Genomic DNA, 288358 nt, shown 5'->3' on the forward strand with positions numbered 1-288358 from the left:
CATTATTGATTTTCACACATCATGCCTTTATTTCACCAGCACCCAAACAAATGTGCTAGTGAACTGGAAGGATTTCTTCTTTTCGGTAAGGCTCAGACCAATGCAACCAAATTTCTATAAAGTATACTATAATAATAATTCTTAATCAGGTTAGTGCTGACATTCTTTCTGAACAATATTATACTCGAGTCAACACATGTTCAAGTAAGCAGTCTAACACCTGACAGAATCACTGGTCAAAACCTGGAGTGAGCTGAAAAGGATGAAAACCAGGAAAGAAATCCACACAGGTGGCCGGTTTCCAACAACCAGAGTGCAACTGAAGCGGGTTAGTTTACCCGGTTAGCAGGCTGTTGGTGCGTTAGTTGTTAGCGCGTCTCTCCGACAAGGCCCCTGGCCTCTGTTCCTGTTAGCGGTGACCTCTGTCATACTTTAGTTCGGTTCAGTTTAGGCTGTTGCTGGTGGATGAATCCCCAAAAACGACAGTGCAAGTCTCAATGAGCTAGAATGCTTTGGAGCTGTGGTGTGGTCTAAGTAGCGTGTGGGTGCTGTGCCATGAATTATACATATGATGTTTGTCAATTTAAGTCACACTTGGTCACAGGTTTATCTTTCGGCAATTTCCCAGCTCTGGATCAATAAAGTATTTCTATTCTAGTCTATTCTATCTTGGTATAACTTAGCTCTGTGTGGAACCGCTCAATAAACAATATACATCACCTTTTCTTGCTCATTTAGCAAGCTAGCTATGTTCCAGACACATTTCATTTGATCTGATACCTGATGTGTATTATCCAGTGACTCTTTTTATCAACCGGTAAGTGAAAGAACGAGCAAGAGTCATTGTTGGTATGAGTGAAAATACACATACAGGCCCCGTAACTTGAGCGAGACGTCACTCTCGCAATGCTGGGATGAGTAGTCTTTCTAACTGGGTATTTTCACAGCCTTATTCTTCAACCGGGCCAGACAAATGATGTTCGACAAGAAGCTACTGAGAGAGAAGAGGCCAAAGTCTGGGTCAGTTTGTATGTAACCTAAACAATCCTCTATTGCAATCAAGTGTAGCACTCACTACGCAACTCCCACTCACCAGCTCTACTATTAAGTCGAGGCTTGAAAGTACTAAAGGTGATCGTAGTTCACAGCAACAAAGCTACACAATGGATAAAAGAACTCCTATCGACGTGACAGAATCCATTGTTTTGCATTGGTATTCAGTTACCATCTGTCTATTTCGCTCTTATCGGCAATAGTTTTGTGTGTGTTTACTCTGTTTTTAGGTTGTTGTTTTTTGAAGTGCATTTAATCAGGCATTGTCATCACAGCCACACAGTGTTACTTGCAGAGAGTCTTTTGGTCACATTTAATTTTCACAGTCCAGCTTTTGTTCAGTGAATGTAACAAACTAATTGCTGGTATGTGTGCGTGTGTGTGTGTGTGTGTGTGTGTGTGTGTGTGTGTGTGTGTGTGTGTGTGTGTGTGTGTGTGTGTGTGTGTGTGTGTGTGTCTGTCTGTCTGTCTGTCTGTCTGTGTGGGAGATTTTTGCTCCTCCAATTTCAAGCCCATTTTCACATATTGGCCTTAATTTCAGGTAATATTTTGTGACTTATTTAGAATTGTACAACCTTTTTAATCATGCTATTTACAAAATATGGATCCTCCATGATACAGTCTCATACTGCATATGCGGTTCTCCTATATGGTCATGTCAAGCTAGATGTGACGATTACTTTGCTCCCTTTTCACGGAGCATAGCCCATTAACCATTGTTCTCAAGAGTCTTCTGCCATGGGCTTTCCTTTCCTGCTGTTTCTATGTCAGTTGTAATGTCCTTTTTCCGGGTAATTTTTCGGGGCAGCCTCTCCTTCTTGTGCCTGGGTTTTTCCATCGAAGGGCCTACCTAGTGATGCTGGCATTGGGTTGGGCCGATCCATCTTCTTCTCTTGAGCTCCTCTTCCACAGGTTGTTGGCAAATTCTCTGCCACAAGATTTGCCTCAGGCAGCTGTTAATACTGTTAATAAATGTTTGCACTTTTGTGATTGTGGTCTTGGTTGGCCTCCACGTCTCTGATCCCTAAAGTAGCCTAAGCTTAATATTTCAACTGAAAAGTCTGAGCTTTGTCTGATGGCTGATTTCTTTGGACCTCGCCTCCATTTGTGAAATTAACTTCTGACTATGCTAAAACCCAAGCCTTTTCCCAAACTTCCCACTCCAGTCCCTGTATATTAGGAGTACTGTAGGCCCAAACTAGTAACACATAAAGCAATGTCTTGCTGTATAGAAATGAGACGATTACTGAGGAAATTTAAATACAATTTTACATTGCAGTTGGTAGATAGTTGGTTTTCAAACAATATGTCATGCCATGTAAACAGATATTTTTGCAAGCACATGAAGGTCGACATATCATTGTATCATGTTTGCTTTAAAGCTCCCCAAGTTGTCAGCTGCCATGCTTGTATCTGCACAAGTGTCTCCACACCAACCTCCTGTGTGCTTGACAAGTAGTGACAGCTTGAACACATTCATATGTGGAATACAGTTTTTTTTTTATTATTTGCTCACCTGACTGAGGGCTGCAACTGTAGACTACATTTTAACTGATGACTAAAATCGTGAAAACGGATCAAGCGTCATATTTATGCAGTGGGTTTCTAAAGCAACAGCAACTACAGAGACCGTTTCTTCTTTTTCCAGCTTGCTCCGTTCTGCCATTGACCTTTTCGACACAGCACTTCTGGCCTCATGCCAATACTATCTTCATAGTCCTGAAGCATTTTTAATACGGCTGTCTCTTCAAGCCTGTTACTTGACAGCTATGGTTCAGTGAGTCAACTCTGCATGACTTAAATGGCCCCATATTATAAAAAGTGAGATTTCTATTTCTTTTGATAATAAAGCAGGTTGAAATGTGAAATACTGTGAAAGTATCAAACCACTCAATTCACAGAGAAGAGCACAACATCTGTATTCAGGAACTCTGCGAGCTGTAAGGACTTCCTTACTGCTGTGATGTCACAACTATACAATATATAGGTAGAAAGTGTCGCTACAGTGTCGTTACAGTCATTTCCTCGGCTGCAATGATGATGCAGAGACAACAAGAGTACAGATGCTGAAGACACTGAACCTGTTTCAGACAGAGGGTGAATACAGATACAGTATATTCAGAACAACTGTATAGAAAATTATTATTTTTTTAACATTAGTAGAACATCAACACAGTACAGCCACAAACCTTAGCTGCTGCAAAATGTATAATGGAAACACAGAATGTGAGGATGTGGTGGGTGCCAGTCATTTGTTGATGGTAGCGGACTCCATTTCTAAGCTAACGTTTGCTAATGTTGCACACTGTTGGCTCGTTTTTTAAGTTACATTACAACTCATTCACCCATTGACAATACAAACTATTAGACCAATACACGTAAAAAGTAACACACAAGCCTCTAAAGCATTATGGGAGAAACCCAAAATACAAGTATGAACCTGTAAATGAGCATATGTCTTGCAGAGTTATAAATGCTGCTTATGGACTCTCATCTCAACCCATGTCAAGACAAGATTACCAAACCGTATGTTGTGCATATTCATCCTTTCTGTCTCTGTGTAACCTGCAGCCCAAGTTGTGATGGCAATGCCAGGCGAGCTTGTGGCATTTATTTACTTGCATGGCATTTCCAGAAAAAGCTCTGAGAGGAAGTTTAATCACCATCTCTGCATGTGGGCTTACCTTGTGGCCTTTAAGGCGTTTCTTATGAGCAGAAAACAAGATGAGGCTTTTTATCAGCAGCACAGCGAATCCTGGGGCTCTAAATCTCTCAAAGCTGCATCAGAGCATGCTGTTGTAGCCAGCGGCATGTAGACAGGCAGGATTTATAGCTTACTATTTAAATGGATGCATCTCTTTCTAAGTGCTTCTACATTGGGATATGATGAGTTCATGCCATCTTCGATCACGGCTATTAAACCAAAAAGGACAGTTGTATTCAAGTCATTTTCCCTATCAATTGGCACGTCACTTGTAAAAAAAAATGACACTGACTGGAATACAAGCATAAGAGATTCAAGATTCAAGATTCAAGATTCAAGATTTAAGAAGCTTTATTTATCCCGAGGGAAATTATTGTGCAACAGTTTCAATACAAAGGTGGAAAAGGATCAGAGTAACAATAAGCTAACGCAAATCAAATCAAATAAAGCTAACATAACATAAATCAAACAATGACTGAGTGTGACAGAGTGCAACAGACATTGTGGTTAAACGTAGGTATATACAATATACAACAATACGCACGGTGCAGTTTAGCAGCATATTAAAATAAAATAAGTACAAACTAAATAAGTGAGAAGGAGCGATAAGTGAAACAGTGTTAAAAATGTAGCATTTCCTACAGAACTAAGTTACAGTATGGCACAGTGAAGTGTAGCAGCATTTCTTACTGAAGTAAGTAAGTTACAGTAAAGTACAGTAAAGTGTAGCAGCATTGCAAGAGAATAATGCTTTAGGATTTAGATAATCAGGAAAACAGTGTAAGTACAGCAGCAAGTAATATGTAGAGGCACATTTTGGACTGTAACATAATATCCTGAGCTTTGCCTCGAGTCAGCGCTCATTCAGTCCAGTGTCAACCCAAACAACTGGTATACATGTTTGTGTGCAGTACGAGCATACTACCAACTTTTGAAATTACTGCAGTCATTTAGTAAAATGAATCAGATCAGTTATTCTGGTGAGAATAGTGTAGTACTGAATTCAATATTCACCAGGTATTCTTTAAACCGTCTGTTTAGATCCGATTCCTGTGAAAGTCTAATTTAGGTGAGCTGGAAGGCTGGAATCCATATTTTGTGGGAGTCTGAGGTGCAGAGACTGTTATGTGATGGCAAGTCGCTTTATTTCCGTAGCCCTTTGTGTGATACACCCATGAACAAAGCCTAAAATATACAGGGGAGAAAAAGTAGTTTATTGACTTTATAACCTTGCTAACATTTGTTTTCTTTAGATTAGGCTCCAAACACAGTCATCTTGGTAGACCAACAAAGCAGCCTACATACTCTCGCATCTTCTGTATTTGTGCTTCGCTCTGTGTTGGATCACCTCCTCTCTCTAAGTTTTTCTTCTTTCGCTCACTTCTGTTCTGTTCTTCTGTTGCAGGAACAGGAGAGCAGACATTTCAAAGACAATGTTTGTGAGGCAGCTCCTCCTGACTTAAAAATATTGATCTGATACCATTAGGGCTTTTTTATATTTGCTCTATCAATACCTGACAGATGGACTCTGTAGCAACTGGTGAAATGTGAGGTTTATTGTCATATTGCGGAGCCCAGCTATTGATGCAAGGTGATGCACTAATAATGTGCACTTATTGATCCAACCCAGCCACTCATAAGTAGAACACAGAAGGGCACAGCGCAGCATGGTTTTAAGTGTATGCAAATACAATGTGGCCATGCATCATCTGCGTCAGATAAGTGCATCTATCTGCTATCTGATTGGAACAATGCTTATCTTTTAGACACAGAGTGAAACGCACTTATCCATGACATTGTTCTTTTATGGGCACACATTAGTGCACACATACAAAAGCCCCATGAATAGATGATCTATTGTCTCATTCTTCCCCTGCTATTCATTTGAGCCTTATTAAATATGCCTGATTACATAACCACCCTAGAATTGAAGGTAACAGTACAAAGAGAGCAAACCAACGTGTAACCTAATTACACCCTCTTAGTTTATTTAAAAAAGGACCTTGTTGCTGGAAACACTTAGCAACCAAAACAACCAAACATTTCTTATTAACAAATAGGTGCAACATGGATTTAATATGCCAGAAAGATTATTCAGCCCATAGGGAACATTGCCATTTAATCAAATCAATTGTCTTTTAGCTGGAAACACTGTATATTACAGGATTAAGCCTCTAATGATTCTCTTCTACATCACCTATTGCCTGATGCGTTGGTCTAATACACACTCTACACAACAAGCACATACAACTTTAGACATTAGAGCAGTTTTCATCTTTGCCATACTCTAAAGAAACATAATTTGCTCGACTGGGAAAAATCCCATCAAATAATGGGATAAAAATTTAAAAAAATAAAATAAAATAAAAACTAGCCTGGTACAAAACAAAATCACCCACTCAGTGTTGTCATGGAGATATGACCTTATATACAGACTTGAATGTTTTTTTTATACCAAGCCTTAAATAGATTTAATTATGCTTTGAAAAACAGCGTATTTAACATGGGGGTCAATGAGAAACTGCTCTATTGTGCAAACTACTCCTAGTGGACACTCGGAGAACTGCAGTTTTGGGCACTTCCGTATTGGATAAACCAGGAAGTCGCTGTTTTGGGGGCTTGCATTTTACATGATAGGCGTCACGTATACGTTAAACGTTCATTGGCTGACAGTCAGGGGGCGGGGCTACATTCGCACATGGGCGGGGCTAAAGTGTTTGATACGTCTACAGTATGTAGTACAGTAAGTGCATCATTATCGGTCAAGGTTAGCGTCATTGTACCTCGGCATTGGTACGTAAAAAAGGTGTGGCGTCCAGGTTGAATCTACCCGGTAACCGCTGGTTTATCACCAGGTGCATCACCCGGTGAGCACGCTAGTGAAACACATCAAACACACCCACGTTTTGGCGTGACCAACAGGTGCGCAGTTTGTGTGTAACACGCTGAATGCTTAACTTTTACTCTGCGTGAGGCGTTTTTGCTGTTTTCGACCGTTTAGTCTCAGTCACAGTTGGGACTACAGAGCCTCATTCAGCTCAACATGTTTCAAAACACCGAGGAGCCCAGTGGGACAGACGGGCGGAGGGGACTCGGAGGGGTTGTTATATTGTACTCGGAGAATGAACGAGAAATAAAGTTGAACCTTGAGCACACTGAAGAGGACCTGGTGCACCTGACTCACATTAGGTGGTTCGGACTGGTGAGTACAACCATTACAAATGCAACTCACTGGGACTCTGAACGCAACATTGCCTGGCAACGCAGCGTTGTTAGGGAGTGAGCAAGTTGTCCAAAAACTGCACAGCTCTCTTTTGGCTGCAGCCGCTGTTTTTATTGACCTAACGTTACATGCTGATGTTTTATTTCACTTCTAATTGTATTATTGCTGGTCATTTAGTTTTATTTGTCTGAGTTATGTCCTATTTTATGGTCAACTCTGGTAAGGATAACGCCCCAGGGTGGTTGTATCATTGACAATCAAGCAAAATTAATATTTATTGTTGGTCTGGATCTATTTTATACAGTCATTGGTTTGGACACAGGGGCTCTTCAGTCTGTGGTTGTGATGTTTAATGATATTTTGTGGCCTAAATGGTGGACGAAGTATTACTTTTTACAGTATAGAAACCATAGTTAGTTATATATGTAGCAGCACTGCATTAAAATCCTTGCTCAAGTAAAAGTACTAAAGTATCAACATATACAAAAACTGTGTCCATAACTGTGTAAAAAAGTGTCCAAAATAAAAATGCATTACATTACATTATACAGATTTAATGACCATTTACCATTCGTAAATACATACTGTATATCACTGGAATATGATAATGTATGCATTAATTTGTCCATCACTCTAATTTTGCAGCTGGTAAAGGTGGAGCTCATTTTAATATCTTTATATACTGCTTGGTCTTTAAAGAATACGTAATAATGTATCTTATAGATCTATCATATTACATCATTGTGTAATGCATCTTTATCAATTATTTTGAATTGAATAAGCTTTGGTCATGGAGTTGGTTGTCTTGATAGCTATGGAAATGACTGCAGTGGGGGGAGTCTCATCTCATCTCCATCCGCTTATCCGGGGTCGGGTCGCTTTAGTAGGGGACCCCAAACTTCCCTTTCCCGGGCCACATTAATCAGCTCTAACTGGGGGATCCTGAGGCGTTCCCAGGCCAGTGTGGAGATCTAATCTCTCCACCTAGTCCTGGGTCTTCCCTGAGGCCTCCTCCCAGCTGGACGTGCCTGGAACACCTCCCTAGGGAGGCGCCCAGGGGGTATCCTTACTAAATGCCCGAACCACCTCAACTGGCTCCTTTCAACGCAAAGGAGCAGCGGCTCTACTCCGAGTTCCTCCCTGATGTCTGAACTTCTCACCCTCTCTCTAAGGGAGACTCCAGCCACCCTTCTGACAAAACCCATTTCAGCCGGGGAGTTAATGTATATACTCACCTAGCCCACTACTTCAGACAGAAATGACTGCTCTGGGGGGGGGTTAATGTATATATTCACCTAGCCCACTACTTCATACAGAAATGACTGCAAAATATTGATAAACTACAGAACCATAAACCTCGTCGATAAATCGGCAAGGCCATGGAAAAAGAAAAATCCATTTAATTTATGTCACATCAGCAGGGTGTCCTTGGGTCTCTCTGTCAGTCAGAGTCAACGAGTTACGTCAGAGAAATGTAGTGCACGGCCAAATGTGAGTTGTTTTTATTTTTGGTCATGCCACTCATTTTTGTGCCTTTTTTTTTATTTGTATTTTGCTGTAGATACTGAAAAGCTTACTGAAAAGTAATTTACAGAATTTTATGATGAGAGCACAACACTCAAAGCTCATCTGCGAAGCACATGAATCTCACCCCTGTTGCTCAATTGAAGAAAATTAAGCTACACATTCCAAGCAAAACTCTGTCAGTCAAAAGACTTCCTTAATTCCTGTCTTTCATGTCTTCTTGTCTCTTCTTTCTTGCTTATAAGCCTTAAGCTTGTAACTGATTCTGAATAACATAATTTAATCAACACCGAGATGAAAAACATGTCTCTAAAGAAGTTCTGCGGAATGGAAAACTGCTTGACCTGCTCCTGTGCATACTTTGACTGTAAGCTGATGAGACGGATGCATTAGGTAATAGCTGTGTCTGTGTGTGTGTGTGTGTGTGTGTGTGTGTGTGTGTGTGTGTGTGTGTGTGTGTGTGTGTGTGTGTGTGTGTGTGTGTGTGTGTGTGTGTGTGTGTGTCTGTGCATTAATGTGCTTGTGACTTAGTGTAATGGCACGCAGATGAGGCTACCTGGGATATGAAGCTGAGTCACTAGGACAAAGTGATCAAAGAGGCGCAACTGACAGGATTATGACGAGCCTAAAATATATGTGTGCATTATGTGCATTTTTACACAGCTCTAGTGCCACAGTATTGTAAATATGTTTTTTTTTTTAAAAAGATAAAGTTGTCAATGCGATGTTTGCATCTCAATTGTAGTGAATATCATCTGTGAAACTCTGCCCTGCTCAAGAGCACACATGAATGTTAAATTTCAAAATTGAAAGTTGCGTGTATGAAATGTATGAAATGAACAGGGAATTTGTCTGTGCATTATATTGTTTATAATCTGCCAGTGCTTTGACAGTTTCTTTTGATCAAGTACGGCTGTAAACCTCTTGCACGTTGTGTGTATCATATGATGAAACGCATTGATGCACCATGCACGGTTGCCTCTCTGCGTGGACTTGTACGCAGCAAGAGCGTCAATGTACTGCACCATCAAAAAAGGAAGCCGACCCACATACGCCACTCATTAGCCTCCAGCTGTACTACCCACAAACACAAGAGTTGCACCCACAGGTGATCTAGATCTCCACAGACATGTTGTAGTGGATGTTAAAAGTGTCTGCCGTCAGAAATGTACGTTTCTTACTACGTGCGGTGTGACGAGCGAGAACCAGAGAATCTAATAACTGTTTGTTGTTTCGCGCAGCATATCTGTAATGAAACTCTTGGATTATGCTCTGTGCTGATTGATGCAGTCACAGTGTCTCTGTAACATCAACCCATGCGTGAGAATTGATGGATTGCATTTCTTGTGAGGAAACGCATATGAATTGCTTTTCTGAGATTTATGTCACCTCATCACTGGAGATGCAGGAGAATCCAATTTATGCCTTTCTTGGTTATTACATATTTATCCTTTCTTCACCTGACATTCACAGAATGATTGGAGTGAAAAAAAAGTGGAGAGCATGCGGCAGTCATTACCTGGGTGGCATTTCTCATTAAGGAAAGAGTTTGTTGTGGTATTTGCACAAGTTCAAATGCAGTTCTCTCTCCACATTGATGCAGGGCCCATATCCACTCTTTTCTGCCCACTTCATCTCTAGGGTTGTTGTTCCGTTCCATTATCAAGTGCACAAACAAATATGTGAAAAAAAGATTCTGGGCGCCTTTCGTCTTTTGTCACCCTTCACAACTGATATATTTCTTTGTGTCATTCTTCTTTCTAGATGTGCAGTGTCCATCGAGACATTGGATCTCGCGCGGTCACTCCTATGAAGAGCAAGCTGTGTGGAACCCAAAGTACTGCGTGGTTGGTGATTGTCAGATGCTGCTTCTCAATGAGGAGGAGGTGGTGAGAGCAGACAGTACTTACTATCTCTTGTCTGTCATGTCCCTCTGTACTATTGTGCTTCTCATCCGTTCATGTTCTTCCTTTTTTATCCTTTTTTATTTTATCTGCTTCTATTTTTTAGCTCTTTCCATTTTTATCAAGTTCATATAAATATAAATTCTCTTTTTACTACAATGACAAAAACTGTAATTTCACCTCGGAGAACATGGAAGTTGTTGTCGTCTACCACTTCCCATATTGTATTGTTTGTGTTATTGTGTGACTTGTGTTTTAAAAGGTTAGGAACTAACTAACAAACTAACTGAGGTAGGGGTATCTAAAATGACTCTTTGACAATGGAGTCTGGTGGCTTTGTCGACAGCATAGACAACTGCTTCAGTTCCCCTTGCGTAACGTCTAGCTGGAAGGAGGCCTCGGGGAAGACCCAGGACCAGGTGGAGAGATTAGATCTCCACACTGGCCTGGGAACGCCTCAGGATCCCCCAGTTAGAGCTGGTTAATGTGGCCCGGGAAACGGAAGTTTGGGGTCCCCTGCTAAAGCTGCTGCCCCCACGACCCGACCCTGGATAAGCGGATGAAGATGAGATGAGATGAGATGTTTGACGGCAAGGTAAAGCTGTGAATATATTGTAAACATAGGTGGCTTAAAAACGTTTAGCTGCTGCCCCTATCCACAACAGTGCACTGCTTAGCTTCTAGGGATGCAAATTATCGAGTAATTCATTAATCGATAGTTGTTTCATCTTATCGATTGAATATCGATTGATAAGCGTAAATTCTTCTGAGAGGCTGAATTTCCCTCTGAATAGGTAAACTGTATAGACCTTTTTAATGGAGTTCCATTACTAGGCAACAGCCTTGGTCCTTGTTTACTTCCTGTCAGCTGATGTCGGTCGATTCACTGCAACAGGAATCAAACTTGGAACCATTTAGAATGTTTATGTTTACAACTTTGAAAAGGTCTATACCTGACATAACATGTTATCTTCCTTATGATATTAAGAAACAATGCAAATCATATTCCTTTATCCCTCACTTGAGGACAGGGAATAAAATTTTGGTAGCATATCAAACATATTGTGAACAGAAAATATCAAAATATTAAACAGGCTACTTAACGTTAAAACAATTGGGCATTCTCTCATCTGCGACATTGGAAACATTAAGCAGCAGCAGCATAACAAAATCATTCCTGATTAGAAGAATACCATACTATGCCAGTAAGGGCAAAGTATTGTATTCTTTTATTCAGGAATTAATTTTCTGCTCTCTGTGAGTAGGACTGCTGACGTTACCTGCCAGTCCGGTTCAATGTAGTGGCATGTAACTGTGATGTAGCTTTCTGTAGTCAAGGAAGTCCAACAGTCTGTTGTGAGGGCCACATTCACGGTTGCGAAGTTGTGTTTTCAACTCGGTCTTCTTCCTCGCGTAGCTTGCTTCGTCTGTAGACACCATGTTACATATCCGCTGGGTAATGCCCTCTGCTTTCGTGGAGTCACATACCCTTTGTCCCAACGCTGTGGTGCTTGTAGGCTGAGAACCACTCGCTGCTTGTAGCACGGCTGAATGTGACATATTTAGGTGGTAATTCAACGAAGTTGTGGAGCTGCTGTACTTGAAAATACCTCCACATATTGTGCATTTGCCGTCTTTGTGGCCATCAACCAACTTAAAGTGGCTCCATATGCTGACTATGGATGAAGTACCTCATATAACCCCACTTTAGAAAGTCCAAACTATCCCTTTAACATTCAGCAAGTGTATCACATTTCTCGAGGGCTGCAATATGAAGGTAATAAAACTGAAAGAGGGGTGTGGAGTTTGGACTTTTCTCATTGTCACCATCAGCTCGTTGTGAAGCCTTTAGTTCCCTGGGTCCATGAAGAAAATTCGTAAAATTAGTCATCGATTTCAGCCCGTTACTCTCATCTACATTTCTAAAGGTGCACATGACTGCCAGTAGAAGGGGCTCATGATTAAAGACAAAGAAATGTTTGCAAAGTGGTCAAAAATTCTTGCTGAATTGAGGGTATATGTGAAGGGGCCGCAGCGTGTTTGGATCTGCCTCAATTCAAGAGGGCTTTGCTATTTGATTAACTGTTGTAATCAAATCAGTGCTCACAGCAAAAGCAATGGTCTTAATTAAATTAGCAGAGAGTGAAAACATGCGTCACTTACATGCATTTCCTCAGCACGTTCACAGAAAATTAGTTAAATGGGTGTCTTATCAGAACGATTTTGGTTTAATATTGAAATGTTTTTTAGCTTTAAGTCTGTTACTCTATCTTGAGTTTTTAGGTGTCCTTCTTCTTTCCATTAATATTTTAGGTGTTTAAATATAGGTAGTGCTCACCCTTAAAATAAACTAGTATTACAAATTAATAATTGGATGAATGAAGAGGATTATTAAATGATACATTTTATGATAAGGCTACAGATTATACTCAAAACCCTACATCTCAGACCAAGAGTCTCCCTAGAAGCCAGATACCATGGCCTTGATAGTACTTTACTGTATATATCCCAGACAGTTATTGTAGAAAATAGAGTGACTCAAATTACAGATCATATTGCTGAGTCATTATGGCTCAGACCACCAGACAATGTCTTTACATCAGAGGCAGTGACAGTGAGAGCTGTCCTCCCAAGTCCCATGAGGTAAGTGAAGCAGTGGCTCGCAGGACCAGAGAGATAAATAGAGGTTACATGGAAACAGAGGGGGCAGAGAAGGCAAGGCAGACAGGGCGCCGCACTGAGTTGAGAGGTGTGAGGATGTTCGATAAGCCATTATCACTCCTCTTGGAGGACATCAGGCCCTTTACCTCGTTCTTTCAGTCACCCCTTTCTCACCGCGGCCATCCATTTTCCTTTTGTCTTTTTAATCTTTTGCAGCCAAACATTTGGTATGCAAGCTATAGGAAGATACGGGCTGACACAGACTGATGTGCTGCTAATGCCTGCTTTGTTTTATTCAATGACTCCTCATGTATCAGGAGCCCTGCAGCTTTTGTGCGCTATTGGCCCAACACAGCGTCAAACACGGTGACCAGAATAACCACAAGAACATAGATAAGGAGCCTCAGTGGCTGTTGTGTGTGCATTTCTTACACTTCTAGCAGCCACCGTTATTCTTTTCTGTTAGCTTTCATTCTTCTTCTGTACACTGTCTACCTCATGTGCCGACTTTGTATCTGCCCTTTGTTGAATGTACTCAGCCTTTTATCTGCCTTGAATTCTTCGCTCTGTCTCTGTCTCCTTCTCTCTCTCTCTCCCTCTCTCTGTCTCAGCAGATCCGTTCCTTGTTTTCGCAGGAGAGGCGCCCTGCGTCATGCAAGGTCCATCTTCTGCGCCGCACCATCAGCGTTCCAGTGGAAACCCAGTTTCCAGAGTTCCACAGCCAGCTGTCCACTGAGAGCGGTGAGTAGCCTGAGGACATATCTCTGCAGTACTCAGGCTACACACACACACACACACACACACACACACACACACACACACACACACACACACACACACACACACACACACACACACACACACACACACACACACACACACACACACACACACACTCAGAGAATGGAAATCCTTTAAATTACACTTTTGAAACCATTTAATTAAATTGGAGAATGATTAATAACCTAGAAATCTAGTATTTAACACTTGTTTAATGTGGTTAGGGACATAAAAATGTGAGTTATTATTAGGACTCTGGAGGCTGATGAGAAGTTGTTTTGTCTTTTATGGTTTGGCTCTGTTAAAATCTTCTATGAATTAGCCTAAAGTCACACTTAAAGGGGTACTTCACACTTTAACATGTTTTGCTGTAAACTACTGTAAATGATATGACTATACATAATAAAACACATCAATGTTGGTGTTAATATTGACATTTCTCACCAAACTTATATAAAAAAACCAGCATGTCATGGGTTGAAAATGGCTCAACACGCCCCCCTACTGTTTTAAATCAGGCCTAACCCTGCCAAGTCCAATGCTGAGAAAGAATTGAACATTTGGGACGTCTCCATACCATCAAATTTAAAAATGCCATCACCCTCTCATCTAAGGTGGGCAGCCCCCCTCCTCTTGCCCTCTCTCTGCCCTCCCTCTGAGCCCTCTGAGCCCTCTTCACGCTGGAGTTAGGCTCAGACCTGGGGGGTGAAGTTACACTTTAAGCACTCATATTCAGATGCTTGTTTAATACAAAGGTCAAATGTAACTCAAGAGACACACTTCTTTCTGCTCTTCAGTGACATAACCAGTCAAACACTCACACATGCAAGTGAGCCTTTCATTGCTCACATGCCTGCGTGAGCCTCTTTAAAAATTGCTGACTCTTCTTCACATCCACTAGATGGAGAGCTTGCTGCTCCGTAGCACTTCACCTCTCTCATATTGCTTCATCCTATCCACTAAGAGAGGCACTGAAAAATATTTTGGTCTCTTTCAAATGACCCTTTCGCTGTAATGACAATGTGTATTATAACACCATTACCTTCTGGGTGCGCCAGTATATGCACTTATGTCGAAGGACAAGATGGAGCATCTCGGTGAAAAGTGGTGAGGTCTTTGGATGTGTCTGTCAGGACGAACACGAGAGATCAGTGAAAATGAGACACTAGGTGGCACTGAGGTTTGACATTCAAGTGTTTGTATCCCACAGTCACTGTTGCTGGGTTGTCAGCTGGAATGCAACCTAATATACCTAACCTTCTATGTCAGTGTATGCAGTGGTTAGTTTAAGCGCTTTTTCATGATGTCATTAAATGATTTTGTATTAAAGTACAGAGCATTAAGTTTAGGTTTTATTAAGTTGAGTCATTTCCTGAGGTATTGTCACCTTTTATCCCTGAGCCAATGTTGTTGGATAGCAAAAATATAGTGTTCTGAGGCGTTCATTGTTCTTTTTAGCACAGTGATTTAGTGCTAAGTTGTGCTGGGACACTCTGTGCCTAGGAATCATTACGCAGATTTGTTTAAAATGTGTTTTTAACCGACCCTTGAAAATTAGAGGGAGCCATTCAATCGATGTTTCATTTTATTTTGTGCTTACAGCACAAACGCTTTAAATGCCTCCAGTTTTCTTTTCACTTCATTTTGGTCACTTGTCTCCTTCTATCATACCATTAATCTTCCAAGTGAGGTTGCATTCTTGTTAAAAGTATTCTGAGGGCCAGATAACGATACAAGCAGAGATGTCCTTCTGTCTCTTCCAAATGTATGGCTGTTACGCAGCATTCTCTGCATAGCGCACATTTGACTTTAAAATACAGGGATGCTTTTTGCTGCAATTGTTCAATGCTAATTCACGCACAATACGAAAAAGCAGAGAACAGTTTTAAAATGCGTGTGTCCCGTTACCATTCATTCATCTTGGGGGCTGGAACCGATCCCAGCTGACAACGGGCATGAGGCGGGGTCCACCCTGGACAGGACGCCAGTCTATCGCAGGGCACATAGAGACAAACAGAGACTGACAACCATTCACACCTACGGGCAATTTAGAGTCATCAATGAACCTAACACGAGCACGTCTTTGGACTGTGGGAGGAAACCCACGCAGACACAGGGAGAACATGCAAACTCCACACAGAAGGGCCCAGCCTGGATTCAAACCAAGAACCCTCTCACTGTGAGGCGACAGTGCTAACCACTACACCATTGTGTCCCGTTTTACGATCTATATTCACTGATAGAGGGGACGAGTGATGAGGAGAAAACAGCATACAGACACGTCATTACACCAAATCTGTGATCTGAAGTTGATTTTGTTTATCTGAGAAGAGACAGAGACTAAGCGACTAAACACAGCCTGTCAGCTCGATGGCTAATGACAGGGTACCTTTGCGACTCCGCCAATGGCATTTACAAAACTTTTCCATAATGATTATGTAAGATCATTTCTGAATTGCTGATTCACATTTCCATAGCCAAGCCACACTTTTCTGCGTGTTGGCTAGAATACATTACAATACATTAATATATTACTGTAGTGTTATTTATGTCTGCCATTCAAACATAATTTCATACTTTTAAGCTGTTTTGTCACCTTTTTCAAGTATTTATCCAAATGTTTTACAAATTAATATTTACATGGCACGAAACCTTTTACCAGCTTGCATATATGCACACTAATTTTAGCATCCGTGGTGGGGTGAGATGCAGTTAATACTTCAATGTCTGGCAAAATGATCTTTCACAGGAACAAAAAACAAGTGTTTGCCTCCTTGAATATTATATTGACAGAAGGGTTGTTGTTTAATTTATCTGCGAAAACCAAACTGTAATACATGTTCCAGTCTACCCCTCATTGTCTAACCTTTAAAGTTGAGTCTACGTGTGTATGTGTGTGTGTGTGTGTGTGTGTGCACCTCAATGGTTTTCAAATCGTATTCCACATCACAACACTACAAACACTCACACAGCCTATGTTTTACTAAATTATTCATTGGCGTAGGCCCCACCTGCTCTTGTCCTTGTGTCACACGGGCTCCAAATAAGCAGCATGATGAATAAAAACTACACTCAGATGAATAGGAAACCCACAGCAAATCAGCGAGCCCTCTCATCTCGTCTCATCCTCAGACTGAATAGTGAGCGGCTGCCTCCTCTGTTCTTTTGAATTCGTCGAGGTTTTGGCAAAAACACGTTGGAGACGGGAGAACGCTGATACGCTCCCACCTGAACAGCCAAGCTTAATTTTCCTGCTGCTTTTGGAAAAGTTCTCAACTCTTATGTTCTTTAAAGATGCGAGGGCATATGCTGCCCTATTTTCCAGTGTATACTTTCTCCATAAATATTTCCACTGAAGCTGTAACACTTTGGATAGGATTAAAAAGAACTGGATAACTGACCAAAGGCAGTTGAATGAATCGTACATGCCTCGTAGCCCAAATACTGCCTCACATGTATTTTTAGCATCTCAACATTCCCTCTGATGTTTCTTTCAACAAAGTCATGCTTCTCCACAGAGTTTATAATTCCAATTAGCTCTCATTAGCCAGAATGGTGTCTGTTGACTTTGTGCCAGTCACTCCTCTATCCTGTCAGCACTAAATAATGCATTATTTAGCCTTTATTTCAATGTCTCGTCATGGAGTTTCACTAAAGATAATTCAAAACATCTCAAATATGAGGAGCTGTAACTTATCAAGAACCTGGGATGGCTGAGATAAAATAGTTTTCAAGGTCAAGGTTGGCTGGGCTCCATTTGGCTGTGTTTTGATGCCGAAAGAACAGGAGCAGCAGGAATGATATATTACCAGCCTTATCAGCTGATAATCAAATTGTGGCAGTCAATAGAGATGCTGTTATGACACTTATTGTTGAAGATGAGTTAGGGCGATACCGACAAAATCGTCTATCGTCCATGGTAAAGCCTTTTTTGTATACTCCTGTGTGAATGAAATTCTTGACAAATAAAAAGTAGAGTAGAGTACATTCTCGTTTTATTAAAACTTTAGTAAATAATGATGATAATTTTTCAACATCATGATAGAAAAGATATAGAAAATTATACATGATATATGTGTTTATTGTTTTGACCATTTATATTGTCATATCATCCAGCCCTAGGACGCGTTGTACAATCTTTTTTGTTTTGTCACGTTAACCAGAGCTGGATGATGAATCCATTAATCAAGTGGTTCTAAAACTTAAAAACAAATGTTCTGACAAGGAAAAACATTTTTGGACAAAACAAAAACCTATACAAAGTGGTAGAATACAGTGCTGCGTCATTACAAAACAATTTTGTAACTTAAAAACACATGGCAGATCAGCACGTCGGACAAAACAAGCGATTTGAAGACACCGTTTTGAGATTTATTTTCACTGTAGTTTACATTTCATAGACTGAACAATTGATTTTCAATTAGAACCATTGTTAGTTGTCCCCAAGTTTCCACACAAGCTGTCGATTCAGGTCAGCAAAAAAGCAATATGTTCTGTTTTGTGTGCCAAAATTAAAGGAGTGAAATCCATGCCCAGCCAACAGAGCCCAGTCCACCCAATGTTAATATCCAGACTGCAGTACTATTTTAAGTTGTACGCCGTAAGAATTGAGACACATTGTTTCTAGCAGCCTGTTGGGCAGTAAGATGTGGCGAGACGGTTCTTTCAGAGCCCTCAATCTTGTCATGTTCCTGGTCACAGTGTTGACTCTATTGTATTTTTTTGCTCTTTTTGTTAACTTTATTAAAGCTAAGCCTGTGAATGTTCTCATTTGTCCAGGTCATCGTTCTCCCCAAAGCAATTTCAGTCAAAAGCAACTGGACTTTGTTATTTGTCTAGGAAGACATTTCACCTCTCATCTAAGAGGCTTCATCAGTTCATGTACGCAACTGACCAGGACACATTCACTTTTCTACTTCCAGTCTGTCCCCTATATGTTACCCTCTTAAATTCATACACACACATGTTCCTATTAGACGTCTGCCCTTACTACAAGCCTTACTCAGGAGTGAAAGTTTCACTTTTTCTGATTACAAGTGAAAGCAGCATTACCGATCCGGGCAGACAGGCCAACCGTTGTCAGTAGCGTCACTAACATGGCACAGTATTTACATTTAGGGAGGGAATGTCGCCACAGATACACAGATGGGAAACTCAGCAAAAAGGCAAGAAGCGCTTTCATTAGTGCGCCATATGATCAACCACCATAGTTTTAACTTACTCTTTCATAGATAGGAACTTAAAAGACAATGAAATGGATGAAAATCGGAGTACAACTTTAAGTTTCTAAATTCTTCTGTCCTGGCAATGTTTTCCAAACTGTTACCAAGTTCTCTGTATGCCGAGAAAAAGAATTGCTGAGCCCCTAAAATTCATCCAAATGGAAACATTCAGCACTGCCACAACCCTCTCCACCCATATCTCTCCCATCTCCACCACCACAATGTGGAAACAGCTCCTCTCTCCTCCCTCCCATTCTATGCTCCGTTATTCTCCCTCTCTCTCACTCAAATACACACACTCTCTCTCTCTCTCTCTCTCTCTCACACTCCAGGGAGGGGCTCAGTCAGACAGATGTAACACAGCCGTACAAGCCTGAGCTAAGCTGGCAGGCTGCAGGGGCCAGACCAGAGCCAGCAGCTCTGACTGGAGAGAACAGCACAGAGGAGATGACAGTGGCGGCGGCAGTAGAAATATAACGGTAGTTGTAGTAACAGTTCTAAGTAGTTGCAGTTCAGTTACAGAGCCGACTTTTCCTCAGGATATGGGCGTGTTGATCTGGGAGCTCATCACCCTGTGAATTTAACATGGACCTTGACACCAGCACCCATCCAGAGGCACAGCATGGTGAGTGAGATTAGGAGAGCTGATTAGAAATAATGAGAGCGATTCTGTGGAAAAAGTTGAAGAGCATGTTGGTGAACAAGGGAGTCGGGTCACATGGTTTTCCTGTTAGCTTGCTACTATGACTAGGCTCTCCATTGGGCTCTTAAGCTGTTGACTAGGGCCTCTGTGGTCAGATGAATAGGACTTCAGTCTGTTCTGTTGGAAAGGGGTCGAGGGGTGAGGGGTGTTACATGGCAGTGTGATGAAATCCACAGCCTGCTAACAACATTTTGCTTTAATTACCTTTTCGCCGTTACTTTAAGAGAGTTATAAAGTCTTAAGCTTTGTTGTGGCTCACAAAGTTCAAAATTGCACGTTGAATGATGTCTCTCTGGAATTTTCCTCCCGTCCCTCTTCCATCAAGCTGTTTTGGTGCGAGCTTCGTGGAGCAGGATCCTCTCCTCTTGCTCTTTGAATGGAATGATTATCCGTGGTTTATGTGAGGGCCGTGGGTGTACCATTTCTGTTCAAAAGCAGCGAGATAATTTGATGGTTATGTGAATCTGTGTATTTGCATGCTGTGCGGTGGTTGCACCATGTGGGTGTTGTGTGTGTTAGAGACACAGAGTGGCACGAAAGAATGAAAGTGGGAGAGGGGAAGAGAAAGGGAGAGACAGAAAGAGAAAGAGTTATGTACACAAATAAATCCAGGGGGATCTAGACTGCACTGTAGGCCAGTGAGTGAGTGCTCACTCTTTCTCTTCCCCCTCATTTTCCGCAGCCTCTTTTTTTTTTTCTCCACTGCTCCAAATGTTATAGCCTAAACTAGATAGTTAAAAGGCAGAAAAAAAGTGGTGTGTTATTAACTGGGACAGAGAAGACGATGTTTTGTCTTCATGGCCGATGGGAAGGACTCTGCTGTGCTGCTGATGAAGAATGCGGTTAACAGAATGAGTCAACAGAGAACATATTTCCAAGAGACTGAAGTTTCTCTTCGCCAGCGTCTAAGCCACATTTCTTTATACACTGGGCCGCCTGCCACGACGGAAAAGGACAAACGAACAAAAGGGAAAGAAAACTTGGAACTTTTGTTAACAGTTGAACCCAAATAAGTGAGAACATTGAGTATTTTCGCACCTTTTACAGTAAAGTTTCCCAACATAAAATGTCAACCTCATATAGAGATTGAACACTTTCTCCTCTCGGCCTCTCCCAATGCACACAGCCTCGGAAGAACTCTTCTAAAGGTTTAATATAAATAGAAAAGTATGAGTAGAAAGGGCAATACTCTGATATCATCAAATTACATTCACCTCAGGCAAGCCTCAGGTTCATGCTTCCCTAGGCTCGTAGACATAGTTTTTCACTCTCTCTCTCACACAAACACGTATGCATGTGCACAGACGTTGTCGCCGTTTATAACAAATCCAAGAGCAGATCCTTGAAATGCAATTGTATATATTTTTTTCTACTGCACATATAGTAGATGTTGATCTGCTGTCTGCATCTGGATGATCATTATAGCACAGACACTGTAACTGCCTCCACCTATTTCCTGTTTCTATCTACAGAAAGCAGATGGTTTCCAATGCTGGACATCCTCTTATACTGTGCAATGCTTTTAGATGAAATTCTGAGTGATATTGCTATCTGACAGGCTAATATAAAAGTGGTCACTTGAGTGACTCAAACAGTAGTCAGATATATGAACGCAATCCACATCTTTGAGTTTTATTAGACAAGTCTAGAGTTATGGTAAACTGGAATAAACTGAGATTGCCACTATTTCTCTTTAAGGTCCAGGCACACCAAATTGACATTAAATAATTCGTCGACGAAGGCGTTCGCCTGTGTCTCACTCAACAAAGTTGCACTCAAACACACGGCAAAGACTACAGCCAACTAGCATGCATGTTCTGTGCCTGTTCGAGAGCAAATAACCCACCATACCATTACTACTGTTTAGCCAGTTAGCACATTAACAACACAACCCGATGTTGAAGGAACAAATACTATTTACTGTGCACCAGCGATCAATAACACACAAAAATTATGAACAGTTTCTGCTAAAGAGCTCAATGATTAAAAAAATATTACCTGACATAAACTAGTTTGTTTATGGCCTCAGCCTCTTGATTTTAGTTGGTTTGTTTACTTTCCTCACTTTTTGGTTTCTGATCTCCTGCACGGATTCACTTTAGCTCAACTGGTGATGTCTCTCACTGACGGGCTCCACCGCCGACTCAACATGCTAGTTTGGCAGGAAAGCTACCGACAAGGTCCAGCTAGTGTCAACAGTGCGGGACGCACCGCAAAAACTAGGGTGACAGACGCTCATTGATTGGCCTGTTGTGTCGGGGCTTTTCCAAACAGCCACGTCAATTACCAGGCATCAAGATGATCACATTTAGTACCCTATATGAACACAGAAAGGGGAGACGGAAGAAAGTAAAAAGGGAGAGGCAGAGAAAAGTCCTAATCCACGACTCTTGACATTTAAATAGGTCTGCATGTATGGGAGGAGAAAACACAGGGAGAGATCTTTGATAGTGTGTTTGTACATGAATGTGTGTGTGTTTTGTACAAAGGGGTATTAAACAAGTTGAGATTTCTCCTCTTTCACTCTAAAGCATTTTTGTGAAAAACAAGGGTTTTTACTCTCATTTTCCATTTAGTGGGGAATTTGGGTTTCTGACTTCACTTCTAAAATTCCCAGATTTTCTCCAGATGAAACTGCGGTTTTGTGGGTGAAATCGCTGCAGGGCTTTGTCTTTAAGAATGCTCAGCTTTTACTGAAAGATTCATTCTTGCTCGTGTTGTCGTGTCCTAAAATCTAGCCAGGATGTGGCACTTGGTAGTACAGCGGGTGTAAATTTAGGAACTGGGCTGTCAGCTTATGAATTTTAATCTACTTTTAAGAGAGGAAACACTATCTTGCATCAGGCCTCATGGTCAGGTCAAGTTCATTCTGCTGTGTAAGAGACTTTCTTCACTCAGTGAGGTTGCAGTCTTGGCAGATGAGTGTTGTCTAAAGGCTTTCACGCTGTTAAGTCTGTCCTGTTTCCAGCTGTAAACAAGTTTGTGTGTAGTTCTGTCTTTTAGGAAGCAGAATTGTATTTTAAACCTTTGGAAGAAATACATTTTGGCAAAATTGGTTTGAGTAATTCTTGCGTGTCCCACTTCTTTAAAGGACAATTTCAGGATTTCAGGATTTCTGGCTTTGAGGTTAAGGTTTGGATCTGTTATGACATCCTGAGAACAAATATTTTGGTTTTAAAATGGCTTAATAGTTTACTTTCTTCAATAACTAGGGTTTTAACTTTGTGAGCAGGAGTGACCAATTTCAAATTACCCTAAATGTAGTCTCATGATTTAATGTTGATTTTAAAATATTGGTTGATTTGTTCTGCCGTTTGGGGCAGGAGCAACAAGTTGTGAAAGTAAAACTGACATATCTCCCTTTAAGTTGACGTGGTAAATTTTATAGCAAACAGTTAATTTATAAATCCAGCAATTAAGATGTAACATTACTTTGTAATCCTGTGTCTGGCCAGGTGATGAATAAGTCCATATTCCACTCTTAGCTTGTTTTTTTTGTCCAACTCCCAAGGGAAATATCTCATAATAATGTCCCACTGGAGAGTTCCAGCACTGGGACCCATGGTAGAAAATCCCTGCTAGGTTTCCCAATCAAAACACGATGCTGTCATAAAGTAGCACACATGGGATCATGGGGGCTTTAGTCTTTATTGCACATGAAAATCAACAGAAATAATGTTTACGGACAAGAATTAAAGTTTTGTTCTTGTTATGGTTTGAAACGTTGATTCACTTTGTAACATTTCATTCTAATGAAACAGCCGCAGTGTTTTCACTTTGTTGCGGGAACCAGTGGAGCATGTAGCATGGGGGAATTGGCAAGCTAGCGTCAGCTTGTTGTAAAATTTTAAAAACGTTATGCTTCATCATTCAGACTCGTCACAGCGTAGAAGAACATTGCTATTGCCAGATGAGTGCCAACTTTGTTCAGCTCATTTTCTGTAACCAGTATACTTAGCATGAAGGCATTGTGGAATTAGAAAGCTAACAGGCTAGCTGTCCGGCCCTGCCATCACCTCTCATCCCAACGTCTACTCGCTGCAGGAAGAGGCGGAACAACAAAATGTGTGCTAGCTAGTTAACTTGCTAACATTACCATTAGATGAGTCGACAACCAATACAGCTCCTGTCTGTAGCTATGTGGAAAACATTTTTTTTTTTTTAAATGTGTGTAAAAATGTGGGCCGGAGAGCCCAACAATCACTGTAAAGCTGAGGGAATCTGCAGAGTCACATGATTATTCATCGCTCAAGCATTATCAGAAGCATTTAGAATAAGTATAAATAAAAGGCATGCTGCTTGTCATGCTCCTACAGAGGTCAAGGCAAGTGGCACTGGATTAGTTGGATAAGAAAAGAATGTCTGTGGCAGGCTGTGTATGGTGGCTTTTCTTATCTAAAATCATGATTTCTGTTGTCTGGGTTAGATGATAGTTTGAAATGAGGATTAAACGTAACCTTTACATAAACCATTATTACTTAAAATAACTGGTTTTGCACCTTGCTGGTACTACACCACAAGTGTATTGTCACTCTAAAGACGTTGTATCTTGCATGAAAACATTCAGATTGTGTCTACATCCTGTTAAGGGTGATTGCATTTCACACTTGGCTTACAAATCTTTTCAAATGTATCCCAAGTGACTGCTTGTGATGGGATTTTGCCGCCATGCTTAAATTTGACTTTATCTGTGGCAAAATATGTTTCTGGAGACAGAGAAAAAAAACCCAACTCATCACACACATTTGGGCTCAGCCATGCAGCCACTCAAGAGGATTGTTGTGGCTATTTGCATAATGGATAGTACTACACCGACGAATTCAAAATGAGAAAGAAACAGCTGGATGCAAAAGAGCCATGAAAACTGTGAAACAACGAAAGAGAGGCCCTCAGTGACATTGCATTGTTGAGCTATATTTATATTTACAACAAATCCGACTAGGTGGTCCTTCTGTGAGGTCAAGGACGCATCTGTGTTGACGCTACACTACATATTTGGATGAATGTATCCCTGACCTGACCATGTCCAAATGTGGCTGGAACAATCAGGTCCTAATGTGTCCTGATGAACTCCTGTATTTAGAGTGGTTTGCTGTGATCAGCATATGTGTCCTGCAACGTAAAAGCCTGCTACTCATAACTGATGTAAGAATGAATATGATGGAACTATTCAGAAAGCATTTATGTCATTTACACTGTTTGCCTTCCTGCCAAATAATCCCATGAACTAGATTACAAGTGACTGCTTGGTTTTGAGACCATTTTTGGCTACGGAGAATTAAAACGCTGATGAGTTGACGATGACATTTACGATCACAGCATGATTTGGGATAGATGTTTTAAAGGAAAGATTCAGAGGACGACACAACAAGGTCTGTGTCCAGTAAAGCAATTTGTTGAATGTGAAGTTTTGTTTCCTTGCCTTTTGTATGTAATATGTTATTTATGGTACGTAACCATAATAAAGCAGTTGGCAAATAAATTACAATTACTTTGCCATGTCTATCTTTATCACACTCTTAAAAGGGATACTACAACCTGTTATTTCTTGTAATCTCAATCTCAATTGGACATTTATCACAACATAGACTCTGCCTTAAAAGTTACTGTGCCATTGAAAAAGCACAAAAATTGAGCTAGCTACCGAAATAAGTCTGGGAAAGTGCTGCCAAACTATAAGCGGCAAAGTTAATACCCAAACGGAGTCCTGTGACTCCGGTGAAATGTTGGCCTATGTTTACAAAGACTTCCTTCACACTTGAAACAAATGGACAAGCCCCCCCCGGGCATATAAAAATGTAATTAATTGCGGCAAGCTGCACTTCACCGCTGCTTTGTGTGTTTTCAGCGATGAGGTGCAAGAACGTCTCTTCACTTTTCCTTTTTAAAAGTGATGCACTTGGGCAGTTTTTTTGTCTTAATTCGTACAATAATTCAGAAATATAATAAAAACCCATCATTTTCGAATCGTATGGTTACTGAAATATATATCTGCATTTTTGCACACCTGAATATACTGTTACTTAAATATATATCTGCATTTTTGCTCACCTGAATATACTGTATGTTACAGTAAGAAAACATATTAGATTGCTAACAAACAGCTGTGAGGTTCACACAGGAGTTGACACATGAAAAGTTCATCAAACACTTTAAACTAGTCTGGTGATGGTGGATATAAATAACACTGTAAGAGCAGAGCTAAGCAATAACCTCAGAGAGCTGACTTGGGGCCAGCAGCAACAGTGGCATGACTCCATTTGGCCCCATTTGTCAGAAAGCCTCCCTGATGGGAGACTGTCAGTCAACAGTACTGCTGGGGAGGGGAGGAGGGGAAGGGAGGGAAGGAAGGAGGAAAGGACAAGAAAAAGAGGGAAGCAGTGCCGAGTATTTGAGACAGTAGAGAGTCAAGGGAAATTGGACACTTTTCCCCCACTTTGGTATACATGACATAGTGTGTTAGTGTAGTTTGTTTGTGGGTGCATTTATGTGTTAGTGTGTCTGTGATATATTTGCTGTTGAAGTGTGGGATGCGTGTCTAAGTTGAAGAGACTGCAAGGGGCAGAAACCGAGCCATACGCAGTCATCATAAGCTTGCTACGCGCTCACAAACAAATTTATGTTGGGGTGTGCTTTTCATGTCTCTGTACATCTTATGTAAATGTCGCTGCCCCACACTGAGCAAAGACTGCCAGAGAGGGCGAGAGTGGCAAGGGACTGAGCCGAGGAAAGAGAGATGGAAAGGATTGACTATGTGAAAGTGAACTGGTAAAGCCAGACAGAGCATGAATACTGGCAGACTGAAGCCTTTTCCTTGGAGATTCTTATCAAAGAGGATGCTAGAATCACGAGATAGACTGATCTTAATCAGTGTTTTGTTGATCCTCCCTCATTGTTTCTGTGATTTACCCAGTTACAGATCTGTGATGAGAGTATTTATACATAACACTGATGGGAAAATGCAGTCATTTAAGCCTGAGACAAGAGCTTTGGGGAACCAACAACACAAAACTTTTAGGAGTTTGTATCAAAGGTGTTTTGTTTGTTTTATAAATACAACCTCAGATTTTAGACCTAATATGTATGTTTTCTGTAAATTTTGTCATTAGACATTTACATGAAAAAAACAGACCAACGTTAATGCTCTTAGATTTGGCGGAAAACAATGGGAGGTGCCCATGATCCTGATCAGATGCCGGAACCACCTCAACTGGCCCCTTGCGATGCAATGGAGCGGCGACTCTACTCTGAGCTCCCGCTGGATGTCTGAACTCTTCACTCTATCGCTAAGGCCAAGCCCAGCCACCCTACAGAGGGAACTCATTTTGGGCATGATGTGGTTTTTTCAGTCTTTTTTTTGGCGTTTTAAATTTCATTTTATATGCATTTCTTTCCAGTGTTTTAATGTTTGATGTAAAGCACTTTGAATTGCCTCGTTGTTAAATTGTGCTATATAAATAAATGATATTACCCAAAGCACATGACCATAGTTGAGGGTCAGAACATAGATAGACCTGGTAAATCGAGGTCCTGTACAACGTCTGCCTCACTGCACCAAACCGCCTGTTGATCTCACGCTTCATATTGCCCTCACTGGTGAACAAGACAACAAGATACTTAAACTCCCATTCTCCCACCAATTTGAGAGCTTCAGTGCTCTACCTAGATCGACACAATACTATCTGTCTATGCATTTATGACAAGGCAATCAGTGTTCGGTATGTTACTCTGCAAGAGCAAGTTTTATGGATTTTTCCTTCATTAAATAGTTGGCAGTAAAAAGTAACAGTAAACAAGGCGTAAATGATATATTATAAAGCTCCTAATGAAACTGGGACCTTGGCAGTTACAAGGTATGCATGTTAGACTGCTGGGCCCCAGGACGCCCCAGTTCCAGCCTTTTATAAGTTGAATGCCCTTTGGAATCCTTCCACAAAAGGCACTTGCTGGCATGGTAGGCATGGTAGCAGAATGACCCCACGTGCCGCAGACAAGTGCCTTTGTCTATAAAATGGCAGATGACGGCATTCCATGTCCAACTCTTTCTGCAACTGAAATACACATTCCCGGGTTTCTCTGCTCTTACTGGCAAGAAGAAACAAGAGACGAATTGTAGGCTACACTTTCTGATTTGAATTCATTTAGTTTTATCTGATAAGACCCGGCTTTCTGAGGAGCACAGTATCATCTTGTTTACACATTAAGTTGTGCCTATGGAGTTGTTGTTTTTTAGCATCCGAGCACTCAACAGAATGTGGAATGACTTCTAGAGGCAGATCATTAGGATGCTTTACTGTAGATAGACATTAGACAGACTGTTTGCTTCCTTTGTTTCCCAGCTCTCTTGTCACTCTGGCACTTTCCATTCCTCGCTTTCTTCTTGCCACTTTTATCACTCTGTCTTTACCTCGTCTCTCCTGTATATCTTTTTCTCCATTTTTGCTGCAGTGACATAAGTGATGTTTCTTAAGGATGATCCATTTAAAAAAATATACTTGCTGTTGAAGTTTTTCCCCAAGAACCTGAGTTTCACATCCTCGTACACAAAAATATATGCTTATACTAAACAAACACAAGGTCTAACAAGACTTTACTATGGCTGTAGTTAAATGTCACACTTTCTTGGATATAAACACACACAAATCTATTCAAGAATATCAACAGAGTGGCAATGAGTGAGGGATTAGTGAGACAGAAAGGGAGACAAACAGAAAGGAAGATAAAAGGAAAGGCGTGTCAGAGTTGTCTATAGGAGTGGACTTCACTGCTTTTGTGTCCCTTTGTAACTCTATAGCCCACATACCAAAGTACTTACCCATTATATCACTTCAGCCTTTGGGTTCATGTTTGCCCATTTTTACTCTCAGTCCCTATTTTTGATGGTTTTTCCTGCTAATCGTTTGTTGAAGGAGGAATTAGACTTTAACCAAACTTTGGCCTAAACAAGCATTGTAGCATTACTGGTTTAACCTCAATCTGCTTTAAAACCACCAGGCCACCACATGCTAATGTAAGAAGTATGCAGTTCTACTAAGTACAATGTGAGTAACAAGTAAACTGTAAGAATATACCAGAATCAGAAGACTTTAAGATCAGCAGGAAACAAGAAAGTGATTAACCACAATGAAATAGAAGCACATGACACTGCTGTATGTTTTAAAGGCATACATCGGGGCGACTGTGGCTCAGGAGGTAGAGTGGGTCGTCCACTAATGGGAAGAGTGACAGTTCGATGTCCGCATCTCAAACTGTTCAAGACGCTGGACCCTAAATGTCTCTAGACGGTGTGTGAATGTGCATCCTAGATCTGATCCTGATGATGTTAGCATGGGTGTATGAATGTGTATATGAATGAGTAAATCACTTACTGCTGTGCATGTAAATGCACTGACTGTGACATGTAGCGGTTGAGAGACAGGAAAGGTGGCTATATAGCATAGACTGTATAAAAAATGCACGTAGCCTCTACGTCGAGGTCTGTTCTCCCAACTTGATCCAATTGTCCTCGCCTACGGGAGTCGCCATCTTGTCAGACTTTGCCACATTTCCTCTTACAAAAAAGGGTGATGTGATGCTGGGGGGGGGGGGGGGGGGGTACATCCATCTGGCGTATGTATACCTCCAAGGCGAAGTTAGGGCCAGCGGCTAGCTGTCACTCAAGAGGCCGCGCCCCAGACTGTACATAAACATTAACCTCCAATAAAATTAAAAAAACTAGCTTAGTACAAAAACAACCACAATTTTGGTTTTGGAAGACAGAACTCACTAAATGCAGAGGGAAGGAAGCACGGTGCTGTCTGTCATCAGTTTATTATAAGCGGTTGTGATTCTTAATGCTCTGTTGCCCTATTTATAATTAGCTTAATTATAGATTTAAAAGAAGTTAAATAGAGGAAACACATAGTCATCGCAAAAGAGTAAGACGAGTCAGTGGAAATGTGTTTAAACACAAACCTGCTCAAAGGTCTATTAAAGGCTGAATCATTGTTAATGCTTAAATAGTAGCGTAATAGTAGTAGCAACAGAAAAAACACACACATTGTTTGAAAACAGGTTTCCTTTTCCAGATTTTGTCTGTGTGTCTTGTGCATTCTGGTCTGGTTAATGTTGCCTACCGAGTCACATATTCATACCACTTCTGTTTTCTGTGAACATTTTTTTTCGACATTTTGTTGAGCTGCTGGTTGTCAGGTCTATCTCTGTGGTCCAGACTGAAATATCTCAACACTTGTTGCTTGGATGGATCGTCATGAAATTTGGTACAAATATCGCTCTGAACTAGTAAATCTTCAGACTTTTCCTTTTGCCTCCTAAAAGGATGACTTTTTAATTTTTTTGGTTATATCTCTTGCATCGATTCTCAGGAAATTTGGGAAACATTGTCATCTTCTACATTAGCAATCTTTTCACTTTTTATCTAGCCCAATCAGGTAAGATAATGTCCATTTGTTTGGTTCATTTCAATTTCAGTCCTTTTGGTTTATGTCCAAACACCTGGAAAAACAAATGACATTTCCATCACCAGCCACTATGTGATGTGCTTAGTGCTAATTAGCATGCTAGCATACTAAACTAAGATGGTGGCAATGACAATTTTATCCATATGACGTGTTTGAATTCAAAGGGTTTTACATTTAAAGACGAAATCTATAATATAAAGATGTAAACATAAACGAGAACAAACTTGGTGAACGTTATACTAACATAAGCACTGTGAGCATGTTAGCTTCCTGACTTTTTTCGTGAAGCATCACTATGGCTAAGTACAGACTTACAACCTTCTTTTTTCCAGACAAAAAACATCACATTACAATCAACAATAAAAAATAAATTGTGGTATTTAAATACATTCGAAGAAAACACAGGGAGGCAGTTTACTGAAGGAGAATTCATTATATATATATATACTGTATATATACAGTATTTTATTACACAGCCCTAAGTCCTTAGTGTGTTGAAAAGTTGAGGTAGCCAGTAGTAAACTGGTGTGAATAGCAGGAGGAGGGGGAGGAGGGGATGTGCTGTCACTTCTGTGGACAAATGCCGTGCTTGACAAATGTCTGGCCAAGGACAGCAGCCGAAACATGAGAGCACTCTTCTTTGGCAGGGAAGAGGGAGGGACGTGGGAAGAGACAACGGAACATCTCCACACACCTTCTTCCTTCTGTAAAACGCACACCTTTTGTAGTTTTGGCTCAGTTTTGTGTGGTGACTTGAATCTTTCACCTTAACACTGTTACTCACTTCCCATCTCCAGACATACGTCAGCTAGTCTGCTGTCATTTGCAGCCATACAGGGGAGTGTTTAAAAGGCTTCATGGAGGCAGAGCAAGAAAAAACAGTAATGATCACCTACAACACTGCTGCAGAATGTAGGCTAAGTGCACAGCAAACTCCAGCTAATGCTTTAAAGCTGGATTGTGGTAGTGAGGCCCGGCCTGGCCCGGCGGTTTTTGGTCAACCTCGACAGGTCCTCCGATTGGTCGGTTGTGAGGTAGGAATTCAGCTCTCTGAGGTCTAAACTCCACCTCCTTCTCCTCCTTCTGGCCCCGGGCGCTGAAGCGCGACTGCATTCACTACGCACACACACACACACACACACACACACAGCCTCTCTCTCCCATTCGCTTTTTGGTATGAAAGGGGCTGTGGAGCCGGGAGTTTCAGACATTTGAAGACACAGAGCAAGGAAGTGAGAGAAAGCAACAAAAGACAAAGAGAGAACTCTCCTGCCCTCTGTTTGTGTGTGGGTGAGCTTTTTTTTTATGTCATCCTGAGAAGGGGGAGGACCTGAAGCCTGCTAAGAGTCAATACCCCTGCAGGAGTCCACCATACACACACTCTCTCTCTCTCACACACACACACACACACACACACCCCACATACAACACACGCATACTTGCTCAGTCCACTGCAGCTACTACAGCCTGAATGACTGCAAAGCAGAGGGAGAAACAGAGCGAGGAAGCAGAAGTGCGAGAGAGGGGAGGAGGAATCTCAGGAGTTACTACTTGTTGCTGTTGGTTTTCTGTGCGGACTGAGGATGATATTCCTTCTGCTTTCCCTGCGGCAGTGGGACCTTGTCTGAGGTGAGCTCTAGCATTCTTGTTTTCCCCCCTCTCTTTTTTGGCTGGCCAATAAATCTGTGATAGAAAAGAAGGGGGTCTGAGTTACACACTTTGTGATCTTTTCTGTGGGATTGCTTTCTTGGTGGAATGCCGAAGGGGGGTTGAAAGAGAGGAGGTGTGGAGGGAAGCTTTTCACGTGCCAGGGAAGCAACATTATCACACTGATCTGTCAGAGAAAGAAGCAAAGCAGAGGTATAAAGAATATTTTACGGTAGATATGAGTAAAGAGAGAAAAAAGGGTAGCTGAAGGAATATCAGACTCAAAGACACAAAGAGCTGCAACAGGGGATTCATAGCTCTGCTTCCACAAGTGGGACAGCAGAAGATGTGAAAGGAAAACTCAGTCCAGCTCTTTTCTAATGAATGCCCATCATTTTATAGTGTTTGGGGCTGCTTTGCTCACAGGACCATGCAACATAAATGTGAAATGTATGCATATCTTATTTGGTTTGTATGTGTTGGAGGAGCAGTCCCACTCTAACACAGAGTGGCAAAGACACAAGGTAGTGTTTAACGACTTTAGCAGATTGTAGCCTTGATTTATCAGCTCCTGCATGATTACAGTGTTTTCTCTAACTCTACCACAGATAGTAGCTCACTTGAGTGTGCAGCCTCATCATCATTCCTCCAACCAACATGTGTTTACATGCTGTAGTCTATTACCAATACACAGAAGTACTAAACGTCAACAAGTTTGTCTAATATTGCCCTTTTGGTGATGGACGTCAATAATTAGAGGGACATTTATGTTAACTATACATTTTCTGACGTCTTTGTGTAAATTACTTATCTATTATAGTTAACATATGTGGAAAACACTTATAACATTTCAGATTCCATGCAAAGAGTTTTTAGATGTCGAGGTTTGTTTTTTCTTCTCAGTAGTAGTGCATTGTCCGGGCGTGGGGCGGGCATTGTTGTCCTATTATTAGAGCAAGCCGGGCCAGCCAGCAGCTGTGGGGAAGGAAGTCGGCTAGGAGCAGCCGGAGAAGAGGGATTACTGGGAACACTGAGCGGGAATTATGGACCGACTGGAATGGCATTCCTAAGGTGGCAGAGTCACTGGAGGGGAAGATGAGTGAATCGGAGCATCAGAAAGGGATCAGTGTGGATCATAAGAAAAGATAGAGGCTGAAGGTCAACAGTGATTTGGACTAAAACACCCTGCTCTAATTGCAGATTCCAGCTGTTGTACCGCTGGATTGCTTGGTCGTGAATTTATTGAGATGGATTCGTTAAAGTCTGCAAGTAATGTTTTTCTCATTAGATAGTTTGTTTATTAATTGATGAAACTTTTCATTTATAAAATGTCTGTGGTTTGGGTCTTGAAGTCCAAAAATCAAAGATTTGTTCAGTTTACAATAGCCATGGTTCCACCAATGTGTTATTATGCACATTTCAAAGAATGATATTAGAAAAAAGCTTAATGAGAATGGCAAAATTTGATAGAACTTCTGCAGTTACCCACATTTATTTTATCCTCGCTTGAGGTGATTTTTGCCTATTGAAAAAGAACTGGTACGCTTAATAGGATATGTAAATTGCTTTGCCAAATAAGTTCTCACAGAGTGAACATTTGACTCCCATCCATAATGGCTGTTTCGGCTGTCGGCAGCTTCCCGGATATTCCTGAGGGTGTCTCTTCATTTTTCCCTAGTAGATGGGTTTGTCTCTGCCAGGTCTGTAGGACACTGGTTTTGTTTCCTTCTTACAAGCTCTACTTCTTCTACTATGTTTACTGGCAGACTACAGCCCTGCATAGCCTATAGTGCCAACTCCTGAAAAAACTACGCTAGCCCTTAGCCTAGTTTATTCGCTGCAATCCAGCATTTCTTTTTTGATACATTTCAAAAGTCTTCCTGAAATTCAATTAACAACCCATTTTAGAGGCTTAAATCATTGAATCGTTTGCATTTTGCTATATAGATGACTCATAAATGACTCATTTAATTATTAAAATGAAATGTCAGTCAACTAATTGTTTGGCACCAGAATCATTTTTGTTTAAATAATCACCTCACTAGAATTGCCATATTGTGTTACAGACTACAGCGTGAGTGTAATGGATATATTTAATGTATCCCCCTTTATTCAAACTAAAATCAGCAATGTAATAAAACCTGTCATTGAGTCAGCTCACTCACCCGCTCTTTGAAACGTCTTTATCGCCGACGGCCCAGGCAGGAGCTGACCGAGTGTTTTTAGGCAGTGAAAGTGGTAGGAGTTCCCTGCAGATAGTGATTACTTGGTGATTGACTGCTGTGATAAACTGCTGCCACACTAAGAAGATAATAGCATCCCAGTCTTACTCACATATCGCTGCTATCCCTGCTTCTCTGCTCTTGTAAATCTCTGGTGTGTATTCCGGTGAAATACACTTGCTCAATGCTATTAGATAAATACAGCAAAAAGGCCTTTGTCATCTGGAACCCTGACAGTTTGTATTACTTTTTCCACGTGCAAGTTGTCTGATAAAGGGTGACCTTTTTGGTAAAAAGCTATTGTGAAACAGTCTCATCAAAATTCAAGATAGCGTATCTTGTCTTGAGCGCACTTGTTTAGATATGTTTTTAATGAATGTGAAATCAAAGATCACATTCCAGCTGCATTTTCTCTGACAGTGAAAGCAATGATAAGATACTGTGATGTGCAAGTTTTCCCCCTTACTAATACGAGATAAACAAGCTGATCAGGAGAAAGGCACACGATACTTCTGATTTTCAAACTAGTCCAAGTAGTGATATTTAGCTATATATGTTTGGGGGGGTTGACGTAGTTATCTGTATTTTCATATCAATGTCGTTTAGTTGATATGCTGTCCACAGTGTCTCCTCCACCCAAACACCTTACTGTGCCTTAAAGGCTTTAAGTAGCACAGGACCTGCCCTCATTTCCCCCAATCTCTCTCCAGCTTCCCTTTCCCCCTCCCACTCAGGCTCTCTGAAGAACAGCTATGTAATTAGTTAGCGCCATAAATCACAGACAACAGAAGGGATTTGATATATATGTTTGACAGCAATAAACGGGTGGTGTCATTGTGTATGTGGATTTTGGGTTTGGGGAATTGAAAGGGGTAGAAGGTGTTTGTTGGCATACTCTATAATTATGTACATGTGCGCGCGCACACACACACACACACACACACACACACACACACTCACTCCATGTGTGATCATGTGTGAGATTAATCATCTCTTTCTTTTTGATTACATGTTTCGGCATGCGGCTACAGCTGTAGCCTTTGTATGTGCACTGGCACGTTTTTGTCATTAATATCAAAAACAATTCACCATTTGATTGTTTTCTGTCCTGAAGACTGCCAATGAGGACTGTGGAAAATTATTCATTGTGTCTTTGTTTTAGCAATTAAGTGCTTAGCATTTGAATATAGGGCCACAAAACCTCAGCTTTCTATGGATCTAAATTATTTGTTTTGCTTCAACATCACACAATAGTGCAGCACACTTATTAGATCTTTGAATGTTGCCTGCATGAGTGGGGAAAGCATGTTTCAAGGCGTCGGCTGTTGAGCCTTTCTTATAATAAGATAATAATATGTTGATATGCTAACTCTCGTTGTTAAGCCAGCTGGAGTCCATATATAGTTGTTAAATAATTGAATTCTGTGGCCCCCCTCAGCAGATGTAGCTCTCAACAGCGGCTTTAACCCCGACTGAGCTTTTTGACATTCACACCCTCCACTGAAGCTGCCAGTTAAACGGATGTATGGGCTCACTGTGTATCTGGTTGTATTCATGTAGGCTTAGAACTTTGAATAGGCACATTGCAGTGTCAGCATGCACGCTGTATGTCACCATACTGCATGCAGATGTAGTTACCGTAGATGCTTCCATCTAACTATAAAGCAGGAATTTCTGTGTCCGTCATTCCAGTCGTCCTTCAAATATATTGAGAACTGCTAATTCAGTCTACTTCACACTTGGCTGTGGTATTACTGGATACCCAAGGACGTGCATTGTCAAATTTGGTGCAATATGGAAAGAGAAGGAGGAGCAATAACAACTGGCCTGTATCTGAATCTCAGAAACATTTTTCTTTCGGATGAGGCCAGACTTATCCATCCGTATAAACCTCACCGGTGTGCATCTAGATCGATATTCCACCATTTTAAATTGTGTCCAAATCTGCTTTTTCGTCCCTCCTCTACGAATTTTGTGCAACCATCCCCAAATAGGGTACAGAACATCTCTTGACCAAGCTGGAAAAAGTTACTTTTTTGATGTTCCATACAGCTTTTTTGCAGCTGGCCCTCAGTTTTTAAATTCTGTTGGCAGGACACAAAACATGCCATATAACCTGCACACTTTGTGCTTTTCTAACAACATTTGGTGGACGTGTAGATAGGATGTCTGAGTGGCCATGACAATTTGGATGCCAGTAGGAGGCGCTGTAGCAGTATCATCTAACTTTAAAGAAAGGCATCTCTGTCTCACTGTCGCTGTGTGTGTAGGTATGATTGTCTTTGTATATCTCCAGAAATTTCCATCCAATTGACTTCACCCCCCCTGGAGAGCAGTGTCGAGAAAATAGTTGATAAGATGAGCGGTTCTCGAGGAATGCTGCACTTCCGAGAGCCAAACAACAGTGCATTTCAGAATGTTTGTAAACAACAGGCGTCAAGATACTTCCAGGTGGCTTCCACTGATAAGCTGACCAGCCGGCTACTGTAAACAGTGTTACATAGTAAAAAAATGAAAATGTGTTGTGTTTGGGGTTTTGCCATCTGACATACAGCAAAGGGTGCAGGGTTTTATCGATTTCCTTCAGAGAATACTAAATTTATCCAGCGGAACCTGTGGATGAGGAGGTTAAAGCGAGTGGACGTCGTCAAAAGTACTAGTGCTACAGAGAAGACTGCAAGACTGCCTGGTGGAGGAGTATTTTCATCTAAGGGGGCAGACTGGGAACCAAACCTCCATCATCGTGTTTGTGGAAGACATTTTCTAAAAAAGAACCGATCTGTGTCTCCAGTCGGACATTTTTTGGCTAAATTCTGTTCCGTTTAACCTACAAATATAAATGACGATGTAATGTTTTGAGTTAATTTAATGGTGTTAAACTAAAGTCTAACTTCTCATCTTTGTAACCATATATCGTTTTAACAGCAAGATATATCTTTGTGTTTTCACGACACTGGTGAATTAGCCATGTGCTACTCTCGGCCCTAGTCAGACACCCGGTTCTCCTCACCGTAAACACTCCTCATGAAACTTCACTTGTAGATTCTTAGAAGTGTGTAAATAAATTCTACTTCCACTTCGGTGCGTATCACCCAGTAATTCAAGCCATTTACTCTGGTTAAATGACACTGAAGGGCTTGTTTACTAGTGGTGCCATCAGAGAACACTTCCGCTTTTGCCACCAGGAAGAACGAATATTGTTGTTGTGACGTCATGGTGAATTGTCCTATAGTCTCGCTCCCAAGGGGCGAGTGCTGCGATCTGGCACACCCCCAGCAACGCTGCAAGCCATAGTAGTGGTAGCCAAAAAGTTGGCCCCAAAAAGGGCAGGCGCATTGAACGGTCATGCCCTGAATGGGCACAGCACTAGTGTTCTCAATGCATTATGGGTGGCGTTGAAGACTCACAAGGAAAAGTCAGTATTTAGTCAGGATCTTTTTGAAGTTTGTAGTTGACATTTAATGAACCATTTGCGCATCACATAATCTTAGTTCGACATACTTCATCCAAAATAGATTTATTTGAATGTACCACTTCAAGTCGTGAATCAGAACAGGGTCTGATATCCCACTTCAATGTGGGCGCTTTCATTTATGCGCCATGGGTTGTTCTGTTGTTGACCATCTATTCTGATGTTTTCTTCCCTCTGGATGACGTCATCACTACTGTCAGCCTCTCTGTTGGTTACCTCTGAGTCTTACTCTAATTCACAAATGAAACCTGATCTGTACAACACCACATGAATTATGCAAGAAGGTGCATTTACAATGTTATATGTTGCCACTAAACTAATGATTGTATAGCGCTGTAGAATCTGAATGATTCACTCTTGCCATGCCAGTATGATTGGAAGGACAGCTCTGGGATGTAAATGTTTCTCAATGAGTTGATGTTCTGTGGGATTGTTGTGCATTAATTTGCATATGTGATGGCAATTTGTGTTGTTTAGACCTATTGGTAAAGGTGTGGTGTTTTTGTGTGTGTGCCATCTTGTCTGACAAAGCCTTGTTGTGTTGATTCACAAGGAGGCGGACCACCCATTGAGCTTTCAATGAGCCAAGAAATAAGAGCAAATGTTTGAGTTCTCTTGCCTGTGGGTCTCCAGCAGTGGTCCTGTGTCTAGTTTAACACTTCAGAATGAGTTTGCTGCCAAAACACTCTTTCCTGATTTTAAAGTTGTTTTAAGGGTATGATTTATTCTAAGTTTGACGTAGTATGTGCATGTTTTTCTCTGTATTTTCCTGTTTGTTTCACCTTCAACTCAGAATAATGCAGAGTGACATAGGAGCAGCAAGTATGTGTGTTTGTACGGCATCAGTCACCTTGCTGTGAACAAGCTGTTATCAGATATCAGACAGAATTGTCAACTCGTTTCACTCTGTTTTCATCTTTAGTCAATTCCGTGGAGATTCTGTATAGAACAACACTGTAGTGTATGTGAAACAGAAAGTGAGCACGCTTGAAATGTCAGTAATAATCTCTTTGTTTCTCTGTTTACATATGTTTGACACATTTGCTAATAATGTTACCTTTTTTTTGTGAGAATGGGCTGTCAACCTGTCTCTTATACTGTTTGCCACCTAAATAGGCACGTATATGCAGATTTTTTAAATGCAGGACAACCAGCAGCAGCAATAGACTCCTTTCACATTGCGAATTTACCTTTCTGTTTATTTTTTCTCGTGTGTCACGTTCAAAGTCATGAATGCGCTGGAAGACAGGGTTAGTAATCACTAGAAAGCAGCTTGGAGGCTAGTGACAAGTTACAGTGGTTTCTTCTTTTCCTTATCTTTTACTTATTCAGTCTCTTTCAAACTCGGTTCAGACTAATTTTGAACGATGTTCGAGCACTGCTTGCACAGAGACGGACTTGTAGCATTGTGTCGAAAGAGAGGGTTATCGTCCACCCGGGTGTCATACTTCCATCGTTGCAGATGTATACCCATACCTACTGCAGAGTCATAGACTTTTCATGTCTGTTCCTTGACACTCAGTAGTTAATTTGATAATTTCAATGTTATTATTACAGAATGAAATAATGGCCAAATGTAAAAAACAAAACCCATTACTTGTTATAATCCTCAGTTAATCTGCAATGGTAAAACTGCAATATCCTTTCAGAAGTTGTTGCAAACGAGGAATCTCTCTGGTTGGCTCTTGCTGTTTTTTTACTTTTCCCCTCTCTCTTTTCAAATCTGCCTTGACATTGATGTACAGATAAACAGGCTTTCATCACAGAGATCAGGACAGACTGGTAACCAATGAAATCTGTGGAGACAAAAGCCCATCACTGAACCAGGCCCCTGGCTGTCAAAGCAAAATGAAACTGCACTGCAGAAAAGAGCATACACTGTTTGAATGCATTAGTCTTCTACTGCACGCTCTGATGATATGCAGGTTTTTAAAGCGGCGGGTCGAGGTGCTGATCCCTGAAAAAACCCAGCGTGGACAATATGATTTGCACAGTGCTATATGTTTTTCAGCTATAATGCTAAAGTCTTATTGTTGCCTAAGTTCACCTTTGACTGTAATTTATGAGGCATAACAGATGAAAAGCTCCTTCAACTTGAGATAAAAGTCTTGCTAACTTGTCTCATGACACTCAGCTTTCAGAGAGGCCATGAAACAACTATCAAATTATATAAATATCCATCCAAGACGGGTGGGACAGTGAGGGTTCATCTGAAAGGATCTGAAGCCTGCAGTGTTTTCACAGAGCAAAGAAGCAATGAATTATTAAAGATAACAAAAAAAGTGGTGAACTCCGACGTATATTTTACATACAGACATGAGAGAGAGTTGGGAAGATGGAGACAAACTCAGGGAATAACTCCCTCCTGAACTTCTTCTTATCACGTAAACTCACATGCACATTTCTCATCGGCAAAAAATCCCAAGGCTTTCATAGTTTCTATGGTAACCAGCAAGGGGATCAGTCGATGTTCCACAGAGTCGTTATTCAAAAAAAAGACACATGCTGCTTCCTGAGAGAGACTGACTAAAATGCAGACTGAACACACAGAGGACTGTTAAATTCTCATAAGTTTATTTCCTCAATATATTTCCTCGTGTAGTCCATGGCAACAAGGATGATTTTCTTTTACTTAGCCTACGCACGAGAGAGGTTTTCCTGATAGCAACAGCAGTGTTTAACATTCATGACACTTTTTGGACACACCTTTCATGATGGATTATTGTACTTAAAAAGGAAAACGTTCAACTTTCTTTCTGTTTATCAGTTCCATTCCTTGGTTTATCTTACATTGTGATTCGCACACTACACACACACACACACACACACACACACACACACGCACACACACACACACACACACACACACACACACCATGGGAGTGGGAGAAATCATGATGATGTAAGAAGGTGGCTTAACGTGCTGAGACAAAACAGAAAACAGGAAAGAGGGGGAAATGAACTCCACTCCCAAAGGTTCCCCTTTCCCTCCAACGTACCTCACTTCCTGTCACATAACTCTGCACTTGGACTCTCTCTCTCTCTCTCTCTCTCTCTCTCTCTCTCTCTCTCTCTCTCTCTCTCTCTCTCTCTCTCTCTCTCTCCTCTCTTCTCTCTCTCTCTCTCTCTCTCTCTCTCTCTCTCTCTCTCTCTCTCTCTCTCTCTCTCTCTCTCTCCCTCTCTCCTCTCTCTCTCTCTCTCTCTCTCTCTCTCTCGCTCACTCACTCACACACTAACTATTTTTAGGACACATCACTGATCATGCATCAATTTGTGGGGTATATGCCGATATAAATTATAGTTTGAGAGATTATTTAGGGTCATAATGGATTGATTTTAACTGCAACATTGAGCTACAGTTGCTTTTCAGTGTCTTTGTCAAACCAACTGGTGGAGACTGCACTGTCCTAGATAGTTGTACTCCTCCTGTGTCCTGTCCTCTATCTCTCTGAATAGCTACACACATATAGCAACACTGCATGTATACACACACGCACATTGTGCATTTTGTCATTGAAGCTGTACCACTTTGACAAAAACACAGAGTCCCTGAGTGAAGTGTGTGAAGGTGTTAAAACCGAACTCCAGATCTGTCTATTTCCTCCCCGTGGCCTCACTGACAGCTACCATTTCATCTGCGGAAGGACACAGACATGCACACAAGCACACCCACAGTGTGCCTGTGCATGTGTATTGGAGAGAGGGAGACCGTGAGATTGCCTGTTATAGCTCGGATATGGATTCCCACGCTAGATATTGTAAAGGTCCACATTGGTTAGCAAATACAATTCACTTGGAGTGCCTGCTTTGTTTGTCTTTGCTTCATGTTTGAGTTTGTCTGCTTGTGTCTGTGTGCGGACTTGTTAGCAGAATGCCATTGGCTGAGTTACCTATGATGTGCCACGCCAAACGCAGCTGAGATCAGAAGGCTTGTTGCCATAACAGGAAATTAAAACTCAGTTGTTAAAGCTTTAAGGGTTTTTTTCCAAACTGAAATAAGCTTCTCTTTGCCTTTCTGCTTCACTTTTTCCTTTTAGAAGCTTGGTGGTACTACTACTGTGTCTGACAGATATAAAGGTGCCATGCTGTTTCCTGAACTGGTTTTTCAGATACAGAACAAGCATTTAAAAATACCTTAGAGGGGGACCAACTTTTATAGTGCAAAAATTGAATTAAGTCTTGGTAACCAAAGTGTAGCTAAATCAACACTTCCTGCTTCTACGTCAAAGTACATTCTAGGAATGTAATCTATTACTTTGTCAAGCCTTTATTGTATGAATCTACTGCATACATTGATTTAGATTGTCTTATACACCTCTTCAACTGTGAACAAAAACAATTCAAGTATTGTAAAATAGATGTGAAAGTGAATGTTCTTGGGAGGCTTTTATTGTGAAGGAACTGCAGAAGTATAGTATAGAATAGAAGGAAATGAAGGAATTCCTTTGAACAAGTATGACAAACTGGAGTGAGATTTACAATCTGTTTGGACAGTAACAAGACTCAAGAGTTTACAGCCATGCTAACAGTGCTTGGAGCTAACTGCTAAGTCAGCATGCTAACATGCTCACATTGGCAGGTATCATGCTTACCAGCTTGGTTAAGCATGCTAAAAATGAAAATCAGTTTCAAAATATTTGGTGAAAAAGTAAATGTTGTCTTCAAAGAACACTGTGCTTAATTAGAACAGTATCTGCTTTTATTTTGTCATCTATCTGATACAGTCAGTATGATATTGATCCTGCAGGTTTGCCCAGGATCTCCCTGCTGTGAATTTATATTGAACACAGACCAGAAGGATAAATTATCGTTTGTTAAGGCCCGGGGTTGAATGAGGGGTTAGCCAAAGCCCATCAGAGCTGAGCTCCGCCTCCTGATATCTAAATCACACCCTGTCAGATCACAGCTCCATCTCCTTCACCATCACAGCGCTGTAAACTTTTCGTGAAACATCTGCTTTCAGACAGTCTCACACTGACCATCTAATGTTGAATTTCTGCTCCTGTTCTTTGACCTTATTAACAAAAAAGCTGTAGCCATTTGAAAGAGGGGGTGTGCACAATTTATACATGCGGTGTGGCAGTGTTATAAATGAAGTGGGGCAAAAAAATAAATGCATAAATAAATGAAAATGTTATTGTTTCTCCATGGTGGTCTTATAGTTGGATTCAGTTTGATGTCTGTCCCAGAAAAAATACGACGGAGGTGAATGTGATTTAGTTTGCAGAACAGCATTGAAAACATATATTTAGAATTTCAACAGCAACATCTCTTTCCAGAACCGGTGCCATTGTTACTCATCAACAGAACTCACTGCCCACAGTTTTCATTGTAACTATGCAATAGAAATAGTCCCAATGAAAACTGTTGACAGTTAGGCCTAATTTGTGGAGTCATCTCCATCGTATAGCCTAACACAACACACCATGAGCGTACAGTATATTCACCTTTGTGCACGCCACCTCAATACGATCCGGTCTCTGTGTGTTTGTTTATATGTGCGTTCATGTATAATAATCTATGCAATGCATTGACTACAATTAGAGAGACTACTGGGTACTTGTGTGCCAGACTATGTACACGAAGGTGAGAGCTTGATTAACAGTTCACATATCAAAGGTCAGTGGTTGATGGATAGAGAAGTTATACAGTACCAGTAATTGCCAGCCTCAGTATTGCGGCTAAATAGTCACCTCTCCTTAGCCTCACTCTGTGGGCTACTTAAATTTCACATGGCCATTTAATAAATTATGCCTATTGTTCATATGACAATGGAGTCTCTGTGGCTGAATGGGGAGTAGCGACCCTTATGTGGGCTGCGACTGAATTCCATGAATTCCGGCATAAAGAACATGAAGTATAACAGAATGAAACGGGAAACTAGATCAGGCATATGAGGTCTGTATATTTTAAGTAAGCCCCTCCGTTTAATGCCACGTCAACATATCCACACAGGCGTAGTATGTTGGGTCTCACATTTGCTTTGTGCAGAGTGTTAATGGGAACTTGAGTGAGCAAAGAAAAGAAAGTGAGCAATTAAAGGATAGAAGAAGTGGTGATTTTTCCTCACACATGCAAAGAGGGGGGTGTTATAAAGAGCAGCAATAAAAAGCTTAGGAATGAACTAAGAGGAGGATAATTGACGCACTACAGTCCCACTTCTGTAATGACATGTTTCGTTACCTATAAAACCGGCTTCCTGGCTCTGTCTGTCCTCTCTTTTTTTCTGCATCTTTATTGCCTGTCCCGTCAGAGCAAATACCATTGCAGATGCCTTGTTACAAGAAAGAATTTAGATAACTTCGGCCGCAACATTTCAGCACCTTGTATAAACTCTAATGATATTTTCAGCCTGTTGGCATGAAGCAGGATCGGTTCTCAAAAAAGCAACACAAAAATGAATTTTGACAAAAGTAGGACATTGAAATCCAGAGCTCACTGTGGCACCAAGTGTTCAGTACATCATATTCAAAAGACAGTTGAAGTTGCTGAAGATAACAGATGAGTTTTGTTTTGGAGCCTTAGTCACGTAGCAACAAACGTGGAAAGTTTCTAAAAAGCCTCCTAACACAGTACGACACACACTTTTTAGTTTAGTAGTTTAGTTTTAGTTCTTGATCTCTCTCCAACTGCGTGACATTTGACCCGGGATTAAAAGGGGTTGCCACATAGATTAAATAAGAATAGGATTACTAAGAAGAAGACAGTGAAAACCCGTGGAGAGCTTACACCGTATGAGCATCCGCACATGTATGAACATGTGCAAAGGCTCATACCCCCCCAGTGGGATCGATGAAGCCTCATCTTATCTGTCTTAGGTAAAGATGTGAATGCTAACCATCCAGTCAATAATCCTTTTTGTGTGTGTGGTTTTGATGGTCCCAGCGTGTTTGCCTGACCGGCTTATTTGTTTGATCCACAGAGGATTGATTTCCCTGTGTAAGCATTCGCTTACAAGCCAACAACAGAATGTGGACTATTCACAGTGTAATCCTGACATTGTCTCTTTGATGAGTGTCACACATGGTCTTACTGTGTGTGGCAGTGAGAGAGAGAGACAGGGCAAAAGCATTAGGTGGAATTACTGCTAAAGTAATAAGCTGATCAACAGGTAATTAATCGCCAGTGTTTCTAAATGCCAGCTTTACTAAGTGTGCTGATTTTGGTCTGTTGATCAAACAAACGAAAGATTTAAAGATGCTATCAGGAATTCCTAATTTTGATAGGCTTTTATCACAATGTTCTGACACAAAATGATTAATTAGTTCATCAGAAAACGACACATAATTATCTGCTAGTTAGATGCTTTTTTAAAATTTCATGAGTGATCTTTACATTGTTATATCTTTATTCCTATGTACACTTTACTATCCAAACACTTCATGTAAAATATTTGCAAAGTATACTTAAATTGGAGCACATCATAAAGAATCTGTATCTTGCTTATTGCATTGAGACAATTAAATGCTTTTACACACACACTAACTACAGGCAGTGGTCAACGATTTCAGGCTCGGTTCTATTTGTGTTGTAGGATGCTCTATAATACGAGCTGGTGCACAGTGAACAGAAATGGTGTTGGCAGACCTCAAGCTCGAAGGACTCTCCCTCTGGTGTGAGCTGCACTATTGTTTTCTGGGGCTCTATGGGGGTCTATAAGATCTGAAGCCCACCAGTGGAAGCGGGGAGATAAGACGAGAGGTACACAGCCACAGGAGAGACCACTGGCTGAAGCTTAATTCCACACAGCCACACTGACAATAAGCACAGTATGAAGTAACACTGTAGGAATTGATACTCAGCTGAGGGGTGTTTGGCATGTTGGTAGCATATTGCGAAGTCTTATTTATAATCCAAAACAGTGATGCTATCTACTTTTTATTTATTTAATGTTTTTTTGTGCCTTTTTGACGGAATTAATTGCATGTTGTCTCGCCGTGCTTTGTCTTGCTGTTTGACTTTTCATACAAACGCATACATGTTAGTCATCTTTCAGCTAATCTACCCATTTAAGCACTAGGAGTCCTTCAGCTGTCTCATAGACACTAATGTTATCAGTTGAGCTCATGGGATTGCATTCCACGGGACTTACCTTGTATGATATCATGTGACGAATAGAATCGATTGATTGAAGATGTTCTGTGTTAAGGACTCTTCACATTGCATTATATGTAAAACTCTTGATTACAGATAACATGATGGTCATGAAAGCTGGGTCATGACCGAAAGAACAAGGTCGTGGGTACAAGCGGCCGAAATGTTTTTTCTCAGGAGGGTGGCTGGAGTCTCCCTTAGAGAGAGGGTGAGAAGAGCCGCTGCTCCTTTGCGTTGAAAGGAGCCAGTTGAGGTGGTTCGGCGTCTAGTAAGGATGCCCCCTGGGCGCCTATATGTGTGGAGATTATATCCACACTGGCCTGGGAACGCCTTAGGATCCCCCAGTTAGAGCTGGTTAATGTGGCCCGGGGAAAGGGAAGTTTGGGGTCCCCTGCTTAAGCTGCTGCCCCCACGACCCAACCCCGGATAAGCGTTTGAAGATGAGATGAGATGATGAGATGATATGATTTATTTATGGACAGAAAGAAAAGGAGAGAGAGATAGATGAGCTTGGGTGGATAAGCGTGAGTATTCGGGATCTGAGTCCACTGCAGTAGCAGACTTGTGTTACTGTATTGATACCTGCAGAAATGAAACGTCAGCCTTAACGTTAGCTCTGTTAGTTGTCTATGTCCACTGTTGCTGGTTTTTCCTGCTGCTTATCTGTTGTTGAGACAAAATCAACGCACGGTTTGATCTGAAATTCAGAATCGTGGACATTTTATTATGAGCATTTTGAAGAGAACGCCTTTAACACCGAACGGAAATCCCCTTTTTGGATATAATTTTTCTCCTAGCATGTAAAGTATCAGGTGACAGTCATGCAGTGCAGGGCAGTGTGCCAGATTACAGATTAATTTAATTTAGAAAAACTTTCTTTTCCTCTCTTTGACATTTAGATCTACAAGTACAGAATCTGTACATGAACAGGTTGCTCGTGACTGAGTGTGACGGAGCATGAATGTGTATGGCTGTGTGTGCCTTTGTGGCACATTTGATATAAAAGGGGCTGCACTCAGCATTCAGAGCATTAATATAGCAGCAAAAAAAATATTGTCTGTGTGAAGATATAACAGAATAATGGCGTCCTGAGCCGAGAATGAAGTTGCGTGAATGTTAGTGCATGTGGCCGTGAAAACCGTATTTATGTATCGGGGACCGGCCTTTGTTTTTTTTCAGTATTTCGAGTACAGCTCCTTCACATTGGAAAACAACATTGCCAGAGGTCTGTCTGTGCTTGTCTCAAGTGATTGCTTAATTAGCGAGTCCTCTCTTCATCTTCCTCTCCCTCTCTCACTACTTATTTGTGTTCTTTATTCCTTTTAATCATCGCCAAAAAAAGTTCACCCCTCACTTCTCCTCCTCCATCTTTCCTATCTGTTCTTCTCTGGCCAACAGTGTCACACAGACTCCTCTGTTCTGTCCATCTCTAGCCTTGTATAATGAGTTCTTCTTGGGATAGTACATACTGCAATTTGGCCTTTACTCTGGGGCCAATAGGGAGTGGGAAATAAGAGGAGGAAGAAAAGTCGGCATTGATAGAGGGCAGCAGTCTGTCTCTATAGCAGCAGGGGTATTAAGTAAGTATGGTCGAACTTTGAGTTCAGAGAGAAATTCATGTTACGTGGCAAACTTAAATGACTGGCTCCCGAGACATGGGCGTTCTTGAAAAGTAAATTCAGGGATAGTTCAGATTCTGTATATCTGTGTATTTGTCAGATAGCCTGAGACTTGACATGGCCTTTGATCTTCTGACGGACGTTAAATCTACTCGGACACACATTCTCTCCCTCTGTTATTAGAAGGGGTGGTTTATTTTTCTGTCTGTTCTTCACCGAGTTTTTATGGATTTATTCAGATTAGGAGTCGATTGGACAGTTCTATTAAGCTGTTACGTCCTAATGTGCAGTTAGCCAGTATGATAGATCAACGTGGACCATAAAACCATATCATTACCTCTGTTTTCTGACTTTCTCACTGTGTGGCCGTATAATCAAAACCAACCACAACAAGAAAACAGGATTTGAGTCTAGTGCAGTACAGTGCACTTGTAGTCCTTGTGATTTCATAATGGACTTGAGTAAATACTGGTCCTGTGGTATGATGATCCACAGCCTTTCCCACAGTGTATTATATGTGTCTGCATCTGCTAAAGCCATTTAGTAACAGGACCGTTTCAAGTGTCATAACAGAGTGCTGTTCCCATCAGTTGCACATCAGCCTGTTCTCCACAGGGGGTCGCTAGTGATAAAGTTTTGATGTGCTGTTTGGCTCATTCTGAATTATATGTGTGTGTATTATGTAAAGTATCTTCTTGTGCTGTAAGGTATGACTCAGGTGCATCATGAATAGCTTGTACTATCTATGTCTAGAGCTGAAACCATGTATTAACTAATGAGTCGACCAACACAAACATTATTTAATTAATAATTGATATGCGGCCCTAATGCCAGTTTCAGCTTGTCATTCGTGAGGCTATTTGACAGTTTGCCTATTTGCCTGACAAGGAATTTTATGACATTATGTTAATAATCTGCAGATTAATCAATAATTTAAATAATTGTTAGTGACAGTAATATCCCACATGTCTTCATTAAAGTTGTAAAGTTCAGTTTTTGAGAGGTGTTGACTCAGCTGCACGGTCTTTTTGGAGGCTGCAGTTGAATGGTACTGCAATATACTGACAGGTGTTTCTGTTATTTTGTCCAGCCCATTTATATCAATGAGGGTAGGCTAAAAAAATAGAAACATCTCTTTGTTTACTGCAATTCATTTCAACAGCATATTTGCAGTATCGGGATGGGCGGAGTTAGAAAAATACTCACTCACTCTCTTCCCTGTCTGACATCTATAAGAGTTTGTTACTGTTGTTTACACCAAAGAAGCGGTGACTTTATTACATATAATAAAGTCGAGTTGTCTTTTAGAGGGTAAACTATTATCCGCCCAAGGAGATTCAAGCAGCAGTAGCTATCAATTTTGTCTTATCCACCGCTCGTAATCCATACTAATAGGTTTTGTCATTTCCAGACGAACAAGTTTCGCCCGGACTCTCAACCCTCGAATCTTTATGTTTTCTTATCACACGCTGGTCGGCTCCAAGTCTGTTATTTTAGAGCAGTCTAATCCCCGTCACTCCCTCTGAGGTGTTTTGCTCTAATGGCTGGCTTTTTTTTTTTTTTTGAGATGTAATAGCCAGTATGCGTCACTTTCTATGTAAGACCCACTATTCATTTTGAGACAATAGAGTGAGCTATGCTTGGGATCGATACATCTCTCTTTGTCTCTTTGTTTGCGCTGAAAGTGGACTTGGTTGCATTTTCCCTTCAGCTGGATACTACACCAGCATTTCTAAGTAATGTTTTAGAGCTTAATCTGTGGCTCTTTTTTGCTTTTGGGACGTTTCCATTCACAGCAATTTAGTTTTAATTCTCAGAGGGCGTTTTGCAGTGTTACCTCAGACACCAGGGGGTCCTTGATGTGTGTAATTGATGTTGAGACAGTTTTTGGGTGAAACTAGAGCAACGCTGAGCCTATGTTAGAGGTATGTAAAGGAGATGGCTTTACATCCTCACTCTCTTCAATTTTAAACGGCATGTGTGTAGCTAAAGGCACAGTGTAATAAAAGCTTGCCGGTAGCTTGTAATTGTGCTTTCCCAGACACTATAACTACGGCCGGAGTCAGAGATGATGGAGAAACAACACGAAGAACTATTAAATCCTTTTGCTTTCCTGAACACAAAATTTTGCCTTCCCTGTGAGTTATGTGAACAAACAACGAGCAGTAAAGCTGTGGGGCTGACAGGACTCATGGTGCATTGAGATCCTGCTCGTAAATAACTGCTGTTGTAAAGTCACTGTGAATTTACCATGCAGTTAAAGTTTCTTGGGTAAATAATTGAATATTAAAAGACATCTTTTTTAAAAATCTAAGCTATCTAAATGTCATTCCTTCATTTAGCGCGTAGATTTTAAAAGCGGCTGATGAGTGGCCGACAAAAACAAATACTTACCTGCCACAGTGGTGACCCTGATATACATATACTGTATTCTACTGAGAAATAAATAATAAAACTCTGCAGCAGTCGATCTAACTTGCTCTTTTTTCTTTCTTTCTTGCTGCCATGTTGATTCGACTCATCCCTCCATTGGCCTCTTCAACAGGTAAGACATTTATTTTACCCGTGATTCCTGATGCAACAGGCAGCTCTATCACTTCTCCCACGTTTCTTTCTGGTCTCAAGAGCTCGGCAGCAGACATTTTCTTTTCTCTAATGTCTTCCATGGATTTTATTGTGTTTGAGTAACATAAAATCATTTAGCCCCATATGCTGCAATACACCTTTGTTGTTAAGTGCTGGGTGTTTTGGTCACACAGAGGAACAGAGAGTGACGTCATCTCTTAGGTTGTACATGAGTTCACCTGCAAACACCCCACTCACAGGCAAATCCACAAAGAATGGATCGCAGCCACTGATAGCACCATGAATTGCTCTTCACTTCCAATCCCTGTCTGCCCCATCTCAATGTCCAGTTCACAAAAGATATAGTTCACCAATGATGTTACAGCGCAAACACGCCCATCGCGTTGTACATCCGCGATGATGTCATCACCTTACGCGACGCCCTGTTGTGCGTAAAACCTCTCTTAAGAATGAGCCTATTAAAACCCTGAAAAGTCTTGTAATAATAGTTCAAATAACTTTGAGAATGTTAAGAAATATGTTGTTCATGGGTCTACATTTGAAAATACTTTGGATCAATATGTTCTTTTGTGTTTATTTCGGAAAATATGATGAAAAACAGCTCAGCTTGTGATTTGAGGGCTATGAAGCATTTGGAGATAGTACAAAAAAATTACACCACATAAGCAGAAATACCAATGTAGGCACTGACAGACCGTTTCTGTTGCAAAGTTCAAAAGGGTTAAGGCAAGGAATTTAAACGGGAATGCTGTTGGTGTTTTGATGGCATGATCTGAAGTGGAGGACACTGCTCATAAATGTGCTTCATTACCAATAATGAAGCAAAAGCAGTTTTTCATTTTTTTTACAATTAAAAGTCTTTGGCTTCCTTTAATTTTGCCAGTATTCAACACAACATACCACTGTTGTGTGTCATTTACAGTCTTGTTTTTGTCTATGTATCCCATACAGCAAGAGTTCACAACTGGCATTCACATTAAAGCAAAAGCCTACTTTACCTTTTTTTCTTCACCTTTTATTGGAGCCAGCAGCAGCACACGAACTTTGCATGACCCCGATTCTCTAGTCTGCCTGACCATAGGTTCCTGGTCTGTCAACAAGAGGTCATTGTAGATAGCTATTCCCACAGTGGCTATTATGCAGGCAAGGAAATCAATCAGCTTTGAAATAAAAAAACAACAACTGTCTGTTCTAACACGGGCCACAGCCACACGGGCCACAGCCACACGTTCAGCCGTAACCCTCATAATTCTGTGACATTACAGACTAGGTCTTAAAACCTAGAGGCACTGTATGTATATCACTGTTTTTTCCATGAGACTGAGAACAGAAGAACATGTAAACTGTGTCTTCAGTGGGATTCATGAGCCCTGTGGCAGCAGCGTGAAGCCTGAAAGCCTTTACATTCCCTCTGCTATCCGGCACGAGGCTGTCTCACTCTGAAGTGATGTGTACCTACTAATGGTCCGGCTAAATACTCTCTGTGGGACCGGGGGAACAGTCGAGCCTATGTTAGAGACATACAGACACTACGGCATTCTGTCGTTGTGAGTTTATGGGCTGAGGTAATGACAAAAACTCCACACGGCGTGTAGAGTTATGGTCCCCACTGCTCTCACTAGCAACGCGCCGCATCACAGTGAACAATTGAACAGCCATAGAGTGAAGGAAAGGTAATACAGAGGAAGAGAGAGAGGAAGACTGAAATAAATGAATTTATCTTGGTGTCATGGGAGATGTTTAGTACAAAGAGGTTGACATTTGTGTTTTTTCTCAGGCTGTTGTTTGTGACCATGCATATTTGTGACCATTTTGTATGTGTGTTCGTGTATCAGCATTTTCATTCAGTGATGTCTTTGTGATCAATATTGTCTTATTTCTATAATTCCCCAAAGTCACTTGTAAGTTTGTAGTCACTTGTGTGACTTTTGCGTTGAATTTTCTGTTCCGTTGATACATTTCGAGGCTCTGTCTGCTACTGCTCTTTTGTGTCTATGTTCAACCATAGTGATCAGTTTTACAGAAGCCAAACACATCTGCACATGGCCCACATCGCCATGACACAGAGCCGGATTTAAATCAGCAAAATATCTCTTAAAGAATTTAGTTACAAAATGAACATAACATGCAAAGATCGGAATGGAAGGCGTCATCTATATATCATACAGTAAATGTTGCCATATCACAGTTCAGCAGCGGATTTTTCGACATTGCAATAGAAGCTATAAAATATATATATATATATGTGATAGACATTTATATCATTTTGACGGTATAAATCATCATATATCCCAGTCCTACGACTAGGACATCGCTGCATTAGGATTGGTTTTAGAAAGGTCAACCAAGACTTGAAGCAGGGATGTGAATCAAAGGGAAGACTGTCACTTAATAAACGATTTTCTGATCGTTTGCTCAATATTAATTCATAAAATCATTGTTCATAGTTTTCACATACCAGATGACAAATTGACACAAAGTCACCCTTTGGCTTTACTTGGCTTCAGAGTGTATTTCTGTCACTTTGTAAGCTGCAGGACAAATAGAAAAATGTGTGTGGAGTTGGCTGATTTCCCTCTGCACAAATTTCAGGAGTGAGACTGCTCCACAACTGGCTCTGACAAATGATACACTGAACAATCCAACAGAAGCATCTACAGCTGTATAGAAATTCACATGGTATTTTGTAAAAACCATTACAACAATGGTATGCTTGTTCAGTTTTATTATGGTAATGCTCAACAACGTCTGCCATTTATAAGATTCCTCTCTTTTTCCTTTATTTACAGTGTTTTAAGGATGCATCACTATGATTTTCGTAAGGTGCAAATGCTAATATCACTCAGCCCTATTGTACACACATATGCTTCCTTGTAATTGTGTGTTATTATGTCTAGTTGTGGACTATAGTCCATCTGCCTGACCCTGTCCTTCGGAGCACACTCTGATTGGCTGTTTGACAGTGTTTAACTGCCTATTTACATCTGCTTCTGATAGGCTGTCCCTCACTGCCATGCCTTTCTTGCCTAGGGAGGCAAATTGAAGTGGTTAAGTTGTAAAACCAGGAATTTGGCTGAGACCGTGACTGGATCAGGAGTCACTAATGGTGTGATTCCTTATTTTATTTGATGTTAGCCTTGTTTATTGTACCAGATGCTGTCTTATCTGTGAATCTGTAACAGATTAGTTTGGTTGATGGAGGGAAGTAAAACGTTCTGTAATCTGAAAGGTGTCTTGTTAACTCCATTCCACCGAGGCGCTTATCTATGCATGTTTTCAATGCAGCCCAAACTTTTCTCCTGTTGTTCTCAACCACAAAGCACACACACACACACACACACACACACACACAAACACACACACTCCCCCTCTCTGTCTGTTGCACACACTCACACAGAGTCACAGGAGTTGAAGATAGCGGTTTTGGATGTATGTAACTGTTACAAGATACTACTTTACTGCTTTGTGAAACAGAGGGACTGGCTTTCTGACTGTCTATAAAATCCTGCTAGTGTACTCTGGTACTGGGAACAAGAACAGCTTTCCTGTCATTCAGGATACACACTCACACAGTATTCCGGACATCATGCCTCTGGGATCTCGCTGTGGGAAACTTTGAGGGGGAGTGTTCAAAGGTGGTGCTTAAATCTGAGCTTGTGGGACAGGACACAAGTATTGAACAGAGGTGGATGTTTGATGGTTTAATCTTCTCCTTCTCCAGTGGGAAATTGTTTCACAATGAAGTGGATTTGATCACGACACAATCCATGAGGACTTAACTTTAGTAGATGTGAGTGTCTGCGAGAGGACCAGTAAGGGAAGTTTCCGATAAAGAAAGTTGCTGTCAAGGAGTTTATCCGTGCTGACAGCAGACTCAAGAGGACTTGTGTTCAGTGCTGCTGAGATATTTTGTTGTTGCTGGGCTTCAGAGTGGAAACTAGCACTATGGCCGGGGTCACTAGGAAGGGATCTGGGAGACCCTCTTACTACTACAGATTCCTGGGCAAGTCCCGACTGCAGCGTCAGCGAAGCCGGTCCCGCAGCCGCACCAGGCCGTCTGCCAGCAAGGGTAATAAATACTACTGCTAGGAAAAGTTCACCATGCAGCAGTTTTGACCTCATGTACACCACAAGACTCATGTACAGTCTAGTAACTTTGTTCCTGCGACAAACTGTAGCTGTAGCTTATAAAGATAAGACAGAACTTGTAGCTCACTCACTCATTTTGATAGTGTTTGTGTTGCTGTTTCTGCATATTTGTGGTGGTATTAAGTATTTATCTTTGGACATGTAGGTTACATTGAATACATGCACAAAAATAAATCCTAGTTAATGCTTTTATTCTGAAAAAGATAATATTTCTACTAAGCTGTCTTCATGGCTAATAAAAATGAATATTCCACTAATATTCCAGCTTAAATGCAGCCGTGCAGGATCAGATTTTAAAAAAGTTTTCCACCAGTGGCAAACTTGTTCAATCGTGCAGAACACAGCCTCCCTCTTCCATACCCTCTGTCATCTCCTTGAAAAGGTGTTGCGATTATTTGTGCATATTCGAAAACACGTTGATATCCAAGCCTTTCATAATGTTTTGTTGTGTTTCATTTTGAATACGAGAACTACTTTAATAGTAACATTATATTTAGAACCCATTGCAGCACTCCACTGTTGCGGTGTCGCGTGTTCATGAGAAACAGAGTGAGATGACGGTTTGGCGTCGCGATTCACAAAGTGATGCTACTCTCAAATTGCACCATCAACACTCGCAGCCCACAGCCTAGTGTGAACTTGCTGCGTTCCACCCTCTTGAGGTGTGAATATTTTTGTTCCTAGCAACCAAAAAACACTTTTCTGCACTGAAAAACTACTTTTTTTTGTCAGCCCATGTCCTCAAGCACTGCCTTTTCTGCCTCTCAGTACCCCTGTGCTTATTGCTGGAGGCAGTGTTTGAACTGCAAGGTTATAGTGATAAGTCTTCCCTGAGGCTTAGATCAAGTCACTTGGATTGAGAGAAATAAAGTATACCTGAAATCTGCAGCCTTTTGTTTTGTTTTTTTCAAGTTGTAACTTGCCAAACAAGATATTAAGTGGAGGACTGTTGCACATCTGTTGCCCGGTTGCTGTGGATATGATGCAAACTTTGAAGGGACAAAAGGGATCAGGCAGGAAAAAACAGGCTCACTTTCGCTGAAACTGAGCCTTGTTATTTTCTATTTTTTTAAAAGATAACTTTCATTACATGTAGTTGCTCTTCTATAGTCAGAGACAGACAAAGACAGACATCAGAGAGAGACAGACAGGGTGTGCAGGTGCCCGGTTTGTACTTTGCTTCTCTGTCTGATGAAAGAGGTGCTTTGAAGTCTCCCCTCTGTATCATTCACTTCTCAACAAAAAAACTACGGACACACTCACATGCAGTAGAGCTTATGCACAAAGACACACATGCCAACACACCCTGCCTTGATCTTCGTGGCTAAGTGCAAGCTCACCTCACGAAAGCTTTTACACACCACACATTAACGCACTGACGCACAGATAGGGTGAGAAGAGGTTGTTCCCAGATGGAGCAAAAGACCTCTCTCAATGCACGCTTTGATTTTGTCGTTGAAATAGTCAAAAAATAACATTTGGTTGTGCTTTGTGTGTCCCTAAAATTGTGTGTCGTTGTACATCAGTGCATTCTAGAGAGAGAGCCCATGTGGGTCTGTTGGCAGAATTTCTCAGATGGTCATTTGACTTAATCTCCTGAGAGGAATTAATAAAATTGAATCAGGCACTAAATGATTATTGAAGCTGCAAAGAAGGTCAGAGCCGTGTCTTTGGATTCACATCATGGACGGCTAATATTTCTTTTCACAAGTAATACTTGATGCAAAAAATGACTAACATTTCTAATTTGTTTCACTTTCTTAATGCGGCTTTAATCAATATGTTTATGGTAATAGTGGATAAAATGACAAGTTGTATGTGAACCTACGCTACCTGTCCAACACCAAACAGAGGATGCACAAAGTTAACTGTTGTTTTCCATGACTATTGACTACTGAATTGACTACCTAGTGGACATACTTGAGCATTTAGCAGGTGAAGAGCCAGGTTAGTGAGAGTAAGTGGAGACCAAAACACAGCTTGTGCTCACAGCTTGTTTCTGCTGTCCAGTGGCAGTTTTAGGTCTTTGTCATGCATTAATATGAAAATCTATTAGAAACCTCTACGGCTGTCCCCAATTTAAGAAATTCTAAGTCCACCACATTAAAAAATAAATAAATTAAAGATTCGTTTTATGGCCTTTCTTGTGCATGAATTAGAGAGTTTATAGCTGGCGGTTTGATAGGAAATGAGGGAGAGAGAGAGAGAGAGGGGGCGAGATGCAGCAAAGGGCCGCAGGTCGGAATCAAACCAAGGTTGCTGCGGCGTGGACTTTTAGTCTCTATATATGGAGCGCTTGCTCTAAACTCTGAGCCACCAGCCGCCCCAGTCCACCATTGTATCTTGTAATCCACAATGAATCATGCAAAAGTACTGCTTGGTTCGTCTCTTCGAAAAGTTCACACATCGCTCAAACTCCATTTCAGTTCAATTTCACCTATAGTACCAAAATTATAATAAAAGTTATCTCAAGGCACTTAACATATAGAGTAGGTCTAGACCACACTCTATGACCTATTGATGATTTACAGAGACCCCACAATTCCTCCATGAGTAACTGCAAGTTGCAGTATCTATTTATCCAGCAATCTGCCCTGAGTATGGGATCCAGGGTTCTTGGTTACGTGACACTGATACATTCTGGTTACTGCAGAAAGCGATAACCTGATAACTTAAGTGCATTTAAATGCCCCAAATGTTACAAACTTGGTAGGACTGCTTCATGAATATAGTAATGTTTACAACGATATGAAGTACTTTGATTTGCCAGGTATTTTATAAACTAGATATTCATCTGGTGTGTACCTCATCACTATTACAGTATTCATGTATATCAGATTACATAAATATTAATTGTATGTGTGATCCATGCTGTTCACCCCTCAATGTTATGTATGCTTTCTCTAATTCGTTGAAACGATGCGTGTGAGATTGAAAAAATAAACTTTCTACTCAAGTAAACAGTTCTATGTGCCTGGAGCTGGATGATGTGTTGTGGATGAAATGTGTCTCATTGGTGAAACCCAGCAGCACAGTATAAAAAGGGTGTTTTTGTTCACAACACAGCCATCAGCAGCTATGCGAGTTTATCTAGAGGAAGTTACTGTAGCGCCCCTTTATGTACACACTGTCACTGGGACAGATCAGGCGGCTGTTGAGGTGAGCTCATGTGTTATTATTTGCTCTGCATGTGTTTGCATGTCAGCGCGTCGTTATCTGTGAATGGAAAACTTACAGTATATCAGTCAGATTCACTCCCACATCACCCAGGATCTACTTCCCCTTCTTTCACAGGGGTTGGTGACATTTACATACAAAATGACCGCTTATCTCAAAAGAGACAATGGCAGAGAGACGGGCAGAGGAAGAGAGAACCTGTTGTCTGCTCTGGCTTGTTATGCTGCCGTGTTTTCGAATCTCTTGGTACAATCAAACCTTTTCTTCTGAATCGTTCCGTAAATGGAATTTTCTGTTATTTCTCAGAAGAGAAGTCATCAAGTCTATTTTTATCTGCATTGGCAGAGTCTTTGTAAAACCCATAACAGCTTTGAATTGTAAGACTTTCTACTGACAAGTTGTCTTGGCTGCGGTAAACTTTTCTATCTCCTCAGAGAGAGATGCTTTAGTGGAAGATTTAGGTCTCTGAAAAAGTGGATGGTTTCATTAAAGTCTGTCTCTTATATCAGGCCTCATGCTGGGCAGATTCTTTACCTGGCTGATTTGAGCTGTTCTTGCTTGCCGTCATATTGTTTGCACGGTATCAGACTGCCATCGGGGGTTGTGTTTTTTTTCTCACCTGTATAACACGGTTGATCTTACTTTAGTGAGACAAATTCTACTCAGAAGCTGGCAACACTTCACCTAAACACCAACTGGCAACTGTGTTTCAAATATGTTATGCACACATGCACGCACACACATACACACAGACACACACACAGAAACACACACACACACACACACACACACACACAGAGAAAAGACACTTTTATTACTTTTAAAGACATCCAGGTAGCATCAATTCCTTTCCTTAGACTTTTTAACCTTTTTTTCACTCTCACCTAACCGCAAAGTAATCTTAACCCTCAACCTAAACTAATATTTACTTTTACTCTCAATGGCTAGCCTTCCCAACTTTCCTGCCTTTATGCTAAGCTGAGCTAGCCGTCTCCTGGCTCCAGTTTTATACTGAAATAGACATACAAGAGTGGTATCGATCTGTCGATTCAACTTTCCTCAAGAGAGTTGATAATTAAATTTCCCAAAATATTTTAACTATTCATTTAAATGTGCAATACTTTGCTGCTTAACATTTCTTACATTTATGAAACATCAAAAAAAAGTTGGTCGATGAGGCGAGAAGCTACAGTAGGGAGGAAAATCCGGGGCTGAGTTCATAAAGATAGACTTGGACTTCGGCTTAGATCTAACTGATGGTCAGACTTTAGATAGATGTTGAAATTGATCCGAATAATACGGTCCTTAGTCTACAGTTAGCTTGTGGGCAGTGTGGCTAACTTCCTAGCCTTAAAATAGTCTAAAATATATTTTTGAAACTCGCCCCAGGTCAGGTCTAAGTGTTTTTAATGTTCAGTATCACATACAGTCTTTCAATGGCTTTAGAGGTCCACAATAACAATGGTGGCAGTATCTTAAAACAAGAACTAAACATAACAAAGAAAGGAAAAATTACAGGAAAGGGAAGGACAAACTAAAACTTTAGCAGAGGAAGTTTAGTGGTGATAGGAACCAGAGAAAGGTAATTACAGAACAATAATTCAAATAGAGTCCAACAGTGGTAACAAGCACATCACAGTGAAGTCCAAAGAGGTACGCTTTAGAAAGTAAATGCATGAAAAAGGTTTTACTATATTTTAATACACAAGCACTGACAAATGTAGGCTCTGACAGCTCTGTGACTGCTCCACTGAGAGCATCAAACATTCTCCAGACAGCACGCAGTACCAGAAGCAAAGTAACAACTGCGTGAAAACATGAAATATCGCAAAAAAAGAGTTAGAGCCAACAGCTTGCAATAAAGTGTTTGAACTACTCAATAACAACTAAATAATGCATTAACACTGACAGTTATTGCATGTAGTCATATTCTCAATGGGTCATTATTATAGAGAAACACTTCTGATCTGCGCTACTGCGTCATGGTTCATTTCTTTTCAGGCTGTTTGTGATGTTGCCAGATTTGTGTGTGTGTGTGTGTGTGTGTGTGTGTGTGTGTGTGTGTGTGTGTGTGTGTGTGTGTGTGTGTGTGTGTGTGTGTGTGTGTGTGTGTGTGTGTGTGTGTGTGTGTGTGTGTGTGTGTGTGTGTGTGTGTGTGTGTGTGTGTGTGTGTGTGTGTGTGTGTGTGTGTGTGTGTGTGTGTGTGTGTGTGTGTGTGTGTGTGTGTGTGTGTGTGTGTGTGTGTGTGTGTGTGTGTGTGTGTGCGTGTGTGTGCGCGCGCGCGCGTGCGTGCGCGCGCTGATGGGAAATGAGAACAGAAATAAGGCTGTTAGTTAACATGTCCAGAACAACACAGACAATCATAATGAGTCAGTTTCCGATGCCCACGACACACTTGTGTACACAGGAAGGCTGGCAACAAGTCTGTATTAATGCGTTGTGTCTTGCGGTGTTAATGTACTTTAAATATTAACACGATGTAGAGAAAAGAGGAGCATGGAGCTAAGTAGTACCGAGTTCAGACCTTAACATCGTGGTCAACGTTATCACTTTTCCTGTTTCTCTAAAACCGATTAGCCCTTTGATCTGTTTTTGCAGTTTGAACCCGAGCATCCTCTCCGAGATTAAGGTCATGTTTTAGTAAAACAAGGCTTCACTAATCAGCATAGGCAACCTCATTCTTTGATCATTAATTTCCAGCATATGCAATCAGGCCAAGGGGCAGGAGACTTTATGAGTAAAACTGGAGGAATTAATAAAGATGAAACAGAGTAGAAGTATTTCCCATCTCCTTTGTCAGGCCCTTTTTATTGGATGAGAAGTGAAAATGTAATCAATTGCCTGTGAGACCATATAATGGGAAGCAGAGACATGAGACAGAGGGCAGGGACAATTGATATAGCAATCATCAGTGAAGTGAGACCACCAGAGCTCCCCACATCATCTCGGTGTTTAACCGTGGATTGCTTTCTGATCTTAGTCTCATCTCTGGAGTCCGTGTCCCCGTTGACCCCCTTTTCCGTCAGCCTGGTAAATCATGCACATGGGCCAGATGACGCAGTTCTTTCTTAGCACCCAAAAGAGTCCAATTACAGGCGGACAGGTGCGGGCTAATCCCCCTTAATCCATAGATCTCAACTCAGATGACGAGTCAGCACTAGTGAACGATTTTGAGGAAATGGCTGTAGAATTATAGAAGAGCATCGACTTCCTTACCCTGAAATCAGTCTGTCGACGCAACATACAGCAGACAGTAAGTGCAAGTTAGCATAGATATTTTCCATGCACTCATGTATGGATATCACAATATGAGATTTTGATATAAGGATTATTGTTAGAGGAGTTTTCATGGTTTCACGGTTTTCACGATTATTATTCAGGGAATTTATTAAGATATACGCATGAAAATAGAGGCTTCCGCACATACTCATAGAACTGGAGTTACATTCAGGTAACCACTAAATATCCCTGAAAGATCCTTAAAGTAAAAAAACAACACGTGAACTACCCCACCCAAGTTTAAACAGTTTTGTTCCAGCTTAGGATTTGCTAGTGTTGTTGACTTGATCATAAGAGAGAGGATGATTTTTCTCGAGGATGTTGGAACACATTCGAAGTATTGTACCCTTTGCAGTCACTTTTCAACGGCATCCTTTGCAAATTGAATATTCATCTTTAATAACAACTCCCTGGTCATTTTGTAGACATCCAAAATGCTCTCATGCTGCCAATTTATGGCGCCTTTTGGCGGATATAGAGCTTGGATGCCCTCCAACATTTTTAAAGCTCTTCGACTCAATTCTCCAGGTGGATGGCACGACTCTCTCACAAACTGCGCGCATACACACACACACACACACACACACACACACACACGCACACGCACACGCACACGCACACACACACACACACAAACACGTGTACATATAAATTAAATAGAAAATTTGATTTAATTTAATTTCTTTGGTTATGTGAATCACAAGAGATTTCTTTGCGCACACACGAATAATGTGACTCGTGAGATTCGTTTTCACAACAATGCAGGAATTAGGACACCATAGATATCATAGCTTCTACAATTCTTACCGTTATGTAACCGTTGTTATGGCAAAACCTTTTTGAAAACAGGCTGCTCATATTTTGGTTGGACTTCCAGGGTCTGGATGTAACAAAACCACAATATGCAATGGAAAGACTTGAGGAAGGAGAACATATAATGCACAAACACACTCTTGAAAACCAGTCCATATAAGAAATCTCAATAATCATACAGAAGTCTTCACACATAACTAAAACGTTTCCAATAAAGTGGGCCTGTCATTCTAGGTTTGCCTTGCAAAGCCTGTATTTTGAGGGGGAAAATATCTGGTAGAGCTGTCGTATGTCATTTGGTAACATTATCAGCTGAGACCAAGCCTGCACAGGGTGTTTGTTTCATATCTGTGCGTCTGCTGCTAGATGTTATTGAAGTTGGTTGGATCGCAGTCTGCAGTCGCAGGAATGTTACTGCTGTGTCGCCCTCTGCACAAACACAAACTTCCTCCCTCTGCACCCCACTCTTCTCCTCCTCATCCACCTCCACCCCTCTCCTCTGCCTTCCCATAACACTCTGCAGACAAAGGCATGCATGTGCCAAACTAAACACGAAGCAGAGCCCCTCTCTCTGGAACAGGGTCAAATATAGAATTGTTAAGTTTGTGTAAGAAATCCAGCTTAAATCAGCTGTGGTTCTGCTTGATGCCGCCAGTATCTGAGCCTTTTTATACTGTTTATTGGGTGTATATGATTTGGATCGGTTCCATATTCCATTTTGAGTCTGACTCTGGTATAAATTCAGTCTGCTGTGACATTTGTATTCTCACCTCGCAGTCGACTGCAGACAGAGGCTCAATGTTGGCACAAAGTTAAGTGACTGTTGACTGTATCTACACTAGCAGTTGTTGTAGGTTGAAATGATTGTCTTTTACTCCCTCGTGTCCACAGAGTCGCTCCGAGGAGACGGAGCAGCACCTCTTTATCACCCCATCATCTCTGAGCTGTGTAAATACCACATCTCAGAGGTCAAAAGTCCAGCGCTGTCCTCACAGTTCAGTGTTAACACATTAGAGTCTCTGTGTACCCACACACTCTCTCTCTCCTTCCCCTCTCTCATTCTCCACCAACACACGTTTTAAGACTAAGCTAAAAAGCTTGACAATTCAAAGCTGTGCCTATAATACAGTATGAGTCTTGGTGGGCCTCCACTGTGACCTCCATTACATTTATCACTGTCCAGCTGGGAGTCGGATATACGGCCTAATGAGACACTGCCTTCTGACAAAATACATTTTTTAAAAAAAGGTCTTTCTGTCAGATTGCTCCTTGATTGGCATTAATTCACAGTTTATATTCTAGAGAAAGACGGAGCTTCTTCTTTTCTTTTCTTTTTTTTTGCAGCACTATCAGCCAGTCAAGACAAGTTTTAGTTGTCTTGTACTCGAGGGGAAAAACAGAAAAGTGATGTATTTGTGAGGGAGGGAGGATGAGACAAAGGATGGACCAACAGAAGATAGTCCTTCAGGTAGAGAGAACACAGTAAACACAGCTTGACAGCCTGTGATTTTGCTGCGCATTTCACCGGCCCACTGTGTGTGTGTGTGTGTGTGTGTGTGTGTGTGTGTTTGAATCTCTTCTGCTTTTTCCTCCTGTCATAACACAAGAACTCTGCATTCTCTTTGTAGGCTATTTTTCAGCCCTCGGGGTACAGACTTCTTGAAATGCCGACACATGCTGCTGTTGATAACGCCATCCTGTACTCTAAAACTCTCATTAGCTCGATGAGCACAGGTTGGAACCACAAGCTTCGATCGGTAGTAGGGCGGCATCCAACGGTTATTTAACTAGTGGATGAAAAGCAATTTGTGTTTGGAACTAAAATTTTTACACTTGTTTAGCTGTTTTCAGCAAAAAGTTGTAAACAATTCTTGTATCAGTTAGTGTGACATGTTGAAATAATGCTGCAGCAAGATTATATGCAACGTTCACTACACAGAAACAGCGGCAACAAAGTAAATAGATGACACATCTTTTCAATGGTGTAGAGGGACTTTAGTCATTCCTAAGGAAAAAAAACACACCTCAAGAACTCCATGTCAGCAGAATGATTACTGATGTAACCCCAGCAGTACAGTGTAGATACTGAATGTTCTTTTCAAGTTTGTAGGCAACTTAAACACCCCGGGAAAGAACCACCTTTGTGAATGTCCTCTTTCATCACATAGCCACTTAGCACAGGCTGCTCCTAGAGCAATGAAAGATCATAAAGGACATCACTCCAGGCGAAGGAACAACATGTGTTTAAAAATCCAACTGTCATCATTATTATTTGTTGTTATTATATGAGCACAGCAGCACTTTGGCACAGACGCACAAAACATCAAACGTTAGGCAAATGTTCATCACCATCCCTGCCCCCCCCCCCCCTAAATTATTAACTAGATGCTATCAGCTGCCTGTCGGTGTTCTAACAGCTGCCTGCCTAGTGTGCCGTTTCTCTGCACACCTCACACATGATCCAGACACATTATATTCATCCTGTTTGTCTCGCCTTGATAGCAACACGCAAAACGTTTGAAAAAATGTTGCAGTTAGTTTTCAGGAGTAAGCTAGGCTCTGAAACGTTCATCACCCCGCCTTTTTGTCTGCAGTCAGTTAGCAAGCAGGAACATCCTGTGCTGGTGAGGTCTGGTGAGAGGAAAGGAGGGATAGCTGTGACTGGTCACTTGGATGGAGCACGCCTGGTCGGGACAAAGAGGAAATATGCAGTTTGACCTATATAACTGCATCTTAATGGAAGGAAGGAAGATACATCTTTAGATATGATAGAACGATGGATGGATGGACGGATGGATGGAAGTTAAGATTAGCATATCAAAGATTATTACGATAATTAGCAATTAATTTCTTGCTTTTTGTACAAAAAAAATGTGAAATGACAACAAAGACAAAGAAAAGACTTTTCAAGCTTAAAATATGTATTCCTCTGGTTGCCTGGCAACCTCAAGGTGTCAAAATCTCCACATAAAACCGACACATGGGGCTTTTACACTTCAATATTTTTAGGGATCAGAATAACGAGATGCAGTGTGTTAATTAGTGAGTTTAACAGGTGCTAATAGGTGAGGATACTTCCAGTCTTCATGCTAAGCTATGCCAACCACATGCTGTCTCTAGCTTCACACTTAGCTTACAGCCATGGGAGTGGTATCAATCTTCCCAGATAACTCTTGCCAAGAAAGTGAAAGTTTTCCCCAAAAGTCATTTGTCATTTATTTTGTTTGATGTTCACAAAAATATGCATCACTCCCAGGCTGCACTCCCCCTATCTCTGCAAGCCAGACCGGGACACACATACACTTCTGTGCACAGACAAAATGCAGGTGACTATCATCTAGTCTGTGCAGCTTGAAGGGGGCCCCAGGGCTCTCACTTGCATTTTCATGGTCCCATTAAACAACTGTGAGAACGCCTGTAGGTGGGTGGAATCAAGACAGGGAGATGGCTCTATTTGTGGGTAGGTGGTGATGGAGGAGGGAGAGAGGGGGAATGACTTTTGAGGGAATGTGAAATGATCGAGAATAACAGCGAGAGAGCTGTCACGATTCTCCAAATCTGAAATTCTGATCCTGTCCTTGTTCAACTACGGAGTCATGATTCCTCAAAATCAACGGCTCATTGGTGTTATGCCCTTACAGCTGTCATTCACGTTTTCAAATTCCTCTTCCTCCTGTAGGATATGTGGTATCAAGTGTGATGTAACTGCCATATTTGTTTTGGTTTGTACCACACTAAGGGGATATGGTTCAATTTTTATTATTTAAGATGGGGGTATTGCAGATGCTGTTTTTGGTTTTGATAGCTGAATTTGAGAGTTCATTTTGGAATTAGAATCGAAATCATGACTCCCCGAACAGCAAGTGAGGTGCAACGAGCAGGCAACGGCAGATGATAATTTGATTTTGGATATAAAGTTGTCATACAGGATAGTTATTTAAAGGTAGAGGCTTGAAGAGAACATAAACCGGAGAGCACACAGAGGGTAGAAAGTGGATTGGTGAAGGAGAATGTCAAATTACATGATCATGGTCAAGAAGAGAAGGCGGTGGATAAGGAAATTGAGAAAATGACATACAGGGAATGGATTGGAAGACAGAACAGTTCGCCGTGGTAGTTCAAAGATGCATCGCATTTTGACAACAGCTGTTGTTTGTGGGCCTTCTGAACCTTTGGTTGACCTAACAAATAAAGCCTTGCATGCCCTAATTCTAACCCTAACCCCTCAACGACTGTTAGACAGACTCCTCTAAACTGGAAGTGTTAACAATCTGAAAAGCAGCCACCACATGCAAACGGCTCTTTGATTATTTACTTCAGTTTGGAATTTGCATTTTAATTCAAGTTTCATTGGGCATGTGTGTCTGTTTACTGTTTTTCCGATGGTTAGGGGGTTAGAGTCAGAGACACAGGAGCGAGTTATGGCAAGGGAAATTTTCCATGAATTTGTAGAGATGCATTACACGCAGATGGTGACAACATGTGGAAGCGTGCACTGCAATTTCACACAGCAATTAGTTCACAACTAAATGATGTGTGTTTGTGCATGCGAGCTCTCCTCTGAGCGCTCGTAGCAGCCAGCTGGGTACAAGTGGGGAGATTTCAGTTAAGGAATTAAGGAAACTCGAGGGGTAAATCCAGTGAAGTTGAACACAGAAATAATTTGACAGAAATTCACACTGCTGACTTAGTTCAGTCAATATTTTATGATTACCCTATCAGGCCTATTTACTCATGATTGGTTTTCAGATTTAAAAGGATTAAGTACACTTGTTGTCATGGCAGCAGTCATTTCGATGCCACAATATTTGTTTATCATAATGAGGAAGTGTGACACGTGTTTGAAATGTTCTGTTTTTATTCAATGTTGTACCATGATAATGGGTTGAGCCGGTTTCCGTATGCCCACACTTCCCCCCGCATTAATTCCCTGAAATCATTTAGAGTCATTTTTAGTGTTGGAAAAACTCCATTATCCAGTCTTAGAGTGTTGTCCAGACAGACATCTGTGATCTATTGTTAAAGACTCATGATCCCGTTCATTTTCATGCATGAAACAGCCTCCAGGATGGGGCAGGACCAGCTCAGTCACCCTGCTATGAATGCAGAAACTGTTACATTGTACATGTGGATATGGTCTTTTTGACTTACAGTCACAGTTTTAGACTTGAGATTTGGACTTTAGTCAGACTTAAGTCTCAAAAATGACTTGACACTTGACTTTTTGACTGCTGTGAGAACTAAACTGTAAGATCTGACACTTGAAAATAGCATAATTTCAGCCTTAAGGGTTGACTGGTAGAAAAATATAAAAAAAAATAGATGCAACCACAATAGGTAGGACTTGCATGACTATACATCCGACCTATCTGGTTGTTAGAGCTCTGCATTGGAATAACTTAACATAGCTCTGAAGACACATTTATAAATGTTCTGTCATTTTAAAGGTCAAAAGATTCAGGGAAAATTTGGGCAGAATTTAATATAGTAAGAATATGTTAAGCATGTTTTCTTTAGTGCATGATCACCTGAAAATAAGCACCGTCAATTAAAGTCATCAGCACTCGAATGTAAGTATACAATGCTTTTAATTTGCACAGAAGCAGAGAAAATGGACACATTCCAGCTCCATTTTCTGTGCTGCTGTGCAAATTAAGTGTTGTACACTTAAATGTGAGTGCTGACGGCTTATTTTTCCCACCATAGTAATTCCTACAAGCTTGGCACACAGAAGAAGTTTCCATTAGTTGCATTCTATAAGCCCACCTCAGACGGACTTTACACTTAACTTGGACCACCTGATCAGTCACCTCTTAAATCTTATGTCATTCTCTGTACAGATTATATTTATCTCAAAGCTAATGCAGATGTCTTCTGTATAACTCTAAATTCCTCACCTCTAGAACCAAGATAGGCTCAACATGTCTCCGTGACAGAGAGACTAAGTAATTTGGAAATCAAATCATCACCTCCACCGAGAAATGGATCTTTGCTTGGAGGATCCAAGTGGTTCCACTTTTCAATTATAGACGTTTGATTTAACGACGGAGGACGTCTGCTCTGTGTCAAAGCAGATTGTGTTTGTCTGCTGTTTGTTGTCGAGGAGCGTGTTTATGTTAAGCTGAGAATTATGGGGGTTGGGATGCGAGCCAGTGCTTTGCCCAGCAGGAAGTGCTATTCTGCCATTCGTTCTTTAATTACACTGTGCGCTAATTCAGTCAACCAGCCTGTTAAAACAGCAGACAGCTAATTTAACACAGCTCAGCTTGACAAGCTAATAGAAAGGATAGCACTGACAGACACACAACACTCCAAGGGTGTGCACTTGTGTTGGCTAATTGGAGATGTGTTATATGCAAATGCTATATTACTTTTGGCACGGAATTTGGTTCATCCAATTTTACTTTTTTCCTTTGGTTAATTGCATATTGCTGTTTCTGTACTGTAATGTCATATATCCCATAGCATTCTGATTTTACAGATTCGTTTTGAGGTCTGAGATTTGAGGATTAAGAATCATAGCATTGCCCCGCCTCCTCTCACTCAGTCACAACGCTGACAATTCGTGACTCGTATCATTCGCTCCAGTGGAATAAAATCATTTGCATTCAATTTGGTTCCACAACTGATTTTGGTTGACAAAGAAAACAACAGGAGTGCTGTTTGGAAATACTTTGGATTTGAGGCAAATGAAAAGGAAAGGCCAAGGGTAAAAACAAGCCCATATATAATCCCCAGTGGTATCGAAAATGTTATTGAATATGCACTAGTCCAGAGATGTCACTGATAAAATCTGGAGATCAGTGGGAAGTTGCCAATAATGTGGTTAACACTTCTATTATATTATATACTACAGTGTAGTGTGTGAGTGTGTGTGTGAGAGAGAGCAGTGGAGGAGGATTTGCTTCATAATTTCATCCTTATTAGAGTCACACAGCCACACACATTTAACACTTAATTTCATTAGTTTTCGACGTTGCAGTCGAAGATCTCATTTAAATAATCTAACACAGTCAGTGACCCAGTGTGTTTCCAAAAGATTATCAGATATATCTGACCTAGTTATGCACATTCTGTTTTGGGCTTGTTTTTTTCAATATACCTTTCAGATTATATCCCAAATAAAATGTGGACACTTGTGTAAAACTCAACTATGACATGTTAGTGTTGTGTCCTTACATCAAAGTTGCAGTTTATGGACAGAACACGTTTTCCAAACAGCTTTCCATTCTTCATTCGGGGTTATATCAGTTCGCTAAATGACTAACCTGTTGATGATTTGCTCCGTACCTGAACTGTACAGATAACGTTGGTGGCTCTCTGAAATCTGTGGAGACATGCACGCTCAACATTACTCGCATTCCTCACATGTCCAGATTTGCTGCTTCCGCACACATGCACAGCCTTTGACTCCAGACCTCTTTCATAGCTCTTTCATATACTGATCTGAGAAAGAATTCGATAGAGGCACGCACGAGATAAAAAGATAGCCGATAAGCTCAACAAACGGAAAAATGAGAAAATCAGGAATGAAAAGCAACAGCCTTTTACTCCTTGAATGGACTAATTGATGCATTCACGGGTAATATAATATAGTCCGGTGTAAACATGATGCGACCCCAAAAATATTTTTACATGATCACATATAACATTTTCCTTTGATTGTGACGTGAATAAGCATATGTTGAATGCTTTAAACATCCCAGGGTATGGTCTGGGTTTGTCATGGTTAAATATGTTTCACCCATATTAAACCCCTTTACTTTGAGCCGTCCACCTGGCATCACAAACTTCACACGCTTACTCAACTCTGTCAGTGTCAAAGCTCTACCTTTGGTTTTGTTTTGTGAAGGCTAAGCTAATCTTCTTCTAGCCCCATAGCTAATAGACAGAAATAGGAGTGGTATTGATGTTCTTGTGAAACTCTCTGCAAAAAGAGTGAATGATTGTATTTCCAAAAATGTCAAGCTACCTTTTTAAAAACGTGAATCTGGTCTTTTATATTGTGAAGAATACATGTTTAAAGATCTTGCTGTGTTTACAGAGTCTCCGCCGGAGAGGACAGGGCGCAGACGCAGCATGCCAGGCAGCTCCTCAGACAAGAACACACCCACTATGGAAGCTCCATCCACTGCTGCCACACCTTTCAGAGTCACCGTGAGTACTGTGAGTTTGTTTCAAGGCATCGTCTCTGTCTTCTCCATTTTTTTTACCTTCTGACTTCGTCTCCGGCTCTGGGCTGTAGCTCAATGCACAGAAGGCTGGTCTGGTGTCCAGATGGACCCATGCCAATCTGAAACCCATTTACTTCAAATGTTGTAATGGGGCCTTTGATGTTTGACGTTTACACATCACACATCTACACATCCTGGGTTTATGTTCAGGGCACCAACCTTTTTTTCTACATCCTGTGTGATGTTTCATTGCATCTCACACTGAATCGATTTAACATGCTTCATGTGATCCAACATGCACGCTCCCACACCTGTGCACGCACAACAGTCACTCAACTCACTCATAAGCAAACTGTCTCTCTTGCTCTACGTCAAACACACACGCACATGCGCACAGACACACATACACACAGAGCTGTCCTTTGTCTGTCATCTTGCTCTAATTCAAATCTGGTATGTGTTCTGCCATGTTTAATTCAAAAGATAAACAGCCAGTTAATGAAGCAAAAAATTCCGCTATGAGTCATCAATTTCAGTCTAATTAGCAATTAGCAGTGCATATTTCCATTAATAAATAATGAGTAGGGGGATGACGACCTGGAGGTGAACTGTAAACAGTAGATGTTAGGCCAGCAGGGGCCAAGAGCACTCAGTCTCTCGAACTTCAAGTTTCAGCTGGCGTAGCAGGTAGCCTACATTAATGGGCCAAGTTAATGGCTAAAATACATTATATTCTTTCTGAAAATGGAAAACACTCACAGTCATTTCTTTCATTTTTCTCCATCAGCCTTTTTCAGCTCTTGACATTTCACAAAAAGTAGAGTTCAGGCTCCACATAAAACAAATAACGATGCCTCTAAGGCATAGTAATGGCCCACAGTAAATTAAAAAAAAACAAATAAGCTACACCAACAGCCTGTGTTGGACCACCTGCAGAGCGAGAAAAAAGTGTCTTATGAAACTGTTTAAACCTTATTTTTGGAGTTGCACATATAAAACCACCACAGCTTGGTGAACTAGAGATTGCCTAACTCTCATCTGTTCACATAAAAATAAAGTTTCCAGGGGCTATGGATTGCGTGTGTGCATGCACAGTAAATGTTGCATGTGTCTTGTGAATGTGAATTGGGCTGGCGAACCGCTCTATTTTGGCATGACCAGGAATCGATGAGTGCATACAGAGAGATTTAAAAAATAAAAAAGGAATAAAAAGCTTGTAGGAGACAGAAAGGGTCAGATAAAGGGCTAAATATTGATTAAGTGTCTCTTACACAGCTCCTTGTACTCTCCAGGGAAGAAAGAGAGAGGGAGAGAATACTGCAGCAAAGTCATCCTGTCTCAAGCACATTACCACTTAACTTGGGCTGTGGGCTTATTGCTGGGCAGCAGCAACTTCTTGCACAAAGAAAGCGGTTTGACCCTTTCCTGCACTTTTCCTTACACCGCCCTCTTCTGGCCTCTGATGGTACAGTAAACAAAGTTCCCCATAGCAACTTTTTCCATCAACTCTGGTTGCCAACTACTACTAGCCAATTAGTAAACAATATAGATCAGATATAGATCAAATGGATACACGTACAGTAGAGAGAGAGATCCAATACAGTATGTAGATGGAGCGATTGGAGGGTTAGATACAGTAGAGGCCGGGTGGCAAACAAATGTAGGAATGCAAACAGGAAGAGGTGCTTTTCAGGCGGTCATATTCTCCTTCTTCTCTCCTGCATCTCCCACTTTTAGCGATGACAAACCACCGCTCACTTTTCTCCCTCCAGTGAAAAGAGATGTGGTGACATCTAAAGTATCCCTCCTAGGCCTTGAGCTAAATCTGTCAAAATGTTTTTCTCTCATGTTCTTTGCAGAGATTGGGTTCAACGTCTGCACACACAAATGGAAGCCAGGAAGACACACTTACAAACACACACGTGCGCGCACACACACACACACACACGTGCGCGCACACACACACACACACACACACACACACACTCCTAAGCATATCCTCTAGCACTTCTCAAAAGCAATTTCTCCCCAGTGGGCATGGAGGAAAACTAGAAATCTCTCCAAAGCCTAATCGTTCACTGCCAGTTCAGAAATATTAGAAGATTGCATCCATTAAATATAAAAGTTACAACCACGTTGTTTCTCTTATTCAATACTTGTTTAAGGAGCAGATAAACAAACTGTATCTTAAGTCTGTCACGTCCCTGTCCTGCTGATGCACAAGCTGGCTAGATTGATTCTCAATTCTGACTTGGCTCCTTATCCAATGTCTCCCCGACTTCATTCCACCTACCTCTCCTCTCCTCTCAGATAATAGCAGGGGGGTTAATTGGACAGGTATGTCTCTTGTTTTCATCAGGTTGTGCTAGAGGAGGACAAGAGAGGTTGATGTGGAAGCAGGGAACACCCTGCTGATTGTGCAGGCACTGATTCTATCAGCCCCCATTAGGGAAGCCGGGAACTGCCAAGCCAAGGGAATAGACTTAACTTGTTGCAAGCATTTGCTTTAATTTCATGAAAAAAAAACAAAAACTAAGAAAAAGCACAGCGATAAAATTGAGCTGTCCTCTTAGTGCTGATTTAATGGGCTTGGACAGGCTTAGATTACAATCAAGTATACAAGCCTCTAATGCACTCTCTCTCTCTCTCTCTCTCTCTCTCTCTCTCTCTCTCTCTCTCTCTCTCTCTCTCTCTCTCTCTCTCTCTCTCTCTCTCTCTCTCTCTCTCTCTCTCTCTCTCTCTCTCTCTCTCTCTCTCTCTCTCTCTCGCACGCACACACACACACACACACACACACACACACGGACATGCGTAAGGTATGCTAACACACATTTGCACTGTAAACACAGTAAATATGGACAAACACATTCTATCCACAACCATCAAATTCCCTTTGGATCTAGTACAATAAGCTGGGGCTGGAGGGTTGGTGAAAACCAGGCCCTCCTCCCCTTCGAGAATGCACGTTGAGTCAGATTACTCCATCCCCTCCTCCCACTAATTAGCTGTCAGCCATAGAAATGCAGAATAATTAGCGAGCTCATTGAAATTTACGCTAACATGTGACACTGTAATGCCCCTGGTCAGGTTGCACTGGCTGTAATAGCCTTATCATTTCTCTGTGTTTGCAAAATGAAACATAAAGGGCCTGACATTACAGCAAAACGAATGATATATGACACAGAAATGAATAAATGGACTGATCACTATTCATGTCCTGTATTCAATCAATGTTTATATATACATCTACAGTATATATTTATATATACATATAATATATATATATATATCCCTCCTTTCCTTTTTACTACACAATGGAACAATGACAATGGCATCTCATTAGATGTCATTTTTCATTGTGTATTATTGTGTATGAGGTACTTATTCATAGTCAGTGTGTTACCTACAGAGGATGGCGGTCTGCACGCCCCCAGTTTAGAGAAATAGTCCCAATACGGAAGCAAAGCAATGTACTACTGTGGATTGGGGCAGCAGCTAAACATATTTTAGCTACGTAAAACAATCGATATCAGTTTTAAGTGCACGCTATATGTTGAATATTTTCCCTGCTTTACCTTGCCGTCTATTTTAGGTAATACACTCACTATGGATACCTCATACAACCTCACTTCAAAAAATCCAAACTATCCCTCTAGGAACCGATCATATACAGCGAGACATAATGTGTGCTTCTCAGTTGTCAGGAAATCTCAGCCATCACTTCCCTTGATATGGAATAACTGGTGTCATGGAAACATATGCTTAGATGAGGACTGATCCGATTACAAACAGCAGGGAGGAGCGGCATTAATACTACTGTATTTGACCATCTTTTGTTTCAGCTCTAGCTTGATTCTTTCTGCAGAACCACACTGTGCTCTGCTGAGGCCCGATCCGCTGCCGACCTTGTCACTCATTTGCTACACTTCTCTTCTTTCTTTCCCCCTCATTCTGTTTCATTCTATTGCTATTGCTACCAACTCATGCTCTGCCACCCCCACACTGTGCTTCTTCACTTTTTCCATTTATCCTGATGCTCCTATAGCTCATCTCTCTCAGGCTGGCACTTACTGTCATTTTCTCAATTTTGACTAGTCTCACCTCTATCTTGTTCGCCTCTCTAATTGACCATATGTCCCTATCTTTATGTCCCCTCCTGCATATATATATTTTTTTATCTTGTTCTCTCAATCATCTTGTATGAGCAGGTGCTGAGGGCAAATTAAATGCTAACATTTTTTGCAGTGCTTCCAGTCTGTCTTGCCTCTCATGGGGTTTAATCTGGTGTAATCCTTACTGAAGGAATGCAAGTGGGGAAATCAGCTGTTCATATCTGCTGCGTTTTAACCTGTACAATAGCTCTACAAGAGCTTTGACAGGCTGGCTGAATTAGAGAGCAGAGTAATGCCACATCACTGTCTCCATGTATTGGAGAGAGTGAGATGGAGAACGAGGAATACAAAATAATAAGAAAAATGAAGGGGTTGTGTACCTTTTCTCCCTTTTTCCTCTTGTTACTCTTTCTTCCTCCGTTCTTAAGAGTCCATTCATCAGGGGAAGTAGAGAAGTAAAAACAGAACAAGCAGCCACTAATCAATCCGCGCCTACAGGGACAGGTTTCTATGCACTGAATTATTTCTGCAGATGGAGAAAAAAGGGAAGCATTTTAATTTGTTAGCTGTGAGTATGCCAACAGCAGCAGGCACACACACAAACTCTCCAAGGACCACAGGGAAGAAGCGTGGAATTACTATGAATTTGGAGGTGATTATGAATGATATCCATGTGTGGGTGGGTGCCTATTTCCGTCTGCAGTGCCATCTTTGCCATCAAAAAGTCCAAATCCTTTTGCCTCTCCTTAAGTCCTCTTGTCATGTTTTTTGAATGAGCTGATCTGGGGTCGATGCGAAAGGCAGTCGAAGAAAACAATATTCCTGCACGCTGTCTGAGTCACATTTGTCATTGTTTAGAAAGGTGCCTTTGCTAATCCAACCCCATGCCCACCCACTCACATGCAAACATAGAGTGCAAGACAGCTGAGGGTGAGAGTTTGATCTAGCAACCCTGTCAAGAGCTTCAGGTGCCAGTCTTTTACCGACAGCGGCGAGTCAGTCAATGTTTAATTAGCTAAAAGCCCCTGAACAAGTCTACTGGTGGCAGGTGGCAATAGTGAGCCATTTGCTGCCCACTTTGGGTAGGCTTACATACCATTTCCGATTAGAGTTACTGTCATAACCACAAAGTCTGATCAGTATTGAGTACGCACAAAGTACCCATTGCTGACAATTGATTTCTTTTGTTATGTTTCAAGAGACTAGTGTAGGGATTTAAAATGCATAAGGTCCTCCCACAACCTTGATAAATCTGCAGTAGCAGCAATCCATCGACATTAGCTGTGTCCCATTTTCATTCTACAATGCAGAGGCACTGGTCTACTGTGCTGCGAATGCCTGGCCCTTCCTACACCCAAGACATGGTCAAACCATATACCCCAGCCCGTCCACTATACACTGCTGCTGCCAAACGGCTTGCTTCTCTCTCATTACGAAGGGGGCGAGATACTGCTCAACAAAATGCTGTCTGTGTTGTCCTGGCTCCACAACGGTGGAACGAGCCCCCTACTGACATCAGGACAGCAAGCAGAGACCCTACGCATCTTCTGTAGCAGACTGATTCTGAAATCAGTGTTTATGTACTCGCAGGATTCTTGTACTTTTTGGGTACTTCATGGTTGAATGCATTTATTTTAAGACGTTTTGGATAAAGGCGCCAGCCAAATTAAATTATTATAATTCTACTAATTGCATGTAAAAGGTGGTCTATACGAGTATACTGTTTTTGCAGTACAATAAATTTACCCTCAGTAGCATCTGTCATAAGACTTTCCCTGCCACGGAAATTCCCACGTCTCTCAAACTCCATGCCCAGGTTTATTATTCAGGCCTTCTGTTGAAAAATTTGTAGTCTCCAAGCGCAAACGGATATATTTTCTCAGGCTTTTGAATTCTCCCTCCAGAGCTACAGCCGAAAGAATGTATTCAACTGTAATCAGCGGCTGAGTAGTGCTCCTGAACTTCACGTGTAGAAATTGGTGGAGTGCCCCTTTAGTACAACTTGTTTTCCAAGATTTTCCACAAGCTTTCAAACCACCACCTGCAATTTCTTTTAGTGTTAAGCAGCTGTGACTGGCTCCTCCATTTCCTTCGAGCATTGGATTGTGGGACAGCACGCTCAAAGCATTTTTACTGTGAATACTGACTGTCTTTGTAGTAAACTCAATGTCCGTTTTGCAGTGTAAACACGTAAAAGGCCTAAAATGACTATGGAACTTGGACACAACAATTGTTTTCGTTCACACACCAATGGAACGGAGACACTCCCGTGATAGGCGTTTGTGGAATATACTGACATTGACAGGTCTTTGTTCCTTGCTCAGAGTGTTTAACTGAGGACAGGTGCTGTTCATCAGTATGCTGCAGCTCCTCTGTGATCAGCTGGCAGGCTGTCTGGAAGTTACTCTGTAATTATCCCTATTCCATTGTTGCCCAGGGCAACCTATTTACACTGTAGGTGGTAATTACACAGGTGTGTTAATGGCCTGACTGGGACACAGGGAGGTCTTTTCGCTGCGTGTCTCCTGCCTTCGTCTTGTGAAATGCATGTATGTATGAGGACGCAGCGTGGTATGTATGTCTCTTAGGTGGAGTTTATTCACCACATTGTGGCTCCTTAATGTGTTCAGTCTGTTATGCAGACAATAAATCAGCTGCTGTGTTGTTTGATCGGGATTAAAAACTACACCTGAGCCTGAACACTGACTGGTTTAGTGCTTTCTCCATCATGCTGGTTGCTTGTTAAAGTCTGTCTTCTTTGTGCTACCATCTTAAGTTGCTCTATCAACTCTCTCCTATACACCCTCTTATTTCGAAGTCCTCCTTTGTCTTCGTCTCCTTCCTGATCTTCTTTATCACAGCAGTAAAATCTAAAAAAAAGCAGAAAAGAAACTAGCTTTCTCTCTCTCTCTCTCTCTCTCTCTCTCTCTCTCTCTCTCTCTCTCTCTCTCTCTCTCTCGCTCTCGCTCTCGCTCTCGCTCTCAAAACTTGCAACAGCCTCCCATTTCTGCACCACATCTCATTTGTTCATATTCTCTCGCACTTAATGCCAGCCGGCAGTTGCCATGGAGACGGCGAGGTGCTTGGGGGAGTGTGATTGCAGATGTTAGAAGAAGTAAACACAAAGACTCAGACAAAGAGAAGAATGAGAAAACTAATAAAGGGTTGTATCCATTGAATTAATGTGATTAGAAAACATGATTGTGTGTTGCAAGTCGTCACAAATACTGACATGATTACTGTTGTGGTAAACAATCTATAATTTTTGCATAAATAGTCATATTACTCACTGGCTTATTATGTCTGTGCTCTTGAAGAAACTTGTTTTTTCAAGGTTCTGTCTGTGAATGTGTTGGAAGTATTATGTCTCTTAGTATTCAGGGAATGTGTGTGTGTGTGTGTGTGTGTGTCTGTGTGTGTGTGCCTGTGTGGCTGTGTCACCTTGTCCTCACTTTTCTGGCTGTGAACATCGCTCTCGCTCTGATATGAAGATCTATACTCATTTATTACCAATGAACTATTCACGACACTCTGAATTTAGGACACGGAGCACCAGTATTAAGAAGTTCTGTCCCTCTGCCAAGTCGAGCTCGATGATTGACATCTCTGAGACTTTCCTCACAAAGTAGCGGTGGCAGTGGTTTTATGGACTCTCTCTGTCTCTCTCCTTCAGGGCTTTCTCAGTCGGCGGTTGAAGGGCTCAATAAAACGCACCAAAAGTCAACCCAAACTTGACCGCAACTCCAGCTTCAGACACATCCTGCCTGGCTTCAGGAGCGTTGACAATGACAGGTAGGTGTTTGTTGGTTGCGGTGATGCTGACGTGTGTTTGTGTGTGCTGTGTTTTTTCATGCCTGTTCTCTTCCTGTGCATCTTTCTGCCCAGTGGCTGGTTATTCAGGCCACTGTTGACATTTGCGTGTTGTGCTGTCAGTGTATCATGAGAATAAGTAAATCTGGAATCACCAGTCTGTCACTTCTAATTTGTGTCGCTCTTTCTCTCTTTCTCACTGTTACACATGATGATTCTCTTGTCATTTGTTGTGTCATGCCACTGCACATTTGGTTTTCGATTAGAGTTGTGGCATTCAAGGCATGTCTTCGCAAAAAGGTTGCATGTGTGCGGTAATTTGATTCATGTCTTCTTTGCCTCGCCATTAGGGCTGGGCAATAAAAAAAATGTTGAATACCCTAAGACTACTCGTTAAGTACATAAAAATATTAGATAATGTAAACTGTTAAATAAGTCAGAGATCAAGTATCAAGTGCAGTAACAAACAATATTACCACCAGTAGTATTACCATGTGCTCTCCGCATGTTGATAGACACATCACACATGCAACACACATATTGCGGATATAGATTGATAATTTCTTTTTCTTTATTCTTTGTTTGCAGTCTAAGCAACTGCAGGTATTTTCTCCAGGTTCTGAATCTACTGCAAGGGGATTCTAAGCTTTAAGAAAAATCTTTGAAGTCAGTCTTGCATAGCCAGACATCTCCGCATTTTATTATAGGCCTGGCTAAACCCATCATAAAGGGGAAAAGCCCTCTGGGTTGTTTTATTATTTCTTCAAACCACTCACAATCATCCAGGATGCAGCGACGGTGCCCTTGCAGAATACCTGCATCCCAGTTCCCAAACTACAGTACTAATAGTATGACAGAGTACATAGTATGTCAACTGCAGTGTGCCAAATATTCAATAATATCCTACTACATTTGGTCAGTTTTTCCAGTATGCAAGTCAGCAGGCTTTTCTAGCTATTCTGATCCACCATATACTCTATATGAGCAGCATATATGAACCAGTGCGATAAAGTTCATCCTGATCCCTGGCAATAAAATGGCTAAATCCCTGCAAAAGAAAACGCCATAAAAAATACAAGACGTACCTGTATGTCGACTATGGGATTCAACCTAAACTAATGAAAAAAAACTAAACATAATTTGATCATCGGTGCCCTAGAGGTGAAGCCATAGATGAGTGGACTGGGCGAGTGGGCAAACATGCAAGAACATCCCCGTGAGAGAATGTGCTAAACATATTATTTGTATATCTTTACAACCATTCACCGAAAGAACCAGGCAGGCCTACCTTTTTGCAAGATCCAGATTTTCATCATGTTGCTAGTGTAGAACTGTGGTGGTTGTTTCACGTCACAACAGTGACTTTGAAAATGGTAACGCACTGATAGGAAGGGGGTCTGAAATAGGTGGTAAGTCAGACTACAGATATCTTAACTTAATTTATACTGTGATATAGTAATGTTGACTAAGATGCAAAATATACTGTGATAAATGTTTTTCTTGTATTGCTCCGCCTCAGTCATCAAGCTGCCCCACATATTATCTCTATCAGTCACTGCCATCATCTATGTTAAGTCTTCCATCCACAGAGCGGCCCCATGTGATGGTGTTTTGCCTCAAGCTGTGATAATTGCCAGTTTTTGATAACTTCTCCTGATTTCCTCCAACATTTGCCCTCTCCTAACGGCGTCAATTACTACTCCAGGCTCTGTGATGTTGACCTGCAATCCCTCTCTGAATTTTTTGGATTGGTCTTTTCATGCATCCACAAGTAACAGATATAATTCCCAGCACCTATCTTTGCTGTGTCTGGAAAAAAGCCAAGGGGTCCATCTGTGGAGATTAATTAATGGAGGTGCTGCTTTTGAAGAGATGTTCCACGACTTTCGGTTTTCAAAACTCCAGAGCCGAGTTTCTGCCTCTCTTCGTACTTTTAATGAGGCATTAACATCACTGTCAAACTATCGCAAGGGAACACTAGCAATTGTTCAGTGTGGAACACGGTGAACTGTTCCCCTGGTGCAGTCGGACAAAATGAGCTCATACGTCCCCTTCTTTGTGCAGCTGTCTTTTCTCATTCTCTTCCCCACTTATGTCCATTTTTCTAACCTCTCTCCCTTCTATCAATTCCAAACTCATCACTCTCCAATTCCATCCTTATTGCCCTCCCACCTCGTCTCTATTTTTCAGACAATAGTGAAGTTTCTTAACCTATCAGCATTTACGTGTTTCCCTCTGATAATGCATTGGTGAAGAAAGCAAATATCGGACAGGAAATTATGGAGGTGTCTTATCTCACCTTGTTTAACACTGAGATACACACCAAATACACTTCACCTGCAAATGCACACACACCTAATGATAGACACATATACACATAACCGCATGTAGTAGAGGAGGAGAGAATATGATGTTATATGGGCAAGGAATAGATATAGTATCACATTAATGGGCATGTGTGTTATGTGAAAAAGAGGGGTAAAGCCGGAAAAAGTTGCAGAATGAGAGCGTAATGTGCTCTGAGAGGAGTCAGTGGCACTCCCTGTCAGCCTGCGAGCAGCCTTCCCACAGGGCAGAAAACGCTGCAGAAAAAGACAGGCTTGGGAAGAGCCATAAGAGCAAAGGGAGATGATGAGGCGAGAGAGAGATGGATGGAAGGAGGGAGGGAGGGAATCCTATACCCTGAAAACTCCCTGGTGTGCAGATGTGCAGCCTTGAATGTAAGAGATACAGTATATGCACAAGATAGTTACGCTCAATATTTCAGTCATTTTATATCAGTGGGATTACTTAATTTAGAGTATGCGTAACACATTATCCTATTATAATTCGCAACCATTTGTATTGCTTGGTTTTTTTTATTATGATTGTTTTGTAAGTTGTTGTGTGTATTAGCCGTGATGACATTGGTGGTTCTTGTAGCAGCCTGAGGCAGTCTCAGGAGAGAGACTCGCAGATGCAAAGCAGCTGGACTTAAGATGTGAAATATTAAACTGCGTTAATCAGAAGCTGGGCACTCACTGAACGGCCGTATCTTTCACGCTGTACACGCACAAAGAGATTACGGTATTACTTTGCCTATAATACCTCTAGTTATACTTTATTACACTTTTTTCAGAATATAGTCAGGTTGTTTTTCAAGGTTTCAGATGTACCGTATCATCTAGAGATAGTGGCAGGGTGCACAATTTCCTCCAGCTTTCATTGTTGAAGTCGAGGTAATTATGTGTGTATATAGTGAAAGTTGCGGTATCTCAGTAATTGCCTGGGAAGGTCCTGATGGAACAGAGAGTAATACAAAGATGAGGATGCAATTTCAAAACTTTAAGGGAAGTAAATATATTTTTAGAGTATTTAAAAAAAAAAAATCTGTGGTATGAGCTGTGATAACTAACCTTTAGGTAATCAGTGTAAATCATAATCATAATAATTGTGTATGTGCACTGCCGTATACTGTGTAGCAACTACTTATTGGACCTTGCATTAATTTCTACAGTATTTTAAAACAGGAAAAAAAAGTAATATAACTGACTATTGTAGACTAATTGACTCATTGTGCAGTTCACATCAGTGCTTTGTAATCACAAAAGATGCATTTCAAGAAATGTAGGTTTTTGTTAAATTATAATCAAGTCTCCATGCGATGGCCTTTAATTGTTTTTGTGCGCTGACCTGATGATACCCTGTATGACTCTTGTTGCTCTCTGCTGCTCTGATCTGCTCTACACGTTTTCCTTGCATCACTGTCTGACCCCCACTAGCTTCTGTGCCCCATCTGGCACAGACCTTTTCTGGACTCTCTGGGCACGCCGATGAATATCAAAGTGGCTGCAGTGTGTCAGGTTTTAAATTCTCTAGCAACAGCAGAGGGCCTCCGTTCGACAATGTATGTTTTTTTAGAAATAGAAATTTAGTCATCAAGTGCAGCAAGTGAGTACTTGTCTTTGCCCTGTCTACATATATTGCAACATGGATGTTTGTGGATCATCTAGTCCTATCTAATAAAAGCATAAATACTATCCAGGTCTGTGTTTTGTCTGCGTCTCTCTGCTTCCACTTTCCAACTTGTTGCCTGATGCCAGATGCGCTGGTCATATAGTTTGACTAATAACTCAAGCAAGAAGCTAATTTTAGTGTATGTGTGTGTGTGTTACTGTGTTGGATGTTGACTGAATTATACTGGACTCGCATTTTAACAAACTAAATGTCTCTCTCCATCTATACTAAATGCCCAAATCATGTATGACATCATTGCTGTCGACAGGCCCACCCCCATCTTCTTTTCTATCCAGCCCTTTATTATGTAAAATGGGGATTGTGGGCATTGTTGTCTGTGTGGAGTTTGCAACCAAAGTGGTGGTCGGATGGAACTGACCCTGGGAATTTATGTCTTTAATCATATGTGTGTGTGTGTCTGTCTATCTGTCTGTCTTTCTGTGTGTAACTGCAGTTCTCAGGCCTATGGGCACCAATGACTCATGTTTTATTATGGAAGGACTGCTTCTCTAACACAGCAGGAGAGCTTTTTTTACCATCACTCACAGACTGAATATTAGCAGATGGATAAAATGGCTGAACCGTTTGGCTTTATTACATCCGTATTTCTCTTCCTATTTCTGTCCCCCATCTCGCTTGCCTCAGATAGTCTGCTCAGCGTTTGCTTTAATTATGTTTGTGTTACATAGAATACTATACTGCATGCTGAGCAACCTTATAGATGCATGCTGGGAAAATGGATGACACAATTAAATGGTACAAAGACATAATAACACCAACACAAAGCACAATAAAAGTAAAGAAACATGAGTTGTTATGACTTCATATACAGTAGTGTCAGTGTTACCCTTAATTCACATTATTATGAACCAGGATTTAGAAATACTGACAGATTTTCACTTTCCACCCAAAAAAGGACACTTATTCATTCATTCATCTTCAACCGTTTGTCCATGTCAGGGTCGCGGGGGACTGGAGCCCATCCCAGCTGACATTGGGCGTGAGGCGGGGTACACCCTGGACAGGACGCCAGTCTATTACAGGGCACATAGAGACGAACAGAGACAGACAACCATTCACACCTATGGGCAATTTAGAGTCCTCAATTATTCTAACACTTCTAACACACATTATTCTATGTCTTTGGACTGTGGGAGGAAAACCGGTTATGTGAGAACCCGGAGAAAACCCACGCAGACACGGGAAGAACATGCAAACTCCACACAGAAGGGCCCCAGCCAGGATTCACCTGGCTGGGGCCACCACTGTAAATTTTTATCTCTATACACATTGGTCTAAATTCTGTTTAAAAGCCTTCCTCTCACTGAAAGGAACATAATCAGAAAAAAAACCCTCTAAACTAAATAAAACCATGTGTTTCAATTGAAAATTTGTCATATTTAAAGAGAGACCCTCCTCCAGGCTTTAAACCCCAAAGTACATTTCCAGAAACAATACTGAGGACATGATTTTGATGTCCTTATGGTAGCTTCATCTCTGGAACTATTCCTCTTGTCGATATGAAAAAAGAAAGGACAAACACTTCAAAAGTACTTACTGTTCGTGGCAAGACAGACACACATTTTGCATGGCATTCTGAGATAATAGCAGCCTCCTCTTGTAACCATTTTTGTTGGATTGGGTGTTTGTGTATCTTAAGGTTTTGAAAAATATATTTGTAACTTAACTCATTATCGGGGTCCTTGCTCAATTTATCTCGCTGTGTATTAACAGACATAGGGACCTATTTAGACAATCTATGGTGCATGGTCTAACATGCATGGCGCAAGTGCATTTAGGGCATGTCCAACTGTTAGACGATGCATATTCTAGGCGCAAAGTAAGGGGCAAAGTGGTCATATTAAGATACTTCATCAATCATGAGCGATGACATGAGTGTCATCTCTGACTTCCTTTTAATGCCAGGTGTGCCTGCAGCAGGTGAATTGCTATTTTCACAGCAGGTTCTGGAAATTTGAGAAGATGTATTGTATTGATGTATGATTATTTTCTTTAGGGATTTACTTAATAATCAGATCATGTGCACCGCTAAGTAACTGCAGCAAAATATGTGGTAAATTAAGTAGCAAAACTAAAGAACTGTAGTTATAAACTCGTCAAATGAAACGTAACTAAACGTTTAGCTTCTATAATAATCAGTGAAGGTGTTGTTCCTCATGCATAAATGCCCACAAGGGAGCGACAGTGGACAGCAGCTCTGCTCTGCTCTCTGCCCACATTTTAGAGAATGTGATTAATATTTTACGATGTATGTTAAACATGCGCCAGTAATCGGAAGATTCATTTTTATGAGCATCTTTATGTTCCGTGAATTAAATACAGAGCCGCAGATAAACCTACAGTCTGTGAATCACTAATCTTACTATCTGAATAAAAAGCCCTGTACATGGCAGGAAAAAACTGCACCGTGACTCTCGGCCACATGTTTCTTGGTCAGCGGTGCAGTTACATTCTGCTGCCTCGCCATAGCAATGCACCAACATCACACCTCACTTTAAGATGAACACATGGGCGCACAAACTGGCGCAAGAACACCTGCTACCAACTGTACACAACGTGGGCACTGGGCGTGAAAATTACGACTTTGTTGATCTAAAACTAGCAAAGACAGTTGCGCCGGTTGCGTATCTTGCAGCGGCTGAAAGATACAGTAAAACCCATAATGTTAGCATTTCAGAGACCATGTAAGTGGCATCGCCGTGTGTTGTGACAAGCTATAGCCTGTAGTTCTGAATGGCTGCCTGTAACACGATTCCACCTAACCCCCCCCCCCTTTATTTTTCATAAAACTGCACCAATGGGTGCCATGGTGATTGTTGCAGGTGCGTTTGTTGGAGTGTGTGTGTGAGAATGGCATTGCTCCCTCACTATGCTGCTATTTACAGTTATTAAATTCTGTAAACATTCCCCAGGTGGTTCGACTGTAATATCCAACCTTTTCTATTGCTCCCTCTCTTCTTCATCTCTGCTTCTTCCTCCACATCTCACTCACTTACTTACTGACATACACTTTAAAATTGCTTTGCCAGCATCTCAACTTATATTAACCCTTCATGCTATAAGACCCTGCCTCTATTTCTCTATTTGACCTATTCCTTTTGTTAATTTCTTCTGTCTCTTGCCAATTTCTGCTTTGCTATCATTTGTCACTTTGCTCCTCTCTTACTTTCTCCGTTTATGTTAATAGTTGTGTTGGGAGCTGTTGTTCAGAGCCGCATTTCACTGGTGGATTTCTGCTACATTAAACCCAATCCTGCGCTCACAGACTTGTCCCTAGATCCTCTTCTCTCCTCTCTCTGCCCTCTCTTCTTCAATTTGTGCCACTGCACCAACATTCACTTCCTCGTGTCTCCTTTTGTTCATATTTGTCATCATTTGCTTATTCCCTACCCTGTTGTCTGCCCTCATTTTAGGGGAAAATGTCTCTTTTACCAGCTCTTCATCCTCGTTTTTTCTCTAGTCATTCCATCAGTTCCACTCCCCTGATGCTGAAAGTCACACGCTTGTTGATCCGGTTGCACTTAACCCCCTAGAACACATTATCATGCATAATGGCCTTTCACACATGCACTGCAACCCTGGAATTATATAGACATCACTTATGGCTTTAACTGATGCATTATACCTGTCGAGCAGATGGGTTTTATGTTTCTGTTATTTACAATGTCTAAAAGGAATGATGGATCATACTAATTGTGTATATTACCTTGGCATAATTATTTCCTGTGCTATGCTGCCTGTAGAATGCAACTTGTTAAGACCCTGGAGGGTTTTTAAGCAATTCTCCTGCACATTCTCTTGCAAATAGTATGTTGTGTCTTTTTAGATTGGTTATTTTGTGTAAATAAAGAAGCAAACAATACCCTTAAGAGCAGTATGTGAGAATTCAGATGTCTGAATAAGTTGGATAAGACATTAAACAGTCTCTACCCTGCCAGCACTCTATAGCCCATACTCTATGTAATGTCTGATGTGTGAATGGAGCAGGTCATTGTCCGATTCATTCTGGCACCATCTAATTCATTCATGTATTCACTGCTCTTCTCAAATCTTGATTCAGTATTCATTGGGGATGATCACCAGCACGTATACATGCACAGTATGGATGTGTGAGCCTGGACACTGTCCAGAGCGGTAATGCACTTAGTAGTGATGGCAATGACCAGTAACAGATTTTTTTTTCCCAATCGGAAGAAAAACAACAGCAGTGCTTTCATTATGTTCATTGCAGCAGTATAATGAAGCAGAGGAAGACTGCATCTTTCTCCTCCTCCTTTTCTCTTTGGCATCCTTCCTCTCTCGCCCTCGTATTTACAATGCATCAGCATGATCTGGTGTAGATGAAACAGTGCTCTCAGGGTAATAATGTTTTGTACAGAGCAGGTTTCACCTACCACTGTGCATTATTAACTTCTATCCCATGCAGACTAGGACAGCAATAGCATCTAAAAACGTAATGACTCTAATTAGGTGATGATTGTAAGGCTTCATGGCTTTGTCTTTCTCTATTCGAGATTGTAATGAGGACTTTATTAATTCAAGAGTAATGCCGTGTTGTTTATGTGCTGAGCAGTGGTGGGTGTTTTGAAAAGGTTGAGCTGTCCTGCTTTCATAAACAGAGAGCTCTTCATTTGCTTCAAGGACAGAGATGGCTATTCAGTTTCAAAGTTCTTGCACTGTGCGCGTGTGTGTGTGTGTGTGTGTGTGCGCGTGCGTGGATCAAACACACCGACAAAAAATACCCTTTTGTTATTAGATATTTTCATTTATTATTATTATTAATATCTATTTTTTTTGTAATTAGAATTCCAGAAAATAAAAGTGTACTGTAAATATGTAGTCAGTTACAAACTTAACACTGAGAGGCCACTGGCAGCTTCTCATACCTTTAAAGTGTGCCTTGCGAAATGTCCTCTGATCTTTTCAGATTCAGCTAACATCTCTAGGTACGGCCCTTCAGACAAATTCAGAAAGCTTTGCAATTAAAGGTTCCATTATGATATGCTAATGTTCAATTAGATTTCATATGGCCCCGGTTCCACTTCTCAGCTCAGCACTGTTCGAAACCTTTTGCATGTTATTACTTCCTTTAAGGAAAGTATGCACCCCTATGTGTTCGATTTACACTGTACCAAAGTAGGTTCAATGTATTCAAGGCAGTTGTGCTGTACTGTATATTGCTTCTCTGATCACTTTACTCTTTCCATAATCGTCCCTGGAGCAATCCCATTGCTGTTGACACCTGCCCAGCTGGTGGGTTTTGGTGCCTCGGTTGATGTTTAACCCTGCTGGGCCTTCTGTGAGCCCGAGTGAGCACGGCCAAGGGTCTCCTCTCTTTCATTATCTCCCCGGGTAATGAGCTGTAATGGATAGGGCCTTAGGCGTGACTGGAATACCAAGGGCCCCATCAAAGCAGCTTGCTGCACATCCCTTTAAAGGACTGCTCGGTACGCATGCAAACGCTCATTTACTCATTCATTCGTCTCTTTAATCTACTCGGGTCAGAGGCATTTCGGGTATTTATCATGCATACACAATAAATATTACAACTGTTGCGCTCTCACCATTGTCTAAATATAAGGAATACTTGTTTTCTCTCTTGAAACTCTAGGAACAGAGGTAATGTGTATGAAAAAAAAGTCACGATTCACACACCAGTGTTTATTTGGGTGGTTGATCCCTATACAGTAGTAGTATACAAGAGTATACAGAATACTAGACCTACATGTAACAGTAAATTGTGGGAGTCATTTTTCTTGTCTGTTTACTCATCAGATTATTCAACCTCCAATTTTCACCTGAAATAATCCACACAAAAAATAAATAGAACTATAAACAAAACTTTTTGGCCACAGAGAAAATCTGTTTGATTAGAACGTCCAAATAAATTCTTCATATTGAATATACACATACACGTGCGTTTGTAAAAGAGATCAGTAACACTGACGGTCCAGATGGTACTCAGTGACTCTTACGGAGCCACTAAATTACCATAGTGATGACTCTAGATGGTTTTTCACCCCTTTCGCGTCACTAACAGGCCTCTCTCTGCCACTTTACTGCTCATCCTCCCTTTCACTCCTGTTTGTAGTCTGCGTGTGTGTTTGTGGTGTGCAATCTTTATTATGGGAGTCTGCCATGGACCAATAAAAGCCCATATATTGCCAACAGGCCCCTCCACCTGTGTAACTTTGCGATCTGACATACTCTGTTATGAATTACACTGCACTTTATCAAAACTGACCAACAGGGAGATAAAGTGTGGAAATAAAGCTTCAGATTTACTTTTTAGATCACCGTCATTACAATTAACTGATGGCAATGAACCATAGCACCTTGACAATATGCATGTAGCCAAGAATGAAGCTCCAAGTTAAATAAAGACTTACAGAGGCTGGTAGATTTAGTTTTACTTGTACTTTGAGTGAGGAAAACCACATTGTGTCGACCACCCATGCTATAATGTGATATGAGGAGAGAGTCGAATGTGCACTACATCCTAACTTACTGAAGGTTTTTACATTGCCAGTTTACCATCTGGCCATCCGGTATGGTTAGAATATTTGCAAAAGGAAACCTCTTTTCAAGTTTCAACAGACTGATGAGCATCATCCTCACTTCTGTTTCTGTTTGTGAAGCAAGCCAGCAGTGATCTGTCGAGCTGGCCTCCCGTCCAAGTTTTGATTGGTTCTTCTGAGTTGCCGACTGCATGATTGATTCACTAAACTCTGTGTCCAAAATGACTCCCTCATTCACTACTTCCTATGTAATCACACCAAGTAGTTTACTCTGTAGTAAGTATTGATTGAGATTTTCCATCAACTTTACAGGTACAACGTTGACTCATATAAAAGGTGGCGCGTTGCGTTGTGGGATTGTTAGCGGAAACAAGTGCACAAGCCATGGACACAACCTTTTAATGTGCATTGTGGGATTAATTTTTGAGGGTACTTTATACAGTAGAGCATAATTGCTGCCTCAGTATGATGCTTATTTCTGTTATTTGTACAGAGTCAGATTTGTTTGCAAACTGGCTTGCAAAAATAAAGGAATCACCTGATTACCTGGCATACCGTATTACTTCACACAAGCATCTGCACAAGCTTTGTTCACCAGACTCTAGCTACTTATCTTAGTCTAAACTCCTCAAAAATCTTTCATTCTTGTGCAATGGCCCTCGTGTGTGTACGCAATGCTGCATCACTGGAACCCTTCAAGGCTAAAAAACCCACGTCTCCCCACTGTCTCACGACCTGCCTTCTAACATCAAAATCTTTGAGCATATCAATAATTTTTTATGATTTAACTTTAATTCATGTGCACCTATTTTTTATGAGTTTAGTGTAATATTGATAAGTGTGTTCAGAAACCTTGGTATGATCAAACTTTCAGTCGTGATGGAGCCTCCTCCAGACACTTTCTCATCAAGGCCAGACTGCTGCGGTTTGCCTCCACTAAAGCTCAGTTGCTGTGACCCAAGTTTTTATTAAAATGATATTTTACTCATTTTAATTCAGTTCTGTATCATGGCAATGTGAGCACTGTGATCAGATGAACGGTGTTTGGCTTGTCTGTGGTCGAAGTGGTGGACCATTAAATCCGGCCCTGGATTGAGATCTGCAAAATATCTCTTTAAGCAAATTAATTGATAGAAAGGAAGCACAGGCAGTGATGAATCAATGATTTTGGCTCAATATTCAGTAGAGATGCACCGATACAGTTTTTCTGCTCCAATCTAATACCGATACCTGAGCTGAGCGTATCGGCCGATACCTGATACCGATCCGATACTACTGCTGAATGAATGAAGCATATACCTGTGAAGGCATCAATGACATAAACATTTAGCCTTGTTTAAACAAAGGTAACAAATTAACACAATATAAATGTACTTAATATTATTTATTAACAAATAACAAAGTGTACATTAGCAGCAAAAATAAATAAATAACACTTACATGTAAAATGCGTTGCAAACGCAAAAAAAAAAATGACTGGACCGGAATGCAGGATCGGCCTCATTCATCAGATGTCCGATCCAGCTAATTAGTCAGTATAAGAGCCGATGCATCTCTAATATTCAGTGTCTAGGTCTTATTTGGCATTCTTTATATATTGAATCTGTCAGCCTGGTTTTATTCCTAATTCCTAAATAAGTGTTTCAGCCGTAACTTCTCTTCTGCGCATTGATAAGACACATCAAACGCCTATACAGTAGATCTTCTCGCATTTAAATAGTGTGTTATGTAATGCTATTTATCCTTCTTTTTGATCAATTTTAAATGTTTTATGCTCAGTTAATAAAATACTATTGCTCTAATATTTATCTCGCATGGCTCAAACTGAGTTAAAGCCAGAGAAAAAGAGAAGAGAGAGACTGGCATATGCGGCATAACAGCAGCACAGCTGGTCTGACCTAGTTAGAAACAAACATTTAAGAAGCAAGGTGCCGAAGCTGCCTGTTTACCTCTCGCTCTGCCTACAGCGCCTCCTTTGAGCACAAGGACGAGCTGCCACTTAGGCCAAACAGGTGAATTACGTGCCAAAGGATGCTCTCCTGTCACCCCCATTTACAACATGACCGCTGCAAAATAGCATTTTTGTAACGAACTGGAATCCATCAGAATCTGTTGCTGGAGTCTTGGTTTCCACTATTGAATAATTTACTGATGGCTGTCATTGCACTGCATTGCATGCTCACTACATGAAGAATCCCAAATATAGGGACAAAAACTGAAGTGAAGAGAGAAGACACGGCGTGAGACAGATCTCAGTATCCCTTAAAAAAACAACAACGTTGTCCAGATTATGTCTCTCACACCACTCCTTGCACTCAGACGATACTCTTGCCCTTTCTATCAGAAAACAGTTTATTTTCTCTGAATGATACATTCATAGAGTTTTGAGCATTTCATTGTTAACACGTTTATTCTATTCCACAACGTTCTCAGAATTTTCTCTTTCATGCATACGTAGGTTTGTTTGTATTCATTTTTTCACTTGTGCAGTGTGAGTGGGTCGATTAACAGATATTTTCTGAGTAATGTTACCTCCAAAGGTGTTAAAGGAAAGAAAATAACGATGTTTAATAATCAGAAGGCTTCAACAATTTTTAGAATAATGGCCACTGGTTGAGCACGCGCCTGTACACACGTTTTGATTCCGACTTGCAACCCTTTGCGGCATGCTGTCCCCTCTTGTACCACCTTTTCTGTGATATCTTCATCTCTACGATCAAAGGCAAAAATAATCTTTAAAGAAAAGAATATGAAGATTCAAGTTGCTGTATCCAATGTTTCCATTATGACTTGCTGTTTGCTCATGGGGGAATTGTTTGGGTCTCTGTAAATCAAAAATAAATTGTGGTCTAAACTGTATATGGAAAAGTGTCCTGAGATAACATTTGTTATGATTTGACCTTATACATATAAAATGTAATTGAATTGAATGGGTGTGGTCCGAGCAAGGATTCCAGAAGTAGGGGGATAGGAAGTTTGTAAGGGGCCATTGCCCACCCTCAGCCCCTAGCCCACCCACTTTACGTCACTGGCCCAATTTGGCATTGTCGCTAGTGTGATGCCATCACACGGTGGTCTGTAGTTTTCTTTTATTTATTTATTTTTTTGTGTCTGCTATCAAGGCTGTTACAACTTGGTTTTGTTGGCGATCGAATTAATAATAATTAATAATTAGCTCTACTGTGTTTTGCAATATATTTGAAATTTCAAAAACACTGAAAAATTATAGTAAGGGGGAAACTAAACCAGAAAAAGACCTTTTATAGATAATGCAATGGAATTTGTAATCAAAATGTACCGAAGGGTTTAATCACCCCCTACCATTGCAGAGCAATTGCATTGGATTGCACTTGCTCTGACATTGATTTCATTCTAAGAATAAGTATTTAATCTATAATCTATTCAACATGCCATGCTGAGATTGAATTAAAATCAGCTTTTTGGTCAGTACAAATGTTGTTGGAGTTAAGTATTTTATTTCTAAGAGGTCTACTGAGAGAGGTTTAAATGCACCTGTAATCACTTGTTTGTGTTTATCTACTATATTGAGCTTTACTGATTAAATCCTTACTGTACGCATGCATATATACAGAGCTGTAGATGACCTCAGTGATCTGAAATGGGCTTGTAAACCTTACAGATTTATAGACTTACTCATATAACTAAAATATACTGAAATAATAATCTGTCACTAGAAATGTTTAAGGCAGGAGTATTTGTCCACTTCAGGAGGAAACAGGTGTCCAGCAGTGAGTTACTGAGATACATTTCACATTGTGCCCGTGACCTTTTGTTTTATGTGGGTGTGAACTCAGAGCTCTGTGTTTGGACCCTCCACCACACTCTATTGTATGGTCATTTGGCTTACACATGCACGAGTGTGTTTTTGTCATCATGTGTCCGGGAGAATAAGGGCTAAGGGTGATGTCATGTTTGATGACATCATTGCAGACGTGCAGGGAGTGCAGATTAGTGGCTCTGGCTCTTCTGAACCAGCTCCCCACAGCTGCCCTGCCTTATCGGTGTGTCCCGCCCTGGCCTTTTATCCCCTTATGCCAGCTCTGTCACTGTGTATAGCTCTAGAAATAGCCTCAAACTCACCCCTATCTTCTCTGCCAGTCTACCAATCCTGGCTCAAATTGAGCATGGCAAAACCCTCCCACCCACATTCCAGTCTCGCTGCTACCAACCCTTTGGCTGGCCCCATCAGCCAAGTCACTTTGCCAAAGCTGAGCTCCAGCCTCATATGTAGTGTTTTTTTTCTGTCTGAGCCCCAGCATGAGTCCTAGTCTCCCAGCTGAACCAAGTCCGTGGTCAGGGCAGGTTGCTGGCATATGCAATACCCCAGTCCCAAGTGGAGAGAGACGGCAGCGGCAGTGGCTGGCAGGGAAAGCAGCACACCTCACACCAGGGTTGACAGGACAAAGAGCACAAACACTCCAACAGGAGCCACGCAAGGGGGGGGCAGGGCCAAGCTAAGCTGCGCCACTCACACACACACACACACACACACACGCACGCACGCACGCATGCACACACACACACATCCATGTGATCCACTAACCTCCCCCCCACCCCCTGCACACCATATGCAGGCTCCTCCCTGCGCAAGGAGACAGAAATGGGAGGTGCAGTCAATCACTGACAGTGAAAGGGAGTGGGTTTAGCGTGAGTAAGTAAGAGGGGGAGAGACAGCAGAGGAGAAAAGGGGACCAATCTTCATCATTCCCAAACCGGAGTCAAGTGTCGGGCCACCCTTAAATTCATTCATGCCGAATGAAAGAAAACAGAGAGAAGAGAGCGTGTCCCATTTCAGAGACAACACAGGAAGTAGGGCATGCTCTGCACAGGGTGAGCAAGAGAGGGTGGGAGAACGAAAGGAGGAGAGGGAGCAGCAAGAGAGGGAGAGCATTGTAGCGCTCATTCTCCACCCCTTGTCTTAAAGCAGCAGCAGGAGGAAAGAGGGAAGGAGTCAGGAAGAGAACCACAAGTAAGGAAGCGAAGAGGCAAGCACAGGAGGAAAAAAATGGAGCTTTGAAATCGCCTCTGCCCTCATCCATCCCTGCCTCTCTCTTCCTCTTTTTTTTTTCTCATCTCGTTCTGGCTCGACCTCAGTTTCCCTCTCCGCCTGCCTTTGATTGTTCTGTGGAATTCTGACAATGCCTGGTGAGTGTTTCCCTGCTTTTCACATGTCACTCTGTCCTTCTGTGTGTTGGTTCGCTTGAGTTCATGCGGTAGGTTTATATGTATTATGCGATCCGTGGCCACAAATAGAAATGTGGACCAGAGGATGCTTCATTGAGACTGTTTACGCTCCTCTGCCTCTGTGTGCTGTCCAGCTGTGCCGTCCTCCTCCTTCTTTGCTTCTCTCTATCAGTGACAATGCAAAGGAGGCTGCTCCCCCTGAGCACGCACACACACACACACACACACACACACACACACACACTCTACTACATCCTGCGTACATTCAGGTTACTCACTCATTATTATGTAATTGCTTTTAACTCCCAGAGGGCTTTCATTCAGAGCGGTGCATATCTTTTGTGCGATATATGCAACACCAGTGATAAGATAATGCAGTGATAGGGTTTTGATCATGAGTGGTGACCATAACCCAAATGTAGCAACATGACACAAAGCTGGCCTGTGTGACGGAGGGCAGCCAGCTAACACAAATCAGATGACTGGGCCACGCTGTGAGGTCAGCCGGCCTATTTTGACTGGCGTTCTCAGTCCAAGTCGTATGTGGGAGGAAATTAGCCGTTTAAAGAAAGAGAATTGCGTGTCCCAGGGATAGAGTTTAGGAGAGCAACAGCTCATTTTGTTGCAGATGCACTGTAACGCCTGCACAAGAGAGGAAAAAAATGAGTGGAAAAGGCCAATTTGGGTGGTTATTTAGCAATTTGTCCAGGCCTCAGGGAGTTTGCATTCCTGCATAAGATTGAAAGTAATCTTACAAGACGGTATTAAATGATTATGGATTATTTAAATGTGTTTCCTGGCGATAATTCGATTTCTCCACAAACATCCGCAGTTCATCTTTTGCACCGTGCACAGTTTTGCATTTGGGCGTAAAATGCACTATGCACGCTACTAACATGCATGAAATTAGTCAGCAACCTAACATCAAGTATAATTAAGTTGAGTTATTCCTTTTTAATTTGTCTGATTAAGGGGATAGAGAAAACACTGAGGCAGTCAGTAACTGTTCACAGTCCAAACCTGCCTGCCAAATTATGGAAGAAGAGTTGAGTTTAACAGTTTCTGCCGGAGGAACAGCATTCAACCAAACATTTATTTTCCTCGGAGAGAAAGCCACCGTTGGTTTAGTAAACACATAAATGATAGTTTGATGGCTTTGTGGCTTGTTTACTGCAGTATGCAGTTTCAGTGTGAGAGCTCAGCTGGTGGTCCTCTTGACTGTTGCCTGCTGTTGAGCCCTCCAGAACAAAACCGAGACTTCTGCATATTATGCTACAAGCCTTTGTGTCCGTCTGTATTTGTATGCAGAAACAGTGTGATTCCCATTCTTTTCCTCCCCCATCCAGGCGGGGAACTGTATCTATTTGCATGCATGAGCAAATGTTTCTGCACAGATTAATGTATGTGCACATACTCTTTATTCAGATATGCATATGTTTTGAACGTGTGTTTTAGTATGTTCCAATCCTATTTTAGTCAGAGATTGCTAACCAGAAACCTAGACAAGGGATGGCAGGTCAAGAAATAGAGCTCTTAGTCATTTTCACAGCCTTAAACATGCAGTTGGACCAAAAAGAGGGAGAGGGTTAGAGCGAATGTGAGATGGAGATATGGCGGTGTGAGGAAGCAAATAAGATGACTGAAATTAAATCGAAGCATAAGAGAGCTGACAGTCTGCTATTGTAAATGTTCCAATATTCTGAGTTTATTTTATTTATATTTGATTATTTAATTTCTTCATAGATCAACACAGAGCTTGTATAGTATAGTTCCGCTACTTCATGCTCTGAGTGTTCTGTGTAATTACTCTGTCATTGATCATCTCTGTGATGTCCATTGATTTACTGAGAGCTGGGGAAGTGGAGCAGAGCATTTGACCAGACACAGGGAGGCACAGGGAGGAGTACTAGGTCAGTGCCACACCCATGGGCCACTCAATTTGGGGTGGGGGGTCAATAGGTCTGAACCACTGGCAGCTTACAGAGGGGGATGGACACTAAATCCTCACCACACAAATGTGGATATCCAAACGAGCATAAATGTTTGTTCAATAAACCATATAGGTTGCTTGGTTGCTTGGTTATGTAATATAAGTGTTTTGCCATTTTTAATGTATTGTTGCTGCTCAGAAAAGCATGTATCTCCAAAGTGATTTTTTTATTTGATTTCACCGTGTGTTCATTAAGCCGGACTGCAGGAGTTTTGGAACAATTTATCCCTGATTCACCCCTCTGGAAGTCATGAAATGTGATTGTTCAGCCCAGATTATCTGGTGTTGTGAGGAGTTTACAGATCCCCTCTTAAAACTCCCAAACCCCTCACAGCCCGATAATTTGATTTTTTAGGAGTTTAAAAAATGGATGATTATGTTTACATCAGTACTTTCACAATAGCCAGTGAGAGAGACCTAACCATAGCCCAGGAGCAGCAACGGAATCTAGCCCTTGAGGCTAACGTTAGTTAGCATACTACTGACAGATAATAAGTCTTACCTCCAGTTCTCGCTGATGAATTCACACCCCATGATGACATCTAGTTTCATACAGACTCTATAAGCCTTCTGCTTTTGTTTTTGCTTTTTATGCAAAGCTTTATTACAGCAAGTTATCACTCCATGTCAGTCTCCATTTTCTTTACTTCCCCATGAGATCACAAGAAGTAGTGCATTGCTCCCTCTGCCTCGGTAATCTTAATATCCTGTAGTGTGTGTCGTGCCATTATTTTTGAAATCTTGTTGTGCGTGTGTGTTTTAGATTATATAGAAAAACATCTGTGATGTTTCTCCATATCTGTGTGATGCAACCCTGATTTGAAAATCAGTTAGGGTTTTAAAAGTGCTGTTGTCTGAGCCTCGGCTTTAATGGATTGAGAAAATGCTCCTGTCTTTAAACTTAAAGCATTAAAAGACATTTGGATTATCTGAAAAAGTGTTACAATTTTTTAGATGCATGATATTCACATGAAAGCAACGATGTGTATAAACAGTATCCATGGTTGCTGTTTTTCTATGCTCCCAAAGTTCCATGTTTGCAACAGTAAAAGTTACGTTTCAGAGGCTGCTTTACGCTTTTGCTTTGTATTAAAACTTTTATTTATTTTTGAGGAGGAGAAGGTTGGAACTGGTGTCAGCTATTCTAACACATTATGCTCTTATCTGAATGAACTTGAGAATAAAGGATCCAGAGATGTATAGTCAATTATGGACATTCAATGCACTGTAGCTTGAAGCCTTATTTTAGTCAAATTGATTCACCTGAACAGGATTTAGTACATGAAAGGAAGGGAGAAAGACTGGCCTTGTCTTGATTTCCAATGGCTTGTATTCAATAAGTTTAGAGCTTTTGAATGTGTGATGCGCGTCGACAAATTAGAGGTTTGAATTAAGGATTTCAATCCAAATTGATATTGTGAATAAAGGAGGTTTGAGGTAGGCTCAAGACATTCAGTAACATTATTCTGAATCTCCTCAACTCTGCCTGGGAGAGGATGAAAGCGGAGCATATGCTCATGATGGGGCTGCATTGGGCATAGTCAATAATTGAATCACTCCTTCACTCTCTCGATGCCCTGAAGTACGTAGTGCAGAGTCAATAGAATAGAATTGTCTTCATTGTCATTATACCTATACAACGAAATTTACAGAACAATCCCGTGAAGTGCAGAAATAATAAACAAAACACAGAAAGGGAGAGCACTCAGCCGCTGCGTCTGAACGCGCCGCCATCTTTCCTACCGCAAAGGAACTCGCAAATGGGAACAACGTGAGAGGAGAGCTCTCAAGCATCAGTCCTACAGGTCTTTTTCTGTCCTCCGGCTCTCCAACAGTACTCTTTATCTCATGTCTATATGTGTGTCGTTTACATTAACAAACACACAAAAGAGCTGATGTCACTGCCCCATCTCTGTTTTTTGTGTGCCTGCCTCTCTACAGTAAGCTGCTTTACAAAAATCGAGTGAAATGGAGGGGAGGGTGTAGAGGGATGAATGAAGGGGTGGAGGGAAGGATATCTAATGCTTCTATTGCTAAACATTTCCCCTCGCTTCTCTTCCTGCACCTACTTCTAGACAGAGAGCTGCTGCCATTGGATTAGGTTGCAACATTGCCAACAATTACCCAATATAACCTCACAATTTAAAGAGATAGAGTTGATAGACTCAGTATATATCATCATATAGACATATTAAAGGGATAAATGGTTGACCAACACGGTATATATCATCATATAGACAGTTACCAAACTCTGTATATATCATCATATTGCTCAGTTGCTACATGGACGAGATAACCTTTCAGATTGTAGTAAAGTTGAACACCCCGGGTTCAGTGTAGCTGCATTAACAGTTATTATTCTTGTTCTTGCTGTCCTCCTCAGGGCTCGACAGTGGTTGCCAGGTTGCCTCAGGCAGCCATTTTGAGAAATTGGTATCCTATTTTTGGACTGTTGTTGCCATCAGTGGCGAAAGCAAACAGCAAAACGTGCATCCCATAATAAATATTTTGATATTTGATTTTTGCTGTTACAGTCAGAACCGGAACCAGACACGTTCGTTTACTCACATGTGCACAAGCATCTGTTTCAAAGACACTGACGCAGCAAATTAACTTGTTTGACTGTAGGGTGAAAAGTTCGAATAACCTGTCAACAATGACAAACAAATGTGAACATAGTTTCTACTGAAAAATAACCAGATGGACCTAAATTAAAACACAAAAGGGACATTTGTAAATGTGTTTTTGTGTATTGGGCTTACATATAACTGCATGGGTCAGATGGGCCAATATTCTTTAGATCCCCCAAAACATTAAATAACTCTTAAAGCTTTATTTCTTGTAGCAACGGTAAAAGAAAACACACAATTCAGCAGAGTGAAATGAACAGCACAATCATGAATATACAGAATTAAGGCCAGGTACCCATGTGAATACACTAAATTTTCTGAGTCAAGCTACACATCCACCTGTAGTGCAGTTTGTACCGGGGGGCCACCACACTTTTACTAAAAAGCCCTAAAACCCTAACCCTTTTACCAAACTAACTAAAATAGCTATTATAGACTTTGGGGACATCCCATAGTTCCATTATGTGTCAGGTGTGTGTTATTTAGCTTATTTTCCAGCCTGACAACCACTTTTAAAAGTTTGTGTTGCTCCTTGTTGCAATAATATTCAGATTTTCTTTACTTGAGTCACTGGATCAATGTTGATGCAAGTTCGATTTGCTCTTCTCTCTGTCTCGTCTAGTCTTTTCATCTTATTCTCCCTCTGCTTTCCTCTTGTCCAACATGTCTCACCCTCTCTCCATCCTCCACCCACTTCTCTGCGATGCAGACTTGTGGAGGCTTGCCTGGAATTGCATGTATCTTCTATATTCTCTGCTTCCCTCCCTCTCTTTACGTCTGTGCAGACAGGTGGTGCTCCACTAAACAGGTTAGCGGTTAGCAGGGGAATAACTTCTCAGTGGCGAGGCCTCCCAGGGGCTGCCTTCAGACAGACAGTTAGTCATGACCTTGTCCTGTTGCTGTCTGCTGCTGTACACTAGGCTCATAACCTTACGCGTACACTCCCACACACTCCTTGGCACAATTTGACATGAGTTTTTCTACAAAAACACACCGACTATAATACATTTTGTGTGTGTGTGTGTGTGTGTGTGTGTGTGTGTGTGTGCACTAATACATACAATACACACACTAATGCACATATACACATGCAAAATGTAAATGCTTCCAGCCACACTCAATACAGAATCCTATTGTTCAAAAGGCTTTTTCTCATGAATAAGGAAGATGTTGAGAGCTTTCTGCATTCCTCTCCTGCTACAGTGATTACAAACAAACGTCCATAGATAGAATAGCCTTGCCCTGTCCCACATTATATTTGGAAGCAGACACACTCCAGACAACCCTATGAGGTTTGATATTATCATGTACCCAGAGGAATGAGGAAATCCCCCTGAGTGTTTAGTCTCCAGGCTTTGCCTTGGCTTTGTAGTTAACCTTTACCCAGCCTTTCTCCAGAACAGCTAGGCATGCAGGTCTGTTTACTTGTGATAAGAGCAAGCAATAATAATCCATTGCATTGGGGAGAACGAGTACATTAAACCTCCCACAGTTTCACCTCCCCAAATGATACTTAAATTGTTTTGGAGCTGGAGAACTGTTCCATCCTTAATGGGGTGTAAAGACCTTTGCACTGCATAGTTCACAATGAAGTCCATTGTTGAGGTGGACAGCTCTAACTGGCTGCTGTAGAGTTTCACATTAGTCTTTTTACACTGTGACGTCTATGTTATTTCCGTTGAATGATTGAGCCGAAATATTGTCGTGTCATTTAGAAAGTAATGAGGCCAATCTATGCCAAACTGGAAGTGTTGTAATTATTGCACAAGAAATGACTGTCGTTTCTGTGGCTTTGGCTTTTTTAAATTTTTTTGGAGCTCAAACATCAGTTTGATTCGAATCGTCTCTTGACAGCATGTCTTAGCTGCGACATCAGTCTTCCCTCACTGGGTCTCCAGATATGTGAAAACAAGCATAAAATACATCTGGCAGTGTGTCTCCTCCTTAAACCTGGCTGGCCTCATTTTCTCACTTCTCTCTCTTGCTCCCAGTTTCCTTTTTTGTGTGCCTTTTTTCTTTTTCTCCCTTTTCCTGGAGTCTATCTCTCCGGCCAAGGACCCAACATTTTCCCACAGAGTGTGGTGCTGAGGGCTGAGCCTTTGTTTCCTGCTACAGGGAAACATGGTGGAAGGAGGAGGCAGACGGACTTCCTGGCTGCCAACTCGGGGTCTATGTCAGAGTGAGAAAAAGCAGGGGAGACAGATCTGATGATGACAGAAGAACTGCGTATCCTAGAGTCTGACATCAGCTCGAAAAAATATAGATTTTGCTCTGTTTCTCAGGCTGTAGCACCTAAATAACTTCATAACAGGCTGTCAGCTCTTTTCTCTTTTTCCCCTTGCACCCCTTTTTGGGTTTAATTTGTTGTTGTCCTTCTATTAAGAACAGAGACAGTGGGAGTCAGCACTGTCCTTTACGGTACCTTAGATGCATAGTGAGCATTTATTTTGGCGGTGTTTCAATTTCAGATTAAAACTATAAGCACATAAAAAATAACTGATGAAAGAACAGAATTGTCAAAAGAGATCAGAAAAATGACCTATCAAAAAGTACAACAAAGTTGCTATAAATGCAACTCTAGCACTCGTTTTTTTATTCTGTCCTTCTGTAGGATAATTAATCAGCTTCACATTATTGTATCTTTTTAAATGAGTACAGTTATACCATAAATTGGATCTGTATTATATTGGAAGCACCACAAATCTTACCTTCATATGTCCATGTCATGAGGATATGTCATCCAGCACTTCAACACAATATAATGTTACACTGGGATATGGGCAGGCTTGTGCTAAATAGGAGCACTGTCTTTTTAAATGGGCTATGGAGAGGGGTGTGTTACTAGCAACAGACATCCTTTGGGAGCAGTGTGGTGTAACTCAGAGGGCAGAATCTCCAGCCACGTTCCCAGAGACACAAAAATAGTCCGGAAAACACTGAGACCAGCCACTAGTGAGGAATGCGACAAAGTGGATTTGTACGTTTTGGGGATCATGCTTGGAGAGGATCTGCTGGACCATGTTTCACATATTCAGTAGATCGTAAGTTTAAAAACTTTATACATTGTTGCTGTGGATGATTACGGCACAGCTGCAAACGCTGTGGTTTTTGGAAACCTCTGTTGCTGCATCCACCCACGGTTCACTCAAGGCTGTACATTGTGGCTTCATCTCACTACTTGTTCTGCTACAAAATGCCATAAAATGCTTTCTGTTTGAATACTGAATTTAAAGAAAGGTCAGCATAGGTAATTAAAAAAGCTAAAAAATGCAGTGTATCTGAATAGGAAAGGTGCTGAGAAAAATAGGAGGACACGTTTAGACTTGAACATGAAAAGTATTCAGTGCCAGAGGCAGATCTTGGCTTCAGAATGCAAATAGGATCTCTGCATTGACAGTACGCTTCACAATTTAACGTCAAATATTTGCTAAAGCTGCTTGATTTGTCCCAAACTGATATTAATAAGGATGCAACTATAAAAACGGATATAAAGTAATGTTTGCATAGGTCATAGGCAAGATGTCGTTGTTGTTTTTTCCCATCATAGTTTCGCCATGTTGTGTGGGAAGAAAGTCTCTGCCCTCTTTTTCTCCTTGTGAACTTGACTGTTTGCCTGTTTTTTTGTCCAATGCCACAGGGGCGTTTGAATATTCAGGTCAATAAGTGAAAAGCACACTTCCTGTTCTCTACTCCTTTGCACATGGTGTTATCGGTTCCCCGAGCACTTAACAGTTATGTAATTGTTCAAAAGAAAAAAAGCTGTCTTGCTTATAACTCATTTATGTTTTCCTCAGTTCGTGCTGAAGAATAGAATGACAATCATGCATTTTTTAATGTGGTTCGGTCTGTCTTGCCATACTAACATACACTACATGAATACATCGCTTTAGCATGTGAGCACAGATGCACGCACCATTTCCATGACCTTGCTGTGCCTTAAGTATTCTCACGGCTGAGTCATTACCACTGTTATGTGACAGTCTTGCCCCTACTGTAATAGTCTATTATTGTGCCTGGGGAGCTTGATTAAAGCATACCTATATTGCCACAGTTGATGCAGTTTGATGACAAATCAATAAAGGCCAATGAGGAATGACTAATGGGAAATGTTAAACTGAGAGGGCAAAACATGTATTTTTTTTATGTGTGTCCGCAACAGGGACCTAAAGGGGCGGGGAGCATGGTAGCAATGGCCCCCTTGAATCTTCGAACTTGACCTTCATTTGGATCTCTGCACATCTGTAACATTACAGTGACAAATCTGACAAAATCTATCACAGACCGACATATAAAAACCTGGCACAACCCTCAAAATAGCCTCTGTGTTAGTCGCCGCTACAGTAAGTGTCTCCACATTTTCGATTACACACACCGACGCACAAAAGGGGAAAACAATACCATCATATTGTGGTAATAATGGTAATAATGGCATTTTATAGTGTAATACTTAATAGATTCGTGTCAGGATATCATCCGAATATATATTCTCTTCTCTGCTAAAGTCAGCTTCTAATGTTGGGGAACAGTCTTTCAGACCACTCTGGCATCTCGCTGCCCTTTAGGGTTTAACATTAAGGATCTCTGGATGGCCCGGAGCCGGAGGATAAGTCACTTAATTGGGCAGACATTTGCTCAATTAGGTCAGTGTTTTCACTGTCTCCGGTCTTACAGCGATAACTATATTATCTTAGTGTCCGTCTTACCCACTGCCCCACTCTCCTCTCTGCTGTTGCATTTTAGTGCAGAATTAATGAGTGTGCCGAGTGGAAAATTGTGGTAATAGGTCATTTAAATTACAAATGCAAAAGTTGAAAAAAAAGTTTTTCTCAGGTTTGAAATAATGAATCATTCCTGCCCTGTCAAGGTTATTTTTTGGCTGGTTTTTAAAAGTGCCTTTAATTAATACAAACAGGAACCAGCCATCATCCAGCACTTATTTCCGAACATCAGGTGTCTGGTTCATTCAGAGCTGATTCATTTGAATACTTGAAGAAATGAACCCATTCAAAGACACTTTACATTTTGTACAGTAGCGCTGGTATTATGATATACGTAGATGATGATTCATCATCTTTCAAAGGAATCGTATTGTGATGAAATAATATATCGAGATATCATGATGCACAATTACATCGTCTAAATTGATAACAAGCACATGCTAACTCAAATATCTCTGAAAATCTGATGTAAAATATTGTGAGGGAATGTTATTTAATAATGGCGTTTTTTACATCACATTTTACATTACCACTATGCAGTTAAGAAACTGGACTCCACCTGGTACCATTCGAGTCCCAAGCCTCTCCAACCTTTAAGCTCCACTACCCAGAATACTTCAGCTCAGAGTTCCCTTTGCATAATTACAGTGTATAAAAATGTGTAAAGGTCCATTTGGGACTCAAATGTTGGTTAAAATAAAGTGTGGGTAGTGTCCAACAGCCGTGTGCAGGTTTTTCTTCATGCATTCAGCTCTAGTGTTCAACTCTTGTTTGCCTGTAACAAAAAAATCTACTTGGGAATACCACAGTGTAGTTAAATCCAACTATTGTCTTCTGATTTCTCTGTATTTTAGTTAGTGTGCAACTGGAAAAGTGAAGGAATTTTTCCTCTATAATTTCCCTGTTGAAACTGTGTATGTCGCTCTTAATAAGATAAGAAAACACTCAGAACTTTTCATTTGTCAAGGATTTACTACACACAGGTGTATACAAAATCAGGCCTTTTCAAGTTATTTCCATTATATTTATTAAAAAGCTCCTTTTTTTGCCCAGCCCTAATTCACAGTCACTTATGACCATTTCCAAATATTGTTGAGCATTAATTTTGCTCCTGGGCATCTTGAAATGCATTTTGTGGAACATATTTTAATGATAAATAATACAGCATAAATGTTGTAAAAAGCAAAAATCAATAGAGGAATGCATTGTATTGATTTTAGTTCATTTCATTTGAAGTGCTTACGAAATAATCAATTCCTTGCCCTCAAGTTATTCATAGCATTAGTTTTTTTCCGCTTTGTGCCTTGTCTAAGCACTGGCAAAGTATGTCCATTTTTCCTGTTGGTGAGGGTGAAAATAATCAGTCACAATCATATTTACTCATCTGCTTCATTTCCCGTAGCGTCTTTCTCTGTGTATGTGAGTGTTGGTACTGCTCGGGGGATACCACATGTGTGTGACTGTGCGTGGATGACTACTCCCACTAGACCAGGCACACAAAGTCATGAGATGGTGCTTTCCACTTGGCCATAAGACAAAAGACTAGTTGTGTGTATTCTAGTACAGCTGTAATCAATCATGATGGTTTTTCTATCCATACATGTCCCATAAAGTGCATTGTTTAAATCAATACACCGATCATTTCACATTTGTGAGTTCCCGGAACGCTATTAGTCATAAGAATGACATTTGACCTTTGGCCTGTGACCATAGCTGCTGCTTAAGGAGTTACTCATTAGTGCAACCTTTGACCTCATTATGCATTCTCTGTCTTTGCAATGTTTTGGCTGTCCTACTTGGATCGCCTAACCTCCCTGATGTAATTACTGTGAATAGAGCTGTGGACAGACACCCACACATAAACATTCCTTTCAACGTAGCAAAGTCTATTGTACTGTAGAAGCTACATAATGTGCTCTAATGACCTTTTCTTGGCTCTTAATGCCCTACTGGAAAAAGAAATAGGATGAGTGTGAGTGTGTGTCATATCCTGGAAGGCTTGGCACAAATGTATACTCTCATGAAATCCTCCCAAATGTTAAAAAAATAAAATAAACAGATTATCACAGGTAATTAGCATGTTGTGTTTTGCAGCTGTAGCGTGATCTCCTCTGTCCAATGGTTGTATTGGCTGCCAGCTGTTCTGCTCTCTTTCACTCAGCGCATGACCTCAGAGTCAGACTCTAGTCGGCCTCCCCTCTCCAGAGCAGCTCTTCACTGCTCCGTGTTGGTCTCCTGCAGTGAGTGTCCTAGCAGATGTTACACTGAATTACCTCCTAGCCTAGCAGGAACTCCACGCTCTCACTGTAATCAAGCTGTGCATGTGTGTGTGTGTGTGTTACAGTCGGGAGAGCCAATGCTGCCACTGAGCCAAACAGTTGTTCTCCAACCACCTGATCTCAGTTACCAGCCAGCCTTTCCCACATTGTAGTAGGACCCACCCGATATGGGATACGGATTTTAGAGGGGGGAAATTCACTGATCACCAATATGGTTGTAGTGAATTTTCCAGCTGGAAAGAAAATAAACCTTTAATATGTGGACCCACATGACTCTGCAAAGGTATTCCTTTCTCAAACAAATAACTTTATTCAATTTAATATTTAACATTATTATACATTATAGAACCAATTACAGGAATGAACACTGAGAAATAAGAAATGTATATAATTATAATTAAAAGAAAAAAAAGAAGCTATACGACACCATTTCTAATCAGCCCAAGCATAATTTTCGACTTTTTATGTTTTGTAAAAAAAGTTCTCATATAAGCACATATGGGAGAACACATCTGTGGCCACAACCAACATCAATATCGGCTGATCGATATATTGCTCTGGATCTACAATGCAGTGTGTCTCCCAGTGTTCTGAGTCCGACATCCTGTCAGATTCCTAAAACAGACTCCTGGAGAAGCAGGTCATTCAATTCAATCCAGGGGCTGTATTGGCACGGAAAAGAAGAGTTAACTTTTCCAAAGCAATTAAGCAGAACAAAAATACAACAATTTAACATTTCATCATTTAGAAGATACTAAAAGCTAAGACTAACTTCCTCCTTTACTCGGTGTGTGAGTGTGTGTGTGTGTGAGTGTGTGTGTGTGAGTGTGTGTGTGTGTGTGTGTGTGTGTGTGTGTGTGTGCCTGCGCGTGCGCGTGTGTGTGTGTGTTAAGTGAAAAGGCTTGTGCGAGTGTTTGCATGTGTCTCATTCTTGCCTTTAAAAGCTTCCTTGCTGCCTGTAAATGAAAGGCCGTGTTTGTCCTCCTATACTTTCAGCTAATGTGCACTCCGATCTATAGCCTAACCTAACTGTTTTTTATGTTTCATCACAAAAGTGGTCACACCATGGCTTCAGTTTTTATTCCCTCTTGTTTGGGGCAGCGATGCCTCAGGCAATGTCTCTCCCTCCCCTCTTCCCAGCATAATCTCTCTTTTGTCTTGTGTGCATTAGACCGCCGGCACTGTAAGAGCATAAAGAGCAGACGCTGTCAACCAGCACAGGTTCTGCAAAGCTCTAATGTACTGGATATAGACCAACATGGACTTGACTGTGCCCACTCATCTATGTTTCCCATCTGTTTAAATGCACATTTTTGTGTTTTCCTGTTTCGCTGTTATTGTTATCGCTTTCATGGCCGTACGATGCAGCCAGTCAGGACTCATGGAAGTCAAGGATGGATGAGCAGAAAGGGGCTTTTTGTCTGAGAATGTCTAAATGTGACGTGTGCAAATTTTCCTTTATGGGAATTATGGTGGGATTTGCTCACTTGACTCATAACCTCAAACTGTCATCATCTCCAGAGAGCATTTTTTCTCTGCAGTGTGTCTGATTTGGACAATGAGGTTTGCTCTGCTGTTCTGTTGACTAGATCTTCTCGCCTCCCTGATTGGTGTTTGGGCTCCGAGGCATGTAGCCACATGTCAGCGGTTCAGCTCACATTCGGCGTTCTGCACCAGCAGCATCCGACTGGATCCCCCTCGTCTCTTTCCCTCGCCTCTTCTTCTTTCTATCTCTCACTGCGGACCAGATGTTTGTTTTGTTTTCTATATTCTCCTGCTACCCATCACCCAACTGTTCATTCCAGTGCAGATGACAGTCGACAGATGGTCGATGCACAAAAAAGCATACATTTTCACGGGTTTAACAAAAACACAAATGCCATTGTACTGCCGAATGATGTGCAAAATATAGACATGAATCAGCAAAATATTCTGACACTGACGGGGTGGTAAGAGTTTAACTCGAGGCTGATAGTGCCTCATTATTTCCGCCAAGCAGAGAGACTTACCACATCACATCAAATGAGCGATCAGACCTGTGACAAAGTAGTGTTGTGCAGTGTGACAGACACTGCAGAATACACTTTTTTTCCACTGACTCTGCTCCAAATCAGGGGAATAATGGACACTTTATTTTGCTAGGCTTGAAGCATGAATAATGGCTTATTTGTCTGGTTGCCTGTCTCTGCAGTGCATTTGTTTGGTAATCAAGCTTGGACAATTACTGTGCAATTGTGTGTGTTTGTGTGTGTGCAGCACGTGTTGTTAACTGTGATGTTTTCCGCTTGGATGTTTGAGTTCAGGGCGCAGGTGCTCGCAGAGTGGTAGGTGTTTTTGGCTGGGTAGAGCATTTTGGTTCCAGCCGCCATCTACAAGCCAAGCCAGCTGTGAGGAGCAGTTAATGAATCTGGAGACTCTACGGGGATATAAATATGATGGAAACTCTGTGTATTGCAACCTCACCACAATTACAAACCACTTGTCCAACCGCTGTGCTACAGTTCTAATCAGACCATCTCATCTGGTTTCACAGGTTGCCAAGCATCATCAGTTACTTTATGTGTCCGTATCCGTGTGACTTATTTAATATTTCTGTACAAAGTATCACATTTATATTTATAGTAAATAATACACAAAACGCACAAACTAGGCCTAATGGTTCACATCATTTTCAAACACCAACCATTCAGTGAGCCCTCATGCTCTTTGTGGAAGCATCTGCTTCCGTTTCTCTACTCGTTTAGTCGGGTTGTACACAACACTTATTTATCTGACACTTCAGATCCTCTAACCTCCGTAGGAACAAGAGCTAGATGACGTTGTATGCCTTTGCTTTGGATCTACTTGTTGATATGCATGCAGGTCTCGTGTTCGTTTGACAGAGAGCCTTATTAGCAAGTAATTGCTGTGCCAGTCTGCAAGTGGAAAGCTTATTGATTGTTGTAAATGCCGGTCTAACTGCAAAACAGAATGCTGTGTAAACTCTGTGCAGGGCAGTACCCATAGAAATCACTGTTAGTGAGAAGACTTCACATCACGCCGCTTAATGCTAACATTGTGGGGGCCTCTCTTGGGAAAAGTATTTGTTGTTTTAGGTTATCAGAAGCTTTAGCTTTGGTCATGGGGGTAATTTTGCATGTTGGTTATTACAGTAAGGTGAGTGGAAGTATAAGACCAAAAGGGTATTATTTCCTAAGATTGACTTCACATGCACTCGAATGTGCTGTTGTTGTTGTTGTACATGTAATTGTAGTGAAACAATGTATACTCTTTTAGGAGCCCAGTAGGATAAAGACTTTGAAAGCACTGTTATTTGGAGTTTCAGTACATTAATTCAGCCTATCTTGCGCTATCAGTACAAATATAGTCCCTTGTGGTATAGCCAGCTCAGCCCAAGTTAGTGTGTTAGAAGTCTAAGTGCTCTCACGCCTGTATGGGTCCAAGGTTTTCAGACTATATCAGATCCCAGACAGGCTATCAGATGAACTCTTTTTACAGGATGCAGAGACAATGCACACTGGGTGCAGCCTAGACACTCAGAATCCATTACTGTGCTCTCCCCTGTACTTACACTTAACTGAGTTTCTATTGAACCCTAGCAGGGCACAGTGCGTCCAGATGTCAGACTGTGCTGATAGGAATGGAAATGATGCAGTGGCATAAATTCCTGAATAGTACATCTACATCGGTCTACAGCACCAGCCAGCTATGTTCAAATGATACTAAAGTAAATGAAACGGGTAATTCAGCAATACAGATTGATGCACCAGAAAAAAGAAAGTGTTGCAATACATAGCGGGTGTTATCGAGGCTATTTCACTAGTTATCCCTTCTCATTTCAAACTTAAAGTAATTGTTTTGGTTTTTTTTTTCTAAATGTATGCATGAAAGCCTACCACGCCATTCTGCCACTCACTGGTTCTTGCAGCGTCCCTGGTTTGAGTCTAGAATCATGTAACTCCCCCAATGTATCACTATTAAAACAACACAGGGTACATGTGGATCACAAATGCCATTTAGGTGAGAACCAGCAATGAGCTGCCATCATGTGCAGAGCTTCTGGCACTTGCTTATGTAATCCTTTCAACTCAAATGCACCTGTTTCACAAATTCCTTTAAAACTTGTCCAACAATTTGAATAGAAATATAACAACTTTCATCTAGAAACAGTGTAGCGCAGATACCGTATGAACCAGGGCTTGGGTGTTTCCTACAACCTCAAGATACAATACATATCACCATACGAAGGCTATAATACAATACATAGTGCAATACATGTTGATTTTGATTAATGACCATGTCCTTCGGCTGGGTGTCCCAAATCAATTTGATTCTGATTCACCAGGTCCTGATTCCATATCTGTCCGATTTTGCTAATGCTGTAAATTTTACGTGAACCATCTAACCTGGTGCATTATAAACAATACTAATGTTTACATTAATAAGTCAACCCCGAAGCAGTCACATGAATGTACTTTTTATGTAACATGAACTAACAATAATAGTCAATAGTACACAATAAAGTGCAACTCTGCTGACTATAGACACTGAGCACTGAGTGACATTTTCATTTAGATATCTTGAAGTCACAAATTTTCAAGTGTTATCCAGCCCCCTTCCCAACAAGCTAGCATGACATGGTTAGATCATCTAGCCTAATATGATGCCAGAAATTATTGTTTTTTCTTTTAATGCTTTTTTTTTTTGCCCAGCCCTAGTATGAACACTGTTCTTTGCTCCGTCTACTGTAAATCCGACAAGGTTCTTTATGGCTTGAACTTTTCAATTATGTAGCTTACCACAGGCCTTTATATAGTTATGTCTGTATGTAGGAGATACTCAAGGCTCCTACGTATCTGAAATATTTATGGGGCCCCGGATCAAGCCCAAAAGAATGTATTGTAATCCTTTCAACTCAAATGCACAAGTTTCACAAATTCCTTTAAAACTTGTCCAACAGTTTGAATAGAAACATAACAATTTTCATCTAGAAAGAAGAAAAGAAGAGACCAAGAGGGATAGAAAGATTGGCGGCCAAGGGAGTAGGAGACAGCTAAACACAGTGAGAAAGATAAACAGAACCCTGAAAGAAGAATAGAGTGGGATGGAAAGACGCGTACGAGAGTCTGAAAGAATCCTCCCAACATAAACTATACCCCCCTCACCCACCCACACCTCAGGTAAACACTGACTGAGAGAAAGACGGGATAGGATAGGAATACAGGATTATCAAGGACAAATAAAGGACGTTTGCAGAGAATAACCGATGTTGGGGGAAGGGAACCAGAGAGGAGAGGAGAACAGAAAACCCTGCTTTTTAATACCAGCTGTTATTTGCAGAGGCTGACATGAAAAAAAGCCGGTGTCAAACCGGGTGATATAGAAGTTATGAGCAGATTTCACGCTTCAGACAGTCTTTCATTGTCATTATTACAGAGTGGCCCACAATAGGCTGTAAATTACACGTTACAGTACAATTTAATTCAGTGCCTCAGATGACAGGCAGCATTATTATTCATCACTTCATGCTTTCAGAGTCTCCCACCATTTCAACTGACACAAAAGTGCTAATGTGATATGCAGAGAGAAAATGAAAACCGTAATAGCAGAATAAAATATATTCCTCTTTTGAAGATGCATTCCTCTCTCTGCTGCAATTTCTCCGCACAACATGCAAACGATCTTGCTTTTTTGCGAACTACACCGGCTGCTTGTTGCAGTCCATTTTCACAGGAAGAATATTCACATGCTTCCTATTACTGTAAATATGAGAAATGTTTATGCTGGCAGTTAATTAAAATGTTTGACAGTGTTTGTAGCATTGCCAGTTTTTTCCCTTTCAGTTTTTTCAGTCAGTGTGTTTGTGAGTCACAGAAGCATCATTATGCGGGTTTTGGGACTGTGTACATTAAGTTTCCATCGCTTCCTGTCTCTTAACAGCACATCCCACTAGAAAACCCCTGTTTTCCCCTCCTTTCCTCTTACTTGACTCGCTCTCTGTTCTGCCCAGTACCCAGTCAGCCAATCACAAAGCAGAGCTAGGTGCAAACACACTTCCTCTGCAGCTGTGCTTTGGAAAAGGCTAGAGGCTCCTAAGACTGGATTCTCATATGCAAAGCTATTCTTGACGTGTTTGCACGTGTATTTTCTTTTATTTCAGAGGATGAAATGTGCCTCTGTGTGTGTGAGAGAGGATCCAGATCCTTATCCACTTCACATTGGACAGTGGATTTTGACAACAAAGCTTGTTGACTGTACAAAAGGCTGCATGCGATTGCTAATCTGTCATTATGGCTTCTGCCTTTTCCCTGGAATGCTCTCTTTTTTTGTCCACAGAAGAGATGTACAGTACACACACACAGAGGCCTGCTCGCATACATGGGATTAGTGCGTAAGCCGTCCATAGAGGGCACTATTAACAGAATGTTCTCACTCATTACACGAGCAATTGACCCTCTGTCTTCCTCGTCCTGCCAGTGTCAGGGGCTAATGTTTGTGTAGCTCGCCTGTCGCTGCCCAAGCATATTTAGCTCTTCATCCTCTAGGAACTGTGAGGCTGGCTGGAACAAAAGTAAGATTATTGGTTAATAGAAACGCAAGAGCACTAATGGCTATATGTAACTAAAGACAACTAAGGATGGGGAGTGATAAGATTTTATTTATACCAATGGCATTACCATGTATTTGTTTTCGTTTAGGTTTTCTTAGTCACAGAATAAAAAATTCTAAGCCTGCCTGCGTGGCGCTGATGTTATTATAACATGATATTTACCCTTACTCCTGCGAGTGACAAATACATGGCATTCCTGCAGTTGAAGCCTATGTTGTGAAGAAAGATGTTCCAGTATATTGCTGGTGTTTCCACAATTACTTGAAAGGATTCTTTTACAGACAATATACGCTGTGCTGTTGTTGTTGTTGTTGTTGTTGTTGTGTATAGCAGCGCTAAGGACTTTTTCTTTCTCTCCGCCATGACTCCGTCTTGTTGCAAGTTTCCAGCAACATGAGTTTGATGTCATTGTTTTGCAATGTGCAACTGTCAGAAAAACAAGCAGGTACTCATAAAAGAAACCGATAACCTCAGACTCCGATTCCAATGTGTTACCGTTTCTCAAGTGGAACCAGTTCTTGAATCTCATTCCTAAAGGCAAGAATTGCTTTTACTTCACTTAATGCCATGGGAGATAACTTCAACATACTGTACTTCAATGCAACTGGCTACTATTAAATGTAAGACGAGGTAAATGTTAGTTCTTAATATCAAGCTCAATAATGTGGATCCCTGGCAAATATACACTGCATGGAGACACACATTTGCACTTTCATGACAGCAATTCACTTACTCTTCTAAAAACACCAAAAGTAGGGCAGCATCAAACACAGCAAACTGTTGAAAGCACTTTAGTTTGTCCCCTAATCTTCTCTGGGTCGGAAATGGCCACGAATAAGGCTTCAAGGTTGTGAGAATACTGCACAGTTTCTAAAGTGCATTCTAAGCTCCTGTCACAGTGCAATGCAGAAGAGTTGACAGGGTTGTTGTTGTGAATGAGTTCAATAAAGCTCCACAAAACAGATAGCAAGCAGTTTTCACTGTGAAGCATTATCGCATCATGGAAAACTGTCAAAGCTTGACCATTAATGATAATCAATTATATGAATTGCTGCCTTTTTAGAGTGGTTCCACTGCATCAGTTTGCAGCACAGCTTGACTTAGATCTTTCATGCTTTTTTCATTCATCCATTGATGTTTCGAGTTGTTAATGAGAAGTCACAAAGCATCCATTTAGCAAGTGAGCTTAGAAGTGTGTGCGTGAACATGTGTTGATTTCGTGTGCAAGCTGGTCACGGCGAGGACTTTGAGTCAAGCGGAGCATCCTCTCTCCGTCATCCTCTCACTCTCCTCCTTCACACTCCCCATGAACGCTCGCAAATATGAGCAGTACATATGCTTCCTCTCTCTCACTTCCTCTCCTCAGACTTTACAGGGTGACTCAGTTCTCTTCCTCTCTCTCCTTTGTCACTCTTAGATCTCATCTGATGCCAAGGCTGAAGGAGTCTCGCTCCCATGAGTCATTGCTCAGCCCCAGTAGCGCTGTGGAAGCCCTGGACCTAAGTATGGAGGACGAGGTTGTCATCAAGCCTGTTCACAGCAGCATCCTCGGGCAGGACTACTGCTTTGAGGTGAGGGGGCTCAGACACAGAAACACATGCACAGTACATAAACGCATGCTTACTACAGAAGATTCGCTCAACTTGCCCAGCTTCATTTAAGCCTCCACACACCGCCAGTGGTATTTGGAGCATTTCCAAATCATTAGTAAAAAATTAAGCAACTGCTGGCCATCCATCCATCCATCTTCAACCGCTTGTCGCTATCGGGGTCGCGGGGGGGCTGGAGCCGATCCCAGCTGACATCGGGCATGAGGCGGGGTACATCCTGGACAGGACGCCAGTCTATCCCAGGGCACATAGAGACGAACAGAGACAGACAACCATTCACACTCACACCTACAGGCAATTTAGAGTCATCAATTAACCTAACAACTGCATGTCTTTGGACTGTGGGAGGAAGCCGGAGAAAACCCACGCAGACCAGGGAGACCAACTCCACATAGAAGGGCCCCAGCCGGGATTCGAACCGGGAACTCTCTGAACCCTTCGAATCCTCCGTCAGCGCTAACTACCATACCAACGTTTCGCCCAAGCGACTACTCTACAGAGGAAATTTATGGTTCTTTGAGCAAAAGTCAGATTGTTCAAGCTGTACCCACATTGCATCTTGGTAGAAAAAAAAAATCAATCCCCATGCTTAAAGTTGCGATGATCAACATTATTATTCTACAATCAGTCAAATGACTATCATGTGTAATACTGAAAACACAGCCTAAAAATAATTACATTTTACCGCGACCAGAAATAGAAGATTTTGGCCATATCGTCCAACCGTACCGTGGATATCTGGGCCAAGACTGTTTCTCCTGATACGCAGTTATTGTTTATGGTCAGATTAGTAGCCTGAGACACAAGAACGGAGTTGGAGTTGAAATACAACGTCTCTATGAACACATATCTGCATACGAATGCAGATTAATAGTAATAAAAAAGCTAATGAATAGCTAACTTGTCATCAGAAAGTAGCCAATGGGTTCCTTCATTACATTCAGGCGGAGGCATTCTGCTGCATTTGCTCACCACACAGACTGTTTACCTGCGTGCAACCAAAGCCTGCTCAAACATGATACTACAAACAGAAACGAGACCATATCTCAAATCTTGTCCTGTTGCCTACATATGCTACATTCCTATACATAATCTGTTTGTAGAGATTACTGCATGTGTAAATAGGCAACTGTTTGCCAACACATTAATTGCAACACCTTTAGAAGGTGTTTACAGCTTGTTCTGCTGCCACTGTTAAGTTATTTTTCGTGTGCTGCAAAAGCCCAGCAGAAGCTAAAGATTATTCTCTGTAGAAGCCCGATAAAACATTCAGCAGTTTTAATCAGCTTGCTTTTTGGGTCAGTTGGTGTTTTTTGTTCCCAGTTTCAACAACAAACCATTCTGAGTTTGTTGCAATTCGGATTTTGCGTCTCTGAGTGTCTTTCTCCATAACAACTAGGGCTGCAAAGATTATTTTCTCGTTTGATTTGACAAATGTTCGAAAATAGTGAAAAATACCCATTACAATCATCAAAAGAAAATTTAATCTAACAGTTAGGAACAATACTTTTGGATCCAGCTGCTCCTTCTCCCTTCACATCTCCATTGCAACTCTTGATAAGATGTTAGTATCTGAATTGATGGCCAATTACAATTCATATACAAACAGCATTCCTGTATTAAAAAAGGGACTGTGGTTAAATTTCTCTAGGTGTAGAAAATAAATGGAAGTACCACGATAATTTGTTTCAATCACTGGCTGTGGGAAAACTGATGTATTGTTGTGCTCATCAGCGGACTGCAGTCATTTACAACAAATTGCCTCTAATTAGTCCTGAGTCACATGTGCGCAAATGCATATATGCATACATGCAGCTGTAGCTAGGGAGCCGCTAGGAGCCTCGGGGTGAGAGAAATTACTGAATAATTTCAATCCTCTACCGTAGAGACCCGAATCCTCCTCTAATCTTTATTACCCTGCTCATTACGTCATTCTGTTTCTTTTTTTTACCACTCTTTTCTGCTCTCGTCGTCCTCCTTCCGCCCCACTGAGCATTTTTTAATTATCCAGTCATCATCCAGCATGCCAAGCAGCCATCTCTCTCCATTCAAACCATTCAGTCACTCCGCAACACTGCCAAGTCATCCTCAGTATTCTCAGATCCACTATTGTGTATTGGTGCCTTGTTGATAAGCTTCTTTTCCGTAGGAGACAAAGTGGGATTTGAGAACTAAGTTTAGCAAAAAAACATTCTGTTCTACTTATTCTCTGCCATTGTGATGCATGGTGTTTGATCATTAAAGCATTTATTTTCCTTCTCTCTCTGTGCGGTAGGTCACCACCTCCACAGGAAGTAAATGCTTTTCCTGCCGTTCATCCGCCGAGAGAGACAAATGGATGGAGAATCTGAGGAGAGCAGTGCAACCCAACAAGGTAGATACGCAGTAGGTGGGACGAGACTGTATGCAGCAATCAGCACTAATAAGTGCGAGTGTCCCAATTCCAAACCACAGTTTGCAACACTGGTTATTATAAAGACAGCGAGCTGCGTGGTGTTGACATTGTGTCGCAGCTTGCACAGCAATGCAATCTGATATGTTCACATCCAGCTGTGCCCTTCCTGCACTGTACACCTCAAGAGCGGAAGACACAGAGGTCACAGGGAGGAACACCAAGACTCCCAAAGTGCATTGAAACCATCTGTAATCTGACAAACACAGCTGTGGCTTAGGCAAAGAGGCAAACACAAGAAAATAGTCCTCATCTCGCAGCGTCTCTGTTCCTTCATCTGTCATTATTTAGTATATTACTCATTAATTAGAACTTTGGAAAAAAAATTCCTCACTTAAATTGGAGTCCTTCTTTTCCTCGGCTCTTTCCGGCAACGAGGTGTTAATTCTGTCGCTCTCTCTGTCTTTGCTTTGCGTTTTTAATTAGTCCATGATTTTAAGAGATTAGTTGCAGTGCAATGTTTTTTTTTGGCAAACATAGAAACTTGATTGAAATAGAAAAATTCCTTGGAATTAGATGAGAAAGTATCTGGAGTTGTATTAAATAGATTAAACTGATTTTACACTTGAACTGCTAGCACTACTACTCCCAGACTAGACCCATGAAGGTAACACACCAATGTGAACAGGTGTACAAACGCTTGTTTAGACCATTTCTCCAGCATATGGAGGACACACAAAGGCATCAAGATAAATTAAAATTTTACAAGTCGTTCGTTGCCTTTAGTGAAAGCATATACAACATACAATGGCAGAGTAAATATTGGTCACCAGAGGATGAAAACTGACTAGTTTTGTGGTTAACTAGTCAGTGTTTGTTGGCTGGGGTTTGGTAGAAGGAAGAAGATGATCATATGTTAATAGTATGGAATAACAAAGGGAATAAAAATATATGTTTAGCGGGGTTCAACACCTATATGCCAGATATGTGTTCAATGTAAATTAAATAAGGTGGTTTAAATGCTAAACCTGCCCTGCATAAGTCTGCTCGTGCACAAGAGGATAATTATGTGTAATTATGATAATAGGCAAATTACTGAGGTATCATTTTTGCAGGCTAGGGTTTGATAGGAAATACAGTTCCGTGTGACATAACACAAAGTTTAATATGTAATCGACGGTATTAAAGCATCTTTATGTACAGTAGGGAGTCGTTTTGCTGTCAACAGAGGAAAATTAGAAAAATTGATAACACTACTGCGTTATTTAACACTGATCACATGGGATACCAATACTGAAATGTAGCTCGCAATCTTCAGGAATGATACAGAGGAGAGGAACCATACTGCAAAAGGCTCGAAGCATATTGCTGCAAAAGCAATGTGATGATATACGTAGATGTAACCTGCAGTACAGGAGTTGGCTGTGCCATCAGTCTGTAAAAGGCCCTTTGAACCAGTTTTTCTCACATTTGAAAAGAAGAAGTCTTCTACTTTCTGTAAGAGAGCGATGGTGAGACATGGTCCTCATGACCCACATATCTCCTATTGTTTGACAGATCAGGCTATCAATCTTCTTATGCCTTGACTTTTTGCTCCCATCATTCAGATACACCTGCGTGAACCACAGACATGTAAAATATTCAATGTTTTTCAGAGTTACAAAACACCTGATATTGGGTTAAATTCAGAGCCTTACAATAAATTCATTGAATGTTACTGCACAGAGGAATGTTTTAGCCGTATGCCTTGGTATATGAATAGATACTCTTGAGCTTTCTTAGGCATAGCTACCGGTATTTCAAACATCTAATGGCATCTTTGTGATTGCGAGAGGCTCTGGTATGTCTCTCTAATAACGTAATTATTAGCTCCTCTTTTATTCTCTTCGTCCTCAGAGGTAGTTTTCAAGGCAATCTGAATAATTGGCCAGAAATATGCCTCGCTCTTGGCAAAATCAATTGATGACATAAGAATGGGTTAGCACGCTGTGAAATAATGTAGGAGTGATATTTCTTAGCACTTTAAAAAAGAAGAAAAAGAAAGGATTTTAAATTACCACCATGAAATGCTTTAAGTACTGTCTGAAATGTTTTTTTAATATATTTGTAGTCAAAATGGTGAAACTTCGAAGTCAGGGGTTAGAGGCAGGTTCTCGTTTGAATCTCATCTGTTTATTTCTGCGGATATTTGATTTGTTTTGTTTGTTGGTTTGCTAGATTAGTGTTTATATTCATTACATCCCTCCTGTACCTGTCCTCCTACTGATATTGATCATTTTGAACTGTATATTTATTTTTATATCGTTTCCAGTGGTGATATTAATGGCTAAAATCATTCTAAAAGGCCTCATTAAACCCCTTCCTATCATCTTCTCCAGGACAACAGTCGTCGTGTCGAGAACCTGCTGAGGCTGTGGATCATCGAAGCCAAGGACCTGCCGGCCAAAAAGAAATACTTCTGCGAGCTTTGTCTCGATGACTCACTTTACGCCCGCACCACCTGTAAACTCAAGACTGACAATGTCTTTTGGGGAGAGCACTTTGAGTTCAACAACCTGCCTGCTGTCAAGAGCATCACTGCCCACCTCTACAAAGACACGGACAAGAAGAAAAAGAAAGATAAAAACAATTACATTGGACTTGTCAATATCCCCGTCGCCGCAGTTACCGGTCGACAGTTTGTGGAGAAGTGGTATCCGGTCAGCACGCCCAATCCCCCTAAGGGCAAAACATCTGGGCCTATGATTAGGATCAAGGCACGCTATCAGAGTATGAACATCCTTCCCATGGAGATGTACAAGGAGTTTGCAGAGTACACCACCAACAACTACATGCTGCTATGTTCAGTGCTTGAGCCCGGGATAAGCGTCAAAAACAAGGAGGAGATGGCGTGTGCGCTGGTCCACATTCTACAGAGCACCGGCAAGGCCAAGGTTAGTACCAGCAGTTTGACTTATTTCCATTTTCCCCTCATTTGTACTCCCCACGGACACATAATGGATAACAAAACCAGTACATCAGACTATTATCTTGCCATGAGGTACAGACAAGACATTATGTGGCACGCAGAGGTTAACTATTCCTCCGCTGCCTGCTCTTCCTTTGAACTATTGACCCCGCCGAGCTGTAATACAGAGCAGACAAAGACCAGACAGTGAGGTGATTTCCTCTTGCTGCACCAGCCTGTATTACATTTTTAACCCAAGCTAATCCCTTACATGTATCCCCTGCAGTGCTTCACAGCATACCGATGCAGCACAGAAGCACAATATATCCACCGCTGTCTGCAGCACGGCAGAGCACGGGGGAGATTAGTCTACCACAGTAGGAGCTAAGTCTCCCGTGACAGCGGGCGCGTCCATCCGATATGCACCGCACGGCTTTTGTCTTTTCAGTGCAGCAAAACCAAACGTTTGCGTTTTGACCCCGCCTAACTCGAGAGACATGGGAGAGCAAGCCATCTTATTGGCTGCTGATGAAAAGAGGATGTAAAGAAGTTCAGAGCTGAATTCATTCGCCATTTAACATTTTGATCACAGGTTAGTCGAGCATGAATGACAGAAATTCACAGGTTCCAGTCACTGAAATCTATAGATTCTCTGCTTTTCTCTGTTTTATATGATTGTAAATGAAATACCCTTTGGTTTTGCTCTGTTCATGAGACAAATCAAGACAATTATAAGATGTACTGGAAAGACATACTGGGCATATTTTCCTGTTTCCTGCTGTTTTATATGTTGAACAATTGACTGATTAATTGAAAAAATTATCTGCCCATTAATCAATACTGAAGAAAGTGTTTAACTGATGGATTCAACTCAGTTCCAGCAAACATGTTGTTGTCCGTGTAATGTCTGCTTTTAGTGGAGTATTGCTCCAGGCTGCTTTCTTCACTGCACCATGAACGTCTTCGTCTTCCCTGCCTCCCAACAGCTCAGGCCTCAATTTAGCTTTCTTGACAGTATCTCATCAGCGGAGCTTTGAAACTTTCTTTGACTTTATCACAGCTCAGTGGAGTGATGAATGATCAGTGCTTAAGAAGTGATGTCTATCCACACTGTACCGTCAGACTGCCGGTTTAGGCTCAGGACTGATAGCTTCTGATTGATGGGGGAGACGGCCTTTCTACCGGTCCCTGCAGAGACGGCCACATCCTTAATTACCTTCAATTAATCCCCACCTACCGTGCAAAGCGTTAAGACTTTCACTTCTCTCTCACGTCCCCGATTCTCCTCCTTGGCTGGTTTTCTGCTAGCTGCGGATGAGCAGCACCAGGGATGATCTTTCAATGTTTCTCCCATGAGAGAGACCACTCACCGCATCTGTGTTAAAGAAAAGAACAATTCCTTTTAATTGTATCTTTGTGGGGGTGTAAATACAGAGAATAGCTGTTGTTTCCTTTTTTTAAGTATAGGCAAACAGAAGCATTCGGACCAAAGTAAACAGGAATAATTAATGGAAGCTGCTTTCAAAATGTCAGGGATCAGTGCTATTAGCTACTGCCTCTTCCTTTCAGAAAAGACTTTCATAATTCAAGACAGTGTGAAGTGCTCTGGCATATAAAGGCAGTACACAATACACTTGAGTACATGTTTTTCCTTAAGCCTTGGTAGATAAAGCACTCATGTCAAGTGAAACACAGCTTACAGTGAGACCAAGAAACCACTTGTTCTAAACTATTCCCAAGGACTAATTAGGATATCCTCCGCTGATGCACAGGCGCTTTGTATACACACATCTTGGCCCGCATTGAATGATTTATACAGTTACAATACAATGATGAAGTTGTTTTTTCATGTACTGCCAACTTGGGTGCGGCCTTCGATAACATCGGTGCGTTATATTTAGAGATCGCATTTACTAGGGAAAATATAGATTCTGGAAAATCCCGTTGGTTTCATTGTTTTCCTGCAAATGTTTAATAGAGCCTTTTGTTATGTATCCCTCTTCCTTATTCTTATGTAGCCTACCAACTATTCAGTCTCATGTCAAAGCCATGAGTCAGTATCTAATTCTGTCAGCACCGCAGTGGATTTCTATAGCTCAGACGGAGACTTTGCACTGCTGTTGCATTAGACAGCCGCAAAAAAGCATGCACGTCCTCTCTAAGAACAAGCAGGGGTGGACAGGAGGTGAACGTTTTCTTTTTGGAAATGCAGCAGTAACTTTGTAGTCCTGACGTTCTTACTGATGTGCATCGTGTTTAATCAGGCGTGCACGGGCGGGAAACAGCTTCTAAATGCAGCTGGCTATTGTTAAGAGATGCAGATTGCAACGGGCATTAGTATGCGACACCTTCCCGACTTCTGTTTCTTCCCATGTCATTTTATCACCCATCACAGAATAATTACACCCCAAATATTCTGCTCCGTTGCACATCGGCTCCATCTCTCTTGTTCTCTCCCTACTTTTCTGTCTTTGTCTCCCTTCATCTCGCTCTCTCACGCTTCATTGCGTCTTGAGGCCAAAGCTCTCTGGATAGATGTCATTACGGATGCTGTATTGATGTCTGGATGCGTTGGCGAGCACTACGGGCATGCAAACTTTATACGCACACATCTATGTATAAATACCAAAACATTAGCAGGTGGTTGCAGGTCAGTTATTCAGTTTTATGCATGAGCAAGTAGGCCTGCCGTTGTATTAAGAAATGTGCCTTTAGATAGCCCTGGAATAGGTCAGAAGTGTCCGCTACTTTCTTATGTCACCTGATTTTTATTTGATTTTAAAGCCGTACATCCAGCTGAAATCAAAAATCCGAGAACTCCAATCATAACATTTCTGCTGATTTCCTGTGCTGTAAGGTCACGACACCAGTCCCTCTCCTCCCCCTGAGGGAAATGCCGCTCGGTCTGCACAGCCAAACAGCACTTTAAGAAACTCCACAGTAACAATAACAAACCCCTCTGCTGTGTTGGAACTGCCGGGAGAAGTTCACCTTTCTTTCATCTGAAAATATCCACTCCTGGCTAGAATCCCCCTGCGTTATTGATCTAGTCTCCTCGACGTCTCGGGCCCTTCGGGAAGATTATGTTCTACTTTTATTCCTGCTCCTCTCAACCGCGCCGACTTTTGGAAGTGATAATAAGGAGGATTTATTCTTATGATGAGTGGACAGAGGAGGGTGGTGTTCTGGTTATTACGCCACTGCATCTTTATGTTACTGCTCCTTGAGGTAAACTAACAGTCCTAACAGGGCAAAATATTTGAGCCTCTCTGCCCTCTACATTCCCTGTGGTGAATTGTCGCAGGACAGCTTCAGTTACGTTCTTCATCTTTTAAATGCATTCAGCGCTGTCATCGGTGGGCAGTGATGCTCATCCCAACAGCTGTGGTGCATAGGCACAATATGTCATATGTACATAATATTCTGTAACAAATGATTTACTTATATGACATGAAGGGCTCTGGTACTTCTGTATTCCTCTGGGCTTTCTTTTTTTTTTTTTTTTACACGGCTTTGAATGAATCAGTTGTCCCCTGAGAGGGCCAGAGAGCTAACGTAACATGCTAGCCACTTGTCAGCATCATCCACATTAACAGGGAAGGTGTCTGTATTATTTTTAATTTGGACAATAACCCGTATATCTTTTATGCTTCTCCATTATATGCTGCAATTTCTCTTTTATCTTCCATATATGACAATGCTAACCCACCAGGTTATTTTAATAGCTGTAGTCTTTTCATTTAGCACATAAGAGGTGAACCCTCTCATGATGAAATAAGATGGATGTTGGAGGAGACAGACAAACAGTGTTTGAAGTTTGTTTGAGTGAGATAAAGAGGGCACATTGAGAACAGGAGATGTTATCTAGTTATGAAGCCATATATCTACTGTAAAGGCACTAATCAGAATACAATACAAAGCGCATTTATGCACCAGTTCTCCTCATAGCCTCTCCCAAATTTGCACTACAAAGGCAATGCATCATATCTTCAGGCTGTTGAGTAATTCCAGCGGGATTTTTATTGACCATCCCCTGACAGCATGGAGTGATGGAGGAGAGTTGAAACGGAGAAAGGTGAAGAGAAAGGTGAAGGCACAGACAAAAAGGAGAGGGTAAAAAAAAGGTAAAAGGAAGGATGTAGAAGAAGGAGGAAGAATGAGTAGTGCTGCAACACAGATTGTAGCTGTGGAGCGAAACAGCAGAAGGCTGCTAAGAGAAACATTCAGCTCAACGCATTGATCTTTAAGGCTGCATCCTCCCCGGAGGAGTCCATCTCAGCTAACTCTTTGGAAATAAGATCTGCTTCTGTTCGCATCACATGTCATGGGCAGTACTTTGGGTTATAACCAAAAACCTGCAGAAATGATGACATTATTCGACTGTGCTTTGTGCTAATAAGCAAATTATAGCATGTTAACATGCTGAACTAAGATGGTGAACGTGGTAAAAATATAGCTCCAGCGAAACATCAGCATTGTCATCATGTACATGTTAGCTTTCACCGACATAAGCATTTAGCATCATTGAAGTCTAGTTCAAACCATATGTTGCGTAAAAGAAAACACAGCCACCCTGACCCATTGGTTTGAAACCTTGAATTTGTCATGTCTTGGTCATTGCCACCAAGAAAGTGGAGCTGTAGAGGAGCAAGGGGTAGCTCTAATGGACAACCAGAGGACACTGCACGTAGTAGCGACTTGTAGCCATGACCTGAAATATACAATGCTTTACTGTCTTTTTTATTCTAAATGGGGCCATCATTTTTTAGATGAACCTCATGCTGTATTGAAACAGACCAGAAACTAGCGATTGAGACCATAAACTCATAAGGGAAATGTTAGTGGGGTCATTTTTTTCAAACTTGATTACAATCAGACTTATTTTTGCAGTTTAAGGCACATATACTGTACCTTGGCTTCACTTTTCAGGCCCAGAGGCTTCCGCTTGGTTTAACATCTTTGAAACATAATTATCAGTTTAGGCTGTCTTCCTGCGTTTTGCCACAATGTTGATGCTTATCTAGAAGACCATGAAAAAAAAACAAAAAAAAACTGCAATAGAATCAAAATATGACCAACTTGCATGGTTTTTCTAGGATAACAGGATTTTAAAACACAATGTGAGACTAAATATCTTAAATTAGGCCAAATTTATATTTGATTATCAAATATGCATTGCAAAGCTTCGTGGACTGAATTGAACTTAACCTACACAGGGAATATGCACACAGTAAGTTAGTAAGCATGATGTTGGGATGCTGGTGACACTTTCTGTAAGACCCCCTCCAGTCAAACCTTTCTTCAAAATCATCATGTGAAGTAGCAGCTAAATCAGGAGCGCTGCAGCCTTTCCTGTTTTTGTGTTGAATGACAAGCCTCTGTGCCTATGGGAGGAGCGGCTTCCATTTCCACTCGGCCCCCAGTCCTCCAGTCAACCCAATGTGACCCTCACAGGAAGAGCTGCAGGCTAGAACTCTGTAATACTAGCCACCAGTCTCCAGGGAGGGAAATCAGGGGAGGCAGAAAGAGATGGAAAGATGAGGAGAGCAAAAAGATGGAGAGGCTGGAGTTGTTCCTGATTTCTCCCCCTGAGTCTTTCCTCAGCCCTTGCCCCGGGCTGAAAAACCGGGCTTATCGATCAGTCAAATGGTAATTGTTATAGGGTTTCTATTTTCCTCCTCACTTTAAATGATTTTTTCCTTACCTATCTCTTACACTGCTCCAATTATTGAGCCCAAACTTTGTCACACAAAGTGTGTTTTTGCTATTTTGTGGTGCACACACACTCGAGGCATCCGGCAATTTCCATTTGTTTGTTTTCTAATGACTCCGATTAGTTCCACAATCCATGGCTTGTCCAATAGTGTTTCTTATCCAAAGCATAAGCATTTAGGCCAAAATGAAAATCTGTATTCCTGCTCTGTTGGATATCATTGGAATATAATATATACAAAAACATTTTCTTTCTGAATTGAGAAGAACATTTTCTGTAACTTTACCTCCTCTTGCTTTTTCCAGCTCCAGTGTTATCCTTTTAAGGGACTTTTTCTTAATCTCACACTTGTATATTTCTAATTTTATATCACCATAGAAACACACAAAAAACATCTGATCCTGTACAAAGCATCAACCTGACCCTTTTTTCATCTACGTATTCTCTCTCTTCTTTCCCAGACTCAGTGTCCTTGCTTTGTGATCAATAAGATCAATAATTGTTAAGCACGTCATTTAAAACATCTCCTGTTCTGTCTGACAGAGGATGAGAGTCCTGATCTTGCAGATTGCGATGTTTCTTCGGTCGGGGCCTGCGTATTTATATTTCAGCCTCAAAACTTGCGGCTGCAAACTTTGAAATACTGCCGAATAGAGATGTAAGAAGTGTACACACACACACACGCCTAGCGGTGATTAGATTGCTGTGTGTACAGCAGTGCAATGGACAAGACTTTATGAGTTTTTACTTGCAAGTAACTCCATCTACAGGGAGCTTCTCATCTTTTCCAACAGCGCGCTGTTCCCTACTATTTATTACATCAGATCAACCGTGCGCACCATCTACCCTCCACTCCGACCCTATCTTCATATCACCCCCCCTCTCTCTGTTGAGTTTTTTTGAGGCATGGATTGGCTGATGAGATGTGGCAGCGATACAGAGAGCGTTCTACTTCTCCTTATTAGCACTGAAGCAGAGAGGGGAGGGGGGTAAGCTGCGGGATTGAGGGCGCCAGAGAAATGGCTGGGGGATGACGGGAGGGAAAAGGATGAAGCTCCTGTCTCTTTTTAGCACATGATTGCTCAGACATTTCTAATGCGTGGTGGTTCTCCATGATTTAACCCATTACAACAAATCTTATACTGTGTGTATATACCGTATATATATGCTAAGTATATATATAAATATACATATATATATTATATTATATATATATATATATATATATATATATATATATATATATATATATATATATATATATATATATACACTTAGCATTACTGTCCACCATTTTCCAAGAGTTCATTGATTTAATACTGACTCCAGGTAGTCATTGGCTTCCACACTTTGGCGTGTTGTTATTAAATCCCAAGCATACATCAAAGATACTCAAACTGAAATTCACTGCGCGTGCAAATGCACATGAACTGTAGCTTCCACATTTCAGTTGGTAGGCTCAACAAATCGTGTGTAGCATGTCACATGTGGTTGGATCTGATTTTGGTTTATAGGCATCCTGGCCAAATGTTTCACTCATTCTTTTGATCTCTCTCTCTCTCTCTCTCTCTCTCTCTCTCTCTCTCTCTCTCTTTCTGTATATATATATATATATATATATATATATATATATATATATTTCCATCTCAGTCTCTCTCCATCCTCTATTTTCAGGCCTGGATTTGCCTTGCCTCAGTTGCAACATGAGAAGGGAGGGAGAAAGCCACAAAGGGGTAGAGGTTAGAGGAAAGATCATAATTGGGATGGCATTTTCTTCCTACTGTAAAAAATGTTACCTAAAGTGTAATGCTGTCAGCATAAATTAGATTTATGGACTAGAAAGTATTAGAATCAGGAGTGTAGGGATGATTTAAAGTGCATTGAAGTTTATGTTTTGTCTTACATTGTTAAATCAAAGTATGCTAAAAGAGTATTCAGGCACAAAATCATCCCATTGTCTTTTTCGGCACTTACAATCATCAAATAAGCCATTGAGACAGTTTTTTTGTTTTTTTTCCTTTTACGATTAACACTTGAAATGAAGAAGGCACTTGTAGTTGACAAGGTAGTACGGACGGACACTGATTAGCTCGGGGCATTACGGTGAAGGCATTAAAACGGCTTTTTTAACCACTTATACTGCTCAAAATAACACCAAACCTCTGCAGCAGCATGATTAATATCCCTACACATAAAACAAAGCACCAACAACCTAGTTAGTAAACCTGTAGTTTATTAAAAGTCCATACTTAGAACCAAAGTCAATCCAAAAGGAAGGAGCCCATTGATGCTTAGTTGTATGTATAGGGATACTTATCATGCTACTGTAGTGGTTTGGTGTTATTTTGAGCAATATCAGTGGTTTAAAAAAAACGTTTTAATGCCTTCACCGTACTGCCTCTAGCTAAACAGTGTTAGCCATATCTGGCAGTAAGCGACTCTCCAGGGTTTCTCCACTTATAGTTGTTACATGGACAAAACTGTCTCAATGGCTTATTTGATGTATGTAAATAAGTTGCAAAAAAAGAGCATGGAATGATTTTGCGCTGGAATTAGACTTTAATGTACTTCGTCTTATTATCAACAGGAAGATTACACTGTAATGTCAAAGTGAAACAGACCTCTACAAAGCAATTCACATTAATTAGAAATGTAAAATGCTTGATTTCACCCCCTTCAAGTCAATATCAAGTAGATGCACTTTTGACAGCAAGTACATCCTTGAGCCAATCCAGGACAGACATTGTTTTTAAGCCAGTGTAGCTTTGGCTTTATGCTCAGGGTCATTGTCTTACAAGAAAACAAATCTTCTCCCAAGTCGCTAGGTTTCTTGCAGACGACAGCATTTTTTTTTTCCCAGGATTTCCTTGTATATTCCTGAATTCATTTCACCCTGTACCCTCAGAGGTCTTCTGGGGCTTGCTGCAGAGAAGGAGCCCTACTGCATGACACTGCGTATCACGGCAGGGATGCTGTGTTTAGTCTAATGGCCAAAACACTCAATATTGGACTCATCAGACCAACAAAAGAAACTGTTTTACAAGGCTTTCTCTCTTCTCTCTCTCTTTCTGTTCTCTTTCTCTTCTCCCACCCTTATAAAGCTGCAACTGGTAAAGCATCACGCCTTTTGTTGTTTTGAAGCTCAGAGTTGTCATCGATGTATTGGTGGCCTCCCTCAGTAGTCTTCTCCTTGCAGGCACTCTTTCCATTTCTTAACTATTGATTTAACTGTGCGCCAAGGGATGTTTGGGAACTTTGGAATTTCCTTATATGGACCACTCACTTTCATTTACCTTTATCCTTTGTGGACTTATGCATACACATTTGTAATTCATTTAGATTTCTTTGTGGCAGTCTAACATTGCCATTTCACACTACTCAAGGATGGTAGTATGGTCTAGCTACACCGGCTTAACATTCTAGGATAGGGTAAAAAAAAAAGCTCTGTATTACTTTAAACCAGTCACAATCGTCTTTGGCAGCCCGAAGCCTGATAGCGGCGATGGTGCTTTATCCCAGCACATCCAGTAAGCAAGACTAGCTCTGTAGGCATTAAAAGGCTGATCACTGTTAAAAAACAAACCTAAAAACTACCCTTTAAATCCCATTTAATTCAATGCTGTGTTACAATTAACATTAAAAAATGTCATTCTTTTTTGGCATGAGACAAATAATGCAGATTTGTCTCATTGTCTGTCTAAACAGCACACCGGGTACACGCTTAAATGCACATAGACATACACACCTTCGCTCTAATGCTACAATCTGGGTTTAATTCAAAGGTCTAGGGATATGCACTATTTTAAAAGTTTAAATTTTCTTCTGCGTAGGTGTGTGTGTGTGTATATATGTGTAAGTTGGATGTGCATGTGTGCAAATGCCTTAACCAAAAAGGCTCCTTTAGCTTCACATCAGTGGATGATTGGCTCCCTGTGGTGTATCTTTGATTAGCCGGATAACAGGCTTCTGCAGCAGCTATAGGGACCGTCTGAGAGGCTCTGTCACTTTCTTTCCACCTCCTCCCCTGTTCTTTAAAGACCACCGCTCTGTCTCTTCTTCGTCTCCACCATTTCTCTCTGTACATCTGTCACTTGCCTCTCTTCTCCCTTGCCGCCACGCTGGTTCCCCTAGTTTAACAAGCTGCCAGGGGACATACATGAGAGTACACCCAGAAATTTGTTGAAGGGATCTAAACAAGGGATGATTCATCCCCAGATGGCTCCATTCCCATCTCTCTCCCTTTTAAGACTTTGAAATTTGGGAGCTATAATGCCAGTCTCCACCTGTTATTTTTCTTCACCTGATGAATACTATATAGTCCTTATAGAGATCACTTTTAAACAGCACAGTTATACAAATAAATGATACAATTTAAAGGAAAGATAACACATTTTTGAATGACACGTTATTTTAAAGTGATTATAACTCTGGTAGAACCTTGGGTTGTGCTATTTCCTGGCTATAATGTGCATCTGCATTTTGTTGTCAGCTGCCTTTATTGTTTGCCACTCTCTATTTCTACGAGTGGGGGACAGATACTAGTATTTTTTTGTCCTCGGTCACTCATTGCACAGCAAAGCGACTGTCAAAATCACCCTTTGAGCATTTGAATGAAAGTGAAGAAAATGTTTGCTGCCATTATAGGAAAATATGAGGCCTGTCACAATTTTTTTCTCTGTTCAGTGGTAAACATGTTGTTTCTTTCCGCATACTGAGTTTCAGCTCTGGGATATGTCAAATTCAAAAGATGATATGAGTAGAGCCATTTTGTTTCCCTCCATCTATTATAATGACGGAATTATGCTTTGTTCTCATTCACCGGTCATGAAAATGTGATCTGAATTGAAAACCAGTCGCACCGTGACACTTTAGCAAACTGAGATTCTGAGATTTTGCAAACAGTGCACAGGTGCAACTGATACAGGTGATTAGTGATACTTGGACGGATGATGGCCACCTGTGTCAGAGATGAGTCAATGAAGGTGAGCTTGTGAGTCACACAATAAACCTTTACAAAGACAAAGTACAAGTTGCAAGACAGGAGTCACTATTAAAGCTGCAGAGAATTATCACAAGATCCTGCAGTTCAACAGGCTAGTGAGATGGGAGAAAGTCTTGCAGATTATGACAACTAAAACCTTTATGGTAACCGTTCCATGAAGCACACTAAGAAAAGTGGGATTTAAAGTCCAATACCTGACTTGAATGAATGAACCTGACAAACTAGTCGAGGCTAAATCGGTTCCATAAAGGTCAGAATAGTAGCTATTATGATTCTCATATAATAATCTCCATTTGATATCACATAACATACTGTTTAGGCTATTAAAGTTGTTTTATAAGAACAGTGTATAATAAAGTAAAATAATATGACAGCACGGCAGAAAGTCAGTCATTTCCTGTTTGAGTCCATGCTACAGAAACTCTGGCCAAGCAACAACTAAGTCGTAACCTGTTAGCCTGCACCGGACCAGGTTAGTTGCCATAGTAACTGAGTTTGAACCATGTTTAATTTACTCCATGTAACCGAATCAAGTGTAAATGAGTCGGACTAAACAAAATAATCCTAGTTGTATAAGCGATTAGCTTGTTTTAATGAACAGGCCTTTGGTGAATGGTGGATGGGGAGTGTGTGTGTGTGTGTGTGTGTGTACTGTGGTAGAATAGCAATGAGGAGTAGGTGCACCAGCAGGAGTCCAGTCAGGTGGCTGGTTTAGACAGGAAGCACACAGAGGAGCTCTGGTGAGCAGGTGGAATAACAGTGTCTGAAATGGCAGAAAATGTTAATCTTAGTAATATAAGATATCACATAATGAACACAGGAAGTGGATGAAGATGAGTCATATGAAACCTTGATGACCAATCGGGTTTTTCTATGATAACCCACTCGTTTTATCTGCCAACACCAACTTTCTCCCGGGGATACATTTTATTTTCATGATCATTCAAATTAATTCCTCTTTTATATCTTTCCATCAGTTTTATCTTCTATTGAAAAACTTAAAGAAGATTTACGATAAATGGACGGACATCCTTATCAACTCATTTCTTTAGTGTGGATAATCACATACTGTCGGATGGTATGACTTGCATTCATTAACCCTATGTTTGTCTTGTGTTTTTTTTGTCTTCCTGTAGGACTTCCTCACAGACTTGATGATGTCAGAGGTGGATCGCTGCGGGGAAAACGAGCACCTCATTTTCAGAGAGAACACACTAGCGACAAAGGCCATCGAGGAATACCTCAAACTGGTGGGACAGAAGTACCTGCAGGACGCCCTCGGTGAGTTGAGCAGTGAGCTGGAAGAGAGGGAAGGCAAAGGCTGTAGTCTGCTGCAGTGCATCGGAGAAAAGGCTGAAATACAGCTGTGTGTCCGTACTTGCTTTTTTTTTTGGTCGTTTTTTTTCTGCTGCATGTTCCAGTTCATTTGTATCCTCTCTCTTGTCTTCACATTCATCTCTCAGAAGTATTAATCAGCTTAGAAAGGTTTAGTCTGCTGCAGCATAAGTTGATTAATTGTAGTGGCTACAGTACAATTAAGCAAAAACACCAGTAGCATTACAGATGAAATGCGTTCGTCTTCTCCTCCCAAGAATCATTTAACAGCAAGATAACTGAAGCAACTCTTCCGTCATCTTAACATTATTTTTGGAGGTTCATTGTGGACAACACAATTCAGACCGTGACAGGAAATAAGGAAATATGTTTTTGTCTGTCTTCGAATTGCATTTGAATTCTAGACGACTCACAGAATCGGCTTTGAAGAAAATTATTATGGGTTGATTGTATGACCCCCCCCCACACACACACACACACACACTCCCAACACTCCCACTTCTACAATATTAGTCCAAGGTTAGATCAAGTGTGTTTGCCAGTCTGCAGCCCTAACAATAAGCACTTTGTATGCACTTTGTATGCACTGTGGGAAATGTACACAGCAGCAGTTTAATCTACAAACGGCACACATCCTTACTGGCTCTCTTTCTCTGTATGCTGCTAATATTAATGCTAGACGTGTGTGTTTATATCATTTCTGTGTGTGTCTCTTCGGAACTAGAATTTCTGTCTTTTCTATTTTGCATGTCTCTCTCAGGGTTGATTCCAAGAAATATGGAGGTCTGGTAAATTATGCATTGGTGGAGTTGTGATTGTTTAACGTGCGGTTAAACTGTTAAAATCTCTGAAACTGTGACTGGGGCGACATAAGGACAGCCATTGGCTCCCTTTATGGGGCTGTTGAGTAAGTGAGAGCATAGCAGTAAGGGTCTGTCTTTTATTTCAATGGAGGTACCAAAAAGGACATTGTTGTCTTTGCCACATTTTTTGAGTGTAACCTTGTTTGGTTTATATGAATCTTCTAGGTATATTTGTCTTTGTTGTCACAGGTCAAACTAGAGAGTGATCTGTCTTGAAAAGTCTTTTTTTTTTTTAAGTTCATTGTTCAGCCTACTAGAAACTCAAGGACAGTATCAAACTGTGTTCTCTGTAGCTTTGACATCATATTCTTCTTCCTCTGTCCTAGCCCAGTGCAGCAGGACTTGGCAAGCATTTTAAGTCACCAATGCAAACAAAAAAAAAGTGCTACCACAGTTCCCTTACAGTATACTGCTATTTTTGTCTCAGATACACACTGAAGCAGATCCACAAATGTGTGTTCTCTATTTTCTTGCTTATTGTTCCGGGTTTTTTTTGTTTTTTTGCAGGCGAGTTCATCAAGGCTCTGTATGAGTCAGATGAGAACTGTGAGGTGGATCCGTCCAAGTGTTCCTCAGGTGACCTGCAGGAACACCAGAGTAACCTGAAGATGTGCTGTGAGCTGGCCTTCTGCAAAATCATCAACTCATATTGGTAAATATATATGAAATACAGCTTTCATTAGCATTTACTGCGCTATTCAGAACCAGGAGTGTTTAATGTCACATGCTTTACCGCTTCACAGTATCCAGGCTTCACCATAACAAATGTCAATTATGTTTAATTATATGTGATACAATTCAAATGAGACGTAAGAATTTATAGCATGGAAATCTACAGTATAATTTCATGTATTGTCTCCTGGAAACAGACTTTCTTTCCTTAGGATTTTAATCGCAATTAAAGCAAAGCCATTGAAGGGGATTTAATGAGGTTGCATGCCAGGTAGCAGCAGTTGTTCGTTTCTAAAGAAAAAAAAGTGAATAAAAAAAGTTCTGAATAAGACTGTTAATCAAGCAACTTATACCTACTTAAAGCGAAGTTAAGGACTAACCTTTGACAGCAGCGCTCAAGGGACAACACGTTTAATCACATGTACACTCCAATCAGAGACAAGACGACGATTTGTCTAAGATATATTTATAAGTAGGGATACAGTTATGTTGCAATGGAGAAAAAAAAAGAAGCAAAACTGGAACAGCAAAGAAATTCTGAATAATGAGAATGTGGTATCACACAATGTATGGAAAGTGATTGCAATCAAATCAGTAACAGCCTCCTTCTTGTTATTTGCACCAAAAAACGAAGGAAAAAGCGGTCTAACATCATATCAAATGTTCAAAGCAGATGCAAATGTTATGCTAAAACTAAGCCGATCGCTTCAGCAAACATGTTCTTAGTCATCGTGACTACTTTTTCAAGCCATTTATTATATAGGACAGACAGGAAATGGGGTGAGAGAATGAGGGGGAGACATGCAGCAAAGGGTGACAGGTCAGAGTCTAACCGGTGGCCGCTGCCTCGACCTTCAGCCTCTTTACTATGACTTTTTTAAAATAATATTTCACACACTATTAATTCTTCTCATGTGGTATAAGGTGAAGATATTTTTTAATTTTCTGTCCTGTCTCTTTTTCGCTACAGTGTCTTTCCAAGAGAACTGAAAGAGGTCTTTGCGTCATGGCGGCAAGAATGCAGCAACCGTGGTCGACCGGACATCAGTGAGCGTTTGATCAGCGCGTCCTTGTTCCTGCGGTTCCTCTGTCCCGCTATCATGTCCCCCTCACTATTCAATTTGATGCAGGAATATCCAGATGACCGCACAGCACGTACTCTCACGCTCATTGCTAAAGTCACCCAAAACCTGGCAAACTTCACCAAGTGAGTGTGGGTTTTTTGGGTGGGGTTGTGTTTGATTAAAGGGACCACATACAACATGGAAAGGACCACATGGAATTTTATAAAATACCATTTGTTTTTTTCTGTCCCTGTTTGCTGTCAGATTTGGTAACAAGGAAGAGTACATGTCCTTCATGAACCAGTTCCTGGAACACGAGTGGACCAATATGCAGCGCTTCCTGCTTGAAATCTCAAACCCAGAGACAATCTCCAACACGGCGGGCTTTGAGGGGTATATTGACCTCGGCAGGGAACTCTCCACCCTGCATTCACTCCTCTCTGAGGTGGTGTCCCAGATGGACCAGGTACTGAAGCTGGCATACTATAATAAGATTACTATAACTATATATATATATATATATATATATTAGAGAGAGAGAGAGATTCTGTTATATAAGTTATAGGATTCAACTTTACAGGAGGTCCAAAGGTCTTAAATTCATTTTCATAATCTTGAGGATTTGAATCATGCTCAGACTACATTAGGATGTTTATCGTACATCAATCAATAATTCATTATTGCATTACATAAACAGTGCACAAGGGGAGACATCACTGGGATGCATCAGATGTTGGGTGAGGCATATTAATGGATTTACAAGGGCGTTTACATTAGCTCTGGCAGCAGATGGGAAGCTGGTAATAATTAGATAAAGGGCAGATGTTTTTTTTTTCTTTTGGTAGAGCATTCAGCAGTCTGGAACCTTGTCTTTCAATAATTCAGAAATCACAATGATACTGGTTGAGGCAATTGAGTCCATTAGACTGGCCTGACTCATTCATTATTCAGTATGTTGTCTGAGTAAGAGAGTTGATTGCATGGCATAGGGAAAATAACTAAGTCTAAAAAATATGCAAATATCAAATTCACCATAACAGCATGAAAATTAAATCCAATTAACTGAAGTGATTCAGAATAATATCGTAATTTGGCTTAAAACTTGTGTCTCTTTTCTTCACAGAGTGGAGCCTCAAAGCTGGGTCCTCTGCCCAGGATCCTGCGGGAAGTGAACACAGCTCTGTCCAACCCGTCTTGTGTCCAGATGACGCCAGGACAGTCCTCAGAGCATATGGGCTCGCCTCTTGCTGAGGCAAGTTGCAGCATCTCCACTGGCCTGCAGAAGATGGTCATAGACAATGACCTTTCAGGGTAAGAACTCATGTTTCTTAACTTATGCAGATGACACTGTATGTTATTTTTGAATCATGAATGAAGATATTTGAGAGAATATGTTATATTAGATGTGAAATACAGTGGTACCTCTAACATTTAGTGGCACATAAAAACTTCAGATTCAAATTAGTGTCTAATGTATATTGTTGCTACAACTGTAGGCATAAATATCAGCGATACTGTAAATATAGGATAATTAATACATTTAAACTGTGATTCAAAAAGTCTAATTTAAGTCCTTTAAGTGCAATAAATATAATTATGCCATGTACAAATATCAACAAATATCATTCCTTTATAAAACAATATAAAGTAAGTTTAGTCCTTATAATACCAAACAAACAAGTGTAAAATGGTATAAATGTGCAACATTTGGAACAGCTCGCCAGTTTATGCAAGGTCTGTTACTAATAAAGCCTATTGAAAACATAGAGGGCGCCTTCGCCTCAACAATATATCATGTTCCCAAACTACCATTCCTGCTGAGTGTTCATGTCTGTCAGCTGAGGCCATGACACAGTGAGTGTCACCCCTACTTGTTTACATCAGCCAGATGAAACTTTGTTTACTCTCCTGTGGATGAATACACACTCTGACAGCACCTTATCTCGCTTATCTCTTGTCCTCTTACTCCCTGGCAAGGTGACACTTAGGGAGATTAACACGAAGGCCCGGGGACCCACAGGAGGAGAGATTTATGAGTAATAGCCAGACGTAAACACCAATAAACACAAAACCAGAACACAGGCAGATGAGATCATACTGTACAGAACAGGAAGAAAGTCAGACAGCTGGTATCCTTATGGTAATCAGGGGCCAAGGATCAATAGAACTAATTAAGTAATGTCCTTATATGACCTGATGTTAGAGCCTACCCTCTTTACTTTATCACAGTAACTGTTTGCTCATATATTGATGTTTGTGTGTGTGGTGTATTCTCATCATCAAGCTGAAACGGCTTTCGAATGAGCTCACGATTCCCACATAATTGCTTCTAATCCACTAACCAGTGACATGAAAGTTAGGAGAAAGGTTGAGCAAGGGAAGAAATTGAGCAGAATGAAGAGGAGAAAAAAAGTTAGGAGGGAAGGGTAATGGAACGGAGGGAGAAGGACAGAGAAAGAGGGAGGAGATGAGCGTGATGTGAATGATAGAGATTATTTGAAGATAAATCACGTCTGTCAAGGTAATCGTCTCCTGGCAATAAAGCCTCCATCTGCTGGCTGAAGGGAAGGAAGAAAGGGAAGGTGAGGGGACGAGGGACAAAGACAATTATTGCGGAGACCACACATCTTCAAGCGTTGGCCTCGTGACTCTATTCCCCATGTGCTGCTGTTACAATCAGCCGATGATTTTGCTGCTAAAGCCTAGTCTACATTGCTTATTGAGTTCACTGATGTTATCATCCACTTGTTCCATTGTTATTGTTACAGTGTCTTTGCATTTTAGCTAAAGGCTGAAGGTGAAGGTTTTGCTGCTACAACATGACCAAGTCTGTTATGACCAGTAGCATATGGTGGCTAATGTTTGCAAATGTGGCTATTTATGGCACATTTGCTAACATTATTAACATTATGCTGATTCAGTTCGATGACTTTATGACTCTTTTACAGTTTCTCCGCTGTTGTTATAGCTTAGCATTTTTAGCTAAATGCTAAACTACTCTAGTTTAGTTCAACAGTAACTGAGCATTTAGGAGTGTCTACCGAGTCTTGTTTCTCCTTCCACATCAGGTTTTTTCTAGCATGATAACTCTAATATTGATTTTATTGGTGATTTTATTCATTTTATTCATTTGTCAAATTATGAGTTTTGTTGTTACACATTGATATTACTCTCTATCTTGGCAAGGCCACATATTGTTAATCTCAGTGAGACTTTCTTGGTTGAATAAATGTTAAAAAAAAAAAAACAACAACAAAGATTTGAATATGCATTTACTTAAAGTGAAGACTACTGAATGATACTGTGCTTGCTGTGGGCACCACAGCTCGAGATTATCACTTGTGACTGATCTTAATTGGCTGAGGTTTAAAAATACACGCCCGATTTACTTTCTTTTTTCGGTTTGTCTCTTTCAGATTAGTTGACTTCACCAGGTTACCCTCCCCTACCCCAGAAAATAAGGACCTATTCTTCGTGACAAGGAGCTCAGGGATGCAGCCTTCCCCAGCACGCAGTTCAAGTTACTCTGAGACCAATGAACCTGACCTGGGCATGGCCAATGGCAGTAAGAGTCTGTCCATGGTGGACCTCCAGGACCCCCGAAGTCTGGATGGTGGCCCAGGACCCAGCTCCTCAGATGTCCTGGGTGAAGGCCTAACCTCTGGAGGAGGCTGGTCAGCCAGAGTCCCACAGGGTAACATCCCTGGAGGCCCCACTTTGAGGAGGCCAGGACAGACCCCCACCACCTTGGTCACAGAAAGCACCCCAGGCCGGCCCGCCCAGCTACTAGCCCCCCTCTCCTTCCAGAACCCAGTCTACCAGATGGCGGCCTGCCTTCCCCTGTCCCCTCGCGGAATGACTGACTCGGGCTCAGAGTGCCACAGCTCTGTCAGTTCCCATAGCAACAATGAGGACGGACCAGCAGGAGGGAAGCATACCTTCTTGAACCACGGTGGAGGAGGAGGTGGTGGTGGGAGCAGCGGGGACGAGTACACCAGACGTTCGGGGGAGTTCAACCGACGACAGCTGTCACTCACAGAAACACAGCATCAGCCCACCGTCCCCAGACAGAACAGTGCCGGCCCACAGCGGAGGATAGACCAACCTCCGCCGCAGAGCATTACCCGGGGCCGCACACCGCCAAATCTGCTCAACAGTGGACCCTACCCCCGGCCCTCCTCTGGAAACATGATGACTTCTTCACCCGACTGGCCTGGCAGCAGCGCACGGTTAAGACAGCAGTCCTCTTCGTCCAAAGGTGACAGTCCTGAGACCAAGCAGAGGGCTCAGCACAAACAGGTACGGGACTCACACTGTAGCATACACATCTTTAACTCACAGTACAATAATTGAGGATGACATTCATTAGGCTGCTATTCAAGACAGCCAACTAAAATGTCTCAGGCTGGGGCGGCCGGTGGAACAGTGGTTAGAGCGGTTGCTCTATGTAAAGAGGCTAAGGTCATCAAGGCAGCAGCCACGGTTTCGACTCCGACCGGCGGCCCATTGCTGCATGTCTCCCCCTCTCTCTCTCTCTCTCACCCCATTTCCTGTCCGTCCTATACAATAAAGGTCTGGAAAACTGCCAAAAAATAATCTTTCAAAAAAAACATCTCAGTCTACATATAATCACCTTTAATTACTGTACAGGGATGGAAAAAGTTCCTATTATAAAAACACCATACGTCTCATAGCATGTTGATAAAGGCTGTGTGGGCGACTCTGAAGTGACACTCTGCACATTGTGCCATAATGAACTATAGCCATTGTGTGTGTGTAATAACAGTAATTTGCACCCAGGCAGCTCATCACTTCACCACTGTTTTACTGGTCAGGTTTAATGGGCTGAGAATGAGGGTGGTGGAAGCAGAATTAGCATCGTATTAACCACCAATATGTTCACAAGACAACAGAAAACAGACGTCATGGATACAAACAGATGCACTGTACCGTCTGGTTAGTGCATTGATACAGTATGTGTGTCAGTGTGTGTGGTCACAGTGGTAGGCTTCCATTTCTTCATTGCCTTCGCTGGTGAGTCTATGTTCAATATTGGCATGTCAGGACTATAGGCTGTAATTAAAAACACTGGTCAATGGTTGCCCTTGGTAACTGGCTGAAGGGGAGTGCATCTGCATATTAACCATAATGCTTTGCACTTCTCTCTATGGAATAGTCTACAGGATTGACTGATTTTTCTGATGGCACCAATTCCTCATTAAATTAGCATGTTAGGGAAACTACCACATTTATTATCAGTAATTAAAGCAGCCAAGTGCAAGATCACCTTTGTTGATCCCCTGACCTTTCCTCTTGTGCCACGATGAGGTTGACATTTGTGGATCAACAGCTAATTGATGCATTGCCATGATTGTGAAGGTTTAACATGATCATCATTGTAATACTGTGGTTCATGACCAAATACCTGCAAAACCGATGCATAACCAACAGCCTCAAGTGTACCTGTTTTTTGTGTGTTTGTAATATCACTGAGGGGTGCCAAAGTCTTAAATACCTAAATTCTGCATAGTGACTTATATAATAGCATCAGTCATTAACAAGAGTACTAAAGCCAACTGCAGAGTTAATTTATGATACATTTTATCTATTTCTTTTATGCGATTTTGTCTGTTTTCAGATATTCAGATTCACATATTTCAGCCTTTTCAAAAGAGCTCAATGCTAATGAGAGTGTTTGACTGTAATTTGTTTTTAAACATCCTACCCTCCAACCCACAGCCATCTTCTCTACTCATCTGTCCATCAGATAACTGGTAGATAGAAACACACAAACTCTCTCGTTTACTCTTACAATATCTACCTTCCTTGCTGATACGATGACTCTGTTGGTGTACATGCTCACACATGTTTAAATGTGCTTAGAGGTTTGTGCTCCGGTGTATGCGTGAACTTGAAGACATAGGTGTGTATCCATTCCACCTGCTGCTTTCAGTCCACATGATTTGGTGCATTTCAAGCTTATTTCTGTTGTTTCTGTGCTGTTATTGCAACCTGCCCCCCTTCCCCTCCCTATCACTTGCACTCGGCTCATGTACGTGTGTGTGTGTGTGTGTCTGTTTGTGTGTGTGTGTGTGTTGTGTTCACTAGGCCCCCTCCCCAGTGAATCCCAGTGCGCTGGACCGCACAGCAGCCTGGCTTTTGAATATGAATGTGCAGTTTTTAGACCATGAGGGGATGGAGCCCGAGTCACTGAGAAACAGAGAGGATCTGACTCAGGTGGAGAAGGTAACCTGCCTCCTCATCCAACCTTTGACCTTTACCAACCCCTCCTTTCACAATCCACCTCAACTTTCAGCCCTGATACTAAACTATCCTTCCTTCCTTTCTTTACCCCTCATTAGTTCCCTCATACACCTCCCTCCTTAAAACATCCCTTCTACACTTGATTGTCTGCCTGATTTATTCCCACTACCGTTGCTTCAAGTCTGAGGCCCCTTAGACATACCCAAATTGTCACTTTATTACATTAAATTGAGGTACATGGGGTATATTCACTGTCAGTCTGGCTCTGCATGTGACCCCATAATACCTCACTGTCCCATTTTCCGAAAAAATTGGCTTTTCAGTCATGTTCCGGCTCTTTTTCTGGGATGTTTTTTTGCCATTTTCACAGCAAGCACTGAGCCCCGTTGTGGCTATCAACTGCAGGAAAGTCATAGCAACAAACAATAATGACAAAAAGCAGTTATCTCAGTCCAAATAATACTGAGACTGAATACAGCAGGAAGGAATATCAGTGTAGTTGTCAGCAGGCGCCACTTTTTAATATATCAGGTCATGGATTTTCCTTATTATGTGCTGACTATTTTCTCGAATGTCAGAAAAAAGTAAAAAATTCCTGTCATTACTATCCTATATGAAAAGCATCAAATTCTCACGTTTGAAAAGCTGGAACGTTTGGCCTGAAAAATGACTGCAGCTGTCGATCAATTAATCGACTAATGATTGAATCTGGACAACTCACCTAACATGTCCTCTCTTATCAACTCCCAAACTCCTTTCTCTCATATAGGAATGAAGAATAACCTTTAGAAACATAGTTTGCAGTGAGACTTGAGAACAATGTGGGAAGTTGCAGTTTTAACCTTTTTACTTAATTTAAAAAAAGGTCCCTCCACCCTTGATAACCCGACACACCCTCACAACTTTGCCCCTTCTTTCTCACCATCTTCGGAATTAACTTAAAAGCCCAAAGAGTGTGTGAGTGTGAGTGTGAGCGTGTGTGTGCGTGTGCATGTGCGTGTGTGTGTGTGTGTGTGTGTGCGTGTGTGTGTGAGTGTGTATGCACCTGCAGTACATTCACACAGACATATTGGAGCTTGTCGGAGCTTGTGTGCATGTGAGAGATGGAGACAGAGAGATGCTTTTTCGCTGCTTCCTCTGCCTACGTTCCTGCTTCTCTTCTCGGCAACCTTTACAACCATTTACCCACAGCCTCGCTTCCATGCTTTGATTGGCTGCCTCATGCTCACCCAATTTTTTTTTCCTCTTTCTTTCCATCCATAATGAATACAAACCTGTCATCCTAACATAGCTCATACTTTATGGAAGCCAGCAGCCCAGGCAGGCAGAGCAACCAAAGAAGGCAATAACTTGAGTCTTAACAAAGAAACTGCAGCCACCTCAAAATAGCAGAGCAGCTGAAGAGAAGGAATTGGAAAACAGTACATCTTCCACAGCAGCTTAGACACAAGCTGCAGCTAATGGTCCATATAGCAACACAGGCCCTACAGAAGTGGTTTGACGCTTGTACAACCATTTACATACACGGTATGTATTCAGTGATCTGTAAAAAACAAGGGCATGCATTTGTCTTGTTAGGTGGAGGAGTAGACATCGCAATAGAAGTTCCAACCAATCAAATCATTTGCTCACTTAGATGAACACAAGTAGGTACAATAATACAATAGGATTTGCATTTTTTCAACTTAAAAACAAATGCTATTTGACATGTAATTTTCCAGTTGAATATCACCGAAGTGTTTCATTGCATATCAGATGTTAAACACAGCAGGGTTGAATTTTTGTGCATGAAGTTGCACGAAGATAATAAACAATATCCGATTGCATGGAAAAGGAAAAGAAATCATTTAGAAAAGAAAACCTGTCATAAACATAATTATATATATATATATATATATATATATATATATATATATATATACTAAAAAAATAAACAAAATGGAAAAAAGAATATACAGTCCTAATGTTCTTTCCCGTAAGCAGACAAAATAATGTAATACTTGTATTGTACTTACTGCTGTATTACAGAAAATAGGATCACTGACCAGGGGTTTCATAATAAAACAGTTTGCAACATCATCTGCAATACTTGAATACTTGATTTTGGAATTCTTTAGCGTACTCTCTCCAACTCCAACTCCAACTTCTATTAAGTGATAATCCTTTTTAGACTTGCTACATTTCTAAAAAGGTCAGTTTAGGTGGCGTTATGCCCAAACTCATACATTTTGATTTAATGCTTGTTTAATTTGCAGTATTTGCATGATCAAATGTACAACTAAATATTTAACTTTATAAAGTAAGTTAGCTTTTGTTACTGGGCAAAACACCTTCATATTCTTGTATATCATTACCATGAAAACTCCCTACAGTATTTTTTTTTTATATACCTTTCACCGACCTTTCTCTTTTAACAGTCATTCTACTGTAGCTCCATTTTGAGTTGTGTCCTGTGAAGGATGTGAGTTGAGCGTTGGCATTGTGAGTCCACCTTGATGATCATCAGAACAGCAGGTGCATAGATGCATCTGTTCCAACCACCTTTGTTTTCCAACTCCCCTTTGTCCTGTTCTGTGTTATCAATATTCTGTTGTAGTGATTCTATTCATTGTTAGTTGGATTTCAAATGCACATAATCAAAGAACAGCAAGGAATAAAACACGGCACCATACGCTGTCTGTTATATATGCAATCAATGGAACGGTTACAGCCCAGCTTATGAGAATTAAATGCATATCCTTTGAACCCAACTGCAGAAACATTAATGAGACGTGAAAATATTTATGAAGGTTGATGCATTCAACCTTTATTTATACTTGAGAGATCATTCAGGTCAATTACACAAAAAAGAAAACAACAACAAAGAGATAATCTAACAGAGAAACCATAATAAAACTAATAAAGAGCAATTAAAAAAATCTCATTAGGGACAAACATTTTTCAGATAAATTATGATAATTAAGATTCATTCATCTTCAACTGCTTATCCCTGCCAGGGTCGCTGGAGCCGATCCCAGCTGACATCGGGCGTGAGGCAGGGTACACCCTGGACAGGACGCCAGTCTATCACAGGGCACATAGAGACAAACAGAGACAGACAACCATTCACACCTACGGGCAATTCAGAGTCATCAATTAACCGAACACGTGCACGTCTTTGGACTGTGGGAGGAAACCAGAGAACCCGGAGATCACCCACGCAGACACGGGGAGAACATGCAAACTCCACATAGAAAGGCCCCAGCCGGAATTCGAACCTGAAATCTTCTCACTGTGAGGCGACAGTGCTAACCACTACACCACAATGTAAAAGGCCTTTATTAATCATTAGGATAATTATAATTTGATAGATAATTAGAGTAATTAAATAAGAAATGAAATGCAGTTACAGTATGTAAAATAATTATGTGTCGAGGTTGGGAGGTTTAAGATCAAGTTTCTAATATGTCAAAAAGGCATAATTGAATTGATGTTAGGGAGGATTATTATTATTTCCAAGTTCAGACTGAGCTTGTGGAACATGACTAAAGAGCCAGTCAGTAGAGCATGTCTGATAAATCTGAGTGATAAAGAAACTCTGAAAAGTAATATGGTAATTTTCCAGTGAGGGCTCTACAGAGAAAAAAGATACAGAGTGACAAAGTATCACTTCTGCTTTGGAGAGAAGACCACTCAACCCTGTCATCTAAAAATACTCCGTCATATAAAACACAATGATGTGTACAGAAGACGTAAGGCACGGGGTTACATTTTCAACAAAACATTTATTACACTAAATGCAGTCAATATGGGTGATTGGACTTGTTAATGCTGGGCTAAGATGTGTTCTCGGGTTATAAAGCTGCAGTTAAATAAAGAAGAGGAGGACAACATCTGGTTAATTCAGTTTTTGTTTTCTCAGAGAGAGGATAAGATAAGATATTCCTTTAATTGTCCCACAGAGGGGGACGCAGGTAAGACGATGGGTCAGCAGTTTAGTTAAACCATGGGCCAGTGGTTTTGTTTTCAACATTGTTCATTGGTGTGGAAATGTTTGGAGTGGAAACAAAGGCCTGCATTTATTCAATATCTTTTTGCTTATTTATTCTATTCTATGTAAGAATACATGTTGAAGTACAGTATAAATCACAGGGCTTCATTTCAGCACCGCCACATCAGCATCCTGTGACGCATCCACCCAAAGCAGCCCCGCCCTTAATGATGCAGAACTTTAAACCTTATTCTGATTTTAACAGATGAGGGCGACTGTGGCTCAGCGGCAGAGTGGGTCGTCGAAGTGTCCTTGGGCAAGACCCTGAACCCCGAATTGTTCCCCGTGCTGCGCATGGGTGTGTAAATGTGGTGTGGATGGTTAGATCAGATTAGATGGTATGTAGATGTCCACTGCCATCAGTGTGAATGTCTGTGTGAATGGGTGAATGTGACAAACACTGTGAAAGCGCCTTGAGTAGTCAGAAGACCAGCAAGGCGCTATAGAAGTACAAGTCCATTTACCATGAGTTATAAAAACAAATCACCCCCCACCCCTTTTATAGTTGTCATGAATAGTGAAATTATCTAAATAGACCAAAACCGTTTATTTCTGCTGTAAACTTTTTAACATGTGGAGTAAATGCTTTGTTTTGGAGTCAAGTGGCCACTCAGTGAACTACAGTTATTGTCATTTCTGCATTGACTTAATTTCTCAGACCCAGAGGTTGCTGCTTGTTCGTATGCCTATCTTCACTCGGGCCCAGTATGAGGCATGAGGTCGTATTCATAGCGGTTTTAAATTAGCCTCATATTTATATTTGTATTTATATTTATTATATATATCCAGTAAATCTTATTTTTAAAAAACATGCAAAACCTTTAATGCAAACTATGAAAGTTGGAGAGCCAGATAAAGTGCGGGGAAATGCACCAGGGTGTAGAGTAGATGTAATGTGTGTCTGAGAGAGAACAGTTTAGGACAAAGGCACTTACAGATGCAGAAGATGTCATTCTTTCTCAGGGGATACTGTGACAAGAGCAGTGGGATATTAGAGATGGAGAGAGAGAAGTGTAGAAAAGTCGATAAGATAAATCTATTGGAGGTCACCATTCCTCCTGGGGAGAGCGGGATGATGGGGAAAAATGTCCCAGTGGCGGCCAGGGGAGTGACGTGGGAAAATAAGTAGAAGGTGACAAGGCAAGATAAACGACATCTTCGCTGTGTGGAATTGAATCTGATCATTCTGGGAGCTCTGATAGTTTGTCTTTCACAGTGTTCTCCATCAGCTATTGAGCTGGATCATGTTCACATATAATACACAGATAAACTGGATATTTGGGGTTTTTTTTAGACTAGGCAGTAATTTGGCTTATATGTCTTTTTTTGAGACTTCTGACAGCATTGATATCAGAAAGAACATGAAGCATCAGTTAGGATGAAGCCTTTTTTTAAACAACTGAAAAGACAAATATTTAATCGAGTAAAGCAAACTGATTAAACCAAAGTATAAGTGTCTGATTACACCTTTCAGTCATGCTAGCAGAGTGGCTTTAGGGATGTCAGTGTCCGTCAGCTGGCCTGGATTGGCATGACATCAGTATCGGCGATTTTCCCATTTTAAATGAATACCTTAAACTGGCCCTGTGTGTTACATACTTATATTATACTTGATATACTTGGTGCTGTTGAGCAAGGCACCGAACCCCCAACTGCTCGGGCCGCTGGTCCACTGGCAGCCCCCTCGCTCTGACATCTTTCCATTAATTGCATGTATATGGGTCCTGTTTGTGCATGTGTGTGTGTTTCGGGCCTGTGTGTGTGTAACATGAATAATAATAGAGTGAAAAAATCGAGTTTTCCGTTGCGGGTTTAATAAAGTAATTCTTAATTCTTAATACAATATAGCCCATCTTTTCACCAAGTCCAACACCCCTACATTCATGGAGGTTGAGTCCTACTGTTTTTTTGTTTTTTTTTAGCAAAGTTTTTCAAACTAGTCGATGGTTTGCCATAAAATTTAGCACTGACATTCATCTGGCAGTCATTTTGGACATTTGGAAATTCGGCAAATTTGGCATATCAGTTTAGCAAATCGTTTGACTTTTGATAAGGTCCAAATCTGAATTTGTCGGTTTACTTTACTTAACTTCCTGCAAAACTACTGACATCCCCATCAGCCTTAACAGCACTTACACTAACAGCGTACTAACACTCAACGAAAACGGTGATGGCAACCATTATATGCACCAAACATCAGCGTTTTAACATTGTAGTGTAAAGGCTGCAGGCTCTTATCCCTCTTACCTTGTCTGTAGTTTCACTCTCACTGGTCTGCCAGTGACACGCTGACTGATTGCAGCATCCCTCACTGTTATAAGAAATGTGTTTTTCTATCTAGAAGAGATTCGATTTCTCCATTAGCTTCCCCCTTCGTCCGAAGAAAACTCTTTCAAAAGCCTCGCTGAGGTCCAGCTAGAGGTCAGGGAGAGATTTTCCGAGCTTATTTCACAGACTACACTCCTATTTCACCAGTTGCATCCCTCCCTGCTCACCCCCCTCTTTCTCTTTGTTCATCCTGAATTCTCTTCCTTTTCTTTCTCTCTCAGTTTTTTGGCCAGTTTAACCTCTCAACGGGTCATTGGTTTCAGAGCCGAACCAGAGGTCTGCCTAAGGAAACTGCTGAGTTTGACAGTTTTTGATTTATTTTTTGCAGTGAAAGCTTTTCTCTGATATCGATGAGAGCTTCTCTATGTTAGTCGGAGTGTTTGTCATTTTCTAGGGGCAGCTATACAGGTCTAGTATGAAAGTGCAATAATGAAAATGCCTGGTAAATGAACCGTATGATTCCCTCCCCTATTCGAGACAGAGATGATACTCTCCGGAACAACAGGACATAATCTCAGGCCTGATTGAGAGATTTCCTTTTTGTTCTTGTCAGCTATGGTAATGAAGGACGGGGCCCTGCTGATAGCGTTGATGCTCATGATGATAATGACAATGGCGATGATGAGAATCTCCTCATCTCTGCGTGTCTTTGTTCAGTACCAGCAGGAGATTGCAGTGCTGCAGGAGAAGCTGCGGGCGTCGGTGCAGAAGCTGGAAGAGTACGAGGCCCGTCTGAAGGGTCAGGACGAACAAGCCCAGAAGGTGCTGATGGAGTACCAGGCCAGGCTGGAGGAGTCAGAGGAGCGCCTGCGCAGACAGCAGGACGACAAGGACCTCCAGATGAAGGGAATCATCAGCAGGTAGCAAGAAGAAGACGAGGAAGAAGCCGCCAAATACAGCTTTGTCTTGTGTTTTTAAGATCGTAATGAACTGTGTCATGTTTCCAGGTTAATGTCGGTAGAAGAGGAGCTAAAGAAGGATCATTCAGACATGCAGGCGGTGGTGGATTCTAAACAGAAGATCATCGACGCACAGGTCAGATTGCAGAAACTATTTGGCGCCCACTGTGCAGGTTGCATATACTTCTGTAGATACTTTCTCCCTGCGTTTCATATTTGTATGTGCCGTCGCTTGCGTCCTTTACTTGAGGAAACAAAAGGTCACTGAAAGAGATGTTTAATTCATAGCCGCCTCAGCTCTAGCATTGACAGGCTTGAATGGCTGAGCAGAATCTCCTCCTCCCACTCTCTCTCTTATAAAACATACATTTACAAACGCCTTATCTAGTTTTCTGTCAACATGTAGCTCTTCTATAATCCATGTGGTTCTCATTCATTTAAAACTGTGTTTAAAATCTGTCTGAGAAAAGAAGAAAAGTGCTGCTTTAAGAGTGCTTGGCTGCAAGGAACTCTGAATGTTTATTGTTGGGAATATAATTAGGAATTAAAGGGAGTGCTCGCGGGAGTGTTTCTCAGAGTCTTCTGTGGATACCATATCTTTATATATTTGCGTACATTATATGCATGAAAACACAGACCCACATGCACAAATCTGCATCTTTAGCATTAATGCCGAAGGGATTTTCAACATAACCGGGGGAAAAACAACTGTGTTGCAATATGACATTTGCACAAACCCAGACACAGATGGGCATAGGTGATTAATCTCCTTCACACCTTAAGTAATGAGTCTTTGCATCTGCAAACAAATACACCACACAGTAAGGTAATATGCTGTCTCCCTCAATAAACAGGCAGAGAGAATGAAAATAATAAAATAAAGACAGGGAGGGAAGATTGCTTCTGTGCCGAAGTGCTGCCTATAGGGGTGCAACAGATCCCAAGATTGTGTCACAGTTTTTGAGTCATAGAACTGATCATTTTTCAGATCAACAACAACACAAAAAGGCAAAGATAACAAGACAAATGTGACTTTGCATTCAAGTTCATATTGTATATCATTTCTTTTGTTATACTATATTAAACATGAACAGTGAATTCAAAACTTCCCTGTGTCCACATCAAAAAAGAAAATCTGAATAAGGAACCACCTTTCTGACCCTTGCATTTTTCTTTTTACCCTTCCGTTTTTGTGAAATAAACTTGTCCACATGGAGCAGAACAGGTAGCCTTACGTATATGGCACCGGTGTTAGTGATGCTAATGATCAAGTCTCACATATGCCCACCTCCTTGAAACAAACAGTTTACGTTGTGCAGTAAAGAAGGTTTCGTAAAGCCAACCTGTACAAGAAAGCCTTACAAACTACTGAAGAGATGTTCAGGATACAAATACAAACATGTTGCATGGCGCATGAGGAGCTTGTTGACCTCAACCTGTCTGCAAATCAAGATTCTAACGTATGTTTCTCTAACTGTATTCGTGTGTGTGTGTGTGTGTGTGTGTGTGCAGGAGAAGCGCATAGCGTCGTTGGATGCAGCCAACGCCCGTCTGATGAGCGCTCTGACCCAGCTGAAGGAGCGCTACAGCATGCAGACCCGCAACGGCATCTCCCCCACCAACCCCACCAAACTGCAGATTACTGAAAACGGAGAGTTCAGGAACAGCAGCAATTGCTAAACAGACTGGCATCTGCCCCGAGTGTGTGTCGAGTGCCTGCGCGTGTACAGTTATTAAACGAGGGGACATCTACATGCATGCGTGGCTGCATGCCTGTTTGAAAGACCGCAAGGGTGTGTGCGTCTTTTTAAAAGGGGACGTAGTACTTTTAGAAGAAATTTCACCGTTTTGGTCACCGGTGCGGGTGTGAGGTTATCACACCAATGGGGGCCAACCAGAAGAGGCGGTTCTTCAGCGTGACAGACAGATCCCCAAGAGAACAAGATCACCAGACGGCCTTTGTTATGAGGGTGACGGCCAGAGAAGGCGGGGCAGAGCTTGTACATATGAAACTAAAAGGTGTCCATCAGTCAAACACTTTGCCAGTGGACGTATGCAGTCACTGGGACAATTCAAGACCCTGCCTACGTCTGGGACAAACCACTATATAACCACCCACAGCGACAACCGCCAGACACGGTCACCCTAGCAACCCTCCGCTCCTCTCCTCTCTCTTTATTCTTCCCCCTCTTGACGACCAAGTGGACCCATTTAGAAAAGAAAAAAAAACACGCATTGAGGATTACCATGGTAGTTCTTGAGGATTCCTTTCTAGTGCTTTATTTTAAAGTCACTGTTTATAAAGAACCAAATAGGAGCTCAAAAAAATAGATATTTTTAGTCAAAAATGATCTTTGAGACCCGTTTAACTTCTAGGGTGTGTTCCTGAGCGTCCCGATGAGCCCTGCCTCCTCCCTCCATCCTTACGTAGTGCACTTTGTGAGAAGATATTGGTACATGAAACGCCTTAAGCAAGGAACACACCTCGACTTTATCCCACAGCTCCCCTATTTCTGCAAAAAAAAAAACAACAAGGCACAACTTATACTGTGGATTTGTAAAGGATACAAAAACAAACGTAACACATAAATGTATTATGAACTCTAAAGTAAATGAATTCTATGTGATAGACTATATTAATTCCTTTTAATATAGATGTATGGATTTCTTTTCTTCTATAGAGTATACACACATATCTATATTTGATAATCTCAAATATAAAAGCAGCCCTTTATTTAGGAGTGAGATCTAGTTTTATTTTATTTTTTCTTCTCTTCCGATGACAGACTGTAGTGTGTAGCTTGCTTTAGAGCCCTGGAGGAGACGATCACACCGAGCAGTGATCAGCACCATCGCCTCAGTCACCCCCTCCGATCTCCATGACGCTTAACCCTTTACATACATGTATGCACTACATTTGAGAGAAACGTCCGTACAGTAGTTCTTACAGCTCGGGCGTAGCTTGCACAACTTGCACAGTCAAGTGATCGGTGCTTATCATTGCTCCTAAAGACACAGATAACCCAGGTTTCGATTTTGGTTGGAGTCATATGTGTGGTCTTCTCACTCTGGTAGCACAAGAGCTATTGAGACGTGAATCACTCATACTATACACTGGACTGGTGAGCCGTTGTAATAATGGCCTCCTTGGTTACAACGTTTTCTCTCTTAACTGCTTTGTTTGTCAGTGGTAATGAAGTATGCTGCATCCAAACTGTGACTCTATAAATCCTAGTGGCATCATCTCTCCTCTCCGTCTCTTTCTCTTACTCCAACTCCGCCCTTCTTCATCATCCCTCGTTCTTCTGAATGTGAAGATGCTAACTCACAGTTGGTCTTAACATGGGGTTCGGTCGTTCTTATCTCTCCGCGCATCGCTCTCTTCCCTCCGTACCATCTCAGCATCTGTATTTTGTATATTTTTGTATTCATTTTTCTTACCTGTAACAGACTATACATGAGTGTGAGGCTCTGCATGCTTCATCCTCGCTCTAGAGCCAATGGTAGCGTCAATATCACCATTTGTTTTCTATGTGTTGCCAATTCGAAAGTGATTATGACGATGATGAATGCTTTGCTGTTGACATATACAGTGAATATATATGATAAACTGAGTGCATCAGGAGGCTGGACAGCCTGGGAACGTGTAAATAAAATGCTCACACTATTTTTACCTAATGTTAACAGAGCTTTTTGTAAATGTATCTTGTGCTCAAACTCTGCTGTATCATTATGGATATTGTAAATACAAAATAGCTCAGTCAGTCATCTGTCCTCATTGGGTAGACCTATACAATTAAATTAACCTTTCAGTGTTCTCCCTGTTAAAGCTATTGTTTTTGTATTTAGAGTGTGATATCACTAGCCAAAAAACTGATTAAGTGGGAGTTCGACACGTGGGAAGTCGTGGAGGACGCCACACAATCCTATATTTCTCATCAGTCCAGCTCTATGCACTTTTATGTTCAGTGGTTGGTGTGTAATTAGCTTCTCTTTTTTTAGCACAGCACCTGCTTACGGTGTGGCAAAGCTCAAAACCGGCGAAAGGGATTTTTTTGGTATAGCTAATTCACACATAAACCAAACTATTTAGCATTTTCCTGTTTGAATAGAAAGGAATAGCCTCAGCTGAAGAAGCTTTGTTGCAAAATATATTTCCTCCTCATCACATCTTACAGGCACTCGGTCCTAAAACAGTGTTGTACAACTGCACCAATGAAAGCAAGACTTTGTAACTTTTGACAGATGAAGTAATACATACTTACAATTGACTTGAATTGATTTGAAATAGAATACACTATACAAATTCAGTACACTCAAAAGTTGTGCTGCTAATTTACAGCCCTAATGCTACATGGGGTTTTTTTAACAGTAGCTATGGTGGCTAACGTTAGCTAAAGTTAACGAACTTTAGATATATTTTGCTGTAAAAGGCATTTAACTTAATGCTGGACTGTAAACTAAGCCTAGCATTTAGACTCGCTAAGCGCGAGAAAACAGTGATGAACGTTAAATCCTTACTTGGTTACGACAAGTAGTTTTGGAGGCTAAGGTTAGCAAATTGTAGGTAACTTATTCTGTAAAAGGCACTTTAAAATTCAGATTGCTGACTTTATGACTGCGCTACTGTTACAATTGGTTAGCATTTAAGCTAAATGCTAAACTACTGTATAGCATTTACACTTACTTAAAAGCCCAACTTCTGTTGTGTTGAGTAGCTCTTAGTGGCTAAGGTTTGCTAATGTTAGCAAATACTAAAAACATTTTGCTATACAAGGCACACCAGGCTACTAAAGTACTGAACTACTGGTGAGCTAAATTGTAGACCATGGTTTAGCATTTAGCTAAAACAGTAGAATAAAATAACGGTATTTTAGCATTTAGCAATGCGGTTGTTCAGCAAAAGTTACAGCCTTGCTTTTAACTGGTGGTGGTGTACAATAATGGAAGTTGATAGGCTGTCGTTTAGCTCAGACCATCTACAACAGGTTAAGAAGAAGACACAATAATGTCGGTTTCTAATTTGACTTCTCTGATCGATTAATTAATTCCACCCATGTTCCCGCCTCAGTTCTACTTTTACGAGTCAGAAAACCACAAGCCCTCTCACACATCTCAGCTAGTGCGACAAAAGATCAATCAAAAATATAAAGCTATAAATAAATAAAGTAAAAGATGTTGTATGTTTTCTATTATCTTGTAGAGAATACTTTTGTAAGTATGTTAAAAGTATAAAGTATTTGCTGGATTCTGCTTCCTTTGACGACAGTGACAAAACAATAATGTACAGAGGAATTTGTGTTGACAAACTGTGGCTGTGCAATTTATGTACATTTGCAACTAGACCTATTAAAGTTTTATTTAGCTATTTTAAAATTGCGTCGCCTTGTGTGTCTGTCTCTCTTAGCCTGGCTCGCATTGTTCTGCGACATTTTTTTGTTTTGAAATGGAAATTAAGCTTAATTTGAGTGTGATCGAGATGAATCACGTGTTCGTTAAATACTTAAGCAGGCCTGGATAGATAACGAGCAGCTAGAGAAACCATATGCTCAGACCCAAGGTCCAAAGGCAGAAAGTAGGGTATGATAGAGGGATTTGACAGTCTAGTTTGAGCAATGCCTACTCCTCAGTGAGCCTGACCTACATACTGCCTGATTGTTATTCCCCACAGTGGGTAGGAGAAAGCCTGAAAATGTGTGCGGTGGTGTCTGTCTCAATAGCTGTAGCCATAGCTCGAGCTAATTGTTATATAAAAATGCTCACACTTTGTTTCTAAGTATAGTTTAAAGCCAGGAAAATTGCATTATTTCTCTATCTTTATTTTCATTGAGTATGATCGAATGGTGAGAGTAGACCTCATTAACGGCAGTTCCTCATCATGTGTATTTAAAAAAAAGTTCCTGTGTTGTTAATTGCTCCCTGCGAGGCACCCTTAGTTCTCTGGCCAAGTGTAACTGGTTCCCCGGGGTTCCCAAAGACATGCATTTAGGATATCAGGCTTATTAAACAAGCGACTCTCCAGTGTCCCCACCCATGACTCAAAAGTATCAAAGAAAGTCACATACTGTATTAAGCTACTTGGTTGGGTGGAGATTTATCGCCAATTGCAGTGCAGCACTATGTCCAAAAAATGCTTAAACCCGTCACAGTGTAGCCTATTTATTGGAGTCATGGCATAATTTGTTGGGGAATAAAATCAGGAAAAGTAAAAGAAAAGGGCGTCCAAAAAATAGCTACTGAAAAAAAAGTCATAGTATGTATACTATGTGGAAAAAGACAAAATAAGTCAAAATATAATATGTCCAAAAAATGCTGAATTAGTCACAGGATAGCCTATCTATTGGATTTATGGCATAATTGGTTGAAAAAACTTAGGAAAAGTCATAGAAAAAGGGTGTCCAAATAAACAAGCCAAAAACAGTTATACTATAGTATGGCTCAAAAGTGAACAAAAGTAAAAATTGAATGTAAAAAGAAATGCTTTAATTTGTCACGAAAAAGTTAAAAAAAAGAAGTAAACATATATTATTTCCAAAAAATGCTTAAATCTGTCAATGGATCGTATGTCTAAAACAGTCATGGCATTATTTGTTAAAAAAGTCGGGAAAAGGCGTCTTATTAATAAGCCCCCCCAAAAGGCATACTATAATATGTTGAAAAAGTCAAAATATGTCCAAAAAATGCTTAAATCAGTCATACGATAACCTCTCTAATGCAGTCATGGCATAATTTATGATTGATTAATACACTATGTAGCATTCCTTATGGTGGAACATCATACAAAGTGTTATTCTTGCTACGCCTCGGGCAAAACACGCAAGAATACTTTTCACAGAAATATATGTATTTCAAATCTGTACTTAGTACAGGGTATAAAGTTGGGTGAGCATACTGAAGTACTGTACAACGTAGAGGTCCTTATACTTACTCATACTGAGTATTCATTCATTTTACCTCACTACATTTCAGAGGCAAATGTACTTTTACTCTCATTTATCTCACAGGTTTAGTTACAAGCTACGTGGCTGATTAAGATTTTAAATACAAATCATCTGATCATTTTATGGAACATTTTGTGTAGTTGTGTGCCTGAAACCAGAACCAGCCATCTAAGCCCGAACACTACTGGTCCCAATTTTTCTTTGTCCATTAGTTGATTAATCATAACTAAACACCTTTTCAATGGAATTCATTTCTAGGAAACAGCCTGGGTCCTTGTAATGGTGAGTTGGTGTCATGGAGACTCTACGATGTTCCTATCAAAGGTTATGGCCTATTTAAAATAGGGTTAGGGTTTAGGATTAGGGTTGGGGATATGGGGTAGGGTTAGGGTTAGGGTTTGGGCTTAGGGTTTAGGCTTAGGGTTTAGGGGTTAGGGTTAGTTTAGAGACTTGAAACTTTGGCTACCCCCCTAATTATGACCCTACGCTTTCTATTGGTACCAAGATGGAGTCTCTACGACGTTCCTATCAAAAGTTATGGCCTATTTAAAATAGGGTTAAAGTTTGAGATTAGGGTTAGGGTTAGGGTTTAGGATTAGGGTTAGGGTTAGGGTTTGAGATTAGGGTTAGGGTACGGTTAAGGTTTGAGATTAGGGTTAGGGTTAGGGTTAAGGTTTGAGATTAGGGTTAGGGTTTAGGGTTAAGGTTTGAGATTAGGGTTAGGGTTAAGGTTTGAGATTAGGGTTAGGGTTTAGGGTTAGGCTTAGGGTTAAGGTTTGAGATTAGGGTTAGGGGTTAGGGTTAGGGTTAAGGTTTGAGATTAGGGTTAGGGTTAAGGTTTGAGATTAGGGTTAGGGTTTAGGGTTAGGGTTTTGGATTAGGGTTAGGGTTTCGGGGTTAGGGTTAGTTTAGAGACTTGAAACTTGGGCTACCCCCCCTATTTCGTGTGTGCTGAGTGCACTCGTGCTAGTTTCGTTGCGATCTGACGTCGGGAAACCTCTAATCTTAAACAATTGTTTGCCTATTTTTTTCCTTAGGTGCTCATTTGTTGAGACTTCGCCTAACCCCCTAATTATGGCCCTGTGCTTTCCATTGGTACCAAGATGGAGTCTCTGCGATGTTCCTATCAAAAGTTATGGCCTATTTAAAATAGGGTTAAGGTTTGAGATTAGGGTTAGGGTTAGGGTTAAGGTTTGAGATTAGGGTTAGGGTTTAGGGTTAGAGTTAGGGTTTGAGATTAGGGTTAGGGTTAGGGTTAAGGTTTGAGATTAGGGTTAGGGTTAGGGTTAAGGTTTGAGATTAGGGTTAGGGTTAAGGTTTGATATTAGGGTTAGGGTTAAGGTTTGAGATTAGGGTTAGGGTTTGGGTTAGGGTTAAGGTTTGAGATTAGGGTTAGGGTTAGGGATAGGGTTAGTTAAGAGACTTGAAACATGGCCTACCCCCCCCCTATTTCGTGGGTGCTGAGTGCACTCGTGCTAGTTTCGTTGCGATCGGACGGCGGGAACCCTCTAATCTTAAACAATTGTTTGCCTATTTTTTTCCTTAGGTGCTCATTTGTTGAGACTTCGCCTTAGGGTTAGGGTTAGGGTTAAGGTTTGAGATTAGGGTTAGGGTTGGGGTTTAGGGTTAGGGTTAGGGATAGGGTTTGAGATTAGGGTTAGGGTTAGAGTTTGAGATTAGGGTTATTTCGTCGGTGCTGAGTGCACTCGTGCTAATTTCGTTGCGATTGGACATTGGGAACCCTTTGATCTTCAACAATTGTGTGCCTATTTTTTTTCCTTAGGTGCTCATTTGTTGAGACTTCGTCTAACCCCCTAATTATGGCCCTGTGCTTTCCATTGGTACCAAGATTGAGTCTCTGCGACGTTCCTATCAAAAGTTATGGCCTATTTAAAATAGGGTTAAGGTTTGAGATTAGGGTTAGGGTTAGGGTTAAGGTTTGAGATTAGGGTTAGGGTTAGGGTTAAGGTTTAAGATAAGGGTTAGGGTTTAGGGTTAGGGTTAGGGTTAAGGTTTGAGATTAGGGTTAGGGTTGGGGTTTAGGGTTAGGGTTAGGGATAGGGTTTGAGATTAAGGTTAGGGTTAGGGTTTGAGATTAGGGTTAGGGTTAAGGTTTGAGATTAGGGTTAGGGTTAGGGTTAAGGTTTGAGATTAGGATAGGGTTAAGGTTTGATATAAGGGTTAGGGTTAGGGTTAAGGTTTGAGATTAGGGTTAGGGTTAAGGTTTGAAATTAGGGTTAGGGTTAAGGTTTGAGATTAGGGTTAGGGTTAAGGTTTGAGATTAGGGTTAGGGTTATGGTTAAGATTTGAGATTAGGGTTAGGGTTTGGGTTAGGGTTAGGGTTAAGGTTTGAGATTAGGGTTAGGGTTAGGGTTTGGGTTAGGGTTAGGGTTAAGTTTTGAGATTAGGGTTAGGGGTTAGGGTTAGGGTTAAGGTTTTAGATTTGGGTTAGGGTTAGGGTTAAGGTTTGAGATTAGGGTTAGGGTTTGGGTTATTGTTAGGGTTAAGGTTTGAGATTAGGGTTAGGGTTAGGGTTTAGGGTTAGGGTTAGGGTTTAGGGTTAGGGTTTGAGATTAGGGTTAGGGTTAGGGTTAGGGTTAAGGTTTGAGATTAGGGTTAGGGTTAGGGCTAAGGTTTGAGATTAGGGTTAAGGTTTGAGATTAGGGTTAGGGTTAGGGTTAAGGTTTGAGATTAGGGTTAGGGTTTGAGATTAGGGTTAAGGTTTGAGATTAGGGTTAGGGTTAAGGGTTAGGGTTAGGGTTAGGGTTAGTTTAGAGACTTGAAACATGGCCTACCCCCCCCCCCCCCCCGTATTTCGTGGGTGCTGAGTGCACTCGTGCTAATTTCGTTGTGATCGGACATTGGGAACTCTTTGATCTTCAACAATTGTGTGCCTGTTTTTTTTCCTTAGGTGCTCATTTGTTGAGACTTCGCCTTCCCCCCTATTTATGGCCCTGTGCTTTCCATTGGTACCAAGATGGAGATGTTCCTATCAAAGGTTATGGCCTATTTAAAATAGGGTTAAGGTTTGAGATTAGGGTTAGGGTTAGGGTTAAGGTTTGAGATTAGGGTTAGGGTTAGGGTCAAGGTTTGAGATTATGGTTAGGGTTAGGGTTAAGGTTTTAGATTAGGGTTAGGGTTTAGGGTTAGGTTTAAGGTTTGAGATTAGGGTTAGGGTTTAGGGTTAGGGTTAGGGTTAAGGTTTGAGATTAGGGTTAGGGTTAGGGTTAAGGTTTGAGATTAGGGTTAGGGTTAAGGTTTGAGATTAGGGTTAGGGTTAGGGTTAAGGTTTGATATTAGGGTTAGGGTTAGGGTTAGGGTTTGACATTAGAGTTAGGGTTAGGGTTAGGGTTAAGGTTTGAGATTAGGGTTAGGGTTAAGGTTTGAGATTAGGGTTAGGGTTAAGGTTTGAGATTAGGGTTAGGGTTAGGGTTAAGGTTTGATATTAGGGTTAGGGTTAGGGTTTAGGGTTAGGGTTAAGGGTTAGGGTTTAGGGTTAGGGTTAGGGTTAGGGTTTGAGATTAGGGTTAGGGTTAAGGTTTGAGATTAGGGTTAGGGTTAAGGTTTGAGATTAGGGTTAGGGTTAGGGTTTAGGGTTAGGGTTTGAGATTAGGGTTAGGGTTAGGGTTAAGGTTTGAGATTAGGGTTAGGGTTAAGGTTTGAGATTAGGGTTAGGGTTAAGGTTTGAGATTAGGGTTAGGGTTAGGGTTAAGGTTTGAGATTAGGGTTAGGGTTAGGGTTAAGGTTTGAGATTAGGGTTAGGGTTAGGGTTAACGTTTGAGATTAGGGTTAGGGTTAAGGTTTGAGATTAGGGTTAGGGTTAGGGTTAGGCTTTAGGGGTTAGGCTTAGTTTAGAGACTTGAAACTTGGCCTACCCCCCTATTTCGCGGGTGCTGAGTGCTCTCGTGCTAATTTCGTTGCGATCGGACATTGGGAACCCTTTGATCTTCAACAATTGTGTGCCTATTTTTTTTCCTTAGGTGCTCATTTGTTGAGACTTTGCCTACCCCCCTAATTATGGCCCTGTGCTTTCCATTGGTACCAAGATGGAGTCTCTACGACGTTCCTATCAAAAGTTATGGCCTATTTAAAATAGGGTTAAGGTTTGAGATTAGGGTTAGGGTTAGGGTTAAATTTTGAGATTAGGGTTAGGGTTAGGGTTAGGGTTAAGGTTTTAGATTAGGGTTAGGGTTAGGGTTAAGGTTTGAGATTAGGGTTAAGGTTTGAGATTAGGGTTAGGGTTAGGGTTTAGGGTTAGGGTTAGGGTTTGAGATTAGGGTTAGGGTTAGGGTTAGGGTTTGAGATTAGGGTTAGGGTTAGGGTTAAGGTTTGAGATTAGGGTTAGGGTTAGGGTTAAGGTTTGATATTAGGGTTAGGGTTAGGGTTAGGGTTTAGGGTTAGAGTGGGTTTGAGATTAGGGTTAGGGTTAGGGTTAAGGTTTGAGATTAGGGTTAGGGTTAGGGTTAGGGTTTAGGGTTAGGGTTAGGGTTTGACATTAGAGTTAGGGTTTGAGATTAGGGTTAGGGTTAAGGTTTGAGATTAGGGTTAGGGTTAGGGTTAAGGTTTGAGATTAGGGTTAGGGTTAGGGTTTGAGATTAGGGTTAGGGTTAGGGTTAAGGTTTGAGATTAGGGTTAGGGTTAGGGTTAGGGTTAGGGTTTAGGGTTAGGGTTAGGGTTTGACATTAGAGTTAGGGTTTGAGATTAGGGTTAGGGTTAAGGTTTGAGATTAGGGTTAGGGTTAGGGTTAAGGTTTGAGATTAGGGTTAGGGTTAGGGTTAAGGTTTGATATTAGGGTTTAGGGTTAGGGTTAGGGTTAAGGTCTGAGATTAGGGTTAGGGTTAGGGTTTAGGAGTTAGGGTTAGTTTAGAGACTTGAAACTTTGCCTACTCCCCTAATTATGGCCCTGCGCTTTCCATTGGTACCAAGATGGAGTCTCTACGACGTTCCTATCAAAAGTTATGGCCTATTTAAAATAGGGTTAAGGTTTTAGATTAGGGTTAGGGTTAGGGTCTAGGGTTAGGGTTTAGGGTTAGGGGTTAGGATTAGGGTTAGGGTTAGTTAAGAGACTTGAAACTTGGGCTACCCCACCTATTTCGTGGGTGCTGAGTGCACTCGTACTAGTTTTGTGATCGGACGTCGGGAACCCTTTGATCTCAAACAATTGTTTGAGATCAGGGTTAGGGTTAGGGTTTAGGGTTAGGGTTAGGATTTAGGATTAGGGTTTTGGGGTTAGGGTTAGTTTAGAGACTTGAAACTTGGGCTACCCCCCCCCCCCTATTTCGTGGGTGCTGAGTGCACTCGTGCTAGTTTCGTTGTGACCGGACGTCGGGAACCCTTTGATCTTAAACAATTGTTTGAGATTAGGGTTAGGGTTAGGGTTTAGGGTTAGGGTTAGGGTTAGGGATAAGGTTTGAGATAAGGGTTAGGGTTAGGGTTTAGGGTTAAGGTTTGAGATTAGGGTTAGGGTTAAGGTTTGAGATTAGGGTTAGGGTTAAGGTTTGAGATTAGGGTTAGGGTTAGGGTTAGGGTTAGGCTTTAGGGGTTAGGCGTAGTTTAGAGACTTGAAACTTGGCCTATCCCCCTATTTCGCGGATCCTGAGTACACTCGTGCTAATTTCGTTGCGATCGGACATTGTGAACCCTTTGATCTTCAACAATTGTGTGCTTATCTTTTTTTCCTTAGGTGCTCATTTGTTGAGACTTCGCCTACCCCCCTAATTATGGCCCTGTGCTTTCCATTGGTACCGAGATGAAGTCTCTACGATGTTCCTATCAAAAGTTATGGCCTTTTTAAAATAGGGTTAAGGTTTGAGATTAGGGTTAGGGTTAGGGTTAGGGTTAGGGTTTAGGGTTAGGGTTAGGGTTTGACATTAGAGTTAGGGTTTGAGATTAGGGTTAGGGTTAAGGTTTGAGATTAGGGTTAGGGTTAGGGTTAAGGTTTGAGATTAGGGTTAGGGTTAGGGTTAAGGTTTGATATTAGGGTTAGGGTTAGGGTTAGGGTTTAGGGTTAGAGTGGGTTTGAGATTAGGGTTAGGGTTAGGGTTTAGGGTTAGGGTTTGAGATTAGGGTTAGGGTTTGAGATTAGGGTTAGGGTTAAGGTTTGAGATTAGGGTTAGGGTTAGGGTTAAGGTTTGAGATTAGGGTTAGGGTTAGGGTTAGGGTTAGGGTTAAGGTTTGAGATTAGGGTTAGGGTTAGGGTTAATGTTTGAGATTAGGGTTAGGGTTTAGGGTTAGGGTTAGGGTTAAGGTTTAAGATTAGGGTTAGGATTAGGGTTTGGGTTAGGGTTAGGGTTAAGGTTTGAGATTAGGGTTAGGGTTAGGGTTAAGGGTTAGGGTTAGGGTTTGAGATTAGGGTTAGGGTTAGGGTTAGGTGCTCATTTGGTGAGACTTCGCCTACCCCCTAATTATGGCCCTGTGCTTTCCATTGGTACCGAGATGAAGTCTCTACGATGTTCCTATCAAAAGTTATGGACTATTTAAAATAGGGTTAAGGTTTGAGATTAGGGTTAGGGTTAGGGTTAAGGTTTGAGATTAGGGTTAGGGTTAGGGTTAAGGTTTGAGATTAGGGTTAGGGTTAGGGTTAAGGTTTGAGATTAGGGTTAGGGTTAGGGTTAGGTTTGAGATTAGGGTTAGGGTTAAGGTTTGAGATTAGGGTTAGGGTTGGGGTTAAGGTTTGAGATTAGGGTTAGGGTTAGGGTTAAGGTTTGAGATTAGGGTTAGGGTTACGGTTTGAGATTAGGGTTAGGGTTAGGGTTAGGGTTAAGGTTTGAGATTAGGGTTAGGGTTAATGTTAGGGTTAGGGTTAGGGTTAGGGTTAGTGTTAAGGTTTGAGATTAGGGTTAGGGTTAGGGTTAAGGTTTGAGATTAGGGTTAGGGTTAGGGTTAGGGTTAGGGTTTAGGGGTTAGGCTTAGTTTAGAGACTTGAAACTTGGCCTACCCCCCTATTTCGCGGGTGCTGAGTGCACTCGTGCTAATTTCGTTGCGATCGGACATTGGGAACCCTTTGATCTTCAACAATTGTGTGCCTATGTTTTTTTCCTTAGGTGCTCATTTGTTGAGACTTCGCCTACCCCCCTAATTATGGCCCTGTGCTTTCCATTGGTACCAAGATGAAGTCTCTACGATGTTCCTATCAAAAGTTATGGCCTATTTAAAATAGGGTTAAGGTTTGAGATTAGGGTTAGGGTTAGGGATAAATTTTGAGATTAGGGTTAGGGTTAGGGTTAGGGTTAAGGTTTGAGATTAGGGTTAGGGTTAGGGTTAGGGTTAGGTTTGAGATTAGGGTTAGGGTTAAGGTTTGAGATTAGGGTTAGGGTTAGGGTTAAGGTTTGAGATTAGAGTTAAGGTTTGAGATTAGGGATAGGGTTTAGGGTTAGGGTTAGGGTTTGAGATTAGGGTTAGGGTTAGGGTTAAGGTTTGAGATTAGGGTTAGGGTTAGGGTTAAGGTTTGAGATTAGGGTTAGGGTTAGGTTTGAGATTAGGGTTAGGGTTAAGGTTTGAGATTAGGGTTAGGGTTGGGGTTAAGGTTTGAGATTAGGGTTAGGGTTAGGGTTAAGGTTTGAGATTAGGGTTAGGGTTACGGTTTGAGATTAGGGTTAGGGTTAGGGTTAGGGTTAAGGTTTGAGATTAGGGTTAGGGTTAATGTTAGGGTTAGGGTTAGGGTTAGGGTTAGTGTTAAGGTTTGAGATTAGGGTTAGGGTTAGGGTTAGGGTTAAGGTTTGAGATTAGGGTTAGGGTTAGGGTTAGGGTTAGGGTTTAGGGGTTAGGCTTAGTTTAGAGACTTGAAACTTGGCCTACCCCCCTATTTCGCGGGTGCTGAGTGCACTCGTGCTAATTTCGTTGCGATCGGACATTGGGAACCCTTTGATCTTCAACAATTGTGTGCCTATGTTTTTTTCCTTAGGTGCTCATTTGTTGAGACTTCGCCTACCCCCCTAATTATGGCCCTGTGCTTTCCATTGGTACCAAGATGAAGTCTCTACGATGTTCCTATCAAAAGTTATGGCCTATTTAAAATAGGGTTAAGGTTTGAGATTAGGGTTAGGGTTAGGAATAAATTTTGAGATTAGGGTTAGGGTTAGGGTTAGGGTTAAGGTTTGAGATTAGGGTTAGGGTTAGGGTTAGGGTTAGGTTTGAGATTAGGGTTAGGGTTAAGGTTTGAGATTAGGGTTAGGGTTAGGGTTAAGGTTTGAGATTAGAGTTAAGGTTTGAGATTAGGGATAGGGTTTAGGGTTAGGGTTAGGGTTTGAGATTAGGGTTAGGGTTAGGGTTAAGGTTTGAGATTAGGGTTAGGGTTAGGGTTAAGGTTTGAGATTAGGGTTAGGGTTAGGGTTAGGTTTGAGATTAGGGTTAGGGTTAAGGTTTGAGATTAGGGTTAGGGTTGGGGTTAAGGTTTGAGATTAGGGTTAGGGTTAGGGTTAGGGTTAGGGTTAAGGTTTGAGATTAGGGTTAGGGTTAATGTTAGGGTTAGGGTTAGGGTTAGGGTTAGTGTTAAGGTTTGAGATTAGGGTTAGGGTTAGGGTTAAGGTTTGAGATTAGGGTTAGGGTTAGGGTTAGGGTTTAGGGGTTAGGCTTAGTTTAGAGACTTGAAACTTGGCCTACCCCCCTATTTCGCGGGTGCTGAGTGCACTCGTGCTAATTTCGTTGCGATCGGACATTGGGAACCCTTTGATCTTCAACAATTGTGTGCCTATGTTTTTTTCCTTAGGTGCTCATTTGTTGAGACTTCGCCTACCCCCCTATTTATGGCCCTGTGCTTTCCATTGGTACCAAGATGGAGTCTCTACGACGTTCCTATCAAAAGTTATGGGCTATTTAATATAGGGTTAAGGTTTGAGATTAGGGTTAGGGTTAGGGTTAAGTTTTGAGATTTTGGTTAGGGTTAGGGTTAAGGTTTGAGATTAGGGTTAGGGTTAGGGTTAAGGTTTGAGATTAGAGTTAAGGTTTGAGATTAGGGTTAGGGTTTAGGGTTAGGGTTTGAGATTAGGGTTAGGGTTAAGGTTTGAGATTAGGGTTAGGGTAAGGGTTAAGGTTTGAGATTAGGGTTAGGGTTAGGGCTAGGTTTGAGATTAGGGTTAGGGTTAGGGTTAAGGTTTGAGATTAGGGTTAGGGTTAGGGTTAGGGTTAGGGTTTGAGATTAGGGTTAGGGTTAGGGTGTAGGGGTTAGGCTTAGTTTAGAGACTCGAAACTTGGCCTACCCCCCTATTTCGCGGGTGCTGAGTGCACTCGTGCTAATTTCGTTGCGATCGGACATTGGGAACCCTTTGATCTTCAACAATTGTGTGCCTATGTTTTTTTCCTTAGGTGCTCATTTGTTGAGACTTCGCCTACCCCCCTAATTATGGCCCTGTGCTTTCCATTGGTACCAAGATGGAGTCTCTACGACGTTCCTATCAAAAGTTATGGCCTATTTAAAATAGGGTTAAGGTTTGAGATTAGGGTTAGGGTTAGGGTTAAGGTTTGAGATTAGGGTTAGGGTTAGGGCTTGAGATTAGGGTTAGGGTTAGGGTTAGGGTTAAGGTTTGAGATTAGGGTTAGCGTTAAGGTTTGAGATTAGGGTTAGGGTTAGGGTTAAGGTTTGAGATTAGGGTTAGGGTTAAGGTTTGAGATTAGGGTTAGGGTTAGGGTTAAGGTTTGAGATTAGGGTTAGGGTTAGGGTTAGTGTTAGGGTCAAGGTTTGAGATTAGGGTTAGGGTTAAGGTTTGAGATTAGGGTTAGGGTTTAGGGTTAGGTTTAAGGTTTGAGATTAGGTTTAGGGTTTAGGGTTAGGGTTAGGGTTTGAGATTAGGGTTAGGGTTAAGGTTTGAGATTAGGGTTTGAGATTAGGGTTAGGGTTAAGGTTTGAGATTAGGGTTAGGGTTAGGGTTTAGGGTTAGGGTTAAGGTTTGAGATTAGGGTTAGGGTTAGGGTTAGGGGTTAGGGTTAGGGTTAGGGTTTAGGGGTTAGGGTTAGTTTAGAGACTTGAAACTTGGGCCACCCCCCCTATTTTGTGGGTGCTGAGTGCACTTGTGCTAGTTTCGTTGCGATCGGATGTCGGGAACCCTTTGATCTCAAACAATTGTGTGCCTATTTTCTTTTCCTTAGGTGCTCATCTGTTGAGACTTCGCCTACCCCCCTAATTATGGCCCTGCGCTTTCCATTGGTACCAAGATGGAGTCTCTAGGATGTTCCTATCAAAAGTTATGGCCTGTTTAAATGAGGGTTAGGGTTTGAGATTAGGGCTAGGGTTAGGGGTTAGGGTTCAGGATTAGTGTTAGGGGTTAGGGTTAGTTTAGAGACTTGAAACTTGGGCTAACCCCCCTATTTCGTGGGTGTTGATGTTTGCACTGTCACCTCACAGCGAGAGGGTTTCTGGTTCGAATCCCGGCTGGGGATCTTCTGTGTGGAGTTTGCGTGTTCTCCCCATGTCTGCGTGGGTTTTCTCTGGTTTCCTCCCACAGTCCAAAGACGTGCTCGTGTTAGGTTTATTGATGACTCAAATTGTTGTGAATGGTTGTCTGTCTCTGTGCGTCTCTATGTGCCCTACGATAGACTGGCGTCCTGTTCAGGGTGTACCCCGCCTCACGCCCGATGTCAGCTGGGATCGGCTCCAGCCCCCCCATGACCCCGACAGGGACAAGCGGTTGAAGATGAATGAATGAATATTGCTATAAGTCCTATATTTATATGAACGTGAGTATAATATAGACAAAAATAAAGGTCTTACAACTAGATTCTGAAAGACACAAACTTATTTACAACAGAGTGACAAACACTAAAGTTGTTGAACCACTGGGCAACAATAAAAAAAAAAAAAATCTATTAAGACTAAAAACGCTGCAGCTACAGCATCAACTGGCATTGCCAGCCTCTGCAACAGAAGGTGGAGGAAACATTGGCAGATGGTTGTGCTGTGAAACATATCTAAGGTCTTAGAACATGCAGAAAAAAGGGAGAGATTTCAGGCTCTCGTTCAACAGAGATGTAAATAGCACAAACTGCCAACAGTGCTGCCATTAATGACATATCGTCCCCTAATGATGTGACAAATGGTGTCCTTTAATGAGCCCATAGGGGAAATCACTGACTTAGGACAATGGTGGTGCACATACAGGTTGTGCAATATTTGCAGCAGCATGCACATCCACTCTTTGCATGACAGGCTCAAGCATATTTAGTGAAGAACACACAAAAATATATATAATTTATAACAGCAAGCAACAACTGCCATCAACACACACCTTCAGTTCAAAATCACTTTTATTTTTTTTAAGTGCGTTCAATACATTTCATTCACATAATATATCAGTTAACCTTATAAATCTACTTCATGTCAACAAATACATACTGCAGTAAATATGTAAGTCCTACCGTACGTAGAGCAGAAATCTTTATCATGTTTAGTTCACTGTCTGTGGTAAACAGCTGCCAACGCTGCAGCTGTTTAAGTTTGATTGTTCTTGACACGCTCTTGGTCTGCATGTTACAAATGTATTTAATTATCTTGGTGTAAAAGAAAAACGGTTCAAACATTTACTAATAAAACGGTGACAATATACGACCTTTCTGGTTGGCACCCACCGGAGGCGGTCTGTTTGTGTGTTCGTCACAGCACACAGATTGTATGAGGTTTTATTAAAGCTATCTGAATGACATTTGAGCAACAGTGCTGACTAAATTGTGAAATTTTGGGCCATGCAATTACATCTGAAATAATTCCCAATGGCAGTTGTGTGGCTACGGAGTACTCATCCTAAAACTGTATTCACTGGAGGTCTGAGGACCGCCTGGCTGGAATAGCTGCTGAACTGAAACAGGATAAGTGGTGGCATGGCCTTTTCACTTTGAATACTTATTCACTTAACTCATCACTAATAGCCTCATGGAGCTAGGACGCACAGCTGAGCCACTGGCCGTAAATAGGCTTTCTCCATTGAGCTAAACACAAATAAATACAGTACAGTATGCACGCACTCAGACAAACACAACAGGCCCACACAAATGCTCAGTCACCCTCACATCCACTTCTGTGCAAATAGTTCAGCTTTGTAGTGCAAATTCAAGAATATAACACACACACACACACACACACACACACACACACACACACACACACACACACACACACACACACACACACACACACACACACACACACACACACACACACACACACACACACACACACACACACACACACACACACACACACACACACACACACACACACACACACACACACACACACACACACACACACACACACACACACACACACACACACACACACACACACACACACACACACACACACACACACACACACACACACACACACACACACACACACACACAACACACTTAGGAAACACCCTTCCACCCATTTATTTACGTCAGGTGTGAAGCTGGAGCGACTCATGGTATCCCTGAAAAGAAAGTTTGTTTCAGTGCAGCTGTTGTCAGAGAAGAGTGAAGGGAAGCAAATAGCTGCCCTGTAGAATCAGTATGTTAAAAGCAGCCATACCCTCCTCCTGACTGGACCATGCTCTTCATATATGATCACACCGGGAGGGGAGGAAGAAATACACCAGCCTCCTAATATCCCATGTTCTATTTCCTCTCAAACCCCCCCTGTGGACATCTTCCTCCTCTGAGGAAAAGCAATCAGGCTGGGAACAGTCCTGCAAGTCAGTCAGCGGGGGAGAAGCAAGTCCTTCTCCCAGCTCCCATCATCCCTTCTGAGCTTCAGAGGAGAGAGGGACACCTAATTTCTCTTCTCCTGTGGAGAAAGCTCAAGGCAGTGCTTGGGAGTTGGATGCCCAGTCTGAGCCCTCTCTCGTCAGTTCTCCACGTTGGCCCTGAGTGTGCGAGGCTTGAGTCTTTGATGCAGCCGGTAATCCTGGCTGGATGCCCTTCGCGGGGGAGTCGGAGAGTTGAGCTGAGGGTTGGTGAGGCCCAGCGCCTGAGTCTTGACGGCTCGTGGCATCGCCCTGCTGCAGCTCACGGAGCGCCTCTCTTCGACGCCCGACTGAGACTCCAGCTGAGCTTCGCACAGCTCCAGCAGTGACACTACCTGCTCCCTCAGAACCAGGGCTTTAAACCTGCGACCTGCCAGGTAGAAGAAGGCTTCCACAAATGCTTGTAGTCCCATGCCTGAAAAACAAGGTATGGTTTAGGTGGGGCTGGGGAAAAACATAGGGTCAAATAAAATGAAAACTTAATAGTTCTTTTATATAAACAAATTAGAATGTGTCTATTTGGGATATGCAGAGGTGTTTTTCAGGATTTAACTTATTCCATGACTTTTCCAGGCCTTTGAAATTCCCACCCTGTTGTTGTTTCCTACAATAACTTTGCATACATGCTGAAATTATAGTCTCCTGAAATGTAACATGTGGTCTTGAAAGCACATTTGTGATGCTGTACATTAAAATGTGAAGATCAGTAGAAAAAAAATTCAGATATTAATATACAACAAATATACAGCTGTATATGAATGTTAAAAGGTATAGGTGTTTTGCCCGTCTCCGTAGTTGAAGTCCCCATGGAACAGAGCATAAGACATCTGCCAAAATCCACTGAAATACACAATTTTTCACATCTACACATTCTACCGAAATTTGAAGCGTTTTGCATCATTTGTCTCCAATGCACCGTACCGTGGATACTTCTGCTACGGAGACAGGCCAAACACCATTCATCTAAGAACACAGCCCACATTGCCATGAAACAGACCTGATTAAAATGGGTAAAATATCCCTTTAACATACACTGGAGATCAAAATGAAAGAACAAGTAAGAAAAGAAAAGTATTAATACTTAATTTATTATTATTTTTAATTTCTATAGAATATCCGCTGTGGCTTCTGCTGCTGTCCTAGCATTTTTTTTTTTAAAGTAACCAAGGTACAAATAAAAACCTGTATTTTGTGAAAAAAACATGAGCAAAATTAGAGAACAGTAACCATCGTGTCAGAAGAGAAGATTTATAACAATGTTTCCTTAAGGCTGTAGGATTCATAAGCTAATAGGCAGTGGAGAGACGCCTTGCTTTCAATGACTTCAGCTCATATAAACCCGCAGGACATCACTAGTTTCTCCCACTGCTCTGGTTTGATCCTGGTCCATTCTTCTTGCAGTCTCTTCCAAACACATTTTCCAGAGATTCTCTATGAGGTTTAGATCTGAACTCTGACATTTCCTCCTCCAAACGGACCAAATGGAACACAGTTGTTACCAGTCCAAAGCCGTACATAATGTTTCCCATTAGACCAAATTAAATTTTACTTTAGAAGTGATGGTCATGGTTTGGGGGATGTTTTCTGCTGCAGGAGTTGGGCCACTTGTACAGCTACATGGCAGGGTGAATGAAAATGTTTATGTGAACCTGAATACTTTCACTGCAATCGTCTCCCAATCATCCCGCAATATTCATGCAAGATAATGCCCTCTGTCACTCTGCAAAATGGTACGCAGGTCCTTGAAGCTAAGAATATTGAAACAGTGAAATAGCCAGCCCAGAGTACAGATATAAAGCCCATAGAATACCACTGAAAAATCCTTGGCAACCAAGTAATGGAAACTTACTACAGGTACCGAACTGTGGAAGAGACTGAAGAAGAATGGACCAAGATCAAACCAGTGCAGTGTGAGAAACTAGTGATGTCCTGTGGGTGCAGATGTGCTGAAGTCATTCAAAGCTGTGGCCTCTATACTTCCTATTCATTTTTTAATCCTACAGCCCTGAGAAAACATTGTTGAAATCTTCTCTTCTGACACAAAGGTCACTGTTCTCTCATTTTGCTTGGTGTTTTTTTCAAAAAATAAAGGTTTTTGTTGAAGTGTCTTGGATATTAAAAAAAAACCATGCCAGTACAGCAGGGGTATAGCCACAGTGGATATTCTATCACACTCTGAACAATAACAATATTTCAGAATAAACCAAGTACTAATAATTTGATCTCCAGTGTATGTCAACTGTGTGTTTTTGCCACCAAAAGGACAGTTTCTTCCAGGACAACAGCTCATTAATCCATTGAACTGCTGCTGTTTCCTACTACAACCTCTGTTATGTCGACCTAGAAGAGGAAAACAAATGCGCAGAAAACAAACAAATCCATGGAGTGAAAAAAACTGAATGAATAAAGATGCCAATTTACAGCGGGTGAGAGTGAATATGTCATTTGCTGTGGAATCATCAAAGTTGTTAACAAGAAGAGTCTGATGTAAGAGAGCGTTTTCATAAACTCCCTCATGTGCCCTTTAAAAACTTTGTTGCATATCATTTGAAAATACCGACAACACGTTTTATGCCTCTTCTCGGTTCCCCACAAATCCTCCAATGCACATACACAGAAATAAGAAACCCTGGCGCCTCGGTCTCCCTGCATACGTATGAGCGCACTCTAAATTCAGCCCACATTCTCCTCTCTATAGACCCTTCCATCCTGGTCCATGTGATCTCCATCCATCCGACTCGACTCGCAAACATTCCTCGCAAGGTGCAATGTCTGAATAATTCATGTCGGATAGTCTCTTGGCTGTCACATTGTGATCCCAGCTCATTTCAATTATGGTAGTGCCGTGTCAGAGGGAATCTGACAAAGAATGACAAGCAATTATCTCCAAGCATATTATTTGCTCCGAGTCTCAAGGATATCCAGCTCTCTGTCCTCTCTGTGTTGTTTCTTTGTGGTGTGTTTTGTGTGTTTTTGTGTGTGCATGTGTGTGTGTGTGTGTGTGTGTGTGTGTGTGTGTGTGTGTGTGTGTGTGTGTGTGTGCGTGTGCGTGTGCGTGTGAACGTGGGCCTTACCTGCTTCTCTGGAATCGGGCATCGTTCCTGACCAACGACGTGTGATGTCTATGTAGAGGATGTCCACTGAAGCCATGGAGAAGTTACTGTTGCTCAGCTTACAGGTCCTAAAAGCAAATCTTTGTCAGTCTGCATGTTTTCTTTTAAACATATTGTCAATTATTTTTTATTCGTAAAAGAAAAGATGATTTTAAACATCTGAATCAATGATAATTGGAAAGTGAAGGAGACTAGCTCTCAATAGGACTATCAGTGTTTCCCCTAGGTTTACAGCGTTGGGGGTGCGTGCGTGTTAAAATCACCAGACAGAAGGATCACACTTATACAAGCACTAATCAGAGCCACAATGCAAAATCAGTGTATTGCACAATGAGTGTGCACGAGTGTAGCTCATTGTGTAGCTCACACAATGAGCTACACTCTGCATCAGAAAATGTCTTTTAAGTAATTGTCCAAAAGGTCCAAATAATCTTGTTTGTTTAATTCTAGGAGTGAATCATCTTCTCAAACAAAATAATAAAGGATATCTGATAAGTTTCAGTTTCGTTTTTTCCCTTAGGAGTCGAACCTCTTCCAAAACAATTTAACAAACAAGTCAATCTCCAACGATGTTGAAGTTTTCTGAGAATTGTAAACACGCAACCATGTAGAGACAGAATTTACATGCCCTTGTGCCTGATAAGATAAATAACATGAGGCTGTTTAGTTTGTTTACTAATAGGACAAGGTTTAGAGCTGTGCTATAGGAAATGGACCCTTAAATGACTCCTACTGTGATCCGACGCTGACGTCTCTAGGGTTAGACATGTTTGGCGTTGTCATTGCGCAAATCAACCTTCTTCTTCACCGTCGGGGGGTTTGTTTTCCTCCTCCGCGTGATATAAACTTTGTTAACACGTCCATTAAATCTCTGTTAATACGCCAGAGATTGAGTGACTGTATTCACATAATGGGCTCGCTCAGACATCAAACAGTCTTTAAACTTAGGACCGACAGGGTAAAGTCTGTTTTATGCCCTTGTCCGACTAAATCTGACATTTGCATACAGACATACAGCCCTGCTGGGTAATGTCTAAATGAATTCAGGTTTGCAGTGCATGTGTGAAAGGGAAGGTGGTCTGCTGCTCTTAAAAAGGATCCTTATAAACTTCACATAGCCCAAAATAAGGCTGCTAGACTTGATCTATATGGTTCATACTGTACTAATATTATTGATATGCACCGGCAGTCATGACTCTAGGCAAGCAAGAAGCCAGATTACAGAAAAGCTGTATTTTTTTTAGATACACCTGAATCTTTTTTCAGCTCAATTAGAGTACCAAATCAGTGTATTTAAAAGTCCTTTCACTTTTAAGAAGACTGAATATACACGTTTCTATTTGTACCTGATGAAGGTTCGGAAGGCAGTAGGGCCCAGGCGCATGTTGCCCTTGACCCCGAGGAAGCGTATGAACAGAGCAGCGATTCGCTCAACCAGTCGCAGGTAGTTGAACTGTTTGGTGTACTTGGGGTAGACCTGCTTCAGACACAGCGAGGGCAGAGCTCCTTCACCCGGGTTCCTCTCTTGTGTCTCCGCCTCCATGGGAATCTCCTCCCCTTGTTCAAGCCCACCAGCCCTCGGTTGGGAGCTAAGGTCATGAAATGATAGAAAAGAAAAAATCAATTACTATAAATTGTACTGCATTGTATTTCAATGACAGATATTGTTTCTGCATGTATAAGCAAGTTGACTGAGCATGGAGATTTAAAGACTACAAAAGTTGCTGCTTTTTGTGCTGTCCAGCAGCAGGGCTGAGTAATGGCCTTCAAACCCTGTAGGCCTGAAGCACAAGAATATAAGGCCAAGCCAAAGAGCTTTTTGTCAGTTGAGTTACAGATCACCTGAGGAAGATAAATGCACCAAGGTTTTCAATTGAGTCTGTATTTACAGCCTGTCTTGGCGGGGGAAACAGATAGAATAATGCTGCGTGAAGGATGAATAACTCTTTCTCACTCTGCCATCTCACAGCCCTTTTTTTTTTTACTGTCTGCGGGGAGTTCCATGCAAATAAGGATGTACAACCTTGATGTTCAAAAATATTAAACGAACGACTTTGAAAATGTTTCATGAAGTAGGGAATGCATTCACAATCATTACAAAGTAAAAATAAAAAATGGTGCCTCGAGGAATTTCCCTCTGAACGCGATGCTCATACTTCTGCTTCTTCGTACACGAGATACAAACAAACCAATGAGCCACTAATAAGAGCATTAATTCACAGTGCTACTAGGGGAAAAATGAACCCACGAGGTACCACGTAAGTCTCAAAGAGCAAAATCCAAAGAATCCAAACTCAGCTGCAGCTATTTGGACTCAAACCACATTTATTCAGTGCGTCGGGTTTAATTGGTTACCATTCCACCGTTTTCCGCCTCTTTTAGGTCACAGTTCAATTATTTGAACGTTGCCCTCCGCCTGTTTCTCACCACCAGTGCTTTTCCCCAATGCACTTGCCGCTTCTCATAGAAAATGAAGAGGAGTTATGCATTCAATGAGTTTTTTCCCCCGCAGGAATGTGTAGGTGTATACACACTGTGTTTGACTGACACCTCCCTCCCGCTCTAGTTGGCTTTGCTGCACACGTTTCTGTAAGGTAGCACCGGTTACACTTTTATCCTTCTTATTAGTTCATAGAGTGCAGTGACCTCAAATAATTCTCATCATAGCAACCTGAGTAGAGGTCTTATCCGCGAGAAGAAGTGATAACGCCTGTGCGGGTGTGCAGGGCCTCTAAAGACAACTCTTACAGTCAACACACAAGCAAACAAAAAGATACACAAAAGGTGCATTCTCTTCCAGGGGATTCAGCACTGCTGACTTTTATGAGGCAGTTTCTTTCGCCATGAATTAGTAAGCAGTGTGAATGGCAAAGAGAGAGCACTGCTGAATGTTTAATAGAATCAATCATCCCTCAGCAGCCAGAAGGACACCACCCACACGTATCTAGACAGGATAGGCTCGGCTAAAATCGGACACATCTTCGATGGAAGCTGACAGACAGACAGTGAGGGGAATGTCGACAAACATTCCCAGCAGACCAAGAGAGAAGAAAATGATGGAATGGAAGTGAGAGGGTAAAAGGTGAAAAATGGCAGGTTATTAAAAAGACATACAGAGGCAGGGTGCCAAATGTAAGTTGAGTGTATGCAATAAGGGTTTATGCCTAATTTAACTGTCATTACCCGGCCGGCGTTAATACTATTTCTGGCCTCCTGGTGAATAAATCTCGAAAGCTTTTACACAACGTCAAAAGTCTTGAAGGTGCGACAATTAAAATAAATTGGCACTCTTATTTCCATTTCAGAATCTGAATTAATGGCCTGAGCTTTTCTCAGAGCCTGAGTCATACAAAGACACACATAACCAATTAGTCTCCCACGGGTAACAACAAACATTATCCGTGTGTAAATGATTAGTGACCAAACGGCAGTTAGCTACTGGTGAACACGGTGGAGCGTTTAGTAAATTAAGACACAAATATTGCCCACAGGAGTTGGTAGAGACCAAAAACAGAGCTAAAAATGAGTAAATGTTGGACTTAGATTCTCCAGGTGGCCAGAAACATGATCCGAAATGATGCTCCGTAAATGCTTGGTGTGTACATAAGTGGACTAACACGTTTGCCATATTAACTTAAAAGGTTGTTTTTGCTGCCCCAAACAAACTTTGTAGATATGGCAGGTTTAAAAGGGAGTAAAAAAGCATTAAACACAAGCTTCTGCAGTGACACAATGTGAAAACACCAAGTTTAACACCAGAGTCCAACCTGAGTTACCAGTTAATTCACCTCAGCACATATATTTCCTGGTTGTTTTTTTTGCAGATGATGCTTTGGTTATCTTTATAAACAGATTGTAGGAACATATTTGGGTAGTGGAAGTGGTCTGGGTACTGTTTGTAGTCCTTGAAGTATTCACCAATCACATAGACGCTGTCTCTCAACTCCATTCTCCAGTTGATAATCGAACTGTTCGGAAAAGGAAGAGTTGGCATGATATCTGCTGCCTACACAAGAAAGCCAGAAATATTATCTGCTGCGCCCAGAGGCTAATTTGTCACCAGACAGATAGCCGATGGCTTCCGAGATTGGGCTTTATTTATTGTGTCCCTTGCACCCTATTTTAAGAAATGTGTGCCAAAGCATATCAGCTTTTTGTTCTCACCTACACTCGCGCATAATGGCTCATAAATCACCCTCGGAGAGCTTGGTGCGAGTATTTCTGAGAGTCCCTGATACCATCACACACTCTTCTTCATAATTCCACATTTACCTCTACCACCTTTTATCCAAAATGCTACTTTTTCCCTCATGTTCTGCCATTGTATATTTACTTATCTCTCCTATATAAGCTCTCACTCTGTCTCCTTTAAATAGCGGCACCTTCTTTTTTTACTTGGCTACACCTTGTGCGCCTGGTCAGTTCTCACCTCTCATCCACTTTATCTTACCAAGTCTAAACTTTGCGTTCTGAACGACCGCACACCATCCATCCCACTGCAGAACAGCTGTTCGAGAGCAGAACACAAGTGAATTGACTCACGGGAGGCCCCATCTGTGCAGTAAACGGATAACTTAACCTCCTGTAACATTTTGTTTATGCTGCAAAGGACTGCTCGTTAAGGATTCTGAAAGACAAAATAGAAATCAAAATCAGCGCTTCCCTGTTAAAATACAACTGAACTGAATGTAAACGTATGCATGTGAACGGCATTTCTAATCCACTGGCATCCCTGAGATTTTTTTCATCCTGTGACAATGCAGCATCAAAACAGTTTAAACGCCAATCAAGTGACTGTTTGGCTCTAATGCAAAGCGGTTTCCCAATTATTGTCTCACAGGCTTATTCCCCTAAATAGGCTGGTGATTTTGTTTTTCATCAGCAACACAATTTCAGGGAAGCTTGCATTAATAGTGTTAGTGTTTTTACAGTCTTAGGTGCTGGAGTTTTTAGCTTTGGCTTAGCTGGTGCCAGTTAGTACATTTACTTGTGTACTATACAGCTCCAGATCAACCAGCTACAATAGAAAATAGGTCTTACACATTGATGGATCAGTACTGACAGTATAATAATGTCATGTATCCAGTAATAGTATATATAACATATATTTTCTGAAAAATTAGCAATTACTGAGAATACTTCTGTACTTTAAGTAACTCAGAATTTTTAATGCAGGGCTTTTACTTTGGAGTATTTTATTTCAAATGGCTTGATTTATTATACTGGATACAATTCAACATGCAATCAACAAACAGTGTGTTTTCTGTATATATAAGCGTGTATATACAATGCATCTGCCTTTGTGCCCATGTAAATACACAAAGAACACACTGTGGAACTGAATGATTAATGATTTCCTAGTCTGCGTCCGCGTCATTGGCTGAAGTGATGATTACATTTTTTGGAGCATATCCAATCTAACGGCTACTTTAATAAATATTAGCACCAGCTAGTTGGAACATAATTAGCATAACAGCCCCCCTACACCGCAAAACTCCGTCACACTCATCTGCAAAGCTAACAGCACTCTTCGCTGAAATTACAACCTGACATGAATACTAAATCTTTGTGTTTGGGATGCAGACGTTTCTAAGACCACAATTAAATTATTACTTTGATTTTATCATGTGTATAGATAACATACTGCAATGTTTAGGCCATAGGCTTTTCGATATTAGAGTCTTAATTTATGAGAAGGTATATTCTCTAGGAGGATCAGCCACTGGTTTGGTTTCACCCTTCCTCTGGGTCCACTTTCCATCTACAATCATTGATTCATTCTTGATACGCTAATAAATTATATAGCCGAGTGCTAATCATCTAATCATCAGTAACACAAATCTCTAACTGCACACCCCATAACCTGCCTGCCTGTTACCTGATAGACATGTGAATTTATATTATTAATGCTAGTCACAACAACATCAACCTTGTCCTTGTCCCTTTTACATCTCACTATAAGCAGTGCTATACTTTCCTTGTCACACTGACTTAGCCTACATCATCATTAAAGATCACTGAACTTGCTTCCTTCCTGCTGCACCTTGCTCCAGGCTAAGCCTCTTTTCACCACATCACTGCAGGTTGTAAATAATCTCTCACACCGAGATTTTTTATCTAGATATTCTTCCACTACTTAATTGGCTTTAGGAGGCTTAAAATAGATAAAGTGTCAGTCTGTGTCCAGAATAGAGCACTGAAATAAATGGGGCTATGTGTAGTACAAAATGTGAAATCAGTCAGATTACTTAGAGTAGTTATAAATCACTGAAAGTTGTATAAGTGAAACTTCTTATATGCGATGTTTAGACTGATAGATAAGCTAATTTAGTAAAAGCTACATTTTTAAAATACAGCAAACAATGCTTTTTTAATTTATAACATACTGCTAAAAAAAAAAAATCACAAGAAAATGGTGTTTGTACATAAAAATGTAAATTGTGTTGGGCTGCAGCTAACAGTTATTTCATTATAGCTCAACTAATACTGGATTGTTGGGGATGATGCCAATATAAATATTTGAGAGGATTAAAAACCTGATGATATACGAGCCAACACAATTGCATAAAGGTTTCGTACATACTGTATCTGCAATGAGATAATATCAGTCCAACCCATTTATTTATATTATTCTAGCTGGAGTTTTCATATTCGATTAATAGTTTGGTCTATAAAATAAACACATTTCCAACAGTTCAGGGTTGTCATATATAGTTTATGTAATGGAACTATTTGACACGGGTGACACCTTCAAAATTGCTTTTTTGTCCGACCAACAGTTCAAAACCTAAAGATGATAAATGTACTATCACACAAGACGACGACGGGCTACAAATTCTCACAAGTGAGAAGTTAGAACCAGAGAATGGGTAATTGAGTATCCATTTGTTCAAGTTCAAAAACTGTGTTCATATAAAAGATACAGATGTAAAGGTTTTGAGTAACCCCCCGCTAACTCAGAGCATGAGGTCTAAGCAAACATAAAAAGTATGAAGGACATTAGATTAAAGGATTAAGGGTCTCAAAGTACGTAGCTAGGAATTAGCTGAAAGGAACAGAATCTAAATTTGTACTTTATTATACTGAGGTGTAATTCATCCACAGACAAGCACAAGACGTGGTTCTGCTGATTCTAGCCGGATGAAAATATAGCAATGCAGGAGGTGCGAGGATTAAACGTATTACAGGCGAATTATATAAATGTGTTGCTGGTCATGAATGTAACAGTTAAGTGGGTATTATCCCTGAGAAGTCTCTTGCAGAACAAATCAGATCAAATAACCGATAAAAAAGATAATCTGGAGAGGAGGGATGAAGGAAGTGAAGGGAGGGATACGCAAGAAATGGAGATGGCGGTGGAATAGAAACAGTAAATCCTCTTGTCATAGAAGAAAAACAGATTAAGAAGGGGGGAAAAAACAAACTACAAACCCTAATGGTAGAGGAGAATTATTGCCAGGCGCCACACACGGGCCGGTCAGCCAGAGAGAGTGTGCCACCAGACTTGTACAGTAATGTGTGAATTTCTACCTCGGCTCAGCTGAATCTAATTTTTACCGTTTAACAGGCTTATGGAGAGCTGTCGAGTGGTGCAGAGCTCTGAGGCGGGATGGGCAGAGGAAGGTAACACGTCCTTAAAAGTGGACTCTTAACACCAGCAGACAGAGAGAGGACGATGTAAGAACTTCAAACTGTACGTGTGGAGGTGCGTGTATTTACATTGAGGGTTTCTTGTTGCCGGGGTCCATAAGGCGCAGAGTGTCCCTGATCACGCCCACTTTGACCTCCTCGTCGACTGGACTGGGAACATATTCAAAAACTCCCGGTGCCACCTGAGAAAAACACAAATATTTATTACACCAAAGTGAAAAATAATGAAAAGATAAGTCAGTACTGTAATATCAGTAGTAATCATCCATTGTATTGTGACTGTTTGAGGTTATTTATGGAATGTCGCACAAGAGGGCAGCACTGAGCTGACAAGTTCACGTTAGGTGAGGGTTCAGGTGAACTAAACTGAGGCATTGAATGGGACTTTCAGGTCATCCAGGTGGAAAAAAAGCTACAACAAAGGTTTATAATAATCTGGCCAGGCAAAGTTTATTTGTGAAGTGAAAGCAAACCTAACACAGCATGAAATAGGGTGGTGTCAATGAGTAGAAGACCTCAGAGACACTGTATGTAAATTATTTAAATAGTTTGAATGCATTTGGATTCCTCTGACGATGCCATGGTAATGCTAGAGATGAAATTATTTGATTATGGTGGTTGAGTGATTAGTAACTTTTTAAATTTGACTGTGCCGCACGTACTGTATTGTTTATTCAGCGTTTGATGCGACAACACTGTTAAAAGGATGTTATTAGAATTGGTTTCATGAAGTTTATAATAAGCCTATGTTCAGTATAACTTACATAAATTAATTTAAATAATTCATTTTAAGTTTCTGATTTCTTAGATGAACTGGTGATTTTTCAGAAATGTTGAATGTGATAAATAACAATTTCAGTGTGAGTCACTTAGGTTTTATTTTGAGAGAAAAAACATGGAATCCAGCATTAGAATGTTGTTTATAATGGCAGTGGCTCATGTGTTTATTGTGTCTTGTTGTGTTCTTTTCAAAGGTTATCATCAAACTTACAGCTGTGTGATTATAAAAAATAAAGCCAAAGAAAGGAGGAGTTCAGTCGTCCGATGCGCCCTCTGTTGTCCTCTAGCCTTTTCGAGTTAAGACAGATAGTGAGGGAGAAAAACCCAAATAACTTGACTTAATACTACTGTGATGACACTGATGTTGACATTCATTCTTACCTCCTGCTCATGTTCTATTCTCATACTGGGGTTGGAGTTGACCTCTAGTAATACCGGCTTCAGGTTCTTCATAAGCAGGATGTCGAAACCTAATATCTGAGACACAGACACATCCTTCGTTTGCATATATACTTTAGAATAAAGTAGACTGTATATCAGGGGTGTGACAGAAAGCCACTACCTGTGTCTGTTTATCACAAAATATGATTTTTTTTTTTTTTTTTTTAGATTAATACAGTAAGTGATCATGGCTTACAGCAGAAGTTGTTAGAGCTGCTTTATTTTTCTGCATTAAGTAGTTTAATGTTGCCATTTATACTCCTCGTGTGTGCGTTTCTTTGTTTACATTCTGCCACATCAGAATTATGAAACGTGCTGCTTTGGCTATGAGTAGTTCCTGTTTGCACTGTGCAGACAACAATCATCCGATTACATATATAGTAGAAAATGTCTGAATCTGACAATAATTAAAAAAGATGATCTGGAGTAATATGATTTGTAAACAGAGTTATATGATTTGTAACAGATTCAAAGATGTGTATCTTCCAAGGGAAATCCTGACGCCCTGTGAGAATTACAATGATTGCATGAGTGTATGATGTCCTTGTGTTTTGTAAATGTTCAGTGAGTATTGTGTGTGCATATTAAGGATGGGCACAAGAAATGTTTTTCCAGGCCGAGTAATCCCATAAATAACTAAAGGGGGGATCGATTCCCTGAAGAGGGAAATCTATTTTTAGAACGCATCTTCCCTGTCCTAACAGCAAGCGAGCGCCTGACTAAAGTGTCACATCAACGCTCTCCGTCCACACTGAATCCGTTAAATACGCACCGAATGTGCCGAACAAGCTGTAATAGTTCTCTCATCATGGCAAGGAGTGGATTACTAACACCCATCCCTCGTGCGTATCTGAACAATGTAATCTTATTAACAATCCTACTGTACAAATGTCTTCTCCTAAAATGTTTCCCACTAATAGGGCTGTCCAATAAAAAGTTCTCATTATCATTGCAATATGAGAGTGCGTAGTAAACGCATCACAAAAGATCCTCAGGGACTTTTTGAGTTAGTTGAAAAAGTACCAGTAGAACATTGCACTTTAAAATGTAACTTTCATTGTTTTTTGGGTTCAGTTCAATTTGTTCATTTCCTTTCATTTTCAACAAGCAATTTGTTATCACAAGTGATATTGTTATTGTGATTTTCAACAAAGTTATGGGCATATTTTCCTCATATCGTGCAGCGCTGCCCGTTACCCACCTGGAAGCAAGTGGGTCCTGGTTTGCCAGGCGGTATATCAGCCTGATAGTAAACTCTAAGTTCAGGCACCACGGCGATGGCAGTCTTGATGACAAGAGCGATGATGTCCGACCACACCTTCTTGATGTCTACGCCTTTAGCTGCCAGCCTGTATAGCACGCTGGAGAGAGTGCGCTTGCTGCCTGTGCTCTGGCTGTCCGAGTGGACAAAGTTGCCGCTGTGGACGTTAAGGGAGTAGTTTGTCAGGTGCATGAAGACATGGCTCAGATTCTTCTGGCTTGGTTCCTACACAATCAGAACAGATGTGACCAAAATTATCCGCATGTTTCAATCAAAGCAAATGGACAGCTTCAAAGTAAACCAGCCAGCATCAATAGCACCGTCATGGCTACCTGGTAGGGCTCGGTGCAAAAACGCGTCAGGCCTTCCTTGGCGATGTAGATCTCCAACGGCTCCAGGGATTTTAATAGCACATATAGACGGATATCAAACTTGAGCTTGTCAATGAGTAGCGGCCTTTGGATGTACTCCTGGACTACAGACTGTTTGGCCTGTGAACCCACCATGAGCTTTAGGTCACTAGGGTCACGAATGAGGTAGATGCCGTCCCCCTGAGAGCCCCCATCTGGCTTGACAATGAAGGTGGGATTTACTGTTGCATCGTTCTCCTTTACCATGCGAATCTATAGAAGTGAGAAAGGATAACGTTGACAAAAACCTCAAAGAGTGTTAGTAATTAAAGATTCAAATAAAGTCACTGTTCATTTCTGCACATTACAGATATTAAAGTAGAAACAGAGCAGCGTGAGAAAAGAACAAAGTCCTGATGCCAAAATGAACCCAAGAAATCAGACATCAAAAGCTTGCGACTACCCGAAATCCTGGACCCTTGATGAGCAATATGGTTAAATATATTTACATTTTTTAAATTTAAGTTATAGATAATTAGAAGTTAGGAAAGTAATGTTTTGTTTTTGCTTGAAGATTATTTTTTGCAGTTTTTCAAGCCTTTATTTTATAGGAAAGAGCGGAAATGGGGTGAGAGAGAGGGGGAGACATGCAGCAAAGGGACGAAGGTTGGAGTCGAACCCTCTCTGCCTCAAGGACCTTCAGCCTCTTTACATGGGGCGACTGCTCTAACCACTAAGCCACTGGCCTCCCACAGGAAAACAATGTTTAAGTCAAGTCTGGTGTTGCCTTGCCTTACTCATAAAAGAATGATCCTAGTCACCTTCACACAGTGAGGCACAGAGCTTATCTATTAAACATCAGCCCCTACCCAAAGCCCAGGTATCGATATTATACCTTTGAGTCAAGTGTTTTTTTTTTTGTCTCCAGAAATCTCACCAAAATCAACAAACCAACACTGCACACTGTACAAGCAAAGCCATGGTTTATACTTCTGTTTTAGTTCGATTTTTTTTTGCAACACTCAAATGTGTTGACTATCTAATGCCAAATCACTGACACTGTAACATAAGTCCAGTTGCTTTTGACTGAAATTGCTTTGGGGATAACGATGACATGGACAAATGAGAACATTCACAGGCTTATGACACTGTAAACATACAAAAACATTTTGGACATAAGTCTAAGATTTGTGTGTTTTTCCAGTTTTGTCTGCGGTAAACCAGATTGGACTGTAAACAATGATATTCTGGTGCCCCCTGCTGGACATATTATATTGTTGCTATATACAGCACATGATTGACCATCTGCACCACAAATCTAACCTGCTGAAATCAGTAAAGCTGTGGTGGAGAAAATCATCCAACATTATGACAGTTTTTTTGAATAAAAACAGTGAATTTCTGAAATGATATATGATGACAAAATACACTTCAGTGACTAATAGAAGTCATTATCTATGTGCAAAAATATTATGGAGACAAAAGAAAATGGTTCTTTCCTTTTCTCATTAACTTTCCTCCTAAATTGATTACATAACACACAAAACTAGAGAAATGCTTTTTTGATAACATGTAATGCTTGTTTTTTTTCAGTTAGTGAATGGCGCACTCACAGTTTACTGTTATTCAACCAGGGAAAAGCAGCTGAGGGACATCCATTCTTGCCCTATTCTCCTCACAACTCTCCCTCGCTGTATGCATGTCTCTATTCACTCTATACTGTAGCTCCTTTATAATCCTTCTGCGGTATATTCATCCATGTGTTAAGGAGTGCCAGATGGCCATAAAGGGCAATATGCTTGAATGTGGAAAAACTCTGTCTTCTCTCCCCTCAAGGAGCGTGAGCAATGAAGCGAGCACATGGACAAGAATTAAACAACTCACACCATTAAGGACGTTGTTGCAGTGTAGCATGGTGAGCAGTTATAGAGAGAAAAGAGCACTAATAGTGGAAAGCCAACAGAAGACTCCACAACTGTGTAATTACTGATAAAATATAACACATTTTGAAAATTGAGAGGAAACAAGATGGTAAAAAAAAAATATTGACTTTACTTTTCAGAGCAGTCTTTCATTTATGAAGCCACACTGGGAATTAATCCTGAAATCTTTATCTATAATTTGACATAATCAAGATGGTGTAGTGGTTAGCACTGTTGCCTCACAGCGAGAAGGTTTCAGGTTGGCATCCCGGCCTGGGCCTTTCTGTGTGGAGTTTGCATGTTCTCCCCGTGTTTGGTGGGTTTCCTCCCACAATCGAAAGACATGCACGTGTTAGGTTAATTGATGACTCTAAAATTGCCCGTAGGTGTGTGAATGGATGTCTTTCTCTATGTGCCCTGTGATAGACTGGCGTCCTGTCCAGGGTGTACCCCGCCTCACGCCCGATGTCAGCTGGGATCAGCTCCAGCGACCCCGACCCTGAGATAAGCGGTTGAAGATGAATGAATGAAGACATAATGTGCCGTTTGTCCCAAATATGGGAGCAGAGATAGGAAAGAAGGTTAGTTCTCAGCTCATGCCACTTAAAATGTTTTGCAAAAGGAAAATAATAGTCTTGACTGACTGGGATTGGCGAAAAGCACAGGTGTAATTAATGACACTGATGAAGGCTGCATTGCATTTAGATTTTCTAGATCCGAAGCATGCCATTATGCATGTTGGCTAACTGGCGTAGCCTATAGGGGAGCATGTAACCATCGTTTATGTTACTGTAACGTAATGTTAATACATCATTATAGTTATTACACATGCTGCTGTGTCAAGTCAAAATGTTTTCTGTTAATAATGCTGAATTAAAATCAAGGCATTTGAGATCTCTCTGTTGGAATTCAACACTACTGTAAATTCTGTTGTTTGAGTGCTAATTGTGGCTGTTTGAGCCTTCTTAAGGGGCAAACAGTCATCAGTTGACGCGCCTCCTTTGTTGGGCGTCACGATCAATTTATTACCTGCCATTTGAAACTTTTAGGATAAGACACATCTAATTTGCATTCATTCATTTTTGTATTATAAATATAGGCCACAGAACAACGTTATAGGCTTGATTATGCATTTATAAAGGCATGGAGAGAAGAGACTGTGCAATCACTTTTCATGTAAACACTGCACAAAACAGATGAATGAGGTTTTTTTCTCCTGCAGTGACAGCAGAGGACGCACAGTGCCTCAACAGGCAAATACAGTACGTACGTTATCAGTATTGCTTGCTTGTCCTTCATCCTCCATCGCATCCATCCCACTTTTTATTTTTACTCGTTTATCAACTTTTGATAGAAACTTGCCATGACCTTTACACGTGGAGCAGCGCTGCAGAATTATAGGCCCAATTCACACTGTCAATAATATCCTCTGCTCTCTTGTTTCACTGTAAAAAATATAAATGGAAGACTGTTTGTAGAGCAGATCACTGTGGTACATACGCATCAGACTGCTCTCTCTTGCCCTGATGGAGCAGGCTTCATTGATTAAAAAGGCAGCATAGTGTTGCAGCAGCCTCTCTTTGAACGGATCGCATACATAACATCCCTATTAATGTTCTATTCATTTTCATTCCAGTAACGTTATGAACCGGCAGTAATTTTGGAAAAGGTCACTATCTATATGTAGAAAGCCACGTTTGTTTTGCTTTACAGATATACCCGTTCATTTTCTCTTCTACATTTCTATTAGAGTAGTCGATAACGTTACATAAGGCAGGAGGGCAACTGTTGGGTGTGCACCTCAAATGAACACTGCCAGTCAGTCAGGCAGAGGGGAGAAACAGAGAGCTGGATGTGCAGCGAGAGGATGTTTGGGGCAGCAATGTGCTTGAATACAAATTTTGATTTTGATTACATCATTACTATTCAGAAAAACAGCTTTGGTTGCTGGGTCCTTAGTTGACGCTTCAAAGTTGAAACAGGATTTTTAACCACTTTTGGTACGTGTTCGACCATTTAAAACAACAGGAGTACTTCAAAACACACACGTTAGATGCTTTCAGTGTGTTTAGGCCTTAAGTTTTGTTATTTATTTTATAGAATTGTCTTTATCTGTTGAATGATATATGTATTACTTTGTGTGCATCTTTTCCTGCTGCTGTCTTGGCCATGCTAATATAGGTTAAAAAAAAAAGAAAAAAGGTAAAAAATAAATGTCTGGTATCCGGTATCGTAATGCTTTTGTTACCAAGGCATGCAACCATACCTGTGTGGAGAACTGCTGGCACTCCTCAGGCAGGATCCAGGAACGGGGATAGAAGTCGTACTCATCTGGAAACAACTCCTGCATCGTCCGAACTGCCCGACTCAGGTTGATCTTCCTCAGCATTTCAATCATTCCTACAATACACAAAAACTGTTTCAGAGACACAATAAAAGCAAGACTCTGACATATAACATATCAATAAACTTGAAAAGCAGTCTCCAAAAGAAACTATAATGCTCTGGGAAAGTAAATACAATCACATGACCATATAAGGAGATATAACTCAATATGAGATCACATAGACAAGTATCACACAGTGCAAAGACACATGCAAGCCAGGAGACTCCAGCGATGTGCATTTGGATGTTCATTTCTTACTAGTACAACAATCTCTAGAGTATTTAAGCAACGCTTATTGCCATGGCATGGAAAGGTCAGCATTTGAGCAATGAGGATCAGTAAGGGATTAACTAAATCCCTCTGCTGTTGTGATAGAATACTGACTAAACATGTACTGCAAGCTGGACTAAAGCTATCTCTACACCTAAAGTTCAACAAGCATTGGTGTAGGGTGCTTAACATCAACACAAAGTTACAGGAGGTGGAGAGCAGCAGAAGCGGCGATATACCTGGAAACTTGTTCACCTGCCCTGAAGCGATATTTTCATTGTCATGGAACGAAACGCCATGCCAGTAGATATCACAGGCTGCTCGTCTCCCCAAAGGAAACTGAAGAGAGGAAGAGAGAACAGTAACGGGGAAATAAATGATCTTTAAAGGAAAACAGAGATTGATAAGAATAGAGCTGGGCGATATGGCCAAAATCTATCTCAATAATGATATATTTCACAATAAAGCATGTTTTCTGCTAACTCAATATATAAATAAATGGTCTATAACAGTGGTTCTCAAACTTTGTACATGACGTACCAATTCAGAAAATATCAGACTCTCTCAAGTGCCACCACTAGGGCCAATGTTAAAATACAGCAGCGTAGGCCTAGACTATTCAGCTATGGACAGGAAGGTTTATTCCTAACCAGAAGATTTATTGTTGACTATCTTCAGCCACAGCCACGCTGTATGAAAGGTTAGCATCCGAACTGACATGTCTGTTTTTAAACCAATCATTTTACCTCTGCTTACCATCTTGCCATCACAGTTTAGCTCCTAACTCATAAACGAGACTACGTAGCAGGCTGATATTGAAACAAAAATATGACAGGAAATGTTAAAATTGTTTTAAATTACATTTCACAGATCTCAAAAGTTTAAGTATTTTCTTAGTATTATATTAATTTAGTAGTTAATGTTTCCTTTTTTATTTTGGAGACTCACCAGAGGTACCACCAGAGAGCTCGAGTACCACAGTTTGAGGATCAGTGGTCTATATGAAGCCCATTTCAGATAATGGAATTAAATACTTGACAAATGTACAGAGTATTTTCTCATTTTACGAAGAACTTTCACTCAAAATGAACATAACATGCTCAGATCAGACTGTAAAGTGTTGTCCAAAAAATGTTAATTGGGCGTAACAAACTTTGGCCACATTATAATAGCAAAATATATATAATATGATATACATTTTTACATCATTTGACTATATACACACATCATATTGCCCAGCCCTGGATAGTAACATTAATAAAAAAAAGAAAGTCACACTTTTGCATCTGTAAATGAGAGTTAAGGCTTAATCTGTTAATATGACTCAGGACATTGGCAGGGTGTTTGTCCTGATCCCAGAATGGAGGGATAATCTTGCCTAAAGATGGTAAATGCTGCTGGTGCGTGCTCTGTTGTGATGAGCTGTGAAAAAGGAGAAGACGTGATACCGTACTATAAAAGGATTCAAAGAGTTAGGAAATCCTGCTAGCACACGGCACTGCCGTCCTATACACCTGCCTGCGCGCCAAACCACATGTTATGCACTGAAAGTGTCGCTACAATGGAGTCAAAAGGATGCACAGATATATCAAAATGACATGTGTGGACATAAGTCCTTGCAATTTCCAGTGTTTGGACCCCTGGCCAGTGCACAGGCTGCTGCTCCTCACTTCTCTGCATCAATACACAATCGGCTTTTTATTCACTGTTCACACTTTTTATAAACTGTAGACATTTTAACCAGTTGTGGAGGTCTGTAATTGGATGCTTTGTAGCTGCGCTCTGTCAAATCTCCATTCAAGACAACAAACTAGGATGATTCTGTATTCACAACCACTGCGTGTCATTAATGGTCATCATCTGGCTTGTATTTAATACAGTTAAGTTTGCTGATGAATAACAAATAGTAGTGTGAATGTGGTCTAACCTAAGTGTTGTTCCAATACCAGTAATGGAAATACCTCTGATACTGCCTCAAATGCTGGCGTCGCTATCGGCGAGTACGTAAGTCTATTTACCAATCGGATATTTAGCCCAACTTTAAAGCGGTTATTTTCCGTTACGACTGACTGTCAAACTAGATAATAAAACAAAGTTGTATGTATTCATTCTTTGTATTAATTTGTTCATGTTTTTACAAACCTGAGCTCATATCACATCCATAATAACAAAATAATTAATAAGCACTGGTAAAAGATTGGTAATCGGTATTGGCTGATACGCAAATGCAGGTATCGCAAAGGAAAAATGGTATCAGAACATCTCTAGCTCCAGATAGGACAGAAACCTGGCGTAACTGCTCAGTAAATGTGTTATACTGTTTTTCTATAATGTTTTTTATAGTCTGTGGGGGCACGCCTCATATTGACACTGATCTGAATTATTTATTTATTCCAAAAGATGCACTCCCTTATTTCCACCCGGCTCATTAATAAATTAAAACAGCTCACATCCGAGTTTCAAAACATCAACATTGAGCTGGGAAGAACGTTGTCATGGAGTCGATCTTTAACTTTATTACATCAGGACTCTATATCAAGTTGTATTAGAAGGTCAGCAGCACGTCGTCATCGCTTCTGAATTTTTTAAGTCATACAAGCCACCCCGCTGCTCCGCTCCGATCTAGATCTCTGAAAGAGTTTCATCTCATTAATGAGTTAGCATGAGAGCGTGTGAAACAGGGAAACCCTGCTTGACAGCAAAGAGCTGCTATAAATACAGCCACACAGATGCCAGAGTATAACTGTCTAATCGCATCAGGGAAGGAGGTTAAATTAATTTGAGCAGTTTCAAGGGATCAGCCCCAAAAATAGCCATCTTGTCAATGCATTGAGACATAGATATTTCATAGCCCTTCCAACCGATTGTTGTGGACATACAGACTTTGCTCACTCAAGTCGAGCCAAAAGGACGAATGTATCCCATTATAGTAAACGTGGTAAAAAAAAATTCAGCCGTATCAGCATTTCAATTTGCAGCACATCTGTCATGCCTCAAGTAACTAAATAAATCACATTTCAAATTTCAGTTGTACAGGACAATTTTTTCCGAACTTTGCTCAAGGGTAGCCTCCAGGTGGCAAGCCTTATGAAATGCCAGCTTAGTCTTTTGAATCCTAATCAAATAATAATGATTAAATTCACGGTTATTAGTCTTATTTTCTGATGTTGTCACCAAGACCCTAAGGCTTACCATTCCCACTCTGCCTCAAAGAGGACTAAAAGTCTATTGGATTAGAGGCGCTTACGCCTAATCATTTCCCACTAGTTAAGAGAATGCCATATGCTGAAGGTCCGTTGACAGGTGTCGCTCATGCAGGAAAAAAACTGCAGATGTAGCGACGTAGTAATTTGGATGTAAATGGATCTTAAAGTCAAAAGTACAGTCACTAAAGTGTCCTCACAAACTTTCCAGAGTTGTATCCAGTATCCTATGCTGTAAACCTACGAAAGCGCTTTCAGTCACAACTCATTAAAAGGGAATTTAACCAATTAATTTTCATTTCATAATAAAGGAAGGCTACTGGAGTTTAGACCCCTTCAAAGATGTCGACAGGTTGACTTCCAAATGGCACAAGGTCTACTGTGCCCTTGACTTTGTTGGGTGTGCACCGTGAGGACAAAGCGTGGTAATGTATAGGCCTTCTGTCTGCCGTTTCCAGTACCAGACCTGGGAGGGTTAAAGTGTCACGGTGCAGATTCTTTTTCTTCACCGGTCTCATAGCGTTGCCCTCTCTCTTTACTGCTCATGTATAATGGACGTGCGTGTTAATAAAAGCCGATAGCAGGTATTAATTGCATCACGTTAAAATTGGCCAGATGGTGTTTGTGACTCGGCGAAATAAGAACGGGATCAATTAGCGCTCTCATACATGTTTTAAAGTGGTTGCTTTTCATTTAGAACAACTTTCATCCACATCCATCCTCTGTAACTTTATACATCAGGGGCATGCAAATTGGCACTGTCAAGTCGTGGCTGGGTTAAAGGCGATCGTGTCATCTCAATAATAATGTGGCACGTTTACAATCGAGGACTTCTTCAAACTTTGAGAGGGATACTGGAAACAAATAATCAACAGGAAGGGAGAACAAGTCATCAAACTCTAAATTGGAACTGCAACTTACAATATTTGCACAGCTTATCTCCATTGATTAGTCCATTTAGAATTTATTATATGAATGTTTTGCACATATTATGCAAGTACTAACATGAATAGTGATTGCATAGCCTCAATGGCCTTAGTTTGGTAACGTTCATCTTGACTTTTAGTCTGGCACTTAATCGGAAACTAACTTCTCTTGTCCCGGGCCAAATTAAAAAGTAATATCCAGATAACAAAGACATATGAAAAGACTCACCCTTTCAATTTTAATAGAATAAAAAGGGTGAGTCTTTAGGCAGCATTTGGCTGCTTAAAACCTTTTTTTTTTAACCATACATTATTACATAAATAAATTGAATTGGCTGTTTGACTGCAGGAAGGTTATGCATAGGTGCTGCAGCTTTAAATATAAAACGTCTTTATACCGTTTTCATAGATTACATTACATGATTTAAACACACTGTCATGAGTGTGTTTGTGTGTTTAATATATTGATCATTTAAGTTGAAGGGTTCAAAACTTTCTTGCAAAGACATCTCAATCTACAGTCTCAGATTTCAGTTCCAACATCTGAAAAGCTTTGTTTTTTCACGTATTGTCGGAGTCTGCCTCTCATATGATTTCAGATTTTGGAAAGCAAGGAAAAGAAACACATAGGCGAACTATTACAAAATCTAATCTGAAGCCCCATTCAGTTAGAATAGGTTTCCAGGGGGATGCTGGCTAATGTAATCGTTATTACCCCGTCTTAATTGTCCATTGCTGCAGCAGTTAAGATTCTATTTTGTTTTACCGACTGTTGAATGTAGAGCTGCGCATTTAGTTGATTAATCGATTAGTTGTCAACTACTAAATTAGTTGCTATTGACCTTTTCAATGGAATTCCATTGCTAGGCAACAGCCTTGGTCCTTGTTAACTTCCTGTTAGTTGATGTAATTCACATTCACTGCAACAGGAAATGAACTAGGACTGTTTTGGAACTATTATGCTAAAAAATGTCCAAATTACAGGATTCCAGATTCTCAAATGGGAACATTTCCTTTTTGTCCTTACTCTTCTATTACAGTTAACCCATTATCTATTTTTTAAAGATAATGTTTAGGCATTTTTGCATTTGACAGCGCAGCTCAAAATTGACAGGACTGAAGACTGGTTGGAGCCGAACCCAGGGACTTAGCCTTTGTATATGGGACGTACGCTCTACCGGTTGAGTTAGGCGGCACCCTACAACCTGAATTTCTTTATGTTATGGGCAAATCAAGACATTTGAGGGTGTCTTTTGGGGTTTTGGGAAATACTGTTAAACATTTTTCAAAATTTTCTGACATTTTATAGAACAAACAATTGAATAAACGAGAGAATGAACGGCACATGAATCAATAACAAAAATAACCATAATTGCAGCACTAAATAAATGCCTGGTAAAAGTTATCTCAGGTTATAGTATAGTGCTGTGCAGATTGATATCATTGGAAGTAACATGAAATCTGCATTGTGGCCTTTTTTTTGTAGCTCATCCTACCCACAGAGATACTCTAGGCGCTCTTCGCTTGTATGTTTGACATTTCCAACCCAAGCCCAGCTCATCCCATCCCCTGGCCGGATTCTTAATGACACATAATTGGAGGACAGTAAGACAGAGGTTTTCATCCATACACATTCGTGACCAACGCCTAAGCTGGTTGTCATCCGAATGACACACTGAGCAGATGATGTAAGAGAGCCTCTCTGGATCAATGCACTGCTTTGTTAAACTTCTATATTCAGTGTTTCATAGCAATAAAACCTGCACGGGACATGGGTGAACTGCATGCCTCCACTACATACAGCAAAATAACAAGAAAGCACACCTCTTTCCACTTCAGTTGCTTGATGCTCAACTTCAGTGCCTCCAACGAGGTTTTGGCTTTTGAGGTATCCACCGTCACTGGTCTTCTCTTCCTTGCAAGTTTGTCCTCACGGCGTGCTTCTTGAATGTTCTTAGATGGATGGATAGTAACATAGTTCCCATTGGTCTCTGACTTTCCCTGCAGTATCTTTCCACTTCCTTTGATGTGGAGTGTCCGCTCATGACCTAGTAGTCTGTTCAAATTTTTCCCAACAGCAGAAACCACAGATCCATGCAATGACACATCTGATGTGTGTTTGTTGCCACAAGAGATCTTGTCATCTTTCCCCAGCTTACTTCGACTTTTCCCCCTGTGTTTACACGTGATGGAGGTGTTGGACGCGTCCCTGCCAACTATGGTGATGCTGGGAGGGTCTGGTGGTGAGACAGAAGCAGGAGGGGGAGAACAACACACTGGCACCTGCTCTTCAGTGTCCACACCCTGCTTCCCTGCATCCCCGCCAAACGATTTCATCTGCTCCACTTCTTGAATCTTGACTTTTACATAATGGTGATTACTCATTATGCGTAAAGGCTATGAGCGACGCAGCTGGGCAGGGCACAGTTGCACCGCAGAGGGCAATAAACTAACGTTATTCTGAAAGGATGTAGGACGCATTGCTAGCTTGAACGGCTAATTAAACAGTAAAAGCCTTTTGTTAATGTTTTTCGTTTCCCAAACAGAGTGAGTGAGCAAACCGTGGAGATATGCTCGTTAGCGTTAATGTTATCTAACGGATTTGTCACCAGTCGGACAGTTTTTTAGCTTAAATTCTAACAAACTTTCTGTTTAACCTACAAATATAAATAACGGTGTGCTGTTTTAAGTTAATTAAATGATGTAACACTTAAGTCTAACTCATTTTCTGTGTAACCAAATACCCCTTTACCAGCCTGATTTAGCTTTGAGTTCACAAGAGTCGTCAAAAGGACGCTAACACCGGTGCTTGTAGCCCGCACCGGAGCTAGCTACTTGATAGCTAAACCTGACGTCAGCCTGTCAAACTTCATTTAGCTAACATATGTCTCTAGCGCCCGTTGGCTAAACCACCCGTTAACGTTTAACTCATGACAGACTTTACCTCACGCGTTCACCGTTATCTACTTTCCTAGCTGTTGCAATGATGCCCACGGTCCTCTGCTCTCCCTGCCTGTGTTATCGTCCCTGTGTTGTCCAGCAGCTGTAGCTCAGCAGCAGCAGCAGAAGGCAGAGCCGCCCGTCGCTCAGCCTCCATCTGATTTGAACCGAGCTGATGCTGCCTTTGGAGCTCCTCGTAAAACTGCCCTCTTTCGGAAAAGACATGTTGGCTCCTAGACTTACCGCACATTAACTATAAATAGAAAGTGCGGCGGTGTTTGCAAACGCATGTAATGCATGTAAATGTAAATAATATGTTCGTACGCCAGTTTGCTTTTCAAAACGCGTGCTTGAATTGCAGAAAGCAAACACGAAATGTCAGAAAATTAAATAAACACAATAATACCACAAATTAGCAGATTCCAGTAATGTGTTTGTGTTTATCTGTTGACTGTGTTGGTGGTGTGTTAGCACAGAAATCGTGTGAATCCGTAGGTCTACTATTTATGTGCATTTGCTTTGAGGTAATACTTGTTTCCGACAGCACCTGAAGGCAATATGGGGATGCCAGGTTTCAGTGTCCCCCAATTAAAGAATAATTCACTATTGTCAACCTAGGCCTTTTCGAACAACTCAATATCAGAAGAGATGCTTTATATATATATATTTGTAAGATCAAGAAAAAGCCAAAGGGGGAAAAAACATTTTTAAAAATCTGCACTGATTTGCATCATAAAGATATTAAAAGAGTGGTTTAAGCTACTACACTAGAACACATTAGAGTCATTTATTCATTCATTCATTCATTCATCTTCATCCGCATGTCCCTATCGGGGGCTGGTGCCGATCCCAGCTAATATTGGGCGAGGCGGGGTACACCCTGGACCGGACACCAGTATATCACAGGGCACATAGAGACAAACAGAGACAGACAACCATTCACACCTACGGGCAATTTAGAGTAATCAATTAACCTAACACGTGCATGTCTTTGGACTGTAGGAGGAAGCCGGAGAAAACCCACGCAGACACGGGGAGAACATGCAAACTCCACACAGAAGGGCCCCAGCCAGGATTCAAACCAGAAACCCTCTTGCTGTGAGGCGACAGTGCCACCCACCACCCTACCGTGCCACCCACCACCCTACCGTACCACCCACACGTACACAGGTTTACCTAATTGATCAAAAATGCATTAGGCCTACATCTGAATATAAACAGATCCATTCAAACAAACCCAGTCTGTGAATCTGACACGTGTGCATGGTATTGAAATCTGACTGTTCAATGTTACAATTCATGCACCTGCAGAACAGATGTAAACAGACGGTTTAATAAGTAGAGGAGAACCAAATTGTGAAAAATAGGGTTAGGGTTAGAAACACCTTCATCCACGCTACCTTGTGTGTGACATATGGAATCAACTGAATAGAACAGAGTCTCCCCTCTATGGCACCAGAAAGTAGTTTTGCTTCTGTTTGAAGAACAAACCAGACATTCTGCACACATTGCCAAATCATGTCCATAGGTTGTCTTCAGAAAAGAACGGTCATCATATCTATCGAAGATGAGTGCTAGTAAGTACACCCCATAAGGAGTGAAAAGTTTGCTGGAGTTTATCTCCAGAGCAACACTCCTAGAGCAGCACACACCACACATGTGGATCAGATGACACACGCCAGGGATGACAAATCAAGAGATCCCAAGGAGGTCGCCTTTCTGTATCAAGAGCAGTGGGGTAAGTCAGAGTGGTATTTTGATTTAGGCATCCCTATGGAGAAGAAGGGACTAAGATTTTGAAATGTAATATCATTGAGTTAAGGATGTACAGAGCGGACCAGGGCCCACATCTGTAGCTAATTGATCAGTTAGCCTGATGCTTTCTTATCCTTTAAATTCAAATAATCAGTAGACAGTAGTTTCAAGTTATTTCATATTTAGAACCGTTGTGGACTTTCTGTTCATAAAGTCATGGATGTGTCCTTTTAAGTACTGCAGTCCTGCATATGAGTATGTATTCTGGTACCTTCAGAGTAAGTTTAACTCATACAGCTGATAAAATATTCAAGCAGTTGCCATTTGGGTGGGTATGAATAATGAATAACCACAAAAAAAGTTGTTTCTGTGTCCATCCATCCCTTTATCCGCCTGTCTGTGTATTTGCAGTTCAAACACAGGAAAAACTGAAAGGTACGCCAGTTTTCATTCATACCAGAGTTATTAAGAGAAAAGAACACCTCCATTGTTTTGACTTTTGACTTCTTCTGTACTGACACCAGCTTCCCAATTTAGAAGAACGCAATTTTATTCACAACAGTTGAAAATCAATTGTTTTAATCGTGTCCGATCATTTGAAATTCCAGCCTGTTCAGATACATTATCAATATCAGACCAATACCAAGAGGGATATTTCAGTGTTACTATATATATGCATTATTTCATCCATGTGTAGGTTCATTCATACACAGGTAACAAACCAGTTCCACCAATATTTACAGTAGTACAAAAGCACACTTTGTCAAATATCTGCCTCTAGGGATAGACAAAGGATTATTCTATGAAACTATCTTAAAAACTACGTTTACTCAGATTATTTTACAAATAAAGTTAAAGGCAGTGCCCTGAGAACATTATGTCTAAACAGATAAATGTGCTTCTCAAAATAATGCATTGGAAAACAACAGAAAAGTCCTATTGTATATTCATTGTTTCACAGCTTCCTGTTATTCACAGTCAATATAGAGTGAAAATACTTCTACTGCTCTAACAAATTTGGCAAAGCTTCATAAGCAAAAACTACTCATGTTCATGTAATTATTCACTTCTCACAGCTTGGAGTTCTTTTCAAGAGTACTGAGTGTTGGAAATTTTCTTCCACAGTAATGTCTTTAAGTTGTTAAGGACTAGTGAGTGGTGCACCTCCATTTGGCTTGCCAGACCGCTGAGTGTCACACAGGTGCGTAGCTGCTTTTCCAGATCCCCACGGAGGTCTGAAGGTGCTCCAAAAAGCAGAAAATCCTGCAACAGCACGCACACCTTTGCAAGATTAGGCTGTACCACCTCAGTGTTACACTGCTTCACTAGTCGATCGCAGGTGGCCGTGCAGTCTCGGCCATAGGTGCAGTCTGCATTAGTCTCACATCGCCGCCCCCTCAAAAACCCCCTCACGAGTGCCTCAGATGCCACACTGCGCAGGTTGGCCATCTTGCAGTCGAACTTTGCATTGTAGCCCACGTGGCGAGGACTGGCGTCACATATTAGGAAACTCCCGTAGGACCCGTGGAAGACCTCCTCGACAAACTCCAGCAGACCGATGGTGATGCGAGCCCTGCGGGGCCAGGCTGGTGCGAGCCAGTGGTTCAGGCTGGAGCTCAGGGCCTCAGGGACCAGAGGCTGCAGGTAATGAGGCACCTCGAGACTGTAGAGGGAGCTGTGGCCCACACGTTCTGTCACATACAAGTCTCCACAGAAACCGAGCAGCTTGGGGGTGTGCTCCTTCTCCTGCAACGCCACCATCAGGAGGAACTCGTTCATCTGGAGAAGAGCCCAGATAGACTTGGCCTCTGCCAGAGACACTTTGCCATCCTGGTTGACATCAGCCAGGGTAATGACCCTGTCCACCATGGTGCTCAAAGATGGCTGCTCACCGAGGTTAGCCTACAAGAAGGAGATATGATATGGTGATTTATATTATTCAACATATTATACTATATTATAATAGTGTAGTTGCTGAGACCTTGAGGTAACTGTGCAGCATCTCTTTAAACTCGTCCATAGAGGTTCCACGAGTGGGTTTGTCAAATAAGGTCATCTCCTGTCGTAGGACGGAGTCAGGAGCCCCATCCATCTTCACTGGATCCTCGATCCCACACTTGATCACAACAGGTCTCTCCTTCCACAATCCAATGTACACCTTTAGAAATGTGAAAATAATAAGAGACGAGAGAAGACGTCTATATGATTGTATGTGTGATAAAATGAAGGTGTGGTTAGGATGTTTTTCTGTCTACATGATTGGTTTTCACACTGATTTACCTATTAGCTGTTATACAAAACTTCCCTTTTCTGATGGATTTAAAAACATGCAGTAGACCTGACATGAATCATGTCGATACTAAGTCCAAGACATTTTGCCTGCGTTCCCATCTAATATTTTTGTGGATGAGTTTGCTTTCCTCCAGGAAAATAATTAGCATATAACATCTGTGTTTCAGGCTTAATTATAAATCATTGAGCTACTAAATGTATGTTACAAATGTTCTCTCATGTTATTGACATTGTATTTATTGTTTTCAGAAATATGCTTGAGGGGATGATGCCACATTGAATATGCAAAGACCTTGGGGGTATATGTGATTATGTTTTAAAAGAATAAATAAAACCTGTTCCACTTTGTTGCTTGTGTCTCTGGTTATCATTAACATACGTACAAAGTGGGTCTAGTTTAGGGGTGTTTTATTTAGCCAGAACTTATTTTGTGTGAGTGTGTGTTGTGTACAGTGTGTTTATTTGACCTGATGTGTAGATGAGGTGGACATGCAGCGCTGCAGGGTTAGAGTTCGCTGATCACACAATGCCTTACAGGACGAGCCTGATATGATGCCCCTCCTGTAGTGATCACACTGCAAAAGAAAAACAGGAAATGAACTACATTCAACACAGGAAATGGTCAGGTCGGTCCTTAAGTGTCTCGTCCTCTTGCAAAGCTGAATCTTTCAAGATTTGTTTTCTTTCTTTATCCATACATGCTTATGGCATATTCAGTATGGTCAATAACCAGATTAACAGGCATAATAATCCATGAAAGCCATGTAGACATGTGTTTGAAGTTCATATCCTGATGTGACATTTTACCGTGTAATTATTTGCATCTGAATATACAGTACATTAATGATCCAATGCATCTGTCTCATCTCATCTTCAGCCTCTTATCCGGGGTCGGGTCACGGGGGCAGCAGCTCTAGCAGGGGACCCCAAACTTCCCTTTCCCGGGCCACATTAACCAGCTCTAACTGGGGGATCCCGAGGCGTTCCCAGGCCAGTGTGGAGATATAATCTCTCCACCTGGTCCTGGGTCTTCCCCTAGGCCTCCTCCCAGCTGGACGTGCCTGGTACACCTCCCTAGGAAGGCGCCCAGGGGGCATCCTTACTAGATGCCCGAACCACCTCAACTGGCTCCTTTCACCACAAAGGAGCAGCGGCTCTACTCTGAGTTCCTCACGGATGGCTGAACTTCTCACCCTATCTCTAAGGGAGACTCCAGCCACCCATCTGAGAAAACCCATTTCGGCCGCTTGTGCCCACGACCTCGTTCTTTTGGTCATGACCCAGCTTTCATGACCATAGGTGAGGGTAGGAACGAAGATTGACCGGTAGATCCAGAGCTTTGCCTTCCGGCTCAGCTCTCTTTTCGTCACAACGGTGCGGTAGAGCGACTGCAACACCGCCCCCGCTGCTCCGATTCTCCGGCCAAACTCACGTTCAATCGTCCCCTCACTCGTGAACATGATCCCGAGGTACTCGAACTCCTTCACTTAATGCCTAAAGGTATTAATTTGCTTCGATAAAGTTGGAAAATGTCTCTAAAAGTGACATCTGATTAAAAGATCTGTACCCGTCTCTGTACTGTGTGGTAAATATGAAGCATTCATCAGCAGTCAGCTAGCTCTATCCGCCTGTTTCCAGCTTAGCACATAGACTGGAAACAGGTGGATAGAGCTAGCTTGGCTCAGCACCTCTAAAGCACACGATCAAACATTCCATGTTAAAACGAATGTTGGTTTACAACTGGTTATGAACCAGAGTATTTCATGTCATGTCTTGTCATCACTTTCAGGAGACGCCAGAATTTCAGCCTATCTAAGTGAACCTGCTGTTGACCATAGCTTTATGGATATTGAGAGCGGTGCACATCTTATCCTCTCTTCCTCTTATTTGCCTATCGTGTTCCTCAGCGTGTCATTAAGTGTGAGTGTCTGTTCTGTTCAGAGCAGCCGAAGGCTCTGGAAACAGCTGGGCACAGCGGGAGAGTAGTTAAACTATAGGCTGTATCTTTACCCGGCATCAAAGGCCGTGTATGAGGCCAACTCATATCAGGCCCCAACTGTCCCTGCTCTTCCTAAATAGACAACCCTCCTGTCCATTTGTGCTGCCGTTTTCCCTTTGCTTTGGATTCTTATACAATATTTAGGTGTCTAAACACTTCACTGCATCAGAATTGTATTGTATTCTTCCATCGAGCCTGTATTTTTTATGTTTCTGCCTTAAGACTACCTGCAGTTCTGTGACACAGCTGGAGCAACAATAAATAAGCCAGTTTCAAATCTACCCTAAGCAGCATAGTCACAAATGTGTCAAAATGTGCCAGAATAGAGCTCACGAACAGAGCTCACCCACACATTTTTAAAAAAGAGAGTTGGGGCTTCTACAGGAGCATATACTATTGTTAAGTCTGTCTTGGATGGTTACGACATCATGGCTTATAATTTAAATCCTGAATATAAAAATTGTATTTTCACAATTTCATCAGTCAACAGTTTGTTTTCACTCAGTAATTCATGAAACATATAGAACTTCATCTTCTTTTTCTTGGCTCAAAACAAATTAATTCTGTATTAATTTGCATGTGTGCTGTCAGAGCTTTCCCTCACACTGAATGTGTTGCAAATGGTTTCCCTTCCTACATCTCACCCTGACCCCTGTCGGAGATGGTCGTACAGAAGTATATGGAGACAATATGGTCCTGGCCTTTCTGCAGCATCCTCACCACCAACACAGTGATGAAGTTACGACACTGGCCGTCACAGAATTGAGAGACTATACTTACAATGACCATGTGGCACACATGCCCTCGGCAGAGCTCAGAGTAGGATGCATACTGCATGTATATGACCCAGCTGGCTATGAGGATGCCCAGCCATGCCAGGAGAAGGTACTTCACCTTAATGGCTGGGAGACGACTCTTTGGAGGGGGAGAAAGAAGACACGACAACAGATCATTAATAACTGTCCTCCAGCACAGTGACTGAAAGAACACAGTGGTGAAGGCCTATTAAGGGCCTTTGAGTCAAAGTCCCAATACATTCATATGAAAATACTCCACTGTAAGTCCTCGGTTTTCAAAATGACTCCACCTTGCATCCTTGGTTCCAAGCAAAAAAAAGTTGAGAAACACTAATGCATGTATTTTACAAGCCTATCATTTTATGTAAATCAGCTGAATGTAGTGGGGTGCAAAACAGCCTCAAATAGTGAAGTGGGAGCATAAGGTGAAATGGACAGCAGCCTATTTCAAACTGATACATGTAAGCTACTGAACTATTTCCCACTACTGAGGCCTTCATAACAATAACTGAATGTACAGCTGGTCACTTGACCTCAGGATAAAACAAATATGGCTGAGTGGTTGCTTTGCACCTTCTAATTCTCCCTTTTATATATATTTTTTTAATTAATACTCTTTGTGATGCATGTGGCCTGGACGCGGATTCAGCCCACCTTGGCATGCATGCAGGTGGAGCCCGTTACAGCGACAAAGACACACTGGCACCACGCTGTGCATACATACCTGCAGGCCTTTGGACAGAGGGCAGAACAGCACCATATGGACCAGTCTCCGCAAAGCCCTCGGCATTATGAGAGACTCTTTTAGGAGGCAGTGCAGAGAGAAACCACAGAGAGAGAGACCGCTGCGATCACATCGTTACGGCGAAACCTTTGCGTCACAAATAACCAAAAACGCGCGTCTAACTATTGAGCGCAGCATAAGCCATACTCTTCACCCAGTCTTTTTTTACTGCAACAACGCGGCTGACACAACACGGGATCCGAACCTGGTGCTGTCGGGATGCTCTTCCATCAACGCAAATCATTTGCCGGAGAGAAAAATATCAAGAGTGCGTCCTTGAAATTGAGCCATTTCACATTTCAGCTCCATACGGGCGAGGAAATCTCCGATAGAGCCCGGAATTAAAAAAAAACAGCCGCGATCACCAGCATATCCGATTATCCCGTTATAAAAACATCTTTCTTGTATTGTCTGGTCAGATTAAATTACACAGATATGACACAGATAGTCAGTGATGAGAGCCGAATCTGTTTCCCAGCGGCTCATCTCTCTGCGCTCCTTTAAAGGGAAAGATGCGGGATGTCAGCTGTGAGGGTTTTTTTTTTTTATACCGCCGACATAAATCTCGCCTGCGCCTCTGTGTCGGTCTCCGCGAGAGGGGGGAGCACTAGTCAACAGCACATCCTGCTCAGCGCCACCAGCTGGGAGGTGGGGGTTCGATACCCGGTCCTGAGCTTTTGTGTTGAGGTGGTGTGTACCAATGCAGCAGCCGAGCACTCCAAATGACCTCCAAAGGATAATGGATTAATGGAATAAATGACTGCATAACAATATGCTTTGCAATTTGTTTCTTTCCTAATCATTTGCTGTCATGATTGTATTAATAGGTCTTTATACCAGGATTCTTTTTCCTTTAAAACATTTAAATATGTCTGAAAATATGCACTTCCATAAATCCGCATTGAAAACATTGATGATGGCTTACTGATCTACAGGTAAGACATCCACAGATACAGTTAAGATTAAAGGTTCACTGTGCATTAAAACATGATGCATAAATATAGTATATGAATGTCAAGATTACTTTTATTAGCTTATTGTGTGCTCCATATTGTAAAGGTGTGTGTAGGCTTTTGGGCTGCCTTACGTGTTATTGTAGGCCCCGATTAACATGCAACTCAATTTTATACAATACAGGCTGTAGTCTCTTTCAGCTAAGGGGACCTGGGCCTCAAAAAAGAAACACATTGCAGACCCTTGATATTTAATTAATAAATGTTCACACTGATGTTCTGCCATCGTTGACATTTGACAGTTTCATTGAGGTGGAATTCAGAAATACACAAGGGACATTTAACGTCAGTTAACACTTTCCCATTTATTTAAATAGATACATTTGAACCTATAGATAATTTAAATGAAGGGTATACATATGGTTTATATTATATAGCATGGACAAGTTCTCTGTATATATATAAGGACATTTTTTGTTTTTTTCATATCTTCATAAACAGGGACATGTACAGACAAACAACAATGCATGCTTGATCTGTTTACTGTAAGTTAACTGTGTATTTAGTCATATAACTCCTTCTAGAGTAAAAATATCATTTATTAAGGTTTACTCCTGAAAAATGATTTTGAAATCATTTTTTACTCTGGGAACGCCTCAGGATCCCCCAGTTAGAGCTGGTTAATGTGGCCCGGGAAAGGGAAGTTTGGGGTCCCCTGCTAAAGCTGATGCCCCCGCGACCCGACCCCGGTTAAGAGGCTGAAGATGTGTGATGTGATGATGAAAAGAAAAACAAAATAAGAGTCAATGGGTAGAAAAAACCTCCAAAAACTTAGAAAAAAGATTTCCACACTTTGTTAGTATAGATAAATAAAAGACACTCAATTAGGTTTGAGCTTTTATTGAATATCTGGTCAACAAAATATTTACAGAGGTATTATTCTGCTGTCTTCGGACATGCCTTAACATCGTTTAGGCACGTCATCAAACGTTAGTTTTAAGGTGGTCATATGTAACAGTCTCACTTTCAACCACGTCTTCAATGCATACGTGTCTGCAGAGGGCTTCAAATGTCTCGTCCGAAGACCGGGGTACTTACACTGTGAAGAAAAATCCCATCAGACGCTTCGTTAGGTTCGATTTTCAAATTCAACAATCATTTTATCTTTTGCTAACTTAAAAAAAAATTAGATCTGTCGGTGAACAACATCACTCCAAATCCCCAGTTGTAGGTATTTATGATGATGTTGACCTTTTATTCTCTGCCGCCTTATGACACAGGCTCAACACAGTGTTGGACTGCAACGCCTCAAGGGGCACGCTGGACGATAACAAAGGAAACATAGAGTCTGCAAACGCCGAGTCAGCATGGATGCTCACCTTCCCGAGCACTTCTGCGGCTGCTGTACGGGTTTATCACGTTCATCAAAGGTGAACCCTGGGCCTCTACATGGCGAAGACCTTCATTAGAGAAAATGTCATGTTCAATCCATTAACATAACAATGTTAACGGCATTTTGTCCAAATTACCTACTGGCATGCTAACCGTCATCTACTGTAGGTAACATGCTGACTATGGATAAGTACATCATACCCCACTTCCAAACAACCAAACTATCCCTTTAAGTGCAACAAGTTAAATATACTCAAAGTAACTCAGGTTTTACTCAATGTGAATACATCAACCTTGTGGTAAATTGAGACTAAGTATCTGGCCCGGTTCCATACCCAAAGCCCACAAAACAGTGGAAATTGAGTTATCGTGAGCCAGTCACTTACTGTCTGCCCACTTATTGCACAACAGAGACACTGTAGCCAGTGTTGCGTCTCAAGGGGCACTTTTAACCCTCATGTGCAGTTTAGATTTCCCAGAGACCAGTTTGTTACCTGTCTCTGAAACACAGTCATCTCAATCTCTGTGATCAGATAGGACATCTGACAAAGCCTCACATCCTCTCTCTGTTAGTGTACCTGCATGAACAAAATGAATACATCAGAAGACAGATGTGATTATATTACAATACAAAATCATAACCATTTAAATGTTTACATACCAAATATTATTGCCCGTTGGTCCATTAATATTTGAGAGAGCCGAAAGCCACGTCTATAAATGAGAAATCAATGTTATGTACAATCTTCTGAGGCCGGCTCTGACTAAAATAAGGAATGAACTGATCGTTCCCACCACTACCTTCCAAAATCTGAGAAATAATACTAATGACAAAATGTTACTGTTGCTCCTATAGGTTGAAACAACAGCCTGATCCAGACTATCACCTATAAAGCGAGGGGGTGCGTTTCACCGCAGGGGTGCTGAATACTGCACAACACCTGTTTTAGCAGATTGACCGGTGGTGTATAAGGGTGGGTGGTGCGGCTGAGCGTCTGACAGCCTGTCAAACCTGTAACTGTGTGCGTCACTTACTTTAACTGTCGCTATTAGCAACGTTGAGGAAGAAGCTTAAACAGGTCCCTAGTTTCAGTGTAAATTCTCTAAACAACTTTTGGTGGTGAGAAATGTTTCCAGAAATGTCAAAATGGGAAGGGGAATATCTCTATTTATTCAATGTGTTTTGTTTATTTTTTCTAAGGTACATAATCATTTCTATCCTCAAAGCACTTTCAGTCAAAAGCAACTGGACTTGGTTATTTGTGTAATAATAAATATAACATATAATAACCAAGTCCAGTTGCTTTTGACTGAAATTGCTTTGAGGATAACGATGACCTGGACAAATGAGATTATTCACAGGCATAATCATTCCTATTTTATTATTATAATTTATACTATTTTCTACACTCTAAAACCTGTTACTTTGGATATAATAAAAACCGGAATAAGACCTAAAAAGTAAATACAGTTAAAGTCAAACTCCTAATTTGAGATGGCACCGTGAACATGAGCGCGTGAACAGCTCCAAACTAAAAATAGCCTGTTGCTTACGTTTGCCATGTAAGGTAAAGCGGTAAAGTACCAACCAAACCCGAGAAACAACACTTAATATAAGTATTTATCTTTAAGTATAACATCGACTGGGATGGAAATGACATAAATACTAACATTATACAGCTAATAAGTGGACATTTACCAAGTTAAATTTCCTAACTCTATGCAAACAGACATTTGAGACGTTTAACAGGTGTTTTAAGAGTATTCTCATATTTAATATTAAATGCATCGGTTATAAACGCATGTATTTAGAGTAATATAGTCCTACCTGTGATTCCTACTCACCATTTTGTCCTTGCAGCACTTGCCCATAGATGTAGATGTATGCATCTATGAGGACTTTCCCCCTGGTGGTCAGAGAAAACCAATACAGCAACATAGTGTTGCTCTACGGAAACAGAGGGAGACCAAACTTCCTCCACTTTGCGAACATACCGCTCTTACATCAGTGTCTTCTGCCTTAGCAATTCAGTGAGTCCCTTAAGCAAAATGGTTTATGCAACCATTTATCAGTGACTTTTTTTTAACTACACACTAGCTAAGGGATGCTATGGAAGACAAGTTCATAAAATACCTGATCAGACAATATTTCAGTCATTGGGATCAGATCATGCTTTAATTCAGCTGAGTTTGTACATCAACTGTTGTCCTTGGTGAAAATTAAATGACTCCATATTTGAAACTAAGACACTACTAGCTATTTATATAGCAGTAAAAACACAAAAGTACTGAACACTGACTTCTAAAAGAATCAGAAGTTATTGTTGCTTCAGTTGAACATTTACCAGATGAAGAGAACGTGCAGTCAAGTAGTAAAATTAAGTACATTTAATGAGATCCGGAGTACAATATACATCTTGTCGTTACACCGCATAGGTAACCTTCAGTAGGGTGTTATTCTTGTATATGGGCAGACATATCAACACACTATGTTCACATTTCTGCATGTTGTTGGTTTACAGCTTTGTAAATTGAAAATCTTTGGGTTTGAGACTGTTGGTCAGATAAAACAAGCTTTTAGAAGATGTCATTTTGGGCTCTGGGAAATTATTACATTTGTCAGATTTTTGAACTGATATATATTTATATATATATAAAGAAATATATATAAATTAAGTTGTACATTTGAGTTTAAGCAGCGTTTTTGCTACATGTGTACCTACATGGCCTCAAGGGTTCACCACAGTAGCAACAAGCCAGACTATTGGACCTAGAGTTGAAAATTGAAAGGAAACTGACACTTTGATATCATTTGAAGAGATTTGATTATGATGGAGGATGAATTCTATAACCTGTGGCCAAGAATATGAAAGCAGTAGAAACACAAAGAACTGACCGATTTAAAATGTTAATGTCAAGATTATGTCGGCCCATGTAACCATGAGCCATGTTCAGTTAAGTTTGGTCAAACTGCTTTAAGAAAAATGTTAAATTAGAACAAGAAGACCATGTCACAGAAACAAGATTCATTAAAGAGTAATAAACACACGTTAACAAAAGAAAACATTGTGGTCTCAGCCCTTAACAAAAGCATTTTTCCCCCTCCAAATGCAGATGCATGATGAAGAGGAACAGACGGGTTTGAATTTTTAAAATGCAATTTTTAATGTCTCTTATTTAGGAATATATTATGTCACAAGCTTGGGGTAGAGGGTGCCGACAGGCCGTGCAGCAGCTCCATCCGTTTTCTTTTGTCCTTGGCACGTTGGATAGTCATCTTGAATAAGCGACAGTACATCTCCATTGCAGCGGGAGTGTCATCATTCCCAGGCACAGGGTAAGTCAGCAGACTGGGGTTGCAATTAGAGTCCACCACGCCCACTGTGGGAATGTTCATCTTTGCTGCATCTCTGATTCCGATGTGCGGCTGAAACACGTTGTTGAGAGTGGACAGGAAGATCATGAGGTCTGGTAAGCGGACTCCTGGGCCGTATTGGATGGGGGCGTTGGTAAGCAGGCCGCCCTGCCAGTACCGTGTATGGGCGTACTCCCCGCAATTCTTCGCGGTGCGCTCCACCAAGTGGCCGAACTGACGCTGGCGGCTGACAAACAGTATGATGCCACCACGATAGGCTACATGGGCGGTGAAGTTCAGGGCCAGCTGGAGGTGCTCCACAGTCTGGTCGAGGTCAATTATATCTTGTTCCAAACGGGAGCCATAGAGGTACGGCTCCATAAGCCTAAGAAAAAGAATCAAATGTTAAAAAAATGAATAAATAAAATGTTCAAGCAGCCTACCGTGCTTCTGTTTCCAGGAGCAGCAGCCACTTGTGTACAGTATTGACATTGATTCATCAGCAGTCACTAAACCACACCATATCCTTATCTGTTTACTGTGGTAAGCCAATACATAAGAGCTAGATGATAACAACATTTCCATCATGTGTTTTAATGTAAATGTAGTGATAAGCCTTTATTGAGGCCCACTTCTTTGTGTTTGTTGTTGGGTTTAATTCTACATTTCTAACTTGCAAAGCACAATATAACAAAGGAACTTATGAAAAGGACTTATGTTAACTGGAGTAATGTAATATAGCAGCAACATTTTGATTGTGAGCAAGAAAAAAAAACATAAGTTTTCAAATGAATCATATAATGGGGATTTTGTAAGCAATATTAAACTTCATGTCTACTGTATCTGTGTGGCAAAATAGACACGGTAGTAGTGTAAGTGCACAGTGACTTTTAGTTGTTGTAGCTTTACTCCGGTGCATTGTGTCTGGAGTCCAAAAAAAGTAGACTGCAATGTGTATAATCTGGTAGATCTCCATCTCCTCCCCTAGAGCTGAAACAATTAGTTCACCAGCAGGAAATCAATCAGTGATTATTTTGATAGCCGCTTAAATTGTTTATGGTCAGATTGTCTGGTTCTGCATTCTTGATGAGGATTTGCAATGTTTCAAAACATTTTTTGTGAAAGTAAACTGAATGATGTCTTTGGGTGTTGGTCCGACAAAAAAAAGGGATTTCAGGATGACACATTAAACTTAAATAAAATATATATATTTTTTAAAGTTCAAAACAATAGTAAAATAAATAGCAAAAATAGTAGCAGGTACTTGATGATGCATACAATCATGTGTTGCAGTCATATCCCTCACGCTCAAATGGACATGTGTTTTCCTCTGCACTACTGAACATAGTATAAGTGGTTAGCACTGTCGCCTCACAGTGATGGTTCGAATCCCAGCTGGGACCCTTCTGTGTGGAGTCTGCATGTTCTCCCAGTGTCTGCTTGGGTTTTCTCCGGTTTCCTCCCACAGTCCAAAGACATGCACATGTTAAGTTAATTTATGACTCTAAAAATTGGCCATAGGTGTGAATGGTTGTCTGTCTCTGTTCGTCTCTATGTGCCCTGTGATAGACTGGCGTCCTGTCCAGGGTGGACCCCGCCTCACGCCCAGTGTCAGCTGAGATCGGTCCCCGACAGGGACAAGCGGTTGAAAATGAATTAACTGTAAGGTGACTTCCCACCCCCATGTCACTACTGAGTGCAATTCCCTGTCTGTGACAAGGCGTTAGAGCAACACTAAAGTCTACTTATAATTAGTTAAACTGTTGATGAAAATGGATAATTCATACCGACCTGTGTCTGCAACCTTTTTTATGGCCAAGATGCACCCTGGCGTCGAACAGGTCTTTCAGCGAGAAGAGCTCCGACACACGGAAAAAGTCCGGCTTCTCGAGTGGCTCGTTTATTACTTTTTCTGCATGTTGGAGAAATGACATTCGTGAAAGTCTAGGAGATAAACGACACTGACATAAGGCGTGTTACGTTCATTTTCTCATGCATTAGCTCACCCAAAACATCCTCAGTTTGTTGTCGGAGGGAGTTGACGGACGCTGCAGCGGTGGCGTACTGTTGTCTACCGCAGGGGTATCCGGCCTTTACCACCCGGGATGGTCGTAGCCCCCAGAGCCCTGAAGGTAAAGACACAAATATCCATAAAAACATTGACCATGCACTTGCAAGAAAAGCCAGAACTGCTAGCTACGCACGTTAGCTTTAAGCTAAGCTGTTCTCTGTCAGTTAGGGCTGACGTTACAAGCACAGCAAACATCAGCTGTTCCACATATTTACAACTCTGTAACACACACACCCAAACATATTAGATAGATAAAGTAACTCTGTAGGATAACTTCAAATACTTTGGGTAGGCTACCTTTCGTCAGCGCCCGGACAGCCATGCTTGCTTGAAGCTTGAGAACCACAGAAGGTCAGGGAACTGCGCATGCGTGGTTCTGGTTCTTCCTCCTCTTTTCTAGGTATTTTAGGCGGCTGGCAAACAACTTTTTGGGGCACTAGCGCCACCACCAGGTAAGGAGTGTGACTCAAATAATCCTATAATATACATTACACTTAGACTTCTCTTTATGGATACCTTAGACCAGGGGTGTCAAACTCCAATTCACAGTTGGCCAAATTTAAAAACTGTGACAAAGTTGTGGGCCAAATGTGCATGTTTTCCCTTCTCTCCAGATGTGTAATGTTGAACCTTTTCAGTGCAGGTCCTTGTTCTTGTCGTGGTGTTTCTTGTGTTTTATTCTTTGGTTACAGCCACGGTGGCTCTGCAGACGAGACAAACAGCTCTTTACCTTCAGAAACAGATCATCTGCCTCCTCCCGGCGTTGAAAGCTCCTGTTCTCTCTCTTTCTTTTGGCCATTTTTGGGGAGGGGTGGATTAAGTTTGTCTGTAGAGACTGGTAGCATGGATGCTCATGTTTGTCAACAGTAAAGTTGCGGTGTATGTGCTTTAAACTCGCAGGTCAGCTCTCATAGAATCTTGATATGATCTTGCGGGCCAAAGTATTCATGTCTGCCTGTATTATGCTTGTCTATTATACATAAGTGTGCTGTTCAGACGAGTGTGTCCAAATCTGATCCTTGCCTCCTCTTTTATGTTTTTTCCCCCTGCACATCTCATTTCTCCCACTTTCCTTTGGACTCTATAAAACCACCGTCCTTTACACTTGCTCTCTTTATGTTTGCAGTTCATGGACTGCCGTCAAGTACAGTCCTAACAGTTTTATAGACGCTAGTTTATTATTTTCAACTTCACAATTTTATTGTAAAACGTTAGCAACACAACTGACATTAAACACTCTCATGTTGTTTAGCTATAAAAGAACAGAAATCAAGTAACTGAGAATTAACTCCTGATATAGAACAAGTGTTTGGGAAAGAAAGATGACATTTCTGACAAAAACAACAGCTGTAGTATGAAGGAGAATCCATGGCATTTATCTGCTCTAGAAACTAACTGAAACCCTGACAGCAGTAAACTTTATTCATTAGCCACATGAAAAGAACGATTTTTGGTCCCAAACTGCAAAAACTCAATAAACAAGTGAACTTAACTTTCTGAACTTAACACGCACACGTACGCAAGTATGTATATATATACATACATATATATATATATATATATATATATACATACACGCACGCACGTATGTATATATATATACACATACATACATACGCACACACGTACATATATATACACACACACACACACACACACACACACACACTGATGAATCTTCTCACTACTGCAACTTGCAATATTACACAAAAGGGCATTAACATTTGTTTTTCAAAATCCAACTAATAGAAACATGTGCTGTAAAAAAGAAAAGTCCAAAATATGAAGTTGCCGCAGGCCTGCACCATCAAAAATGACAGCAAAACTTAAATAAACAAACACTAAATAGAGTGCAAAATAATGATCCAACACTCCACGTTGTCATATCAAACATAATCTACATGCTTGTTTCAGTGTCACATTTCATTCTGTTATGCTGCGGTGCTTGGGAGCTTCATTTTTCCTGAAAAAAAGATAAAAATAATCTAAGGTGAATGGTCGTTTATTTCATTGCAGATAAAAAAAAACAGTGGGTCCGACCACACACACATACCTGTTGACTGGAATGAACTGAAGCTTTCTCTTGACGCACTGGACGGTCTTGCGCTGCAGTGGGGTACTTCTGTGAAACGGTACCTCCTGCAAGCATCGTGTGATAACATTTCACCCCCTCTGTGATTTAAACTCATCCATAGACAACCTGTTCTATTGCACATTCGTCTGGTATTTTTGATCTTGTATATATTTCTTAAAAGTTTTTTATAATATATGTTTCAGCTGTATTACATTTGTTGTTTGTATATCTGGAGTTTCGTAGCAAAAAATTTCCCCCTGAGATTATTAAAGTATTTATGATTCTGATTTCACACAGAAGCAGCCAAAGTAAAAAATATTCCAAGTTGTCTTTGTCATTGCTGAGGCTGGTGAATTTAGTTGAAATGTTCCTGGATATCGGGTTTATTCATTAATGGATACAAACAATGGAACAAGACAAACTCCACCAAACCGCCTGTCTCTACATGAGGGTACCTTCTTGCATTTTTCATCCAGGTGCCTCCTGTTGAACATCATGCTTCTCTCCTCTGTGGTAAGAGCTATGCAAGGTCTGAATGTGATGCCAGGGTCGATGGCACTGGACAAACACCTGGGCAAGGCAGAGCAGGACACACATCAGACTAATTCCTAGCAATTACTCGGTGCTCTAATAATTAAACCCAAAGACCATATTTCAGTCACTGAACGTAGCTTTTAAATGATAATTTCACGTGTTCCATCAAGCATGAGTGTTGCGATTAGCGCCACTATTACACGTTATTAATGAGAAAGACCCATTGTTGCTCCGATTCCACTCTTTATTACACAGATGCACTTAAAAGACACAGCAAAAGTTGTTTTTCTCCGAAAGAGTAAAAGAAAAAAAGAAACACTTCTTACAAAATATTTACAAAACCTGGCAATGCACAGCATGTTCAGTAACCTTTTTTTTTTTTGATAAACAAAAATAAATAGCCTTTTTCACAAAGGAAATTCAAGAAAACTTCAACATGACAAAGAAACGAACACACTGAAGATCAGGTTTAGCGAGACGGAGAGGAGTAACTAAATGTGGCTTCTGTGGAATCTGGAACAACACTTCATAGAGTCGTAGAGGCAATAACGTCCCAGACTGCTATGGTGGCTTTCATCAACAACTGAGATTTAAATACCCATCTATGAGTTTAAACCATACAATGAACTAAGGACACTGTGTCTTAAAAACCAATGATGCGGGGAAAGGATAGAATAGCGCTCTAGTACCAAATTTCAAAAATTGCTCTAAAAACGGTCAGCCTATTAAGGGTCAAGGGTATAGTGTACCCTGGCTTTTCCCCTTTATGCGCAGAAGTTAGAAAGACTTTCCTCAATCTGTGGGAAAGGCAAAAATAATAATCCTCATTAGAAGAACCCAGATTTAGAGCTTCAGCAGTGTGAGGTATAATAACGTAGTGTAGGGAGGAATAAGGTGAGAGCGGGGTGAAGTAAAGAGACATGTTTTCAAATTGGAGCCGACGACAGACTCTACTTTGCTGGACTTGAGTGGGAAGGTACTGCCCGGGGAGGACAGAGTCGAGAGTGGTCCGTCGACACAAGCAGCCCAGGCTACAATCAGTGGTTGGCATGGAAGAATTTAGGCAGGCAAAGTCATGTTAAACTATATTAAGCTACATTAGTTGGCATCTGACTGGTCTCTGTTTATCATAAATTGCTTCACTCCGCATGAGATTTTTCCCAAGAACAGCATTCAGGGCTGCCATCTTCATTAGGGACTAATCGGCCAATTATTTTCTTGATAATGTAATCAGTCTTTATCCATCAGTACTTTTCAGTGTCGTTTTGTTCCAACAGTCCAAAATCAAAGACATTTAAGTTACTTTCACAGATGAGAAATAAAAGCATCAATAGTTTCAACAACATAACGTAAATGGATCCAATCATATATAAATATATGTTCTGTCTTCTCGATTGTATTGAGATTTCCTTAATGAAGGCAGTGATGGAAACATTACAAAACCATAATTTACTTTTTAACTTTTGCACATAAAGTGACTTATTAATGTAAACCTGCATATGACAGGTAAATCGGGCAAGCTTACACTTCTGATTAATATTGCCAATTGGTGTCGTCCCTTTGTTAAACATTAAAAAGATACATCCAGATCTTACGCATTTGGTCGTAAACTCAAATCTTTATTTTGTCTTTGAGGGGTTGTTTCCCTTGGTCATTTCTTTTTTACATAAAATGATGAAGATATTTAGGATGAAATGATTCCGCACATCGATGACACTACTCATGCAGTCTGCCTCTTGCACCGAAATGTCACTGTATTGCTTTTCAAAGGTCTGATGAAATGAAATAACCTCCGCGCACAAAAAAAGGTGTCATGATGGTGCCATTGTGTTACATAGCCATATAAATGTACAAACATATATTAAAAAAAATGCCTGTTTTACTTAACAAATATTCCCTTCAAGCCTATAAATGAGTGAGCTTGATCATAACCTACATACTATTTATTAGCAGGGCATAATCAAGTATTTAACTCACATAAAATTTGATTATGATGCTATGGGACATAGAGGCTGAAGAACATACTTACAACGTGGAAAAGCCCTGCTTCTTCTCTGGATTTCTCCTTCTGCCTGACTCACAATCTGCCTCATCTATAAATTCTTCCTCTCTTCTTTCTAGATGCACTTCTTTATCGTCTTTCTTCATGCACTCGCCTTCTCTCTTTATCTCACGTAGCAAGCTCACTCTCTCCTTTCCCTCACTCCTTTCCCTGCTTCGAACCTGGACGTGGTTGGTCCTATTAGATTCCAGCTCGACAAACACACTCTTGTCTTTAGACATATGCACCATACTTTCTGTCTCTCCTTCTATAGGATACTGTGACCTGTGGCCGGGTGCGAGGCTCTGTGTAAAGGAGATCCTTGGATGCTGCCTGGGAGTAGACAAAAGATTCAAAACAGGGGCTCTGAACGGGGTATTTACATTTGTCTCGGTAGAGCAGGGGAAAGGTGCTCTGTTGATCCTTGCAGAGGACCAAACAGTGACTGGAGTCTTTGATTTAAGCCCCCCGCTTTGATATTGTGGAGTCTCTGATGCAGTCTCACTGATTTTAGATGAGGTGATATGGAATGGAGTTCGACTGAGAGTCCTAGTGTCAGTTGTGGGGAGGCCGAGGCTCTGGCGCCATTTGATTGACTCAGAGCGAGAATGAGCAATTTTAGGATTCAAAACTGTCCGAACTCTTTCCATCTGCGGGGTGACCCCCTGGACGTCACCTCTCCCGGCACTGGGCCCCCTTTGCTCGGTTCTGGCAGCCCCCGCCCCGTCTGCTGGCTCCCAAATACTGGGGCTGCAGGACTGAACTGAGGACAGGCGCGATTGTGAACCGACAGCAGAGATGTCTGGCAGCAAACTCCGCGGTGTTGGAAGAGGCTGGCTCCTCAGAGGAGATTGTCCAGAGAGAGGACTGATATTTTTTTGGGGAATTTCAGCCAGCTGATCTTCCAGTTTAATGTCTTCACCCTGAAGTGGGGTACAAACCACCACACTGCCGTTCCTCGATACATCTCCATCTTTACTTTTCTCTACGGTGGAAACTTTGGCCTTTGCAGCCAGAAACCTCCTGATCTCCAGCTCAATGCTATCATCGCTGTCTACTGAACTGCTGTCTTCCTTCGTCTCAAGAGCAGTCGCAGTATTGTGCAGCAGTGGGTTGTCTTTAACCACAGTTGCTCTTTCACCTTCATGCACATCGTGCTCTTTACTCTTATTAGTTCGCTTATGTTGTAAAATGCTCTTATTCTTCAACCCGGACTTGTCTTTCGTGTCATCCTTTCTCTTTTCTACTTTTTTCAAAGGGTTGCGCTTGGAAATAAGATCAAGTTTGAACTTTTTGGTCTCTAAAGTATGACCCAGCAGTGGTTCTTCGCCCTTGAGGGGCTTCCTTGTTTTCCGCTTTAAGTCTCTCGTTTTTTTCTTTGTCATCTTTTTCGTCTTCAGCAGGTCTTTGATAGCGGTGTCTAGGTCCTCATCACTGTCAAGCGAGCTACTTTTGTCTCCACTTTGCTCTGTCTTGGGTAATAACGCTATGGGGTATGTTCGACCTCTCTGGGAAATTGCCAATGAGCTGGATTCTTTTCTTTGCTCAGGTGAAGGTTTAGAGGCTGCGTCTTTAACATCGTTATCTACTTCTGACGTGATGGAAATGTCGCAGTTTTCCTCTTTGTATTTTCTTCTCTGTGTCAAAGACAATCTTGAAGTTTTCTTTTGGGTCGCAACTTCTTTGGTTTCCACTTTCTCTACTTTGTTTATACTTTGAGGCTCTTGAGATGTAGCAGTGGGCGACTGTTTGTGCATTTGGGCCTTCTGCTCAAGAAATTTCATGATTTCTTGCTCTATCCCGTCTTCACTATCAATGGAGCTGCCATCGCTTTCTTCATCTGGGCAGTGGTCATGAGGTGAAGATTGCAAGGAAGATTCAGTGGGGGTACAACTGCTAAGGCTAATGCTGTGAAGGAAGGTCTCGGGCATAACGGTTTTTGAAATGTCCAGTATTGCCTCGGCACACATGAGCTCTGCAGTTGTATTCACTTTCGGAGGGGTGGAGGTAGGTTGCTCCTTAAATCCTTCTACTTTAAACAAAAGCAATTCATTTCCGTTATCCTTCGCGGTCTCTGAAGATTTATTCTTGGGTATGAAAACAGGCGAAGGGCGAGGTTGAACAGAGCGGACTTCTTTCTCTGCTCTGGTCTTTTTCTTTTTCAGTCTGTGTTTCTTCATGTTTTCAGTGCTTGTACTTCCAACATCACATGTTAATGACTCAGTAAAGGGTTTTTGCTTTTGTAAGAATGGCTTCAGGACACTCCTCTCCTTGAGTTGCTCGAGCTGGTAGGAGCGGATAGCTTCTTCAATCCCATCATCGCTAGTGGAGTCAGAGTCCTCTTTGAATGCCAGTGGATTGAAGGTTTCCTTTTTGTTCTGCTGATCATTTTTCTCCAATTGGTATCTTTGAATGGCTTCCTCAATGCCATCATCACTACTGGAATCATTTGAGTCTTCCTCCACCTTAATTTTGACTAAACTTCTGGTTGTTGTACACTTATCCAGTGTCCCAATTGTGTTGTCGTTTAGGGGGGCCTTGTTTTTTATATAATTTTTTATAGGTATAACAGCCGGTGCTGTGGTAGTCTCAGCTTTCACACTTTTTGGAAACTGGCTACTGGCAATCGAAAACGTATTGCTGTCAGGGTTCTGTTTGGAAACATCAGGAACAGGTGAACCTTTCCTGGGAATTTTGGATGATTGGAGAAATGTAAAGCATGGTTCTGCCTTGCGTTTGTGATCATCCTTTTCCTTCAGGTATTCCAGTATTGCCTCCTCTATTCCTCTGTCCACAGAATCATCACTGTCAGAGTCACTGCTCTCATGGCTGATTGGGGACGAAACGTTTGCCTGCTGGTTTTCAGCTGGATCTTTATTTTTGGATTTGGCTCCCACATAAGAACCCATTGCAACCTTGCAGACTTGGGGATGTCCTTCCTGTCCTGGTGGCACATTTCCCTCGATCTCGTCGCCCATCTCGAGTGAGGACTGGGTACTCCTAAGACTCTCTATGATCATCTGGACCTTATCTGCGATAGGTGTGCCTCTGGTGGACAACTCTGTGTCCGAGTCATTGAAGCAGACTGGAAAGCTATAGCCTCCAGATGGGCCACATGTTCTCCATTCTGTTTGCGTCGCTGCGACAGGAGGTACATTCATCAAGTACATTCTAGTGAAAGGAGGTGAGGTCCTCGACCATTGGAGTGCAGCTGCCTCCAATCACAATCACATTGTTCAATCTGAAAAAAAAAAAAAACCAGAAAAATAAACAGTTAGAGGCAAGTCAAATTACACTTATAATTCAAGCCACTGTATGTACGATTTCTGCGTCAATCATCTATCAAATGATTATGATGGAATAGTCATTCTGTGTCCACGTTAGATCCTTTAAGTGCTGTTAATAAAGTCCATTATGCCATTAGAGTACATGCAGACTGATCAAACAAGACTTTTCTCAAACCATGTACAGACACCTCAAATTGATAGAAATTTAGGGGGACGTTTCAAGTATCTGACTAATACTTACAACCACTAACACACTTTTAGAGAAAATAAAAGCGGCAACTGACAACTATTTTATATTCATTCATCTTCAACCGCTTTTCCCGGGGTCAGGGTCGCGGGGGGTGCTGGAACCGATCCCAGCTGACATCGGGCGTGAGGTGGGGTACACCCTGGACAGGACGCCAGTCTATCGCAGGGCTAACTATTTTATATCAATTTTTAATTTTAAAAGAACCGATTACATGTTCATCCTATAAAATGTCAGAAAACTTTTGAAAATGCCCATAATTGCCCAGAACACAAGGTAAGGTCAAATTATAGCCTCACCAATTATGCATTTTTGAGGATAGTGATAGTGATATTGATATTGATATTTGAGAGTTAAGTTTAAGAATTTTTGAAAGAATCGTGAACAAGATATGTATTGTAGCGGAAGCACAGTTTCTAATATACGTGAACTAAATTTTTATCATTTACATAAACCGATTTATTGTAAATTGACAGCTAACACAGATACCAAAAGCATGCTATAATCAGCCCACTTTGACATTGGTCTACAAACACATCTAGCACTATTATATATTACGTGTTCCATACTACAGACGTTGTTATAATAAATTATAAATATTGTCTGATATTATTGTGGTTTTTCATGTATCAGTTGTTGATATCTGACCCTGACAGAGGCAAACATGGTACTTTGTAATAAATAATGATGTAGAAAAAAGTAGCACATGGTACGGACAACTTCATCTTGTTAATTGCCTAAAATTTGTTTTAAATATCAGGATTAAGAAAAATAATGTTTACCCTTTATACATACATATGGTCATAGATTCCACTACATCTATTTAATTTTCTCCCCCTCACTTTACTCACCATCTAGTCTATCAGGGTTGTCAATACTGACAGAGATACCCAATCAGAATACACATCCTTGCAAAGCTACACATCCTGAATATGCAGCAGAATAGTCAATGCCGTTGCTCTGCTGCCACCATGTGGAGGAACTCAATGTGTCCACTCTGCTCTACTTTATTACAGGTTCTATGTTGTTATCATGTTAAATGCAATGATGCTGTATGTTTCTGGGATATACTCTTTGCAGCTAATGATGCAGGAGATATTTGTGTGTGATTTGAGACATCTCTGGGAGACGTGAAATGACTGTGTGTAGCGTATATACAAACATATATACACATGCGCCTCCTAGTGGCTGGCTCTCTTCGGTCTCTTAGCCCTGTTTTGGTCCCATTAACCAAACATGCTGCATAATTGCTAAGTCAGTAATTGTAAGTAAAGTGATAAAAGAGATTTCATATTCCAAAACTGAGCAGAACCACAACACTCCTGGGAATCTGATGAGGTGAAAGAAGGCAGTGATGCTGGGAGACATTTACTGTGACTAAGTGTTCAGGTAGCTTCTGTCACACCGAAGGGGAAGAAAAGACTTCATTACAGCTCTCAAGAATTATGGCAAATAACCTCAGGTCTTTCAGTTAGAGCCAAACCTTTGGAGAATGCTGAAAGACAATGTCCATACCTGCTTTCCATGATAAAGAGATAAACCTGCAAGTGGACCCAGGAGCAAAAATAGTCTGCGAGATCCTGTTCTATAGTTGCTTCTAGTCAATTAAACATAAACTACGGTCTTTTAATCAATTTTGATGCCCTTCTCAAAGACAAGCCTTTCTTTGTGGCTCATATTACCGAACAAGTTTGCAATTAATTCAATTATCGCACAGTAATTGTCACACAGTGGGCCCCTTATGGTCCAAATGTTACAAATCCAGCCTTAGGGCTGCCCTGAAGCTGTCAATAGAGTGTTAAATGCATTTTATTTCGGCATTAATAATACAAAATAAAACAATAACCCACTCTACCCTGACACACTTGGTTTCTGTTTACCTGTTTTATGATTTGATTATAGCACATAGTGAAATATGTCTTTTTGTAATGCTCAGTGAACTTTATGCAAACTTCTCTCGTAAAACTTAACGTTATAATCTTGCAGATATTAATCTACAGAGCCTGGCAAGTATCAAGGGAAACATTTGGATTACTGTGCACACTAATTTGTAAATTACACCCTGCATCTTGCAAATTATTGCTGTTAACGTATGGGTGTTAGGAACTGCAGTAACACGTTGTTGTGGCTGGTCCATCCATTTATCAAGGAGCACCCAGAATGTATCAGCTGTGCTTTGATACAATTGTGCACTCTAATTACTTTATCAATGTATTTAAAATAACACTGCTAAATGATCACGTGTGCCCTCAACACCCTTTCTCTCATTTAGTTTTAACACTACATCAGATGATGTTTAAGGTCATGATGATGGACGGATCGACTGAGAGCATATTCAACTGTGTAATGCAATCAGGGCCGGAGTGGGACTCATTTTCAGCCCTGGAGTTTCATACCTCAGACCGGCCCACTTTAGATCACAACCTATTATATTAAAATAATGTAATTATAACTTTACATGTTAAGCAAACAATAGCGCACTGTTCTCTAAAGCCTTGTAATTCCTACTGTAATTCTTACTATTACTTATGATCAAAAGTATAACTGGCCACTACTATCATTGGGGCAAAGAAAGGGGTTTTATTGGAACTGATGCTTGCTTGTTCACACACTAGCTCACCTGTTTCTTCCTCACCACTGGCTCCTGGCTCTGCCTCTTACTCTAAATCATAAAAATGTTCATAAATCTCGTCACAAATCTCCCCTTTTTCAAGTCAAAAATTCAAGTCAGTTTCATTATTGTAGTGCTGAATCCTTTATCATCATCAATTGCAATCTGGGTCCAATCAGCTCTCGTTTACATCTTCATGCAGTGTTTGTTTACAGCCTGCGCGCAACGTGATTCCCGGCCAAACGTTAGCGATTGGTTATGGCAGATCCAGAGTGGCACTGGGCAGATCCAATAGTTTTAAATTTCAACAGACAGGTCTCAGGGGCAGCAGCTTTAGCAGGGGACCCCAAACTTCCCTTTCCCGGGCCACATAAACCAGCTCTAACTGGGGGATCCAGAGACGTTCCCAGGCCAGTGTGGAGATCTAATCTCTCCACCTGGTCCTGGGTCTTCCCCGAGGCCTCCTCCCAGCTGGATGTGCCTGGAACACCTCCCTAGGGAGGCGCCCAGGGGGCATCCTTACTAGATGATCCTGAACCACCTCAATATTCACTTAATGAGCAATCCTACCTGCACACTCTGGACCTGTGGGCTGATGGCTGGTGCTTGGTGATGCATCTTGTATCTGAGGGGCTACAAATCCCCTAAAGTTTGTGGCCAGTTATGTGGCGTTGCATCATAATATTATTTAAATTATGTAACGTTAGGTTAGACAGGCTATAAGAAATTATTATGCCAATTATTAGTAACATTCAGGGTTGCCACGGTATGCGGTATTACCAGTGGTTGAGGCCAACACCGAGTTATTTTGTATTATTTTTTTCCAGTAATAAAAAAAAAAATCCGGTCTTGTGTGGAACGCGGAAGACCGGTTCCACACAGCAACGCCGGTAAACAAACCCCGCGAAGCCCAATCCCTACGAGAGCTCCCCGTGCTACGGCCATCCGGAGGCGCACAGAGCTTTTGGCCGTGATATTATACTATTATATGATCGTTATAAGACGCTGTCACCGAGAATTTGCGCGCTGCCAGGCGCTGTCACCGAGTGTGAGAGGAGAGTTGCCGGTTTTTGCACATTTGGCTGCATCTGTCTCCAGGGCTTTTCTCTTTTTAATCCTCGCTTTTTCTGTGCCACCCTTGCTCTTTTTATTTTTCATTTTGGGTTATTATTTTCCTTGTACATCTGTGGTTGGAGCTAGGCAAACACCACTGAAGTGTGCGGACTAGTGCACGACACGTACGTTACATCAGGCTGCGTCTGCGTCAGTGCCTTGTTGGTGGCCGTGCCCTTAACCTGCGTCGGCGTCCCAGTTTCATTGGCATGATCTAACAGACCGCCAGCTCCCTGATATGACCAGCGACAGCGGTAACAGCATACACGTGATCCCCACTCCACTCAGTGCCATGACTGAACACCGGCACAAAATAAATAAAAATAATAATTGAACACCGGCCCTCGCGGCCCAAAAGTCAGACCGGCCCACCGGGAATTGTCCCGGTCCTCCCGATTAGCCACTCCGGGCCTGAATGCAATACAGAATAAACATGGGAAGTTGTCACTTCATGCGCAGGGCTGGGCTGCTGGAGTTCAAATACTGCTGGTAAAGTATGCATTTCTGTTTATGATTATTGATGAATCAATGTGTGTGTGCGTACAACGTATGTGGGCTACTTTTTTGGAAAACAACGCACCATATGCTGCTAGATTTTTAAAATATGAATGTGTAAAGTAACTAGTTAGTACAAATAGCTTCTCTATGGTACTTGACAATGTAATTTATTACTTCCCACCACTGGGGTTAAAATCTCTTGATGGATAGGTTTCGAGTTTTGTCTTTTAAAACCACACTTATGCTGTTTTTGTATCAGTTCAATACATTTGCCAATGCATGCAGCTTGTTTGTGTTCTGTTACATGGTGCAAACACAATTCATGCACACTAATTGGAAACGTTACTTGCAGTACCAGCCAGGCTGATATTGTGGCAAGTGGCACTTTCATGCAAACGACTATCTGATATGCAACTGCATGCATGCTTGGGAACATTTACCCAGTCGAAAAGTCGCTATGCAACAGCCTCCTACCTACACACCTCCAATGTGAATCCCCTTCCAAGTCAGTGTGCACCCTGCAGGGGCATGGACTACCCGACAACAGCTTGACATCAACATACAATATGCCCGACTCCCAATCATTCTCAGTGAATAACCCGCTAAATCAAGTAGAAAAGTCCACATAACTAGATCACAGGAGACCAGGGTGGGTCACCTAAGACGCCCCGCTTAAAAAAACGCAGATGAGCACACAAACTGTGCTAAAAACGTAGCATAACGCAGTCGTACCTATGCCAACTTTGTTTGACATATCATGTGTACATGGAAAGTTTCAACAGACACGCAGCCATTAATGGGTATCGTTTTCTGTATTATATAAGCAAACGTATTGGTTGGTGTATTTCCCCTACCGGACGCTTTCCTGGTTGCAACAGAGAGAGAGACCCCGGCTGTCCCCGTAACCCTCTAGCGGTACGGACTGCACTGATGCCCGGCTTGCAGCGTTAGGAGACTCCGCAGAGCAACCATGTTTCTTGGTACCCGGCCACGGTTGTCAAAAACCCTCGATATTCGGTGGTTAACACCGCTGTATGTAAGTAATGCCTGTCAACACGTATACATAAAACAATATGGTTACATATTCGGGGGGAGAAATAGACGACATGGTGGGAAACGTTGGAGGGATAACCGAAGCTAGTCGGTGACTTGAAAGGCACAGGCGGGCCTCCCGGCTGCTGCAGCCCCGGCATTTTCTCCGGCAAAGAAAGCCTTTGTATTGAGCCACAGCTCTGCCCTCCTAGCCTCGGCTATGTTCCCACACAGCCACAAAAACACAGTGCACAAGTTTAACTCACCTAGATGTGAAACAAAACCACCTCGTCAGTAAGAGTTTGGTCGTTTCTGCGTTGAGTTAGGATGTCCAGGAAAGCCGTCGTGGAGAGATATCGGTGTCCGTCGCCAGCTCACACACACACCGCCTGAAGCTCTCACCGTCGAGTCCCCCCTCCGCTTCAACCGCCGGGTGGACGAGCTTCCTCAAACCCGGAGTCCAGCCAAGCGTGGGTCCTTTCAAAAATGGCATCTGTTTTTTTTAAACCCGGAAAATATGGACGCTTATATTTTATATTTTTGCAGTTTACATTACACAATTAGTTGACAATATGTTAATTCTGCATTAATAGTAAAAACAGGCTTTTCCCGGAACAAGTGTACAATGACACTGACGCTTTATTCATAGTAGAAAGTTGGATCCTTGTATCTTCCTTATGGCAGCAGTTTATGTTTAAATACCATCCTGTATTACTAGGTACTGGCGCTTAGTTCAGGTACGACTTGATGGAGGTTTTATATATTTATTTTTTTGTAATAAGCCATCTGTACTCAGAGGCGACTGTAGAGTCTGTTGGGGCCCTGGGCACAAATTCACAGGGGCCCCCTCGAACCACCCTTAGCCTATGGTATAGATAATCTGACAGCAACAATATTTTTTTATTTAAAAAAGTCAACATTTTAGTTACTTAAAGTTAGTTATTTTCAAAATATGAATATAAACATTAAAACACACACACACACACACACACACACACACACACACACACACACACACACACACACACACACACACACACACACACACACACACACACACACACACACACACACACACACACACACACACACACACACACACACACACACACACACACACACACACACACACACACACACACACACACACACACACACACACACACACACACACAAAACTCTGGACTCCGGTGCGGCCCCTTGGGGAGGTCAGGTCTCCTACTGTCATTGAGTGTGTTTACATGCAATCTAAAAACCTAAAAATTATATTCCATAGCCCATTACTGGTGGTTAGCACTGTTGCCTCACAGCAAGAGGGTTGCTAGTTCGAAACCGGCTGGGGACCTTCTGTGTGTCTGCGTGGGCTTTCTCCCCGTGTCTGCGTGGGCTTTCTCCGGGTTCCTCGGCTTCCTCCCACAGTCCAAAGACATGCACGTGTTAGGTTAATTGATGACTCTAAATTGCCCGTAGGTGGTGCCTGTCCAGGGTGTACCCCGCCTCATGCCTGATGTCAGCTGGGATCGGCTTGAGCAACCCCCCCTGCACGACACCGATAGGGACAAGCGGTTGAAGATGGATGGATGGATGGATCTTACACCAATAAATACATATACTTAAAAAAGCGTAAACGTTTTCGTAGTCTGTCAGGTTGATTCACAACTTTCACTTTATATTAATCTCCAAGAAAGGTATCGCTCTGACAGCTGATATAACGCAAAGAGGTATGTTGGCAGGTAGTGTAGGCCTACTGTTGGAAATGTCAACACATAATCAATAAATAAACGTTTTAGTAGTCAGGTTGATTCACAACTTTCACTTTATATTAATCTCCAAGTATAGTTCTCAGTATAGCTCCGACAGCTGATATAATGCAAAGAGGTATGTTGGCAGGTAGTGTAGGCCTAGTGTTGGAAACGTCAACACATAATAAATACTAAATGCAAATGCATTAGAGGCTCTGTCAGCTTTTAGCTTCAGTAAAGCCAACAGAACAAAACAAATTGGATTTACCAATACAGGGATTTTAAATTATGTTAAAAACAGTTGGTGAGGAATAATCGGCACATTCACAGCAAAAGTTCTTCATGGGGATGCATCACCTCCTTGAAACTAAGGCACTAATGCAATCATCTTTAAATACTGTTAAAAAGGGGCTTCTGAGCCAAAAACCTACAGTTATTTGACACAAATTCAATTTGAAACACTGTGGATATAAATCCAAATTCATCATCTCATCTCATCTTCATCCGCTTATCCGGAGTCGGGTCGCGGGGGCAGCAGCTTTAGCAGGGGACCCCAAACTTCCCTTTCCCGGGCCACATTAAACTAAATCCAAATTCCCATAATAAAAATAATAATAAGCAGCCACTGCCCCCCCCCCACACACACACACACACACAAGTTTAGCGTTTAGTTTTTCTTGACCAGCAGCACTAAATGGACTCTTGCATTTGACATACTGGATCATTGACTGAGACTTTTGTCATGGTCTTTTCTCTCTTGTCAACCCTGTATGTATTTAATAGAGCTTATCTTGTGCTTAATTCAAAGTCTTGCATTGTGTGCAACATCTAGGTTTGTAGATAAATGTAGGAAATATGTATAAGACCAAAAAGGACCAGCAGATTTAACCAATAGACTCTGCTCAGGCCCCTGTTTATTGAGGAATATTCTAAATCTTTCAGAGGCTTTGGTAATAAACCTTTAGCCAAATATGTCTGGATGACGGCTTTTTTCTAATCAAGAATAGATCAGAAGTTGCATGTCCTCCTGAGGCACATTACACTGAGATATGGGAATATAATATGGAACACAATTCGGAAAAAATATTAGTATTTTACATATTTATTGTTCATAGCTGTTAAACCTTGAATAAAACCAAAAAAGTGAACACTCCTGTCCTTATATGTCTGATAAATTGTCATTACTAAGTTAATTGTTAATATGTTATCATAATTGGAGGGATACAGAACAGATACCTTAGCTCTGATGCTCCTCACTTTATACTAATAATGTATCTGTGGCTTCGGATTTGTTCTCGTGTTCTTGCACTATTACCAGTGCCCCTGCTGTTGGCACAGATTTTTGTTTTGCCGACAAGCGTGAGTCATGTCCTGTTGTTTCAGATGGGATATGCCACAGTTTGATGGGTTTCTTTCCAGGGTTGTTCCTCTGATCCCAGGAAGCAATACTGCGTCTCTAGAGGCGATTTATCGATCAAAGTGTCTGGCCAGTTGCCTTCTGTAAGTAAGCATCCTGTTCTGTTTGGCCCTGACTCAGTGAAGTGTAGTTACGGTTTTGATTCAAATGCTGTACCAGTTTTTATTTCCCCTATTGTTTGTGGAATTTAAGACTACTTTTAATTTTGCATTTAGGGTTTTATGGCTGCAACCAACTATTATCTTTATAATTGATTAAACTGAAGACTTAATTAACCGTTTAGTCTATGAAAAAACAGTGAAATAAAATAGCCATTACAACAGCTCAGTACCCAAGGTGATGTTCCCCAAATATGTCATGATTGACGACGGAGAATACACAGAGGAGACCCAAATGCAGACTCGGAACTCAGGAGATGGTATTAACAAATTTAATAAAACTTATTTTACAAAAAGGTGCACTAACACTAAGGAAAAACACGAAGAACTAGATACAAACTCACACGATGAATGGACACAAGAGGAACAGGTACACAGGGAGACATCAGGGTAAGTTGAGGGTATGATCCGGCACTGAGCTGAGTGAAGCTCAGTACCGGATTATATACAGAGTGGCAGGTGATTAGTGCCAACAAGAATCACCTGCCAGGAAAACAAACTCAAACCAGAAAACAGAAAGAAAGCACATACAGAAAAACACAGACAGAGGGAGACAAAAACAACGATTAAAAAGGAGAGGAAGAGACTGTCCAGAACCAATCACAACAAAATATCTTGTTCTGTTGAGACAAAAAGAAAGAAAAGATAATCCTTTCATATTTGAGGCTGAAATGCGAAAATGTTAATGATTGTTTTTCATTTTTGCTTGAAAATTGACTGTAAATCCAAGGCGAGGCAAAGCAACTTTATTTGTAACGCACTTTTCATACACAAGGCAGACTCAAAGTGCTTCACAGCACAACACGTCATGAATTAAAATGCATCACAGAAAGACAAAGAGAATAAAAACACAGACAATAATGAAAACAGTGCGGACGTTAAAAAACTAACAAAGTTTTAAAATGGTGGGTCCGTCCGTATTCGGAGTATCGACCCCTGCTTAGTGTACTTACAGGTCAAATTTGCGCTTCTCTTCATTTAAACAAAGACATAAAAATGATAAGTTTCTTAGCTACATCTCATGACTTTCTGATAGCCTGCCATATATGCGTTACATCTTCATACCTAAAAGACAAACTAGGCCGTTTGCCAATTACTCCCAAAATGACATCAAACACGCAACCATTAACAAGCATTTCAGATTTTTTACGTGGTTAATGTTGTGCAACTGAACTACTTGGTTAGGAGAAGACAACAAAATCACATTGTTAGGTTTAGGAAAAGATCATGGTTCGGGTTAAAATGAGCATGTTTATTACAGACCTCAGTCCGTGACACAGTTACACACTAACATTGTTAAATTGACTTTTGTTTTTACATTGGACACGAGTGGTCTCCTGGCTGAAAAGTTTTGTTTGTTTGTTTGTTTGATCCATCCACCACCCCTCCTCCTCACTACCATTGTCTGTAAAGAAGGACGGCTTGGCATTTTGCCAAAAGTGAAGCCAATGGGCCTGGATCATTCCTGGTGGCTGGCTGCAGTATAGGCCATAAATCACGCCCCCTTTATGTTAGCAGATGGTACATGGACAATATTTCATGCTATAAAAATGGGTGAAAAGTCATAGTTGACACCTGTCATCCACTTACGATTGGCCTACTGCGCAGATGGCTCCAAAAGTACAACATGGCGGCGCCCTTATCTGGGATATTTTGGCTTCACGTTTACACAGTGGAAGGAAGTGGGACTGCGTTGGTCTCCTTTATATACGGTCTTTGGTCCTTACCCGGACTTGAGTGCTCCTGTGTACTGCACTGTGTACTGTGTAGGTCAGTCTGATTTACCATTGGTGACACATTTCAGATCAAATGTATGTAAAGATGCAAGAATATGAACTTAGTTCCGTAGACCATGGCTAATGTACTGTTGATGAGTAGGCCTACACCAGTTACTAAAACAGAAGATTGGGTAGGCATGAATCAACTAAAGCCAGCTGGTAAAAGTCATGGAATGCTGTGTACTACACAACATGATCTACACAATGAGAAACTCTGTTCTCAGGCCTGACAGTGTCTCAGTTCACTGTTCACAATTTAATACTCTTCTCCAGGATGAACTTTTTTCTATTAATCATCTTCACCTTCCCCTCACACGCCTGCTCATCCTTATTTATTGTCTTGACTTGTGAATAGGTCCATGTGTTTTTTCTCTGTCACTTTAACAAATATATGGATTAATATTCCTTAAAGAGAAGAGATTCAAAATTCACTCACATTTAAGGCTGGCTTAAATGCACATGTATTAATCAACATTAACAACATAGAAAACACTGGTAGGCCATTAATGGAGTATATATGCTTCTGAGGATATGATATTGTGTGTGATATGATTAAAAAATAACCATTTACAGTTTAGTTACCTTATACTCAGTTCTAATGTGTTGCTCTGTGCCAGTTATATTTGATCACACTTTATATAGAGAGAGTAATTATATTCAACAGTACTACTGATTGAGTATGTAAAGTCACTTTACCACACTCAATTTTAGATTGTATTCATAATAGCATGGGGAGCAGGCTATAGACATATTGGTATGCTATTGGTAACTTTCCATTTTAAATGGATTGGACTTCTCCCCGGAAAATGCATAATATAATTTGTAGTGTTTCAATAAGAAAAGCAATGAGACTATATGACTTCTATATATTCTATAAATATGTGACAATACATCAATACTGTCAATACTCTGCTCACATAGTGTTTTGATCAGACAGCCTGTCCCTTCAGACACTTTCTCGGGACCATAAAAGAGTATTGAGGACAAGGCGCCAATATACTGTAACTACACTATTCTGTGCATGAGATTCTGTGTGGTATAGTAGCACTAATGATAATAGGACCGAGCCTTGGCCTCATTTCCATTGCGGGGCAAATCCCAGCACAAGCATTACAATATATTGGTATGTTCTTGACCTTGAAATGCACCTCTGTTCATTTGGTGTTTTCATTTGCATGCAAATGAGGAAGTAAAGGGATAGTTCTTGGTACTTGGTGATAACTGAGACTGAGAATAGATGTCAGAGGACTACGTCAGTTCTCAGATCAACTCCAATCAATTGATAATAAAACAAAAGGTATCATGGAAAAAATAAGCAGTCTCTCTTATTTCCACTCTATGTCTCTCCACTGCTCCTTTTCCTGTCTGCTGTGGATGCTCAGCCACGCAGGCACAAGAGTAACCAAAGGGAAAAAAGAGGTTCAGCACCATGGACAGCAACCATTCCCAGTCCAGCCTTGGAGGGGGAAGAGTATGGAAACATTTGAGATAACCAAATGTTGCTAAATTCAACTTTTACCACCAAAAGACGTGTATCCCTGCTAATCAGTACAATATTGCTGCTGAATACATAACTAAGGCTAAACCATCTAGTTAATTTAGAGCATGGGTGTCAAACTGATCCAGTAAAGGGCCGTGTGGCTGCAGGTTTTCATTCCAACCAAGCAAGAACACACCTGACTCGACTTACTCAATCACCTGAACTGTCTTCACACAGTTGATTTTTTGGACCAGGTGTGTTTTTGATTGGTTGGAATGAAAACCTGCAGCCACACGGCCCTTTACTGGATCAGTTTGACACCCATGTTTTAGAGGGTGATGGGGAGGAAGGCGGTCTAACTGGTTCCCAAACACAGCTGCAACTTGGTGTTCTGTCTACATCCGGCCGTCCCGTCTCATTCTTGTGAATGCAGGAACTGAATTCAGGAACCCCTGGAGGGATTTTCTTCAAATGTGGCATCAGTGTCCACATGGACTGAAGGATTAACTGATTATATTTTGGAGATCACAGGGCCAACTTCACTGGGACATAATCATTTTCTTGGCCATTATTCAACGGCATAACTCAGGAACAAAAGACATTTGGTCTTATACTGAATTGGTGACACTCATTTTGAAACTGCTGACTGTTTAGATCTTCTGTGTTGCCAGGTTGAAGATGTGTGTGAAGCGTCCATGTTTTAAAACAGTGAACATTTTGCATGTAAACTGCAACTTGACTGGTTGGCATAACGTTGACTTTGCTTAGATTGCACTGCATGTCTCCTAAAGAGCATGAAAACCGCTTTTCAAATGCTGCGGTCCAAAGGGAGAATTTAAATTTAATGACCTCCTGTTACAAACCTGTATTGATTCCCAAATGTTATTTAGAAAAATAGTAAATGAACCAGGGAAGAGGAACCCTGAAGCGATTTGCATGAATAGGGATGCTGCACTCGTACTAAAGGTTGGATCGATACTTTTGTTACTTAATAGCTCTGTTGCCTTGTCAAATTTGAAACGCTATCGCACAATAAAGCCATTCAAGATAATGTTCATCCATACCAAAAATAAATACTTCATGTTCAAGTAGAAGTTTTCCTGCAGTGTGCCACCAGATGGCAGTTCAGACCCAGGTAAAAACAGACACAATGTGCTACCACTGTCTCTCATTTGTTTTTATGTACAGTATGCAGCATAAGGATAGGTAAAAAAAAATAATGATGAAAATAAAAAGAAAGGAAATTGAATATAAAATGTATCACAAAACCAATGAATAAATATGCTATTATAGAGCCACTCTATCTACAATTATTGGGGCTGGTGAACATACCCGTAAAGAATGTGTCTTTTTCTTTGCTTCACATTTCATTTTTATTTTCGGTCTTTAAGGATGAATTTGCATCTTCTGGCATGCTTCATTTGCATCTTGGTCTGAGCCAGCAACAATAACGCATCGACTTGAAATAAAGCAGATTTAGTTCTTTTTTTAATTACCCATACATAAAATATATTGTGGCTATTCACACAGGAGCGTAAAACACATGGGCAGCCTGAACTCTCCTCTACAGAGTTCATTAGAGCATCTAGTCTTTTATTAGGCCTATTACATGAAAACCCTCTATCTAAAGTATATTTTTGTAAAAGCTCCTATTCAAAGTTGGATTTCTTAAGGGACGTTTAGGGATAGAATTGTTATAATGTAGCGTTGCTCCTACAGGGGGCAGCAGAGACCCACTGTGGTGCTTCAGTAATTCTTGGCAGTATTTGTAGTGTTTAATTGAGAGAAAGTTGGTTCAGTAACAACCTTGATTACAACACAAAGTTAGATTTTAATTTGTCTGCTCTCTCCCCGCATCATCTTCTTAGGGGAGCCTGACAACCTGATATGATTACTTATGTTTATTAATGAAAATGAAACTGATCCAGAGCTCCAAATGCCACTCGGCAGGGCCATTATTTTTCTTAATGTGCCTGTCAAACACCAAAAGTGCACAAGTCTCGCTGGCATATGTGTGAATTCAGAGCTGGTGGTCTGGGAAAGAAAGATTCTGCAAGTTCAAATGCAGACCGACAAACAGTTTTTGCCAAGTTGACTCAACTGTACAGATGAGGGCGAAGGTGTTTGCTGATACTTGTTAGTAGACCCCTCTGTTCCTAGGGGGGGAGCTGTAGACAATAATAAGAGGAGACAGGGGAGAAAAGGCACATAAATGCTATTAAGAAGGAGAGCCTAACAGTAAAAAGGCTTGAAGATAGTGTTCAGAGAGAAAGCCAAGACCCCAGCTGCGACCTTGCCTCCACTCAGCACACATGTATGCACATATGCAGTTCCGCCCACACACAAACCGTGGGCCATGATTTGTGTTTGAAAAAAAAGAATACAGCATATTTAAGCCAAACAAATTTACCAGCTATACTTCCTACCATAATATCAAGTGCAAACAGCAGAACCATCAAACACAATCACAGTGGAGAATCGTTTTCACAAATTTGCATCAAATCCAGAATTATCCATCATACACAATATTTCAACTAGAAAGCTAACATCAAACAGTTCAATTTAGCCTGCAAGTGAAGAAAACAAAATTAAAGCAATACTAATAATCAGTAGTGAACATAATTGTCTACATAGAAAAGTAAAATATGAACGAATTGTGTATCACTTGAAACCCATATCTTCCCATCTCAAGGTGTGGTTGATAAAATATATTTCTAACGATATTAAAGTGCAATTGAAAGGGTAGTTTTGGGGTCCCCTGCTAAAGCTGCTGCCCCCGCGACCCGACCCCGGATAAGCGGATGAAGATGAGATGAGATGAGATTAAAGTGCAATTGTGCCCTTTTTTGCATCTGATTGTAATTATCCATGTGGCAAAGTAGGCTCTATGCCAAATGTTGTAGTCAGCGGTGTAGTGGAGGGTAACGCAGGTATACCTCTTTTTTAGGCAGTTTACAGTAGCCTATACCCACAAATCAACCAAAAAGCCATTGTAACCTAATCCAATTTAGGTTTGTTGGGGCCCAAGCCTGATTAAAACCCCAATTTTCCACTGCCTTTTTATCCATGCATCTGATGTTATGCATGGGGCAGGATTTTTAATTCCTGCACCCACCCGGAATATGCATTAAACCACCACCTGACCCGACCCTCACACCACCAAATTCATGAATTAGTCTATAGTAGAACGATATTATCAGGACTGAGGACAGAAGTGGACTGAGCGCCAAGGTGTGTGTGTGTCTGTGCGTGCATGTGTGTGTGTGCATGTGTATGTGTGTGTGTGTGTGTGTGTGTGTGTGTGTGCATGTGTGTGTGTGTGTGTGTGTGTGTGTGTGTGTGTGTGTGTGTGTGTGTGTGTGTGTGTGTGTGTGTGTGTGTGTGTGTGTGCGCGCGTGTGCGTGTGCGTGTGCGTGTTTGAGAGAGAGATACCAAGATGCACAGAGAAGGTGGACTACTGCACGCAATGTCTCTTGAAGTTATTAATATCATAACTTACTCGGAACGCTGCGTTGTCACTTTAAATATCCCGGTCTGTCAGACCTGTGTGTGTTTTCGAACACACACCTTCAGACCGTAAAGGAAGCTGGCATGATTTGAGGACAGCCCTTATAAATGCACGCCATTACAACCAACTCTCTGAAGATGCTAATACTTTCACTGTATCTGCGTGTGACTGTTAGTGCTAGCCTTTGAGAATTGGACTGTTTTTGCAACGAGGCTCTTTGACATAGAAAGGGGCAAATTTTGCACCAAATGTATGCACGTTACCTCGTTTTTGCATGGCAGCACACCTTTGCAGGTGCTTTGAGAATCACGGTTTCTTTTTGTCTCATTAATGCAGGTTTACACGTTAGGGGTTTGTATATTACATACATTAATGCACATTAAAGATCTAATGACCATCTCGACTCCCGGAAGCTTCAACCGTAACGATTCATGTTGTTTTCTGATTCATTTACACCCTGGCAGCTCTTTTCCCCCTGAGGTTTTCTATTCTTAGAGTGAAGTCTCTAAGAAAGAACATATTTTTGCCTGTCAGGTTTAAGTAGGATCATTCAGTGATTCACTGAGCTTTGACATCCTATCCATGCGCAGGCTTCTGAACATGCACAGTGCAGACTCAACCCTGTGGCATCATGTTTGGGATGAAGGGGCAAACGAACACCTCAGGAAACCAAACTTATCTTCTCGAATCACAGCCAGTATTTAGCGACCTTCTCTAGGGCAAATGCAGGTAAATTTGTAATACATGCAAACACAATCATGGAGAGAAATCTGCTTAATTCAGCAGAGTTTGTGCCATGTTTAATCTGCTCTTGTATCCCACTCAGGAGAAAGGAGTGTCAGCATGTTTGCTTTTGACCAACAAGTGAGCATGAGCAGTTGTCCTGTTGTATTTGGCTCTCCTGCTATTGCAGTGTTTTCAGGCTTTCACCGCATGCTTATATGTGATTACAAGTTTATGTCCTTGCCTTTGTCAGCTGGAACATTGTGATTCCCTGCAATGTCGCACGGAGGCCACGTTGCATAACATTTTTTTTACAAGGCAAAGGAGTTTTTTTTTTTATTTGACATTATTACACTGTCTGCTTTTGGATCGGACTTCATTTTCAGGGTATTTTGTGCTGCCTATTCATCTGATGGTATGTGTATTACAGGAATGTAACGGTCAGGCGTGTAGGTGTGTGGCAGGAGAGGACTGCTGTTGCTGTTTACAATAGTATTTCCACTGTGGAGGCGACCAAGCCATCTAGAATAACCATTACAAATACATACTGGATAAATACAGAGTATAGAACAAAAAGAGAAATGATAATGGGGGCACCAAAAGATGGATAAGAACACCCTTTTGTTCCATTATTAGGCATGATATTGCAGGTCACCCAGAGACAGGTGAGATACAGGCTGATTTAGCAAACATATAGTGCTTTTTAGCTAAAGTTTGCAGATGCAGAGTGTGAGATGACCCCGAGAGCTTCGAGGACAATGTCATGCACATAAACACTCACTCACACATATTTCTAACCCCAACAACTCTCTATCATCTCCACACAGCGGGGTATTGATTGGCGTAGAAAGTACATTTAATTTCTCTCCCAGCAGGTTGGTTGAGCCCAGCTGTCCTTCAGACCCCTTTTTTTCTGCTTAATGGAAGAGAGAGAGGGATTAACACACAGAGAGAAAGAGTGGAGAGAGTGAATAGATGTATGCCTTCAACACCTCAATTCCATAGGGAATGTTGATTTGATGAGTTTCTGTCATGGAAATGACATGGCAGTATTGCACCTGGGAGTCCTTTCTCCGGGAGTCTCATTTATTCTGTCAGTTGAATATGATTACTCTTTTATGTGGGATTATGCTTATGGATCATCTGCGTTTTTGCATTTAACAAAATATTTTACCCCTGCACAATGGAAAGGACTTCTAAAACTCAAAAGTGTTGCATTAAAAGAAAAGTACAAAACAGAGCGGCGTTCCTTTCCACAATATGTAAAAGCATCCTTTCCCTCATGGACAAGATCATGTCTTTGAAATTTCAAGGTGGTTTACACGCAGAGAGAGTCAAATGCATAATGTTGCATTTTGCCCACGGAATCAGACATCTGGTGTTCAAGTAACGTGAACATATTCAATAAGTCAGTGTTCTATAAATTACTGGTATTTATTCATTTATAGGGGGCCAAACTAAAAAATCCAAAGCACAGTTAAAGACATTTTCCCAAAAGAGGGTTTCTGTAATTTATGTAGTTCTTAATACGCTGACGGCTCCACTAGCGGATTAAAACTGCGCAGACTCGTCATGTTTCTTGTACAGTGGGAGGAAGTGGAGACATTTTCCATCTTTAAATACAGTCTAATGTTTACAGGTTTTGGGGAGTGCTGGTGCACATGTGAAAGAAGTTGTATAAAGCCTCCAGAAGGAGCTGTGTGAAGACTGATAAATTGCCTGGAATGATGTCTCTTGAGATAAAGTCGGTTGGGTCTGAAGGCTACAAGTGAATTAAAAAAGGAGTGAGCTTACCAGACCTCTGCTTGAAGCTGCAACTGCCTCTACTATAGCATAAAACACGCGTATCTCCGACCCAACTGTTGGTGGGTGCAGAGTTTTAACAAATAAGAGGAATGTGTGGTATTAAAGATGATAGCTCTGGTTACCAATTACAGGATCGCATACTTCTGCCTCGATAACAATGACTTGTGTTTTTGTTTTTGCTCCGGAAGCAAGGGGAATTCATTTCCCCTAATATAACAGGTGTCATATGGGAAACCATTAGTTATTGTGGCTTTCACCTTTATACTCAGAAACAGTGCTCTTCATTGAAGTGAAAATTGAGTTTTAGATGTTGTGATCCTTTAGCTGTTGACACATAGTGCCTTCGGGAGTGTTTGTGAATTTCAAACTACCATATGTCTCCTAAAGGGATGGTTTCCCCATGTGTCCTACATTTTCCTGCCCCTCCTCTGGGGTTTTATACAACGACAAACCTCATTATAAGTGAGGATGACATCATGTGCAGTACTTCCCTGAAGCCCCAGTGTGGAACAGTGTTGTTGGAATCATTGATAAACACATGGGAGTTATATATATATATATATATTTATATATATACTGTATATAGGTCAGTCTATGCACATCTGTGCGTGTTTTGAACGATCGTTTGTGCAACTCAAAACTGGCAGGTTATGTTGAGCTGTCATATCGGCAAATTAAATAACTGAAAGAATCAGAGGAAACCCAAGGATGCTCCTCTATCATCAATAGTAAATATCAAATCCAAAATGTCACTACTGTCTCACTGTAATATATTATCACTATGTTGCATCGCAGATCATTAGACATTTGTTTTATATATATATATATATATATAAATATATATATATATATATATATATATATATATATATATATATATATATATATATATATACTTTTCTCTTCTCTTCTCCCCCCCCTCTCCTCTCATATTCTCTTCCTGTTTATCTTTTATTCATTTGATTATTTTCTCATTTACTTGTATTGTATCATCTATCTGTGCCATAATAAATGTGTACCATCTGCCTCTCATTCACATGCACTCACACACACACTCACATAAACACACACGCACGCACACACACACACACACACACACACACACACACACACACACGCACACACACACACACACCTATACTACCTACATACAGTAGATACATATTATAATTTTACATTGCATTCTGTAAGTTGTTATCTGTTGTTAGCTGCACTTTATGTCCACTGGATTTGTAGCCCACATGTTGTGATGTATTTGTCCTTCATGTCACCCTCGTTTGTCACTTAATTTCACCAATAAAAAAAACAAAAACAGAAACTGTCAGCAGTGGTGTTGGAGTTGGATTGCCGGAAACACTTCCATAGATCCTGTATGGTCTAACAAATGGGGTAAGATGAACACTGGTGGAAGTTAACACACATCTCGCTGAGTTCTTGGCAGCCAGGAAGTAAATGTTTGCTTAGTCGATGTGACTTTTAACCAGAATGCTCCCCTGGGTTCAGGGCAGGGATTGGAGTGAAAGGTTGTCTATAAAATATGTATGTCACTCTAAGGGGCTAGTGGTGTGTGTTTATTTTTTCTGCTTGCATTTGTGTGATTGGTTGGGTGCTAAGGGATTACTTGAGAACCTGGTAGGTGTGGAGGTGTACATTCTGTCAGCAGCCTATTTTTCTGATTAGGTTAGAGCCATAATTAAAATAAAAATGCAAACCCAGCAATGGTATTTTATTTTATGCACACAATAACTGGATGTTAATGTCATCAAGTCTCTTTTAACTAGACAGCAACTTTTATTTTGCATTATTTAGATTATTATTTATTTTTATCATTTATCTCTGAGTTATAGTTTATAAAGTAAGTAAGTGTAAATGCGCGTGCGTGTGTATTAATGAGGAGGATATTAGGTCATACACTGTATTGACTCCTTGGCAGTAGTGATTATGCATGGCATGTGTGAACAGGGGCAGCAGAATAAGCTGTAAACACAACATTGACTTATTTCCTTATAAAGTCATTCTCCGCCTTATAATTGATTGTCCATTTACACATACAGCAGCCATAAATGACCCTAGCATTCATTCCGTTTCAGGTGATCTGATAAATAGTCTAATAGTCACCCTCGCTAGCTCTAGATCCGGTCTCCACTCCCGGGCGCAATATCTGGCTCTCTCGCCGCTAAATGTCCCACTATGTTCACAAGCTAGTTGCTAACTTGCTGACATCAGCAGCTTGCTGCAGCAGCCAACAGGGCTTAGGAGAGCAGTGAGTAAACCAAAACAGTAAAGCTGCAGGCTGAAAAGAACTAAGCCGAGGGACAGTAATGTTACCGAGTAATGTTACTGCCAAACAGTGGTCCCTTTTTATTGTTATTGTTTCTTGATGGATGAATTTTGATCACTGCAGCTTTAACGTCAAATCGACTTTACAGTTGCATTTTGATATTGGCAGATAATGCACCGTATTAACTGCTGCAATATCATCACAGGGTCTGCTTGCCCCGGTGACCCTGAGAGCTACGTTACCAAGGGCAACTGCTCCTGGGAGGGCGTCTCAAGGTCTGAGGTGGCCACTATGAATCTGCTTCCACAGCCTGTATTCATGAGATCAGGTCAGGCTCAGCCCACTGAAACAGCAGGGCTACTTCCACATGAGCTTGTGACCCGCAAGAAGAGTCCAGTGCTTTGGATGACAGGGGGAGGGTTGCGGTTGATAGAGTCCTGGTTTAAAACCGACTCATGTGACAGAATATCCTCTCAGAGAGCTGATTGATACACATGTGAAGTGACAAGCCCTAAGCTGGGTTACGCTGCCCTTCACTGTTTGTACATTTATCTGACTGCATAACATTACCGAGCCAACTCAACCCTTACACAAGGGAAAAAGGAAATGTAAGTGTACAGTGAAGATATGAAATAATATACTGAAAATATTCACTGTAAAGCGCAACAATAAAGCAGCTGGCATGAAATATAAATTCAGCGGCTGTAGCAGGGAAATATATTTGTTCCTGAGTGCTCCATCCTACTGCTATGTCGGTGTGTATAGGGTGTAACTCCAGGGTAAAAGCCTTCAGCCTATCTTGTTTTGTGCGTTATTGGTATTCAAGGAGAAATTACAACCTTACTGAAAGGAGACAATCCATTTATAATCATTATCTTCAGATGACAAAAGCGCACAGGCTATAAAGAACTGTCTGGTTCAGGTGAAACAAACACTGAACCCTGTTATTTATCAACTTTTTTTTGTTATGGTCAAGAGTTTCGCCCTGCAGCAACTTTGTAAGATGTCCCATTATTAATATAATAATATTTCATGTGGCAGTCAAACCAATCTTACCAAACCAAAAACAGAAAATGGCTCCTCTTTGGGCTTCAGCCACATACCTTTCAATAAAACATGGACATGCAGATGGAATCACTGGATGGTGGTTTGGGATAATGTCACCTCTCGCTGCACTGCCAACCCTTTTTGTTGGTTGCTAGGAGACAACACTTTAGTGCCTAAAGGTTTTTCAGAGAGTGCAATGTTCCAGAGACCTACTTTTTCAGTTAATGCATGAGAAAATTGTTGGCAAAGACGGAGGAATTTTCAGTAATCATTCAAAGGGTGAGATGCCAACATGTTCGAATGTTAATTGCAGGTGTACGCTAATGAAGCATGTGGCAAAAATACTGTTCAACTAACTGGCTTTAAAGTGTTACAGTGTGGAAATCACAACAGTCTATGATATGGAAACAGAAAGATTATAAATTACACTAAAGAACACAATGGTGACAGATACTTCTCGATCACCATCAATTTAAGGTTTTAAGTTTATCTTTCTCCCTTTCAGTGTTTGAGTGTAAATGACTCCTTCACCAGTGGGGGGCAGTAAAGGTCTATATCAGGTTGACACACATTCATTGGCAACTTTTTTGTTCTTTCCCCCCTTGCCTTTCTCCTTGTTATGTTTCAATTTTCTGTCTATTCGCTCAAACTTCCTCACACCAGGCAGTACATTGTTGAGGACCCTTTTCAGATACTAATTTGGATGAAAGGGGAATTTCCCAGGAGGGCGTTTTTGTATCGATGAAAAACCCTCCAACCCCCCCCAAAAATTCTATGTGCTAAATATACTGTTGGTTCACAAAGCTCTGAGGATGTTAAGACTGTTTATCCACCAGGCATGTTTTCTCTCCAGGGCAGGCTACAAGAATATAAAACACTAATCCGCAAACAAGCACTTGAAGCTTAATTTTGGCTTTAGACCTTCAAAAGCTAACACTATCACGTCTCCAAATATCTGTTTAGTGATACAAAGCTAAAAACAAGTGCCCTTTAGGTGAACTGATGGAAGCCACAATAGGCATTGACAGCAGGAGTGTGTGACCGAGAGTTGGGGTTTAATTAAAGGATTAACAAAAGTTACGTGTAAGTTACAGATAGCCGCTAAAAGTTGAATGTTGCGGAGGATATGGACAATATCTCAGCACATAATGCACATGATGAGATCCATAGGAACCATAGAACTGATAGCTCCCTGAAAGTCAAGCCAAAATGTCTTAAATCGCACCCTGGTGGCTGGCTGTAGAATAGGTCATAAGTCCCGTCCCCTCCATGTTAGCGGAAGGGACATGGGCCAAACCAAAGTCACACTGATATTTGTTCATGTGTTTATTTCATGTGTTTGGTTCTAACCAGTTATTTCATGCTATAAAACTGGGGCGAAATGTCACAATTGACAGCTGTGATCCACTCGTGATTGTTCCAGGCAGGTGATTGGACAGGACTCTCATGGGCTGACTCTACTGCCTAATCCCTACTGTGCAGATGGTTGCAAAATTACATGGTGGCGCCCATATCTGGGATATTTTGGCTTCACTTTTGTACAGCGGGAGGAAGTGGAGCCGTGCCGTCCATCTTTATATGCAGTCTACGATAAGAACATGGTCATGAGCTCTTGAGAGATGAGGAAGAGAAATGAGAAATGTTCTTGATGAATACGATTTAAGCAGGAGTAGTCTTTGACCTGATCCACTGAGCTTGACCCATCTCCTTTTTAAGTTAGCTAAACCTTATCCGCAATACAGTTTTTTCCCTCTATCATTAGTACATTTAATGATTTGACTGGAATTAAACTGAATTGAAGTGGGATTGCAACTGAAACTTCTGTCTTTTGAAATCAAATTGATCCAAATAACGCTCTCAAGCTTAAAAGTATAGATAACAAACAAATCCTAATGTGATTCCTTGCATTGCCAACCTTTGTTGAATCCATTTTGAGGTTCATATGAAACACTAAGCTACTGCACGGAGACTTATTTAACTATAGCCAGCAATCATGTTTGCATAGTAATGGGAGTGATTTAATGTAGCCTGTGCAGAAGGAAAACCTTATTTATATGCATGTTTTCCCCCACAACACATACATCAAAGTCCTCGCCATGTCGTTCTTGCTTATTGTGGCCTCTTTTCAGTGTTTGTACAGCCTCGGAAAAGAAAATACGCCTGGAAGAAAGATGCAATGTGAGCCACCAGAAGTACAATTTAATATCAGTTCTGTAAACTGACAAACATGCCTGAAAGGAGGACAGAGTGAACAGCACTGTAACCGTATGATTTCATATCAGCTTTTGAGAATGCACTTATTAAGCGGACTGGGAGGAACAGAGTGTGCATACAACATAGGGTTAGGAAGGCCAATTCTCTTGGTACTGCGTATACTCCCATAGTAAGTAACAACTGCAGTTCTTAAGCTAGCCATCGAGCAATACATTTAGTCTTTGCCTGATAAAAAATGTATTTTCCAACAATAACTTTTGAACAAAATGGAGGACTATGTGCTTTAGCTACACCAGACGTGTGACAAACCAATCGCAGCCTTGTCCTCTAAGCCTGTCAAGAGTTGGTTCCGTTAGTCCTTCCTCTCTCCCTTTTGTGTGAGTTTGTCTCCCTCTGTCTGTTTTTCCCTGCATGTCTCTCCCCTTTGTGTTTGTTTGTCCAGGAACGGGTAGGCGTGTTCCTTCCCAGCTGCGGCTCGTTACGCTAATAACCTGATGAGTATAAGAACCCAGAGCTGACAGGCATGCCCCGCCGGACCGTTGTTATCCCTTCCTTGGTAAACTCTTCGTCGGATTGGCTCCCGTTTCTCGTTTATTGTTGTTAATCATTGTTGTCTTTGTTTCTTCCCACGTTCCTGTTTCCCTGTCCTGTTCCCTAACCGTCCGTCATTTCCTCGTTTCCTGTTTTCCTCGACCGTCTAGTCTTCAGTGTTTCTGTTTCCCCTGTATTATTCCCGTTTCTGTCGTGTTTATTAAATATTTGGTTGTACTTTTACCCCGTGTCCGTGTCTGCATTTGGGTCCAGTCTCCCAGTGTTATTTCCCCGCACCGTTCATGACAAAGACATCCATCAACTTTGACTTCAACACCACTGATCCCTTATGTTTGTAGGCCTACCTATCAGACATGGCATTTCTAGGAATCCACCTTTCCCCAATAGTTGTTTACATATTTCAAAGTGGTTGGCTGACCAACATTGCCATCCCTAGAGCCATGCCGCAAACATGATGGAAACCTCAAGCAACTGGTGAACACCACAGTGAGTGACTTTATGGATGTGTTCGCTTACATGGTGGTTACCATAAGAAGTTGATAAGTTGCCATATCGAGACTCTAAAAGTTTGTGGTGACGTGTGCTTTATCCGCAGTCAGTTTAATACAGCTTTAATATCACCACTGAAACATATACAGGGAGAAGTTCGCTTCCAATTTTAAGACTCTTATTCTCTACAAGCTCAGTTCCACACGACAACACCACAGTAAGTGCCTGTCCTCGACCACAAACAAAGCACATTTCAAAATAAGACAAATAGATCAAAACAAACCATAAACCAATACATTTAACATGGTGCACAATTATAGCCCTGTCCGTCACGATTTGTTTGTGTATCATTTTTTATGACAGTCTTGTATTTGTTATTAGTGGAGTTGACATGAACAGGCTGTTGATGACATCAGATTTTTAAGCAATATTTTCTATATTGCTAAATGATTTTGACGATACTAGAATATGATTATGATTATTATGATTAAAGGACAATCTTGTTTGAAAATAAGATTTTGGACAGGATAAAGCTGGGCACACATGGTTCGAAAATGATGTTTGATTCTACCTCATACTATACAAGTAAATAGTATGTGATGTAAAGGCAAAGCTCAAGATTGATGTGCTCACACTGTACAGTCCAATCATCAAGCCATGACCTGAGTGCTCACACGTGTGAAATAAAAAATGAAATGGCCCCTCAGCCCCTGAAGACCTTTCTTGCAATTGGCAATAGTCAACAAAGATTAGTTTGAAAGCTCTAAGGAAGGTAGACGTTTGTTTGCTAGCAGAGATAGTAACTTTATTTATCTTCCTGTCCCTCTCGCATGTTGCCGTGGCATTTTCAGATGCTCGGTTTGATACTTCACGCAGGTGCAGTCATACAAAAATGCACTGGCTCAAAGTCAGTTAGACGGGAATTGAATCGTAGCTCTGAGTCAGTACACTGCACGGCAAATGGCGCCGGGCAAAATGAGTCTTGCGGCTCAAAAACCGGGTCCGAACCGGGGTCAAAAACCAGTGCATGCCCAGCTTAAGTGACTGACTGATCTGATTTGTGATGTGAGGGTTGACAAGTATCAGAGAAGAAAACACACCATTTTATTATTGATATTTCTGTTGTATTTCCCTGTGAATGCAGGATATTACCACTCTCTGTTGTGCTCCCTCTGATGTGATTCGGGGAGAGCACTATTCTCAGCTGAGAGAATTTCTTGGCATGCCCGGAGGCCCACGTGCCTGTGGTGATTTGGGATTTGTTTGCGAGAGTCTTTTGCTGCGGTGGCAGCGCGTTGGAGGTGAAGATGTTGCGCTGAGCTAATGGCCCCATTCATTTTTGTTGACAGTACGCTGTTGAATCTGGACTCAGGCCATGTGTTGAGGGTTTGTGGGGTCGTCACACTTCCAGGAAGTATAGTTTAATCCTCAGCGGATGAAAGGCTGAAAACGCATTTGTTAAAAAAAGAGCAATTTGTTTAGTGGTGTGCTGGCTCTCCTGAGGAAACTCAGCGATTGGAAAATGTGTAATGGAACACTGCACTCAATAAAGAAGGGATAAAAAAAGGGGAGAGTAGCTAAACTACAACATGCAACAGGAATTTTAATAATGAATCACTCCAAAAAGATTGCTGCCAATTCAAGCCACGTAATTGCAAGTGCATGAGTCATAAACAATATAGCATTTTGTATATAACAGGTGATAAGATGCAGCACAGACATCAACAAAGAAATAGTGGAGTTGTAGAAAGCAACAACATTCATGTTCATTAAGTGGATGGATGTAATAGATGGAGGTTGAATCGCTCTTTTGGCAGGGAAGTCTTGTGATAATGCTGAGGCTCTTTACTTGTTTTGATTGACCTGCATGAGAGAAAGTTTATTTCTGTTAACCTGATTTTTAAATTCATTTTCAACATGCACATGAAAAATGAACAATCGTGGAAGCGGAGCGTAAATGCCAGTCATTTGAGAAACGAGCGGACACATTGCAAAAATGTTTTTATGCTTTGCAGATGTGGGAAACTGGTGTATTGATAAAAAACTTAAATGTTAACACACTTATTGAATAAAACATGACCTACATGTGACTGAAATGTCACTCAGACTTCTCAAACCGCTCCAGTGAAAAGAGCGGGAGTCCTCTTCTTCTGCGATGATTTGATGGCATCTGACTGGAGAAATTTGCTCTACCAACTGTTTATCTCCATGTGCTCAACTCCTAACAGAAGCATGTAGAAAAACAATTCACTTTTTCTTTTGGCTGTTTCTGAAAATTCAGTTTGCGCTGCATTCGGATGCAAACTTGACTACTGAGAGTAGCTTGTGCCGATGTATGACATAAGATGCAAAAAACCTGATCTTATTCTCTCTTATTTACATTCCCTCAATTGTTGAGGTTGGTGAGACCAAACGCAGCCTATGAAACAAAGCAGCCAACCAAAGAGTAACATGAAGACCATCTTTCTACTATCAGAAACATATTTATAGCACTCAGAGCCTTAGGCCGTATTCATTTGAAGTGAGGCAGAAAAAAATAAATATGCATCAAGCATAGGAGGGATTTTCTTCAGTATTTTTATATTGGAAATGTTCCATATAACTATAAAGATAACTTTATCAATTTGATGATCCATATTAACGTCTTACGTTGAAAATAAATGCTTCAGATGATTGTGAGTAGGAGCCAAGACATCCAGTCAGATGCACCGTGCAGAAAGCAACTGAACAAAACTGCAGCTGAATTATTAATGTACATTTGTAAGCTTGGGTAGACAGCATGTTCTGCTGTCTTCAACTATGAGCTATATTCTTAATGAATGAATGAGTTGCTTGACCTTGTGTGTGTCTGTGTGTCTGTGTGTGTTAGAGTATGTGTGTGCAATCATGACATATCCGTACTGTCACCCTTGCACAGATTGTGGTGGCTAAGGGCGCTCACTAAACTCCCTAGTGGTTGTAGCAAAAATTGCATGTAGGCCTATAACATATTTTTTTATGACACAGAACTATTCATTTATGTTTATTGCGAAACTAAAACCAAAAGTGTGTGACTGATTGGTTTCTTAAAGCATTAGCTCTGGTCTAATTCTGCGGGATGGTAGCCTGCATGTAGTTCTCCACCACGTCAGGGTACCCAGCTGTCTTCCTGGGACCACGAGCCACCCATTCCGCCCTCACTCTCGGGAGGAAGTGTTGAGGGGCGGGAATCACACATTTTGTCCTGCGGGGCATAGCCATCTGACTACGACCTCAGATCAGATGAGGGACACCGCTGAATTTAAACATAATTCTAACCAGGAAGTGCTGAATCCCCATCCAATGGGTGGATTAGGGAAATGTGACGCGGTGAAGACTGCTCGTCCAGTGTTGCTCAGGGGCTTGAATCCTCCTTATCCAGGCTAACCCCGTTTGCGGTTTGAGGTTGGGGCAAGTCTTCTTGTATAACTCACAATGTTCTATCACTCACATAAGACGGGAATACATTTCTTCTAGATTTGTTTTTATGAACTCCCAACCTTAAACTTCAAACTGCACCTATTCTCTTGTAGATGCATTTCCTGTACAGCGTCTACGCAGCCTGAGGCTGGTGTTTATGGTTGGCGATGGTGGTCAGGTGGAGGCCGAGCTGTCAGACGCATAAACACCAGGTTGCATCTGTCATGTCTTTGTCAAAGCCCTCAAGAAGCCATTTTACAGCACAATGTCCTGCTGTTTACACACCACTCAGAGGCTGTTCAACTGCAATGTCACTCCGTATTTCGACAAATACATTGATTTATGATAACCTTCGCTCTCGACAACGCCAGAAGCCACTGAACTGAGAGGGAGAACAATAAATCAAAGGCTACTGAGCCGAGAAGTTAGCCAAGTGGACCCATCACACGTGTGAGCTGTTACTGTATACTTATCACAGACCTAGTGAGCAATGGAGAAGATGTAAAACCCCAGTTGGTGCTTTGCGGATTTGAAGGAAATGTATAGCTTTTACTTCGACTCAAAGGGTATGTCTGGTGATATTCTGTTTCCTATTGCCAACAAATCCCACAAAAAGACCAAAAGCAACAATGAATCAGTTATACTTACAAGCTGTACATTGTTCATGTAGCCAAAGCCTGAGAGTCCTCTGTGCCATAAACATTATTGTTGTCCAAAAACACTTTAATGATTCACACTGTGGCACTACCATGAAATAGGGCACTGTAGTTTATTTCTAATCACTTCCTGTTGCTGTAAATATTCCAAAGAGCACCAAATGTGTGTTAATCTGCACCTGAAAATAGTCCCTAACAAATACATAATATACTTAAGTAACGTTTGCTAATAAACTACAATACTGATAATAATTAGCCTTTCATAAAACTTTATCCTTATAATTGTGAGCTGTTTTTTAAAGATGTATGTCTCCATAGGGACCAATGGGCTTGACAGACAAGACGGGGAAGTCAGCAAGTATTGAGTGATGGACCGACACATTGTTAAATGTACCTGTCTAATCGCACATTTACTTTAACAGAGGCTGCATATTGTATTCGTTCATACACCCTAATGTAGCACTCATCCACCACACATGCCAACTCACAGACAGAGTCCAGCCTCTGTGATTCACTTGCTTTTCTAAAAAATCATCTGGTGATGTTTTATTCTAGGTCCACTGATGCACAGTTAAATCTAAAGTCTTATGTATTTATTCCCGGTACACTGGATTCTTATGAAACTTTAATGATCTCGGTATAGAAAACTGGGTCATTGCAGCAACCGCGAACGTGATATAGAATTAGACAAACAGAGAGTACTGAGAATAGTCCAAGCACTTGCATGCATTGAAAATAATATGGTGCAAATTGAAGCAGATTGAAGCAGATAAGGGCAGATGCGCAAGGGCACATTCAGCATGACGGAAGATTGTCTAATTTCTGTGTTTCCTCATATTTAACATCGCTGTAAATTCATTTCTTAGATTTTGAGATATTTCCAGGTTTACTCTTGTCAGTTTCCACGTTCACTGTTTAGCAAAGTGGTCTCATCATCATCAACAATTGTGCAAAAAGGAAGATCAAGATTTGGGTCCAATCACTGTCTGCCAATTCTACCATCCCTAATAATCACACTCTCTCTCAACCATTCAAATACCTCTGCTGCTCTCAGATCTGCATGTGTTGTCAGTCCACCCACATGTTCTGCTGCAGTCTCTCTCAGCCTCCATCCCTCCGTTTTGCTTTGTTACTTACTTTCTTTCTTTGTTTCTCCACTCACCTCTTTCCCTTGGGCTCCTCGGCCCTGGAGACCCTTGGGTTTTTCCGAATGTTTTCAGATCAGGGTAAAGAAATAATGACACAGTGGATGGGTCGTGCCCTGCGGCCTGATTGTGACTTCCAAATCTATAGTGGAAATGGAGTAGGAGTGGAAATAAGTGAATTTCCACAGTTCTAAACCACAGTCGGTTCATGTGCACTAGAGCAGTGTGAGAGGACAGATTGGATGGGACATGCTTTGAATACAATGTACATTCTGGTATAATATGCCGATAATGAAAACAGACACATAATGTTTCAAGGCAGAAACACGGAGCTCACTCACATTTTCATCCCCACACATGAAATATGTAGAATTGAATCTGTGTGCTTTGAATTTCAACATGAGTGAGGAATAATACCCCACAAGTACCTCACGAAATATCATGCTTATACCATGCCCACTTTCTAACATAATGCCATATGTAATCAAATTAGAAATATGATTTGTACACTTTCCTGTATTTTTCTTTTTGAAGTATTCTAAAAAAATTTAGATATGTCACGAGTAAGGTGCTCCCATAGATAATAATTTAATAATAATAATAATATCTATGGGTGCTCCAGTGCTTATTTTTTTCGGCAGGAGCTTTAACATCCTGACAAAGTTTTTAAACCAAGTTTGAAAGATGTTAAATAATACAAAACTAACATACCAACCTCGTGGCCCAATTGATGAAAAACGTGTGCTCCCTGGGAGCCAAAACGTGCATTAAAATGTTCTCCTGGAAGCCAAAACACGTGCTTAAGTGCCCTCTAGGAGCCAAAACGTGTGCTAAAGTGCACTCTAGGAGCCAAAACTTGTGCTGAAGTGCCCTCTTGGGAGCCAAAATGCATGCTAAAGTGCCCTCTTGGAGCCAAAACGCATGCTAAAGTGCCCTCTTGGAGCCAAAACGCATGCTAAAGTGCCCTCTTGGGAGCCAAAACGTGTGCTAAAGTGTCCTCTTGGGAGCCAACACCTGTGCTAAAGTGTCCTCTAGGAGCCAAAACCTGTGCTAAAGTGCGTTCTTTAGTGGCAAGGATACGCTATATGTGCCCTTTTTTTCCTTTACGCCCCTGCCCTTCAAAAAGTCTGTGCACACCACTGGAAGACAGCTATTTACCCTCAAAATACCTGTTTTTCTCTGTGATAGAATACTGTTTTATTTATTTTTGTATTTTTAATAACTTCGTAGAAGGTGCTACAGCTTTAGAAGCTCATGCAAATCTACCTAACATTGCCATTATAAGATGGTTAACATAATTTGGCGCATTGTAGAGGAATTAGAGAGCATTAAAACAAAAATCAACATTGCAATTTAAAAAAAATTAAAAATAAATCCAGATTCATTTACTGCACCTCTGGGAGAAGAGCATGCCTTTTACCAGTGGAGTTTTGCTCTAATACAGCTCGTAATGTCATTTTCTTTCTCGTATCGCTGAAATCTTACAGGATGTAATCTGATAACATCTCCTCTCTCTGTGTCAGCTATATTTGGTTTCAAGATCCCAGTGCTAAGTGCTTCCTCTTTTTAGTGGGCCACATATGTCCTGTCATTTCTATAGTGCATCCAGCCTCTGCTGTTTTACAGTAGTAATGGAAACATACTGGTATTGCTACTCCAGTCAGTCCCCACTGGCTGCAGGCCTCATTAAAGCTGTGGAGGGCTCAATGGCCTGTCACACCACATCTCTGTGCCCATTTATCTGGAGGGTGACCATTGTTGCATGGTTGTGTGCGCACTCTAGTGTGTCAGCGTGTGAGAGACCCAGGATGTGTGCTAGGGTATCAGTAGGTCACTGTGTTCACTGTCTGTGTCTATTTACGGCTTTTAGTTCTTCACAGATATCTGGAATCTATTACAGACTTTGGCCTGTTCATTCACACACAAATACATATTCGCAATAAATACTGTTGTCTGTTATTGATGAAATATTTACATTTTTTTTTTAAAGAATTGGGGAAAAGCTAATGGCAACCCTGCCAAAAATAGTTCACAGCTAGCCCACTGATAATAAAGTCTGTCATAAGGAAAATAATGATTTATCCAGTGTTGTGTTTGCCCTCTGCATGTGCAAATGCACTCCATATTTATAATAGTAATTTTATAGTGCGGATATACTGTTTTCCCTATTTTTTTTGTTTCCCTCGCAGCCTGTCTGAAAGTCCTTGCACTTCTGGCATTTTTTAACTCATTTAAATTCCCTGCAGGCATAAACAACATCCAAGGACGCCGCTGTTCTGCAGGTGGATCATTTCAGCTGTCAGGCCATATTTCTGCAGGAAACACTGTAAACAACATATAAGTTGAGTGACAGAGAGAGTTACTTCCATGACACTCAGGAGGAGAATGGAGGATGTCTTGTTGCATTGTAAACCCAAGTGCATAAAGGGCGTGGGTAAGAAAGGATACACTATTTAGTATGTTAGATTGTTTAAGTGTATCCCATGGTTAAATGAGTGAGTGTTTTTTGGTTTGTTTTTTACATGCATCACACACAAATCTCCACTCACCTGACATTAAAACTATTTTGATTGATCTAGACCAGTCCCAAACTCTTTCAGCCACTTGTTCTCAATTTTTCTCTCTTTTTTAATCCTTTATCTGAACCAGGGTACCGGGTGGATATATCCCATGACACACAAACATAAGTGATGCATTTGCTTCTAGAGCTGCAAACACACTAACGACTCTAAAAGGCTGACTGTCGCCCTGATTTTGATGATTGTGGAGCTTTTGCAGTACACCAATGATAAGGCAAGTCACTTCTGGTCTCTCGACTCCCAACTGCAAGTCGGATAAGCCATCTGCTACTTTTCAGTAAAAGAGTGGCAAACTCATTTCCACTGCAAACCTTCTGCTCACAGTGATAGTCGCTCTTTATCACAAATAAGCAAATGAAAGAAGGTAAACACACAGTAGTCTTTTATTCACAAGTAAATTAAAGAAGGCAGACAAGGCTATTGTGTGGGGTATGAGTAAAGCATCATATGGTCTGATCATACACAATCCATATACAATTGTGATGGTGCTATCAACGGGTGAAATGCAACAATGGATTCTCATCAAAACCTGTAAATATATAAGCCAAGGACAAATAGCATTCTGTCAGCGGTGGTGGTAAAGAAAAAGGATCACACCATTTAGCATGTGATCTACATTTGGCTCTGTGAGCGCAGGGCATTAAGTCAACAGAGCGGGTTTGAAGTAGCTGAAAACAAACACTTATTTTCAGTCGGAGCCGCAGAGGCCAAGTTATTCTGACTTTAAATCCTACAGAGCTCTAAAAAGGCTGCATCCTACATTTCAGTTTGCAACGCATGTTTTCTTTAGAAACTGGTATTCTCAGCGACAGAAGGTCGACTGATTGATGTCAGGGGTTGTTTTAGCTTTTCTCCTCAGACTTCACAAAGCTCCTTCAAAACCACAGAAGACATTATGTAACATCCTGGGCGGAGTAGTGCTCACCATGACTAATAAACTGACTCTTACATGTATGTGTGACATAGGTGAATTTCCTCTTGAAAATGACCCAGCACGCTTGTATGGACTAACTTACTGATTTTCTGATAATGGTACAGCAAGAAGGTTCCAGGTTCGCATCCCAGCTGGGGCCTTTCTGTGTGGAGTTTGCATGTTCTCCCCGTGTCTGTGTGGGTTTTCTCCGGGTTCTCCGGTTTCCTCCCACAGTCCAAAGACGTGCACGTGTTAGGTTAATTGATGGCTCTAAAAATTGCCCGTAGGTGTGAATGGTTGTCTGTCTCTGTTCGTCTCTATGTGCCCTGTGATAGACTGGCATCCTGTCCAGGGTGTACCCCGCCATGTCAGCTGGGATCGGCTCCAGCCCCCCGCGACCCGACAGGGACAAGCGGTTGAAGATGAATGAATGAATGAATAAAAAGAGCCGTAAAAACACATTTTAAAATGTACGCTCCCTCTTCCTCCTGGGTTATTCCTGTACTACACAGAAACACCCACAGGTGCCATATAATCTTATTGAAACGGTTCCGTCTATTTCTAAAGGAGAACATTTTTTAAATGCTGGTGATGTTGCTGCTGAATGAATGGGAAGTAAATGAATGTCACATCCAGTGCTTCATGTTCTTTTAGGAATATTTTTCTGTTGGTGTTCAGTGCAGAAAACCGAAAATTGAGTTAGGTGACTCTGGGACACAAATAAAACATTCACTGCTTAGAAAACACGCTGCAAAATACACCCAATTATGTGCGGAAGTCAACCATCACAAGTTAGGTGGCAATGGGAAAATACACAGTTCTGATACATGACTGAAAAGTGCTCTTGACTTGGGGAATTATAATATCCCGAGACGGATGCGTAAACTTTTCTAAAACACATCTAATATGCAACACCTGCCGCCCAGAAGATAAGTGCAAACTTGGACCGAATTTCTGTGGACGGTAAAAGGCCCTGAGGCCAAAAGAATATAAGATATCCTGTCAGATTGTGTTGTTAAAGCTCCAGGTTATGGTTTTCTTGCCACAGTGGAATTTCTGTCCCATCTATTTTTTTTAAGAATGTGATGTTTTGTTTGTTTTTGTTTAAGGGTTGCAGAATTTATGCTGCCATTGTACGTAATCCCCAAAGTGTTGGTTTACCTGGCTTTCCATGATGCATTTATCCGGCATCGATTGTGCATTAGAAGCCTACTTGCTGTTGCATTACAAGATCCATGAAAAAGAAAGTGAATAAGTTGTCCAAGGCTCATGTCTTAGGGTGTGCACTTAGAATTTAGTGAGTTAACCAGATCTCTGTAGCCTTCTCCCCTTCTCTGCATGAGGCTGTCGGCTCCAATCTACTTTAGCCGCTACTAGCATAATTTAGACATGTCTGAATCACAGAACTGTTGCTGGTCGAGTTGCGTGGTGGGTAGGCAGCACAACTCTTTTAAGACACTGCAGTAGGATATGGTTGGCTATATTTTGCCACATAAAATTCCTCTTTACATGAATGTATACAACAGCCATTCTTTATACAATATAGATCATGAGCAGTGATGCAACCATGCGTGCAAACCAAGCCATAAAAAAAAGAGATGTTCAAAAGATAACCCATTTTAACATCACAATCACCATCATGCATAGCGCTGAGTGAAGGTGTTAAAGCGATTCCTCCATGCTGTATCCATGCAGAGACAGATGTATTCTGTATGTAGGTCAGGAGGAGAGCAGGATGTTGGCAAACACAAACAACGCACGGGGCTTTGCTTTTCTGTCACCTGTGAATTGTAACAAGTTCTATTTTCCCACATGCATTTACAAATAAGGCTGTTAGCATCTTAGCTTGTGTTGTAGTTCAAGTAAAACATGTATGATGAAAACAAAGCTTATTGTGGTTACCAACATTTCTGTATGCAAAATCCCATATCGTTTGGCTCTTAATGTAAACTCATGTGTCCTTAATATGATATCTTTAAACAATTAGAATATTTCTACTGTGTTAATGTTTAATGTACCTTACTGTGGGTGTACTGCATGGCACGGTTCTGGGTACCGATGGGGTTTCTTTTTTTTCCAAGGCTAAGCGTGACTATTTCCACTTATACTTTGTCTTTCTTGTTTTGGAATGAATCCCTTTGGATGCCATGAATTAGTAATGGCAGGTCTCCGAGTTGCAGAGAGAAAAGTGTTAGCTTAAAAGGTAGGCACGTCAATTTTGTCTCCCTCGTGGTTTTATAAATATTTTACTACAGGAAAAAGACACAAGGTCAGTTTGACCATATTAGATTTCCAACTAAATCTGCAAATTCCTTTGACCCAAGACGAAATGGATGGAATTTTTTTCAGGTATTTAGTCATTAACCAAAGTACTGGAAAAAAGTTAGGGGATGATTGAAGCCATTGAGATTCATCCTCTGGTAATCATGAATGTCATATCACAGGATAAGTGAATTCCTTGATCTGTTGGTGACGGTAGATAAATTGTGTCTTGACAAAAGTGATGGACTGAAAACAGACCATCATTGCCATCCCTAGAGCCATGCTGCTTGTATGCACTAGATACAGAATACAATCAGTAACCTGCGTATAGTAAAGAGAAAAGTGTCCTACAGTATACCGCAAGACTGGAGAACCTGTCGGAGATTGATTGATTGATTGATTTTATTTGACCATTAATGATATAAAATATGTAACAGCACTCTGCGTCATACATTAAAACGCATAAATAGACAGGGAGCATTTTCATTGTGGTCCCTATGGGGCAGGGCAAGTAGCGGCAGATCACACTTCAATCATTCCAATAATTTCTATATTTACATAAAAATCACACATGAACATTTTAAATATAAAATACCTAAGATTGGCATCCAAGCCATTTTTTCAAAGCCTGTTAAAAACTGCTAATGCTTCTGACTGACTTGCGTGAACCAGGTAACCTGTTCCAAAGGATAGTTTCAGCATAAAGAAAAGACTCTTTACCCAAATTCGTCTTAACTCTTGGTGGTAAAAAATCTGTTGAGCTACCTCGGTGGAATACCTGCCAAAGTAATTTACTGTATTGGAATAATCTAGAATAATTGGGCATTTCCCCATAAACAACAATATGAACCATGCACAGCTGCATCTGAGATACACGATCCTCTACCTTTAACCAAGAGAGAGTGTCAGTCCCAGTTTGGCTTGTTTGACTTGTCCATGCACATTTAAAGAAAGAACCCTAGCTCTTAAATTTGTCTCTAAAAGGTGCACACATTGCTTATTATAATGCATGGACAGATGAAAAAGTTTCAGTGAATTTGTGGGTGGTGCTACTGAGAAATAGTGCCGAGATCCTTTAAGTTACCGCAGGGCTTTGTATACACATATCCCTCAAGATGAAGTCCAACTCTGAAGCCACCGATATATTACATGGAAATGGTATTTATTGAACCAATAGTAAAATAAACATCCATTCAGAAGTAATGAATAATACACTTTAGGAAGACAAAGAGAAGAACAATAAAACAAATGTCATGGCTTAGAATTAACCTATGTGCACATTGATCTCCCCGGACCTCGTATAACATTGCCTCTGGATATCTCGGCTGCCTATTAGTTTTTAATATGCACCTTCCTTTCCACGGTGGGCCATTAGTCAGCCAAAATTAATAACAGCAGGGTCCAAAGACTCCGTCCAGCCTGAGCCTAATACAAAGATGGAAATTCCACTCATTGCAGAGATGCAGTGAGGAATAAAAGGGCTGTATACACAACTAAAAGAACACGCTTCACTGAAGCATGACGAAATTTGAACAAAAATCTAAATTTAGTGATGAACTGAGCAGTCTCGAAAAACACAGAAAAAAAGGATTTTGCAACAGTGGAATGAATTAAAAGGGTACAGCATGTGGGGATTAGTGAGAGAAACAGGTGTCCATCCGAAATAGAGGTAAATCCATGGAAAAAGAATTGCATTTCTAGGTGCAAATCTATGGGAAAGTTCTTCCTTAACTGTCTCAGGTTGAGTGCATCGAGCAGTGGAGGTTTCCTGTAGTAGCATGGATCTGAATCTAGTTAACCCCAGCAGAGACCTCCTGTCAGAGAAGCCACTGTGGTCTGCTGCTGTGCTGGCCAACAATTGCCATGATACCTCTTGGCTCTGTGACCCCTCGCTGCTTGTTGATCAGCTTTTCCATATATAGCTTCCTGACTTACGGGAGACGAGTCCCAGCTGAGTCCTATTGCCTAATCACACATACATTTTTTATGAGAACCTTCACACAAAGAGACAACCTGAAGGTCTCATGATCTATTTAGCTTCTGTGACTGTACCAAGTTATCTAACGCCTCAAAGCTCAGCTCTCAGTTTGACTGTGACAAGTCTCCTGATGGAAAGACAGCTAGTTGGGACAGATGCATTATTATGTGGAGTAATTTGTTCTGTGTTTCAAATGTAGACGACACAGTTGTGTGTCCAGAGTTCAAGATCACTGCTTGAGATCAACAGCTTTCTACTTGTGGTATTTATTGTAAAGCAGCCATAGTAAATGCTGTTACCAACAGTGTTGCAAAAGCAACGACAACGGAAAGTTTTCCCCAGTAAATAGTGAGGTTGTTATCAATTAGATCAAATTTTGCTGGATTAAGTGCATGCATTGTTTTCCTGTGAATCCCCTCTTGGGTACACTATCTAAATCCAATGTGGGAATGGCGGACTCTGCCACTACAGATTAAGACTATATATGTATGCTACTTTCGGTTTAGCACTCCAGCTAACTTGTATGGAGATAAAATTATTTAATCATGTGGCTCTTGTTATTATTCCTTCTTGTTATTGGACAGAATGGCTCCATTTCTGAGGGTTGTGATGGTCAAAACTAAATTTCCTCTGATTTACAGATGTCAAAACTCTTTCGGAAAACTGCTCAGTGGCGCAGGCTCCCTTTAGGATGCTGCCATTTTTGGTTCTCGTCAACGCGGGGGGACTTACCGGATGTAGAAATCTTCGTGTTCCCGACCGTGCCTGGCATATGTTATATATTTATTTAAATGAGCCGAAATAACAATAGTATATACTGTATTAACGGTTGGAATAAAACAAAGGCCAGGCTAGCTGTTCCCGGTTCCATAACATACATATATAGGAGTGGTATTAACCTTCCCATCTACCTCTCTGCGGGTGAAAAGCAAATTCAAAACTATTGCTTTAATCAGCGTATCTCTTGTGATGTTCACTAATTCATCCTCTCTCCTCGTCTTCCCCTTATTGTTTACCACAAATCTGTCCTTGTCCCTCTGCCCATGACTCTTTATAACGTTCCCTTTCTCTCTTTGTCTCACTTCACTCATATCCCTCTGCCTTTTCTATTTTGGACGGCAGGCTAAATTAGTGTGTAATTATAGTCGCTGGCTCTTGGCTGTGTAGCTCTAATGGAACAGAGCCTTTCCATAGCTCGGTAATAGTCTGACAGAATCCAAATGAGAGGGGCTCACGCTCCCAAATGCTAACTCGATTCTCTTCACACACCTCATACAGACAGTGCACACGGTGTAGGTCTGGAATAGAAACAAATGAGACAAGAAGAAAATGACATGGCTGATAGCGCTGACATTTCCAATGATTGTCATTGTTGTTGCAACAGCAGTTGTTGTTGATGTTGTTGTTGCATTCATTTCTGTGTGTCTGGTAGCAGTGCTTTGAATATTGAACTAGCTAAAAAAGTAGATTTTTTTTTGTTGCTGTCAGTGGAGTGGGATTTTGTGTTTGGTCACAATTGATTTTTTTAAAATGTATATACATATATATGTACAAGTATACAGTATACACTCACACACACACACACACACACACACACACACACACACACACACACACACACACACACACACACACACACACACACACACACACACACACACACACACACACACACACACACACACACACACACACACGCTCATTATCTCCTCAGAGCTGTCCCCATTTCCATTCCTTCAGCACCAGAGAAGAGGTTTATGAAATCTCTGAACAGCACCACAGAGGCCCATCCTGACCCAGATTCATCTTCTCATTGTTTATAAGTAAGGCTCAGATTTGGAGGTGCAGGTGCGCTGTAGGTATACAAAACAATTTCCTTTCTTAAATATGCACTGCCATCTATCTTCCCACACATTTTCTCAGCTGGAGCGGAGGCATTGCAGTTACATAAGCCGTTTAAGAATCATTGCAAGCCGAGGTAATTTAATGTTGTTTTCTCTGGGATCAAGACTACAAAGCTGAGCAACAATAATGAAGGTAACAGGCAGGAAGGACGAGGTGGGGGGTTTGTTAACGTTCAGAGGAGAAGACAGAGACAGAGGTGACGCAAGGGAGGGCTGAGATAAATTAAGTAGGCGTCCAGGGCCGGCACGGAGTGATAAACTTTGAGAACAGAGTATGAATGAATAGCTGAAGTGGAGAGGGTACTTGTTGAGGTGCCACTTATCGGTAAACGCTTGTAACAAAATATCAAACTGTCGTCCCCGAGCAGCCAAATCTAGAGTCATTTTAGTAGCACGGAAAAGAAAAAGGAGGAAAAAAGCTGTAGCAGATGCAGTGTAATTGCCCGTCTTCTAAAGCTTTTCTCCACCAGAGGAAAAAAAAAGGGAAAGAACGAGCGAGAGAGACAGCGAGTACGGTGGAGGTGACGAGAGGGAAAAAAAGCATGAAAAAACCCTGAAAACTAAACAACACACCGCCACACATCATATGAAACCGAGAAATTACCAACAGGTTTTGTCAAAACAAGCAAATCCTTCGATCAAGCAAAGCTGACGCTGTGATCCAAACAGAGAAATCTTAATGTACACCTTAATAATGCATGTAATTATAGTTTTAATTCACCATCTGGCTCTTTGTATACTAAGGGCTGTCCACAGTGGGCCTGTAAATCCTACACTGTGTTACAGATGAAACGTTAGTCTGGCTGTTCCCAGCGTTATGGCAACTAGAGCAGCTTCTGATGGAATATTAAATATAGGAGACTCTAATAATGGATCCCTGCAACATTTCTCACATCTCCTCTCTACACATGCTCTTTCCGGGGCGTCTACTCGGTCTACGGTGCTTCACACGCCGACATAAGAGTTAACAGAACAAATGGAACACGTGTATTTGATTCAAACTACCATTGTTCTCCCCTAGGAGCCACATCTCTTTGGCCCTCACTGTCCATCAACGGACAAAAGGTGGTAGGGCAATGAGGGAGCGTGGAAAAGATGGAGGAATTCAGAAAGGCAAACAGCTGGTAATTATAGAGGGAGAGATGGTACGTGAGCTGAAGTGACATTTGTTAATATGTAAAGTATATTTTTAATTTGCATTTGAGTAGGGGATGGATGGGGATGGGAGGTAAGGAGGGGGAGAATGCTGAGAGGAATGGGGGTGAGTGACAGAAATATGATGAGACAAGCTGAAAAGGTTTTACTGGAACCATGTTAGAGATGGAGTAGAGGAGAATTCGATTACGGCAGTGGTTAGCCACCTGTTTCAGTCTGTCTTGTGAGGGAAAAATCAAACTCATGCACTTTTCATGGGAATTTAATATATGTATTTCATTTTCATTTCAGTACGCAGAGTGGACACAAATGGCAAAATTGTAAGCCTTATTAGCATGAGGCTGTTATCACAATCATGGCTCCCACAGTATGTGTTTATATACCACTGATTTGCTTTGGCGACTTCATTCATCATAGAAGAAACTTAATTGCTGCCTGATTATGTTCACTGGCAATCTTTTAAATCTTTTTTTAAAACCAATCAAGGAACTTGGCTATCTTTATACTTCACACAAGTTACAGGGAGGTCGTCAGGTTTGATGAGAATTGGATAAACACTTTACTTATTTAGAGGGGGACAATGCCCATTTTCAAAAATGCAACGGTACCCTTATGGTGAGAAGAAGAAGAAGAAGAAGAATCACTCTGTTATTATTATTATCTTTCATGTTACACACACAACAGGCCTGAAATACACACTCATGCACAGACAGGACCTATATACATGTAATTAATGGAGAGATGTCAGAGCGAGGGGTCTGCCAGTGACCAGCGCCCCTAGAAGTTGGGGGTTCGGTGCCTCACTCAACAGCACCTCGGCAGTGCCCAGGAGATGAACTGGCACCTCTCCAGCCACCAGTCCACGCTCCATTCATGGTCCACACAGGGACTCGAACCGGCGACCCTCCGATTCCCAGTCGAGTCACCTATGTACTCGGCTGACCCAAGTGTCCACATTGTATTTTATTCTGGTAGAAATCCCTGGCCAGGTGCCCGTGGGTTTTGGTTCAGTGACAGCATTCTGATTCTGATTTACGGTAGCTACTGTAGGTAGCAACACAGCTAACAACAAGCTTATAATGTGTGAGTAAAGCACATCACTGAGCAGCATTATGGTTCCTTCAAAACACATTTGCTGTTGCACATTCATATTTAAGAGAAAGTCGGTCAAACTGTGAATCAGAATGGACTTTGTAAACACTTCTATAAATATTGCAGTCCATCAGAGAGAAATTAGCCCTTTATTTTTTACCATGCATATCTCAGCCCACTATCCTGTGGAATTAGGCTCCACTAGCAAACCTAATAAGCCTGGCTGCAACTCGATATAGAAGAAGAAGAATTCCTTTATTTGTCCCGCAATGGGGAAATTCAATTTTCACTCTATTATTAATTTTCATGTTACACACACAACAGGCCTGAAATACACACTCATGCACAGACAGGACCTATATACATGTAATTAATGGAGAGATGTCAGAGCGAGGGGTCTGCCAGTGACCAGCGCCCCTAGAAGTTGGGGGTTCGGTGCCTCACTCAACAGCACCTCGGCAGTGCCCAGGAGATGAACTGGCACCTCTCCAGCCACCAGTCCACGCTCCATTCATGGTCCACACAGGGACTCGAACCGGCGACCCTCCGATTCCCAGTCGAGTCACCTATGGACTCGGCTGACCCAAGTGTCCACATTGTATTTTATTCTGGTAGAAATCCCTGGCCAGGTGCCCGTGGGTTTTGGTTCAGTGACAGCATTCTGATTCTGATTTACGGTAGCTACTGTAGGTAGCAACACAGCTAACAACAAGCTTATAATGTGTGAGTAAAGCACATCACTGAGCAGCATTATGGTTCCTTCAAAACACATTTGCTGTTGCACATTCATATTTAAGAGAAAGTCGGTCAAACTGTGAATCAGAATGGACTTTGTAAACACTTCTATAAATATTGCAGTCCATCAGAGAGAAATTAGCCCTTTATTTTTTACCATGCATATCTCAGCCCACTATCCTGTGGAATTAGGCTCCACTAGCAAACCTAATAAGCCTGGCTGCAACTCGATATAGAAGAAGAAGAATTCCTTTATTTGTCCCGCAATGGGGAAATTCAATTTTCACTCTATTATTAATTTTCATGTTACACACACACAGGCCCGAAATACACACACATGCACAGACAGGACCTATATACATGCAATTAATGGAGAGATTTTTGAGCGAGGGGGCTGCCAGTGACCGGCAGTTGGGGGTTCGGTGCCTTGCTCAACAGAGATGAACTGGCACCTCTCCAGCCACCAGTCCACGCTCCATTCATGGTCCACACAGGGACTCGAACCAGCAATATTTAATGGGAGCATCGAGCTTGTATTTTTGGGGCCAGTGATAAAACGTCAGGAGAGATTTTTTTGTGATAGTCAAACGTATGCTGTTGTCCACATCCAGTGTGTTGTGTGCCTTTGTTCTGATGGTGACCAGACTGCTGAGAGCTGTCTGACAGTGGCCAAAAGCAAGAAGCATGTGTTGTTTTGGGAATCACAATGTCAACTGGTTCTTTTACAAACCAAAACCATTTGTAACCACATTCATCTTTTGCAAGGAAAATGTTCCATCATGTGGTGAAATACACCCATATTCCCTGACAGCATGCTCTTGTTTGTCTCGTTGTACACACTGGATGTCTGGCAGGTATGATGGGAAACTTCTTTCCACCACTTTCTGATCAGAAAGTACCTTGTTTGATTTTTGATTTTGCACCCTGAGAGAGATGTTTGCTCACCAGGAGTTATCGGTGTGTCATGCGGTGAAACAGCCGGCAGCGGGGAGCCACCTTCAATCAGCTATTAAAGCCCTTTTGTTTCCTCATCGTGGAGGCACCTCGATTTTGTACAGAGTGCAGCTACATTACCATAGGGAAGGTTGGGCTCGTGAGCGTGTATTAACTGCACAGAACATATTTTCTTCTGGTGTGGTTGTATGATATTTGCATAATAATGTCTTGTTTCAAATTGGTTTTCTCCGTGTGCTGATATATACAATGAGTGCTGCCTCCTCTGCAGTGGCGGCGCTCCAACTAAATAGAAAACTTCGTCATTGCATTGTTATCGTTCTCTGGCATTTGGAAACTTTCCTTTTACGGTGCTTGCCACCTGTGGTCCATGTTATTTCTTTTTTTGATTCAACAGATGCCTGCTTTGAGTCGCTTTCTGCCTTTCTGCCCATTTCGAAGGGCTTTAGTAATCCGACTTTTTCATTTGCAGAGGTACACTTTAATTTCCCACCTCAAAGGACATTAGTTCTAGAATCTGCATTGCTTCTATGAGGCCTAATATATATATATACACTGTATATATATTTATTACGTTAAGCAAATGCATCAAAACTTAAGAAAATGCTTCCTGTATTACATGAACACCAGGTGATTGCAGTGCATAGAAGATGTCTGTGGTAATTGGGGGATCTATTGGAACAGATCAACCACAGGATGGGGGAAACAGCAGCTAATTCATAGAAATAAGATAGGATTTTACTTGCCGGGGCTGATGTTTTTTTTTTTAATTACTGGTGGGGCTATGGCCCCATCTAGCCCTAGCCTAACTCCACATATGCCTTGAGAGATAGAAGGCTAATTTTATGAATTAAATTTGTGTATTCATCCCAGAGTTTGCGAACAGAAATAGATAAAATACTACTACTTTGCTCCTTAAATCAAGAAGGCCTCCTGTGAATCTGTGGTTGGAAACCACTTCATGGTTTCTGGGGCAAATGGAAAGAACAAGGAGAGATAGGAGGACTCTTGCAGAGAGCTGGAAGCAGCCCTTCAATATCTTTGATAAGTGCTTTCAGCAAAGCAAAACTGGCAATGTACTGTTTTAGAAAAAGGTTGTGTCATCTCTCCTCTCACTCCCTGGATCACTTCGCCTGTTCTTTCCTTTTCTCACGCAATACCAAGGAGATTCTATTTTTTTTTACTTTACATAGATGCTATCGAAAGAATCAGTGTGAGGACACATCAAATTAATGTGCAGCAGCCCCATCCAGCCCGGTCACCTGAAAAAACTCCAGGTTGGCATTGTATGTTTCTGCAGACCACAGAAATGTTGATATGAAATGCTTTTGCCACCCTTGTGTCTGTTTGACAGGCACCAGGCTTTTAACTGTCAGCAAGGGCTCCAGAATTCAGGTGATGTTGTATAACAAGCCTGAAACTCCACTTAGGAAGGAGGTCGGGGTGGATGGTCACACGCATTCACGCACGCACGCACGCACGCACGCACGCACGCACGCACGCACGCACGCACGCACGCACACTTTCCCCTGGGAGATTGCAGTTTGTGTCCCATCCTACGTGAAAGTGAAACTTTATTCCATAACAGACCTAAAGCATGTAGTTTTGTTGTCTAATGTCCAAACAATACGGGCTGTTTACGTGGTGCAGCTACATAACTACATAGAACTGTGTAGAAACACAAGTATAGTTAAAATGATTAAAATACATACCTCATTCTACCAGAGGACAATGCGAGGCAGCAGAGCTTTCAAACCTTGCAGCACCAATTTGAAATTTAAAAGTCAGTGGCACACAGTAAGACTGGCAGCAGCCACACATGATAGATGATAGAGTCTGTGTAGCAGGTAAAAAACCCACCCTACAAATGCTGCACGTAAACCCTAACCATGTAATTTTGATGCCTAAACCCAAGTAAGTAACATTCGTATGGGATCAGTTTTAACCACGTGTTAAAACTGCGACCGTGGAGCATCAAAGAGTGTGGGTACGTGCCATGTTACAGCGGTTCAGAAACATTGGTATTCAACGTATCTGTGGTTTGCATAAATGTACAATGCCACATCAGTCAAAATAAAAATATATAAATGCAGCTTTTTTTTCCCAAAAAACAATTCCTCCTTCACACTTTTGATCTTAGTTAGCTTCAAATGGAATAATGTTTTAGTTAAGATTAACTTTAACATAAAGTAACCTTGAATCATTCAGTAAAAGGCATACAGGCTCTACTTTAGGAGTATGAGTAGTCCACTATTGTTACCTGGTTATTGTTCCACTGTACATCCAACACAAGCCTTGGATGCATGCATTTAATTGCATCCATCGCAAATGTTTTAAAAGCACTTAAATATTCAAGTTATATATTGACCTAAATTGACTAATTGTAAACGCTTGAAACACTTTTGTCCTTGCATTGTGAGCTCAGCCTCAGCAGCTGTGCTCTGGGGCCGATGCAGAACTATAATATAACGCATGGTTTTTCTATCCCTTGATGCCGATGGTGGCTAAGAGCCAAAAGTAAAAACATAGCGATTCCTTTAACTGGCGAAGGAGATACGATATATTTGTGTGTACGGCGTGTGATTTATCTGCAAAGACTTTTTTCACAGCTTTGTTGTGTCTGAGGCTCAGTCATAAATCACACGGCTTTAGAGAGATGCGGTGCGGTGATTTTAAAGAGGCCACACTAAAAGAACATTTTTTTGTGAGCTGAGAACATCTCTTAGGGCAATTCAGAGCAGATCTGAAAAATACCACCTCCCAGAATTCTGCACAGGCACACACCTGGAGGCACTGTTATGTGGGGAGCTGTATTAATCTGGAACACATCCACTCTATAACACCACCACGACGTGTTATTCACACACACACACAGGTGAATTCAAGGTAGATTCCAATTGATAGCGACTGAAAATAACAGGACACCTTCAGGATAACTCTTTTGCTCCCACATTATTAGGAAATGTTTGTTTAATGTTTGTTTACTCCGTCGTTGCACATAAAGGCAGAATAACCTGTAGTCATAGCTCATGCAATTTTATTGAGGGTAAAATGTCTATCTCATGGGGATGAAATCTTTGCACGAATAAACAACTATCAGCTCAGTTTCTTTATACTTAGTGTAGTCTGGCTCAATGGATGTATAAGGCCTGATCTCTGGTGCCCTCTCACACACCAGATGTCAAGTCCCCTCCCCTATCTCCGCCATATATTTCACAAGGGCACTGCCGGCTTAATGCAGCCCGAGACCAGAGTGATTGGTTTAAAGACCACACCATACTCTGCAATGCTGTGAGATTCAATCACATTTTATTCATAGCATCAACTCATGGCAAAAGTTATCTCGGGAGACTGTCCATACAGAGAGCCAACAATGCCCCCATGAGCAAACAGCGAGTCGTAACAGCAACAGTGACTCGGAAGATTCAAGATTCAAGATTTAAGGAGCTTTATTTATCCCGAGGGACATTATTGTGCAACAGTTTCAATACAAAGGTGGGAAAGGGTCAGAGTGACAATAAGCTAACGTAAATCAAATCAAAAGAAAGCTAACATAAAATAAATCAAACAGTTAACTAATGTCACAGAGTGCGAACGGGGGGTTGGGGTTAAACGTAGGTTTATACAATATACAACAATACGCCCTGTGCAGTTTAGCAGCAGATTGACATAAACTAAGTACAAACTGAATAAGTGATTAGGAGCGATAAGTGATAACAGTATTAAAGGTTTAGCAGCATTTCTTACTGAAATAAGTTACAATACAACTGAATAAAGTGATGTAGTGATGATATAAAGTGATATAAAGTGACAAAGTGACATTTTTCTCAGGACACAGTGTCTCCACTGTTCCTGACCTGACCGGGGGGGAGATGAATTATAGAGTTTGATGGCCACCGGAAGAAAAGACTTCCTCCGGCGTTCAGTGTTACACCGAGGGAGAATGAGTCTGTGACTGAAACAGTGGCGATAAAAACCTCCCTGTAGCATGGACGTTAGGGGGCGTCTGCCTTGACCGGTGTGTGTGTGTGTGTGTGGGGGGGGGGGGGGTAGAGCCCCAGATAAGCACTGCAACCACAATAACATTAACATGATGATAACAGAATAACTGTGGCCGTGGATATACTAGAATGCTAAGAACTGTGACAAAATTAGGAGTTGTAATAATGGAAAATATGAATGATAATAGTTGTTGTAGCGTTGACCAATGCAACACCAACAGGTCCTGACTTGTCTCATTCCGATCAATAGCTCAACCCTCTGGGTCCGGCAGTGTGAAACTATAAGTAGTGGAATGGAAAAACATGGTAGACATGTTTTTCCATTTTTCATGAATGCCTGCCTGGGAGCAGAGTCGGCAGAGACAGCGCTAGAACATGTTGTCCAGAGAGGAGGCAGTTCACATCATAAGGGCCAAGAGCAGTCAACAACATTAAAGTGAGGCTAGTGTTAGCAGCCCAAGTAACTTTTCAGTTTCCCCCAAACTACTCCTGGTTACTGGAACCATTTTTGATTTTATTTTGACGGACGTGCACCTACAGCATTATTTATAATAATTTAGAAGACAATCACCCAGGACTCAGCACCATTCCAATGAAACATCCATCCTCCTTAAGGACAAACCATGAATTCATCAACCTGAAAAAAAAAAGTATATATTCCGAAGAATTTCTGATTCAGAAATGTACATAAAAATTGAATTATTTATCTCAGTTGGACTTTACTAGAAAAGTTACAGCCAAATCAAACTGACATTGAATCACAGTGCATTGCATTGTGTATCTAGATATGGATTGGATCGTCTGGGAGAGCATTTCCCTTTGTCAGGCCCAGGCAGGAAAGAGGACTCAGATGCGGAGGTTTGCGGATCAACACTGAATTTATTTGCTTGACGACAAGAACGTGGCACCGAACAAATGCCCCAAACCAAAAATCACTCCGCACAGGAGGAACAAAACAAAAGTCGTCAGTAACAAAGTAAAGTACAAAATAAAGTTGCTCCAACCAGGAGGTAAAAACAATGGATAAACGAGAATTCAAAAATACTAAACTTACTTTGACAAAACAAGGAATACTATCACCAGAGCGTGGAAACAAAGAACTCGATGGCATGAACAAGACTGTGGGGAAAAAAACGCTGGATACATTCGACACAAGGTACGAAATAATCTGGCACGGAACAGGGGGGAAGACACGGACTTTATACACATGAGGGGGGGGGGAACCACAGGTGGAAACAACCGGGAATCAGGGAATGACGTCAGACCGGTGACACAAGAGGAAGGGCAAGTGACCCGGAACGAGAGGAGAGTTATCTTTCAAAATAAAACAGGAAATTCACAAGACAAAAACCCAAAGACAGGACAAACCTCACCGCGGCGTGACAGCCTTTAAAAGACTTTTAAATGTGCAACACATTAAAATTGCAGAGAAACATTAAGTAATGTTGTGCTTTTATCCAAACCAGTGGAACCTGCATAATAACAGTCAGGTCCTCCATGTAATCCCTAAATCGCCTCATTAGTACACATAACATCTGTCATTATCTTTGTGTTAGAGCGATCGGATCTACAAACTGCCCCACTCACTTGCATGGATTTCAAAACGTAGCAGCTACATTGTGCATATTTCTCTCTAATGTACAAAACTAAGTAGAGCAGCGGTGTAAGAAATAACCTTCGCACATACGAGTGCTGAAAAAATAGTCTGAACCCACTCACCTCAGCATTGGCCACGCGGGTTATGTGCTGCTAATGAAGGCAAACAGCCACATCTTCACTTTAACGCGCCCCCCTTGCTATTCGTCTAACCTTTCTCCCTGCAAACGGTTTGAGATCCAATAAATGAATGTCTTACTAATATATGAATGTCTTACTTACGACTACAGGTGCTAAAAGTATTCCCATGGTTACCAAAGCCCAGGAACATTGATTAGTTGTGTGGTGTGTCGGCTACTTGCAGAGCTAGAAAAATCACCAACTTTTTGTTTGTATGTTGTCTAGTTCATCACTGACTTATTATTGTTGTTAATAAATGTTGATTGGAATGCACTGCGGCTTATTCAGACCTGATGTTGGAAGCGGTGGCACACTGTTGTCGTTTTTTGTACTAATAACAGGGTCGTTTTTACATGGATGATCAGAGAAACGAAATCACACCTGGGTCTCTCTCCCTCTTCCTCTTGGTCTCTGCATGTGCGATTGTTATGTGACAGATTTGTGCTTTGCCCTCCCACGTAACCTCACCTCTGCAGGAAAATCACCTACATTGCTAAATTGGCAACCTCGACTCATATACCTACGTTTAGGATGTCTCCTGAAAGGAAACAGACTGCAATGCCCGCGACAGACAGGCTTTATTGCTTTATTTACCCAAACACACTATTTTTAATGGTGCTGATGCAAAAAGAATGTAACATTTCTGTCCGTAGCTGCACTTTTTGATTTTCTATAGGTCCTTAGATGCTCTTTTTGTATTATGCTGCATATGGGATGTATGGTAGAGATTGGAAAGGTTCCCCTGTTAATGATTTGCAAGACAACTGAACTATTTCAGAATTGGTTGTGGGCATTAAGTTACACCAAAGCCGTTAAATCTGGGTCCAATCACCTCGTGTCCTTATTTGTTTGGTTTTCATACTAATTATTAAGTGCCAAGTCCGATATATTGGAGTTTTCAGGAACATCTTAAAAACTTGTAATGACTCTGATGTATCGTGAACGCGGCAATTACACATGAAATATTTCCCTTGTCAACTGTGACAAACAGATGTTAATTGAATAGAATTCTCTGCCATGCTGTGGTCGAAATCTGTTGCAGCTTTGTCAAAAAGATAGACATCACATACCTGCTCTGCTGGACAGGGAGAATAAATGGGCTCCTTGCAGACATCCCAAATCTGATGTGCCATTTTGGCAGTGACATGCTGTGCTGTGGAGGACAAGACACAGGACACAATTGGAAAGTGGTGTGGGTGTGCGTGTGTGCCTGCATGTGTGTGTGTGTGTATATGTGTGTGTGTGTGTGTGTGTGTGTGTGTGTGTGTGTGTGTGCACGCGCGCGTGTGTGTGTGTGTGTGTGTGTGTGTGTGTGTGTGTGTGTGTGTGTGTGTGTGTGTGTCAGAAGAGATGAACCAGGACAATAGGTGGTGGGAACGCTCAGAAGAAGGAAGAAGAAGGTACGGTACTTTGTTACATTTAGAGTGTGGTGCTCCATAATTTGCTGTAGTATTCCAAATTACACACTTTAAACATTTTTAAATAAATATTTTGGTGCACAAGTATAACCAAAAAAACCACCAATGGTAAAACTTAACACAGCTTTAGTGCATTTTCTCAAACAGGTGAAATGGATGATAAAAGGTATTTAATGGGTTATCTCAAAAATACTTCAATTCAGAAGCCAAATGCGATCGTCATTTCCGGGCCATGTGCGATTTGAAAGAACACAAACCTGTTGAAATTCAAGTTTTATGCAGGTGTACTTATGTAAATGTCCGACTTTAGACACAGCATCAGCTCTGTTTACAGTTGTGTTCTACACCTGCACTAAAATGTGGTTCATTTAAGTACGGCTGAAGCAGTGATATACCCTGAAAAGTCTGTTCTTGTTGGGAAAACATAGCATTGCAGAGCACTTAAATACAGTTTGGAGAAGAATGGAGATTAAACGTGGCGCATAAATATGCAGGGGCTAATTACGGCTTATATTTCCATTTTGCAAGCTGATTAACTTAGCCTTCCTGTATCTAAGTTTTACCTAGATCATTACTTAAGTAACTGTGCAGACAAGGATCACACACACACACACACGCACATGCACATGCACACGCACACACACACACACACACACACACACACACACACACACACACACACACACACACACACACACACACACACACACACACACACACACACACACACACACACACACACACACACACACACACACACACACACACACACACACACACACACACACATTCTGATACGCTGAAGCAGAAATCCAATTACATCCTACATGTGTCGTCGGTACATGTGGAAGGAGTATTTTCCTTTTCTTTCCTTTAGTCTTTTCCTCTCTCTCTCATTTGCTTTCACTTTCCTACAGCATCACATGTTCCCCACCCCTTTTTCTTTCCATCTCCATCTCCATCTCCATCTGCCTCACTCAAATCTCTCTCTCTCTCTCTCTCTCTCTCTCTCTCTCTCATGTTTATTTCATAGGGCCCTTCAGCATCGCAGAATAAATAAATTATACATTTCATTATGCATTCATTTCAAATCTCCTTTCAGGAAAGGGACTAAGCTCATTTGTCCCTGAGCTTCTGTTTATCCTAAATGACTGCATCAGACATTATCATGAGCGTCTGGGAGCCCTGACTGTCCGCGGTCGTTTGTCATGTACCAGACCTAATTCCCATAAAGTCCACATTCCTCCTTCTAATACCGCAGTGTGACACTGATCCTTGGATTAGATACAGCAAGTAGGCAGGCAAACTATGTGGAAGCATACACCTAACACTCACATAAATTCTATTAAGATGCTTGTCAAGTTGATGTTCATACCTGAAGCAGGCAGTTTCCATGCTTTTAAAAGCATCAGGGTGATGTTGTTACGCAAATATTTCTCGATACTGTATTTTTTTTCTCATTTATGTACAGCAATACTTCTGCTAGAAATATCTTACTTTTTATGCTTCAGCTCCTTTTATCAATTGGTTTTAACAGCAGCCCACACTGGTCCTACTGGGTCAGGGTTTTATCTGCTCTTCATATTTATGCACATGTAGTCGTTCCTGCCGCTGTGCCGTGTCGGTGGCGTACCGACCGACTGACGTTAGTAATGCCGTGTTCTTGGCCCTCTTCCTGCAGACGAGGCTCTCACGCTGAGGGTCAGTTTGACCCGTGGTGGTGGTGGTAATGTGAGGGCCAGTGAATTGTCCAAAAAGTAGTGTATTCCCTTCACACATGAACACACACGAAATGACAGATTTAGCTGTATACACTTGCACAAGATACACAATCCATAGGTGCACGCATGGTAAATGAAATCACGTAGCTTCACACATGCACACGCAGAGAAACACACATTTGCGTCCATGTCAATACACAATGCCAGTAGAACGCTTGGACGCGTTCTCCACCCCATATGGGCCTCCATGACCATCTGTCCTGCTGTCTATGTGCCAGGCGCTGCTCGTTGAAACTCTTCCTCTATTGGACCACAGTGCTGCCCCACTGCAGTAGGCCTCAGCATTTTAGCCCTTTTTACATGAACTGTGGTAACCCAACATGAACACTAGACACACTTCAACGAACCACATCCCAGAGGAGCAACTCCCAGGTGTTTTGAGCCGTTTCCGCTACAGTGCTATTGCAAGAGGTCAAAAGAATCCACACTGAACTATCCGTGAGAATACTTTCCTGATCAAGGTGGTGCAAATGTTTTTAAAATATAATCCGACTCAACATGTGAAAACTATTTTATTTTCTCATTTTATTAGACATTTTGTGGAAATCATTACTTGTAAAATACAATTTGGCGAAACAATAATAAAATATGATCTGCCAACACAATGTAAAGACAGAGAAAGCCTTTAACTGATTAATATTACAGGAAAAAACAGCAATATTTTATGTATTTCTTATAGTCAACAAATAAACACTACAGCAACAAATGTGTATTCATCCAGCACTGAAAGTAGTCCCTATGAAATGCACTATGTACTCCTGTTTGGGTAACTTTTTGTATTAAGTGCCCAGTTGTTTTCATAAAATGTAACAATTTATTTAATTATACTTTATATTTGATCTATATTTAAAGATTACGTCGGAAGAAAAGAGTCTGGAGCTGAAAGCAACAGAGGTATGGAAGTGAGAAAGCATTATAAGACATTGTAGGTTTCGGTCTTTTCATGGGATTTGTTGACAGTCAGACAAATTACCACCCACATGCAGTGCTGTAAATGCATAAATGCATGCTTTCTTTCCTGAAAACATTTTATTTAAAAAACAACAGCCCATATGTTATCCTCTTTTGAAAAGAGAGAAACAAAATATAGAAATAAAATATGCATTATAGTTGTGATAGTCAGTCAACATGCAAATGCTCAGAGAAGCACTGTGGCCACATCTCTCCTGTACGTCTGCTCTGTTCAGTCTGTAACTGTAAATTACTTTGTTCTGGCACCTCTTCCACATATGTTTGTCTCACAGGTGTTGTTCCTCTTTCTAAATATGTACTGGTGCTACACCAGTATGACTCACCCTCCCAACCCTGAGACTGTGGAGCAGAAGCCCCCAGGGGAGCCAGTCTGTTAGGAAGGCTGTTCCAAGGAGCTGATAGGCTCACCTTAGAGGTGTGATGCTATCCTTAGAAATGTCACCTCATCCAAAAAAAAAGAAACCTTTTCACTGTTTGGCAGTGCCTCCTCAGATAGAAAAACAAGCCAGAAAACCCAAGGTTATTTTTGAGTTATTTGTTCTCTGCCTCACTCCTTTGATCACATGTCACTTTCTTGTGGAAATTACAAACAGATTCCTCATGGAATAGAACAACAGAGGCAATATTGATGGAGGGATCGTGAGAGGCAGGGAAAGTTTTGTGTTTACTATGACCTCATGGGCCCTGTTCTTTAAAAATACATTTTGACATAAAACTGACTAAATCTGCTAAACATCCAGCAAGGAAACTGTATATTATTTTCTATTCTCCCATCCATCCATCCATCCATCCATCCATCCATCCATCCATCCATCCCAGCTTGTCCTTTGCAGGGTCACAGGGAGCTGGAACCTTTCCCAGCTGGCGGTGGGCAAACTTTCAAATGTTTAATGTAGCTGAGACACAATAGCATCTGCATCTAAAATGTGCTACCTACACAAAAAATTATTCATTTTATAACACACACACACACACACACACACACACACACACACACACACACACACACACACACACACACACACACACACACACACACACACACACACACACACACACACACACACACACACACACACACACACACACACACACACACACACACACACGCACTTAAGGCAATTAAAGGTTGGCCATTTATGCAATGAGAAGACAAATGTAATCAATAAGCATTAGACAATTAATACAATTTTACAAATGAAAGTCCTGTCAAACCTAGCAACATGTTCTTTTGTGGGCTGAAGTGTTGGCGATGAATGTCTTGGCGATGCTTTATTCTACAAGCATCTGTCCTCATTTACATATTGCTTGTTGCATAGTGCCCATAAGGTTTTCAGTTCAGTTAAGTTCAGCTTTATTGTCCCACTAGGGGAAATAAGATTTGCATCAACAGTAAGCCAAGCAGTCCACAATTAAAACAAAACATTAACAATACAAATCAGACAATACGAGATACTCCCACCAGTTCTGTTGTAAAGTGCAGAAGAGGAGGAACATAAAGTGCAAAATCAACAGATGGTAGAATATGATCGAATCTCAGTACAGTAGTCATTTGATGGAGTTCAGCAGAGCCATAGCTATTGGAACAAGGGTTCCCGAAATCTCTTCGTTCTTCAGGCAGGCACCCTGAAACGCCAGCTCAAACTCCCCCTACAATGGGTGATCAGAACAGTCCAGAATGGCATTGGCCTTCCTGATAACCTGTTGATGGTAGATGTCAATAAGCTAGGCCTGACTTACCCCAATCATTTTACTTGCTCCTCAGCCACAAGTCTGTTTTTTGTTGGACAGAAAGTTTACAGCATCATGCAATCATACACAAGGTTAGGAATGCCTCAATGCAACACTGACAAGTGTCACTGTGGTTGTACAAACATTCAAATTCTTTTGTACTTTAAACTGCTTATGTAAGCGGATCAGTTCCAAAATTGAATGGGTTTTTCTTTGGCCCATGGTGACAGACAATAAACAAACAACAGACAGACAAACTGAGCCGGACTTAACCTCCTTGGCTGAGGTAAAATATTCATCTGTGAAAACGTTTTGCATTTTCGACCCGCACAGGATCAACTACACATTTGACAAAGACAAGTTTGCTGTCCTCTGCAGAGAATACCCTTCTGCCTTAAAGTTGTGCTGTAGAGGATTCATCTTCCAGCAAGGCAATGACCTCAACTCGCATCAAAGATAAGTCGGGTCTGTTTGAAGTCCAAGAAACAGCAAGCAGCGCTGCCTTGGAGGCTTTCCCTCCACAGTCACCAAACAACCTCTCACTCCCTTTCTCATACATCATGCTGTGTCATTCAGAACATACTTCAAAGATAATTGAATGAGAATCTGAAAATATGATCCGTAAAGATTGATGTCATCTAGTTTGCTGCAAGTCCCTAGAACCATCCCATAGATCAGTGCACAGAGAGATTTTTACCTTCTTCACGATGGAATTCTGGTTCAGTGCCAACGTAAGTCACACACTGATGACCTTACCCTCATCAACAAGATAGTGATATGCCTCATTTGGGACAGCGTCCTCTAAGAGGAGTCAACACACAGTTTTCCAGCACAGCACCGTGGCTCTAAAATTTCTTCTACTTCAAACTTGGTAACTCAAGAAGGCATTATGGAGGTTACAGTACAGTGAGGCCAGCAAAACTACATCATCATTGCTTCATCAAACAGCAGAGAGATAAAGTCACCAAACTGGACACAGTCACACTCCTACATCAATGAAAAATCAAAATCACAACAGGTAGCTTTTACTTAATGAATTTCAGCAACTTGTAAGGGCCGTGGACAAGACAAAGCCAATAATACTCAATTAATTTAAATCAATACATCCAACGTTCTCCAACCAAACAACAGAATATGGCGATTGCTGATGACTCCAAAAGGCTTATAAGATCATTGTGAAACATTGTGGCAATTTGAAACATGTGACTGCGGTGGGAGTTAAACTTTTGTGACTGTTCTGACTACTTAAGTTTAGGCAACAAAACTACATAGTTAGGTTTAGACAACAAAAAGACTTTGGGACAAGATCATGCTTTGGCTTAAATTGAGTCAATGACGCATGAGAAATACGAGAAATATGATGGGAATCGATTCATATGATGTCTAACGAAATACGACATTCTATTTAACACCTTAAGGCAGTGACCAGAAGTGGACTGCAACGATTAGACCAGGCAACAAAAGGTGATAGTTATGGTTAAGTATCAAAAAACTTGGTTAGGATTAGAAAAAATGTTGTGGATTGGCTAAGTGCTGGAACACAAACACCAGTCTCCCAGGTGAAAGTCCTGTGTTATGCTGTGTTACACTGTCGTATACTATGTTGCCTGATTTACTTCTTTGCCCCTGTGGCTCACCTTACTTGCTCTTTTGGTCCTGTAATAATGAAGATATCCTAACATCTAACGTAAGGTCTTTTCTTTGGGTGAGTACATACATCCTGTTTCGTGCAACTTAACTGGAGTTCATCTGCGGTGAATTGATTTTAATCGATTGAGCATGACTTAGAAAGGCACATGGCTATAAACATAATAGCTCCCACTACTATATTAAGGAAAACAAGGCACACAAACTCAAAGAAATGTCTCCTTAGCTCCAAGATTATTTTGATGTGCTGCATAAATTCAGTGTATAAGACTCTCAGGAGCACGGTGAGCTGCACAGTTGCTTAGCAGACCAGACCATCTGGCCAAAATCACAACAGGGAAGGCTTTGGTCAGAGAAGTAACCAAGAATTGAGAAAAATCTAACATGAGGCGTCATATAAATTGTCTTCATTTGGTGAAAAGTACTGTCCTCTTCAGTACAGAGAGTGCTGCTTAGGACAGTTTGGGGGGATGATATATACATGATGATATACCTCTCAGAAGCAGAGACTACTAGACTTGTAGGTATAGAAGGAACAATGAACAGGGCCTAATTCAGAAGATACATTTGAAAACTGTGTTCCAGAGCACACAAGCCCAGATAATGCTGGAAAGGCTTCTGAAAAAGTCCCTGAATGTCCTTGAGTTGTCCAGCCAAAGCTTGGACTTAAATCTATGATCTGAAGATCACAGTTCAATGATTTGCCTCATCCATCTGTGAGCGGGTAAAAAATGGGGACAGTATGTCCAAAATCAGGTGGGCAAAGCTATTAGAGGAGGAGAAATCACTGCTACTACAGTACTGCCAAATTTTAGGCAATGTATTGTTACTCCGTAATGGTTTTGGATGTGTAAATAAGCCACTGATTCCTAAAAAAATGCTCTATTGACTTAAAAAGTGCTTAATTTCAGTGTTGTGTTCACAAGTTGTTTCCACTGCCACTATGGCCAAATTAATCTGTTATTGCAGGTTTAAAGGTTGAATATGTAGAATCCTTATTAAAAGATATATTAAAAAAAAAATATTCTCCTATGGGGCATTTTTAGGGGTACAGAATGAAAGTATAGCTTTTCCTTAAAAATATATATTTAGTCTGAATTAATATTTTTTAAAAAGTTGATGCGTTTGACAATGACTTTCTGTCACATTTTGTTTTGTTTTGTTTTTGTTGGCATTGCTGGTTGCCAGTGTTGATGTTGTTCCGTGCAGCTACTGTAGGCTGGCACTGGGTGAAATGGCGTTTGCCAATCCTGCAGCTGCTTTGTTATTTGTCCCAGCAGCTGAGTAGCTGAGACGGGCAAAAACAAGGTTAATATAGGCCAAGCATTCATTTGATGGACTGAGATAAAGGTGTGGCATGCTGAAATGGCTATGTTTCTCCTTGATCGTTAAGCTAACTTTGATGTTTACTTAGCTGTAACGGCTAACGGTAACTGTCAGTCTAACTTCTCGGCAATACTTTTTATGGTGCGATTTGTCGGAGGGGATGGGTTGACACACTCTGCAACAAACCTGGCAACCCGACTGCTGGAATTATTTTTTGTTGTTGCAACTATGATCTTGAGACACTAGATGGCGGTGTCCTGCTCATTCTACATATTCCACCTTTAAGAATGAAATTTCATACCACCAAAAATATTTTTTGACCCTTTGATATCTTTTGCCTCATTGTTGAAGTACTGTAGACCTTTGTTCATTTGCGCTGTGTTAGATAGCCTATGTTAGCCTGGCTTTTAGCCTGCAGTCTTGTCCATGTTTGTGTCTTGTCACTGCCTGTAGTGAGTTACAGAGGAACTGTGACAAGAAAAGATAGAAGCCAGACATGTTCTGTCTTCAGAGAAGCGTGAGAGATCAACAAATCTCAGACCCACTTACTCACTTGATTCAGACATGTTTCCTATATAGTCATGTTCAGACAAGGTACTCTGCTTTGATACCTGTCATAGTTCTGCATATCACAGAAAGCAGGGAAGTATATAGGAACTAGAGCAAAGGAGGGGAAAAAAGGAGAGTTACAGCAGCAGCCTCTAGAATAGGCATTGTTGTGGCTCTTATCTAACAGGAGCTAACTGGCTAATTCCAGTAGCAGTTGTTGAGCTAACTGGTTTGTGAAATCATGTTTTCATCAATCTTTACACACCTAAACTAAAAGCCGTGTTTTTTAAGGAAAGGAATTAGGGTGAAGGGTGGATCTTGGGATTAGGATGATGGCTGAAGGAAGCTTGTGAGGGAGGCTTCAGACACTACTCAGGGCTGATAAAAAAGATGCCAGAAGATCCTCATTCAATGATTTAATGTTATAACAATTATTTGTTGGATGATACAAATTTATATCAAATAAAATCTTATATTACTTGTAATTTGTGTCTGAAACCCAATTTAAGGCATTTTGCATGTTGGGAATTAGAGTCAAAACCATCTTTTTGAAAAATGCAATGATGCTGCAGTGGATCAAAAGTGCAGGAGACAAGAGTGTTAGCTTGTATCTTTTTTAAGCTTCTATAAATCTTTTGCAATGGCTACTAAAATATGAAAGATTTTGTGGCCACGACGTGCACGCAAGCACAAGCAAAAACGATGCCTCTGACGTCGTCTATGCAACTTCTGCTCCTCCCTCCAGCAGCAGAGGCGCAGGATGAATTTTGCATTAAGTCCTCACTAAAGAGAAATGGTAGATAAGTGAATATATTTTGAAAAAATGTGCACAAATCACTTTTAACTGAGGGCCATGCATGTCGATTTAAGTGGCTTAGACAACACAGTCTTTAAATGTAATAAGAGATTTATCAGCATGGATTTGTTTATTTGACTGAGCTGGTGTTTGTAGCTGAACTGCAGGAGAGAGTAATCAATATTAATGGTCGGGTCAGGAGGTTGAGTCTCAGACCGATGTGGAAAATTAAGTTATGTCAGGTCACAACCTTGTGACATCTTGTCAATGCTGGAAAGCCGGATTTGCTTAGTCTTGTAAACTGGCTGGTTTTTGTCACTGCTCAGCTAATCCAGAGGAGAGCGTAGCATCTGACACCTCAGTTAATTTGTTGCAACTTGCCTTTTTGGCTACATTTATATAATACATTTAAAACCTGTTGGTTTCAGGAAAAAGCAAGCATTAAACATGTTTTTCGATCTCCCTCTGAAGTGTTACTCACAAATTTTAGTCAGCATTAAGCAAGCAAATTACAGTATAACCAAGGTGTTGGCATGTGGTCAATCCCAATCTGTTTAATGAAATTTCACATCCATTTTCTGCTAATGGAGGTTCATTTGCACCCAGCGAGGCCTTTTATAAGAGGCGCAAATGTCACATCCTCAGGGGACTCTCAGACCTCGTACAGTAGGTCAATTCATAATTCATATTAACCAGTAATCATTATAATCCCATTAAAACATCAGTCTGTGTGTGAAATAAATAATAAACGAGGGTTGCTTTGTCAGTAACCATGTTGTGTAAAGCATCGCTGTGCACCTTGAAGTAATATGTATTGTTATTTTACACTGAAGTGTATTAGTTTGGCCAGAGTAGGATAAGCACACTTTATTGAAGTGAAGTCAGACCACTGAGACAGCTTATATAATACTAGGAACATGTAAACATTCACTAAATGGAGCAGTTAGCTGTTGTTCCCGTGCTGTGACATTTACAATTTTCTGCTGGGAAGAAAGTCTATTAGCTGATTAACCTGTTAGTTGAACTCTATTCTCTCAGATAGTTTTTTTTTCTTTCCTGTTCTGCTTTCTCTCGAGAGAGAGTCCTCGAGCTGCTCTGCCATGACAACTGTGAAGGATTGAATGGAGGCACAAATATGGCAGTTTAAAACTGCAGCTCACATGCTCAACAAACTGTCAGTGTTACAGGAGAGGGCAGAACCCAAACAAAGACACCAGACTCAAGAAGATCATGATGTCAAACTTTACTCAGGAGCACATAGGCAAAGGTGATCAAGCATCGCGTGCTACTGACTAACAGCGATAAACACTGCAAAGGGATAGAGTGCGTGGCTCAACAATTCAGGCAGGTTTAAATGCACTGGCTGATGATGACATAATGAGGAACAACTCCTGCTGCGGCCAGCATGTCAGAAGAGCTGTTGAGGTGATGAGCATCAGGTGTGCAGAGCAGGGGAACACACTGAACATGCCTGATGAACAGGTGGCGCGTAATTCTATACTACATTGTCTACAATAGTATATAATATGTACTATATGATTGTCGTAAACTGTTAGCATACTAGACATTATCATATGATCAAAATGAGGGGTGCCAGCAGTGATGTTCATCATCAGTTTCTCTCATCGGTTAAACCAATGACTGGAATTCTCCGTCCACACTCCAGGATGTATTTAATAGAGATGAGCTGGATACTCGGCTGAAACGAGTATCCAGCACAAAAGCACTTTTGCCGAGTACGAGTATAATCCGAGTAATACGCGTCACTATCCGTGCTCGGATTGAATGAAAATTCTCCTTAGCCGACTGTGTCTGCCTGCTGTGATATGCTTGACACAGCGCCCGATACGGATAATTCATATGGTAAACGGATACAGATACAGATAAAGCTGTACTCGCTCATCCCTAATATTTAGGGTCTCACAGAACACTGCTGTCTGCAAAGCCGCCTGCCATTTTGCCTCCTTCTCTACGCATGCCGGACTGTTATCTCCTCCGTCGTCTGCATGTTTGTTGTTGTCATAAACTTTTTTTAAAACACTTTATTGGAATAACTTTTTAATCCGAACAACACCCTCTAGACTGAGGATGTTTTGCTCAATGTCCATTCCAACGCAAAGAACGCATGAAAGCATGAGGGCAGTGATGTTTAGGACGTTCAGGACGTTTAGGACGTTTAGGACGTTTAGAAAGGTGATAATGAATGTCTCTACGCACGGAATGGGAGTATAAATGAGCCTTAAGAGATCTTTGAATGAATGTGTGCCTAAAGAGAGTCTCCTCTAAGCTTAACCTGTTTATTCGCACATCCAGCATTTACAAAGCAACATAATTCATTTGGAGTCATGTTTCTTGCCACCCGGCGAATTAAAGTCCAATATTCTGTCACTTTTAGCTTTTTTTTGGTCTCCACCAACTCCAGAGGGAAACATCTGGCTTGATAAAGGCTGGGAAACAGTTCACAGCTAGCAGCTACCTGTGTCTGTCTGTCTTTGGTGCTTAGCAGGGAGTTTACAGTGGGCTCATCATGAAGCAAATCCGTTTATATTGTCATGTTATCAATCGTTACATTGCTATTCTTAAAATACTGATGATAGCCTCTTTAACCAAGTGCCTAAACATAAGCATTAAAATGTTTATCATTAAAGAGCAGGCTTGAGGAGGGATGTTGCAGGGAAGACAAATAAAATACGTTTTCTAAAACATGATTAGATTGAAAATGTCATCTAGGTTGCACTATTTTTCTTTCTTATGCCGTTTTGAACTGGAAGCATATGGATGTAATTATAAAGGTTTAAAGAGGTTATTTTTACCTACTGCAGATATTCAAAACAATAACCTTGCTGTTTAGCATAAGGGTCAACAGGCCATAAGAATAAAAGAAGTGTTATTGTAAGTGTGCCGTGAAAAACATTTTAATTAGTCTATTTAATTACAGAAAAATAATCATGTTTACATAGTGCAGCCATTCGATTAGTATGTGCATGAATTAACATTTTAATTGCTGTAATATATTTGTAGTACCGGATTATTCTATAGAACCTAATCAGTCACAAATTAAACATGAATTATGTAAGATGTTACCTGAATAAATGTGAAAAGAAGAGTGAATGCATGTACCGCCATACAAAATGGATTTTAATAATGCATATTCACAGTGGCAGCTTCTTGAAAAATGCGACTAGGATTTTTGAAATCGGGTCTAATTGCAGCTCTCTGCTAACTGAGATCATGAGATGTGTGATTGATTTCCAGCCACAGAGAGACAGATTCTAAAAACACAATCGCAACATTCAATTTGTAGGAGCAAGAAGCACCAAAGAGACAAATATTTGCCGTTGTAGGTGCTGAATCATTGATGGTATTTGTCTTTCTTCTCCCCTGTTGCTTGAATTGATGCGCGCTCGACTGCTGGTGTGATTTTCAATTACATGAACCTTTGTGGTGTGGGATTTCTTTTCACATTACACAGCAGCTCCTGCTGTCATAAAGAGCAGGACTCCATACAGGATGAATAACCAGCACTCCCTATTGTCCCGTTTCTATTCAGCAGCATAAATTATTAGGTCAACCTTGACACATCCTCATTACAACATAGGCTTGAGAACAAAGTATCTGAATGATTTTAATTTAATGGATCAATACTTAAAACATGAGACCATGTTTAAAATTATAAGTTTTGGACAGTATACAGTAACAATAGTGATAATTTGGGCAAGGGGTGAAAGGCAGATTGAAGTGACCACGAGCGGAAATCCCAGTTCAGACTAAAGATTCAAGGCTTGACTAGTTGAAACGTGTAACTACGTGCAATGTACAGGACTGTAATGTTACAAAACAACAATGCGACTAGACGAGACTGGGTATCATCTCCATAACAATGACTCTCCGTACTTCCCTTTTAACTTCTCAGGCTTCTTATTGAAGCTTGATAGAATCTGTAGCATCTTAAATCATAAATGAGGACAGCAAAAACGTGACAATGCAGTTTTATATCCCTGAATCCCTGCTTTGTCCTCGACTCGGCGCTCCCTTTAGCTCTTCTTCTTTCTCTTGCGCACGCTCATTGAGTCTGACCGGCCATCAATTTGCAAGTAACTTGACCAGCGGACTTTGCTATAAGGTAATTGGTTGTTGAAACAGGTGACACCATCAGACAGTTTGAGTCAAGATGAGACGGGCTGGTTCACACCGCTGCAACGCTTACCTCTCGTTGAGAATCTTTGATCAAAACTGGGCTTGAGGCCCCTGGGCTCATGTCTTTTGGAGAACCCCCTTCTCCTATATTGGTGTTTCCTGGTTCGAATCCCGGCTGGGGTCCTTCTGTGTCACACAGAAAATTAAAGCAGATAAAGAAGGATTACTTTATTAATCCCGCAACGGGAAATTCGATTTTTCACTCTATTATTATTCATGTTACACACACACAGACCCGAAATATATGATGTCAGAGCGAGGGGGCTGGACCGGCGCCCCGAGCAGTTGGGGGTTCAACAGCACTTGGCAGTGCCCAGGAGATGAACTGGCAACTCTCCAGCCACCAGTCCACGCTCCATTCATGGTCCCACCAGGGCCGGGTCACCGTAAATGTAGAGGAAATGCATAAGATAAAATATGTATGACTCTATATGACAGAAACGAGAAGCAAGATTAAATTATTGCACAAAAAAAGAAGAAGAAGAAGTTTGAAAATGGAGCTCTAGAGGCCATTTTGCCAATTTGATCATTTTCATGTACTTTGTGGGTAGTGTCTTCATGGTTTAATGCACTTACTGTAAGTCACTTTGGATAAAAGTATGTAATGTAATAAGTTATTAAATCAGTAATGTAACTGGATTGTGGATTGTCTTTCTGTAATGATTTTATGGAATGGATGGCAGAGCAAGTAAAACATGTCTGTGTTTGACTGATGGTTACAAAACTTCAATGACTACTAGAGGTTGGCGCTCCTTTAAAGTGTTTGCGCTTATCACATCCTGGCTCATTTTCCACCCCCTGAGCATCATATATTACAAAAATGTCAGAGTCAAAGCCCCAGTGGAGTTTGTACAGCAGCTGAAGCAACTCACTTCAAGACAAACGCTCAAAATGTCTTGCTCTCTATTTGCTCTTCTTCTTTTCTTCTCTGTCTGTCTGCTTTGCACTGACTCATGCGTGGCACATATTTTCACAACACTTTTACACACCTCTCACAGTCACACCTAACGGATGAGGTGTCGGATTCTGTTTTATTTTCTACACTGAAGTTGCAAGTGTTAGCGTTGGCCGTGGTGTAAGTTCCCACTACTGTGCAAGGCAGACGGAAGGAGAATCCACATTGTGTGTTTTCGGTAAATACAAGCAAATAGTCGGTTAATGATGAGAAACGAGAGTGCGTGACACAACTGAACAACAAAACAGCATTAGTTATTCATGGATCCATAGCATTTTTATTTATTTATTTCGTTTCAGTATGACTGGAGGTTCAAAGACCTCTGATTTGAAGCACTTCTTTAGTAGCGCTTACTCTTTTCAGCTCGGCTTCTGAACAGTCTCATCTCTGACAGTCTGACAGCGGTGCAGACAGTTTGCTCATTAGTGCCCTTATCAAGAGAAAAGCCAACAGTGCTGATGACATTATTCAAATAAGATAAGCAAACATTTGAAATAATGCGTTTCAAGTGACTGAAAATAAAATGCAAATGTGGTGCATTCACAGCACCGATTCCATCCCACATTATAAAGGTCTTAGTATTCTTAAAGGTAGTGTGCCTTGAGTGCTCGTTTAAACTTGGAAGTAGCAGATTGACAAAACAATTACAAAACAAGATCACACGATCAATTTACATGGTTCTTCCAAACCATCCAGGAGCGTTGCTTCCTCAGCAGAAGGGTTGTGCTCAGTTGTCATGGAGATGGTGGTTATTATCAGTGACCTAAATATGGAATTTCAGTGCGTGACTGGCATCCTCGATCTTTCACTGGCTGTCCGCTGATCTCCTGGTGCCTGCCGGGTTATCTAATGGCTATTGACCTGACGTTATGCTCCAGATAATTTAGGACTTCTTGGGGCAACAACAAACATTTTCACCATTAGCATCAGTAAGAGCCTGCTCGCCCTGATATCAAGAGCTAAAATAGTTAAAAAGCAAACTGACCACCTGGACTCCTGGGACTTTCGCAGCAGCTCTTGTTTGCAGGCAATGAGTACAGCAGCATAGATGCAAGAAGATGAAAAGCGGTCAATGAAACAAAATATAACTAGAGACCATGCCGCCACGCCAAAATGGGCCAGGGGTGTAGAGCGGTAGGGCAATGACCCCTGAAATATATATAAACTGCCTCTGTGGTAGTTTATGCTAGAGTAGATGTCTCCACATTCTTGCCCAGACCGCATACATCTCTGAAATTGGCCTTCATTTTATCTCAACCACACACCTGTAAAGTTTCGGGACTATATCTTGCAGTCTGGATGCAATTGCAGTGACAAAGTCTGGCAGCAGACATATAGACAGACTTAAACACCTGGCAAAATACTGAAACCTGCCTCTGATGTAGTTCTCACTGGAGCAGGTGTCACATTTTTCCATGATCACTCACACACACACACACACACACACACACACACACAGTCGAGGCTGGTAAATGCGTGTTCCCACTACACATACATTCATCAGACAGTTCCCCAGATTTTACTCTTATGTTATTAAATGCGCTGAGGTACACATAAAGATAAATGAAGTGAGACAGGGCTCAATAAATGTCTGCTGCACAGCCGGTCCGATACTGCGCCCTTCATCACAGAACTATGGCTGACATCACACGACTCGGACCAAATACACAACAACTGTATCGGTTTACTCAGTGTGTGTGTGTGTGTGTGTGTGTGTGTGTAAGTACGTGTGCAAGAGGTTGTCTGTGTTTGTGTCTTTGATCCTCTCCTTCACCCACCACACTGATTAGGGCTGAAATTGGGTGGTGTGGTTCAGGCACATAAGAACACCTGTGTGTGTGTGTGTGCGTGTGTGTGTCTCTTGTGGGGAGCTTATGGGTTGTCATTGAGAGCAATGTGAGTGAATCTTTGTCTGGCCTTGACTGGTCTCTGCACCTAAGCCATCCTCAGACGCCCTTCATCATATCTCTGTACGGCAGCAGCTCCCCTCACACAATGACAGGCTCGCATGGATCTACGCTTCTGGGAGAAACACAAATGGAGTGTGAGAAAAGTGGAAAGGCAGGAAAAAAAGATGGAGAGGAAGACAATGGGTGAGACCAGACAGGTAAAGAAAAAAAGATAGAGTAGGGAGACAGATATTCAATTCAAGGTAGAGTTCATAATAGTGTCATATGATAGAAAATACATAAATTGTACTGTTACTATGCTTTGAAGTAATAGGTTAACATTTTGTGAAATATGCTTATTCATTTGCTCGGTAAGATGAGAAGATCCACACCACTCTTACATCTGTATGCTAAATGTCAAAGCGAGGAGGCCATTAGCTTAGCATTTAGACTGGAAGCAGGGTGGAAAGGCAAGCCTGGCTCTGCCCAAAGGTAAAAAACATAAAGCTATCTAATTACACATTATATCTTTGGACAGAGCCTAGAGGACAGGCTAGCTGTTTCCAATACCTTCCCTTGCTTCCAGTCATTATGCTAAGCGAAGCAGATTTCCTGCTGGCTCTAGGTTAATGGTGGTATCAATCTCATCATCTCACACTTGCCAAGAAAGCAAATAAGCATATTTCACAAAATGTTAATCTACCCCTGTAAAGGTGGTGTGACTTACAGACAATTGCAACTAAGAAATCCACAAGTAATGGCGTGCTCAATGCGGTTAATGATAAATTGCACTTCAGCCAAAAAAATGTCTGCGCAGAGGGTTATTGTAATCTATTTTAGCACAAAACCAAAAGAAGAAGATATTCGCAAATAGCTGTCAAAGTCAAATCCATCGATCTACTGCACAATGAATTTGCTCTGATGACAATGATATTGAGATGATAAAGTGATCTAGTTATATAGAAAGCCTCGAGCTGGCTTTTTCAGCATATCACTGCTCTCCCTTTGGACCACAATCCGCCAGTCTGTCAATCTACTGCTCATCATGGATTCTCTGATGGAGGGCTGTGTGGTTGGCGAGACAAGACGCTCTGCTTCCAATGAAGTGGGGTCAGATGAGTGATGACAAACATCAAGGAAATAAATGTGTGGCATTCTTTCATACCAGGATCTCTACCAATCAGCCTGCAGTCAGACATGGCTGTGTTTACATTTGTGTGTGTGTGTGTGTGTGTGTGTGTGTGTGCAGGCATTCATTGAGCTAGTCATTTGATGCTATTTCCTAAAGTGCCTTCCTTGTGATTACCAAGCTCCTCTGCTCTCGTCTCAGATCCTCAGACCAGCTGCTCCTGGCTGTCCCTTGATAAGACTAAGGGGTGAGGGCAATCGTTTATTTGCGGTAGCTGTCCCAAAACTTTGAAGCTGTTTACCATTTTTAATTAAGTGTTCCCAGAGATCAGATACTTTTAAGGCCAAACTTAAGAAGCACATGTTCTCTCAGGCCTTTGAGTGTCCTTAAGTTTTATGTCTCATTTTTTGCTCTTCTCTGTTTTATATTTTACATCTGTTTATTTACTTATTTATTTGTGCTTGGATTGCAATGCTATCGCCACTGCTTTTTTTTACTATGTTATGCTATTCACAGAACTTTGGTCAACTTGATTTTACAAATTTAATCTTGCAAACTTGACACAGAGCTTTTCTCTGCTTTCTGTTTTCCCTCTAAATAAGCATTTGACATATTTAGGCTATATTTTTACAGATGAGCTGGGCATGTGATTAAAGACACCACTGTCAGGGTAATGGCAACTGTGAACGCATCATGGAGGCACTGGCTATGGCAGACGGCATTCAGACCACACCACAGTCACACCATTCCAGCCCATGGACACCTGCACTGTTGGTTTTGAGGACTCATCAAACAGCAACTTAAACTAAACTGAAGTAGAACAAAGGAGCTCGCCATTCAAGAGAGTCGAGACCAGCGCTGACGGAGTTCTAGTGAAGAGACAAGCTAACAGCTAATCCAGCAACAGGCCTGGTAATTGGTAAGTGAACCTGCCTAAAGCTACTCTCTCTGGTGTTTGTAAGCAGTCCTTATGTGTGTTTTCCTCGTTTTCAACCTCTTTATCTCACTACAGGTTACAGTAGCACTCACTAAATAGTTTTAAACCCCTAGACTAAACTAGTTCATAAAACTAAATAATTCTTGAATCTAAACCAAAAGCTAGTAGGCTCATACAAAATGGGTCGTTTTGTTCTTTTTAATTTACAAACGAGCAAATTATCGAATTTAACCACTGCATTTGCAGAAGCTCTCAAACATCTTTATATTAAGTGATTCATTGGATTAAATTACTTTTTTACAATTCTCTGGAGCTAGGTGTTGTGAAGTTTGTTACTAAATTGTAATGTTGCTTGATGTTGAGTACACTTATTGGCTGCATCACGTTCTTGCCAACAATCACGAAAAAGCACATCCTCCCATATAAAATACTGAAATAATCACATTGATTAATGTGCAGGTAATTAATCAGGCATTGAAACCCCAATGGCTGGAATACCAACTGGGCAAAATGAGTAAAATAGGCAGTCTGGTACACAAAACCTCAGGTTAGCGATCAATAGTTTTTATGTAATTTCATAATAACAAGTGTCCATGTCTTGTTGATGGTCCCTGTGTCCTGGGGTACCCTACCAGGTTAACCAGTCCATGGCAAACCCACTCATATTTAATTTAAAACAACAACGAATCTGGTTGAATTTCAGCCTGATTCTAAAATTAGCCAGGGCGATCAGACCTTGCTTAATTCATGTCTGCTCCACAGTCTTGCCTACTTCCCAGACTGTAGCAAATGTTTTGGCGAGTAATAATATCATAACTGAAAAAATGATGGCCAGAACAGCTGTAGAAAAATAATACCCAAGCTTATTGTCCTGTAAGACTGAATCTTTTTTTTTTTTTTACCAATAAATACTTAGTAGGCTTCAGAGGTAGATAGGACTACTGGTACAGACAACTTAGCATTTGTAGTTGTAGCCATGAGCTAAAGTTATTACACTATAACTTGCGTATCTCCCTGCATGGCAATAGATGTCTGCCAACAGTTCTCTGCCTTGAGCTAATGAGCTCCCACCAGAGTCAGTGTGATCAACATTAAGACATAAAGGGGCTGAATGACAATGCTCTCTGCTGCAGTATAAGCTCTCCTCTCTGTCTTAACTTTCTTCTCGTTCTCGATTCAGCTTACCACTGATACTCCCTCCTTCCTCCTGCTGTTTTCTCATCCTCCCTTTTTTGGTTAGCTCTTAATCAGCAAGCGTTGTTTGCCTGTTACACTCCGTCTTTGTCATGTGATTCATTTGATGTAGTTAGGCACAATGAGATTCCGATGCTACATCTGGGTCAACTTTCTGTCTGAAAATTAATTTTGCATGAACCTATTTCTAGGGCTTCCCAACACACTGGAACACGCACGCAAGCACATGTTAAGACACGCAAGCTGCACACACACCTATTCATCATTCGCCCAATCCTACCATCACCATCCCCAGGAAAATGAAACAAGACAAGTGTGTAGGGTAGCCACACACATTTACACATCCTTTTTTTGCTATTTTACCATGCAGGCAAGGAAAGGGGTGAAATGCATCATGGTTATTATCCTCCAGGAGCAGAGTAATCTGCTGAGAAGGGGGAAGCGGACGATTTGGATGTGAAGATAATTAAATCCTGGCCTGTGAGAGGACTAATGATGAGATTTTCTCAAAGCTGCTCTACCTTATCGTTTTCATCTGAGCCATGAAAACAGCACTGACTGCGAATCACGCTTGTGCTTTTCTTCATCACTCAGCAGTTCAGCCCCTGAGGAGCTCTTCTGAGACCAGGGAAAGATATAGATAACCTGGCATGAACCTGATGCTCTGTCCCTGAGCCAAGGATTAAGATGGAGCAGCTAGAACTACTCCACTCAAATCAGACTCCAGGATTCACTGTGATTACGTGAGGCTTTGATGGCTTGTCCATTTGACAGTTCCCTTAAGATCGGGACAGGGGTGGGAGAAGGGATGTTGCAAAAAAAAAAAATCTGCATATAAGGCTATTTTTGTACTGGAGGTACTTTTTCAAAGTTGTTTTATTGTGTCCGCACCGCAAGAATAGGAAACAATCCTAATTATTAGAACATCGTTTTGAGGAAATAGGTACAGGAAATAGGTACAGAGTATAGAGTAGGTACTCTCCCGGAGGAACCTTGAGTGATGTAAGTGTATGTTAATTGGTTGAACACATGAGCCAATGCAGCACTGGTAACTGCCATTTAAATTGGTCAAATTTAACCTCCACACTCTTGTCACAGCGTAGGAAAGTACATTGCCATCACCAGATGAGTGAAAACTTTGTTCAGCTCATTAACCAGTGTAGCATTACAGAATTAGCAAGCTAGCTAACTAGTTGGTTAGCTAGCAAGCCAGTTTGTTCTGAAAACACCTATAGTGTGCATTCGAGAACAGGAAAATCAATACTTGAAAAAGTATGCAATGATAATGCCCTTTGTATTTACTTTTTTTCCTCTTTCTTCTAAATTTGAGCAGCTGCATTTACTCAAGTCTGACATCGTATTTGTTCCCCATACAAATGAGATCCAAAAGAAACCATCCTCTGCACAAGATTTACATCTAATGAGAGGAATACTTTTAGTTTTTGGTATGAAAAGACATTTTTGTTCAAGGTTTTCGTGATACCACAAAGCAGCTTAGATTTTTTTCTTTTAAATGAAAGGCTTATGGATTATGTGACTTGAGGAAAGATTTAAAAAACACCATTTTCTTTTAAATTAACCTTAATAGTAGATTAAAACAAACATGGTACCTCTGCTACACTGACATTTCTTTAGATCAAGATCCAAAGACTCTCAGATAGACTGCTCCAAATCTGTTGTCTTTCAGTGGCTCAGTGGAGCATTGGGATTCATTTTCTTTTATTTCAGCCACAGGGAATGCCTTGTTGCTATTTCCTCATTGTTAGATTGTGCTCAGTTTGGCAATGTGATAGTCTGGGCTATCTATATCTGGTTCCTCAGCGCTATTGATCTGCAGCATTGCCAGGGTGGGGATGCAGTATAGTGGTAATCACAGACTGATATAACCACTGCATTACGTGATTCTTGGGGAAATTGTTTGTGGAAATGTCTTCAGTTTCCCCTACTTTTCCAGCCATTAGATTACACAAGTCTCCCACCAAGAAACAGTTTCTTATGTGGCTCTGAGACTGTACCAAGGCACAACAATGCTTTGAGTCTAGTTTCATCCTCTGAGGACCATGAATATCTGTACAGATGTCATAGAAATCCAGTCCATAATTCTTTGAGATACATCACTTCAGACCAAAGGGATGGGCGAACGACTGAGTGATACTATTATCAAACCACGAATGTGGCTAATAAGAAAAAATGAATCCAAGTCTTATCTTTACCCCATTTCAATGATTAATACCAATGAGGGTTGTGTAACTGAGTCAAATTCATGAGTGATGGTGCTAATAAATGAAAAAAAAAACAATCAATAACTGAGTAAATGAGCAGTATCAGAAAACAAATTCAATAGCAACATTAACTGAGCGATATGAAACTAATTAACCACAAACCTGCAACAATTTGAAAAATGAATTGATCTAGCTGCTGACATCCACTGCTCCATCTCTCAGACTTGAATGTTGACTGAGTAACTCTGTGTTTGAAATGATGTTTAGGATAATACTAAGGCAATTCGAAAGAGCAGCATCGTGCATTGTTTTCTGATTGTTTTACTATTGATTTATCAGTCACGAGTTATAGGGAAAAAAATCACTGTACACAGGTTGGGGTCTTGCATGGCAACAAGTCTTTAAAGCCTATATCTCTTGAAAAAGAGGTTCAGTATGGACAATGGCATTGTTTAAACTCCGCAGCGGAACATTTTAGGCACATTCAAACCTCTGCTCTTGTCTGCATGACTTATTTAAACAATTTCCCCCTGGGATTATAAAAGTAAGTCTGATTCTGATTTAATTTAAGCCATTAATCAGTGCTCTGCTTTCTGCTGTAAAAAAAAAAAAAAAAGAAGTCCTCTGCTGTCTGCTGAAATTAGCAAATAGGTATGGTGCGAAAATTGGCCTTGCAGGGTGGGAGAGTCAGTGCTCAAGCTAATAGCAGGGGATCCTGTATGTCTCTTAATGGGAGGTAATCACCTGCTACACAACACTGATCCATTTATGAGACAGAGGTTCTGATATATATATGTATTTTTTTTTTTGTGCAATCAGAAGTACTATCTATTCTGTGCAGCCAAGAGATTTATGGTTGAGCCTCTGTCTAGTGAGTGGAATGGCATTTCCATTTTGTCACATCGCTTATCAATAGAGCCTTGATAATGATTGGCAACGCTCGAACTGCAACAGGATCAGGAACAGCAGTAAGAAGGATCTGTCATAACACTTAAATGGCACGTCCACCCATGCTTTTCTAACAATAAACAAACCCACCAGAAAAAGAAAGGGAAAACAATATGCAAGCATCAGGTTTCTATGGCATCTAGTGTATTTGTAGGCAACTTGCTGGACAGCTTCAGGACTCAGCCTCGCATCCATCTCGTAGGATGAGAGTTCTTCTTAAAAACTATGTGTATCTTCTTTTTCTATTTTGATCAGAGTTTAAATTACACTGTGGCTTTTGTGGGAATGGGAGGGTACTGTGTACATCCACATGCAAACATTATTTGTGCCTGCCTATATGCCTCTAACACACATTTAAATTCATACAGAGGATATTAAGCATGGAACAAAAGGCAAAAGTACAATTATTCACTAGTGCAACATTTTTCAATCCTGCTCACCTTACCGAGTATTGGGGAAGCAAGACACAGGAACTTGAGTGTTAAGGAGCTGCAGCATTTATTCATGGTCAACTGAAACCTCCTCTGGTCATTTGCTACCACTTGCAAACTGTTAATTTATTCAGCGCTCTGATCGCTGACAGCTGTCTGCCCTGAGCACCTCCACCATCACTCTCTACACCCTACAAACATAGGATTGAAATGCCACATGTGTAACAAAGGACAATATAAATTCA

General features: G+C 41.2%; 5 protein-coding genes and 1 long non-coding RNA gene across 13 annotated transcripts; 1 reads left to right on the forward strand and 5 right to left on the reverse strand.

The window, feature by feature from the left end:
• Nucleotides 1–19495: 19495 nt before the first annotated feature.
• On the forward strand, nt 19496–151844 carry LOC310958690 (disabled homolog 2-interacting protein-like). 7 transcript variants are annotated; one of them, XM_083929739.1, is made up of 16 exons: nt 19496–19696; nt 69337–69458; nt 77252–77370; nt 112773–112926; nt 115241–115339; nt 117736–118290; nt 130156–130300; nt 131725–131869; nt 132860–133096; nt 133218–133419; nt 134077–134264; nt 136370–137252; nt 139062–139199; nt 146233–146435; nt 146523–146610; nt 147987–151844. In XM_083929739.1, the coding sequence occupies exons 1-16, from the start codon at nt 19657–19659 to the stop codon at nt 148152–148154; spliced, it is 3486 nt and encodes a 1161-aa protein (XP_083785865.1). In that variant the 5' UTR covers nt 19496–19656; the 3' UTR covers nt 148155–151844. The 7 variants fall into 7 exon arrangements, with proteins under 7 accessions (XP_083785865.1, XP_083785867.1, XP_083785868.1 ...); XM_083929741.1 differs by lacking the exon at nt 19496–19696 and adding an exon at nt 31726–31863; XM_083929742.1 differs by lacking the exon at nt 19496–19696 and adding an exon at nt 31726–31863 and having other exon boundaries at nt 69337–69449.
• Nucleotides 151845–166232: 14388 nt separating this feature from the next.
• Nucleotides 166233–190818, reverse strand: ttll11 (tubulin tyrosine ligase-like family, member 11; the record flags this gene model as incomplete). Its single annotated transcript, XM_083930157.1, has 10 exons — nt 166233–166546; nt 169206–169312; nt 170591–170833; nt 176964–177076; nt 178056–178151; nt 179317–179601; nt 179709–179999; nt 183915–184048; nt 184544–184643; nt 190258–190818. 10 exons carry the CDS (start codon nt 190816–190818, stop codon nt 166233–166235), a joined length of 2244 nt encoding a protein of 747 aa, XP_083786283.1.
• Nucleotides 190819–194217: 3399 nt separating this feature from the next.
• Nucleotides 194218–199006, reverse strand: dipk1b (divergent protein kinase domain 1B; the record flags this gene model as incomplete). Its single annotated transcript, XM_083929403.1, has 5 exons — nt 194218–195030; nt 195110–195286; nt 195888–195995; nt 198200–198334; nt 198941–199006. The coding sequence occupies 5 exons, from the start codon at nt 199004–199006 to the stop codon at nt 194218–194220; spliced, it is 1299 nt and encodes a 432-aa protein (XP_083785529.1).
• Nucleotides 199007–200867: 1861 nt separating this feature from the next.
• LOC310959163 lies at nt 200868–203245 on the reverse strand. The gene is made up of 5 exons (XR_014593562.1): nt 203191–203245; nt 202007–202059; nt 201840–201923; nt 201333–201413; nt 200868–201052 (listed from the first exon to the last, which is right to left on the reverse strand). It is a non-coding gene; the product is annotated as an uncharacterized lncRNA (long non-coding RNA).
• Nucleotides 203246–203710: 465 nt separating this feature from the next.
• mrps2 (mitochondrial ribosomal protein S2) lies at nt 203711–207104 on the reverse strand. Its single transcript, XM_083929491.1, has 4 exons — nt 207069–207104; nt 206707–206826; nt 206492–206612; nt 203711–205085 (listed from the first exon to the last, which is right to left on the reverse strand). The coding sequence occupies exons 1-4, from the start codon at nt 207091–207093 to the stop codon at nt 204539–204541; spliced, it is 813 nt and encodes a 270-aa protein (XP_083785617.1). The 5' UTR covers nt 207094–207104; the 3' UTR covers nt 203711–204538.
• Nucleotides 207105–210786: 3682 nt separating this feature from the next.
• On the reverse strand, nt 210787–220609 carry ppp1r26 (protein phosphatase 1, regulatory subunit 26). Of its 2 annotated transcripts, none has more exons than XM_083929977.1 (2): nt 220475–220609; nt 210787–214661 (listed from the first exon to the last, which is right to left on the reverse strand). In XM_083929977.1, exon 2 carries the CDS (start codon nt 214588–214590, stop codon nt 211405–211407), a length of 3186 nt encoding a protein of 1061 aa, XP_083786103.1. In that variant the 5' UTR covers nt 214591–214661; nt 220475–220609; the 3' UTR covers nt 210787–211404. The 2 variants fall into 2 exon arrangements, with proteins under 2 accessions (XP_083786103.1, XP_083786104.1); XM_083929978.1 differs by lacking the exon at nt 220475–220609 and adding an exon at nt 218808–218875.
• Between the last annotated feature and the right edge of the window lie 67749 nt (nt 220610–288358).

This window comes from Echiichthys vipera (assembly GCF_963691815.1).
Source record: "Echiichthys vipera genome assembly, chromosome: 16".
Lineage (NCBI taxonomy): Eukaryota > Metazoa > Chordata > Actinopteri > Perciformes > Trachinidae > Echiichthys > Echiichthys vipera.

Excerpts from the sequence above, each read along its gene's own strand:
- mrps2 (XM_083929491.1), bottom strand. The coding sequence starts at position 207,093 with ATGGCTGTCCGGGCGCTGACGAAAG. Across the intron at positions 206,827-207,068 it reads TGTCCGGGCGCTGACGAAAG|GGCTCTGGGGGCTACGACCA; the intron begins GTAGCCTACCCA and ends CTTTACCTTCAG. Across the intron at positions 206,613-206,706 it reads ACAAACTGAGGATGTTTTGG|AAAAAGTAATAAACGAGCCA; the intron begins GTGAGCTAATGC and ends TCCAACATGCAG.
- ppp1r26 (XM_083929977.1), bottom strand. The coding sequence starts at position 214,590 with ATGTACTTGATGAATGTACCTCCTGTCGCAGCGACGCAAACAGAATGG.
- LOC310958690 (XM_083929737.1), top strand. The coding sequence starts at position 53,820 with ATGGCCGGGGTCACTAGGAAGGGATCTGGGAGACCCTCTTACTACTAC. Across the intron at positions 112,927-115,240 it reads GGCAGGACTACTGCTTTGAG|GTCACCACCTCCACAGGAAG; the intron begins GTGAGGGGGCTC and ends TCTGTGCGGTAG. Across the intron at positions 134,265-136,369 it reads ATAGACAATGACCTTTCAGG|ATTAGTTGACTTCACCAGGT; the intron begins GTAAGAACTCAT and ends TGTCTCTTTCAG.